Source organism: Rhinolophus sinicus, linkage group LG02 (genome assembly GCF_036562045.2).
Source record: "Rhinolophus sinicus isolate RSC01 linkage group LG02, ASM3656204v1, whole genome shotgun sequence".
NCBI lineage: Eukaryota > Metazoa > Chordata > Mammalia > Chiroptera > Rhinolophidae > Rhinolophus > Rhinolophus sinicus.
In genome coordinates, this window is record NC_133752.1 from 83786197 (window position 1) to 83992727 (window position 206531).

Consider the following 206531-nt stretch of genomic DNA (forward strand, 5'->3'; position numbering starts at 1 on the left):
GCTATAGAAGAAGCATTTATTATCAGCACTAATGGTCTGAGAAGACAGTGGGTGAACACCTCCAAAAACTGCCTTCACATTCTCAGACTGGCTTGGGGTGTTTAAGGGAAAATCGGGGCCTTCCTCCAGAAGCTACCAGCGTTTGCATGGAGGCTTCCCTCTGGCAATGGGATTCTCCAGTGGTGTCAGCAACCAAGGAACAAAGATGGGAGTAGCCTAGTAGGCCTTTGAGATTGTGATCCATAAGCCTAAGGATGTCAGTCTTCAGTTTAAGGGTAATTTTCTAAAATGGAACTGGGTGGGACTGGGAGCTCAGCAGGCGATGATCTATCGTTAAGCAATAGTTCCAGGAAAGCTGAGCCTGGGGACATTGCAAGGCCTCTGTTATGGGGGGTCCCAACCAGGGCTGTTTCAATACAACTTCTTAGTAACGTTGGCTCCTGTTTTGTTTCTAAAGAAACTGGTATTCTTAATTCTGTTACTCTGGTATTATTACTGTGCTTTTGTCCATTTCATGAGCAAAAGCCCAAAAAAACTCCCAAACTGACTTTTTATCCTAAGTATAAATTTCGTTTAAAATAAAAAAGATGTTTTCTTAACTCCAAATTTAGGAGATTTTTCATGAATATGGTAACAATGTAGAATATACTACAGTGTTAATATATAATATGTTACAGAGAGGTAAGCAGTATTTCACGTTCATTAATACTTAGTAGAGCAGAACTACTTTTATCTTTTTATGTGTTAATGTTCCACATAAATTCTTTCCATAAAAGGATTTTGCTATTTTAAAACAGTTGGAAAGGAACAGCGATAGAGGAATGAATAGACAAATTGCACATTGATTCAACAAATACTTTTAAACTATGTATGCCAGGCACTAATGTAGATGTTGGGGACATGGCAGTGATGGAATTCCCTGCCTTCACGTAGAAGGCATTCTCTAGGATATGTGCTGAGTAATAGGCTAGACAAAATGAAACATAATATTAACATTAGATAAAATGTCTAATGGAGCCATCTTACTTGAGATGTTTAAAATTAACATTTATACAGCTTTGGAAATTATGGAAAACATTATTGCAAGAACCAGAGGACAATTCCAGTATTTTCTCACAAGGGTGTATTCTGAACAAATTAGGTACAAAAGCAACAAAAAAAAGTTTTATATAGGCAAAAAGTAAAATCGTGCGTTTTGAAAGAGAATCCAGTCTTATATAATGTGCCCTACTTGTGTAGTTCTATTTAAAAAGAAGTTGGTCTGTAGACTATTAGTATTATAGAGCTTTAGTCTTTACTAAAGACTATATCTGACCACATGTATTCGTTTCCCATGGCTGTTCTTATAAATTTCCACAAATCATGGCTTAAAACAACGGAAATGGATTCTCTCACAGTTCTGAAGTCCAGAAGTCCAAAATAAGTTTCATTGAGCTGAAATCAAGATGTCGGCAAGGCCGTGCTCCCTTTGGAGGCTCTATGGCAGAATCTGTTTCTTGCCTCTTCCAACTTCTGGTGGCTGCCTAACAGCCCTTGGTATACGGTGGCATCACTCCAAAGCCTGTCTGTCTTCACATTGCCTTCTCTGAGTGTGTCTGAAAACTTCCTCTGCCTCCCTCTTGTGAGGATACATGTGACTGCATCTAGGGCCTACCTGGATCATGCAGGAGAAGCCCTTCAAGATCCTTAATTTAATCACATCGCTTACCATACAAAATAATAGTCACAGTCCTTGGGATTACGACTTGCACATATTTTTGCCACTGTACTACAATACTTACATAGCTCCAAATAGCTGAACAAAAGATAGTTAAAAAAAAAACAAAAAACAGTTTAACCTTGTATCAAGCCATTGTTATACGTAGATGGATTTTTTTTTTAAATTCCAGTTTGTCTTATCTCAAGAAAAAAAATTGTTAGGTTTCTGGAAAAAGCATCTCGAAGGATCATGGAGACAAGGGAATTGTATTGTGGATAGACAAAACATTTGGTCTCTAATCTGGAAAGATGGACAGGCTATGACAAATCATTACAAAAGATAGAGCGATCATTGATTTTGTTCAAATATTTGAATTCTAGAAATGAGGGCCTCCTGACCCCATGCATCCACACACATATTTGATTCTGGGAAAATATTTATGATTGGTGGAAGACTATGCAAGTTCACAGTGAATTAATTTAAGGCACCAACTGTGTTTAGAAGTTAGATAAAACTTTCACAACAGGTTTCATGTACGTAATAAAATTGATATGCTATTTATGGTCAAACTAGGGATTGTTTAAGATAAGTCTTACTTGTAAGGTAGACATCATAAAACCAACTTTAATTTCCCTTAGACTAATCTGATTTGACTAAAGTTAGATTTTATTGTTTATCAGTTGCACTCTTGACTAAACTCCAATCCTATGCTGTTCAGTATGCTAATTACTAATCACATTAATACTTAAATGTAAATTAAATAAAATTAAAGATTCAGTTTCCTAGGGACAGTAGCCACATTTCAAATGACCAAAGACATTTTGCCTAGTAGCCATCATATTGAACAGAACAAATACAGGACATTTATATCACTGCAGAAAGGTCAATAGCACAATGCTATTCCAAAGCCATATATATACATATACATATATACACATATATACACACACATATATATACATATGTATCTGTTTGTTGCTCATTTCTACTTAGATGTCTGAATGCATTTCAAATTCAACATGTTCCACACTAACGTCAACTTTACTCTTCCTCCTTACCCCTAAAACAGAACCTACATATGCAATTTGGTTCTTCTCTAGTGTTCTCTAACTTAACAAATGGCACCACAATTTACTCCTCTTACAGAGCCAGAAACCCAAGTCATCCTTAGTTTTTTCTTCGACCTAACCTTTCACATCCATCAGACAAACGTGATTTTTTTTAACCTCCCATGTGTTCAATTGATACACTTCTGTCCATCTCCATTGCTGCCACATTTGTGTAGGCCACCATAATCTCTCTTCTGGACTACTGCTACAGGTCCCTAACTGCTCTCCTGCTGCCAGCCTTAATTCTAAACCTTTCCCCATCTCATTCTGCTGCCAGAGCATTCTTTCTAAAACTCAAATCTGACTATATTTAATGCCCTCAGGGTGAATGCTAAACTTCTTCACATAGTTTACAAAGACCATGTTTGGCCACTTACCTCTTCACTCTAGCCCTAATAACAGCTAAATTTATTGAGCACTTACTAAGTGCCAGCCAGCACTGCTCTATGCACTTCGTTCACATTATCTCATGTAATCCTCATAACCAAGGCCACTGGGTATGATTGTACAGGTTATGCTACTATTAAGTATGTGGCCCCGTATAAACAGCAAAAAAAAAACCCAAAAACCTCCCAATTTACAGATGAGAAATCAGGGAAAAAGTAACCTGTCCAGCTAGGATGTTAACGCCAAACAATTTTAACTCCTGAAACACATAGGTACCGGGTTTCCCCCAAAATAAGACCAGGTCTTATAATAATTGTTGCTCCAAAAGATGCATTAGGGCTTATGTTCAGGGGATGTTATCCTGAAAAATCATGCTAGGGCTTATTTTCCAGTTAGGTCTTATTTTTGGGGAAACACGGTAAGTAAAGGCCATATGTTTAAGTAGCAGGTTCATTTCAATGAGGACAAGTGCAAAGTATTGTGCACTTACGGATAAATAATACAAACCATATGGAGGAGATTGTGTATTCAAAGCTAAGAGTTACGAAAACCAAAGGCTTTACCTCTAAAAAGAAATATTCCCTCTTTCTTCATAAAGTTGGAAGGTGGAAAAAATTCTCACACTCTCCACCCTTTGATAAAGTGAAGCAATAAATCTTTGTGTGACTTGTTGGCCGTTTCAGGAAACTCGATAATTTAGGCATAAATGACATCTAACAGTTTGATTATTCTGAATTTTGGATGTATACCAACAAAGAACATCCAAAATGATAAATATGTAGACACATATAAAAAACTTCTTCCTTTTTAGTCTTTTAAAAAGATAATTGACTCTTTGAAGCAAAAATAATAGTGTATTATGGCATTATAACATGAAGAGGAAGAACATGTATGTAACAGTAGCACAAAGATCAGGGATGGGAGAGGACCTAGGGACCTTATTCTATACTTGAAGTTGTATGATATCACTTGAAGTTAGATTATGATAATTTAAAGATGTATACCAAAGACCTAAAGCAACCACCAAAATAAGAAAATAAAGAGCTCTAGCTAGTAAGCCAGGAAAGAAGATAAATTAAAATCATAAACAATTATTTATTGACCTAAAAGAAAGCAGAAACAAAAAAGGAAGCAGGACAGAGAGAGTAAATAGAAAACAAATATGAACATGGTAGATTTAAACCCAATCACATCAAGAATAATATTAAATGCTAATGGTCTAAACAACCCAATTGAAAGGCAAAGATTGTCATATTGCATTAAAAAAGATAAACCCATCTATACACTGCCTACAAGAAACCCACTGTAAATCAAAGATACAAATAGGGTAAAAGTAAAAGGATGGAGGAAGATACCATGTTAACACTAATCAAAAGAAATCTGAGTGGTATATTAATATCAAAGTAAATGTCAGCAAAGAATATTATTAGGGATTAAAGAATGTCATATAATGATAAAAGGATCACTTTATCAAGAAGACAACCTGAATATTCATGCGTCTAATTCAAAATACATGAAACAATAGTAATGGAATTCAAAGGAGAAATAGGCTAATATATGAGTACAATTACAACTAGAGATTTCAATACCCCCTTTTCAATACTTGATAAAACAAGTAGACAGAAAAATCAGTGAGGACTTGAGTAGGACATTATCAATCAACTTGACATAATTGACATTTATAGAACTCCATCCAACAACTGCAGAGTATATATTGGCTTCAAATGTACTTGAAATATTTACAAAGATATACTGTGAGCCATAAAACAAGTCTCAATACATTTAAAAGGATTTAAATCATACAAAGTATCTGCTCTACCACAATGGAATTAAATTAGGATCATCAACAGAAAGCAATCTAGAAAACCCTTAAATATTTGGAAACTAAATAACAAGCTTCTAAATATCAAATGTGTCAGAGCAGAAGTCAAAAGGGGAATTAGAACATATTTTGCACTAAATGAGAATGAAAGTACACATTAAAGTTGTGAGAGAGAGCTAAAACAAAGTGTAGAGGGAAATTTATAGCTAAAAAGAAATCAACGAACTAAACCTCCTGAAGAAACTAGAATAAAAAGTGCAAATTAAACCTAAAGTAGACAGAAGAAAGGAAATGATGAGGATCAGAATGGAAAAAAAGGGGGAAAAAATAGTAAAACAATAGAGAAAATCAATGAAACCAAAAGCTTGTTCTCTGAGTAGATGGATAAGAGTGATCAACTTCTAGCCGGAATTATTAGAATAAAAAGAGAGAAAATACAGTTTACTAATATCAGGAGTATGAGAGGTAACATCATTACAGATTCTACTGGAATTAAAATGAGGAAATATTATAAGCTATATGCCAATAAATTCAACAACTTAGGTGAAATGGAAAAATTCCTTATAAGACACAAATTACCAAAGCTTCCTCCAGAAGAAACATATATTTAAAAAAAAAATTTTTTTAACTACAACAAAAGAAGACTACAGACCAATGTGCCTCATGAACATCAATACAAAGAAAATCTTTTTTAAAATTTTAGCAAATCAAATGCAACAATATACACAAAGAATCCTACATATGACCAAGTAGGAATCACCCCAAAAATGAATGTGTGGTATATGTAGGTGATTAATGCTTGAGATACTTACATAGTATTCTATCCCATGGTCCAGAAGTGACATTATAAGGCAGCTGAAATTTACCCTATGCTTCTAAGAGGGTGTGAATAGAGGTCAGATGGAGACAGAGCTGTAAGACTGTGCATTAGAAAATAAGGAACACAGTTATGTATCAACAACCAAGGATCAGATGGGGCAATGTATACCCTAGCATGTGCCAATGTGTGATCAGATAACAATTGAAACCCAGGCAGCTCTGGTTCAAATTCTGGCTATACTGCTAACTAGCTGTGTGACTTGGTATGAGTTACTTTAACTCTCTAAACTTCAGTGTCTTTATTTCTAAAATGAGGAAAATAATAGTATCTACATCCTTTGGAGAATTAAATGAGATCATGCAAGTACAGTACTCACGCAGGCCAATGTTAAAAAATTAAAAATATAAAGAATATAGTCCCTTCCCCTAAAGAAAAAAAGAACAGAATTTCATGCTGTCAAGATGATGCAGTCAGATGGGGACTAGGAAAATAATTTACAGCTTAATACTTGTTCTGGTTTTCTGTTTGTTTGCCAAATAAATTGACATACAATGTACCCTTCATTTCTTGCTCTTCCTATTATTACGAGAAATTAAGTGAGTCTCTCAATTCACTGAGACCCAAATTGCAAAAGGAAAAGAGACATGAAAAGTTTAGTCAGTAATATGCTGGAGCCAGCTCACACTGAGTCATGAGAATCAGTTGTTAAATTTTCAGGAATTTTATGAACTGATTGTTAAACAGCCATTATTAAAAAGTAAGCTATATAAACATACAAGTAAATAAATTATATAAAAACAAAGGTAATACAAAAAGGAGAACAACCGAACAATATCCCTGGTGAATATTAATGTAAAATCTTGAACAAAATATTAGCAAACAGAATTCAACAGCACTTTAAAAGATTTACACACCATGACCAAGTAGGATTTATTCCTGGAATGCAGTGATGGCTTAACATGTAAAAATCAATCAGTATAATACAGTACATTAACAGAATGATGAGAAAAACCCACATTTTTATCTCAATTGATGTACAAAGAGCTTTTTACAAAATGTAACACCTTTTCATGATAAAAACACTCAACAAACTAGGAGTAGAAGGAAACTATCTCAACATAATAAAGGCCTACATGACAACCTCAAAACTAACATCATACTCAATGGTGAAAGACTGAAAGCTTTTCCTGTAAGATCAGAAACAAAATAAGGATGCCTGCTTTCACCACTTCTATTCACCATAGTACTGGAAGTCCCTGCCAGAGCAATTAGGCAAGAAAAAGAAATTAAAGGCAGGCAAATTGGAAAGAAAATAGTAAAATAGTTTGTTTTCACAGATGACATCGCTTTATATGTAGAAAACCTTAAAGATTCATCAAAATAACTGTTGGAATTAATGAACAAGTTCAGTAAAGTCACAGGATACAAAATCAACACACAAAAATAAGTGGTGTTTCTATATACCAACAATGAACAATCTAAAAAATAAATTTAAAAAATAATTCTATTTATAAAAGCATCAAAAATAATAAAATATTTAGAGCAACCCGTGTTCATCAACACATGACTAGATGAAGAAAATGTGTCATATACAGATAATGGATTACTATTGAGCCTTAAAAAAAGAAGTGAATCCTGTCACATGCTACATGGATGGAGATTGATTGCACAATGTGAATATACTTGACACTACACAAATGTACACTTAAATGGTTAAGGTGGTAAATTTTATGTCATGTATGTTTTACCAAGTTAAAAATTAAAAATAAAAAAACACAAAGATAATAAACACTCAAACCTCATCACTTCCTAGTAATTTTACTGTATTTACTCTATGCTTTTGCAGTTACATCTATTGTATGTATATGGTAGACATACCACATACAGGTGGGCTTCTACACCATCTCTTCCCAGCTTGACGTTTAATGACGTCACACTGATAGCTTGAAATCAGCCATGATGGGAGTATTTACCTCCACAGAAATTGGTAAACACTAAAAACGTTTGTTTGTTTGGAGTGCTGGGTTTTAAATTTTACCAGTACACCCCTAGGTCTAGCACAGGTAAAGATTTGAGCCCTCTCTGCCACTGAACAATAAGCTAATCACCTACACAGGGTGGCCCTTCCTTTCTAAGCCCTTTGACAGTACTAGGGGATGGTGACGGTGGGCGTTGACATCACATGAAGAGTGTTATTTCGGTTCACTGGCCCCAGGAGAAAGAGATGTGGAAAAGATCTCTAGGAGACTTAGTGTGGAAAGTGTGGTAAGCCTGCCGTTCTGTTTGTGAGTCTCTACAAAACTGCTGCATTATTCACAGCAGTCCTTTCTGCCCAGGATAGCCCAGACCAAACCCCTCAGACAGAAATCCCCAGGCCTGGCCCCAGCCGCCACACCCTACATCTCTATGCAAATAAATCTCTTTGATTATTATAAGTGTCCCAAAGTCAGCGGTTCTGGGATTCATCCTGATGTAAAAGATCCAGATCTTTGAGGCCATCGGTAGTAAAGTCTGGCTGATAAAACGTTCTACGACTTTTCAAACACTTGCTAATTGCTTACTAATTTGGCAACTTGGTTAGCACTGTGAGTACTACGAGGAAGTCACTGGTGCCCCCTAGTGTCAAACTTTGAGAAGACAAGAACCCAGAACTGCACATAAGCCGTGGGAAATGAAAGGGCGTGTTAGGTAACAAGGCAAAGGGCAAAATAGGGCGTGTTGTGGTGCTTCCACTTGTCATGAAAGGGGTAGAGATGGGGAAGCAGGTCTATAATATCTCTAGAAATGGTACTATGTCAATGCAATGCTTTAAGTGTTTTTAAGAAATAGAGACAGCTTGTCCTTGTATAAGGAGAAATCACACAGCGGATGTTAACTGAAGCTGTGCCAACCACTCTTGGGCATCATTTCTCGAAGTCTGGTCCTCTGACCACCTGCGTCAGAGTCAGCTGGCCTGCTGAGAAAAATGCATATTCCCAAACATCATCCAAACACGACAGATTTCATTTCTGTAGGTATGTACGTTTAAAACAAGCTCCCCAGGTGTTTCCGCTGAACATAATGTCTGAGGGCCATTTGAATTCAAAGATGGGGAAGAAATTCAGGTGAGCTATCATTGCTGTTTTATGTTCATATATGTTCTATCACTGAAAGTCTCTCGTGTAATCTGTCCCAGATCAAAGGAGACGAAAGGGTCAGGATAATTAAATATGATATGTAACCCTGGATGGATCCTGGTCCAGAAAAAGGACATTAGTGGGGCAATTGATGAAATTTTAAAAATGTCTGAAGATTAGTTAATAGTATAATTTCCATGTCAATTTCCTTGTTTTGGTAATTATACTATGTTATATATGAGAAGTTAGCGTTCGGGGAAGCTAGAAAAAGGGTGCCCGGGAATTCTTCGTACTATTGTTTATGTTTGCGACTTTTTGGCAAGTAAAAAAATTCTTTCAAAACTTTAAGTTACAAATTTTTAAAAATTTTAAAGTCTCTGTGGGGACAGAGTCCCAGAGAGCAGTTTCCAGCCTCTCAGCCTCACGTGGAAAGGTGCTGGCTCCAGTAGTAGTAGATGGCCATCAGCAGTGACTAGTTGGCCATCAGCTGTAACCAGTTAGCCATTAGCCACTGATATAACTGCTGTGGCTAAGCTAGCAAGCGCGGATTGCAGTTAGCAAGTGGGGTTGGTTGGTAGGATGGTAGGTTGGCAGAGAAGCACACGGCAGATTGCGGGTCCTGTGGCTCCTGCTTCCTGTGTCTCCAACCCAGCCACCAGCGAGAATATAGTGGTATGACTCCTCTAGCTATGGCTCCGTGGGTGTTCCTTTTTGGCCTCACCATATCCTGTGTTCTGGTGTGGGGAGCAGGACCAGAGACCCCGCGTGACACCCTGCATGACAGTCTCCCATTTGGTGAGTACTTTACATCCTTGCTATCTGAAGTGTGGGCCAAAAGATCAGCTGCGTGAGCTGCACTTATTAGACACGAAGATTCTTAGCAACCCCCAGGAAGCACTGGGCCAGAATCTGCAGTTTAACAAGAGTCCCAGGTAATTCATACGCTCATTCAAGATTGACACAGCAAACTTTACTCATATTACCTCATCCGATCTTCCAACATTACAATCCAGATAATTTTATTCCCATTTTATTGATGTACAGATTGAAACTCATGAAATCATCATTTGCCTATGTCCTATGAACAAATAAGTAGAAAGGCTAGATTTGAACCCATGTCTAGCTGATGCTAAAAGCCCATTCTTTTAGTTAAAGTACTGCCTACCATCTGGTTGCATATGTAAATTTTACAATTATATGCAAGACTAGGACTCAGCTCTTATAGACCCTATTTTCTGGCTTTGTGGATGAAAAAAAGGGGTTCTGTGGAAAGTAGCCTCACAGGGTAATCTGATCGTAGATTCCTAACTGGGCAGGTCATGAAGGGTAGTCACACCCCAGGCGTGTAACTTTTTTATTAAATGGCTTATCTTTGCCTTAAGCAAGCCCTGTCCATTGTTTCTATGCATCTAGGTTAACATACCTTTGAAATGGCCCCCTTCAGTCCCCTCCTAAACTGTGCAAGAGAGCACTGCTCTTAATTACCCTGTAATCTGATCCCTGCCTTGCTTTCTCCCACCTTCAAGTAATCTTCCTTATGTTCCCTTCTTAATCTCAAATGCATAAACTGTGACTCTCCAGAGCATTTGAGATCTTGATCCCTGGCATGTCATCAGATTGGCTCAAATAAACGCTTATAAAAATTCTCTACAGGCTTAGCCGTTTCTTATGTCAACAAGTGAATGGGCAGAACAGATACATTGCACAGTCTCTCCCGGCTCCAGCATCCAGTTCAGTTAACTTCGGGTCACCTTTATCCAGGCCCCACACCTAGCTGGGGTGCCGGGGTGAGAAGTAGGCCTCCATTACGTGTTTTTATCTAACCCCACCAAGGCTGATCTTCAAAAGTCATGAAGTGAGTGACAGCTCTCATTGGTGCCCTGTTCCTCTTACCGACAGGACCTCCCAATACTGCCAGTCTCTCCCTTCCCAGGCTCTTTGCCTTTATATCAGGCCAATAGATTTATGCTTTCAGCTGGGTGCATGGCTCAGAAAGACCTAAATGGACAAATTCACTGTGCAGTGTTGGCTGAAATAGCTTGCAGAGTGGTGCTCCCAGGACATCTGCATGTACGTAGTATGAAGCACGAAATAGTGGCACTCAAATGGTGACAGACACAACTGCAAGCTGGTCAGATGACATTTCCAGGCCCTTTAGGTATCATCACACACTTGTCTCTATATTCAAAGCTAACCCTTTCAGGAAGAAGCTGTCAGGTCACTCTACATAAAGCAGGAGGAAAGCAGTTACAGCCACACCTGGAGTCCTGACATGCCTCAGGCAGCTACACAGAGATAAGCATGGTGAAAGGTCTGAGGCTCATGTCAGTGTCATGCATGGTGTCATGTGGGGTCTCTGGTCCCGCTCCCCACATAAGAACGCAGGACATGGTGAGACCAAAAAGAAACACCCACAGAGCTATAGATAGGGGAGTCACACCACTGTAGTCTCCCTGGTGGCTGGGTTGGAGACACAGGAAGCAGGAGCCACACTATCTGCAACCTGCTGTCCACTTCTCTGCAATCTGCAACCCACACTCCGCCGTGCTAACTGCAATCCTCACTTGCTAGCTCAGCCACCATCTTCTTGCTAGCCCCCATTTGCTGCTAGCGTAGCCACAGCAGTTATATTAGTGGCCAATGGCTCACTGGTTGCAGCTGACGGCCATCTACTACCTGAGTGAGCATCTTTCCACGTGAGGCCGAGAACCTGGAAACTGCACTCCTCGCTCTGTCCCCAGAGTCAGTTTAGAGTTTATCTCTCAGAAGACTTACATGCAATGGTTGTCTTCCTCTGACTCCCTTTATCTCAACCCATTGTGTGCGTGTGTGTGAGAGAGAGAGAGAGAGAGAGAGAGAGAGAGAGAGAGAGAGAGAAACAGAGACAGAGACAGAGAGGCAGAGAAATTGAGACTGAGAGAATGAAATGAGAAAGATAGAAACATCCTTAAAAATCCATTCAAACTGGGTGTGTGGAGTTAAATCACCTCAAATCCTGCTGACACAGGGAGTTTCTCTTCTCTCTTTCTCTCTCCTCCATTGCATGGTTATTGGGAAATCTCACATTCTTAGAATCATATTTCCCAAGGGAGAGCCTTGTTGGGGGTAGGGGAGAGTATCCAAATCATCTGAGCAGCTTTTTAAACTACCTTTTTTTTGGAGCAATCGTTCTCAAAACTATTTTGCATAAAAATCATATGGGGTGATTTTCATAAGTCTTGAGTAGGCCCCAGGAATATGCATTTGTAATAAGTATTCCCAGGCAATTCTACTGAGGGAGGTCTAAAGACTACACGCTGGGACACAGTGTTATATACCAGCAGCACTTCTCAAACTTTCGTCAGCATTCCTAGGGATTTTGTTAAAATGCAGGTTCTGACTCAGCAGGTCGGGCCTGCAGTAGGCTAGGGGTTGTAGATCCCACATTTCTAACAAGCTCTGAGAATATGCTAATGTTGCTGGTCAGAGAACCAGCCAGAGCTGCAGGACTCTTTAGTATGAAGACTTTTCCAATTGTTCACCCTGATTTGTATGTTCTCTAGTAACGCGCTTTGCTCTGTTATAAGCTTCTTGAGTTATCAAAACTATGACTCCATCTAGGAAAGATAGGACAGTAATTTTGTACGTTCTTCTCCCTGCTAAAAAAAATAAAATAAAATAAAATATTGTGTGATTGCTTGAGCTTAGTGTCATACAGGGAGGCCTGCGGGGTCTCTGCTCCCGCTCCCCACATAAGAACGCAGGATACGGTGAGGCCAAAAAGGAACACCCATGGAGCCACAGGTAGGGGAGTCATACCACTATATTCTCTCTGGCAGCACTATACTCTCACTGGAGGCTGGATCCACACTGTCCGCAAACCGCCATCCATGCTTGCCAGCCCAGCCGCCATCTTCTTGCTAGCCCCCATTCTTTCTCTCTTCTCCTTCTTCTGCTAGCGTAGCCACAGCAGTTATATTGTGGCCAATGGCTCATTGGTTACAGCTGACGGCCAACTAGCCACAGCTGATGGCCATGCAATCACAGTTGGCCATTTACTACCTGAGCCAGCACCTGTCTATGTGAGGCCGAGAGCCTGGAAACTGCTTTCTGGGGCTCTGCCCCCACACTTAGATAAAATTATTACACAACCAAACATAACTAAGTCTTGCCAGTCAGCTAAGAATTACTCTATTTTTGAAAGCCATATACAATCCAATAAAAAGTCTGCTGGGACCAGGTGTTTTCCGGTCTTTGGAGACAAAACTGCGAATTCAGGCTCCAGCTGCGAACATTTTTCCTTCTCGATTTTTCTTTCCCTCTTGGGAAAAAAACTTAAATTCAGTGACAGCAGAACTTTACAGCTCACTCCTGTAGAGAGAACTTAAAATGTTCTGCAGGTTGTTATCTGTTGCAGTGTGTGTTCCAAAGGCCCTGGTAAAGGGACATTGTCACCTGTCCCGTAGGAGCTGATGGGAGAAGTGGCAACTTGGCCTAGGATGATCACACAGAATCAGGGTTTCATAAAGGCCATAAGATGTCCCTTAGATTTTTGTTGTTGTTGTTTTTCCTCCTATTTTTTAAAATTTCTTTTTTTTAAATTGTGTTAAAATATACATAACATAAAATTTACCATTGTGGGGACAGAGTCCCAGAGAGCAGTTTCCAGGCTCTCAACCTCACGTGGAAAGGTGCTGGATCGGGTAGTCGATGGCCATCAGCTGTGACTAGTTGGCCATCAGCTGTAACCAGTTACCCATTAGCCACTAATATAACTGCTGGGGCTCTGCTAGGGAGTTGGTTGGTTGGCGGGCAGGCAGGCAGGCAGGCAGGCAGAGAAGCGCTGGCAGATTGCATCTAGCAAGTGGGGTTAGCAAGCAGATTACGATGCGGATCCTGTTGATCCTACTTCCTGTGCCTTGCCAGGCCGCCAGCGAGAGATCGGGGTGCAGGAAGACCCCTTGTTGGGGTACTGGCGGATGATTGCTTTTGCGTCTCAACCAGACGCCATCAAGAATAGAGTGGTATGACTCCCCTATCTATGGATTCGTTGTTGTTCCTTTTTTTTTTCTTTTTAAAGATTTTATTGGGGAAGGGGAACAGGACTTATTGGGGAACAGTGTGTACTTCCAGGCCTTTTTTCCAAGTGAAGTTGTCCTTTCAGTCTTAGTTGTGGAGGGCGCAGCTCAGCTCCAGGTCTGGTTGCCTTGCTAGTTGCAGGGGGCACAGCCCACCATCCCTTGCGGGAGTCAAACCGGCAACCTTGTGGTTGAGAGGACACATTCCAACCAACTGAGCCATCCGGGAGCTCAGTGGCAGCTCAGTTCAAGGTGCCGTGTTCAATCTTATTTGCAGGGGGCGGAGCCAACCATCCCTTGCCGGACTCGAGGAGTTGAACTGGCAACCTTGTGGTTGAGAGCCCACTGGCCCATGTGGGAATCGAACCGGCAGCCTTCGGAGTTAGGAGCATGGAGCTCTAACCGCCTGAGCCACTGGGCCAGCCCCTGTTGTTCCTTTTTGACATCACCATATCCTGCGTTCTTGTGTGGGGAGTGGGACCTGAGACCCTGCATTACACATGGCGCAGACAGCTCGGTTGGTGGGTTGGTTGGCAGAGAAGCGGGCGGCGGATTGCGCATCGTGTGGATCCTGCCTCCTGTGTCTCCAACCCAGCCGCCAGCGAGACTATAGAGGTATGACTCCCCTGTCTATGGCTTTGTGGGTGTTCCTTTTGGCCTCACCATATCCTGCATTCTTGTGTAGGGAGTGGGAACAGAGACCCTACATGACAACCATTTTAGCCATTTTTAAGTGTATAGATTAGTGGCATTAAGTACATTCACGTTGTGCAATCATCACCACTACCCAGGTCCAGAACTTTTTCATCATCCCAAACTGAAACTCTGTACACATCAAACAGTAACTTCCCATTCCTGCTTCTCCACAGCCCCTGATACCCACTCTCCTACTCTCTATCTCTATGAATTTGCCTACTCTGGGTACCTCATATGTGTTAGTAAGCTCAGGCTACCATAACAAAATACCACAGGCTGGGTAACTTACACACAGACTTTTTACTTTCTCACAGTTCTGGAGGATGGAAATCTGAGATCAGGGTGGCAGCACGGGTCTTCTGTTGAGAGCTCTCTTCCTGGCTTGCAGATGGCTACCTTCTCACTGTGTCCTCACATGGCAAGAGGGCAGAGAGAGAGAGAGAGGAAGAGAGTAAGAGAGGAGGGAGGGATGAAAGGGATGTGGAGAGAGCACTCTCTGGTGCCTTTTCTTATAAGGACACTAATCCTATTGGATCAGAGCCTCCCCCTTATCACCTCATTTAAACTTAATTACCTTCATAAAGGTCCTATCTCCAAACATACTCACATTGAGGGTTGGGGCTTCAATATGAATTTTGGGAGAACACAATTAAGTCTAAAACATTAAATAAGAGAAAGTATAAAATATTTGTCCTTTTGTGTCTGGTTTATTTCATTTAGTATAATGTCTTTAAGTTTCATTTGTGTTATATAGCATGTACCAGAATTTCATTTCTTTTTAAGCCCGAATAACATTCCATTGTATGAGTATAAATGAACATTTTGTTTATTTATTCATCCATTGATGAGCATTGGGTCTTTCCCACCTTTTAGCTATTGTGAATAATGCTGCTGTGAACATTGGGGTACAGGTTCTGTGTTTCCCTGAAAATAAGACCTAGCCAGACAATCAGCTCTAATGCATCCTTTGGAGCAAAAATTAATATAAGATCCGGTCTTATTTTACTATAATATACTATTTTACTATATATTATTTTACTATATATTATTTTACTATATTATACTATATTATACTTATGTATATTATTTTACTATAATATACTTATTTTGCTATATATAATATATAATATAATATAATACTGGGTCTTATATTAATTTTTGCTCCAAAAGATGCATTAGAGCTGATTGTCTGGCTAGGTCTTATCTTCAGGGAAACACAGTATCTGTTTGAGTCCCTGCTTTCAGTATATCTCCAGTAGTGGAATCGCTGGATCAAATGGTCATTCTATGTTTAATATATATATATATTTTTAATTTTTATTGGGGAATATTGGGGAACAGTGTGTTTCTCCAGGGCCCATCAGCTCCAAGTTGTTGTTCTTCAATCTAATTGTGGAGGGTGCAGCTCAGTTCCAAGTCCAATTGCCATTTTCAATCTTAGTTGCAGGGGGTGCAGCCCACCATCCCATCCTGGAATTGAACTGGCAACGGTGTTGTTGAGAGCTCGTGCTCTAACCAGCTGGGCCATCTGGCCAACCCTCTATGTTTAATATTTTGAGGACCCACCATATGTTCCTTAGACTCGTGAGCCATGGACACATGTTGACATGCGGTTCCATGGCTCCATCATATCCCCTCAACACAGGGCCGACCTTGTCAGGATCATAAAGGGAGAATTTTATCATTTTTCTCTCTGAAGTGTGTTCAGCATCTCTCATCCTGCTTCTGTGCTGCCCACTGAGTGGCTCTTCACCTGCCAGATATGACTATGATGGACCCTGGAACTTGTTAGGACAAAGGCAGAGATGATCACATTGGATAAAATAACCAAGACCCAAAAATATTGTGTTCATATACAACTGACTTTAAATATAAAGGTATAGACAAGGTAAACATTAAAAAAAAAAAAAAAAAAAAGACATACCAAGCAAAAACTAATTGAAAGAAAGCGGGAGTGGCTATATTAATATAACACAAATAGCATTATTTTCTCTCTGAGTCACTAACAATTAAATAAATATTTATTCTCTTTCTCCATTCCTCATATCAAGGGCCTGGCAAGCAATAAACATCTCCCAGCCTCTATTACACCTTTATGAAAAAAAAAAATCAGCCGCTTTTGAGACCCACACTGTCTGACTGCTGCCCCATCTTCCTTCCCTCATTCTGATCACCTCCTCTCCAACTCCAGACATTATCCTCGGAGATTTCCTGTATCACTTCTAACATGCTAGTCTCTTAGTTCTTCAGCCATTTTTATGGTTGCAGCCCAGTTTTGTATCGTCAGACTTTGGTGACGCCATCAAGGAGGTTTCAAAAGACTCAGAAGAGTACTAAATAAATCAGCAGCAATTTCAAGGACATCGCAACTACTGTATATCAAAGTCTCATAATTTCCATAAAATGTCTACCGTTGTCACACTCCTCAGGAGTATGAAGCTGTTTGAGTAGAACAGTTTCTTGTCCTGACTGACGTAGACACATCTCACATCTATGGTTACAATCGCAGCTGAATTGTGAGCCCAACTCAGCAATCCTACTTCCTGTTCCTACTCCGCTCCTTCCACCTCTGCCCTCAGACCTCTCCACATGTCTTCTGGCCATTCTCGCCATCTGTGCTCTCAGCTAGAACATTGTACTCATTCACAGAGAAAATGGAGTCTCTCAAGCAGGAATACAAGTTCTTCCTCCCTGACCTGCAGAATGGTTTGTATCTGTACCCACGCAGAACTTCTTTGCTCCTGCCCTCTCTAAAAGAGCTGGTTCTCCTCCATCTAGGGTTAAACCCACCTCGTGCTTGGGCTCTATTTCCCTGTCTCCTCAGATATGTGGCTTTTCAAATGTTCCCTCTTTTTCTTATGTTTTCAATTGCTCCCTTTCCACTGGTTTCTTAAATAAATAAATATGCTCAACATTTCTTAAATCCTAAGGGGGCGGGGGTAACACATTTTTTTTCATAACAACCTTTTCCATTTCTTCATCCCCACTTACTCTGTTTTTTTCACTGGACACATTTATTGCTATTTTCTAACTTTTAAGAGAATAAATTTTTACTTCAGAACAACTTAGCCAGAATTATACACGGCCTATTTTAATTCTCCCTAACTTGGCTACATGTATCAAATGTGTCCGCTGGGAACCAAGCCCTTGTAAAAGGAAAGAGACCAATTTGTTGGGAACTGTGAACAAAGAATTGACAGATTCAACCATTCGCATCTTCCCTGCTCCCCTCTGCCCCTGTTCTCTCCTCCCTAGTCCCAAACCCCCAAACTGTCATACGAGTAATCTGGGAATTTTTCACTTCAGGTGGATATGGCTGGTGAGAGCTGAGGATTTTAATGGCTCCTTCTGGTCCATGTCTTGACTATTCTGAGCTCCCCAGCTCCTTGAGGAGCAAGAAATCACAGGGTGAAAGTGAGTAAGATGGATGTCATGGCGTCATTTCTTTAAAAATGCTCCCGACCTTCAACTTCAGTCCATCACGTCTAAAGCTATTACATTAACTTTAACTGGCGTATTTCCTCTTAAACTAAGAGGAATAAAGGGTGGTAATTATTATTGGCTTAATTACTTTATCTTACTTGGTAATAATTTGATAATAATCAGTAATCAAAAATTATTTTGGTCAAGTCTCATAGATCTATGCAAAGCTGCATCTCTGATCCTTCTTTTGTTTGTCACATCTCTCCCTGACCACAGCCGGAAAAGGTTCCCAACATTTAAGGGTTCATGGAATTACACTGGGCCCACTCAAACAATCTCTCATTTTAAGGTCCTTAACCATAATCGCATCTGCAAAATCCTTTTGTCCATATAAAGTAATATATTCACAGGTTCTTGGGACTAACATGCAGACATCTTTGAAAGATCATGTTTCTGCCCACCACACATGATACATTTTAAACCTTCAATAATTGAGTCTCTTGCCATAATTGTTTACAAGTGTGAGAGTGTAAGACAATGGGTCCGGTTCACTGGTGTGACCTGTTTGTTATGTCAATGATTACATTTCATCCCAGATAGAGTTAAAGCCAAGAGGACTTGTTCTGTATATTGAAGCTACCATTCCAAAGTAAAATCTAAAATCTACACGCTGTTTGAAACAGAGAAGCCCTCAGTGTCTGAAGAGAAAGAGAAGTACTTAAGTATTTAATAAAGCTGTTTACATTGTTAAATGTGTCCATTTTTAGCTAAATTCTCCACTTGTTTTCAGTTCTGTGTAGAGATGATCAGTGACTCCAAACAGCTACTCTTTCACATTGAAACTTCCACATTTTCCCAGTGTCCTTCCAAATCATGAGGAGAAAGTCATTTTGAAAAAAGCCATTATTCTCTGAGTTAATATGCTTCATAGGATGAATTTTCAAGTGAGCATAACCTGCAGATGCATTTGTTCATCTGAACAACTTGAATTTATTCCTACAAAGCAGTAGTATTCCCCAGGATAGGCAAAGTGTACCCAATAACAATAAAACTAGATCTGGGGAGGGGCGTTCTTTGATTATGGTGTGCTCGATTCCTTTTGTTAGTTGAACAAATTGGTTTTGAACTCAGCCAAAGATCTTGCTGAGAGAATTTGAAACTAAAAAGACCTCAAACAATTTAATAAAAAAGATTCTCATAAGTATTTTTCCAATCTCATCGGCAGCCTCGAGTGAATAAGGGATGTTGTTTTTTTCTAACATTCTGGGCGTCATTGCCAAATAACTCAACACAAGTACAAGTTCTAACAATCTCTTCAGATGGTTTCTTTAAACTAAAATTTTTTGAACAAGAATCACTTACATGACCTTTGTTAGGAACTGTCAAAAGAGTACATTATATGTAATCACCTCTCAAACTATGAATGCACACGAATAGGATTCTTGGTGCAAGTTTACATCAAAACTAAAACATTCTCATAAATGTAGATCCTCATATTTTTTTTTCTTAAACCATGTGAAGTTGAGCTGAATATCTTTGTTTCCTAAATGATCTTAAACACATTTCTCCTCATTAGAGAACATCTTGGTAAATCTATTAAATATACCACAGTTTATATTACATGGTTTACTTTATTTCCATTATGGCAAGTGATACTATTTTTCTGCATAATAACACAAATTTTTTTATTTTAAAATATGTTTATATTAGTAAAAATAAGTCAAATTATACAAAATAGTGTACACTGAAATTTGGAAAACACTGACATAAAATTAAAAATATTTGCCTAAGTGCCTGGCAAATAGTATATACATGATAAAAGATGGCAACTATTTTATTTTTTAAAAAAATTTTTTCAGTTACAGTTGACAGTCAATATTATTTTATTTCAGGTGTATGGCATAGAGGTTAGACATTTATATAATTTATGCAGTGATCCCCCAATTAGTCAAGTACCCACCTGCCATTATACATAGTTGTTGCAACATTATTGACTATATTCCCTAGGCTGTACTTCATATCCCCAAGACTATTTTGTATTTCTTAATCCCTTCACCCTTTTCACCCAGCTTCCAAACCACCCTCCCCTTTGGCAACCATCAATTTGTTCTCTGTATCTATGAGCCTGTTTCTGTTTGGTTTGTTCCTTATTTTGTTCTTTAGATTCCACATATACGTAAGTGAGATCATATGGCATTCGTCTTTCTCAGTTTGACTTCTTTCACTTAGCATAATACCCTCTAGATCCATCCATGTTGTCACAAATGGTAAGATTTCACTCTTTTTTATGGCTGAGTAATATTCCATTGTATATATGTACCATCTCTTCTTTATCCAATCGTTTATTGATGGGCATTCCATATCTTGGATAGTGTAAATAGTGTTGCAGTTAACGTAGGGGTGCATATATCTTTATGAATTAGTGTTTTGGATTTCTTTGGATAAATACCCAGAATGGAATTGCTGGGTCATAAGGTAGTTCTATTTTTAATTTTCTGAGGAACCTCCAAATCATTTTCCACAGTGGTTGCACCAATTTGCAATCCCACCAACAGTGCACAAGGGTTCCCTTTTCTCCACATACTCAACAACACTTGTTGTTTGTTGATTTATTGATGATAGCCATTGTGGGGACAGAGTCCCAGGGAGCAGTTTTCAGGCTCTCGGCCTCACATGGAAAGGTGTTGGCTCTGTTATTAGATCTCCATCAGCTGTAATCAGATGGCCAGCAGCTGTGACTAGTTGGCCATCAGCTGTAACCAGTTAGCAATTAGCCACTAATATAACTGCCGTGGCTACGCTAGGGGGTTGGTTGGTTGGTTGGCAGAGAAGTGGACGGCAGATTGCGCATTGTGTGGAGCCTGCTTCCTGTGTCTCCAACCCAGCCACCAGCGAGACTATAGTGGTATGAATCCCCTATCTATGGCTCCATTGGTGCTCCTTTTTGGTCTCACCATATCTTGTGTTCTTATGCGGGGTGCAGGACCAGAGACCCCACATGACAGCCATTCTGACAGGTGTGAGGTGGTATATCATTGTAGTTTTAATTTGTATTTCTCCAATGATTAGTGATGTTGAACATCTTTTCATATGTCTATTGGCCATCTGTATGTCCTCTTTGGAGAAATGTCTGTTCAGGTCCTCTGCCCATTTTTTTATTGGATTGTTTATTTTTTTGGTGTTGAATTGTATGAGTTCCTTATAAATTTGGTTATTAACCCTTTATCAAATGTATCATTGGTAAATGTCTTCTCCTTCATTAAGCTGTCTTTTTGTTTTGTTGGTGGTTTCCTTTGCTGTGCAAAAATTTTTTATGTAGTCCCATTTTTTTGATGTAGTCCCATTTGTTTATTTTTTCTTTTGTTTCCCTTGTGCAAGGAGATAGATTAGAAAAAATATTACTAAAAGCAATTTCAGAGAGTTTATTGCCTATGTTTTTTTCTAGGAGTTTTATGGTTTCGGGTCTTACACTTAAGTCTTTAATTCATTTTGAGTTTATTCTTGTACTACCTAGTACTATTCTTGTACTATTCTAGTATTCTTGTACACTAGATGGTGTAAGAAGGTGGTCTAGTTTCATTTTTTTTGCATGTCTCTGTCAAGTTTTCCCAACACAATTTATTGAATAGACTGTCTTTATTCCACTGACTATATTCCAAAATATTCCAGGCATGCATGGGTTTACTTCTGGATTCCCTATTGTGTTCCATTGATGTGTCTACTTTTATGCTAGTACCATGTTGTTTTGATTAATATATCTGTGGGGACAGAACCCCAAAAAGCAGCTTCCAGGCTCTCGGCCTCACATAGACAGGTGCCTGGCTCAGGTAGTAAATGGCCATCAACTGTGATTGTATGGCCATCAGCTGTGGCTAGTTGGCCGTCAGCTGTAACCAGTGAGCCATTGGCCACTAATATAACTGCTGTGGCTACGCTAGAAAAGAGAAAGAATGGGGGGCTAGCAAGAAGATGGTGGCTGGGCTGGCAAGTGTGGATGGCGGTTTGCGGACAGTGTGGATCCAGCCTCCAGTGAGAGTATAGTGCCGCCAGAGAGAATATAGTGGTATGACTCCCCTACCTATGGCTCTGTGGGTGTTCCTTTTTGGCCTCACCATGTCCTGCGTTCTTGTATGGGGAGCGGGAGCAGAGACCCCGCAGGCCGCCCTGCCCGACAAATGGTGCAGCGAGCAGGGTATGGTGTCGGCTGAAACTCTCCGGAATGTGCTGGAGCAGTTTACACATATAAAAGCTCAGCTTCGTAAGCAGGGTACAGTACCGACCAAAGCTCCCCGAAGGGCGATGGAGCAGTTTGTGCGTATGAACACTCAGTCTGAGGAAGACCAGGAGGAGCAGCTGCCGGAGAGCTGGACCCCTGTGGAGGGGTGGGAGGATGTGGACGGTTCTCCCACCAGCACAGGAAAAGCCATGCAGCTGCTGGAGAGATGGAGCCCCGTGGAGAGGTGGAGGGATGTGGACGGTTCCCCAACCAGCACAGGCCGGAGAAAGCAAAGGTCGTTGCGGCCCTGTGGGCCGGGAGGTTCCTGCTCGGGCAGCCCGGATGCAGGACTTATAGTCCCAGGAGGTAATGCTTGCTGAGTCCTCCGTGGGAGATGAGGGTGAGGTCAAGGTCATCCCTCACCCCCAGGACAGCCCTGGTGAATGACTATGGACTATGGGGAATTGCCTTCCATCCCTAATTTAATGGACAGCTTGACTGTTTGTTTGGGAACTGTTGTTAGTGGAACTGGGGGATATTTGCTTTTGTGTCTTGACTGGCCACCATTGAGAATATGTAAGCACCTTGATTGTGAGTCGCTATTGTTCCAGCAGGGTACCCCGAGAGGCCCAGAGAGAGTGGCAGTGCCCTGAGAGCCCTGGCTGGGTCCAGGAAGTGTGGCTGTGCCCACAGAGAGTGGCAGTGCCCTGAGAGCCCTGGCTGTGCCCAGGAAGTCGGGCTGTTCCCAGAGAGAGTGGCAGTGCCCTGAGAGCCCTGGCTGAGTCCAGGAAGTCTGGTTGTGCCCTGAAGATACCCTGGCTGTGCCCAGGAAGTCGGGCTGTTCCCAGAGAGAGTGGCAGTGCCCTGAGAAATCCTAGCTGTGCCCGGGGAAACTAGTGGTACCCTAAGAAGTCCAGGAAGTCTGGCCGTGCCCAGAAGTACTGGTGGTGCCCTGAGAAACCCTGGCTGTGTCCGGGAAGACAGGTGGTACCCTAAGAAGTCCAGGAAGTCTGGCTGTGCCCAGAAGTACTGGTGGTGCCCTGAGAAACCCTGGCTGTGCCCAGAGAGCCTAGTTGTGTCCAGGATATTGCATTCACCTCCAGGCTCCTCGCACAGGGCCCCTCGCGGAAGACGCTTGTCGCGTAGATTGTGAGGCGAGAGCCTGTAGGGGTGGAGTGTGGGGACAGAACCCCAAAAAGCAGCTTCCAGGCTCTCGGCCTCACATAGACAGGTGCCTGGCTCAGGTAGTAAATGGCCATCAACTGTGATTGTATGGCCATCAGCTGTGGCTAGTTGGCCGTCAGCTGTAACCAGTGAGCCATTAGCCACTAATATAACTGCTGTGGCTACGCTAGAGAAGAGAGAGAATGGGGGCTAGCAAGAAGATGGCGGCTGGGCTGGCAAGCGTGGATGGCGGTTTGCGGACAGTGTGGATCCAGCCTCCAGTGAGAGTATAGTGCCGCCAGAGAGAATATAGTGGTATGACTCCCCCGCATGACAATATCCTTGTAGTATATAGTTTGATATCAGGTAGTATGATAGCTCCAATTTTGTTCTTTCTCAAGATTGCTATGGCTATTTATGGTCTTTCGTGGTTCCATATACATTTTAAGATTATTTGTTCTAGTTCTGTGAAAAATGCCATTGGTATTTTGATAGAGATTGCACTGAATCTATAGATTGCTTTCGGTTTGTGGATATTTTAACAATGTTAATTCATCCTACCCATGAGCACAGTATGTACTTCCATTTATTTGTATCTTCTCCAGTTTCTTTCTTTAAGGTCTTATAATTTTCCAAGTACAAGTCTTTTTCCTCCTTGGTTAAATTTATTCCTAGGAAATTTTATTTGATGCAATTGTAAATGGAATTGTTTTCTTAATTTCTCTTTCTGACAGTTAATTATTGGTGTGTAAAAATACAACTGATCTCTGAACATTAATTTTGTATCCTGCTACTTTACTGAATTCATTCATCAGTTCTAATAGCTTTTCATTGGGACTTTTGGGGTTCTCTATATATAGTATCATGTCATCTGCATAATGACAGTTTTACTTCTTCCTTTCCAACTTGGATGCCATTTATTTCTTTTCTTTGTTTCATTGCCATGGCTAGGACTTCCAATACTATGTTGAATAAAAGTGGTGAAAGTGGCCATCCTTGTCTTGTTCTTGATCTTAAGGAGAACATTTTTAGCTTTCCCCTCCTGACTATAATAAAGTTAGCTGTGCGTTTGTCATATATAGCCTGTATTATGTTGAGGTATGTTCCCTCTATTCCCACTTCACTGAGAATTATTATCATAAATGGATGCTGGATATTGTCAAATGCTTTTTCTGCATCTATTGATATAATCATATGATGTTTCTCTTTCGTTTTGTTTATGCGGTGTATCACATTAATTTTGCAAATATTGAACCAAGCTTGCATCTCAGGAATAAATCCCACTTGATCATGGTACACAATCTTTTTGATGTATCATTGAATTCGGTTTGCTAATATTTTGTTGAGAATTTTTCATCTATGTTCACCAGGGATATCAGCCTATAATTTTCTTTTTTGTGTGGTGTCTTTCTCTGGTTTTGGAATCAGGGTAGTGATGGCCTCATTAAATGAGCTTGGGAGCTTTCCCTTCTCTTGACTTTTTGGAATAGTTTGAGAAAGATAAATGTCCATTCTTCTTTGAATGTTTGGTAAAATTGTCTGTGAAGATGTTTGATCCAGGACTTTTGTTTGCTGGGAGTTTTTTGATTACCAATTTGATTTTGCTAGTATTGGTTCAGATTTTTTGTTTCTTCTTGAATCAGTCTTGGAAGACTGCATGTTTCTATCCATTTCTTCCAGATTGTCCGTTTTGTTGGCATATAATTATTCATAATATTTTCTTATAATCCTTTGTATTTCTGTGATGTCAGTTGTCATTTCTCCTCTTTCATTTCTGATACTTATTTGGATCCTCTCTCTCTTTTTCCTAGATGAGTCTGATTAAAAGTTTCTATATTTTGTTTATTTTTTCAAAGAATCAGCTCTTGGTTTCATTGATCTTTTGTATTTTTTTTTTTTAGACTCTATTTTGTTTATTTGTACTCTGACCTTTGGCCATGTCCATAGCTTATGGGCTGCTATGCAGGGGGCTTACCCTGTGAAGCAGGATTCACCTCAGTGGGCTCTGGTGCCTGATGAGATCGCCATTTGGGTGTGCTGCTTATGCGGCTAATTGGGTGGTGCTCTGCTATAGTTTGAAGCTCTCTGCGTATGTTTGTTCGTGGTCTCTTGGGAGGGGCTCCAGGGCAGGCCCAGGTCAGCCACTGCCTATAACCAGCTGGGGACTACCTGGTAGGAGCTACAAAGTGATCCACAATTGGTCGTTGCCTGTTCTGGACCTGAAAGCCTGTGGGAGAGGCCATTCTGTGAACTAAGAATGGCTGCCACCAGTACCTGGGGTAGCTCCACAAAACGCCCAGGGAACTCTGAGGCCTGCTGCTGCCTGCCAACTCCCAGAAGGCTCAGCTGCTAATGGAGCCTTGGGTGGTATACGAGTCGCGTGAGGTGGGGTCTCAGGGAGTCACCAAGGTGGGAGAGTGAGTGGTGCTCACCAAGTTAATGTAGATTCTGGTGTGATGCCACTGCTGAGCCTGGAGCTACTCAGCAAAAGTTTCAGAGCACACTGAGGCCAGCTGCTATCCATCTGGGGCCCGTGGATCCCCAGGAGTTGTCCACGCACAGGTGCAGTGCATGCGGAGCTGCTACTGGCTACAAAAGTGCCTCCAGCATTGCACAATTTGGGTAGGGCAAGGTCCCAAGGAGTCACCATGGTGGAGCGAATAGAGTTCACTAGGCCAATGCAGATTCAGATTTGACCATGTGGGGGAGGGCTCAACACAGGAAAGATGGCATCTGCCTCCTGGCTGCCCTGGAAGAGGATTCTACACAGGGAAAGTGATGACTGTCCCTCTGGCCCTTGCCCTGAGCCAAACAAGTCAGTCTCTCCTTGTATGTCTCTGACTCCTCCCAACTCACTGTCCCTCCATGGGAGCCCAGGATGAGTGCCTGTAGGTGAGTGTGTGCGCAGACCTTCTAAGATGATGTCTGTGCTTCCTGCATCCTTCTTTCTCACCCAGACAGTCAGAATCCCACTGTTTTCCACAGACAGATGTTGTGGGGTCTCCTCTTTCTGGCACTAGTACTCTGGACTGAGGAGCCTGGTGTGGGTCTGGGTTCGCTCACTCCTCCAGGGGGACCTCCACAGCTGAGATATCCCTCCCAATTCTCAACTGTCACATACAGGTGTGGCACTGGCCCGTTTCATGTCTCCATCCCTCTTATCAGTCTCAGTGGCTTCTTCTTTATATACTTAAGTTATAGGACTTCTCGATAGCTACTATTTTAAAAACACTTTTACTTATATTTTCAGTTAAATGATTGTGAATTTCTACATTTGTATTATTTATTTTACAATTACATTTTTTTCAACAAGTATGCATAGATATTGCCTGCCCATACATGCCAGACCCTGAGAATTCAAAGATGGGGGGAAAAAAAAGGAAATAGCCCCTACTTCGAGGAGCTATCATTTTAGTGGAGAGAGATATTAAACACCAATAACACCATAATGCTTTATTTCTTATTCTGGAGTGATATACAAGGTATTATAGGAGCACAGAGAATGATCCTCTAGGTCTGCAGGGCAGGATCAGGGAATTCTTTACAGGAGAAAGCAGTTGAGCAGAAATGTCAAGGGTGAGTGAAGGGACCCAAAAGCAGTTCTATACTCCAGAGGATGAAGCTTATAGAAGGGGACAGAGGGAGATGAGCTTAACAGAAAGGTGGGGGCAACTCTGAGGACTTTTGTATGCCATGCAAAAACCTTTCAGCTGTATCATGTGGCTAGCAGGGAGCCACTGAGTAACTTTAATCTGGGAAGTAAAATAATTAGATTTGTATGTTAGAAAAATCACTAAAGTGGAGCAATGTGGAGAACCCATTAAAGAGGACAACATTAGAGGCAGAAGAGTGGTAGGTAGCTGTGCCATAGCCCATGTGAGAGCTGATGCAGACCAGACCAGGGCAGAGCTGATGGAGAGGATGGGCAGATCAGAGCAATGGGCAGGCAGAAGAGTCAGCCAGACTTGGTGATGGATGGCATGTGCAGGGGAAGGGAAGGTCTTCTCCAGCTCTCGCCACAAACCTACCAGATTTCTAGATACTCCTGCAGTCAGTTCCACTTTCTCTTAGTGAAACCAGAACAGCATTCTTTGCAGCCACTTTCTGACACTCTCATGCAAAATAACAGGAACCATTTAGTTTCTAAATCAAGCAACTGTTGATTGCCTTGTCTTTGGAAATCAGTATTCCATTCACTATACTGCAAATGCCTGCTGATGAATGTGAGTTGAACAGATGTTAAAATAATGTTTTGGGTAAGTAGGGTGCTCTGTGAACAAGGTTAGAATCTTCCCAGTATGATTTTCTAACACCACACACCTGGCAGCTTTGCTAACTGAAACTGTTAGATATCACCTGCCATAAATCCTCCTCATATGGCTAATGTAGCATGAAATTATGCCAATTAAATCAAAACATAATGCATAATAAACATTGGCAAAACTAGTGACTATAACAGCAGCTTGCACATGGAGTACATAATTGGGTTTTCTTCTTGGAACATGTGGCAAAATTTTTTTTAAAGTGGAATGCATAAAACAAAATAAGGAATGTTTACTAAATTTGCATTGTAAAAGTAAAATTTCACTGGTTATGGAGTTATGGAAACAGTAATAGGGATCACATAAAGGGTCCTAGTCAAGGATTTCTGATTTTGGGAAGGTGGTTTTGACAATTTGGTGCCTTGTAAGTGTGTGTAGATCTTCCACATTAAATACTCAAGACAAACCTGGCTGTTCAGGGCCAATCACAATCCCATCCTCTGCAATACTTGGCCATTACTTTGCCCTCACCTAACTTAAGGGTTAGGTAATCCTTAATAACAAAAACCACCACCACCACCACCACAACAACAACAAACATTTATTGAGTGCTTACTATAAGCCAGGTACGGTCTAAGAGCTTTACGTATATTACCTCAATTAATCCTCTTCACAATCCTATGAGGCAAGTACTATTATTACATACATGTTTTAGCTGAGTAAACCAAGGCACAGAGAACTTTACTATTAATAATTGGCTGAAGTTCAGATAGCTAGAGAGTGGCAGAGTCAGGATTGAGACCTCAGGATTCCTGCTTTTCTATACTGCCTCTAACAGGGAGGAGATGCTTGGTGACCTTAGGGACTGGAGTCACATTTTGGAATTTATGCCATAAGCAGAGTCCCCTGCATGAGAAACCAGAAAACCTACCACATTCTGTATATCAATGAAATACAGCTAGAAAATATAATTAAAAAGTAAGATTTCATTTACAATGATGACCCCACCACCGCTAAAACAAGACTCAAAACACTTGGGCATTAATTTAGCTTAGGAAGCAAGAGAGCTAATCAATGAAAACTGCAAAATCAAAGTGGAGACTATTTGAGTATATCATCATTAAAACACATAGAGATGTTTTTCTGGATAATCCTCATCACAAATTTATAAAGTTCTAAAAAATATTCTGGTAATTTTAATTAAAATGAGTACTACAAAGAGAAAATTACTTTAAATTCATGATTAAAAACTACACAAAGACTCCATAAATTAACTTCACAAATTACATGAACGCAATGAATTATAAAGCAGGACTAGTAAGGAAACTGTTTAATTAATGCTGTTGAAACAAGTCTACAGCTGGGCAGCAGATGGACAAAACTGTTTGAGTCCCCAAACAGCAAACTATTACAAGTGGGTTAAAACATTACAGCATATAAAATTTATAAACCACTAGCTCATCCAACTGGGAAAGAGAAAGAAACTTGTGAAGACATGAAAGATATTATCTGTCCTAAGATGTTTGGATATTTTAAAAATTTATAATTGCATAATGGGACACATTTTGCATATGTCACAAGAAAAATAACAGTCCAGAAACGACATTGATGAGAATACAAGTGACAAAAGCTGTCTGTTAAGAACATACAAATAACAGAACCAAAAGCATTTATTAAATGCCCTGAGATACAGTAGGGGCAGGTCATCAAACGCACGCCCTTCCCTTCCTTCCACGCTTCCCCGAAGGTTCCCACCCGCAGAAGCGGAAAACAGGGAGGAACTCAGCCTCGCGTTTCAAATCTCCCAGACCTGGCGGCCAACCTGGGATCTCCAGTCCTGACGGCCCGAAACCACCTGCCGCTCGCCGGGGCAATAAAAAGCCAAGGGCTCCTGTGCCAGGGAGCGCCCAAGATTACGGTGACGGCATTAAGCCAATCAGAGCCGAGGCGCCGCCGCCATGCTTACTACGGGCGGAAATTGGAAGGAAAGCTTCGTGACAGTAGAAAAGAGCTGTGGTGCAACGGCCGCGTGCTTGGGAAATGGGCGGTAATTGTTAGGTCGCTTGACCGTGCCCTCAGTTAACATGGCGACCTTAGTTGCTTCACTGACTTGGAGTCGGCGCCAGGGAGGCTTCCTGCGTCGGCCCACAAAGCGAGTTGGAAATGATTTTATATTGTGGCGGCGGAGGGATAAATCGCCGCTTCGCGACGGCGGGATTTTGCAGCTGGCTTGGCACGTGTAGGGCTCAGGTGGAGAGGGCAGTTGGGACACACGGTCCCCTGCCTGTCCCTTGCTCGAGGAGTAGCCGACTCGCAGGAGCGAGAGTCGCAGAGCTGAGCGGCTGAGTCAGCGGAAATGCCCCTCCCAGGGCGCAGGCCTTCGCCTAGCGTTGAGGGAGCCGAGGTCTCTACTGGGCATGTTTGTGTCCTTCGTGAACCTGCTTGTTGTGGAGCACGAGGGAATTTGGGAGAGCCAGGGGTGCCTCCGGTCCCTCTCTTAGCTGCCATTGAGGCAGGTTTTTTATTTCTCGACGTAGTTTTGGATCCAGACTTGCAGAATGATTTCTGAAGTCGGAATGGGTGACAGCGTCATCACAGGATTTTATTGACCATAGATTTTTAGGATGCATCAGAATCGACTCCCAGACAAAGTGCATCCTCAAGCCTTAAAGACTATAGGTGCCCCCCCTCTGTAGAAACAATTACAATCAGTCAGGAAGCGGGCCTTCATTTGTCCTGATTCCACCTGGAAGGAAAATTCCCCAGTGTTCACACAGTTGCAGGAAGATGTTGCTTCTCAAAAGGTTGCATTCCTTCCGCATAAGCAATGGACTTTATATAGTTTAACTCCCCTGTATAAATTTTCCTATACTAATCTCAAAGAGTATTCTAAACTTTTGAGTGCACTTATTGCTGCTGAAAAGTAAAAATGACTTGCTGTGAAAGTGGGAGAAGACTTCAGTATCAAAGTAATTTACTCTCCTAGGAATGAAAGAAACAAAGAAATCATGACGCTTTTCTTGTCCAAATACTGTCAAAATCTCAACGCCATCTGAGAACAGAGAAAGTAAAGTGTCGTGGACTGGTTGGTTCTGCTGTATATTTGGAGACAGTCTTCTGGAGACTGTTTCACAAGATTTCACCTGTCTACCCTTATTCCTTGCAAATGGAGCAGAGACTAAGACAGCCACAATTGGAACCTGGTTTCAGAAAACTTTTGACTGTTAGTTCAGTCTTTTAGCAATCAATGCACTGCTACTGAAATTCTTTGGTCTGTACCCCTCAGTGTCTGGACATACCTTGTACCATACATGCAGAGGATGCAAAAGCTTTGTGGAACAGTGTCCACAAAACACCTGGAAGTTAGCCAGGAGGAAGTTGACTTATTCATGAGCTGCCTTTATTCACATTTCCAAATTTGTCAGCCACAGGATTGGTTCGACATCGGTAGCTTTGGCACATACTAATGGAAAAATAAAGGTTCTGTCTCATACATACCTTATTGGAGTATTGGCATATTTGATAGAACTGGTAATTTTTCAAATTGAGTGAAGCCTTGTGAGGACTGTAAGGTATGAATTACATACCTTTTTCTTATTGATTATTTGCCTACTTGCTATGCTGAGAGGGACTGCAGGAGAAATGGGCATTCAGCTCTGCATCTGTTTTCCTCACGTGCCTTTGGAGTTGCCCAGATGGAAGCCAAAAAGGATCTAGAAGAACAAAGAAGGTAATAGCAGATGTACTGCAGCCAGGTGCTCGTGTAATAGTCATGATGATCTGGGATGCCAGTCTCTAGAAAATGGTGAGTTGTTAATTTGTAAAAATCAACGTCTTTCTAAAAAGCATGTAATGCTTATTAGGTCATACTTTTAGGATTCATATGAGATATCACTAATATTGAGTATTCCTGATTTGGGTCTTTAAAATCTTTACTCCCTTTTAAGCAGTTTAGACTTGTATTCAGAGTGAATTTCTGTCTTGTAAATATATTTCCCTAGCATACTTTTCCTGTACAGAACTAGCAATAAAAATAATCTTCTCCAAAAGAAACTAAGGATTAGTACACATTTTTAAGCCACTAATATTTATTTTTAATATTATTCAATTCTTATTGCAATGTTGAATTAGACATTCATTTTTATAATTTAAAAAAAAAAAGCCCAGATTTCATTCTAGGGGTGATTTTAAAGTAGATGAATTAAGAGTTTACATGGGGGAGAAACAAAAAACAAAATCTACAAAAGTACTCAGCTTCAATAACAATGAAAGGGAAAGTATTTTAAATAACTGAAGGTACTATTACCATAAATGATAAATGAGAACTTCTTGTTTTTGTCACCCTAGTCTTACCACAAGGAAAAACGTGATAGACAAAACATGGAAACATAGAAATAGGCAAAGATTTGTAAGTGTTCTTTCAAAGCAGCTCTGGGCTTGCACCTTTGATTGATTCTGTATTGACTGCACTATTTTACAGCTCCATAGGGGCGGATTAACTTGTGGCATTTTTGTCTGGTACAGATGCGTATGACTTCTGTCCAGCAGAAAAGAGAATGCCAAAGGTTATAGTTGATGGCCCTGCGAGATACTAAGCTGCTTATAAATCTCAGCTCCTCAAATGCTCCTTGAGCCAATTTTAACATCTTATTAAACCCATCTCACCAGCTAATGGGTTTAATAATATTTTTGGCATGAACTTATGTTTGAGAGAGAGAGTCAAGATTTTACTTTTCTGAAAACTTACTTTAGCCCTTTCAGAGGTCATTCTGTTGAGATGTCCAAGTGGACTTACCTAACAAGCAATTAAACTGCCTTGCAAGGCCAGTCAGTTATTCTCCACTAATGGCAGCAATGGCTGGAAAATGTGCTGATGGGGTCTGGAAATTGGGGATCTCTGTTGGATGGATGACAGAGACTTATTCGCTATCGGATGACAGAGGACAGAGCATCTGTTTTGTCTATCTTTTTGTTTGTGTCTTTGTGAGCTCAGTTCAATCAACCCAATATTTGACGCCCACTGTGAAGGAACTCTTTGAGATTAGGACAGGTGAGCTTTTGTATTTCTGTCTTTACATTTGATTCATGGCTGAAGTCATACAACCGAAGCTATAAGCTTTCTTTGTGTTTATGTCTATAATTTAGAATAGCCTTTACCTCTAATTGTGCAAGTGTGAAATATTTCCCTATATTCAGAGGTTGTGAATAATTACTTCTCTTATGTTAAAGGAGCTCTGTACTGAGTTTTTACAGAGATAAATACATAGGTGCCTAAACAAATCAAATATTCACAAAATTTACAGAAAATAAACGAATTGTACCTTTAATATTTTAAATGTGCTAAATTTTTAGGGGGGAAATCATTTTTATAGAAATTGCTGGCTCAGAATCATAAAAATCCAAGTTTATATAACTAAGGTAAATCATTGGACAAATCAGACTGATTTGACAATTTTGGTTTAAGAAAAAAAATAGTTTTATGTTTTTTCTCTGATTTATTAGTGCTAAGTAAATATAAACATACAGTTTACTTTTCCATAAGATTTATTTTTTTTCGTAAAGAGATTAGTTAATTTGAACTTCATAACTTTCTTAATATTGGTTACGTGGGGACAGAGCCAGGAGTGCAGTTTCCAGGCTCTCACCCTCATGTGGAAAGGTGCTCACTCGGGTAATAGATGGCCATTAACTGTGATTGGATGGCCATCAGCTGTGGCTAGTTGGCCATCAGTTGTAACCAGTGAGCCATTGGCCACTAATATAACTGCCGTGGCTACGCTAGCAGCAAACGGGGGCTAGCAAGAAGATGGTGGCTGAGCTAGCAAGAGCGGATTGCAGTTAGCATTGCAGATTGCAGCTAGCAAGTGGGGTTGGTTGGTTGGCAGAAAAGCGGATGGCAGGTTGTGGATCATGTGGCTCCTGCTTCCTGTGTCTCCAACCCAGCCACAAGCAGAACTATAATGGTATGACTCCCCTACCTATGGCTCCGTGGGTGTTCCTTTTTGGCCTCACCATGTCCTGCGTTCTTATGTGGGGAGCCGGACCAGAGACCCCACATGACACCCTACATGACAGGTTATTTATCAAATAAGCTAACATTACTCCTATATAATGTATAAGATTATTAAAATGTATATTTGTGTTCAACTAAATTGAATCATTTCAACTAAATTTTTATAACAGTAACTACATTTTATAGTATGCCAGCTTAAAAATAATTTCCAAGATCCTTAGATAACTTAAAAATTTGGATTAATAGTAAATCAATTTAATGAATGAATGATCTTTTGATACCTGAATAATTTCTAAGTGTGACTGAATACTGAACATTGATTACTAAGTATAATCTTAAGTTTTTGGTTTTTACTTTTGGGTTGTTGTTTTTTAAATACACAGTGAGTGATTGGTTATACCTTTGGGTCATGTTAAGGAATGTGTTCATTTTGCCACTTTAAGGAGGTGGGAAAAGAAGGGGTGTGTGTGTGTGTGTGTGTGTGTGTGTGTGTGTGTGTGTCTGTACAAAATTGTGGTATATATATATATGCATGAGCTTTGCCAGTCTGCTGAAATGCTTATATGTAACAAACAGTTCTCAATGATCTGTCTCCCGGTTTTCTACTTGAAACTTAAATCACTTTGGTTAAGAGTTATAATTAATATGCATGATTAATCATGCATGATTAATATGCATATTAAGCAATAGTGACAAAATTAAAACTGTGCATGCAAAGTAATGGGATAACTTTTTGTTTTCAAGGAAAAAGAGTAATTTTGTTCTAAAATAAAACAAGTTTGTTTTAGAATATGCAAGAGTATAATGAAGGATAAAATTTGACGGTGTGACAGAAGCAGATTTTATTCGCCTTAGTTTATTCTAACTGAGTCTGAAAAGAAACCAAGATATATGTTAAATTTTGACAAACTTTGGATGGGCTTATTCACCAAGTAATTGTTTATAAGGGGGAAGCATCATAACACACTTACTTCTACCTACTATGTTAATACAAAACTAGAACTTGGCGTTCTCTCTGTTACATGATAGGTTGGTCCTAGAGCTTTTACCAAGCAGTGACAAAAGGTTATCCTTTACCTTCTGAGTGATCTGCCCAGATAGCAGAGATTCCACAGCTTACCAGAATAATGTCTTTGATCATTCAAAGCTAACTACACAGTGTTCTTCAGTTGTGAAAGAGCTAAGGTTCCTTACAATCCTGCTGCTTTCTTCTATGTTTATTTTTAAATATTTTCACATTGGCTAATTAAGTAATGAGGTATTGATTCCCAGGCTCCTTATGATCCTATCTTAATGAAGTATCCAAATATCCTCTGATTAGTCTTTTGATTTCTTTTTTATTTTTATTTTATTTTATTTTTTATTTTTGTTACAAAAAGGGCTGTCTTTTACACAAACTATTTTTGAAATTTCCCAGAGGGCCCTTAGAAATTTCAAAGATGTATTCTTTCCATCTTATAAAAGAAGAGATACTGGAAATAAATGGGTTTGCTCTATATTTCTTTATTAGCTCAACAGTGTTGTAAGAACTGCATGGAAAAAATTGTCAAATCAGAAGAGATGCCCAGCCTTACCTAAATTACATTGATATCAGTAAAATGTTATTAATATCAGTATTCCAAAATGTGTATGTTTTATGGGAAGTCTATGGAGATTTATAAATCCTCTCACTGTCACTAATATATTCTTACTTGCAGGGGAAACATTGATTAAACCCTGATAAAATAGTTAGATACTGACCCCAGTAGAGAACTTTACTTTTCTCCATTCTGATATTATTGTAATATATTAACCACAACTATTCAGTCTCGTGATCACCTGGGTGTCTGCTTCCCTCAGATGCTTGTCTGAGGATTCTGCTGCTATAAGCTAGAATGTGTTCTTCATCAAAGAACAGTTGCAAAGCCCTAGGGAAAGGACTGTAACAGGTACTTTAAATTATTGATACTTCAGAGTAGACTCCCCTTACAGCCTTTTGAGCTGATGTTGCTTAGATAACATTCAGATTATTTCAGTGAACTGAGTGGGGATTTCCAGGACTCTTCAGTCCAGATGCAGACATATGTCATGAAAGCAGACTACGGACCCCAGATCCAGCCACACAAAAATCAATTCCAATAGGACTGACCTGAGGGAAATTTCACTGTGCTATTATTTTGTTTGGGATATTGTTGGTATTATTTTCTAGTTTTCACGGAAATAGGAGGAAGTCCTTTCTCTGTCTTTTAGAACTATAGCTACTTCTCAATTTAGTAGCCTATGCTTTTGCAAACTGAAACTTTAATGCATTTTTAGTTTGAAAATTTTGAAACTTTTGTACACTTCTAATGGTATTTGATTCTCACACCCTTCAGAATTCAGAAAACAAATACTTTTTATTGAATCTCCTTACTTTTTATAACAATATAGTTAATTGTACTAGTTTAATAATAATTTGTCCTTATTTTTACCTGAAAATAATGGGAAAATTAACTGTGCAATCAAGACCTACCTGGAGTGTTATATTTGAGAATGATTCTTATTTGTCACGTCTAAATAGGCACTGCAGGTGAAATCCGGTAAACCCAGCATCTTGTGCCTGGTAGTTGCTCGACATTATATGGCTCTAAGTTTGCAGAGCAAACTCAAATTGGTCTGATGGTTAATAATTATCTTGCTACACCTATGTAAATAATCAAGCTAACCAAATCTTAGGAGACCAGCCTTTTGTATTGAGAATAATCTTTGGAGATTATTTCTGATTGAAAGTTAAGGGAATCTGTCAAAATAATTATGCAAACTTTGGAAATCGGCAAAAGAGATTTCTGGGTGCAGTGCCAGGCTTGCCCTTTGATTTGCTTTCTACCAATTGGGCTATTGTGCAGCTCTTAGAGATGCAGATCTGCCTGGTAGAAAAGGTAACCACGAGAATGACAGTGTATTGCTCTGTAGATATTAAACAGTTGTTGTTGTTTTTTATCTAACCAAGCAATCTTTCCCTAACAATCCTTTTCTAAATTGCCTGTTAAGTGCCCAGCTCTGCAAGTGCTCTTCCAGCCAGTATTAACATCTTCCTAGATCCCGTATTAATTAATGAGCTGGGTAAAGTTTTGAAAATGTGTTTAATATATATTTGTGTTAAAGTTATGATTTTACCTATTTTAGCAGAGGTTCAAAATGTTTGCTAAATTAATACAGAGCCCCACAGAAGAAACTCGAGAGTGTGCACTTTAAAGACGGGAGGGGGGGCTGAAATGTAGCCCGTGCTCCATCCACAAAGCCCCTGCCCTGTCACGGACCTGTGTCCATCCAGAGGAAGGCCGCTTTGCCTTTGCACAGAGATGGCCTGCATACAAAGATGCGTCTTCCTGGCTGCTCTCTTCTGATTTGCGCAGAGGCTCTGATAGGCTAATGGTATCCCGAAATATATGTGTGGAAATCACAAAAATTGTTTCAAAGTATAAAACCCAATGAAGTAGGTACTGCATGAAAACTAGTATAAATATTTTGTGGGTAGCCTGGAAATATTTCTATTCTCTGAAAGGAAATCTGCCAATACATAACAAGCTCTGAGACTCACTATAAGTTCATTCAGTGATTCTATTTTAGAGTATATAGCCCAAGAAAATAGTTTCTCCCCCTTTCTCCTCCGGAAATAGATGTGTATATAACAGCACATTAATAACATCAAAAAATTTCACACACTATACATAGTTGTACAAAAGACTATGTCAATGCCTTGGAGTCTTTCTATAAATTAATAGTACATAAAAAAAGAGCAAAATACAAAAATGTAAACTGTTTGATGGCAGGATCGTATATCCCCAGCCTCGTAGCACCTGGCACATAGCAGATACAGTGCTAAGAGTGTGATGATAGAATGAGTTTGTATAGGATACACACACTTAAAGAGCATTGTGAAATCATACTGCGTGTATAACAACCCAATTCCAACGAGGCTGGAAAGGTTTAGAGACATGTGGAGGCTATTGGCTGCCAGACTGTGGAATTCAAACTTTACACTGGCCAGGGAGAGCTGCAAAATGTTTTTCCAGAAGCAACATGATGAAAACAGTATTACAGGTGGTAGTTGTGACTATTTGCATAAAGGTTGAGGTGGGATATAGATGGCTCCAGTATTCCCAGTTTTGAAAGCTGGCAAAAGATTAGGAGTGAAAGATTCTCCATTTATATATGGTTAAGGAGAGTTTGAAGTGATATAAATAATAAAGGGCTTACTAGTGATTGTTTTCCTGTAAAGTTATATACATTTCTAATTAATTTAGTATTAATAGTCTTAATTTAAAAAAATCTTAATTGACCTGGTCCTGTGTTCAAGTAGAAATACCTTGCATTTCCCAGGGATTATCACTAGAGGGCGACGTGATCACATCCACTTGACGTCTTTCGAGCCTGACTACACTCTGTCGCCCTGGGAGCAGCAACATGGGGCCATCAGGGTGCTTATTACAAATGCAGACTCTTGGGCTCCCCTGAGACCCACAGAATCAGAATCTGTATTTTAACAAACTCCCCAGTGGCTGGTATGCACATTGAAGTTGGAGAAGCACAGCCTGCGGCACACAGATCTCTCCTACCTTTTTGTTGACGATGGTGTGGCATTTCTTTTCAGGAGCCAGGCCTCAGTCACTCATTGGCTGTTTTTATCTTTTCTACTCTATTGCTCCGCATTTTCCTATGGCCACTTTTCACCTTTACCTCAGAACAAGTGGAATGTATATATGGGACAGCAGGACAGGACCCAGCCAACCCCACAGCTGCTCAACTCAAAAGCTGTTGGCTTTTTAAGGCCAACGCAGAGCAGCTGTTTCAACCCTCCTGCATTTCTGTGGGATAAGAAGATAAATTCTGGTTTTGACTTACCAAAACAGAAATAGAGAACAGCTGCTTTTCAAAGAATGTTTACCACCAAGGTCACATTTTTAAGTAAGATTTAGCACTTGAAACCAGTCTGTCTGGAAAACCAAACAGCATATCCAGGCTTTCCCCACGCTCTCACAGCACAACAAGAAAGGGAAGAAAGGAAGTCGGTTTGTTCATGGGCAGGACCAGACTGGATTTGGTGGGCAGGAGCCTCACAAGGGACTGGCTTGATGCATCTTTGCAATTGTTCCTCTCTGTAAGGGCACTGGCAGATTTGGGGCAGTAAGTTTATTCTTGGCTCCATTTCTGCCCTTTATGTTAGTGGAATCCTGCCAACCCACATCCAAATTTCCCGGTATCGTACTGATCTCCAAAGAGGAAGCCTTAGTTTGCCCTCAGAGATAGGGTTGCAGAGACAGTGTCTTCCAGGGCAGCAGCTAGAGCCTTGACCCATATCCTCAATTACAGTTCATGTTCTAAAAAATAACACAGCAGAGCTCAAACTTTCCAAGGCATCCAAATCCTCTGTAGGGCTTCTTAAAACACAGATTGCTGGCCCCGACCTACAAAGTATCTGATTCAGCAGGTGTGAGGTGGGACGTGAGAATTTGCAGTTCTACGATGCTCCCAGGTGGTGCTGATGCTGCTGACTGGACAGCACACTTCGAACACCATTCATACCTTCCAAAGCATCTTAAGGCACTGCCGTACATTCCTGCACTGAGTTAGTTGTGGCAGGCTTGGGGATTTCTGTAAACATTATTCAGCTTTTTCAGGTTTTGTTCCCCATTTAAAAGACCATTTTAAACTGTCTGTTGAACTAAGTACAGATTAAAATATGACTTGACTTAGCCCAACCCCACCAAAGGGCAGGTTTACTCTGTGGATATGTTTCATTTCCCAGGAAAATACCGTGTTTCCCCGAAATAAGACCTAGCCGGACAGTGAGCTCTAATGTGTCTTTTGGAGCAAAAATTAACATAAGACCTGGTATTATATTAGATTAGATTAGATTTTACATAAAACCCAGTCTTACATTATATAAGACCGGGTCTTATAGTATAGTAAAATAAGATGGAGTCTTATATTAATTTTTGCTCCAAAAGATGCATTAGAACTGATTGTCCGGCTAGGTCTTATTTTCGCGGAAACACGTAGGCCTACTAGAAAATCTGCCTCTTGCTTCTACCTCCATAATCCACAAGGTGGGGCTATTGGGCTGCCATGAAGGAGGCTGGGAAAATCCCCATGATGTGAGGTCATCAGTAATGTTTCTAAGGGTACCAAGAGCATGTTAGCTTCAGCTTGAAGAATGTACTGCGGGTTCCCCATAACCAATAGCACAGTGTGACTCCAAGAACTCCTGATGGTCCTCCTTCTTTTCCTCACCAATTCATCAATTTCTTCCCATCTTCCCATCAGGGTTTACAGTGAATTTTTGTAAGTGAGGTGTTGTGTTCTGTTAAAATGCAAATAATCTCAAGGGGGATAAACATTGTCAGTCACAAGAGTCTGAATTGGGCACTGAAGTATTTTGTAGTTTGGTTATCAAACCTAGAAATCTTGGCTGGGAGATGGTAAGCAGTTACCAGCAGCCCGGCCCCTCCACCACTCTGAGGAGTTACAGGGGCGTAACATTAGTAAGATGGCAGAACAGGAGCTTCTACTGCCATCTCCTCCATGAACATTGCTTTTGACAACCACCCCACACGAGTACCTTTGTGGGAGTCCAGGAGTCCAGCAGGGAAGTTCCAGTACATCACTGGTGCAAAACAATCCCTGAATTGATGCATTGAGGAAGGTAAGAACAGTTTCACTTTACCTGCATCACCCCTCCCCTAAGGCAGCAAGTGCGAAGAGAGACCCCCTCAGCCCTCAGTTTCTCTCATAGGGAGAGGGAAAGCATAGTGAGTACCCAGCTTCCCCAGCTGTGTAGGAGGCTCACTTCTTTCGCACCCCACCCAGAAGACTAAGGTGATCAGCACAGCTGAGAGGTTGGGAGAGGCTGGAAGCATAGCAACACGGGCTCACAACTTATCAAAGGGCCATGGAAGCTTCACAGACTCCATCAAGAAGCCTGACCATGAGCTGCTTAGAATGCCTCACCTGTGGCCCCTCTCACTGGCCCACAGGTACCCCCAATGCTCTGCACGCCTCACCTACTCCCCATAGCCATCCCCACGTGCCCCCACAGACTGCAAGAGTGAGACTTGGAGACTGCTCTCAAGCACGTGCAGAAGGCTGGCCCAAACCTACAAGGATGGGAAACGCACTCAAATGTGAGCATTTTGTGGCACCGCCCCAGGGAAAGCAAACAGAAAGTTCTCGATGCTGGCCTGACTTTGTGGGATGAGAGAAGGCACACAATCTTAAGAATTCCCTACCCCAGGAGAGAACCAGAGATGTGGAGCAGGCACATCCCTAGACAAGGTCTCAGAGAGCCTCAGAATCCCTCACTGGTTGACTGGTGAAGGTCCTACTCTCCTGAAGTCAAGTGTCAAGTAGTAAAGACGAGATGGTGATTGCTCCTTTAAATGCAAAGACAGCAGTGCAGGATGCTAAAGAACGTGAAAAATCAAGGAAGTAAGACACTACCAAATGAATATCATAATTTTCCAGTAACCAACTGCAGAGAAATGGAGATTTATGAATCGCCTGACAAAGAATTCAAAATAATTGTTTTATGGAAGCTCATCAAGCTGTAAGAGAACATAGATAGACAACTCAGTGGAATCAGGAGAACACATGAACACAAAAAGAAGTTCAACAAAGAAATATAGATCCTACGGAACCAAAGAAATTCTGAAGCTGAAAAATGCAATGAATGAAATGTGTCAACGAAAGAACGTCCAGCCTCGGAAAAGTCTCGTAAGAGTTCAAGCCAAACTGATGACAGTTGCCAGGAAGCAAAATATAAATGGGTTGAGAATATGCTCCAGAGAATGGCAGTTTTGCAGTCTTATTTTATGCATTAGAATCAAAGGAAGAGATGTAAGGATGGTAGATTAGGGAGGCAGGAGAAAGCAGAGTGAGAAAACCTCTGAGATTGGATAAAAAGCAAAATGGAGAGATACATACTTCTTTTACATTGGTGGGTACAGGATAGTTAACAAGTACAATACATAGAGATGGTATGTGGGCAGCAAGATAGCAATGTGGTCTTGTGCTCTGGTTGTGCCTTCGAGGGGTCTGGAAAAGAAAACTACTCTGACATTTCAAACATATGTTATCTTAGATGCACAAAGGCAATACACAGAATCGCTTAAGGTAAAGATTGACTTTTGTCATGGAAGCTACAAGGCCTAGGTCGTGACTACCCACCATGACCCGCTTTTAGTTAGGAATTTATAATGTTCAGACCACCCTATATGGTTGCTTTCAGTCTCTGGGTTTGTAGGGCCCACCATCCAGGACTCCACTCAGCTTGTCAGGTTTAGTATGAGGCCCGTTTTTCATCGCCCACAAATGGAAAAAAAAGGGGGGGGCATAGAGAACATCAATAGTAGACTTGATCAATCAGAAGAAGGAATCTTTGAACTCAAAGACAGGTCAAAATGTTTTTTATTTAACTGGATTAAATCATGTTAAACAGATCTCCTTACTGCAGTACTTTTCAGAGTTTTTAATAAGCCAGTGTTGTTTGAGAATGTCCAGTAGAGTACAGCCTTTCTTAAATGTTATAAATTTCCTAAATTTTTTGGCTGTGTAATGCTTCTTTCATGGACCAGCATTTGGCAGAGCCTGAACTTGAGAAATCCTAGCATAGCATGAAAGTGTGGGAATGGGGTGACATTATAATGCTATTTGGGAACCCCAGGACCCTGAACATCGTGTCCTTGACAAGTCATCCCTCCCTAAAAAGTCCCAATTGGGGAAATACATGTCCAGAGGACAGTGATAGGTAAATTGGCATTCATTGTTATTGAGATTTGACTCCTAATCAAACATAGTGAAAGATAATGGACCATGTAAAGAATGTCTTGTTTCTAGATTAGATCAAGTCTAGAGCCCAGAACTAAGGCAAGTTAAAGGGCCGCTTTTCTCCTCTGCCTACGTCTTTGATCCTCCCACTCTGAAGATGAGAAAATGTTGACCCAAAGAGCAGAAGAAAAGGGGAAAATAAGAAAGAGATTGCTTGCCCCACTCAAGACTCTCTTAGGTATGGGCAGTGGCAGTGTGGAACTGCGTCCTTGGCCCTTCTGAGCTCACCTCCCAAGGCAGTCCAAAGAGATAGTGAAGAAGAATACCAGAGGAAGAGAGAGCCGCCACCTGATCTGTCTTTTGTGTGTTGAGCATTCAAAGGGCTGAGCTTTCAGAAGGGACGCATGTCACCAGTCCGTCTATCCATCCATTCTATCATTAATTTGTGTGGAGTTCCAAGTGTGCAGGATGTCACAAACGGTCTCTGTCCTCAGGAGCTTGCTTCTGGGGGAGGGGAGGGGAGAGGAGAGACAGAAGCTGATCAAATCAACACATACATGTAATTTAAAATTTCTTCTCTCTTTCTTTTGGCACATTAGTAAATTTGGCTTTCTGTTCTCCCTCCAACCCGCTGAGATCTAGGTCCATACCTGTTTTCTCATTATCACTCGTTCTAGCTCCTCAACAAATTACCCCCAAACCTAGCAGGTTTGATTATGCTCATGGATTCTGTGGGTCAGGAACTCAAACAGGGCATAGCAGGATGACTTGCCTCTGCTCCACAACGTCTGGGGCCTTGGCTTTGAGCTGGACTCATCCAAAGGCTCCTCCACTTACATCTTTGGTGCCTGGGCTGGGACAACTGGAAGACCAGGACTGCTGGCTGGAGTGCCTTCGCATGGCCCCCGCGTATGGCTTGGACTCCCTCACAGTGCAGAGCCTCAAGGCAGTGAGACTTCTTACATGGCGGCTCAGGGCTCCAAGTGTGAGGGTTGCATCACCTTTTCTGGCCCAACCTTGGAAGTCACAGAACGTCACTTCTGCCATACTATATTGTTTAAAGGAGTCACAGTTCACTCTGGTGCAAGGGGAGGGGACATATATTCTATCTCTTAAGGAAGGGATGTGGCAAATCATACTGCAGAGGAACATTTGGGATGGAGCAATTGTGGCTCACTCTGCTATACACCCCTTATTACACTCAGCTCACTAATCAGCTGTATCTGGCACTTTTTACTTTGAATGGATGTTGAATTTTGTCAAAGACTTTTCTGTACCTATATTAGAAAAGTATATAATTCCCCTCTATTAGTCTCTTGGTACAGAAAGTTACTTTTAATGTATGAATTTGTCTAAGTAGTTTTTAGACCAAAAGTCTGTCATCTCTTGGCATGAATGATTAGTGCAGACATAGTCAAACAGGTTGTAAGAAAAAAAAAAGGGAACTAACATTTATTAAGGACCTACTATGTGCCAAGCATTGCAATAAGTACTTTATTTCTTTAGATACGAGTATTTCAGTCTCATCCAGTCTTCTTTGTTATGAATATGTCACTGCTGTAACACCTTCTCACAAGCAGAGGATGAAAAACAGAAACGTCTCCCAAAGTTAGATGCAGATAGAACAGGATAAAAGTGGGAAAGGGGTCCAGAATTAAGGCATTCAAAGACTAACATGTGAGCACTTTTTCCCATGACCATGTACATCAAATGAGTCAACAGATATAAACATTGCTTGGGACATAAGGACTCCATAAAGGGTAGCTATCATGATGATGATGATTTTATTACCAGGTCAGACAATTAAGTTCGCGAACTCATCCTAGAAAAAGTGCTACATACCTCATTGCTTAATATCACTACAGTCACCTTCGAAATACTCCCCTTGGGAAGCTATGCACCGATGCCAGCACCTAGTCCACCCTTCAAAGCAATTTTGGAATTCTTTTTCCGGAATGGCCATCAGAGCTGTTGTCATATTACCCTTGATGTCCTGAATGTCATCAAAATGTCTTCCTTTCAATATTTCCTTTATGTTCGGGTAAAGAAGGACGTCACTGGGGGCCAGATCATATGAGTAAGGAGGGTGTTCCAATACAGTTATTTGTTTACTGGCTAAAAACTCCCTCACAGACAGTGCCATGTGAACTGGTGCATTGTCGTGATGCAAGAGCCATGAATTGTTGGCGAAAAGTTCAGGTTGTCTAACTTTTTCATGCAGCCTTTTCAGCACTTCCAAATAGTGAACTTGGTTAATTGTTTGTCAAGTTGGTACAAATTCATAATGAATAATGCCTCTGATATAAAAAAAAAATTAGCAACAGCATTGCAACGAGTCCACAAACTTAATTGTCAGACCTCGTAAACAATGTGGATGTCACTAAAATTAGAGATCTAAGTACAGGACTATTTAAATCCCAGAAAGGACAAAAATTCACAGAAACAGGTCAGAGGAGAGGCATATACACTTTTGGCCCAGACCCCAGTTGTGAAGATCCATCATAGTTACAAATGTTTTGCTTTGTTGCTTCTGCAAATTTACTTAACATTTGTCAGAACAGAGTCCCAATTTCTGGACAATATGGCCCCATAGAGTAAAGGCAGTTTTCTTTATAAGAAAAGTGTAGGCACCAAAAACGGGACCCCTGCTGATAATCTTCTAGAGGCTTGTACAGCAGTGTTGTTCAAGTTCTGACCTGAGTATAGAAGTCCTCTGGGAGCAGCCCTCCCTGTCTGCCTCTCCTCTGCCTCATTCCTCCTCGTTCCCCTCTGCACTTCATGGCTTTAGTTAACTGGACCTACTGGGAGTTCCCCGAACACTTAGGGCATTTTCCTGCCTCGGCCTCCACCCCAGGTTGGTGGGAAATGGGAAAGAGCCGTTCCCTTTAAAGGACTAAAGTGTAAAGGTGAGACCGTTATCTCTGACTTTCAGATGAGTCCAAACTGATGTTCCCGTATCTATTTGATAAACACAAATATAGACACAGTGAAAGTCATGTCAGCCAAAATCACGTAGACTGAAAATGAGGAAAGGCCAAAGAGAGAAAAAATCCAAATGACTTAATTGGAAAGGGAAATATCTGCAGGGTAAGTCCAACACAGCTTTCCTTCATTTTAAGCAGGGAAGGGAAGTCAGCAGGACAAAGAAACCAAACATCCCACCTCTGAGGAGAAACACAAGTGATCCAAGGAAGGCAGGGGTCTGCGTCCTGCTCCACCCAGGGGCTGGTCCCCAGCTGGCTGTGCAAGGAATTCGGAGCGCTTTCCTAACCGCCGTGCAAAGTTGCCTTCTCCACCAACAGCAGATTGCCCGCACCTTCTGAGAAATGGCCTCTCGTCCAGCAGGGACTCAGGGTGAAAACCTTCACAAGAATTGTTGGCCAAGGGAGGCAGTTCTCCTGCAGTTCTTTCAAACCCAAACCCAAAAGCCCAATAGATACTCAGGCAACCGAATTACTCTCACTCCCACTTTCCTGACTTGATTTCAGGGCCTGTCAAAGGTAGTGTTGGATGCCTGTTTTTAAGTTTATTTTCTTACCCCTAGTCAACATACTCTTTCTCTGCAGAGCTTTGCCTGATCTCCGTATGCAAACGCATGCTTTCCAGGAAGAGAACAGGGAGGACATAGTGGGACTTCTCAGTCTTCATAGGTGACGCTAGTACTGCCAGCTGGGTGATGCCGGGATGTCAGGAACCCAGATCTGGTCAATTATATTTTCCTATGAAATTAAATCTCCATCTGCCATCCACATAAATACTAATTAATCTCTAATTTGGATTTGTAAACTGATAGGAAATTCCAAACACAATTAAAAGAAGTAAATATACTTAGGCCCAAGTCAAGTATCTTCCTTGTCCTAGAAAAATTACAGATGGAAGGCACTTGGAAAATCATGAAGTGTTACGTAAGCATGATGCTATTAATGCCCTGCAGGAAAGCCACGCAGCCTCAGACCTGCCCCCAGAAAGAGCACTTCCTAATTACTGATCTTAGAGGCAGATAAATGCAGGGCATGGTGCCAAGATTTCTTTCAGTTCCCTTCAAGTTACTTTGCAGCTCAGCACTGAGAAAGCCTTATGCCCCATCACAGGTGGTCATCTGCCTTTCCTACAGGGTCCCCACTTTATCCTGCCAATGGACACCTCCTGTCACCCCGTGGGAGCCTGGAAGAACAATTGCCATCCAAAAAGAGGACCTCAAGCCCTATTTAGCTCCACAAGTGTGCCATACATTATCAGTGGCTACATTGAGGTATTTTAGGAACTTCTCTAAAACCACACCAAATACACACACACACCCTACAACACACACACACACACATGCACACACACCCCACAACACACACCCCACAACACACACCCTACAACACACACACACATCACAGCATACACACATCACAGCACACCCCACAACACACACACGCATCACAACATACACACCCCACAACACACACACACACATCACAACACATACACACCGCAACACACACACAGGCACACGCACACACACACACCCCACAACACACAGACACACGCACACACACACAAAATTGAGCAAAAATACTATAAATCTCTGGGATGATGATTGTACAGTTGAGTTTCAGAAAGGAAGAAACTAAATTTATAATAAAACAACTGACTGGATTTTAGGGGGAAAATTCTCAAGGTAATTATACAAAACCCACTTAACTATTGCATTTATGTGAATAAAACATTCATTTCTATTAATCAAATTTTTCTTGTTTCCTTTTCTGGTGATTAGCTTGTGTTTCTGGCAAGTAATTTTGTATTTCTAGTGTTCTCGTAATCATTTTAAAATTTGTTATCTTTATTTGAATTGATTTTTTTAAGACTCTAAGTAAAAGGAGTATGCTTGCTACACAAGAGAAGTCTACTAGTCACTTTCCCAACTAAGCGCCCTCTTCCAAGCACATAGCTCCCCTCCACTCTTCTGGTACGTGTTGTAGAAGAAAGAAAACTAAACAGGATGCCAAGAGACCAGAATTCAAGTTCTGCTCTACTTTCAGCTGACCTTACAATACTGGGCATTCGGTTGAATTTACTTGAGCCTCTGTTTACTTATCTGCCAAAGGCTGGACTGGATCAGTGATTTCTATATGTGATTCCCACTAAATCATCCAGGGGAATTTTTTGAAATATTCCGGGTCCCACTTCAGCTATAATGAACTGGAATCTCCAGAGGCACTACTGTGGATGGTCAGTGAGGAGGCCCTTCCTGCTCTTCAGCCCCTTCCGAGGACCTTCTTTATGTCTACTATCCCCCTGTTTCCCCGAGAATAAGACCTAGCCGGACAATCAACTCTAATGCGTCTTTCAGAGCAAAAATTAATATAGGGTATTATTATACATATTATATTGTAATATTATATTATAATATTATATTATATTATATTATAATATTATGTTATATACTGGGTCTTATAGTAAAATAAGACCAGGTCTTATATTAATTTTTGCTCCAAAAGACGCATTAGAACGGATTGTCCAGCTAGGTCTTATTTTCAGGGAAACACTGTAGAAGGCTCCACAGGTGTCCTCCTTCCTCACCGAGTCCTAGCCCTCCTCCTGTCAATCAAGAACAAGCTTGGAAGCCAGAGGATGCCCCCAGGGTCTCCTGCTTTCATTGGTTGGCCTTCCAGTCCATTCAAGCCTGGATAGGTGCCCAGGGGTTCTTTCTTCCCTAACAGCCTCCAGGCTTCCTCTTCCATCCATGTGCCCTGTCCTCCACCCCACCTCCCTCCATCCTGTCTCCGTCACCTTTCAGTCAAGGCCAACAAAGCTGGAGAGATGTGGTTCAGGCTCTGTCCTGTGAGGGCACCAGAAGATCCTTAAATTATTCAGAGTGAAGCTTCTATTACACACACACACACACACACACACACACACACACACACCAGCAACCACCTTCTCTCCACAATGTCAACCACCTCTCACAGCACATCTTCCGTGGGCCGTCACCTCCCCTACCAGAGGCAGAGGCAGGAAACCCTCTCTGAGTCTGGTTAGGAGCACACTCAGCCAGATTAGCTGTGTTTGAATCCCTACTTACTAGCTGTGTGACTTTGTTCAGTCACTGAACTTTTCTATACCTAAGTTTCCTTGTCTGTAAAGTGGGATTATATAATAGTACATACTTATTTCATGGGGTCTTATGACGATTAAGCAAGTTAATATATATAAAGCACTAGAAAAGTGCCTGAGCATAGTAAGTTCTATATGAGCTAGCTAATTATTACCAGGAATGAAGATTGGGGAAGATTACAGGGAGTGAAGAGGCTGACAAGCTCATACAGTCATTTAGCATTCTGTTGTTCATCTAGCATAGAATCTAGGAAAAAGAATCTCTAATTTACTTTTATTATGGTGAGTGGTTCATGGGTCAGAAAGCTTTGGATCCCTGTCCCACTTTTCCCTGTGTCTAAGCAAGCCAGGTGTGGATTTCCTCCTGATAACTCTTCCAGCTGATGCTCAAAGAAAGAAGGTGTCTTTCCTCAGAGAGAAATGCACTTATTTTCCAGGAAAATTTTCCCCTAACCTCACTATTACTGTAGCCTTCTTTCAAATTGAAAACAAATTACGTCACTATCAAGCCCCCAATAATATATTTAGTCACGTTAGCCATGTGAATATTTGAGATTATCTAATCCAGGTTCCTTATTTTATAGGTAAAGACTGAACCCCCAAGGCCAACTGGCTAGCCAAGGCCCCACAACCTATCAGTGGCACCTGCCTCTTGGCCTCCAGCTGCACCCCTGTCCTGGGCACCACACAGCGTCCGCTGGGATGGAAGTGCAGTCCCGGGCCCCTCACCCTCATGCAATAACAGTGTTCTACTACCTCTTGATTATTTATTGATCGATTTGAAATCTTGAGGGACAAGATTATAATGGACCGGGGGTAAAACCTACAATGGAAGGTGGAGAGCCAGGATCATAAATTCATTTCACTAAATTTTTGGTACATAGATTTTTGAAAATAGGTATTTGAGAAGGGCAAATGAAGGAGAGAAGGAGGGGAAAAGTCCAGGAAACTTCAAGTCAGTTCATTTAACATCAGGAGCTGAGAAAATAAAACATCCGTTCTGTAATCACCTTGATGGGAACATCGTGCAATGAAGAAGGCAGCATTTGCCCTCTTAGACAATCATGTTAGATTTACCCGATTTCTTCAATAAAATTACAAATGTACTACATAGGAAACTGTGTTAGATATTGTGTTTCTGTATATGGTAGATCTAAAGAGAAACAAATGCAATTCTCATCTTTTCATCTGGATTTCAGCCAGGTACCTGAATCCAGTTCTTGATAGGAATTGCTTGTATTCAAATTCCTCCTAATGCTTCCAGGAGGTCACTTGTGCCCGTGTTGGGTTAGTAAGTGACTGGCAGAGATGAGGAAGCCATCTCAGTTCAGATCGGGGCCCCCATGAACACCCTATGCAGTGAGAGAAGTCATTGCTTCTGTGCTCCTGTCCCCAGCCCTGCAGTGTCTGTGGAGATGATGTTTCCAGCTGGCGTCTTTCCACTCACCAAGGCCTTTTCTCCTAGCAACCGTGTGGGCTCATCATCCTACAGATCCCTGATGGGCTGGTATGAGTCACCACGTGTTGTGAAGGTGAGCGGCAGGGAGCACCACGGGAACATTTAGAGGTCAACCGTATAATGCTGAGCTGGGCATGCTGTTTACAAGTAAAATGTGCAGCCTTCTGCTTTCCACTTGCACAGGTAAAATACTCAGTGATACACCTTTAAGTTTTCATTTTCCAGAAACTTTATAGTTGTGGGTCCTCGTCTTGTAACTTCAAAGTAAAAAAAAAAAAAAAAAATCTGCCCTCAGGAAGCTTACGTGCATATTGCTAAGTGAAAGAAGCCAATCTAAATGTAATCAATAATGTTGTAAAGATTTTGTAGGGTATCCGATGGACACTTGTCTCATTAGGGAGACCACCTCAGGGATGATGTAGATGCCTGATCACTGCACTGTACACCTGAAGCTGAAGCTGAGTAGCAATGAATGTCAACTACAATTTTATATATATATATAGTTACAAGAAGCGGAGTACAGCATTAGGAACAGAGCAAGTGGAAACGTAATGACTGTGTGTGATGTCAGAGGGGTAGTGGATGCAGGGAAGGTGGTTGACACTGTGTGAGGGATACAAATGATAAATGTCCAATTATTACATTGTTTTGTGCACCTGAAACTAATTTTAAAAAATCATGGTAGGATACAACAACAAAAAAGCCAATCTAAAAAGGCTACATCCTGTATGATTCCAATTATATTACAATCCTGGAGAAGAAAAAAACTATGGAGACAGTGAAAAGTTCAGTGGTTGCCAGGGGTTATGGGGCAATGGAGGAAGGAGAGATGGCTAGGCGGAGCACAGAGGATGTTTGGGGCACTGGAAATACTCTGTATGATACAGTAATGGTAGATACATGTCATTATACATGTGTCCAAACCCATAAAATGTACAATACCAAAAGTGAGCCCTAAGGTAGACTATGAACTGTGGGTGGTTATAATGTGTCAATAGAGGTTCATTCTTGCTAAACATATATGTACCATTCTGCTGACTGATGTGAATAATGGAGGAGGCTATGCATGTGTGGGGACGGGGGTAGATGGGAAACCTTTGTACCTTCCTCTCAATTTTGCTGTGAAACTAACACTGCTCTAAAAGCATCAAGTAAAAAAAAAAAAAGAAAAATCTTCCCAAATTTTCCCCCAAATCAGGTGACTTCAATGGAACCAGAAATAAAATCTGGTCATGATCGATAACTTGCCTGCTTCTCTCTCCCTTCTCTTCGCTACCCGGTGCATTTTCAGATTTGTTCCCTGTGCACGAAGGGACCATCTCCACAGATTAGCCGTCAGGTTCCCGTGATGCCAGGCCTGTGCCAATTTTGTGTTCCTCCTCCCTCAGAAATGTGCTTAAATGCCAGGCTCTCAAATTCCCTTTCCAAAGAGCCTCTTTAGTCTCTAGCCAATGCTGACAGTGCTCCACCCACATCACACCACACACACACACACACACACAACCACTAACCCCAGAGGTCACTTACAGACCAGTTCCCCTCCCACAGGGCTTCTCTGAGAGCTTTTTCTCAGCGTTAAACCCCAGGAGCACCCCTCAACTAGTGAGGGGTGAAGGGCTCGTGGATAACTATCCCATCTCTCTCAGCCCTGGTGGGGGAGGACAGTTCTCAGACATTCCACAGTCTCTCAAGTGTCCCCAGGAGAACTGGGCCTGTTGCCCATTTCGCTAATCTGCTCAGTCACACACCCAAATACAGTAATTGCACCTGAATCCTTGTCTCGTGGTTTGTTTTGGGGGAAACTCAAACTCAAATGAACTTCTTGCTCTCCTCAACAACTCCTGACTCTTCATTCTCACTCTTCCAAGCTGTATTTCAAAAGAGGCAGAATCTTGCCCGAGGTTAAGTGCTGTGCCTCTCCTTTAGAGCTCAACTGGAAATCGCCCACCCCCACCTCGGAACCTTCAGTTGCCCCTCTTAGTGGCTCCTTTCCCTCTTCAGTTCCTGGCCCCAGAGATCTGGCAGGTCCCCTGGGGTGGGAGGTGCCCAGAGGTGTGGCTAGGCAACCTTTAGTTTGCTTACATGACCAGAAAGGCCCTGGGGCTTAGGTCTGTGTTGATGTTTGGAGACAAGGCCTCTAGGGAGATGTTCTCCAACCTTTTGTTTGCCTGCAGCTTTCCTCTCTGTTTATTTATTTATTTATTCCAGCTATATGATTTTATTTTTTAATTAAATTTATTGGGGTGACATTGGTTAATAAAATTATATAGGTTTCAAGTGTGTATTTCTATAATACATTATCTATATATTGCATTGTGTGTTCACCACCCAAAGTCAATCTCCTTCCATCACCCATATATTTGGCCCTTTACCCTCTTCTACCTCCTCCCTTCCCCACTTACCCTCTGCTAATCATTATACTGTTGTCTGTGTCTATGAGTTTTTGTTTGTTTGTTTGTCTTATTCGTCTGTTGCTTGCTTGCCAGGGTGGCCGAGTAGTCTGAGGCACCAGATTCAAGCTTCTGCTTCTGGTTCTCGTGCACACACCACACAGCTGTATGACTGCTGAATACATTCCTGCTTACACCAACAGGTCTCCCTCTGCTTCAGAACCTAGACTGTCTCTAACCTGAGAAGGAATCCCATCTCCTTTCCCCAGTGTCCCTCTTCCATCCATTGTACTGACAATAAAAACGTAAGGCATTTCATTCCATAATATCAGGTGACATTTAAAATACCAGCAAAACCATCCAAACCACATGTTCAAACGAATACAACAGCGCTCATGACTGAGTGTGGGCAAAGAATGGGCAAGGTGTCGCAAGCAGCCCGTGGCTGTAGTGTTTCCCAGCCAGGTTTTGCAAGGGTTTAACTGAGTAAGCAAAGGGGTGGGAATGAAGTGTTTTAAAGGCCAATTTGGGGAGAACCAGAATAACATCAAGTATCAACTCATGGCCAAGCAGGACAAGAGGGACCTCCACCATGCTGGGCAAAGCTCTGCCTTAACCTCCCTTCCACAATTGCTTCTTTTCCTCACTAGCTCTCCCTCTCATCTTCCTCTTCCTTTGCGTCTGTGCTGGGGATTGGTGTCCTGCCCAGATGATGAGCAAATGCTCCTGGGGCTCCTGCATCACAGTATCAAGGAAAGGAGGCGCAACACCTTTCACCCTCACCCCCAACAAACACATCAAAAAGAGAAGAGGACACACAGATCAGCAATAGTTTTATCAACAGCTAGGACCCCAGACGTGCCCTCACTTCCCAAGACTTAGATACTTAAAAGCCCACGGAAGCTGGGTGTAAGCAAGTCTCTGTGATGGTTTTGCTGGTGAAAGCCTCCGAGGACCGGCTTACTTCAGCCCTCCATGCTGATTCAGTTCTTTCAGGAACAGCAGTTGAGAGCTTGTGTTCTGGCACCAGACACTGCTGGGTCTGGGTCCTTACTCCTCCACGTGCTATCTCTGTGACCTTGGGCAACTGATTTACCCACTAAGTTTCCTCCTCTATCAAAGGGATGATAACAGTATACACTTCATCATTTGCTGGGAGGATTAAATAAAATAATCCGTTTACAGTACTTGGCACAATTCCTGGCACATGGTAAGCACACAAAATATCTTGGTAATTATATTATTTAGTTAAGTAGGTTGGCCCACATTTTACTCTTCTAATTTCATGAAACTATATTCATTGTACCATCCCTGCATCCACCCAAACCCCTGGCCCCACCTGAAAACTCAGAAATTGCTTTTGAGCCCAGTTAAGTCTCATTGACCTCACATGTCACAGAAGGGTGATGTGGAACTGTTTTGAAACTTTATTCCAGTGTCTGCTTTTTGTCTGATCATTTGGATGGATGACGATGCACAAGCAGCTCCATGTTCTCTCCCAATGGGCTCAGAAGCTAGTGTTGCAGTTACGGATTTAAGTTCTTGGGGGTAGGAATGGTGGGGGCGGGGAGGGGGGGAGAGGAAGGGGACAGCGGATGCTTGCTGCAGCATCTTGCTCTTTTCCAGGAAGTTCCCTCAGGGCTGATCCCATTCTGTTGGAGGGCGGGCAGGCCTCGAAGAAACATTTTTGAGATCGTTTATGTTGTGGTCTATCTAAGCCAATTTAGTCCTTCACATTATTAGGCCTTTTTAAGGATTAATGGATACTGGTATGACTCACCGCAAAAAGATAGGGGTAGGTGAGTGTGTTACATGAAGCCACCTCTCTGTTGGGCAGTTTGCTGCAATGAAAGCAAGTCTCAGAGAACTCTGTCATGCCTACAACTATTTACTAGCAGGTGGTAAAGCCTGTTCTGTAAGTTCCATGAAATGGCAGCTCTCTGCTCTTGCAGGCATACCATCAAGGACCCTGCATGAAGGGTTTGCCTAGGGCGGACTCAACAATATCCTAGCAGCAGGGTTCAGCAGACATGGTCAGAACTGTGTGAGAGACGCCTCTGGAGGCCCAGGACACAGGACTGTGCCTGAAACCGTGGGCACCATTCCAAAGTATGGAGGAGTCACGAATGAAAAGCGGAGGCTGGAAGCGTGGATGTGGGAGGAATAGTGGAACAGAAGTCAGAAAGAAGTGCAAGATTGTGTTGACGACATCAGATCTGGAACGTGCTAACAGACTCAGTGTCCATCAGCTGCATTTTCGATTCACGGCTTTTCAAATCAGCCATCTCAAGTGTGGGGGACTTTTCAGTAAGCGCTGCTGGTTGTTCATTCCAGAGAACCTGGGGGTTAGTTCTCATTTTAGTTCCGTTAGAATTGCCTAGGATACTTATTTGTAACACAGATTCCAGGGTTCGGTGTCCAGAGGTTCTCATTCAGCAGGTCTGGGGTGGAACCCAGAAATTTGCATTTTTCAGAAGTAGCTGGGCCATTCTATCAAACACTGACCCATCCATAGCACTGCTCTAGGTTTAGTGTACTTTTTTTTCTGCCATCAGAAAAAGCTTTATTAGTTATTCAAGTACCACGTACTCAATATGAATTTGAACAATTCATAGGAGTGTAAAGAAAAAGTGAACCAGCTGATTAGGGAATAGAGTCAATGGAATTGTAACAGCTATAGGCAATGTCAGAGGGGTAGTAGATTGGGGAGGGAGGGTTATCACTTTGGGAGGGGTGTAAATGTCTAACTATTGTTTTGTATACCTGAAACTAATTAAATAAAAATGTACACAATGTTATATGTGAATTATATATCAATAAACTTGGAAAATTTGGTATTAAAAAAAAAGAACCAGAATGGATAAAGAAGTTGTGGTATATATACACAATGGAATACTATTTGGCGGTAAGAAAAGATGATATAGGAACATTTGTGACAACATGGATGGATCTTGAGAGAGTAATGCTGAGCGAAACAAGTCAGACAGAAAAAGCAGAGAACCATGTGATTTCACTGATATGTGGTATATAAACCAAAAACAACAAAAGAACAAGACAAACAAATGAGAAACAGAAACTCATAGACACAGACAATGGTTTGGTGGTTGCCAGAGGGTTAGGGGGGTGGGGGGTGTTGGGTGGGAGATGAGGGTAAGGGGGATCAAATATATGGTGATGGAAGGAGAACTGACTCTGGGTGATGAACACACAATGGGATTTATAGATGATGTAATACAGAATTGTACACCTGAAATCTATGTAATTTTACTAACAATTGTCACCTCAATAAATTTAATAAAAAAAAAAAAAAAAAAGAACCAGCTGAAATGCGGCCACCTGAGATATTGGGTTATCTTATTAACATTTAATGTGCAGAATGCACTTGATCAAAGGAACTGCTGAGCCAAAGCCAGTCCTCTTATTAATATTTTATAAACGATCACTTTAGGAAATGTTTAGGCGTGAATAAATATGTATTCGTTTGTATAGGTGGGATCATACATATTTTGGGGGACTTAAATGCATTCTTTTATTTCTCTTTTTGTCTTTGCTTGCCTTCCCCCCACTCAGGCTTTCATTTCTCCCACTCCTGTCAGCTTCTACACCACTTACAGGTATGTGTCCTTTCATACTTTTCTCCCTGCTTGCATAATCAAGCAAAAATATGTGTATAGGATTTTGTCATTATTTGACCAAAAATGTGAGGGTTTTTTTGTTTTTATTATATATGAATCAAATTATTTCCTTAAAAAAAACAAATCATATATATATAATGATTATATATAATGATATGTAATGATTATATGTAATGATAATAATATAACTTCTATATATAAGATTCCTTTTTTTAAGGAAGTTATTTTATTCAGGCTATTGAAATAGGAAGAATGTTTATTTTTTAAAAGATTTTTATTAAAAGATATAGCTAACAGACAACATTATATCAGTTTCAGGTGTACACCTAGTTGTTCAATATTTATATACCTAAAGAAGTGATCACCATATTCCAGCAACCATCTGACACTATGCCACGCTATCACAATATTATTGACTATATTCCCTATGCTGTAGGTTACATCCCCATGACTTAATTTGTTTTATACATGGAAATTTGAACCTCTCATTCCCCTTCACTTTTCCCCCTTTTTTAAATTTTTCAATTACAGTTAACATTCAATATTATTTTTATATTAATTTCAGTTGTACAGCATAGTGGTTAGATATTTTTATAATTTAAGATGTGATACCCCTGACTAGTCTAGTTCTCACCTGGCACTATACATAGTTATTACCGTATTATTGACTGTATTCCCTATGTTTTACTTTACATCCCGTGACTATTTTGTAACTACCAATTTGTACTTTTTAATCCCTTCACCTTTTCACCCTGTCCCCCCAAACCCTCCCATTTATCACCCCAATAAATCTAGTACCCATCTGACACCATACATAGTTATTAAATATTATTGACTATATTCCTTATGCTATACCCTACATCCCCATGATATTTTGTAGCAACCAGTTTGTACTTCTGAATCCCTTCCCGTTTTTCACCCACCCCTTTCCATCTGGCAGCCATCAAGATGTTCTCTGTATCTATGAGTTTGTTTCTGTTTTGCTTGTTTATTTTGTTCTTCATATTCCACGTATAAGTGAAATCCCATTGCATCTGTCTTTCTCTGTCTGACACTCCACTCAGCACAATACCTTCCAGGTCCAGCCATGCCACTGCAGATGGCAAGAACCCATTCTCTTCCATGGCTGAGCAATATTCCATTGTATATATATACCACCTTCTCTTTATCCATTCATCCATTAACAAACAGCCAGGCTGCCTCCACATCTTGGCCATTGTAAATAATGCTACAATGAACATATGGATGCACACATCCCCTTGAAATGCCATTTTGTTTTTTTCTGGATAAATACCCAGAAGTGGGATTACTGGATCATTTTTTGTCTCTTGTTATAGCCTTTGTTTTAAAGTCCATTTTGTCTGGTATAAGTATTGCTCCCCCAGCTTTTTTTTTCCATTTCCATATTCATGAAATAACTTTTTCAATCCCTTTATTTTCTGTCTATCTGTGTCTTTCAAACTGAAGTGAGTCTCTTGTAGGCAGCATATTAAGGGTTTTGTTTCCTTATCCATTCAGTCAAGCTAGTTTTTGATTGGAGTATTTAACCGATTTACATTGAAAGTAATTGTTGATATGCAGTTATTGCTATTTTATTCATAATTTTGATTTTTTTTTTCACCTTAAAGAAGTCCCTCTATCATTCTTTGTATTACATGTTTGGTGGTGATGAACTCCTTTAGTTTTTCTCTCGTCTGGGAAGTTCTTTATCTGTCCTTCTGCTTTTTTAAAAAAAATTATTATTATTACTATTATTATTATTATTATTTTAAATACATTTTATTTGGGGAATATTGGGGAAGAGTGTGTTTCTCCAGGGGCCATCAGCTCCAAGTAGTTGTCCTTCAATCTAGTTGTGGAAGGTGCAGCTCAGCTCCAAGTCCAGTCGCTGTTTTCAATTTTTAGTTGGGGGGCTCAGCCCACCATCCCATGTGGGAATTGAACCGGCAACCTTGTTGTTGAGAGCTTGCACTCTAACTAACTGAGCCATTCGGCCGCCCCTCCGGCAGCTCAGTAGCAGCTCGTTTTCTTCAATCTAGTTCTGGAGGGCACAGCTCACTGGCCCATGTGGGAATTGAACTGGCAACCCTGTTGTTCAGAGCTCGTGCTCTAACCAACTGAGTCATCCAGCTGCCCCTGTCCTGCTTTAAATGATAGCCTTGCTGGGTCAAGTAGTCTTGACTGTAAGGTCCTTGCTTTTCTTCATGTTGAATATTTTCTGCCAGTCCCTTCTGGCCTGCAAAGTTTCTGTTGAGAAATCAGCTGACAGTCTTATGGGAGCTCCCTTGTAGGTTACTAGTTGCCTTCTCTTGCTGCTTTTAGGATTCTCTCTTTGTCTTTAAACTTTGCCATTTTAAATATAATGTGTCTTGGTGTGGGCCTATTTGGGTTCATCCTGTTTGGCACTCTGTGCACTTCCTGTACTTGTATGTCTATTTCCTTCGCCAGGTTAGGAAAGTTTTCAGTCATTATTTCTTCAAATAGGTTCTGAATCTCTTGCTTTCTCTCTTCTCCTTCCAATGATGCAAATATTGTTATGCTTGATATCCCAGAGGCCCCTCAAACTATCCTCATTTTTTAAAATTCTTTTTTCTTTTTGCTGTTCCGATTTGGTGTTTCTGCTACCTTGTCTTCCAAATCACTGATTCAATCCCCTGCTTCATTTAATCTGCTGGTGATTCCTTTAGTGCATTCTTCATTTCAGTTATTGTATCCTTCACTTTTGATTGTTTTTTTTCTAATGGTTTCTGTGCCTTTTTTTAAATGTTTGCTATCTCTTTGTTGAAGTTCTTACTAAGTTCCTTGAGCATCCTTATAATCATCGTTTTGAACTCTCTCTCTCTGGTAGGTTGCTTGCCTCCATTTCATTTAGTTCTTTTTCTGGAGTTTTCTCCTGTTCTTTCATTTGGGATGTATTTCTTTGTTTCCTCATTTTGGTTGCCTCTCTGCGTTTGTTTCTATGTATCAGGTGGATCTGCTATGTCTCCCAGTCTTGGCTGGGTGGCCTTATGTAGTTGATGCCCTGTGGGACCCAGTGGCACACTGTCCCTGGTCACCTGAGCCGGGTGCTCCAGGAGTGTCCCTTGTGTGGGTTGTATGTGCTCTCCTCTTATATTTGAGGCTTTATTTCTATTGGCACGTAAGTGGGTGGGATTGACCCTCAGGCAGACTGGCTGTGCCTAGGGCTTACCACACAGAACAGGATTCACCCCAGTGGGCTCTCGTGCCTATTGAGACCGCCCTTTGAGTGTGCCATTTGTGGGGCTAATTGGGTGGTGCTATGCTGTGGTCTGAAGCCAACCTCCAAATATCTTGGTTCTGGGTCCTCTTGGGAGGGGCTCTGGTGCTGGGCCAGGTCAGCCACGGTCTGTGATTGGCCGGGTACTACCTGGTAGGAGCTACAAAGTGATCCATGGTTGGTCATTATCTGTGCTGGACCTGGAGGCACATGGGAGAGGCCACACTGTGGGCGGCTGCCACCAGTACTGGGTCTGGGGTAGCTCCTCAAATAGCCATGATACTCCAAAGCCTCCTGCCAGCTGTCCCATAAGGTTCAGCCTCGTATGGTGTGGAGTTGGGTGTGGTGGGGTCTCAGTCAGTCACCAGGGTGGAGGAAGCGGAGCTCACCAGACCAATTTAGATTCAGATTTGGCCATGGGCATGGGGGAGAGCTCAACATAGGAAAGATGGTGTGCACCTCTGGCTGCACAGGAGCAAGACCCCACACAGGGAAAATGGCAGCTGTCCCTCCAGTCCTTGCCCTGCAACCACACAACTTAGTCTTTCCCCTTATATCTCCAATGCCCAAGTCACTGTCCCTCCACCGGAACCCAGGGTGAGTGCCTGCGAGTTAGTGAGTCTGTGCTTGGGCCCTTTAAGAGGACATCTGAGTTTCCCTCTGCTTTCCATATGTCATGCAAGGTGTCAGGCGAGGTCTCTGGTCCTGCTCCTCACATAGGAACGCAGGATATGGTGAGGCCAAAAAGGAACACCCACAGAGCCATAGATAGGGGAGTCATACCACTATAGTCTCACTGGTGGCTGGGTTGGAGACACAAGAGGCAGGAGCCACACTATCCGCAATCCGCCGTCCACTTCTCTGCCAACCAACCAACCTCACTTGCTAGCTGCAATCCGTGGTGCTAACTGCAATCCGCTCTTGCTAGCTCAGCCACCATCTTCTTGCTAGCCTCCCATTTTCTGCTAGCGTAGCCACAGCAGTTATATTAGTGGCCAATGGCTCACTGGTTACAGTTGACGGCCAACTAGCCACAACTGATGGCCATCCAATCATAGTTGATGGCCATTTACTACCTGAGCCAGCACCTTTCCGCGTGAGGCCCAGAGCCTGGAAACTGCACTCCTGGCTCTGTCCCCACACCGTCCCAACCAGATGATTGGAATCCCTACTGTTTTTCACAGCCAGATGTTGTGGGGGCTCCTCTTCCTGGCACCTGTACTCTGGGCTGGGGAGCCTGGTGTGGGGGCTGGGTCCTTTGTTCCTCCATGAGGAACCTCCGTGGCGGAGGTATCCCTCCCAATTTTCATCTGCCACACAAAGGTTTGGGGCCCAGCCATTTTGCATCTTCGTCCCTCCCACCAGTCTCGACATGCCTTCTTTATATCCTTACTTATAAAACTTCTGTTCAGCTAGACTTCAGATGGTTCTCTAGGTTGATTGTTCTATATTTTAGTGGTAATTTTGATATGTTCTCAGGATGAGGCAAGCACAGCATTTATCTACTCTGCCATCTTGGATAATCCCTAATTATTCCTTTTAGTGGCTGCATGATATTCCATGGTATCATACAACATGAGCATTCAATCTCTTTCTAGTATATTCCCACCACAAACAGTGCTGCAAGAGACATGCCTTGCCCTCAAGGAGTTTATAATATTTTACGTTAAACTGTTGTGGTTGGAGATGGATAATCAGCTTTTGGTGTGTTACAAACCACACAAAACTTAGTGGTTTAAACTGATAACCATTTGATTTAGAGCAGGGTTAGCTGGGTGCTTCTCCTGCCATGGGCTGGCTCAGCTGACCTCTTTTGGGCTTCCAGTGCATTTTTGATCAGCGGGCAGTTTGGTTGGTGGCTGCATAGCCTCACTCACAGGCCCAGGGGTTGGCAGGCTTGTTGGCTAGATGGCAAGAGCATCTTAGCTGGTCTTTTCTCTGCCCTGCATGGGCTCTTATCTCTAGTAGACTGGCCCTGACTTTTTCTCATAGTGTTCACAGGGCTCCAAAGAGCAACAAGAGAAGGTAAGGCCCAATGTGTAGACCCTTTTCATGTCTCTGCTTGTGTTATATTTGCTTTTGTCCCACTGGCCAAGGCAAGGCACAGGGCCAAATCCAGAGTCAGTATGAGTGCAGCAGAATTTGCCACCTTGGCATAAGGATTATTTTGAGCTCAAGGCAGTTGGGGGGAAAGCAATACAATAAAAGCTTTCTGCTCTCCCCCTATTTGCCTAAAACCAGGACATAAAATTGTACAGAAGTTAATAACTGACAACCCTAGACCCTTATCAGACCAGAAAAGGCACTGGAGGACTCTGCATAGTGAACTTTACTGACTAGACTTATCTTCCATTAGTCCCGCATAGGTTCTCCTTCCTATAATTTGCCATCCTAAATACTCACAACCCTTTTCCTTTGTCCTGCCACTTCTCTGAAAAAAAATTTTTTGTTGTTAAGATGCTATATCAGCCTAAGTTCTAGCCACTCTCTGTGAGTCATTCATCCCTGAGTTTCTTCCACGTATATGAGATTATACATGCTAATAAACTTCTGTTTGTTTTTCTTGTTAATCTGTATTGTGTTACAGAGCCTCAGCCAAGAACCTAGAAAGGTAGAAAACTATATTTTCCTCCCCCGTATTATCCAAGAGCATAAACAAAGGTAGGGGAATTATGCTGGCCATTCTTGCAAACAATTTACCGTAGGCGATATCTGTCAAGATGTTCTAAATGTTTAATAGGAAACCAAAAGTCTGTGGAAATTTGTGAATTAGAGGAAAATAACCTGTCATTTCCTGCCCAAAGGTCAGTTCAAATGATGTGACAGCACGTTTCTAATGATCCAAGGGTCGCAGGACTCGTGAGACATGGTCTCTGGAAGAGCGGACACCATCTGCTCTGGTCTCCCTCCCTCCACAAATGCTCCCAGGGGAGAGCTCTCCCAGTAGCTGGTCTCTGCACCTGCTACTGAGGGGCCACAGGAACGATTCTTTTTCGTTGGGTCTCATGTATCCATTGGTTGTATGTGTATATCCTGTGGAAAGTCCTTAGTAGCACACGAGGCTTCCACTGGTATTATTTTTCTGACTCTGCATTGCCATCTATCAGGGTCATCTCAGGTCTCCAGACTTTGAGCTCAGATTTGGAAGACTTGAGTTCTAGTCCTGTGTGTTCTCAGGCAGGTCACATTATGTCTGAATTTCACTTTTTTAATCCATTGAATGAAGGAGTTGGCCAAGAACAGTGCTTCTCAAAGTTTAATGTGCATACGAATCACCTGGCGATCTTGATAGAAATGCAGCATTTCAGGTCCCACCCTGGTCATAGTGAGTCAGCACCTGCTTTTTAATGAAATCTCCTGATCTAGAGCAGCTGTTCTCAACCTTGGCTGCACTTTAGAATTTCCTGGGGGAGGTTTAACGTAGGGGTGCCTGGTATCCCATCCTAGAGATTTTGATTTAATTGTTCTGGGGTGCAGGCTGTGCTTGAAAGAACGAGGAAAGGGAGGGCTAAAGGAACCTGGAGAGAGGAGCTTGGCAGAGGACTCAGCCTGCAGTGGGGAAGCACAGCTACTGCCACCCTGTAACCCAGTGGCGAAGTGGCCATTGGAAGATTCATATCCCAGCCTCCCTCTCCTCCCACCCTCTCATTTCCGGCCAGTGTTTCCCGTTTGTGAAACCCAACTGGATTCCAGAGCACAAGGGAGCCCAGCTGATGCAATACATAAATGCCAGCCTCCTGTACTCATGGTTGAATGGAGAAGGATGGAGAATGGGTCTGAAAAGACAAATGGAAATTATCCAGCAGGGGGTGCTTGTTTTGAAATGCAGGTTCCTGGGCCCCAGGCCAGACCTATTGAAGCGCCAGGAGCTTCTTCCCACAGCTGGAGGTAGAGTCTGTGTCTTTTCATTGTTGAAGCTGGAAAACTGCTCTGTGAGAGAAGGAAACCCGTTTTTGCTTTCTTGGGTAGAAGCTCTTTCTGGGCTTCAGAGAAGCCTTTCTTTTGTTCTGAATAAGCACCACTCTTGTCTACGTGGAAGCCTTAAACCAGGGAAGTAAATCAAATAAAGATGCCTCAGACTGAGATGTTAAAAATATTTTTCAATTATGTAAGTTAGGTGTATCTCTAGCAGCATTGTAATTTTTCAGATATTTTGTAAAGTATGTATGTGTTTTGATTGGACTGTCCCTGATAATTATTGGAATTTTTTTGAAAGGGGTGTGTGTGCGAGAGAGAGAGAGAGAGAGAGAGAGAGAGAGAGAGAGACAGAGACAGAGAGAGACAGAGAGAGCTTGATTTTTGCTCAAGTATTTATTTCAGGAAATCAAAAGACCAGACCTCACTAGGCATATTTTTCACTAAGTTCTCTTCATCTCAACCGGAGGAAAAAGAAAGAATGTGCAAATGGGCTTAGGGCTGAGCTGCCTACATTGGACTGTTGGAATCCCACACATAATGCTACTTAAGACTAATAACTCAGACTGGGAGAAATACGGTATCAGCTCTTAGGTTTGCCTCCCCTGAGCCACATGCGAGAAGCACCCGACAACCTGTGCTGAGGGTGGCTTATTTCCCGCCTTCACTTGTCCTGCATTGGAAAAAAGAGGCCATCCGGGAGGGGTGAAGGGTAGGGTCCAGGTCTTGAGCAGGGACGCACACTCTGGGAAGAGTGATGCCGTGGACGCTGGGAGACTGGGGGGTAAGGAAAGAAGTGGCGTGTTGGAGACTTCCTGTGAGAAAACGACTAATAGGCTCTAGGAGTAATGATATCTAACACCGATTTTTGAGGTTTTGTTTTCTGCCTTGTAATCCCTTTTGGTTTCAGTGATGTTGTGTTATCATGACAACGTGGAGTTAGCTATACTTTGAAGACATGCCTGTCCAATGCTTGAGAGCGTGGTGACCACACTGTCACAAGTTGGCAGAGGGCAGGGAAGAGGGTTCCAGGGTAGAAGCAACAGCCCAAAAGGAATGTGAGCAACATGTATGGTGGACTCCTCGTAGATTCTCAGAAATATTGGGAAAAGGGCCGATGCAGACTGGACTTTCTGTGGTGAGGCAAATAGGGAACTGAGTTAGTTGCGTGGGAAGGTTGACCACACTCTGCTAGCCCATCACAAAGGCTGGAGGACTTGAGTTCGAAAACAGCTCTGCTTCTGCCTAGGATCTTATAAGTCCTTAAGTCTAATTTCGTCATCTCCAGGCCATTGTCCCGAATCTCGTAAAAAATAATTCCATCCATTTCTAACCCTCTGAGCACAGTCCAAGGGGTCAAAAATGGAATGACTGCAATGCCTGTGTCTCCCTCCTCCTCCGCGTTCTACCATCCTCTGGGCTTATGCAAAACTCCTCCTTCCTCTCAGGGCTACAGTATTTCTTGTGCACATTGCTAGATTCACACAGGGCCAGCCGTGCCCTAGCTCAGCCAGCTCAAAAATTTCTCTTGCGTTTCCCACTGGCTCTCAGATGGACTCCTCTTGATGGCATCAAGGAGCGGCGTCATCACCCTTTCACACGGAGTATGTATAAGAAGACAAGGCCCTTGTGTGGCATTTTAAAGGTATATCACAGGGGCCCATTTCATCAACCACCCATACCAGTATTGAAATCGCTTCTCAGTCATTCATCACTAAGCACCAGGCAGCTATTTCCCAATGTGTCTTGGCCTCCAGCACCACTGGGACCCAACCTCCATTGCCGCAGAATCATGAGGCCAGTCAGTCCTACCATGTCTTTCACCTTTTGGTCTTTGGCCACCACATTAGATGCAATCCTCTGCCCCCTCTCTCTTCTCACGTACTCTCATCCCCGTTCTGCTCTGGATTCCCTCCCAATGATCCTTGCCTTACCCTTATTTCTCCTGCAAATCCTATTCCCTCATAAATAGATTCTCTGACGTTCTTAACTATTAACCCATTTATTCAGTCAGACAACAATATTTTTTAAAAGAGTTCATAATGTACCAGGTTGAAAATACAGTGATGAATAAGATAAACAAGAATCTGCTCATGGTGCTTACACTGTAATGGGGGACAAATAAAATGAGTAAACAGCATGTAAATAAGTAAACAAGATACTTTCAGATAGTGATAAGTACTTTGATAATGGAATGGTGTGACTAGAGGTACAGAAAGGGCACTTCTATAGATAATATGATTGCGGAAAGTCCGTCTGAGAATGTGATATTTGAGAAAGGTCTGAATGAATGGAAGAACTCGGCAGTGAGGCAGCTCCAGGCTGAAGTTTCAACTCTGTAGATTGGCAACCCTATCAGTTTATGATTTCCAACCTGGGATGTGTCCTTAGAAAATCCTGCCAAGTTTTTTTTTTTTTTTTTATGTGTGCTGGCCAGCTTTCTCACCTGCGTTGTTCATCAGATATTCAAAAAAAATTTTCACCTTTTTTAAGATCATACCCCATCCTGCCTTATTCTCCCAACAACTGAATTGCCTTTTACAGGGAAAACTGAGAGTGTCAGGGAGATCTTCCTCAACTGACTGCCTCTTTGTACCTGCAGTTACTACTCCACTGAACCCATATTTCCTCCTGTATTCCCATCTCAAAAGATGTGTCCCTGCTCCTTCATATTCTTATGTACTGGATCCCATCTCTTCCGGTCTGTTCAAGGCTGTCACCAGCCTTCATCTATAATTTCAGTTCTGCTCCATACTGGCCTCTCCCATTCAGCATAAAAGAAATGCTCACATCACTGTCTGCGTACCATAAATACTACTTTCTTCACTCTCATAAACTGCTGATAGCCATGTAAGTTAGTTAAAATAAAAATAACAATAATAATAAATTCAACAAGCATTTTGCAATACATTTCAAAAGCCTTAGATTTTTACATAAATTTTAATTCAGTAATTCTTCTAGAATTTCTCATGGTTGTGCTCAAAGTCATGGTAACAAAACTTTAGGGCTATTTATAATATTGAAGAATTGTAAAGCCATACTGTTCAATAATAGGAGAGATTACTTAAATAAAATATAGTATAAATATATAATGGAACACTACCTGTTGCCCTTAAAGATGATGTTATAGAAAAAAACAGGATATGAAAAGTTGTTCGTAATATACAGAAATACAAAAAAAGTCTACAAAATGATTTGAAAACCATAATATCATTTAAAAATATATTTCTTCTTTTCAAAAGACTGTAAGTGTATTGTATATACCAAAATGTTAACAATGATTATCTAGGGGGGAAGAGAGTCTATAAAATAGTTGATATTTTCATACTAATCTGCATATTCTAAATTTTCTATACTAAGACTACACATGGTTTAGTAATGAGAACTAAATTTATGTTTACATTCCTTCTTTGTTCCTACATATCACTCAGTTATTTTTCTTCTTTCAGGGACAAGCTGCTTTCAAGAGTAGCCTTCCGTCTCGTGTCCATGTCCTCCTCTTCCTGTCTTGTCCCAGTCCTTCCAAACTGCATCCTGACTCCATCACATCCCTGACATTTGAGTTGCAAATTCAATATTCCTGTGCTATCCACATCTTTTGCTTCTCTGCAGCATCAGTGCCATTATCTGTTATCTCCTTGAAATCCTATCCTGCCTGGATTCTGTGACATACCTGGTTCTGATCTTTTTTCTCTGGCCACTGCTTCTCAGTCTCTTTTAAGGTTTCTTTTCATATACTTTTCTCTCAAATGTTAGTGTTTCCCAGAGTTCCGTCTTCCGTCTCCTATTCTCATTTGACACATTCTCCTGGGTAATTTCAAAGGCACACACAGCTGACAGTTCCAACCACGTGCCTCCAGAGGGTGGCACCAGCCCAGTATACACAGTATACACAACTGCCCACCAGACAGCTTCGCCTGGAGGTCCTACATCTTCTGCAAAATCAACATGTCCCCAGCTGAACTCACTGTCTTTTCCAAAGAGCTTGTTCCCCCTCTTAGATTCACTATTTTAGATAACTATTCTCTATTATCTAGTCATGCAAGTCAAAATCTGTAAATGGCCCAGAACCCCACTTTCTCTCTCATTTTCTCAACCCTCCACAAACTGACCTATTTTTAAAAATTGGATATTCCAAATCATCACCTCTCTTTCAAGATGCCTACCCCATATCACCACTCTCTCAATAAATGACTTGGCCTCTTAATTCACAGAGAAAATTAAAGCTACCAGATAAGAGTTCCCTTATCTTCCATGAATCCTCTACTGTGCCAGAAAGATGGAGTAGACACAACTTTTTCTTATTTCTCTTACCAAATACAGCTAGAATCCCAGACATTACATGTGAAGCATACACTGACAGGTAAGGATAAGAAAGCAGCCAGACTAGGGACCTCAGGACCTAATGAATGACAAGGAGTGAGTTCCCTGGGGTTTCTTTTTGCCTCATATATCCCAGGCTAGGTATTAGAGAAGTTGGCAGCACAAAAACACCAACAAGAGCAGGAAAAAAAAAAAAGAAAGAAATTCAAGAGAAGCCTGTTCTCTCTAACCAAAGGATCAAGAAAGGGTAGCTTGACAAGATAGGAAACTTTCAGACACTAACCACTCTATTCCAGCTAAATACTACATAGAAAACTGGGCTCTATCTTTACTCCCACCAGAAAAGGCTGACTAGGGAGCCTGGACCACCACCCTTTCCAGGTTTGTGGTAATGAGGCATCTCCTGGGGTGGTGAGAGAGGAAGCCTATTGGAGACTCAAAACTTTCACCACTACCCAGAGGTAACAAAGCCACCTCTCATAGCCTCATTAGGGGACATAGAGGGAGCAGTAACGAGGCATCTCTGTGCCTCCCATTCAGTGGTTCTCAATGGAGGCCTAAACTCCCACCCTTGCACTGCAGTAACAAGAAGCCCTTCTCTTCCACGTGTGAAGAAAGGCACAGTGGGAAACCAGAACTTAAATCTCTACCTGGTGGTAATGCGGAGGTACCACCCTCTTCACCACCAGAGCAGTACCATAGAAGCCTGATGAAACAGAAGATTTATGTAAGATCCAGAATTTCCTAACATAATTTGCAAAATGCCCTGTTTTCAGCTGAAAATTAGTCATTGAGAACGTATCGTGAACCAGGAAAATTTTAACTTGAATGAAAAAAGGCAACCTATGCCAACATCGAAATGACACAGATGTTCGAATTATTTGACAGGATTTTAAAACAGCCATGATAAAAATGCTTCAATAAACAGTTACAAACATACTAGAAAAATAGTTAAAAATAGAAATCTGAACAAAGAAACTAAAATTGATATTTTAGAACTGAAAATCAATAACCAAAATAAAAAACTCAATGGATAGAATCATAGAATAGAGGGTAAAGGGACAGAGGAAAGAATCAGGGAACTGAAGGTAGAATGATAGAAATTACCAATTTGAACAACAGAAAGAACATGGACTGGAAAGAAAAAAAAAGAAAAAGGAACAGAGCCTCAGACCTGAGGGAAAATACCAAAGGATTTTTGTCATCAAAGTCCTTGGAGAAAAGAAAAAGGATGAGGCTGGAAAAGCATTTGAAGAAATAATGGCTGAAATGTCCTCAAATTTCACAAAAACATTAACCTATGTATTCCAGAATATGAGCGATCCCAAGCAGGAAAAACCCAAAGAAATTCACACCAAGGCACATCACAATCAAACTTCTGAAAACTAAAGACCAAGGAAGGAATTTGAAAGCCAGGAGAGAAAAATAACACCTTATCTGTAAGAGAAAAACAATTTGAATAGCAGCAGATTTCTCATATGAAACCATGGAACCCAGAAGACAGTGACACAGCATTTTTCCAGTGCTGGGAAAAAACAAATAACCAAAAAAAAAAAAGAAAAATGTCAAAAAGGACTGCCAGAATTCTATATCCAGTGAAAATTTCCTTCAGGAATGAAAAGGAAATCAAAACAGTCTCAGATGAAAGAAAACTAAGAGAATTTGTAACTAGTAGACCTGATCTAAAAGAATGACTAAAGAATGTTCTTTAAACAGAAAGGAAGTGATAAAAGAAAGAACATTAGGAAAGAAAAAAGAACAAAAAGAGTAAAAATATGGGTAAATACAACAGACTTTCCTTCTCTAGAATTTTCTAAATTATGTTTGACAGTTGAAAGAAAAAGTATAACATTGTATGATGTGGTTCTCTATATATAGAGGAAATATTTAAGACAATTATACTATAATGGGGAAAGTAAAGAGATGTAAAGGGAGGTACGGTTTGTACACTTCACTGAGTTATTCACTATAAAGGGATAGCACAAGAGGGATTTTTGTAGTGATGGAATAGTTCTATATCTTAATTGCAGTGATGGTAACATGTGGTAAAATGACATAAGACTACACACACACACACACACACACACACACACACACATTGTACCAATGTAAACTTCCTATTTTTGATATTGTAGTATAGCTACAGAAGATGCAATCATTGATGGAAACTGGGTGAAGGATACACAGACTTTCCTGTACTATCTTTACAACTTCCTATGAATTTATAACTATTTCAAAATAAAGGTTTTTTGAAAAGTGATTATAGGACATCAGGAGAACATATAAATGGAAGGCAGTAGATGTTCTTAAAAATTAAGAAGTTGTATCTCAATCAGAATGTTTTTGGTTGCAAGTGACAGAACTCTGAATCCAACCAGTTTAAGCAAACCAGAAATTTATTAGCTCATGTAACTTCATCTTTTAGTTTTGCTTCTACTGTAGGATTTGCTATCCTATAGTATCCAAGCCTCCTTAAGGAACATAACTAAGCTGTAACAATCTTAGAGCACAAGATCCAAGGAACAAGGGGTCTAGTCTCTCTTCCAGTATCCAAATGTAACACTGCAGGAAAGGACACTGATTTGCCTGGCTTGGTCACATGCTATTTCTGAGCCAATCACTGTGGCCAGGAGGTGGAGTATTGTGACTGACAGCTCTCCCGGCTCTCCCCCACCTACCAAATGGAGTTGGAAAGGAAATGATGTTAATTTTTTGCGGGAAATGAGTAAACTCGTCATATCGCCTCTAGTTGGAACCGGCAAAAATTTTGCAAAGTAAATAGAGACCTCTTTTTAAACTAAAACACTGAAAGTTTCATAGAAAAATATCAAATAGATCGAAAGATATGAATATTTTACAGGAAAGTCTAATTTTGGCGAGAAAATGTCAAAAAAGCCCCGCGTTACGACGCGATTTGGCGGGAAAATGCCTGCTTACAAAGAAGAAGGAAGTGATGGTGGGTGACAAATGCATCAGATGTCACCTATAGAGCATCCAGTTCTTCTGTAGGAATTACAGAAATGAGAGAATGTAGGATTTTAAAAGGAGAGAAAGACCACACAAGAACATAAAACAGTGCATAAAGAGGTAGGAGAGTATATATCAGAAATGAGAGAGGAAACAGTGGGGCTGGCAAATCATGGCTCTTGACCAAAGCTACTTCAAGTCCCAAAAGATGAACAGATACAGCTTTCAGGGATGTATTTGAGATAAAAGTCAAAGAGAGCTTCTTAGAACTTTGAAAAACTTTTGTGAAAATTTACAAAAATTCCAGTTTTGAATTCAGAAACCCTAGTAAGTTGTAGGCAGATGGTAAACATGGATAATTAATTTCTAGTTAGAAGAAAAACCAGGTGAGAACCATGGGAAACTGTTTTTGCTTCATGGACCAATGTTTAGATAACACAAAGCTGAATGATCGAGAGCCAGCTCAGAACTCGCATGAATAAACAGGCAGAAAAATGACCACAAAAGGAAGAAACTGAATGGGAGGGTGTGGTGTAATGCAAGCTTTTTGTCATCGAAGGAAACATTTTGAAGGCCATCTGGTGTTAGTTCAAGTTTAGTTCCTGTTTAATTTCTTGTTTAGTTAGTTCATGTTTAATTCTTGTATCTCACAGGAACGTATCAGAAAAAGAAAAATGCTCCTATACTGTAGATCCCATAATCTTCTGTGAAGAGCCTGGATGGGCTGTTTCTAGCCACTAGCACTCCTGTTACCTAACTTGGTTGAAGAGTTCTGCATGCTCCCTCGAACCTACCAGGTATGCAGGGCTTCACTGTTAACAGGTAGCTACAAAGCACCGCACCTATATGAAATAATAACCAGCAGGATCAATGACTTCTTTTTTCTTTTTTTTTTTTTTTTTTGCTGTGAACTATGTGTTTTCAAATACAAGCATAAATAACAGTTGCCTGCATTTGTGTACCTACAGAGCACTGTGCAAGAACTTTCCATTGCATTGGATCACTACCACAACCCTGTGAAGTGGGAAATGTGGATAATATTATTATTGCCACCTACAGAGGACGACACTGGGGTGTTGAGCCAGGATTCAAACATGGGTCTGACTCCAGAGGCTGCATTCTTTACTTCTTCCCCAAGGCCTTCCACTGAAGAGGAATTCTGGCTCTTTTCCCAAATGCCAATGAATCTGCTTTTTCACCTGTATACAGTTGGCACTTTCTTGAGGCAGGAGGTAAATGAAAAGAGATCTTTGCAATACATTATAATATTTTCATACCAAGTATAATCCAAAGTTCCAGTGACTTGCTGTTGGTTATCAAAACACAGATTAACAGTGGAGTCATAGAGTAATTTATTTCAAATTTGGCTTCAGCCGCCATTGCTAAGTAATTTTAAAAGTGGGCCAAAGGCATGGGAATGGCTTGAGTGATGTCATGGTTAGGAAACATGATTCCCACCCTGGGAGGCTGAGACCTGGATTCAAGCTTGGTGTTTGCCTCCTGCCATACACACACACACACACACACACACACACACACACACACACACACAGTTTAGATGAAACGAATTGCTCTCCATTTGGTGGTTTTTATCTCCTAACCATGCAGCTGCCTGATACACTCTCATCTTTCAGGCTGAGCTGCCAACTTTCCATTCCGCGCTCCAGAATTAAGACAAAGAATCGCCCTCCGAAGTGATGCCAGAGCTTTTATTTATTTCCTCCCTTTTGGCATCAGTGTTTTTAATGGAAACCTGATTCATTTGTCACCAAAAAAAACACAGAGAGTGCTGCATCAGAAGAGTTGGACAAAAACCCCTCTATTGGGATCCTGTTTCGGGGGCGATCACCCTGCACGCTGAAAAGAGGGCTTCGGAGAAAGACCAGAAAGGCAGCTCCTCCCAAGGGATTAGAGGGAGCTTCTCTGACACCCCAGGGGAACATGCTTGAACAGATGCTGTCCTGACACATGAGAGTGCCAAACTGTGTCAGCGCTGGGAGGTTCACCCTCTTTAGAACAAAACTTCCACAATTTAATCATATCAAATATAGCAATATTAAGATTCAGAACGTTTTGAATAACTGGATACCATCTTATTGTTTGTTCTTAGAGATGGTCAAACTGTAAAATTGGAAAGATGACAGGAATCCCTACCTCATGGGTTTGTTGTGAGGTTTACATGAGAGGAAGGGCGTGGATCAGAGACCTGGCACACACAGAGCAGTGGAGTGAGGTAGTTAATGGTGGAGACTCTGGGACCAATTACCTGGATCAAAAATCTGTTACTACCGGTTATTAGCCAGGTGAACTGGAGTAAGTGGTTTGACCTTTCAGAGCCTCCATTTCCTCATCTGAAATGGGGATAGAAATGATAACAGTGTCTCCTTTAAAGACTGTTGTGGGTCTCCAATGAGTATAAATCAATAATTGTAAATCTCCTAGAAGCATCCTTAACATATAAAATGTCTTTTAAAAGTGTGTTCTACCATTATTATAGAAGTGTCCAATAAATCATTTACATGGATTTATTAGTAGTATACAGCTATCCCTCTTATCTAATTATGTATGCGGTCTTTCTTCGTCAGCCCTGCAGGCTACATTTAGATGCCTATAGATTGCCTTAGACAGACATGCTCATTTTCGCTGGTACACAGAATAAGCGTGTGGCTACCAGGTCTGCACTCAGCAAAAGGAAGATAAATAATATTTACTGAGCATCTGCCATGTGCCAGGTACTTTACATGTATAGACTCACTCGATCTTCACAATAACCTTGAAGGTAAAGGTAGGTGAGAATAAATTTGCTGAGAAATATTAATTTGCTCCAAATTACAAATCAGGGAACAGGAAAGCCAGGATCTGAAGACGGATCTTTCTGATTCTAAAAGTCCACATCTTCGCCCTTCCTTCTGCCTTGGAAAAAAACTCAAACGGGGGATATATCACCTCACCTGCTCAGGGAAACCCAACCTTACTTTTAACAGGAGGCAAGTTCTTTCATTCCACATTAGAATATAAGTTTAAAGATGAAGACACCCTCTGCTGACAAACATTCCTACTGAAGTGTAAGCATCTGATGCAAGATCCTTTCCTGATAACAGATTTGGTTGTGGCAGGAACAAGAGGGCGCTGGTCCAAGGAAAAGGAGGCCAGATCAAATTTCTGTCATGACTTACTACTTTCCTGATCAGTGTGACTTGCTCTAGAAAACTCTAATTTTGAATGTCTGCTCCTGTAGGGTGGGCAGGTTTATACTATATTTTTAGTATAAGTATGTCCCATAAAATATTTGGGACATACTAAAAAAATTATTTGTTTTTTGTTAACCTGAAATTCAAATGTAACAGGGTATCTTGTATTTTACCTGGCGACCCTACTTCCTTGAACTGAAAGCTTTGCACTGGGTATGTCACAGACAGACAGAAGATACCATCACTGAGCATATACTTTAGAGAGATAGTCCCAATGTCTTCCTAACCCATGAGCTTGAAATGAACTTGGAATTACCAGTGTTTGGACCGGGCTTAGCAACAGCATTGTCCACAGAGAACCAAAAAGAACTGATTGACTAAGGGAGTCGTTGTCAGGTCCGAGAGTAGCAGTGATAGGATGAGAAGGAAGAGTGGGCGGGATGGGTCTTCACATTGTGCTTTCCAACCTGTGTGTTAGTTTCCTATTTCAGCTACAACAAAATACCGCAAACTTAGTGGCTTAACATAACACCCATTTATTGTCTCATAGTTTCTGTAGGTCACATGTGCAATTATGCTTAACCAGGTACTCTGCTTGGGATCTCGTGTGGCTAAAATCAAGAGGTCAACCAGCCTGGGCACATATCTGGAGTCCCCTAGGGGAGAATTTTCTTCTGGGCTCATTCAGATGATTGGCAGAAGTTAGTCCCTTGTCATGCAGTTGCAGGACTGATGTGTCTGTGTCCCTGCCGGCTGTCAGCCGGGGATCATTCCCAGCTTCTAGAGACCACCCACTTCATTGGCTCACGGTCCTCTCCATCTTCAAAGCCAGGACCAGTGCATCAAATCCTTCTCAAGCTTCAAATCTCTCTGACTTCCCCTTCTGCTGCATTTCTCTGACTTTTTGCTTTCTTCTCATGCTAAAAGCTCCTGGGAATACATTGAGCCCATCCAGCTAATCCAGAATAATGTCTTTACTTTAAGATCAACTGATTAGTAACCATAATTATATCTGTGAAGTCCCATTTGCTATGTGATGTAGTGTATCCACAGATACAACACCAGTGTGAGAAACGTCATAGGGTCAAATTCTGCCCACCACAAGAGGCTTCGGAAGTTGATAACTCACTCTGGCAAGGGCTAGACAACCTCTCAAAACAGAAGAGCAATTTTCTGCAATATCTGGTTGCATGTGTTCACTTATCTACTCTGGTCCAGTGCAAAATAATCAGGGTAGAACCAAAAGAACTCTGTTCTGATCCCAGCCCTGTACCGACTGAACCAAGCAAACTTACACAAGGTGTTTAAAATCTCCGGGCTTCTAGCTACTTTATCTGCCAGATATAACATACTGGATGAAAGTCTAGCTCTTGGCCAAAGACCTATGTGTGACTTACAGTCCTGACCATTTGGCTTTACCTGCCAGGCCTCATGGGGGACATCCGCCCTCCCCATACCAGGCTCAGTCCACCGCAGTCTCACCAGGGAGCTGCAGTCAAGGTTTCAGGCCCCTCTGGCCAGCCTCGCTGTCACACAGATCTGCATTCCTCACCCAGGTGCCTCCATTTGGAGGTCCCTTTATCAGGGAGCTTTCCTCAAGAGACTCTGCCAAGACTCCCTGTAGAGGAAAGAGGGAGGAACCTTGAAGACACTTTTTCTTTACACTCACTCAGTATTCACTATTTTCCCCCTCCGAGTCCCCCTTGGGTTTGCTCCCTTACACTCATCCCAGCCCTGCGTCCGTAGAACTGCAGAAGCCTTTTGCTCAGGGCTCCCTCAGTAGTGAGACGGTTCACCCACGTGTGCTGATCCAGCTGACCTTGTCTTGGCGCTGTGCTGTGGGAGAGATGCAACAGGAGGTACCAGTGCGTTCTGCAGTCTAGCCTCTGGCTTACACTAGGGCAGCAAGTGATTCAAGGCTGGACTGTTATTTCAGTGTGGCTTGTCGTCTTAATGGGCTACTCTGACACCTGGCAGTCCAGCTCTCTGCAGCTCAGCAGAGCTCTTGACAACAATGGACAGCCTAGTTGCCTTTGTAGTGACGTGAGTCACATGGCTCATTCATTCATTTCTTCAGTAACATTTATTCAGCCCCTATAATGGGTTGGGCACTTACTAGGTGCCAAGGATGCAAAGATGAGTCAGACCTGTTCCATTACCGGCAGGAAGGTTACATTCCAGTTGAGGGATGTGACCCATTAATTATGACGCATTGTAATTAATTCTCTCATCAAGTGTTTCTTGAAAGCCTAACTTGACATCTCATATAATCCTCACAATGATTTTTTGAGATACATTTTATGATTATCTTTACAGATAAGTAAACCAAGGCTCAGAGAATAAAATATTTTGCTCAAGGCCCCACAACCAGTAAGTGACAGATAAAGATTCACACTCAGGACTTCTGATTTAAATTCAGTGCTCTCTCTCCATCATCCGAGCTAGAGATGAATTCTGTAAGGACCTAGAGGATGGGAATGATTCTTCCCGGGGTTAAAGAAGGAGAGGAATGCTGCCATATTTCAGGACTTTGCAAGTAAAGTGCTATGTATGATGGTTACTGTTAGTATCACCATCATATATATATTTTTTAGTTTACACTCTTACTACTTTTCATGAGATAAAAGTTCCAATTCATCTGTAAACCATCAGGCGGTCCTCATTCCCAGTCAGTTCTGCAGAGCCTGTTCTGATGACACAGACGCTCAAGACAGTGGTGCGGAAGGCCTCTTTGGAAAGCCTGTCTTTACATAATAACCCATTAAACACAATGACTCTCAAAAAATGCTGGTTCTTTAATGAGGCCATTTAAGGATTAGAGTTCTCTCTGGACATAAAGGAATCCATTTATTCCATCTCACTGGCTTGAAGGAAAAAGTCAAACGTGGGTGTTTGCAGACTGCTGGGTAACAATGAAGGGCACAGCACTCAGAACCGGGAAGAGAGCAAAAGAGTGCATGATGTAATCGTCTCCTCCCTAACATATTTCCTCTCAGTGTCCACGAGTGTGAAGTTGTTGGCAAATATTTAAGATAAGTGCTCTTGGTAAGATCCAGTTGCTGGTGCTCTAGAGCTGTGTCCAAATAGAGAGGAACGTCATGGAGCCCAACCCTGGCATGGGCCCCTCCAAAGGCAGCTTCTTACTCTCATTTGTTTATTCCACCCCCATTTCTCAGTCCTTTCCTCCCAGGTTCCTCCTGAAAACCAGTCCGTACAGACTCTGGAGACCCTGTTCCTTAGCTTTGCATCTGCACCCTGAAACATTCCACAGCCACTGAGCAATTCCAATTTTCTTGTCCCAGGTCACCCTCAGGTGGACATAAACCAGTTGTCCCCAGTGACTGGTTATGACACCCGTTTTCCTCTTAGATCTCGGTGCCTCCTGGACGATAGAGCTTCAAGGTGCAAATTAGGAAGACTGAATTTTATTCTTCCAGAGTCGATGGTAGCCAAATCATAACTTCACTCAACTTCAGTCTTCCCAATTACCAAATAGGGCTGGTATATGCATTTATTACCCAAAATTTTATAAAACACTTTAAGTTTACTGGAGAAGGATCCTAGAGAGCTGCAAAGTGTCATGCTGGTCTTATTGGCTATTGAGTAGCAATAGTCATAGTTGGAGTCCCCATTGATTTCCATTTCTTTTAATAAACATCTATTGAGCACCACTGCATGCAGAGCCCTCTGCTGGACAACCATGGGGGTACAGAGACCCAATCTCTGTCCAGGAATTTAGCATTTACTACTTAAAACAAGCAAAGGAGAGTGCTGGAGATGAGGAACTAAAAGGTGTCCTTGGTGGTGTGTCGTGTTGGCCCCAAGCTCTGTGTCACAAAGCTGGATACTTCGAATAACCAAATAAGGCTGATGCTGACACAGCTGGCTTCACTTATGTGCCTCTTTAATCCATCTGAGACGTAAGGCCCTGGCAAGCCCTCAGTCCTCTCATTGGGCTTAATGCACGTGGGTAGTTTGGTGTTTGCCAAATGCCAACAGAGTTAATTTCAGGTCGGTTAGCGGGCACTTTGGGGCTTTAAGTGCAGTCATTGTTAATTCATGAGATCCGAAGGAGACACTGAAAAAGTTGACTCTCCAGCCTTCACAGGCCGGCCTGAGCATTCTGTGTTGGAAGCTTCTGTGAGGGCTTGGAGGCGCCCCGCCTTAGCTGGGGCAGGGAAAGTGATGACTCACCCTGAGCTACTCAGCTTGGGCAGGAAACAGCTGATTCTTTTGTTGCTGTTTTAGGTGGGGCTGCACTCCCGGAGTGGGCAGGATTTGGGCATGAATTTAACTGCAGCTCTCTCTTTCTTGGGTCCTTCCTGGGCATTTGGGAAAAGAGAGCTGAGCGATAAGATGAGCTAAACTAGGCACATAGGAAGGAAACATGGTGCTCTGCCAGGCCATCCTCTCAAAGTAGGTCACAGCATATCTGAACTATGCAGCCTTTTCGGGAGGTAAGTGGAAGCAGGAGTAGCACACAACAAACAAGTAATCCTGTCCACACTATTGACTTTGGGGCCCAGTGCACCTGGTGAGAAACCCCCAAAGTTGTAGTTCTCCAGGGACTGCTAGCCGCCGGGAGAGATCCTTTCGCATGGGCTCTGCTGGGTTATCCTCCACTTGGCCATGGTGACCTTAGTTGACTTCCATTCTTTGCGTCACAGAATCCTTGTTTGTAAATTAAGGTTAATAATAGAAGTCACCTGTCGGGGTGTTTGTGAGGATTAATAAATCAAAACACAGAAGCACCCAGAACAATGCATGGCTTAGAGTAAGGGCTTAATACATGTTTAGCTATTTTTCAGGGAGTCAAGAGGAAGGCATAGATCAACATCAGCAGTTGTATAGACAGAGAGTGTTAAATTTGACTGGAAGTAACCTTATGTTTTTCTTAGTTTTAACAAGCCCTAGTAAAGACATATTCCTGCAGGAAGTGACTCTGCATCTCATAAAGTTCTCTCCTTCTAAGTCTGGGGATGTGTTTCCTCCATGGTCCAGTTCAGTATGTCTCAAATTTGAATGGTATATAAATCACTTGGGGGTTGGGGGGGTCTTAGTAAAATGCAGATATGGCTCAGTGGATATGGAGGTAACCGGGAGTCAGCAGGTCTAACAAGCTCCCAGGTGACACCCCTGCTGCTGGCTCACAAACTTTGAGGACCAAGGATGTAGCTCGCACCATCAGTAGAACCTCCTGGGATGATGGAAATCTGCATCTGCATTGTCCCAACACAGTAGCCACTGACCACTAATCACATGTCACTATGGAACACTTGAAATGTGGCTGTTGGAAACTGAAGTTTTAACTTTATTTAATTGAAGTGTAACTGATCACATGTGGTTAGTGATTCCAGTATTGGACAGCGCAGCTCTAGACCACGGTGCTCAGAAAGTCAAGGTCATGAGTTGGATCCTTGTTAGTATCACAGACAAAACTACGTTCAAGACCACATATTATATCTTAGATGACAGTGGAGATTGAGCAAAAAAAAGTATAGATATACCCAGTCCATCTCCACACCCAGAAAATACAGGCAAAGTATATGCTCTGGTGTCTGTAAATGTTAGTAAAATAACCTTTGTATTTGCAGATAAACTTCCTGGTAGAGCTGTCTGATCGAGTTCCTTCCCTCACTCCTGGACCTGGGGCTTGAATCACTGTTTCTTTTCTGGGTGTTGGTAAGAAAAAAATAAAAGAAGGTATTTCATTAACGTTAATTCTGTGATATCCTCAGCTCCATAATCTTCACTTCTTAATTGTTTGCCTTACTAAAGACTGTTTGTCTTTAGTGTGTGTCCTTGATGTCCAGACACAGCGTAGAAATAAACATTCTCTGAACTCAAAGAGGGTGGAAAGCTGAATGAAACTTAAATAGGTGAACAGGTTTTTATCTGACTGGATTGATAAATAATAATATAAGAATTTGGAATGTTTGGTAGAGAGGACGTTTTCTCACATTGAAATTTATATGTATCCAAGTCTTCAGCTTTCTTCCAGGTTGTTCCAAATAATCTTTGATTTGTGCCAGTGCTCTTAGATGTGGCAGACATGTCAAACATCCTGGATGAATACTCATGAGATTTACACCCATATCAGTGACAAATAACTGACTCTATACCAACCCAGAGCACAGAGTTGGATTCTGAACCGGTGTCAGGGCCCAGTGCTTTCAAATTGGTACAGAGGAAGCCAGCCCTGTTTTTCATGACATCTTTGTGAGACATGTGTCAGTGTTCTTACCTACTGTTGATGTTACATGTAAGAGATCATTTTCAATCATCTCAAAGTTACTATACTGATTTTTTAAATGACACGGCATTTTTTTTCAACAGTTTGCATTTTTAGCCCATGAATATTTGGAACCATAGGTAACACTTTATACATAATGTTAAATAACAAAAATTCAACGGAGTAAAATTTAAAGAGCTAATTGACTTTATTAAATGATTCATGAATTGGGCAGCATTCCATCGAGCAAGTACAAAGCTCTGTCAGCTGCAGAAAAGGGAAGGTTTTTGAAAGCAGAGAGGGGGTAGAAAAAAAGGATATTATTAGCAAAGAATGCACTGTTTCAGGCAAGATTGCCCTCCTCAGGATGATGGAAGGGATCTAACAGCAGATTACCTCTGAGGGCTGGCCAAGAAATTCCTGACTGGTGAATAACACTGACTGGGTAAAGGCCCTATTCCTGGGAGAAGCAAAAGCTGCAATTAGGTTAGATATTAAGTCTTGGTTTGCTCACGTGGGACTTAGCACAACTGACTCAATTTGCGCCCATTGTCTCTTTTTTAACAGCAAATACAAAGTAAAGAAATATTATGTTAGCTATAGTTATGTAGTATATATAGCTATAGTTTTGAGAAATCCCTACTGCAACAAAGAATATCAAATTGAATTTAATAACAATTAGGGCTTTAATGCCTATCTTTTATTTCATGATTGTAGAAATTACTGTATCAACGTTGCTTTGATTAAAAGTATTCTAGGTCTGAGATCTATTGAGAGACTACCCAATATATGTTCCCGTAGTATGCTACCAAGATGTGTATGTTGAAAAGAACATGTGTGGAATAAGAATGATGCAATTCTTATTCAAGGACAAAATTGAGTTTCCTGCCACAGTGAGTAGTGACAGGAGGACCTTTACAATCAGCATTCACATAGAAATTAAAGTGGGTTTCAGCATCAAATGCCTATGACAATGGACTATAAAATACACAGATCTGGGCCCGCCAGGTGGCTCAGGTGGTTGGAGCCCTGTGATCCTAACACTAAGGTCCCCGGTTCGATTCCCACATGGGCCAGTGAGCTGCACCCTCTACAGCTGAAACTGTGAACAACAGCTCTCCCTGGAGCTGGGCTATCGTGGGCAGCTGGAGGTCGGCATGGGCTGCTGTGTGCTGTGGCCAGTGGCCAGCGTGAGTGGCCACCGACTGCCTCAGGCCAGGGGAGCGCAAAGCTCATAATACCCCCAGCATGGGCCAGGGAGCTGTGTCCTACACAACTAGACTGAGAAACAACATCTTGAACCGGAGTAGGGGGAGGCGGAATAAGGGGGAAAAAAATACATACACAGATCTTGGACGTTTTGTTGATTATGACAAAGCACTTAATAGTCAAGATTAGCTCTCAGATGAGAAGGAGTTCTAGTGGTCCAAGGAATAAAGGAGTATTTTTCTCTTTATTTTTATTGTTGCCTCCCCGATTTCCCTTTCTAACTATCTCTGTTTTTTAGCTATTGGAAAGTTTTTCTTTATTCCTTTGTTCTACCCCATGTTTTCTTCCACTGGAAAGATGTGTCTCCTTGTGATCAAATGAATACAGCACTGTGCAAGATGTGATAGAAAGATATAAAGAACATATATGGGATTCTTTCTGGCAGGCAATTTAGTATGTATCCTGGGAATGAGCCTGCATATATGAAGCAATGAGCATATTAGGAACATAAGTGATTGAAAACCACCTACCAATCACGTAGAAAAGCTGGGGTGATTGATGCCAAGAAGGAAACAAAAAATCTCAGTGAGGATTCATGATGTAAGGCTGATGGCTGGAAAATAACTGTAGAAAACCAGGCCAATACTAGCGAGTGTCTAGGAAAAGGTTGAACTAAACTTCTAAGGCTAAGATTCCTTTTTCAATGATAGCGCTTTTAGGTGAAGGAAGTGTGGGCACACAAGGCCACAAAGGTGACGGCTCCTGAACAAAGCTTATATTGTACACCTGTTGGGCACGGACAGCCTAGGTCTGGCTCTTCAGTGGTACCTGGGCCCACAAATGACAACACCGTCAGCTGGGCCTCTTCTGCTTAGAAGAGACAGAGAAGTACAGATGTGGATTACAAACTCAGAGATAACGCAGCATCTGGGATCTAGTGATTAGGCCAGAATCATGCAGAGCTGGGTCATCAGGGTCTCGGCCAAGAGCTCGGGTCATTTGAAGCTGCACATTCCTTTAATTTTATTAATTGCCTTTCAGAGAAAATGTTGCGTAATGTTTGGTCATGTCTAAGTAAAAATCCTGCGTTGGCCATCAGCCTTGGGAAAAAGGTTGGGCTAAACCTCTGGTGGTCTTATATAACACCTTTTGGAGTAGTATCTTTGCCTTGTGAGTTGCATTCTTTTTTAAAAATTTTAATTGAGATATAATTAATATATAACATTAGCTTCAGTTATATAACATATGATTCAATGTTTGTATATATTGTTAGATGATCACCACAATAAGTCTAGTTAACATCCATCACTACACATAGTTATACATTTTTTTTATTGTGATGAGAACCTTTAAAATCTACTCTCCTGGCAAATTTCAAATATACAATACAGTATTTTTAACTATAGTCACCATGCTATACATTATACCCCCAGGACTTAACTTATTGTATAACTGGAAGTTTGTACCTTTCGACCAACTTCACCTATTTTGCCCACCCCCCACCGATGAATTGCATTCTTAATAAAGCGTATTCACAAAAGCATGTTGTTGAGGTTAATAAAAGAAGGCAGGAAATAAAGCAGATAAATAGCTAAGGTCTTGGGAAATAGAGGAACTGAGGAAGAAGAAATAAGAGTTTGGCCTTGATAAATAATAAAACTTACAGAATAAATGAGAAAAAACATCATGATCACTTAAGAATTTAAAAAAACTCACTGCTATAAGTCAATGGGATCAAACTGAAAATGACAGATGTTGAAATCTACAATAACAGAGAGAGGAAGATAAAAAAACGTGTCCTTAAATTCTTCACATTTGAGAACTAAGGGACAGCAGTGAGATTATTGTGTCTACAGGGCAACACAAACAGATTTGAAATGTTAAAAATGAATACAAGTATTTTCTTTTCCCATAAAAAGGCCTAGATTGTTGCTTTTTCTACTAAGTTGGTGAATAGATCTTTGTCTCAGGTGTCCTTGAGACACAGCCTTTATTGAGGATCCCTGAGGGATTTGGAGGAGCCAGTGGGAGAGGGGAGGGTACTTACTGTTAAGTAGTTTAGAAGACAAGATAGTTCCTTAGAGTCCCAGGGTAAGTCCCAAATTATGGAGCCCTACCCAAGCACATTTTCCAGAAGGTGTTCCTGCCTCTGTGTGAACCCCAAAGCTAAGAGCTCTCCTATGTACTGCCCACCCTTCTCCTTTGGGGCTCTTGGTCCCTATGCATCCACATTGCCCAAGGCATTGAGTGATAATTGTGATTCTCTAGCCAGCTTAATATATTTGAAATGTAATTAAAGAGAAAAAAGGAAATAAAAATGTATAACAACTTAGATTTAATGGTTGATTAATAAGAGAAAACAATGGTACTGAATTAGTCAGAATTTTTTTGGTTAGAGTGATAGGTCTCCAACTCAAACTAGTTAAAGCAAAACAAGGGAGTTATTCAAGGCGATTAGAGCGTTTTAGGGAGCCGAGGAAAGAAATGATGCTGGTTCTCAGGAAAGAGCAGATCTAGGCTCTCAGGTCCTGTCAACACGCTGTCTTGCCCCGGCTTGGTGCACACCTACGTGTTCCGTCCCCGAATCCCATGTAATCACCACCACGTTATTGCTCATGAGCACAGATGTCGCCAACAGAGGTGAGGCTACTTATGTGTACTTCCCCAAAGCCTTGAGATACAGGACGGGTGTTAAGTATTAATCCTCCCAGGAGGCTGCCTTCCTTCTGGCCAGGAATCCCAGGAAGTTGCAAGGCTTCTGACCATTCCCTTGAAGGAATCTCAGTGCTTTTGCTCTGCCTGCCGAAATCCTAGTCACCCTTCAGTGTCCAGTTCAAATCTAAAATCTTGCTCAGTGTTTCTACCCACAATTAACCCTTCCCTTTTTTGTGTGCCTCTAGCACTTTGTCTACCCTGCTCAGTGCATTATTCATCTTTTAAATTTCTTTCCACAGTCTTGGTGCTTAGTAGGTGCTTAATAAGCATGTACCAAATGGAACCAAACCAGAACGTCTGACCCAGCAGGTCAGTTGTTCAAGAGGTGGGCTGCCAGACCCCTCAGGACTCCTCGTACCAATTACCGTGACATTGACAGATCTAGGGGTTGCCGCAGAGAGCCTGTGCTCATATGATTATTTTAAATCAAACAAGGAGGCAGCCGTGACATGTAAATCGATCTTTCTAGATAGAAAAAGAGATAAAATGACTCAAAGTACCATTGAAAAGGCATGGTAGTCTTTTGCCTTTTTTTCAATGTTCTCATTTATGTTAAATACCGAAGCACCAAGTTTTGCCCTTTAAGCCCTGTACTGACTGCCAGCTTGGTGACTTCAAGGCCCAGTTTGAATCCAGCCTGATCAACAGCCATCTCCCTCTTTGTTAAACTTCAAAGAGTAGGCTGTAGGAAAAAACATCTTAAAAAAAAAAAAGTTCTTCCTTTGAAATTTGTTTTTCTGTGATATCTGAGGGTTTCTAGCAAGAAAGCATAAAGTAAAATAAAATAATCCAACTTTAGCTTTTGCCTTCAAAATCCCCTCTCATCATCTGTGCTTTTGCATCACTCATTCCAAACAGTGCTGTCTTCTTCTTTCTGTGCAACCTTCCATATGCTCCTACCCAAACACTAGCCTCCTGCAGGGGCAGCCATTTCCCCATAAGCTTAAACCATAAATGAAAAAGACAGCCATATACTCTCTCCTATGGTGGGAGGCTGGGGCCTTTTTCCCTGGCAAGGACTCCCTAGGGGCGTGTTACCTTCCATTTGGAGCTACAATCACTATTGTTCCCTATACTGAAAACTGTCCTGCAGGAAGGGACCGGAAGTCCCCCCACCCAACACCATTGTGCCAGAAAGATTTCCTTTCTCTTCCGAGTGCACCCCAATGGCCTAGGTGCTGTCAGTTCCCAGGGGTCTCTGGCACCAAATGCCTCACCTAGAAAGGGGGTGTTTCTGTGGTGGGGGAAAAAGTCACCACTCTACGCCTGGCAACCAATGTCCAGAGCATTCTGGTTTGTTTATGGGTCAAATAACTCTAGTTAAATTGTGTCTTATCCCTCAGACAGCATTTTCACCATTATTGCACCTTGCAGATGGTAATCACCATATACACGAACTACAGTGAAGGGACATCTACTAATTTGGTGGAGTGTTTTGGTTTTTAACTGTTATTTGTTAGTTTGGTTGAATCACAATCCTCAGCTATTTAGAAAAGAACAAAAAGTGCGCTTTCCTGATCCACTTGATAACAAATTCTGGGCCTCCATTCTTTTTAATGGTTAGTAGCATTGAATTTAAGAGTCAAAACACTACATTGTAAAAAAGAAAAGCAAGATTCTATTTTTAAAAATGAAACCTGAAAACTTGACTTGAAAGAGATTCCATGTGTAAAGTTGCCTGAGGAAGTTTATCAAATTTTTATTCTTTGTTTTATTTTTGTTTTAAGCAAGAAACAATCCATATTTCTCTTCAGAATATGAATTTTGACAACATTAGTAGTTGGACTTTTCATTCTCTTTCACCAACAACAAGCAAACTTGTGTTATACAGAAGTTTTGTACAGACCCTTGCTTACCAAGTGTTAGGCCATATTTAGACCAGAAACAAGAACCTTCTTATCTTAAAAGCCATCTTGTCTTGCTTTGTGCCTTGTACCTGCCGGCTTGTGTTTGCCTTAGGCCTGGAGAAGCCGCCTGGAATATAGAAACCATCTTATCCTATCTTGCTTTGTACTTTGTCTCCTAGGGGCTTGTGATCAGCAGGTCTGGGCAGTCCCAAAGGAGGCCTGGGGGCCAGGATGTGGAGCCGGAGGGCTTGGTCATGCCCCCGAAACCCTTGGTTGCTAGAGACACCGCAACGAAAACCCCCTGAAGCACTGAAGGGGGAACAACCTCCTTTACCCCCTCCTATAAAACTCCACACCCATTTTGGCTCAGGGTGGTTATGGTCTTTTCTAGCCTGACCTCCCGCAGCTCAAACATGCCAAATAAATTCTAATAGACCAGTTTTGGTCTCCTGCTACTCATTCCTCCTGCAGTGCCTAACACCAAGCATAGCTTGAGGGTACTTCACACTGTATTTCTGGAATCCTCGTGTCTTCCTTTTAAGAAAGCTACATTGATAGATGTGCGAAAGACTTTAAACTTCTTCATAGTACTTTATTACTTTAATGAGAAAAAAGACCATCATGGACACAAAGCAAGAAAAAAGACTTTCTATTTGAATAGTCATTTGACATCAAAATTATCTTAAATATTTCAAAGGGAATTATACGAGTAATTAAAAAAAAAATCAAATATCGCATGAACGTGAGGTTGTCTTTGCTACCAACCTAGTCTATAAATAGTAGTGGAGTCATTTGTCTATACCTGGCCCAACAATATCCACCTTTGAAATTCCCAAAGACCCAATTAAAATGCTCCTCTATTGTGTCCCTCCTGACCCCCCTTCGCCCCACCCCAGGTTTCCCCCACACACAGACACATGCGTGTGTGAGCCCTCTAAACACAGCAGCCCCCTCTATATGCCATGTATGGCAGTCTGTCTTGTAACCAAGAGAAAGCTTGTACTGCTTGCTGCACAGTAACCAAGAAATCGAGAGACAGAGCTGAGGCAAGGAAAGCAACTTCTGGAAATCCAGCAAGCCGACAAGATGGCAGACTAGCCTCCTAAAGAGCCATCATGAGAAAGTACAGAATTCAGGCTTTTATGCCAGCAGGAGGGGGAAACAGGAGGGGTTTGAAGTCAGGAGGTGACTGATAACCAAGGATACCTGGGCACCAGCAAGTATTCAAGAGGGATGGTGAAACTTCTTTGCTTTTGGTCACCAAACTCCAGTTGCTGTGGTCCCACTCATGATGTTCCTACAAATCTTTTGATAAAAACAATGATTATTTTTGTACATAACTTCCTTATCTCCTTGGGGAGGTAGTTTTGAGCAGGGAGGTTGTTTCAGTAATTCCTAGACTACTGAAGGTTACATTCCTTTAATGATTAGCGTATCTATGTGCAGGTCTAAGCAGAGGCTGCTAACCAACATTTTATGGGAACCGGGCAGGCTCGAGCAAGATGGAGTCAGAAAGACTGATTATTGTATCTGTTACAGTTATATGACCTTCTGTGTACAATCCCAAGTCACCTTGCTCTTTGAGGGCAAGACTATGTCTTACTCTTTTGTTTTGTAACTTCCACTGTACCTACCATCATGGTTGACACATCAGAAAAGAAATTAAATATTTGCTGAATTTAACTAGATTTGAATGTTTCCGCAAAATTCTATTGTCCCCAGATTGTCTTCCCCAGAGCAGTTTTTCAGCAGTTATTATTTTTTTTACCTCTAGAATTACTGCAAAAGAGGGAAAAGTTTAGGTAAAACGTGGTAAAATAAATGAAATTTGCCTTTGTTGTTTTCCTATCATATTTTATAAACATTCCCTCCACCCCATGCTCAGTTCTGCGAAGGAACCTGCATCTTAACACCTCATTGGATCTTCTCAGAGCCATCAGAGCCTGACACTTTTATGTTTATTTATTTGTTTCAAATTTCTTTTATAGTGACTTTTTATTATATAATTAATATATGCTCATTAAAGGAAAAATTAGAACATACAGGCAAGTAAAATAAAAATCACCTGTAAACTGCCTCCCCAGATAGCATGATGTGGTATATGCTTCATGCCTATAAATAATGTGTTTTATTTGCTTATTTTCTTGAAGGTGTCAGATACCTTCTATATGGAGAGAGACAGAAATTCACCTTGAAGTAGATCCTTTTCGTTGTGTGACTATCATTTCAGTGGCCCTTTTAGTTTTGCAATAATAAGGTTAGGTAGAAACTCTTGGTCCTGAGTTCAGAGTGTAAGCAGATCTCTTCTTTGATCTCCCTCTCAAACGCCTCCCCATTTACAGCAGTATGTAGAGTTTGAGGGAAGGTGGTGGACCAAGTAAGGAGTCTGGTGTTCTTGGGTTTGGAATGGCCTGGCAATCCATTCACTACTCCTTGATGGTCAGTGTGAGAGAGGCTGGTTGGAGGGGATCAGCGTAGCCCCAGAAAAAAACCAGGAGTAGAGAAGAGCAAGGAGACTGCTTAAATACATAAACCTGAGGAGGATTGGAAACCCAAGCTCAGCATATGGGAATTGTGAGAAAGCCATATGTAACCCTGCATGTGGTTGCCACTTAAATCAACTCCAGACCTACTCACCTCAGCACAGCGAGTGTGCTTTGAAGGGCAAGAGTTGAGTAGAAGAGTATTCCTTAAGAAGAGTTGTTAGCGTCCAATGTGGGGTACTTCTGGGGCTTGAGTCAAAATCTGGACTAATGGAGTCATCCCAATAATTGTAGAAAATCATTTTCTGCCAAACTGTAGTAGGTGGGGCTTCAGCTGTGGCACGGTGAGGCTGCAAGAAGTAGTGGGCAGAGGATGGGGTGGGGAGAGGGACTACTGAGTCTCTAACTCCCCCTCTTCCTGCTTCTGGGAAGCAAGTGTGTGTGTGTGTGTGTGTGTGTGTGTGTGTAGGGGGATGCTCGGTACTTAATAAGTTGGGAAATTTCAATACTTGGAAGTAAGAAGGGTCCTTAAGAAGTTTTTAGTCTGTCTTGAAGTGGAACAGGTGGTAAAGCCATCAGTTATACAAATGTGACAAGATTATATTGTGCTCCAAAGGGGAAAAGCAAGTCATACCATGGGTGATTGTGCCTGTATATGTGTATGTAATTTTTATTGAGGGCAACACATTAATTGGTGCTCATTGCTTTAGTTCAGGGAACTTCAGGTATGGATGACAGCACAAAGCAATGATTCTTTTTAAGTGAAATGACCTTTCTGACCTACGTCTTAAGTATCCGACTCTTTCACTGATATGTCAGACCAATTCCATTCCATGTCATAATTGGTTGATAGGATCAGGAGGAAGGCCTAGAAAGAAATCTGGGAAGAAGCAAGGAGAATTCCTGAGAAGAAGGAACTCCTAGAGTCAGGTAACTGATGCAAGTTCCCAAAGCCGGCAAAGCCCCAAAATCTTTTCAGCCCAACTCCCCATCCTCTGCCTACACCACTGGCCTGCTAACACTTGCAGCCTCTTCTCAGTTACAAGTTTTTGTTTTTAGTGTTTTATTTTTGCTAAAATTTAAAAGCTCTTAAAATGAACACCTTCAAAGATAAACAAAAGTAGAGAGAACAGTACGACTAACTCCCAAGTACCCATTACTTAGGTTCGAGAATTATCAATGATGTTTCATCCATAGTACCATCTACTCCAATAATTTTTTGAAGCAAATCCCAGACATCACATCAGATAGATAGAAGGATAGAGAGAGAGAGAGATAATAGATAGAAGATAGATAAACGATAGGTAGGTAGGTAGGTAGGTAGATAGGTAGATAGATCTATCGATCGATCGATAGATAGCTGTGTATGTTAAAAACAAGATATATTAGTTTGCTCAGACTGCCATACACAACAACATGGAATGGGTGTCTAAAGCAACAGAAACTTACTGTCTCATGATTCTGGAGACTGAAAGTCTAAGATCAAGATGCCATCAGGGTTGGTTTCTGGTGAGACCGTTCTTCCTGATTTGCCGATGGCTGCCTTCTCACTGTGTCCTCACACGGCCTTTATTCTGTGCTCCTGCATTCTTGGTGTCTCTTCCTCTTCTTATAAGGACTATAGTCCAGTTGGATTAGGACCCCCTCTTATGATTTTCTTTAATCTTAATTAGCTCCTTAAAGACCCTATCTCCACATACAGTCTCATGGAAGTTAGAGCCTCAACATATGTATTTTGAGGGGAAACAATTCAGTCCAAAACACAAAAGGTTGTTTTTTTTTAACATAAAAGCAATACCATTATCACACCTAAAAATAGTAACAGTAATCTCCAAATATCAAATATCTAGACAAAGTTCAACTTTTTCCAATTGTCTTATAAATATTTTTATAATGGCTTCAAATTTCTATCTTGTTGATAGTCTATGAAAATATCTTGTTTTTATCTTTAAAAACCCAACAATGAGTGTGCATTTATTGAATACATCCTATGTACTCAGCATTGTTCTAAGCACGATGAGGAACTAAGTGCCCAGTAGGAAAATAATAAACAATGAGGTCAAGTAGGTAGGATGGGGCCAGATTACAGAGGATATTAAACGTTATAGCAGAAAAGTTTAAACTTGATTTTGTTGGAAATAGATAACCTTTGAAGATTTCTGAGCTTTGAGGTGGCAAAGATGTAGAAGATGAACTTCATTTTCTATAGTGAGTGGGCATATGACAATGGCAATTTCCTTTACCTTCTGTCATAATGCTTGATCTTAGACTGGTTGAAAAATCAAGTAAAATAATGAACAGTCTATACAAACCTCAATTGTGATGATGCAAGTATAAAGATTATATTTAGTTTATAGAAACCTGCCTTTATACTAGTCAACTGATTATGAAACTGGAGGCCAAACGTGTCCGGGGCTCACGCTGCCTGTGCTGCTCAGCCAATAGACCAACACAGGAGTTTGGTCATAGAAGAAACGTTTATTATCAGAGCACGGGAGTCTGAGAAGGCAGCGGGTGAACACCTCCAAACACTGCTGTAACCTTCTCAGACCGGCTTGGGCTTTTTAAAGGAAAATCTGGGCGTTCTTCCAGAGGCTTCTATAGTGGAGTCAGCAACCCAGGAACAAAGATGGGATTATCCGGTTAGGCCACTGAGATTGTGATCAATAAGCCTAAGGGTATTAATGATAGGTTTCAGGGTAATTCTCTAATACAGGGAACTGGGTTGGACAGAGGATATTCTGAGCTTAAGCCACAGGGGGATGACCTATTGTTAAGCTACAGGTCAGTCACAGAAAGGTGAGGCCAGGGACCTGGAGCGGCCTCTACTACGGGGGTGCCAACCGGGCCTTGCTTCAATTATAGTAATACAGATATTGTGCAAAGCAAAGGATATATATATATGTATGTATATATACATATATATACATACATATAAAACTATATATAAAACTATATATATAAACTATATATATATGTAACTATAGTTCAATACTCAGTAAGAGATTTTAATTAAAACTTTTAAAATGGTAAAATAATATGCATAATATAAACAATATTATCCATGATGGTCAGGAGAGTTAGAGTAAAAGAAATTAACTTTGAAGACTCAAAAAATAAGTTTGTCTGACATTTTCTAAATATGCATTTAAGTTTTTGAATTGTATAAGTCTTAACTAATACTATATGAGCTAAGTATACAGACAAATGCTATGCATTATAAAGGAAATTTAACTTTAGTTATTTTTAGCTAACCAGATTCTGAAAATAAACCTAAGACCTCATTAGAGGCCAAATTTTTGCAAAGATATAAAAATTGAGCTATGGTTGGCAGGGACATATGTGACAGAATTTTGAAATGCTTATAATCTGAGTCAGTAGCTCTGGAATGCTGAAGAAGAAAGAATGGCCGTAATCAGTCCAAGAGGACACAAAGGCATGTCCTCTGAGCTGTTCCAAGTCTGTTTTAGCAAGTGCACATGTCTCCAAAGTGAAAGATACTTCCTAAATGGTTACATGGCATCTGGATCATATAGGGTTTTTAAAAAGTCTTTCAAAATCTTTTGGAATCTAATTACACTTTCTGAAATCTTCAGTAAAATGAATAATTTTTAAAATTTAGAAAGGAATTTAAGGAAGAGGCTACATTGGGACTAGAGTTTATCATTATAAATATTGTCATTATCTGTGTTTAGTATTATTAAATGAGGATATTCCATATAAACACATGATTCTGACTAATAACAAAGCCAAAAATAGCACACAGACTGTATTTGAAGTTACGGTTTAAGACTGTTTTGTTTGGTGATTTGCCAGAAGGACTCAAAGACTCAATGGCATATTATACTTACGGCAAAAATGCATTACAGCAAAGGATACTGAGCAAAAGCAGCAGAAAATGGATGTGCGTCAGTGGAGTCCAGAAAGGCTTCTGATGTCTTTCCTCCTGTAAGGCCACATGGGATCACTTCCACTCTGTCAGATCGATCTGGGTAGATGTGGTGTGTCTCTGACCAGGGAAGTCCATTTGAGTCTCAGAATCCAGGCCTTTCTTTAGAGGGGGCAGGTCACATCGGTTCATTCCATCCATGACAACCACACTCAAGACTGCACAACGAACACAGACGCACATCATAGCTCAGGAGATTTGTGCAAAGCAACTTGATAAACCAGTGCAATATGGGTCATTGCTCCAAGTGTATATGACGAAATGACCAATCACTAACATGAAGAAGATTCTAGGGACCGCATTCCTAGGTGTTGGCCATGGGTCAATCATGGTTCCTTTGGAGATATGTAAGGAATAAGCATACAGACCTGCTGTGATAACTCTCATTGATGATATTTTGGAGTGAACCAAAGAAATCAGGCTTGCAAGATGGTATTACTCCTGAAAGCCTGCCTTGTATGCTCCATAGCTCCCTTTCCCAAAGTCTCCCCCCAGAAAGACAGTCTTCCACTTCCTCTCTTGTCCTCATTTCCAAATCCCACATGCCCTTCAAACTCCCAAGACATTGGTTGATTACCCAGACACCCATGCCTACTTTGTAGCCATCATCTGTGCAGTCAGGACCAGCTACATAATTTGGAGGGTCCCATGAAAACTGAAAATACTGGGCCTCTTGTTTGAAAATTATTAGGAATTTCAAGACAGTGACAGCAAAGCATTAAATCAAGAGGGAGGCCTAGCACAGAGCACTATGGAATTCAGGTTGCACACCCATGAAGCCAGTCTTGAGTGCAATAATTATCTTCTGGAGGTTTGCCTCTCCCAAGAAACCAAATTACATGTAGGTCAAAAGATTAGAGTCAGATGAAGGAAATTGGGTGTTGCTGAAGCTGTTTGTGCCCTATTAGCTTAGTGTGCCCTATTAGTTACTAGTGTGTGTTAGACGTCTAAAGGGCAGTGGAAAGTATGCTCACTCAAGGTCAGACCACTCCTACCTAGTTCAGCCCCTCACTGGCAATGTAACCTGGGAAAGCCACTTAGCCTCTCAGACTCCATTTCCTCCTCAATAAAACAGGAATGATAATGATACTGAGTTTATGGGGCAATTGTGAATGTTGAAAGAGATAATGTACTGGGAAGTTACTTTGTAAACTAAAGTACTATGCAAATGTTATTAGCCTTCTCTCTGGAGATACTTCCATCTAGATAGCAAACACGGGTCTGTATTTCCTCTTTCCTGGATAGTACTGGAGACACTCTGGAAATACTTTTCTTTTCTAACTTTTACCCCAGACTCTATTGCTTCTGTTATTACAGCATTATAACATAACCTCATGTTACCCCAGGTCACAAAAGACAGTTACAGTTATAGTTGATATTTCAGGAGAGACTGATACATTCCTATCATCCAGATTGAATAACTTCTGTGGATGGCGACTCTTACACACTAAATTTTGTGCGAATTAACTTCAAATTCAGAGAGTGTCATTTTCAAAACTAGTCTGTAAATTGTGGGTCATAACATACTTGCAGTCACCTACGTACAGTATACATTTTGCTCTTGTTAACTCCTCAGCTTCTTAACTACTGCTATGTGCACGTAAAGATCTTGCTAAATATTAGATAAATGAATGAATTAGTGAATGAATAAATGAAAGGAACCGATCATAATCTGGAGATACCAATGCTGATGCTTGTTTATAATCATCTAGCGTGATTTCTTTGATGGCAGAAATAGTAGTTCTCCCAGTTGCTACCTAAAGACTCCAAGCAGAGGGAAATGCATCCCAGCTAGCTGCAGTACTTGATCCCAGGAGGAGGCTGTCTCAGTGAGAGCAGCTGCCGGGTCAGCTAGGAACAGGATGGAGTGAGAGGAGTCACTGACCAGCCCACACACATCAGCCTGCCTTGGATGGGAAGCACTGGGGTTCTCAGCGTTGGGGTTCTGAGCCTGTTTCAGTGTGGTCACAGGGCATCCCAGGGCCAGATCAGGGTGCAAGACCATCCCAGGAAGAACCAGTCTGGAATCTGTGGTCTTTTCTCTTTCTGACTTTCCTCCTTACACTACCTCCTCCTATTTCTTCCTTCTACTATGTAACAACCACACAATCAGGGCCACTGTTAATGTATTCTAGCCCAGATCCAAACCATGAGTCACCTCTGAGACTGTTCCCATTCCCATGGAGCTGAGGAGTTGAACCGGTCCTCTTAGAGGAAGTCTAGCATGGACCTACATCCTTGGCTCTGAAAGACGAGGCTAGTTTTTGGCGATGGCTTAAAGGAAAGAAACAAATGATTTTCATTTCCAAACTTCTATTTCTCCTATATATATCTGGGCCAGGTGTGTAATAAAGACAATACATGTGTGTTAACAAGCTGAGTACAGCTCCCATTCTGGTCAGCTCACAGAAACTGCGAGCTCACAAGTTCAGAATGTGACTGTGCTTTTCCAGATAGTGCATATTGGAGGTGACCCAAGAAATTCCAATAAAAGTAAATTGCTTGTTCTAAAAAATGGGAGTGTTCAATTTTTAATGTTAGGAAAGACACAAGTGAATGACTCGGAGCATTCAGCCATTAGTGGTACAATTATTATGCCACCAAGCCCTTCAGTGAGAATTGAGACTCCTCTGCAAAATCTTTGAGCAAATTAAAATCTTGATTGCTGTGCTTCCAAGGTACCTAGAAAAGAGAGGGAAAATAATTAAGGCATGATTATTGCAACTCTGACAGCCCTTGTGATTTGAGAGTTGATCTTCAGCTCTAGAGAGTTCTGAGTGCTCCAGTGACGTACTGGTTTAATTCAAGAGAATAATAAGCCAAAATATGTCATTTGGAGGAGCTAACGTTTCCTGAAGGTGGATTTCATGAATTGAATTTTCAGCAGTTAGAATGAGGTTTTCCTTCTTGTTATAAGGAATGATTTTCTCATCTATGCGATGACGAGTACTATAAGAAAAGTAGTATAGAAACGTGATGTGTTAAAATGGAAAAATCAGTATGAACTCTTGGCTTTAAAAAAGACATATTTTTAGCTCTATCACTATTAAATGTGGTAGTACAGCAAGAGCAGCACATACTTATGACAACTTTTGGTTCCTAATACTATTCTCTATCTAAAAGGAGAGAGAACTCCTTTTGGGCAAGAAAAATCAGGATGGTTTTGGAACATCATGTCTTGCCAAAAAGCAAGAATGCCTTTGAGCAGAAGCAGGGCTAAAGGGCAAAGCAACTTGCTTAAACAGTCTCCTGCTGTGAGAGAGCCACAGATTACAATCAGTGTGATTGTTAATGTAATTAGGACAAGTTAAACCTATGAAAGACCACGAGTTTATGATACCCCAAAGGAAATATTAACATAAATTATGTGAATGGTAATTGTAGTACAAAAACAAGTAACTATAAAAGGATATGTTTTATTTGTATTGATTTTAATAAATAAAAGACAGAATGTGTGTATTTTCTTTCTTTCATTAAGTTTAATGCCTATTTGTAAAGTATGGATATATACTTGCTTCTATCTGTATGAATAAAAATGGTGAATACAAGAGATACTGTGAAAAATCGAAGAAATTGTAGAGACTGTACAAAGGATAGGAAAAATTCCTTATTCCTGGTGCTCACACATAACAGGGGTTTAACATTTAATCACTACAGGTAGTCATAGATAAGACACACTCACACAAAGGGTTCAGCAGAGATAAATTGAACCAAATGTACTAAAGAGGAAAGCTAACTAGTATGGATCTCCTAGGTAATTAAACCTCTTGATGGTCCTACTAGTTTTAATGAAGTAGCAAAAGGAATAAATACAGTTTTAATAATGGTAACAGATAAGGTGAATATATCATAAAGGAAAAAAGCCAAGCAGGACTTTAAAAATAAACCATTTGAAGCAAGACACCAAGTTGCAAAAAAAAATCAATGATCTTGAAAAGTTTTACTGAGCTGGTAAGTGGAATTTGTCGGTAAACAAGAAGCTCAGCCTGGATGCCCAAGGGCTGAGGTTTGACTCACCTCAAAAAAGTCCTGTACTCCACCCAAGGATTAGTTGATAAGGCATATGGTATAAATAAATGGTCTGGTCTGGGGATCATTCTTTTGGGTCTGGTAAGATTACTGCAATCCCGGGACAGTAGCCAAATGACTTTATGAAAACCCTAGGAAGATACTGAAATAAGAATAGCTATAACCCAAAAAAGGTTAAAAAAAAAAAAAAAAAAGTACAAAAATAATGAAGAAACAGAGCAAGCCTATTAGATTGATCTCTCAGAAATAATTTAAGTGTAATAACACATTTTATATTTGTGTATGTTTTATCAACTGAAGGATTTGAAATGTTTTTTTTTTAAATCAGCAAGACTAATACATATATTTGTAATTACAGTTTAAATTGTGTAAGGGAATGTAATTAATTAAATTCGATTTTTAAATGCTGAGGAAAATTTAGTTTTCAGAGCTTTATTAGATATATGAAATGAATAATCTGGGCATTAAACGAAGTACAAATAGTTGTATTTTTCTCCATATCCCAAAGCCCATGGACATTAAAGAATCTAAACCACAGGTAGGAGGGGTGATGTGTGGCAGGCGGAAATTGGACTGATGATAGTCCTCTGCTAGGAAGGTGGGAAGAGGATGGGGAGGGAGAACTGAGAGGCCCCTCTTGTACCAAGTTTCTTATATAAAATGGGCTTGTGGGCAAATAGGTGTTCATATTATTACACTCTACACATTCTTCCGTGTTAAAATATTTCATAATAAAACAAATTTACAGTTGTACTTGAAAGAAGGGAAACTGTCTCGGATGGAAGAGGTGGTCTTAGTCCAAAATGAATGGCTAGATTGGTTCAAATTACATTGAAAAAGTTCAGCATCTTGTAACCTTACCTCTAAAGCAGAATGTTACAAGTTCAAGACCATTTTAACAACTGCTCAAATTAATTAACTACATTGCAATTAGCCTTAACATTTGATTCTAAAGACGTTCACCATTAAATATATGTTAATCTATTACGTGCCTTAGCTTTTCATGAAACTGTTTAATACATTTTCTAGAAATAAAGTCACATTGCCTCTGTGGAATTTTGGCTTGTGTTGTGCCTTAAAACTGTAGGTATGTGTGGGAAAACATTTCCTTCGTAACAGTGTTCTATTTGTTGAGTTAACCAAGCAAGTTACCAGTAGTGAGTTATTTTTATGTTAACTGTAGTCATGATGGAAAACAAAAATGCAGCTAACCCCACAGTAACAAATAAATAACCCTTTCGTGCAATATAAGAGAAAAATACAAAAAATGTAGGGTTAGTGATATTCTGTACCTTATGCAGAACTCTGCAGTGGTCCAAAGTTACCATGACACGGGCTGAAAATTGTGCAGTGTAGGTCACTTACTGGGCCATTGTCAGCACTGGGAATTTTGTTACTGAAAGCCACTTAGAATGGTTTCTTCCTAACTGTCTTCAGAGGGGAAGCTCTGTCTAGAGGGCTTTGGCAGGGTTCATGCCTGAATCAAGAACTCAGAATCTCTGGAATTGACCAAGCTAGAGGAAAGTTTACTTTTTTCCATAGTTGCCCCTGAGGGCTGGCGCCAGAGTGGAACCTGAAAGAGTTCTTCGCTCATTTCAGTTACATTGATTCCAAGAGTCTATCCTTAATGCATGTATACTGGAACTTTGGGTCAACATTTCAGTTAATCAGTTCTGTATTTGCTGTTTCTACACTTTCAGAAACTTCAAAATTTGACATTCGTTGTTTGAGCACAGACTGGTTCTTTAAGATTTTCTTTCTTTTGTAGTTTTTAATCTTACCTCTGTTAAACCTTGTAACAGTTGCCTTACTTTTTCTTACAATTCTAAGACAATGGGGTTTGAGGGCACCTCCCCTTATTGACGTAGTTACTGTTTGCTAAAAGTGAAAGCAAGTAAATGAAAATGTAGCACAGGTGCTGGCAGCATGGCAGGCAGGACGTCTCACCCCTGCAAAGGTCCTATGGTGTAGGGGGAAGCAGCCAACACTCTCTGGGTTGGGCCTACGGCTCCTGGCACATGCTGGCCGTGTGACCTTAAACTAACTATTTTACTTCTCTAGGCTGCAGTTTTCTTAGTGAAGATGGATTCACAATATCCTTCCTATTAAGGATGTTTTTTATTCAGGGACAGGACTAGGGTAGGATGAGTGAGAGAGGGTTGCACAAGCACAGTCAGATTTTTTCTTTCGTGAAATTTTTGCTATTTGGTTCATCATAGATTTTTTGCATTAATTTTGATTTCTAAAATATTGCATTAAAATATTATTTGATTATTGAGATTTTTGGATCCCGCTTAATTTTACGCCTGAGACGAGTGCCTCACTTTGCCTCATCCTACTGCCAGCACTGCCACATCTAAACTACCTCCAAGCTTCATAGTATCTGTCTCCCTTTCTCTTATCACTCCTCTGCTCTCCTTTCCCAGAGTCCTGGTTTGACTGAAGGAGCATCTGAACTGGTCAACTACCTTGTCTACCTGTCTTCTTTATAATGCATCCTCCAAAGCATTGCCAGTGGAATCCTCCTAAAAGACAAATCAAATTCTATCACTCTCCTGCTTTAAAGCCTCCAAAGATTTCCACTATCACATGTCTAAGCTTGTTCCCCAAGTCTTTCATATCCTGGCCCCTGCCTACTTCTGTGGCCTCATTTCCTGCCACAGCCTCACTCCCAATGCATTCTGCTAGTTCATGCCACCATGCCTTTGCACATGCTGTCCCCGCTCCTTGAAGGCCCTCCCCCACTTCTTTAATCAGCCGACTTATGTCCATCATGCTATATTGAGTTCATTGATGTACTTCCTGTAATTAGACTGATAGCTCCCAAAGAGCAGGAATCAGGACTTTTTACCTTTGTACTCCCATCTCCTAGCACAATGTTAGTGGGACTCAGGAATTATTCGTTGAATTACTGAATAAATGAATTAAATAAAAAGGACGTAATAATGCATGGCACACAGTAGTTACTCAAAGTATTAGTCTTCCTTGTTTTGGATTTTACACCCAGCTATCCTAGATAGGTTTACGGTTGTCATTCTCAATGAGCAGATACTTTTTAAGAACTGAAACTTTCTTAAATAAATGGTCTCAATGTATTTGTTGATTTTCCACTGATTGGAGGCTTTGTTTGAAGTTATCCAATTTAACTAAACAAATTGGGTAATGAATTGTGCTGGTCCCAGCACCCTAACGGGTGGATGAGCAATGATTCCTGCTGTCAAAGAATTTTCATCTAATATAACTTATTATGAGAAATACTCAGTGTACACGAATATAAGGCTTATTGCAATAAAGTGCCACAGAGTGTCATACAAAAAGCTATGGCAGTGACATAATGTGTAGTTGAAGAATCAATGGATTGAGATGTTGGGAATGGGCGCTGCACGTGGAGGACACAGAAGCACAAAGGAAATGGTCCATTTGGAAACAGGAAGTAGGTCCAGTGGGGTACATGCAGGGGAGTGAGGAGTAAAACCTGGAAAGATGATTGAGAATATATTGCAGAGGGTCTGCAGTACCACACTGAGGGATGTGTGCCTGCCCTAAGGTCGTTAAGGAAGGTGACTCTGGTAGTAACGCTCCTGTGGGTGTTTGCTATTTAAAAGGGACCAAGCCATTGTGAATTACTTTTTTAAAAAAAATCCTCCCAAGTGCACTGAGAACTGTGTTCCTCGTTGAAAGACCATATTATTGTGAGATAGCACACTTTTAAATAAAAGGAACTATGCGCTATATTTGAGTAACCTAAAAACTTTTGAATTTAGGAGTATTTATTGTACAGAATATACATTTTCTCATGTTAGAAGGAAAAGTTGGTGGAAAATTGTTGTTTCGTGTTTACTGAGTTGGTGATTTTTCAGTTCTTCCTATTCAAGGACAACCTTTGGTCTAGGGGTCTCGCCATTTACCCACCTGGATCTAACAGTCAACTCAGAAACTGCCTGGAACTCGTCTCCTTTCCTCAGCTGCTATCAAGACCTTACATATGGCAATCTCTGTGGAAGAGATATGCAAGGTGGGTCAATTTCCAGAACCTAGAGTGACCGTTTCTCTAGAAAGTGATGTGTTCAAAGTAAATCACCAGTGATGTGTGTCAGCTATTTGAAAATATTATTATGTGCATGTGTGCCTCACGGCGGGAAATATTGATGTGGCACCTACAAACCTGAAGACCAACTTACCAAGTGTATGGTCCTTTGCCCTCATTTACCTTTGCATTTCAGACATTAGAAGCATACATAACTTTTCTGGAACAAATGAGTCATGAAAAGCCAAATTTTCCCATACTTCAGCTGTCTTAAAAATCTCAGGTCACAAAGAATCAGATACTACAAGTGTAAGAAAGTCACGACTGTAGGAGGAAAGGGAAAACTAGTCAGAAGCTTTTGAATTATTATTACTCCTAGGGAAACAACTTCTGGCGCAACAGGACAGTGGTGGTCAACAATTCTTAAACTTTGTTGTAAATTAGAATTGTGAAGATATTCTATAATATGTGCGTATGCCTGGGCTCCATCTCTGGAGATTGTTTCAGTAGGTCTTGGGCAATGAGGGAGAGTTACCCAGTTATTTCCATTGAAAACACACACACACACACACACACACACACACACACACACACAGTAATTTCAATACTGACAAAGTTTGGGAGCCATTAAAGAAAGGACTACTCATCTCTGTGTTTCCCAAATCCCCAAGCACCCAACTGTCATGTTTTTATAGTATTTTCTAATGGAAATACTTGCTTTGATTCCTTCACATTAGAGTAAAATTCTTTCAGATGGCTGAGATCCTATTATCTTCACATTCTTTCTATCTATTCTAATGGGCTGACATAGGCCCATGGAAAACTAAGAATAGAAATAGAAATGCCATTGGAAGAGGTGTTAGTTCAGGTGCACTTAGAAGCAGATGCCAAGATAGGCTTAAATGTGCAAGGATTTTATCAAGGAAAGGACTCTGTAAAGGAAAGTAAGGATGGAGCCCAGGAAATCTGGGAGAGCACTCAACTGACAGGCAAATCTGACCGACACTGAAAGAGAGAGAGAGAATGTTGGGTGGAGGTATCTAGACTACTGTGTAGTATAAGCAAGGTTCAGCTAAGTTGTCAATGAGTCCTCAAGCCAAAAGAGATCTTTCTATTTAAAATAATTTAGATTTTATTTATAGATTCTTCCTACCTGTGTGATAATCAGAGTGTCCGTAAAAAATGACCTTGAGAAATTAGTGGTTTTCAAGTTAATTGTATCTTCTAAAGAGATTCTACCAATTATCACTGAGATCTTGGAGTCTTTTTTTCTGTGATTAATAATTAAAGCTTTACCTCTGGAGAAGAAAGAATGAACATCATTTCAATAAAGATGCTGGATCATTCATTCATTCATTTAACAAAGGGAACAAGATTCTAGAAATGGTTCTTTAAATACAGAGTGTTTTGATAGTAAGCATTTCCCACTATTCTGGCTATTAGTATCTTTGGCATTCCTGTATATGTCACATATAGTCATTGATTCACAGGCAGAGCCTAGAAAGACAGCCAGTATCAATGACAGTAATTACTGGTAACAGTTCCATAGAATAGATCTTCATTGTTGTTTCAGTTGTTTCCTGAGCTCCCAGCAACATATTAGGATCTTCTAATCCCTGCTATTCTAGAGCTTCCTTTTCCCAGGGCGTCATCTATTTTCCCTCCAATGACATAATGCTTAGCATTTCAATCTGAAGTTTCCAGCGCACTCTATAAAGTGGCTAAATGTAACTTGTGTCTAAGAGGAAGGCTTTCTGATAGAAGTGTATACAAGCAGCCCTCAGTTCTTTTGTGCATGACTTTCAGGTACCACAGTTTGGGTATACTAAAAACTTTCACAGCCAAAAGGTTTTCTAAATGAAAGGGTTTATTGAGCCATGTGCTGGCCAGAAAAAGGACCAGGTCCTGGGACATGCAGTCGAAGCCACCAGCAGCAGGGCTAGGTGGAAAACACAAACATGTCTGTCATCTTGGGGCTGAGAGGGTTTTCCTATACAGTGGATTTGAGGAAGAATGATGAAAGTTTTGAAAGAATTTACCTTGCTGTAGATAAAGGGGGAGGGAGTGAAGCAGAGACAGTCCTGGGATAGGTGCATAGTCCGTTTGCTACTCTTGGATTGGCTGTGGGCAGCAATCTAGAAAGTTCATGTGTAAGTAAGATACTGTGGCATTTGAGGTTCAGCCACTCCCTCTAGATAAAAGCTGAAAATAGCTACCTGGAAGTTGATTCAAAGTTTCAACATATATTCAGGAATGTAAACAGTCTTTCGTTTATGCCCACGGAAGGTAACTGGTTAACCTCCCTTGTCTCTCTACCCTATTCTCTAGCCCACTATAATTAAATTTAGGACACCTCAGAATTTTTCTCTTATCAGGTAAAGGACACCAGTTGTCCAACAACCTGGTTCAAATTTCAGTTACTATATCTTATACTATGGAGTAATTGCATAAAGTAATTGCTCCTAGGTCTTTAGTCCACAAATCGCTACACAAATAACATGTGCACTCTGATCAGTGACCATCACATCACTTTTCCCAAGTCTAGCAGTTATTGGTCACTGCACAGCTTGTATTCAGTTTATGTACAGACAGCAAAGGGTGGAATTGTGTAGTCTCCCAGGGATAAACTCCGTTGACATGTTACAAAAATGAGTCGTAGAGGGAATTGGCCAATGAAGATGAATGTGCAGCAAAGGAACAAAAAGTGATAATGCTAGAAGTGAAATTTGAATAGAGCACATATTAGTTATAGGAGAAATAGCTGACAGTGGGAATGGTGACCTTGCTCTCGTTAGTGCCTCTAGATGTACAGCCAAAGAAACGTAGTGAAATTAGTGGCTTATCAACATAAATGAGGAAAGTGGTGGTGATGAAAAGGATGAAGGTGTTATCCAGAGTAAGTGAGGCTGGCAAAAAAGTCACGCTAAAGGAACTCATAGAGACACTGCACAATACTGGAAGCACGAAGCATATGATGTCGGAACCTGATGCAGACTCAGAAAGGAATGTGACAATTCACCAACCCATAGAAAAGTTGCTTGCTACATATTGCAAGTTATATGACAAGAAGAAGGCAAGCAAGCACTATCCAACCTTTCTTGATAAGTTTTTTACATAGAAATGAAACACTTTAATGTTTCTAATGTGTTAAATTATACTAAATGTTAATTGTACTATTTTTTTCCTGTTTTCTTATAGTTTTATAAATGACAGAGAGTTTTAAATGTTTTGACAAAATTTTTAAAGGTCATGGAACAATTGTAATTTTGTGCATTAGTAATGAAGATGGCTTTGCATGGTTTCTGCTTCCACCGTCATTTTTAAAGTCCTACATTAATGTGCAAGGGAGGACCTCTTACACATACATGTAAAGGGGTCAAAATATCAGGTAACAAAATTACAGAAACTCATATCCCACTGATGGTCTCCTCCAGGACTAAAACACACTACTTCGTTCTACCAATTACATACTGTCATTTTTCTATTCCAAGAAGCCACTGTTTTAATAAAAATTTTTTGAGAGCAAAACTGATCACAAAACCAATGTTTTTGAGAGCATAACCCACCACAAACCATGCTTGACAGAAAAACGCAAATATTCATTGAGCATCAGAAAAACTGCTCTTATATATATTTTGCCATGCATATCATTGTAAGAGTTACTGCGTTTTGTCAAATTTCTAATTCCTTTTTTTCCTGACAAAGTTTAACATTTACATTCAATCACTACAAATCTGATGCAGTCAGGATGATATTTTCTTAAACAACTTGAGTTTGGAAATTGCAACCTTCAACTTTCTGGTCTTCTCTCCTAAGTTCTTTGTTTTGCATTGTGCCTTTTGTATTAGGTTGGTGCAGAAGTAATTGAGGTTTTTGCAATTCATATTTTCAACCTTTTATACCACAATTACTTTTGCACCAACCTTATAGAACCTAACTTCCCAAATTTTGTCTCCAGCCCTGGATGCTCACCAGGCCAATGTCACTATATCAGCTTGGACAGTCTCCTGACACCTCACTCTCAACTGTCTGAAATCTGTATCTTCATTCTTTAAAAACCCATTCCTAACATACTTATTTTTTCCTGATTATTCTTCTGGTTTCTCAAATTCCAAAACTTGGAGTTAAAAATTCCTCTTTCTCCCTTGCGCATAGTGTACCATTAAGAGTATTTGTTCATTGCTAAATATTCTTAAGACAATTGAATTGTGAACACCGCTGTAGTAAAGAGTTAGAGGTACATGTGTTTTACATGTGTGCACAGATCAGTGAACTTACGTAAATGAGTGTATGAGAAGTTGATCAGGGATTGTGTTTATGGATTGAAGGATGAGTGGATTAAAGAGAAAAGCTTTCTGCCTAACGTGACCCTTGTGCAGTCCAAGTGGCCAGAGTGGCTTTGCCAGGATGGGATTCCCATGAGGCTCCTGGGACAGTTGCCCGGAAGTAAACTCTGGAAGGGGCGCCAAGGGCTGAGTCAGAGGGAGAAATGGGATCTGCCCCTCCCAACCCGTCCTCTGAGATATGGAACTTTGTCAACACTTCATCAGCGTATGTGGAACCCAGGGTCGCCAGGATACATGTGGCAGCGAAAATGCCCTGGTCTCCTGACGGGGGCATCACCCACTTCTGGAAAGTGCCCTGGACCTTCACTTGTTCCCACTTTGGCCACGACTGGACATTCTCTCTGTTCTGGAGGCAGAATTGGAAGTTACACTTTCATGGGTGTAAGTGGTTTCATTTTCATGGCAGGCAAACAAGAAGAATGGCAATTCCACATACAGAAGTTCCTCTTCTTACCAAGAGATAAATAAAGCCATGTCGTAGGCAGTCCTGAGTGAGACTGAGTGGTGGGGGCAGCAGGGCAGAAGTGATGTGTTTTTCCTCTAGGTCAGCTTTATTGGTTTCTAAGGATGATTTGGTGATGAGAGAAGCAAGGAGGCAAGAGCCATTCCAGGCAAGAATGGCCAGTCTGAACAAAACACTGGTGGGTTGACATGAGTGATTTCAAACTGCACTGGAGGAAGGCGATGACAACTTAAATAACTATCGTTCACTAACTGCTCACATCCACTGTCTCCTTTAATTCTCCCTTTCATGGAGTAGGAGAGGATATTATCCCTGCTTTGCAGAGAATTGACTCGGACAGGTTAAGAAAATCCTAGGAGCCTGCAGAGATGTCACAAATGGGCTGCTGTCAGGTCTCATGACCCTTCCTTTCCTGTTAGAATCATTCCATTGATTTTCAGGTTTTGGATCTTCCTTGGTTATAATATTTGTTTATATTAAAGAAGTGTTAGTTACATAAAATGTTACAGGATTAGTTATCAGGTAGTCTTCCATTTTAAAGTTTACGGAGCACAAATCTCAGAGATTAATAGCAAATTATACATCAGCCTCCAGACCTAGGCCACACTTCACATCCACATTCAGGGAAAAGAAACCCCAGACATGCTCAAGTCAGACTTTAACAATGGGTTAGTTTTAAAAACACCCTGTATGGTCACAGATTTCACACTTCTCTGTATCCCTCAGAGTGTTTAGCATTGTGCATTATTCTCACTTGAAATGCAATAATTATTTCTTGATTGGTTCGCCATGACTAGTCTTGTTTGATTCAGGAAAACATGAAGGCATTTCTCAAATTGGAGCAGATTTTGACAATAACTACAAAAGTTATTTTATTTTTTTATAAATGCCACTGTAAGAATGAAACATCTCAAGGGAAATGCAACTTGCCATTCCCATTCATATGTGTTGACAAATAAAATGTATCTGTGCACACACATGGTTGAGGGGACCGCTTCTTATACAAATATAGAATAGCCCCCACATTTCCTGGATGCTTATTTATGCAAGCATTTGTTTTAAAGCCTGCATTCCTCACTAGAAGGGAGAGTATTTGTTTTTCACCGTGGTTACTGACATGTTTGGGAATCAATCAACAGCCATTGATTGAATGAGCTGGGTACTACTATAATGAGACAGGCATTTTGGGGGTTATCTCATTGAATCTCCTTGGTTCTCATTAGACAGATGACTGAACGAGAGAGGTTCAGTGACTCGCTCAAGATCTTACAGCGAGTAAGTGGTTATACCCAATAGGACTTAGAAAGCAGAGCTATCTAGCCCTAAAAGCCCGTGCTCTTTCCATTGAGTCGGAGAAGGGAACAAACAGGAACCACATGTGTACCTGGAAAAACTACTAAACCCTCTGCTCTTTCTACCCTTCTCCTTCTCACCTCTGAAGAAAGGACCCACATACACACTATTTTCACCCACCCGCTGGATGCTAGTAATTATAATTTCACATTTAGAGTTTCTTTAATGCATGAATTATAAACCAGCAGGCTGCAAGCTGAGTCTGGTCCTCCAACATGTTTTGTTTAGCGTGGTGATTTTTTAACAACTGAATTTGAAGTTTTACGTCCCCTGAGACCCTATGGTCTTAGACTAAGTTGCTCCCCGCCCCCCTGTAGGCAGCCCTATAGGGGCTGAATTAAAATTAAATCCCAGTTAAAATGCTCATACCCCTGGGAAAAGCTAATACGTCAAACTGTTAATAGTTTGTACCTTTTCGTGACTAAGTTTAAAACCCTCTACTGAAGAGAGATCCTCAGGGGGAAAGACAAGGCAGCTGAGTGAGGAAGGAGAGGAATGTTGGGAGCGAGCAGGGTAGGAAATCTGAGTCCTTCGGGCTCCCTGCGTCCTTCCCATCTCTCAAAGCTTTTCTATGTCCACCTGCCCAACTCTCAAGCAGGAATCCCTAATCAATAATTTCCCACCAGTTACCATTCATTTCTCTGGAAAATTAACCACAATATTAGAGGTTAAAACAATAAGGTTCTGTAATAATCTATAACTCAGATATGCCTAATGTCTGAACCTTGTAAGAAGAACTCATTTCTCTTTATGCTGAAATATGAATAGTCTCAGCCCCCATCTTATATGACTGATGAAGTCCAGTATTTCTATTATTGATAATAATAAACTTTTTTTGAGTACTTATTATGTGCCAGGTACTTCGATCTTAGCTTAAACAAGAACACACAGACAGACGTATACATCTGCATGAATAATCAATAATTTTCAAGGACAGGAAAGAGCAAAACTGTATTTAAGGAAGAAACATTATCCTAAAGAAATCATAATTTGCAGAGATGTAATTCCCAAATGAAGACAAATGTTGGAAATATTACTCAGAACAGTACAGTTTTTCATTTACTTGGATCTTTTATTGCAAAATTAGATCTTTCTTTACTGAAAATTCCATTAACATGTTTTTCCAAAGACAGAGGAAACAGTCTGCCCTCAGAGATAAGTTTAAGCCTTCTCTTCTGGCAACGTGAAACTGAATCTTTAAATTATAAGTATCTCACAATGATAAAGATCCCAGGGCCCAGATAATCAGAGTAAAGTTATTTACCCTATCTGAGGTCCCCTCCCTCTAGTTGGTCTAAAATCTTAGAGCCCAGGCTTGAAAGGTGTATAAGTTCTAGTTACCCTTGACTAAGCAAGTCTTTGAGGTATGAGCTTTTTTCATTTTCTGTAGTCTTAATAGCAAATGACTTAAAATATCAAAATTTCTCAGATTATAGGTAAAAAATTCAGTTGTGATAACGGTGAAATGATAAACTTATTATACAATTATAATCATTTTAAAGTGTAGTGTTGTATTTAGGAAAAAGTGTACTGATGTCTGCAATTTAATTGGAAGTGCACCAAAAAGATGGATCAATGGAGATTGAGTAATGGATAGCTGGATGGATACATGATAAAGAAAGTATAGTAGCATGTTAGTAAATGTAGAATCTAGATGGTAACTATACATTCATTATAAAATTATTTGTTCATTATAAAATTATTTGACTTTGCTGTAAGTTAAAATTTTGTACTTTTAAAAATTTGTTGTAAATTTAAAAATTAAAGGTGATGGAATACACAAATAGGTAATTATGGTCCTTAATCATAGAGAGCCCAGAAATGTACCCATGAATATATGGGATCTTGGTGTATGACAGTAGCAACATAAAGTAGTGGGGAATGATAAACTATTTAATAAGTGGTGCTGGGAAAAGAAGTTGTCCCTTTTAAAAAAACAAAAATTAGATTCCTACCTCAATTAGCCGTATAGTCTAGTCTTTTCCACTGCTCCAGCTCTGTTTTTTTCTCTCAATTGTAACTCCAGGGCCTGGGTGCCTACTAAATCATCAATAAATAGTTGTTGAATGAAGAATAAAGAAATGAAGACCTCAGTCTTGGAAGATCCACGAAGGGTTGTGGGATTCCTGTGATCTGTGCTGTTGCCAAGGGTTGGAAGTAAGAGCCAGGTAGCTGAGTCCTGAGTCCACCCTCTTTCCTGTTCCTTGTCAGCTGAGCTAAAGCAACTATCACACTGACTCCTGATAAGGAAACTCAATGATGAGTGCTATGAGGTTGTCCTAACATCATTCAGTGGCTGGCAGAGCTCCCTTGTAGACTTGCAGAAATGGAATTTGTGGCTGTTTGCTCTTCTTACTGCTATTACAAGTGGGACAGGAGTGTAAGATTTGGGATGAGAGGGCAAGGAGAAAATAATGTAGAAATAAATGATGAACACCAATTACAGATTGTTTATACATAAGACATATGTCACAGGTATGTATATTATAAATGTATGCATATATGCTACATATATTATACATGTGTGTGAGTGTGTGTGTGTAAAATGTTAGCAACGAATTCTATTATGAGCTTAGCCAGATCTTACACACATTTTCCTTATAACCTTGGAATAGGAGAGCAAGTTACTTCAGAGTGAGTCAAATTTGGCAAAAGGTATTTTGAAGTACTTTTACATATTGATTTGAAGATTTTGTAGTCAGGACACATATTGTACCCTGATGCTGGTAAGTCATGTGCTTCTTCTCAGCACACCAATGATAAAATGGAAACACTGCATGTGAATTATAGATACCCTACTTAGAGTTTCCATTTGACTTGCTAAATCAATCAAAATGTGTTTTGTTCCATTCTATCATCAACATTAATACTTGCATTTTAATATAGTTTAATATTCTTATAAGTTTACTAAATATTCAAAGTCACAGAGATAACCCAAATAAAAGTACTCTATAGCTCTTCAGTTTTTCTCAATTATAACATAAAGTAAAATGGAAACTTGGCAAATATTCTATGTATTACTGTGTATTATATAGACTGTGTATTTCATAGACAACTAATATGAAAAATGTATGCTTCTCACAAAAAGAATAGAAGCCCGTTTTGTCTTTGTTTGGATAAACCAAATTTTGAGCGTAGTAACTCTTCCCTTTATTTTAATACATCGCTTGTAAATCCAAATAATAAATAGAGTAAATCAAAGAAAATGAAATGTTGCCAGTAGAAGAAATGCTTAACAACAAAGTTTCCCTCCTACCTAAAATCTTTGTTTTTATTGCTGATTTGAATGAAATAACACATTTTCCTTCTAGTAGTTTCCTAATTTGTCAATAGTAAAGTCAGCTCTTTATTCTCATGAGCCATAGAACTAGTACCCACTGCACATGTACTGAGTACAAATAGCTTTTAGAAACATCAAACAATCACATTCATTTTGATATTGAATAAAAGGTCTTATGCCTAATAGGTTCACCTAGCAAAGAAGCTATTATAACACTATTTTACTGCCATAATGTTTCATTTCTATCCATATATGATATATTTACAGTTTTGGGATATTGAAAAAGACTACAACCCTTACCAAGATTGTGTTCATACAGCTTTGCCATAGTAAATAACTTGATTACTTTGCATATTTGTACAGCTGAAGCCCAAAGGTTACAGTTGTCCTGTAAGGTAGTACACTAGTGCAAAAGGCTTATCTAGAATAAACATGTTACAGCATAATTAAGCTTAGAATGAGAGAAACATCACCTTCTTAATTTAAAGTCTCCGACTGTAATCATGTCTGTAACTAAGATGCCTGTGATAAATATGCCTATGATAAAATATCAGACTATATTATTAATGATTATCATACTTTAGGGTCTCCAAAATAAGAGAGAAAATTTCACTGCTTTTCAGAATAGGCTTTGTCCTGACTTCTTGTGGAGTAACAGTAATGAACAGAACTGCAAGGCTGGTGGGCAGTGGTGACACAATCAAGGTTCAAGGTTCCAAATGGTCTTCAAGATTAAGGAACACACTTAGAAGGAGTTTATTATGCTTACCAGTTAGAAAAGCTGGAAGTACCTGAACTCTGGGAAGGTGTTCACTGAAAATGAATTTCAGGTTTTCTGCCTTTCGATACAGCTCTGCAGACATTTGATTTTTCTTTGGTTTTGATAAAGAAAAGAGCAGTTGATGGAAAGACGCAGATAATTCTTACTATATTAAAAATCCAGTCTTCACAGAAATAGAAACTATAAAGACTTCCTGCGACATTGGTGTAGTGGATGCTATAATGTGCTTCCCAACCTCTAAATAAATGTATGACCAAGGCTGATGGAGGCTCACAGCCTCCCTGGAAATTGCCCTTCACAGAAGGGAGCTGCCTACCTAAGGTTATGCCCCTTCCCTAGGGGCAGCCAGCATCCTGTGATTGGCCCTTCGTCTCAGTTAGAACAACTCTGATGGGCTATTCCTGCGCCAAAGCTTTCCCGTACAATCAGTTGAGTCCTCTGTTGCAACTGCATCATAGTTTACTTCTCTGCTTAATAGTGCTTCCGTTATTTTCTTGCAGGCAGTATTGTTTAGAGCACACCCCAGTTAACCTCCTACAAGGAAATTTCTGCCTCAGAGACTCTACCCCATCAAACCCAACCTAAGACATAGGGCAAAATTCTTTGGTAGGATTAAAGATAACCATGTTTAAGTCATTGTAGATTATTGCTCTATTAATTTGATTAGAACAAATGGACTGGCTGCAGTAAAATTCCTGCTGGTTTTCCTGTGGATCAGTCTGCTTAATCCTAGAGGTATACATTTGGCTGTACATATGTTAATCTTTTTGACATTCAATATTATTTTATATTAGTTTCAGGTGTACAGCATAGTGGTTAGACATTTATATAATTTACGAAGTGATGCCCCCTGACTCATACCCACCTGGCACTATAGTTAATTCCATATTATTGACTATATTCTCAACACTTTACATCCCCATGACTATTTTATAATTACCAATTTGTATTTCTTAATCCCTTCACTTTTTCATCTTGCCCCCAACCTCCCTCCTATCTGTCATCCGGACAGATCTAGTGCCCATCTACACCATACATAGTTATCATATTATTGACTATATTCCTTATGCTATACCCTACACCCTCAGGATTACTGTGTAACAACAACTACCTTGTACTTGTTAATCCTTTCCCCTTTTTCACTCACCTCCAAAGCCCCCTACCATCTGGCAACCTCAATACAGGTTCTCTGTATCTGTGAGTTTGTTTCTGTTTCGTTTGTTTATTTTGTTTTTTAAATTCCCCTTAAAGTGAAATTACATGACATTTGTCTTTCGCTGTCTGACTTACTCCACTCAGCATGCATGATACCTTTTAGGTCCATCCATGTTGTCGCAGATGGTGAGAGTTCCTTCTTTTTTACAGCTGAGTAATATTGAATTGTATATATGTACCACCTCTTCTTTATTCATTCATCCATTCAGGGACACCCAGGTTGCCTTCATATATTGGCTGTTGTAAATAATGCTGCAATGAACATATGAATGAGCACGTCCCCTCGAAGTAGCGTTTTGGGTTTGTTCAGATAAATATCCAGAACAGGGATTACTAGGTCCTTCTTTGTCTCTTGGTATAGTCTTTGTATTAAAGTCTATTTTGTATGGACTAAGTATTGCTACCCCAGCTTTTTGTTTCTTTGTTCCTGTTTTCATGAAATATCTTTTTTCATCCCTTTACTTTCAGTCTGTATGTGTCTATTGGTCTGAAGTGAGTCTCTTATAGGCAGCATATGTAAGGGTCTTATTTTCTTATCCATTCAGCTCCCCTATCTTTTGATTGGGGCATTTAATCTATTTACACTGAAAGTAATTGTTGACAGGTATGTACTTATTGCCATTTTATTATTCATTTTATTTATTTGTTTATTTATTTGTAAGAGGGACTTAAAGAAGTCCCTCTAAGATTCCTTGTAATACTGGTTTGGTAGTGGTGAAGTTCTTTAGCTTTTTTTTGTTTGTTTGTTTTAATATGGGAAGCTCTTTATCTGTCCTTCGATTCTAAATGACAGCTTTGCTGGGTAGAGTAATCTTGGTTGTAGGTCCTTGCTTTTCATCACTTTGACTATTTCCTGCCAATCCTTTCTGGTCTGCAAAGTTTCTGTTGGGAAATCAGCTGTCAGTCTTATGGGAGCTCCCTTGTGGGTAACTAACTGCTTTTCTCTTGCTACTTCTGAGATTCTCTCTTTGTCTTTAACTTTTGCCATTTTAATTACACATTGTATGATGTGTCCTCGTACTGGCCTCTTTGGGTTCATCTTCTTTGAAATTCTCTGTGCTTTCTGAACTTGTATATCTATTTCCTTTGTCAGGTTAGGGAAGTTTTCTGTCATTATTTATTCAAATAGGTTTTCAATTCCTTGCTCTCTCTCTTCTCCTTCTGTTACCCCTATAATATGAATGTTGGCACACTTGATGTTTCCCCAAGGCCCCATAAACTCCTCATTTTTTTTCTTGATTCTTTTTTCTTTTTGCTGTTCTGATTGGATGTTTTCTGCTACCTTATTTTCTAAATTGCTGATTTAGTCCTCTGCTTCACCTAATCTGTTGATTACCCATAATGTATTCTTAATTTCCATTATTGTATTTTTTATTTTTGACTTTCTTTTTTATGTTTCTATCTCCATTTTTATGTTTTGTATCTCTTTAAGTTCTCCCTTAGATCATTGAGCATCCTTATAACCAGCGTTTGGAACTCTGTGTCTGGTATATTGCTTTTCTTCATTTTGTTTAGTTATTTTTCTGATGCTTTGTTCTGTTTTTTTTAGGAAATGTTTCTTTGTCTCACCATTTTAGCTGCCTCCCTATGTTTATTTCTATGTATTAGGAAGGGCTGCCATGCCTCCAGGTCTTAGTAGAGTGGCCTTGTGTAGTAGGTGTTCTGTGGGTCTCAGTGGCACAGTCTTCCTGGTCACCTGAGCCACTCACTCCAGGTGTGTCCCTTATCTGTGTCCTCCTCTTGTAGTGAGCCTTGGTTGCTGTTTGCATGTCAGTGTGAGGGACTGACCCTCGGGCTCATTGGTTGTGAGGACTGGCCTTGACTACAGTGGAGGAGTTCTGCTGTAGGAGCTGACCCTACAGAGCAGGATCTGCCTCAGCAGGGCTCTGGTGCCTGCCCAATCTGCTCCTTGGGTGTGTCATCCTTGGAGGTGTCTGGGTGATGCTCCAGCTCGTTTTGAAGCTGGCCACTGGGTGCACCAGCCCCAGGGACACATAGAAGGGGATCTGCTGCAAGTCAAATTCAGGCACAGCCCATGCCCCACCCCAGGCTATCAGGCAGGATCCACAAAGCATTCTTCAGATGGCCACACTTGGAGGTACCTTAAGAAGCCAAGACGCAAACCAAGGCCAGCTGCCGCTAGTGCCAGGCTTAGGGATGCTCAAGCCAGATGCTGCTTGTCTGGGTTCCACAAACTTTTGAGAGACCCTAGGGAAGTCTGCAGCATGAGTAAAAGCAAGCAGTTTGTACAAAAAAGCCACTGGAAGCAGTTTGGGTGTGCCTGAAAGTTGGGTGGGGCAAGGTATCAGAATCAAGAAGGTGTGGCAAGCGAATGGTGTCAGCGTCAGCCACCCTGGCGGAAACTCAGATATGGTGGCTGCCTGTGTCTGTACACAGGGAGGGGGAGGGCTCCGCAAAGAAACAATGGCTTCCGCCAGCTCTTCTGTCAGAGAGAAGGCTGTCCCTCCAGCCCTTGACCTGAAGTCAGACAATTCATTTCCCCCATGTTCCTGTCACCTCTCCAGCTGCTGCCACAGTGCTGGAGGTCAGAGCCAGTGATTCCACTGGTAAGTCCATGCATGGTCCCTTTAAGAGGAGCACTTGGGACTACAGCCACTCTTCACCTCACTCAGCCTCAATCTCTGCTCGTCTTCACAACCAGAAATTATGGGGACTTCTCTCCTTGGCACTGGAATCCTGCCCTGGGGAGTGTGGTGTGGCGCTGGGACCTCTTGCTCCTTTGGAGCTAACTTCCGCAGGTGAGATACCCCTCATGATTTTTAATGGTCACATATGGGTGTGGGACCAGCCTGTTCCACGTCTCTGCCCCTCCTATCAGTCTCGAGGTGGCTTCTTCTGCACATCCTTAGTTGTAGGGCTTTGGTTCAGCAGGATTTCAGGTGATTCTCAATGATGGTTATTTTGTAGTTTAGTTGTAATTTTGATGTGGTCGTGAGAGAAGGTAAGCACAGCTTTTACCTCCTCCACCATTTTGTGTGTATATATATATATATATATATACATATATACATATATATATATATATATATATTCAGCATATCAAATAGATTTTGGTTAATATATATATATATATATATATATATATATATATATATATATATAGTAACATATATAATATACATATGTATGCTATATTATATATAATATAGTATATATATATATATATATATATATAGTAACCAACAGAAGAGCTGAAAATAAAGTTGAGAGACTCTCTTCAAAAGTAGAACAAAAAACCAAGGAGATGGAAAATAGAGAAAAAAAGAGAAGTATAGACTAAAAGATATTAAAAACTACCTGTAAGAAAAATGCAGATTGCATACAAGTGATTGGAACTCGAAGGAACCAGACTTCTCAACAACAGGAATTAGAAGACAATGGACAAAATGCCTTCAAAATATCAAGAGTAGCTTTATACTTCTAATGGAAGATTTGAAATGTGTTAGCAGTAAACAACTGGGAAAAAGTGAGGCAATTATTAGCTCCAGAAAAAAAAAAGTTGTACAAGATAGGCAATGTAATTATTATTATTTTTTTTTTCACCATCTGGCTGCTTGTTTATTTGCCACACATGGTTATGGGATGGCAGCAAGCTCACGTGTGATTCGGAGAGTAAAGAGTGAGGCTCTCTCAAGTTAAGCAATGTAATTATAGTGCACTATTTGGTTAAGCTGTGAATAATAATTACTTAGAATGTAAACACTGTATACTAATTTAACTGAAAATTGTGATAGAAATATATTGTGAAAATAAGAAGAAAATGTGTGTTCATTCAGATGAGGGGCAGAGTAAGAGTTATAATGTCACTTATTAAGATAATAATTAACAAATCAAGAAGCAGTAAAAGAATGTTACTTAGAAGATGAAGGTAAAATAACAGAAGAAATTGCTGAAAGAGTTAAAGTGATTGCCCTGAAGAACAGAAATGAGGATTGGAGTGGGTGGAGCAAGAACTTTTGCTTTTTATTTTTCGTAATTTTACTTTTAAACTATGAATGTGTTATCCTGATAAAAACGTTAAAGATATGTTCTAAAGAATTAAACTATGATATTAAGTGGTATACAGGTGTTTTCTATCTCACCTGTGAAATAATTCTATTTTGAAAAACTATTTGCAGAAGGTGGGACTTGAGGAAAGATAAATAGGATTTGGATGCTCATAACGTAGAGACATTCAGAGATCATATGATATTGGAATTAGCAAATTATAAGGTGGGGAACAGTGAAAAGGCCAGTTGCCAAGAGTCAAAAAAGTAAGCTGTGAAAACAATAGGAAAATTCTATTTCCATAAGGGGAAGTCGGATGATAATAGGTCTTGGCATCTAAGCAGAGGAAATTGAATCTGTTTGAGTAAGGAAAAAGGGTTGTATGTTCATGAGCAATGAAATAATGTAATAATAAAAGCAATGTTTTAGCAAATTTAATCTAAAAATGGTATTCAAAATAGTGGATATGGGAGGAAATTGTTTAGTCTTTTTCACCATTGTATCTCTAGCATCTATCTCAGTGCCTGGCTCACAGCAGGAGCTCAACCCATATTTATTGAATGATCAAATGGAAAAGAGACCGAGAGCTGTAGCAGTAATTCAAGCATAAAGTAGTAAAGCATTAGACTAAGAATGGGATAATGGAAATGGAAAGGAACAGGTGTCTCTTGTACACATTTGAAAAAGAGAAATACTATAATTTCCTATTCTAAATGCCCATTTTAAAAAAGTCATTTCACATTAAATATAAAACAAATTTTCTTATAGTAATAATGTTATAAACAGTAGTATGTTCTTGGACCCCCTGCAACTATAATTCATCTAAAATATAGTCCAATCTAAGTACATCTACTGTCCATAAGTAACATTTTATAGGATCATTTCTAGGAGATAAATTTTAAGTTCCAGGTTGTGGGTTATTCCAGTTATCTATTGCTATATAACACATTTTCAAAATTGAGTACCTTAAAGCAATAATCATTTTATTACGTCTTATGATATTATGGGTCAGGAATTTGGGCAGGCCTCAGCTGGGTGATTCGTCTGCTCCAAAGCTGTCAATTGAGATTACTCGCTGGATTCAACTGGAGGGTATGTTGGTCTGGAGAGTTCAAGGTCACTTCCCTCACTAATCTGGTGCCTGTGTGGGGATGGATAGAAGGCTGAGAGCAGCTGGGACTATCGACTACATATACTATGGCCTCTCCAGCATGGTGTTGTCAGGGTAGCTGGTCTTATGTGGCAGTTCAGAGCTCCCTGAAAGAGTGTTCTAAGAGACCTAAGTGGAAGCTACAAGGCTTCTTCTCACCTAGTCTCAAAAAGCATTCAGTGTCACACTTCTGCCACATTATGCTGGTTACAAGTGAGTCAAAGGCCAGCCTTCAAGGAGAGAGGTTACACAACACTGTGAATCCAGGTATGCAGGGTTCATTGCATGCAAGGATCATCTTTGGTGGCTCAATTCCACAGTGGATGTTTAATATTCTAAATCTGTGTGGGTTCAAGTACCACTCACATTTTCATAAAAAGTTATGTTAATGAGTCTCAAACTATACTCTCAAGGAAACCTACTGTTTCACTGCTAATGTTGAATAATCACAGTCTTTTCTATATTTAGAAGAAAAATATAATTTGGGATTAACGGGTTGGGTTTTATAAAAGCAACCTTTTGTTTCCCTATGGAAATATTTCTTAAATCCTATTGCCTGACGCCATTATTCCTCACTAGTGTGACAGGACAATTTTTAGAAATACTTTGTTTTTTCACATAGCATTTTTCTCCTTCCTGGGGCTGTACAGAGTCAGGCTCTTTGTGCTCCCTTGCACAGAAGTGTATATGTCAGATCTGAAAGCAGAAGGCTCTTGCAGACACTTCCCTTTCTGGATTTTGTTTTCGTAAAGTCTTAGCTTCCAGAATCCGTTGAGCAGGAGAAAAGAAGAAACAAGAGTTGAAAGGCTACCCAAGTGCCTTGAGCAGCAGGGGTTCCCAGGGCTTCACTCACATCCACCTCCTTTCTCTCCTCACACCCATGAAATCTCCCGAGTCACCTCTTTCAAACCTCTGCTCCATGGAGTAGAATTTGCAAATCCATCATTCCTCAGATCTTATGAGTTGGGGAACAAACGAGAATGGTGGGGTGGAAGCTGAGGAAATTCAAATGCAGACAACCATGTTTCTCTTTTGCATGTATAGGGGATGCAGGAAATAATGGAGTTACTGGTGATTGTAACTTTTTTAGTCCGGGAGTATGAAAGAAGGCTAATTCTGGTCATCAAAACTAGAAAGTTGAGTAGAGGAATTAAGCATTGGTAAGGAATAGGGGACAATTAATTTCATCTCTAAAATGCTAAATTTGAGGTTAAGGTTATCGATGTAAGAAATCCAAACCTGTGGAGAAGTTTTGTAATTTATTTGAGCCAAGCTGATGACATATACCGGGGAACAAGATCTCAAATGTTCCAGAGAATAACAGTTTTGCAGCTTCTTTTATGTGTTTGGAATTAAGGACAGGATGTAAGGAAGACTGGAGAAAGCAAGGCAAGAATTGGATTATAGGATAGTTAACAAGATTATGTACATTTGGGTGTTAATATCCCCTTTGAGGGATATTACTTCTGGTATTTCAAAGGCGTGTTGACCTAGATGTACAAGAACAATAGACAGGGCAGGCTTAAAAACTTTCACTAAAGAAGTTATGGGCCTGGGGCGGCTGGTTGGCTCAGTTGGTTAGAGTGCAATGCTCTTAACACCCAGGTGGCCTGTTTGATTCCCACATAGGCCAGTGAGCTGCACCCTCCACAACTACATTGAAAACAACAACTTGACTCGGAGCTGATGGGTCCTAGAAAAAACCACACTGTTCCCCAATATTCCCCAATTAAAAAACAAAATAAAGGTTATAGGCCTGGGGCGTGACTACCCACCATGAGCTGCCCAGTTAGGATTTTATGATCAGATCACCTTGTGAGGTTACCTTCCACAGAACCCCTTTTTCCCCATCCACAGGTAGAGCATCGTAAATAAGGTGGCCTGTAAGCAGCTGGAGAGATGGGAACGTCACACAAGTGAAAAGGTCAGAGTTGTAGATAAGAGATTCCAGCAATTGTTGAAGTGAGTTCAGAGAGAAAAGAGCAGAGGGCGGAGGGCAGAGCCTTTGTGAGATCCTGCTGCAAAGGTTGAAAATTGGTGGCTACTTGCCGCAGTCTCCTTCTTTTAGTGACTACTGCTTCCTTACTTACTGAAAACTTTGTTTTCTAAAATCATAGACTATCAAAAAACTTTGAAATTATATCAGTAAGAATAAAACATCCCACACTTGCCTGGAGGATCTAAATCAGGTGTGTCAAAACTTTTTTCAACGTTTTTTTACCAAGGGCCATATGCGGTAAAATACACAAACAGCCGGGCCACTCACTCAAGGTGAAGTACATATTGCCTCACCTGGTTTATTTAAGTAAACTAAATATATTTTTGGAATTTGCTGCGGGCCATATAACAATGGATTGCAGACTGCAGTTGGCCCACAGGCCGCAGTTTTGACACCCCTGCTCTAAATCATAGAAAAGCAACCTTGATTGATTTTCAAGCTGGGTGCTTCGGGATGGGTTTCTGAAGACAACATTTCCTATCTACCTTAACTTTGTAGTTTCCAAGGAAACAGGACCTTCAGGCCACTTATAGTCCAGACCTGATGTCGCAGCTCTGCTTTGTTTGGAATCTATTGTTAAAAAACAAAATTCATCGAAGTAAATTTGAAGATCTAATTGGCTTTATTAAGCAATTCACGAATCAGGCAGCACCCCATTTAGCAACTAAAAGGGGGAGCACTCTGAGGAGTTGTACAAAATGGAAGGTTTTTATAGGAAGAAGGGTGGGGCAAGGGAGCTATTAGTGAAAGAAAAGAAAGGATTAGTTTTGGGCCAAGACATCTTTTCCTTGGGGAAAGAAAAGGGGAAAGGTTTTTATTGTGTACATTGTCTCTTCTTTCTATGGGGAATGGAGAGGATCTATGTGACAGATTACCTTACTGGTATTTCACCAGAAAATTCCATACTGGTAGATTAAGATTATGTTTCTGGGAGTGGTTGAAACTTCAATTCGATCAGGTGTTAAATCTAGGTTTGGTATCCTGGGCTTTTAGCACTAGTGACCCCATTTTAACCCTATGTTATGGAGCAAGGGCTCACTGCTCAACACGCAAAGAAGTCAATACTGTGGTACTAGATGTTGAGAAAAGAAAAAACAAAAGCTTTATTGTGAGGTCAACATGCAAGAAGACAGGAGGCAGAACTCAAATCTGTCTCCTTGACCCAGGGTTCACAGCAATATTTAAGGGGTTGAGAGAAACAGACTGGTGTGCAGAGAAGCTCTGGTGGGGCAAGTCTGAACTGGAGAACTTTGGAACTTGGCCATTTATGGTAAGATATGGTAAGGGGCTTCAGCACTGGATCTTCTTGGACAATGGGCTCTTTACTTCTGAAAGGGTTCTGGTGTTCAGGTTCCAGTCATGTCTGGTCCTTTGGTTCTGTGAGGGGTGGGGTGAAACTTTGGTTCCAGGTGTTACTGGTCAAAATTCTCGCCTCTGCTTATGCTTGGCGGCATGACTTGCAGTTTTGTTGTCTTGTCGGTGAAAAACGACCCAGCATCTTGTTAGGAACAGGATAAGGCCAGTTTGAGCTGTTCTGCAGTTATACTTGTGGTTTTCTTTTTCTTTACCACTATCAAATCACAGCTTCATTGAAATTTTGTCTAAACTCCACACTTCACCCAAAGCCATTACAACTGTATTTTTTTCTTTGTTTGGGGAGATGCCCCACAGTTCCTCTGGTGTGAGCTCTCCTTCACTGCAGTGAATCAATAAATCTGAATCCTGAAAGATTCATTTCTGGAGGTTTTAGGATGATTGGGCAAGGAAAGAGGGCATTGGAGATTTCCATAGTCCAATCCTTCCTTTTACAAACAAACTGGTAACCAGAGGAAGGATTCCTAATTATCTTGCAGTTCTCCTAACACAGCACTTAAGAGCGACTTCCATGTGAAGAGCCATTATAGTAGCCATCTTCTAAAAAGCAGGAGGCAAAATCATCTGTGGTTTTCCTTGACATGTAATCCACAAATTTATCCAGGCCCTTTGAAAGCATCTTTACATCCTAGGTCAGTCATTCCTCTGGTGTTGAGACTGATGATTTTCATTCGTGTATTACAGGGGAAGAGGGACCTCGGATTGATTGAGAGCCTTCTGCTACCTCACCCTTTTTTCTACATTTCTTCAGCAACCTTCTTCATTCCTTAGAAGAAACTTCCTTTTTCTTTCATATTCCTGTCTCCCCAACCCACTCTCTCAAGAAAGAGCAACTGCTTAAACCAGAGAGCCATGTCCCAACCCCCTTCATTCAAATCTTCCTTCTTCTGGCAAAGCGCTCTAAAAAGGCGGGCTGGGAATCAGTTATCTCCAGACCAAACAGAAAGCAACCACTTCCCTATTAGGATATAGTATTTTATTTAAACAAACGACAACATAGTTTTAACAAATCCATTGTCCCCTACAGAAAAGAAAGCTAAGTGCATCTGCCTTGGGGGAATTCTGCGGCGGGACGCTAGTGGGAACAGTGGCCAGATGACCAAAGGTACTTCTTGCCTTGGAGCGGCCCCTGTAACTTGATTCTGCTGCCGACCGGCGGAGAGCCGCGGCGAGGAGGCGGCACCGCCCGGCGCGGGCGCGGGCACGGATTGGTCGCTGGGGCGGCCGGGCCTCCGCGCCTGCGCTGTGCTCCTCACGCACCGCCCATCCCACCGCCCGGTCGCGGGTCTGCGGCCTTAGGAGTGACCGGGTGGCAGCCGGCTAGCCGGCAAGCACATCGCTGGGCGGGGAGACGGTGGGCCCAGCCTGCTTTGTCTAAGGGAGAGGGAGGGGGCCGCATTCCGGGCCTTCAGAATCCCTCCGGACCCCGCACCTGCCTAGGCCGGAGAGTCAGAATCCGAGGAGCCGCGGACGCTCCACCCGGTGCCGCCGCCGCCATGGCTGCCATGATGGATCGGAAGTGAGCCTCAGGGCGACGGCTGCCGGCTCCCACACTTCGAGTCCCGGTTTCCCGGCTGCCGCCGCCGGGAGAAGCGCGACGCAGCGGACTGCTGATCGTCTCGGCCTTCGCGACCCTACACCCTCAGTTCGGGCCCGTTTCCTCCCAGACTGAGCGGCGGGGAGTGGCTCCCGGCCTCCGGCCCCGGCAACGAGAAAGATGGCGGACCCGGCCGAGTGCAACATCAAAGTGATGTGTCGCTTCAGACCTCTCAACGAGTCTGAAGTGAACCGCGGCGATAAATACATCGCTAAGTTTCAGGGAGAAGACACGGTCATGATCGCGGTGAGTGACCTCCGCTCCCTCCCCCGGCACCGCCCCTTCAGGCCTGGCTGGGCTGGAGTTCAGGGAAGTGGCGGTGTGCAGAATATAGAGGGAGCAGTGGTGTCCCCAATCCTTCCGAGTGGAGTTTCCCGGTTCGGACAACCCGGGGCAGGGAGACTGCGCAGCTCCGCGTCCGTTCCTGGATCGCCCCCACCCAGAGCTTCGGTGCCCGGAGACCGGAGGCGCCGGGTCTAAGTCTGGGACACTCCCCCGCCTGGGGCGCTGGAGAAACTGGGGAGCAAGTTTAGTGTATATTTGCCTATGTTTGTGTGTGTGTATGTGTGTGCGCAGTTACTGTTGCTGATGGCTGTCGGGGTTTTGGACTACCCCCAATTTACCATTCATAAAATATGTAAAATTAAAGTTGGGCTAGGAACGTTGAGCTATGAGATCAGCCCTACTGTACCTTAAATAGTAAAGATACTTAGATTTGTAGCAACATATAACTACGAGTTGAACCATATTGTTTAACCCCGAGGCAGGAGGGAAAGCTACCCAACTACAAATATACCTGTACTTCAAATGTTTACCCATCTGCTTTTTGTTAAACAACTGAAAAAGATTAATAGAGGACTATACGAGTAAAAAGAAATAGGTGTTTTTTTTTTGAAATCGCAGTGATCAGTACTGTGTACAGATGTCGCTAATTCAGATTGGGTCAAGTGCCCAGAAGTAGCCGTACTCTCACACTCTTAACTAGGTTTTATCGGGTAACAGTCTGGGTAAAAAAAAGTTAATTTTTTGTGCGTATATCAGACAGTATTATAAAAGCAAGCTTTTAAAAACAGATAAAATTTAACCAATAAAACTAGATTTCTGGTTAGTATTAGATTTCTCCTTCTACAACTAAGGTCTACCTTGAAAAAGTTGATTTTAGTAATCCTGAGGATAGTGTCCTTTTGAAGTATAAAACATAAGATAGTCAGAGTTGGCTGAATCATTGTCAGGGAGACCAAAATGTAAAGTCGGTGTGTTTTTTTGTTTTTGAGTTCAAGAAGATTAAAATGGATATTAAGATACTGCATACAGAACAGTGAACTTAACTAAAAATTCTTTGTTGGTAATGCAATGTGGCAGAACTTTTTTCTACATTGCTATCATGGCATGAAATTTTAATATTAAGTTTTTTTAGTGGCATTGCATATTTAGCATATTATTTGGACAGTTTAATTTGGAAATAGGACAGGGGTAACAGGAGATGGGACAGTGATAATTAAAAGCATTGCCATATCAGACAGGACTAAAGTTCTTTAAGAGTTTTTATGTGAAAGTTTCCGAAGTTCAGGTCTAGAAAATGAATGTTGCTCCATGTTGCTTGTTAGGCTGTTGACAAACAAGTCATTAGGTTACTAACAACTGCTACCTACTGCTGTGTGAAGACTGTCAAGCTGGTTCTTTGTTAACAAGTCCACAAAAAAATATCTTGCTGTAAATGACATTGTAGTGAGGCCAAGAAGTTAAGCACAGAAGTAGGATTCCTTTTCCTTTAGGATGATATAGGAGTATTTTAGGTGGAATCAGAGGAGGCTTGTAAGGCCTGGGTTGTAAGTTGGCAAACATGAGGCTACTAGTTTCTCAGAGTTTTTGTGATTACTCAGTCTCAACAGTGGTTGACACATGAAAGCTGTTTTCCTTAGAGTTATATTAAGAATGTCTTAATTCTCCAAAAATTCTTTTTTGTGTTTACACAAATCTTAAAGAATTACCAAGATGCATTTTTTTAATGCTGGAATTTAGGATTCACAAAATGTGAAGATTAGGTTAGAAGGCAACCTTCTGATACCGCCCAAATATGACATAAAATACAAGGAAAGAGTGAAAAGAAAACAATTGCCACAGGAAGCACATTTGTGCTAGGTCGTTTCCTTTGGATAAAGTTATTATAAGTTTCTTATGTTTCCTTAGTAATGTAAATAAATTTAAATGATAATATTAGAAATGATAGATGATTGAGCTGTGAATCAGCGATGAACAGTTAAGTTGGCCTTTATGTAAACTGGCAAGCATTTTAGTCTTTTTTTTTTTTTTTTAAATGTATAAGGAAAAATACATTACAAACAAGTGACAAAGCCTTAAGACTTGTAAGGCAACATGTTCAGTTCATTATTTTCAGGAACTAATCTTTTGCATATAGCAAGTCATTAATTACTCTGAGGTCTCATTTTTGTTCAGTTTTTGAAATGAATTATTTTACTTTTCAAAGGTTATTTGGGAATTTATAAGGGCTGCTGGGAGAAGTGAAATTAGAACGTCACTAGGTAAAATCTTCATGGTTTATTTGTTTTAATGGATCTTGATCCTGATTCAAAATAAATAGTTTAAGAAGGAATTACAATACAGAATTTGAAACTGAATTATTTTAAACGTTTGTACAGTCTTGTAGTTAAATCGAAATTTAAAGAATAAGTTTTTGTTTTTTGCTTTTACAAGTATAATCAGTGATCACATAGAAAGTAATTTTTAAGGATTCTGATACTCATCTAAGTTCGGTTTCCAATATTTTGTCCAAAATTTTTTTCCTTTTACTCATGTAATCAGTTATTTTAATATCACGTGACCCCCATGGCATGCAAATCTTGTAATCTTATCATGTTTTTCTGTTTTGCCATCATAGTTTTTTTTTGGTAATTAACTTGGTGAAACTTTGAATATCACATATTGAATGAAATAAATGAATTATTTTATGAAAACCTTTTAATAATCTATTTGCTTTAAATAACAGAATTTGGTATCTACAATAAAGGGAAGACAAGGGAAACTCCGTATGTAGTTCAAATGAGCCTGCTGAAAACAGAAAAATCCATAGAAAAACTTACTCGTGTATCTATTTATGCATCATGAAAGTGGAACATGCGCAATTGCATTGTTCAGTATCTTTACTAATCATTGTTCCTTATGAAGCATACTGTAGAGGCTGCTAGACCAAAAACAGTCTGTTGTAGTTCATTGAAATTAGAGAATAAACAATTAGATTGTCTTCCCCAGTTTCTTGACTACAGCACAAGATTTCCCTTTTCAAGTGAATGATGATTTGATGTATGATCTGATTACTTTAGGAGTGAAAATTAAAAGAAGAGCCATTATCACATACCTTTACAAATATGGAATGTTAGTTAGCCCACTATCAGAGTCTAAGGAAAATCTAGTATCATATAATCCCTTGTGATCTGATGATTACTAGTCAGAATTCCGGAGAAAGGTATATCCCTGCCAGAAGGATCTCCTTTGTAACCTAATTTGGTGTTCAGCCTGGTTTGTGCAGACAGGAATCACTTCACTTAAGAAATGTAAGGTATGGTTGCAGTTCAGATAAACTAATTCCTATTTGGTTTTGTCCCCTTGAAGCCTAACGTTAGGTGTCAGTGTATATTGTGACTGGAAGTGTCTTTGAAGATACACAGAAGTAAAGAGTGCATAATATACTGAGGCCAAGAACCAGGTTTTATTTTTATTTAAAAAAAAATTTTTTTATTGGTGAACAATGTGTTTTTGCAGGGCCCATCAGCTCCAAGTCGTTTTCCTTCAATCTAGTTGAGGAGGGCGCAGCTCAGCTCCAATATTTAGTTGCAGGGGGCGCAGCCCACCATCCCTTGTGGGAATTGAACCAGCAGCCTTGCTGAGAACTCACGCTCTAACCAACTGAGCCATCTGGCCACCCCTAATTTTTAATTTAACAATGATATACCTTCTAAACAAATTACTCAGTCCCAGCTTAATTGTTTTTGTGTTTTCATGTTCATAGTTGTACTTTAATAAGGTTGTAGAGATAGTTTACATATTTGCTGTGAGGTGATGCTAAAGTAAATAGCTGCATAATGTACGTTTGAGGTGGGTTTTACTATTACCCATTATTTTTGGCATACCTCTTTCTAAATGGTTTACAAGCACTGTTTTTTATTGATGTAAAAATGGAGATAAGCACTTAAAGGTCAGTGGTGCTCTTTTTATTCTTTAAATGTTTACTTGAATAAAATTTTTTTTGACTTATTTTGGAGGGATGAAGTTATCTTCATGCTTTTATCTGTTTTCTATTGATTAACTTGTTTCTTACAAGCAAAATTAGAATTAATCATTGTTTAATTTTTGCTTTCATACTATTTTTTACACCTCTGTTATTAAATGTATATTTTGGCTAGTTGCAGTTTCTTTCTGACTCTTTCCGAGGTTGTGAGTTCTGTAAGACTAGAGGCTGTCTCCATTTCAATTCAGTTAGCATTACTTGATCAGTTTTAGATCGTAGTATACAGCTTTTTAGTTTTGTATTCAAGGCTCTACACAGCCATATTCTCTAGTCTTTGAACACCGCAGTCTACTAATTAAATGTCATTTCTAAAATTGTTACTCGTTTACAGTATCTGATCCCTTATAGGTGCTTTGCTGGATAGATGAAGAGGGAAAATTATTTCCTTTTTGCATAGAAAAATATTAGCATGTTTTATCTCTGGGTGGTGATTGTTATTTTGATTGTACTTGTGTTTTCAGAATTGTTTTTCATGAATACATCTTGTATAATGAGTAAAACAATAGATTGTCTTTTTTCAGCCACAGCTGTAGGTTTAAATGTTAATGTCTCAGATGCATCTTAGCAAGACACTTTTATGTATGTCTTAGCCAAAGCATAATCAGACATTGAGATGACTACTTTTAATTGACACCCAAGTGAGAGCATCTTAGTATATCCATCAGGAATGCTTTCAGATGCAGAGGGAAAACAATAATTAATGAAACAATAATTAATAGTGGTTTAAATAAATAAGAGGTTACTTTTCTCGTAAAAATCTAGAGATAGGCCCTTATTGCTATACTTACTGATGCTGTTATCCTCTGTCTTAGTTACTGGCTTTTCATCATCATTTTTGCAAGATGGACATTACAGCTCCAGACATTTATTACAGAAAGGAGAAAAGGCAGCTTTAGCTGAGTTGGTCCTTTTCATAAGGAAGACAAAACCCTTCTCCAAGACCTCCCAGCAGACCATCACTTACTTCTTAGTGTCCAAAAGTGGGTCATGTGGCCACTAGTTGCAAGACGACTAGGCTAGCAAGCAGGTGGTTAGGTTTCCAGCCTATCTAGTAGGAGATGGCAGGTGGAGGGGGGAGTTGGGAATGGCCTTGGATAGCCCTTTAGGAATGTCTGCTTCATTGTTACTTTTATTCCAAGCTTTGATGAGGGAGATTGTATTATGAAGAGCAAGGTCTTTTTTTTTTTTTTTAAGCCAAGAACTAGAAAGTATTCTATAATATTAAGGATTTTTTTCTGAAGTCATAATTGTTTTGTATTTTAGGGTCCAGCTTCCTTCCTTTCCTTTCTTTAGAAGAAACTAAAGAACAGGCAGACACTTTCAAATACCCAGAAGCCCCTTGCTTCTTTCTTTTTGTCTTTCAGTAATTACTTTCTCTCCTAGATTCCTAAATTGTGAACATTAAAATATGCTCAGGTCTTGCCCATCTTAAGAAAATTATCTTTCTTAGACCCACAGCCAGATTTCTGCTCTACTTGGTTACCTTCCATTCTTTTCTCAACCCATTCCAATCCGACCTTTGTCATTGGATACTTACTTTTCAGTTTTGCTTGACCTTATAGCTATATTTGACACAATCACTTCCTCCTCGAAAATTCTTCCTTGATTTTCATGGACACTGCTCTGATTTGTTTCATTCTATGCCTCTGGCTCCTTCTCAGACTACATCAGCAGTTCTCTAAATGTGTTCCCAAGGTGGAGTCCCCAAGATCCTTTCAGGGGTCCCACGAGGTCAAAATTGTTTTCAAAGTAACTATTGTAATTTTTGCTGTATTGACAATTGCGTTTTGTCTTTATTCCTTATATTTTAAACTTTACTTCCTTTGATTTCTTGAATGCGACAGGCTCCTTTCTGCCTTCGGATCTTTTTAAAGTTTTATAAATTTATTTGAGCCAAACTGATGACATCTGCCCGGGAGCGAGATCTCAGATGCTCCCTCCTTTCTGCCTTGGGATCTTTAAGCATCCTATTCCCAGTGCCTAGACTACTTACTCACACTCACCCTCCCTCATGACTAATACTGAAGATCAGCAGTAAGCTAGGTGCTACTTATTCTGAAGTTCTTAAACATTCCTTCTCCAGTGTTTGACTGACATTCTTCAGCCTTCCCCCAAACTCAGGTTCTCCTGTTAAATGCTCTGAGTACTTTCGTAATACTGTCGCATGAGTCAGAATTCTAGTCACTTAATTATTTGTCTGATGTCTGCCCCACTTTACTTATGGTCCACTAAAACAGAGTGAATCTGTCTTGGTTATCTTTCTAGCATGGGGTCTAGCATAATAGACATTCCATAAATATTTGTTAAATGAATGAATGTCCGAAAAGCTGTTGCAGTAAACTGTAAAGCTGAGTAGAGTAATGGAAGGAGCCTGGAACTGAAAGACAGATTTGGATTTGAGTTTCAATTTTGTCGACAATAACTTTTGTACCTTTCATGATTCTAGTTTCCTTAGCTGCAAAATGATATTAATATTGAAAGTACAGTCTCAACACCTGCCAGAGAAGACACTCATAAAATAAAAATTCACTCAGCAAAATTTGAGTGCCTACAATAGTAGTGCTAATTATAACTACTGTGCTAGGCCCTGAAAATACAACAAAGACTAAAACAGACATTCTTGTTTTTGTGGTGTTTTATTTTCGTGGATTTGTATTAAGTGATCTTAGGTCCTCTCCACAAGGGTTCTATGACATGAAGTGATGCGTAGAAGGTATCCTATTGTGAAGGTGATATATATGATATCTTTAAATTAAAGGAGCTTAGAAATGCCTTCACCTTTAATTTGTGTAGTTGAAACTTTTGTTTCTGTTTTTCAGACCAAACCTTACGCGTTTGATCGGGTGTTCCAGTCAAGCACATCTCAAGAGCAAGTGTATAATGACTGTGCAAAGAAGATTGTTAAAGGTAAATATGTTTAACCTAAGTTGTCCCAGCAAGAAGTAAAATTTTGTTTGTGATCTTTCCTGTTTATCCAACATTCTTTTTCATTTTAATGTCCCGTCTTATTTAAACAACTTCAGTAATTAATAAAAAGTTCAAACACAATTAGTAAACTTACTGTTGCTCAAATTCCATGATCTAATTTATATACAGTACCTAGTGAAAGGAGTTGTTTTAAGAATTATAGTATTACACTACAGTGTTATTGGGAGGTGCATTTCTATTAGATATTCCCCGGAGAGTTTTTCTAAGGTAGCAATTTTAGAAATATAGCAGCATGAGGATAAAAATAAAATTGTTAGGCAAGTTTCTAACAACTAAAAAATGGCTGTCTGTCATTCTCTCATTCCATTGTTATTCCTTCCCCAACGAGTTATCTTGTATCAGCAGAAAAACCCTTGAGGAATTGAACACAGGTTGTCAAGGGTGAGAAAAGTAGTATATTCCAGTTCATACTATTAACTTACATTAGGATATTTTTCAGTTTTATATTTTCTAAAACCATAGGACCCTAGACCTGTGAGGATGTTAAGTGATTATCTGGACTTCGTTACAGAAATCCCTTTTCTCAAAGGGATCTCACAGTTAAATAGCCATTACTTTATGATTTATTTCATTTTTTGACAGCTCTAATTGTTAAAAAATGCTTCTCAGATTGAGGCAAAATCTTCCTTGTAGTATTCACCAGAATAGAGGTTGGGATTCAATATAAAAGTGGGCAGGTTAGTATTAAGTAGGAACACAGACAGTTCATCCAGTAACAGGAGGGGAGGTAGAATTTATGGATAGAAGTAGATTTAAAGATGTGATGGAGGGAAAATGTAGTTTTTTGTTTTGTTTTTTTCATATTCCATTTTGTCTATGATACAGGGAGCAAAGTCATCATAGAGAGAGGATGGGGGAGGAGGTTTTAGGAAAAAGTATGACATCAGCTTCTAGCAGTATGAAGTGAATGGGTTAGGGAAATGTGGCGATATTGCCAGGCAGCATAAAGGGCCCACAGGAGGTTAGCTGCCAGAAGAGTTGAATTTACCCAGTTGGGGTTTTGCGAGGCGAGTACAAAAAAGAGGGAAAGAAGGGCAAGAGAATTGAGGATCACTCTGTTGTCAACAGAATGATGATAATGGAGACCCATGGAATCTAAGGTGGGTGAGGGGAAGGAGGACATAGAGTGGGCAGATTTGAAGGACAGTGAAAAAAGGTGGTAAGATTTGTGTGTTACAGTCTCAGTGGAGTCAAAGGCTTGTTGTAATCAGGGTACTAGAGTATGACCATGAACTCCATGGCATCTGAAGGAATAAGGGACAAGATCATGGAGAAAATTAGGTCAAGCGTCTGAGAGGACAGGCTGTTTTAGTGGGATCATCTATTCCATAGACATTGAAACACCGAGAATTAAAACAGGAATGGTATTGGTGAGAGACAACGTTCTGGATGCTTGAAATCTTCATGAAATGAGGAGAATTAACTTGTGATTCTGTAAATGATGGCAACAGAGGAACCAACAGTGTCATCTTTTGTTGTGAGCATCAAATAGTTTTACAAATGGATCTGTCCATGATGGAACCCAATTGTATTCTTTGATCGTGACATAACATTTGTCATCAGTGTGGCCTAAGATAACATTAGCTTTTTAAATAATGTAAGGTTACCGATTCAGGAATTCATGGTCAATTTAAATGTTCAGATCTTTTTCACATCTGTCGGCAGCCAGCACTAAACCCCCATCCACACTTGAATACTGGAGTTTTTTAATCTGAGTGCAAGCCTTTAAAGTGCAAATTCCGTTTTGTTCATTTTAACTCTTGATGATATTTTGAGTTTTGTTTTTATAGTTACCTTGCTAGGGATCTGAGTTGGCTATCAGCGTATTTGATAAGTCTTACAGTGTCAAGGACATATAATAGAAGGTTTTTTTTAAGGTCTTTATTTAAGGACATCGAAGTTTGAAAAATACTACCCTAAATCATTTATAAAATGCTTAATGGGCCATGGTCCTTATCCTAATCTTCTAAAAACTGAATAAGGTTGTTGGCAGTTAATTAAATCACAGTGTATTCAACCAACTTGAGTTTCTCTTACGTGTACAGTTATCTAGTTCTTAGCTTGCCTGCATATCTACAAGAATATGATGAAAAACTTGGATTCTTTTATGAAATCATGGTGCATGACTCTGGTATTTCCCCAAAGTACCATTTGGGTGACCCTATCCAAATGGGAAATGAGGTTGTTCATCCATAGCTTTTCCTTAGTGGAATGTTGGTATCGTTGTCTGCAGTTCCTAGAATTTATCATTTTTCCCTCTTTGAATAGAAGTATAGGGACATGTTGTCTTTCCTACCTAGCCGTGCTGCTGACGGTTTAGGCTCTATGCCCCAGACCCATCTCCGCTGCCTCCCCCTCCCCCTCCCTCTCTCTCTCCCCCTCTCCCCCCATCTTTCCCTCATCTTTCCCCTCCTCCTCCTTCCCCCCCTCCAGCAATGGCCTAATAAACCCTTTCTTTTAAAAAGACCAAAAAAAAAAAAAAAAAAAACGAAAGAAAAGTATAACATTTAAAAGTTAGTCCTCTTCTGTTACCTTCATTGTCTGTGGCTTTTAAAACGTACATACAATAACTGAAATTTTTATCCATGGGATGGAATTCTCTTATAACTAGAAACTTGGCTCATTTAAAACTCTGACTATCCTACCCACCTCAACCTTAAAGTCTCTCTTGACCATGTTTATTCTGTTGTTCTATTTTGAGGGTAATGTTTTAGAAGATCATAATAAAATCAGAATATTTCTGTCTTAGTTCATTTGTTAACATTTTATCTTTTCTAGGTAATGCAGGTTTACTCATTCATTATTTTTCTGCGTCTTTTAAAAACTTTCTAGGGCCTTAGTTTTTATAAGACCCGCTTATAGTGGGCTTTTACCTTTCTCATACTGTTGTAGTGATTTTTGTCTTTTGTATATCCTCAGTTATGTAGTCTCTTACAGTGTTTCCCCGAAAATAAGATCTAGCCGGACAATCAGCTCTAATGCGTCTTTTGGAGCAAAAATTAATATAAGACCAGGTCTTATTTTATTAGAATATAAGACGAGTCTAATATAATATAAGACCTAGTATAATATATAATATAATATAATATAATATAATATAATATAATATAATACCCGGTCTTATTTTACTATAAGACCCAGTCTTATATAATATATAATATAATATGATATAATATAATATAATATAATATAATACCGGGTCTTATATTAATTTTTGCTCCAAAAGATGCATTAGAGCTGATTGCCCGGCTAGGTCTTATTTTTGGGGAAACACAGTAATAATAGTCTCATACCTACGTTTTTCAGAACTCTGAAATCTGTCCTTAAATCTAGGATACATGTTTCTACTCCTTTGTTCTGTTTTATTACTGTTTACAATTCTAAGATTATATCATTCTTTTCCTGAAATTCCCTCCCTTTCTCCAAATTTTGGTCCCTTTTACTTCACCAGCAAGTTCCTGCTTTACTGTTTGGACTCAAGGTCTGAATAGCAGTTCCTGTCTTTGCAGTGTGGTTAAGAACACACAGGCTTTGGAATCAGACAAACGTAGACTGAAGTCTAGGCTCGGCCACTTTCTAGCTGTGTGACTTTTGGCAAGTTACCTAACCTTTCTAAGCCTTTCTAAGTCAGTCTCCATTTCCTCTTCTGCAAAATAAGGGTACTGTAAGGATTTTAAAGATGATTCTTGAACAAGTACTTCACCGGGGCTGCTACAAAGTAAACGCACAACAGATACCAACTGCTGTTTGTTTCCTCTATGTCCTGAGAAGGTGAAGTATTTTCTTAATTTAATCAACCATAATTGTACTTGAGATAACTCATAACAGGATATTGTCATTTTACAAAATTAGACTTCAAGCACTTGTTACAATAGAAGCTTTCTGTCGTCATCTCTTTCCTGCTTCTATGCCAGCTTTGTCATTTATATTAGAAAGGTATCACCTGGCTATGACTTTTTCCTTTCTTCTTCACCTAAGTGCTCTCCGCCATTTTGGAGGAGTCTGGATGTAATAGCTAGTGGGTCTTGTCCTGGACAAGGATATGTGGGTGACAGTTACCAATTAAATACATAGATTTAAAGAGGAGATGGGATAGGGGTAGATGATGGGTGTCTGGTGAGGTGTGAGGACAGTAAACCAATTAAATAAATACATGGCAGGTTGAACTTGGGGCAGTCATGGCAGACAGATCAAGTGGAAGACTGTGGTTAGAAACTGTTGGTAGGCAAGGATCAGCAAAATGAGGAGCTAGCTGATATTGCTTCTGAGTTGTAGATTTGATACGCAAGCTACCAGGAATGACCTTGAAAGCAGCTAGTACTCTCTGGGCCCTGGGCAGTCCCCTGAGGTTGCATTGTTTCATAAAATTCTGTACAACTATGTAACTTTTCTGTAGATTCATTTGATACATTTGTTTTTCTTTTGAGCAAGGTTTACCCACTTGTATTTTCTTTTGAATTCTGAATCTCAGTGATGTCTACAAGTTTCCTCTGTATGAAGTAGTTGTCAGTTATGTAGTGCTTGCTGTATGCCAGGCATTGTACCAGGCCTTATAAATTCCTGTTTTCTGCCATGGCTTCCAGACCTGGACTGTCTGCCACTGAATCCACATTTAATTTTACCAGATGCAGCCTGTGTGTATTTATATTATTTCCTGTGTTCCTTGAGAATATAGTGTAGTGGTTAAGAGCATGTCTTTGAAGCCAAGACTGTCTGGGTTTGTATCCCAGCTCCATCTTATTAGCTGTAGAACTATAGGCGAGTTATTTAATCTCTCCATGAGCAGGAAAATGGGACTGAAAATAGTACTTTGCATAGAGTGTTGTGAGGATTAAATACATTACTATATGAAAAATTATTAATCTAGCACATTATATGCTTTCAAATGTTAACAATAATAATTTTATATAACTTCTAATTCTGTTTTCCCCTAAGCAGACATTTTGTTAATGAAGAAGCTGAAGTTCAAAAAGATGAAGCAACTTTTAGAAAGTGATGTGCTGTTGTCTCACTTGCTAAATATGTTTTTTTTTGTTAACAAATTATGAAAGAAGTAATATTTATCCATAGTTGTCCACTTCTGTCTTTCTCACAAGAACAGTAGAAGTATATTTAAAAGAAGGGAGAGGCTTTGGAAAGGTGCTGGTGTTAGTGAGGATGATAATCACTCGGCGAGCATTCGAGTTCCTATTCCGTGCCAGGCACTGTGCGAGGAGTTACACAGAGCCCAGCCTCAGGGAGTTCACAGGCTGGTGAGGAAGGCAGACAAGTATATTGCTGGTTGCAATACACAGTGATAAGTGTTCGGATTAAATACAGATGCTATAAGAGCACATAGGATGGGGCTCATATCCAGATTTATTTGGGGGTGGGTTGTGGAGTTGGGTTGGAGGAAGGTGTAAAGCCTGAGCTAGTCTTAAAGTCAACAAAGAGTAGGGAGAGGGAGGGGTGCCCTCCAGGTGGAGAGATGACACAGGCTAAATGCATGCCCACATGAGAAGCGTACCACATGTGTGGGGGGCAATATACGTTATGGTATGACTACGAAGTTGAACCATATGAAATTGTCAGACTTGACCTTTTTTTTTTACCAATAAAAACAGCATTGTGAGGGGAAGGAAGTGGGAGATAGAACTGAAAAGTAAACAAGAGCCAGGTCAAAAAGTATCTACTTTTATCTGATTACAGATGTGTGCTCTCTAGGATTTTCAAATAGATAAGTATTTGTATTTTTTTAAATAGATCTATAAGTAAAATATGTGTGTTTCACTTTATGTAAATTTTACCTCAGAAGAATAAAACTGCGAAGTCCTAAAGTCTAGTTAATGGTAAATGCAAGGCTAAGTATTTAGGTGGAAAGGGATTGAAGTCTGCAGTTTACTTTGAAATACATTAAAAAATAAGATGGATGGCTAGCAAACAGTAAAATAATAAAATAATGGTAGAATCTTGGTGCTGGTTATAGGGATGTTTATTCAATTTTTCTGTATGTTTAGATATTTTAGAAAATAAAATGGTGGAAGTGCCAGCGATGATGTGGAGAAAAGGGAACCTTTGTGCACTGTTGGTGGGATTGCAAATTGGTGTAGCCACTATGGAAAACAGTATGGAGGTTCCTCAAAAAGTTAAAAATAGAATTACCTTGTGACCCAGCAATTCCACTTCTGAATATCCCAAAAAATCCAAAACACTAATTTGAAAAAATATATGCACCCCTATGTTTATGGCAGCGCTATTCACAATAGCCAAGGTATGGAATCAACCAAAATGCCCATCAGTAGACAGTTGGATAAAGAAATTGTGGTACATTTGTACAATGGAGTATTACTACTCTGCCATAAAAAGAATGCAATCTTACCATTTGCAACAACATGGGTGGCCCTAGAGGGTATTATGCTAAGTGATACAAGTCAGCCTGAGAAAGACAAATACCATATGATCTCACTTATATGTGGAATCTAAAGAACAGAATAAATGAGCAAACAAAATAGAAATAGACTCATAGATGCAGAGAACAAACTGATGGTTGCTAGATGGGAGGGTGGTTGGGGGGAAAGGTGAAGGGATTAAGAAGTACAAATTAGTAGACACAATATAGCCATGGGGATATGAAATACTGTTTGGGGAATACAATGAATAATGTTGTGTAGACTGTAAGATGGGTACTGTACTTAGTACTTAGGGGGGTCACTTCATAGATTATATAAATGCCTAATCACTGCTGTACACCTGAAACTAATATAAAATAATACTGAATTTCAACTATAATTAAGTGTGTGTGTGTGTGTGTGTGTGTGTGTGTGTAGTCACGGGATGTACAGCATAGGGAATATAGTCAGTGGTATTATAATAGCTATGTACAATGTGACGGGTAATAGACTTGTGGGGTTATCACTATGTGGGTACAAATGTCTAATTATTTTGTTTTGTACATCTGAACCTAATAAAAAAAATAAAATTTTGGGAGTTAAATCACTATAAAAAGCAAAATCAGGAATAGGTATGAAGATAGGCAAGAAGTTATTATTTTCCTAATACAAACATTATTACTTTGATGATACATGGCATATCTAGAAATCACCTAGTCATTGCTATGTCCCCTCTGTCCAGAGCAGAGCCTGGATCTTTGCAGGTGCTCAGTAAATATTTGAATGTTGAATATTCCATAATCTCTGTAGTCATACAAAATTTTCAGTTATGTTTAAAATCCCAAATATGAATTATTGCATGTGTTTATTACCCTAGGAGCCTTTGTATAATAGTTTTCACATGGCACAAATGTATTATAATAGCACATAGACATAGGCTACTAATGTGATCTTGGGAAAGTCACTTATTCATTCACCTACAAATATTTATTAAGTACCTATTGTAGTTGTTAGATAATTGCATCCACATCATGAATGGACCCTTTATAGATTTAGCGAATTTTAGAATTTATGCTTAGGTTTTATGTGATTGGTTAAAAGATCTTAAGCAGAGGGTATGCCATTAAACATACTGGGAGCAATTATATATATAAAGGAGGTGAATTGGAAAGGGTCTGGTGCTTTTTTTCTCCATATTATTTCTTCTTCAGAATTGCTGACAGAAGTACTGCAACCCCATCTATTTTAAATGGGATTCTTGAAATTATTTTGCTTTCTTTCTTAAAACTAAAAAGATTTTGAAAATGTTTGAAATCTCTTAAAATCTTAACAGGGAAGTAAATACTGATGCCATCTTTTTCTCTTTAATAAATGTTTCTGTAAGAAATCTATTAACCTAGTTAGTTGTGCCCGATATTGGGATAGTTTTTTTCCCTCCTTTTTAAAAATAACCAATTAAGAAAGCAAGTATTGGCTTGCTAATTTACTTTCCACTATTACTGGCTGCTATTTCCAACCGAGGCTTCTCTTTTTACTTAGGCATCCTCTAGAGTAGAAAGTAATGTCAGTACTTTTTTTGTCACCAAAATAGAACAAACGGAATTCCTGAAAACTAGAAATCAAAAGGTCGCCTCCTTTTTCGCTCAGATTCTCTTTTCTTTCCTTCAGCCTAGGAAAGGAAGATACTTAAATGTTAATGGTAGATTTTGAGATGCACAAAGGGCCAAAAAAGATATTTTTTAAATTTTACAGGAAACCTTCTGATAATTGATTTTGAGGTGCGACGGCTTATGATATTTTGTGTAAGGAGGGATGTATGGGTTTGTGAGATTTAACCACCAATCAACCACCAATCAATAGTCCCATTTCTAAATGCTGATTCATATCTGTATATAAATTGTCAGAGCATTTTTTTCTTTTAGATCACAATACTTTGGAATATAGATGTAAGGGCATTTGCGTATACACTGACATAAGTGATGATTATAAGCAACAGAATTTAAAATTTGTTTCTTATGGACCACAGAAAGTAATCGGATGGAGAGAAAATAATTGCTTAGGTGGATCATCACTAAGAAAATTATTAATGTGTTATTTATTTCCTTTAATGTCTTTATAAATCTTCCATGTACTAAACTTTGGTGGAATCTTCGTATTAGTGTAAAGACATTATCTGAATTTTCCTCATTGTTCTTCCCACAAATATTTTATTAGATTTGATTATGCATGGGTTAGGAACAGGGTTAATGTGTGTGTGAATTTTGTAGTGTTTTCTAACATTCTGAAGTAATTTCTTAAGAATCTTGCTTAAGGGGAAAAAAATCCCTTGAAATATAAAATCTCTTATTTTCTTCTAGATGTACTTGAGGGATACAATGGAACAATATTTGCATATGGACAGACATCCTCTGGGAAGACACACACAATGGAGGTAATATTTTATCATATGTACTTGGATGTGATTTGCAGCAGAAACAGTATATTTGGTCATTATTTGTGAAATTATACAGTATTTTTGTGTAACTTTCCAAAGTGTGTAATAGGTGAATTTGTTTTTTTTAGATATTTGTAGAGCCGTCTTCACCAAAAAATAACAATAATTACAATTCCTGTCCTCTATTGACTATAAGTTGTACATTGAAAGTTTCGAGTTTTAATTCATATTTCAGTTTGTTTAAGAAGTCTAATTTTGTTTTGTTTAGGGTAAACTTCATGATCCAGAAGGCATGGGAATTATTCCAAGAATAGTACAAGATATTTTTAATTATATTTACTCCATGGATGAAAATTTGGAATTTCATATTAAGGTAAACTCCTTGGGAAAAGATTGTATTTTATTTTAAACCTAGACTAAGTCTATTCTAAAAAATTGTAAATGCTAATTTCCTTTTAAAATATATTTTAAGATACTTTGGAAATTATTTTACGGACAGGTATAGTTAAAGATCATTAGAGTTAGTAAACTTGGATTCTCATTTGACATTAGATGACCCAGTTAAACAAGTTAGCTAAGTCTCTTTTGTTTTGTCTTCCTTCTCTGTAAAATAAAGGAGTTTGTTTTACTACAGAACTCAAAGGTTCATACTACTCTAACTAGTCTAATTCATTTTAGATGAAGATATGTAATGGAAATTGTTTCTTAGTTATGTAAGCAGCTTAGCGAATTTAGGTCTTCCCATTAGAATATGAACTCTGGCTGAGTTGTTGATAACTGTCCCCCTAGTCTGGATGTTTCCTGGCACTCAGACCCCATTAAATATTTAATGAGTAATAGAATAAATTATTTTATAATTTTAATCGATTAATCTTTTTTCCTTCATTTCTTTGCCCTTTAGGTTTCATATTTTGAAATTTATTTGGATAAGATTAGGGACCTATTAGATGGTAAGTTAAATTCTTGCTCTTAGATCATTTAAAAATAGCATGTATTACTTTTTTTAGTAGTAGATGTGAGGCCATTTCTTAGTACCTGTATGAAGTTGACTTAAGTTGTAGGAAACAGACATTTAAAATTTAAGCTGAGTGCCTTTTAACACATAGAATAACTTATTTAAAGTAGATATTTATGGTGCTTCATAAGTAGTAATTAGAGCATTGAGCTGGAGTTACAGAACACAAGTCCTGAATTTCTGTCAGCTGCCAGTTAGATACATTGTTTTTGGACAAACCATTGAACCACTCTGGTTTAATGTTTTTATTTCCAAAATGTAGATGGTAGAGGTTGAAGTGCATCTAAAATTCCATATTGCTGTGTTGATTTCTGTGTAAATCTCCTACTATTTCTACGGGGTCTGTTTTTAATAGTGATATTTTGATATTTTAAAAGTTTACCTATTGTTATTAGGCTACTCTGGGAAAGAAAACAATCAAATGAATTTAATAGCCAGTGTTAGAGTTTAGGAGAATTGGTAATATTATTTCTTTTTATTTTTCAGTTTCAAAGACCAACCTTTCCGTTCATGAAGATAAAAACCGAGTTCCCTATGTAAAGGTACTTATAAAATAATATAGAATGATGGTTTAGAAAAGCCATGTAATAAGAAATTTTAAAGCTATTGACATACTTAAATTATTTTACAGGGATGCACAGAACGTTTTGTATGTAGTCCAGATGAAGTTATGGATACTATAGATGAAGGAAAATCCAACAGACATGTAGCAGTTACAAGTAAGTCGAATATTTATTAACTCTAGTTAAGGTACAAAACTGTTTTAAAATATTTTTATCAAGTTGATTAACTGTAAGATTTTTCTTAAGCTAAATAATGCTTTAGAAATTATTAGTAAAGGAAAGCCATGTTTGTTTATAGTTGTTTTTGTGTAATTTTATTGCAGATATGAATGAACATAGCTCTAGGAGTCACAGTATATTTCTTATTAATGTAAAACAAGAGAACACGCAAACGGAACAAAAGCTGAGTGGAAAACTTTATTTGGTTGATTTAGCTGGTAGTGAAAAGGTAAAATCTTTATATTCTGATAGATATCTAAGCATTTTTGAGAGTTATAAGCACTGATGCCAATGCTTTATGATTACGTAAACTCAATAATCAGTTCCAAATCTCTGTTATTTGGACCATAGTCTAATTCAACCAATAGGTGTTACCTTTAACTTAAGATGTATGTTTTTATCGAGAACTTCTTCAGCTTATGTTGTTACAAATTTTATGTGGTATCCTTTTCCTAATTTTTGGTATCTTTTATCCTTATTAGCAAAGGGCTCCCTGTGAAAATTGGTAACTATCAATTTCTGATTTAGTCATTTCCGATTTGGTTGTACTTCTTTGGCCTTTGGGCGATTATTTCATTATTACAGTCCTATATAATCTGACTCTAATTTATGTCAAAATAAGTTCAAATGTTTCAATATTGACCCCTGTGACTATTTTTGCTGTTCTACTAAATTTGTTTTTTCTGATTAGAGTGACACATCTATTTCCTTCTACTCAAAAAAGTCTTAAACATATCCTTTAAAGGCTGTTTCTAATTTTACAAATTCTGAGAGGCCATTTTTTTCAGCCAACATTGCTAACATATTTATACACACACACACATTTTAAAAAAAGCAAGTTTGCTTATATGTTTAAATTTAGTCTGTGTTCTAATGGTTCTATCAACAACATGTTTTAGCAAATTTTAGAAAGTTCCTCTTTTTCTAATGTAGCAAAAGTGACTAACAAATTAGTAAACTATAAATGTATGTGTTAAACTGGTTATTTTGAAGAGCACAGACTGAAAATAAAATTTGGTGTCTCCTTAATCACATTCTTATCCTACAGATAGTTACTTAACCAAGTTCTCAAAAGAGTAATACTTGAGAGACAGTGGTACCTGAGAGTAAACACTTGGCAAATAAAGTCATGAAGCTTTGGTTTTTTTTGTTTTGTTCTGCTAGTCATCAGTAGATGACCTCCGAACTTTTTAGAAAATTCAAGGAAAATCATCTTAAACTTAGAATTTTCTTTCTTTTTTTTTTATATATCTTATGTATAGGTTAGTAAAACTGGAGCTGAAGGTGCCGTGCTGGATGAAGCTAAGAACATCAACAAGTCTCTTTCTGCTCTTGGAAATGTTATTTCTGCTTTGGCTGAGGGTAGTGTGAGTATACATGTCTTTTATTTCCCTGTTCTTAACCTTATGGGGAATTACTTAAATGTGCGCGCGTGCTGTACATTCATATATATATGAAGGTGCAAGTAAATGAGAGATTCACTGTTTGAATCTATGTATGAGTTTGTTGTCTCTTAGGAATTTATTTTATCGTATTAGTATGTATATCCTAGTTCTCATCTTAATAAACAAAATAACTGAAATCACTCTGTAGTTTATTTTAAATAGCATATTTATATAACAGATTTTATTATGTAGAAACCCGTTGGTCTTACATGTTTTTTGTTTTTGTATGTAGACATATGTCCCATATCGAGATAGTAAAATGACAAGAATCCTTCAAGATTCATTAGGTGGGAACTGTAGAACCACTATTGTAATTTGCTGCTCTCCATCATCATACAATGAATCTGAAACAAAATCTACACTCCTATTTGGCCAAAGGTTTGTTGTTAAGAAAACACAAAATCTGAATGTAAATAGGCCTTTTGTTCATTAAATCTAGGAAAATATCAGGTAGATATTATTCAAATCATTGCATATTGTTAGTGTGCTAGACACAACTTTTTAATTGAGAGACATAATGAGTAAGGTCCGTTTTTTAGACTGCTTGGGTTTGAATTAAGTTTTAGTACACATTAAAGTCAAATGTTAACTTTAGACAGTTATGTGAGAAGCTTTAATTCAGCATTAAATAAGCATTGAATCAGGTAATACAGTATAAGTCTGACAAATATAATCCTATGTTGAATAAATGACAGTGTTCAAGTAATCTATATGAGATGGTTAACCTAGGAAAATAATGATGGCTTCATCTTTGACCTCCAATGATGATTTCTTAATTCAGCCTTGCAAATGAATTAGAAAAATATAGGCCCTTATGTTTTATCCTTATCAGGTTGATTTTTTTTTTTTAAAGCTATTCACGGATGTGGGAGCTGACCCAAATTTAGTTGGGGTGCGAATGAGTACTATACTAATTATAGCTCTTAGTATTTAGTCAACAAGTTTACGGGACAAGAATAGTTAAGTTACTTATCCATATATATGTGTGTATTACATAGAAAGATTAGATATCAGTTGAAAATAATTTCAGTCACATTCTTTTTTTCCCTCTAATCACTTCTCTTAGGGCCAAAACAATTAAGAACACAGTTTGTGTCAATGTAGAGTTAACTGCAGAACAGTGGAAAAAGAAGTATGAAAGAGAAAAAGAAAAAAATAAGACCCTGCGGAACACCATTCAATGGCTTGAAAATGAACTCAATCGATGGCGTAATGGTAATAACTTTAGAATTTTTCATTTTTAGTTGTTGAATATAGATTTAGAGCTATTTTATAAATTTGAGATTTAGGTGTGACTATAAATGTAAACAAAGCATATCCAGTTTTACTTTCTAGGCATTAGGGATCATCAAATAAAAATGAAGTCTCTTTTACATTAAATTCTGATTTTACCTGAAATAATAAATAGGTACAAAGGCCAACTAAGAAGCTATAAAAGTCACAAGATAGCAGGGTACCTAGATTAGGGTGAAAGCAATAAAAATTACAAGACTTGGTAACTGGATTTAGAAGATAGGGGAGGAAAGTCAAAGGTAATTCCAACTTTTCAAATCTCAGGAACTGAGCAGATAAAGTCAGTAAAAGCTGCTGAAATTGAATAAAATTGAAATTAGTTTTAGATAGGTGGAATTTTGTTAATCATTCTGTTGTCTTATTTTAGGAGAGACGGTGCCTATTGATGAACAGTTTGACAAAGAGAAAGCCAACTTAGAAGCTTTTGCAGTGGATAAGGACATTACTATCACCAATGATAAACCAGCAGCCACAATTGGAGTTACTGGAAACTTTACTGATGCTGAAAGAAGAAAGTGTGAAGAAGAAATTGCTAAATTGTACAAACAACTTGATGACAAGGTAGATATTATTCGTGTTCTGTTTTGTTCTAGACTATTATTGACACAGGTGTTTTTATTTTCTAATTTCAATATTATTAGTCCTTGTGACCTATATACATCTTCTTTTATTTCTGTTAACCTTTTGAAAATCACTGTTAAAAAATAGAAAAATCACAATTTCTGTTTCTATGCAGAAACTATGTATAAGGCATGATTTTTAAGCTAAAGGAACTTTTTTTTTAAAGTAAATTTGGCATTAGGTCATTGGAGAGCTTTAATGAAATTGCCTCTTAGAATCAGGGATCTGAAAACTAGTAAAAGATGATGTAAGAGATTGGATAGTGGAAATAGGATAGAGTGAAAATGTTATCTTCTTGGCTTTGATTATATCAGTCAGTAGTGTGAAGAACAAATTATGAACAAAATAGAGAGGAAGGGAAAAATGAGTAAGAAAAGAGACTAGAAAATAGTTCTGGTTTTGTTTTTGTTTTTAGGTGGTATTTTTATGTATTTTAAGCAAAAATGGCAAGTTGGATGTGGCTGCCTGGCCATTATTTTCAATAATAGCTTCAAACATGTTAATTATTTTTTAGTATTTAATGTATTTAATGAATAGCTTTTTTTCCCTTATTGCGCATGTTACATATGTTTATACACTTTTTCTTATTGCATGATAAATGTTACAATTATTGATGATTGAAAAAATTCCATCTGTTTTAACTTATTCAACAATGGCTATGTTGAATTTGGAGACATGATTTTGAAATATTGGAGGGGGAAGGTGATAGTAATCTTACATTTTGTGTTAGGAAACAATTAGAACCAGGTTGTGAGCTACTTTAATTTGTTACTTTAATTCTAGGATGAGGAAATTAATCAACAGAGCCAGTTGGTAGAGAAATTGAAGACACAGATGTTGGATCAGGAAGAGGTAAGTTGAATATCTTTCTTATTATTTCCAGAAATGCTTTATAGTTTGTCATTATCATTTAAACATAAAAGATGCAGGAATCTACAGAGCTCATTATACTAGAGTACGTTTTTAAATTTTTTGAATATGTGCATGCTTCACTTGATATCCTGTGAGATTGATATATGGATTGAGGCAGAGATTGACTTCACTTTAAGGTTAATGATGACTTCTGTCAAACTGGAGGGGAGAGAATGCCTTTTTTAGTATTTACTCTTTAACATATAACCTGGATTTTTTTAAATCTCTGTCTTCTACTTTCCTTGCTTAAGGTACAGTGCTATTTTGTCTCCTATTCTCCCCAAAACATTTCTTACTGGGAAAAACTTACACTGCATTGGAGTAACCTTCGATCCCCCCCTCCCTTAATGAAAAGTATAGTATTTACAATGGAAGTGAGGGAAGAAATATTTAAAAACAATGTTTTATTGTCACTTACTTCACCACACTATAGATACAGGCTAGGTCTAAAGGGATTATTAAATTTATTAAGTAAATATTGATTTCTGAATCCTATTGACTTTGTCTTTGATAATTTATAAGTTTGGGTATACTCTTATTGTGGGAATAAGAATGTCAATGAATAAAACCATTTTTTTACTCCTCCTTCACATTTCTACCTTCACTTAACCTGTTGTTCATTTCTGCCATCTTTACTTTCATCTTGATTCTTCTAAGTTTCTCTTCTCTAGTTTTTCACCTAGTGTCGACCCTCATTTTGTCTCACCTGCACAGTAGGGGGGATAATTGAAAAGTGGTCCTTCATTTAAGGTTTGTTTTGCAGAAGGATAGCAAAGACTGTACAGTAAGAAAGAGATACCCACCATCAGCCAAAGTAATTCTGGTCAGACCATCTTTATACTTATTTCAACTATAGCACTTTCTCAAAGGGGCACTTGTAACATTTGCATAATTCTTCATTATGTTGTTCTGTCTTGTGCATCATAAGACATTCACGTGGCTCCTGCTTCTAAGTGCCATTAGTCTTCTGCCCCATTAATATTCCCACACATTTCCATTGCCCCTGCTTAAAAGCCACTTACCCTGGATGATTGTGGTATCCTTCTAACTAGCCTCTTAGCTTCTCTCCAGTTCAAATTTTATATGCTGATACCAGGTTTTCCTGAGGCATAGCTCAGAAGCCACCCCTTGTTACCCAAAGAAGATCTAAACTTTAAAGCAAATCTAAACATTTACTAATTTCTTTTTCTGTGCACACTATTCATGAGCCTAGAATGCCTTTGTTTTTCTATTATGTTAATTTGCACAGGACCAAAATCTATCTGTCCTAGCCACCTTCCCTATAGATAGAACCCTGTTTTTCCCCGTACTACCAAGCACTGTCGTGTCCTGTCCCTCCTTTATGGTTCTTGTATTACATTTATTTATATACCTATCTTTTCATCTAGATTCCTCAATGGCAGAGTCTTTATTTGATTTCCTTCCTGTCTCCCACAGTGTCTAGCACAGTGCCTACATAGTAGATATTAGATAAATCTGTTGAAAAAATTAATGTTACCGCAGTTAATAGCATCCACATTTCCTCTAGTTTGTGCTTAGCAAATATGTTTTTAAAAACCTGTATACTATTGGTAAAAATACGTACTTTGCTCATTTTTTTTTAACTCTTCCATTGTATTTTATTTATTTTTATTTTATCAGGTGTACAAAACAACAGTGGTTAGACATGTATACACCTCACAAAGTGATAACCCCACAAGTCTACTACCCATCTGACATTGTACATAGCTATTAAAATAACACTATGTTCCCTATGCTGTACTTTACATCCTGTAACTATATATAGTTTTTCAAATTATAGTTGACATTCAGTATTATTTTATATTAGTTTCAGGTTTACAGAGTAGTGGTTAGGCATTTATGTAATTAATTTATGAAGTGATCCCCCCAAAAAGTCTAGTACCCATCTGACACTCACTATACATAGTTTTTACAAGATACTTTACTCTTTCATCTAGCTTCTGGCATCTACCAGGAGGGATCAAGATAATATGCAAGCTGAGCTGAATCGCCTTCAGGCAGAAAATGATGCCTCTAAAGAAGAAGTAAAAGAAGTCTTACAAGCCTTAGAGGAACTTGCTGTCAATTATGATCAGAAGTCTCAGGAAGTTGAAGACAAAACTAAGGAATATGAATTACTTAGTGATGAACTGAATCAGAAATCGGTAGGATATAGTTTTATTTTCTTAATACTTTAGTACATGTATTCTTAATGAAAACTTACCTAAGCATATGGAAGATAGATAAAGAAAATATACCAACCATCTAGAAAAACTGTCAGTTCCATTCTAACAGTTTGCTCAGACTTAAGGCAATAAATGAAAATCAAATCTAAGTAATTTGGAAGTTTCCCATTTCTAGGCAGACATTACCCAATTTCAAAAATTAGCACAATAATATAAACTACCTGCTCTTAATGGAGCACAATATGGTTACTTTACATTGTCTGTTAGGTCAAAAATATTTTTTAAGTTTGAATTGGATGCTTTTTTAAGTTTGAATTGGATGTTATCCCTAGTAGATAGAACTAGTAGATAGTACAAGAAAATGAAAGCAGAAAATAATGGTTTTGTGAGTTATTAGGTGCAACTTGAAATATCAGTCAGTATTTGAATTGATCTTTTAATAGATTTAACTGTACCTTTTGTTTTTGGATCTACTAGGCAACTTTAGCAAGTATAGATGCTGAGCTTCAGAAGCTAAAGGAAATGACCAACCACCAGAAAAAAAGAGCAGCTGAGATGATGGCATCTTTACTAAAAGACCTTGCAGAAATAGGAATTGCTGTAGGAAATAATGATGTGAAGGTAAGTATAATAACCAAATATTAAGTGTAATTATTTGTATGTAGCTCGTGCTTTTGTTTACTACTTATTTTTCTTGAAGTTTCTTTCCTACCCATGAACTCATCCTCATAATAGTCAGGGGTAGTAGATGGATGGTCTTACTGTATATTCATTTTTCAATAGATGAGAAAAGGGAATGGAGTACTTAAGTAGACGAACATTCAGTAGGTAGCATTTATTTGGACCCCATGTTTGGTTCTTTACTATGTAAAGATTATGTTAATAAAGTACCATGCGTGACAGTATATAATTGGAACAAAGGTGAAGGTTAGCCCAGGGAGTAAACTCATTAATGAATTGGCCTGTAATTGCTTTAACTGTTTAAAAAGATAAAAGATGAGCACTGCTAATTGATTCTTTTTTCTTTAAATTTTATTATGAAAAATTTCAAACATGTAGTAGTACCATGAACCTCAAGAGTTATCAAAATTTGGCCACTTATTTATGCCTTCTTTTCTAGTAATATTTTTAAGGATAATAATGTTGATTTTGTTATCACTAGGCATGTGGTTAAAGAAAATTCAGTGACCTGGTAGATTTAAAACTTAGACCAAGATAGCAAACTAAGACTCTTAGCTGCAGAAACATGTATATAACATTAAAGATTACTATGTTGCAGTAGGTATTTGTTTGGACTTTACCTTTTTGATTAAAGCCTAATTATAGTTAAGAACAAATTTGTACTTGGGTTTATAGTGAGAGCATACTAAGAAGCCAAGTTTAACAAGAGATGGAAATAAAGGTTTTCAATGTGGTGCACACATTCCTTCTGTTGGTTGTTATTCAAAGCTGCTGTCTGTTGATGGAGGCAAGGATTCTTGTAATCTTTCTCCTCGTGTGTCATTTCTTAATGTCAGCTCACATCACTGAAAAAAAGGAAACATGTCGTTAACACGTTGCGTACGGCGGGGTTTAAATCCCTCGTGAAGATTCTCGTGATCCGTACGCAACGTGTTAAATACTGGGTGATTGACTTGCTTTCCACCATCAGTCTGAACATTTTGTTCTGTCTTTTTTATGGTGAAGTAGTGGGAGATGTTACGGAAAAGTAGATTTACTTCATATCATTGAAGAATAGAAAGGTATTCAAAATTTGCTTTGTAGATTTGCAACTTTTTTTTTTTAGAAAAATCCTTACATTTCATGTTCAAATAATCTACCACTTTTTCACCTGTGGTAAAGATAGAGAAAATAAAGATTACAAATGGCTTTGTTTAGTGGTGGAGTGATACAATGCAGGTTCCCTGACTCCTAGACTGGTATTTTCCACTATACCATTATAACATTGTGAAAGCAGTCAGCCTTGCAAATAGGTTTTTTAAAAAGAAATCTGGGGCCAGCCCGGTGGCTCAGGTGGTTGGAGAGCCTTGCTCCTAAAGCCGAGGTCTCCAGTTTGATTCTCACATGGGCCAGTGAGCTGCGCCCTCTACAGCTAAGATTGTGAACACAGCTCTCCTTGGAGCTGGGCTGCCACAAGCAACCGGAGGTCGGTATGGGCAGCTCTGTGCTGCTGTGGCCGGCAGCCAACATGAGCTGCCATGGGCTACAGGGCCAAGAGCTGCCATGAGCTGCTGTGAGTGGTCGACAGATGACCAGCTACCAACTGCCTCAGCAGAGGGGAGCGCAAGGTTCATCATACCAGTATGGGCCAGGGCCCAGGGAGCTGTGTCCTACACAACTAGACTGAGAAACAACGGCTTGAACTGGAGTAGGGGGGAGGCGAAAGAAGGAGGGGGAAATATCTGTGGATCCTCAGTATTATTGTCATTTGCATATAATTCTTTTCCTGTTAACATCATCAGTTAAGCACTGCTTGAGTTCCACTTGTTTTGTTTTTTATGTTGTGGTTCATTCTTAGTGTGTACAGTTCTATGGATTTTGACAAATGCATAGTAGATCCATTGTTACCGTATATCATAGAATAACTTTACCGCTCTAATAAATCGCCTGCTTTGCCTGTTCATCCTTCTCCCCTGAATCTCTAGCAACCACTGATCTAAAAAGATCCCTATAGTGTTCCCTTTTCCTAACTTTCATATAGATGGAATCATACAGTATATAGCCTTTTCAGATTGGCTTTTTTAGTTAGCAGTGTGCATTTAAGTTTCTTCTGTGTCTTCTTGTGGCTCATTTTTTTATCACTGAATAATAGTCCATGCTATGGATGTATCAGTTTGTTTATTTATGTGCAAGCTTTTCTGTGGACATAAGTTTTCAGTTCAGTTGGGTAAAAATACCTTGGAGCATGATTGCTAGATGGTATGTTAAGACTATTAGCTGTGTAAGAAACTCCCAAAGTGACTGGAGCTGTTTGCATTCCCACCAGCAATGAATAGGATTTCCTGTTACTCCACATCCTCACCAGTGTTTGGTGTCATTAGTTTTTTGGTTTTGAGCTATTCTGGATAGATGTGTGGTGTTATCTCCTTGTCGTTTTAATTTGTTTTCTTATTGTTGAGTTTTAAGAGTTCTTTGTATATTTTGGACAAGTTCTTTATCAGATATGTATTTTGCGTATATTATTCCCGTGTGGCTTATTTATCTTTTCTCTTAACAGTGTCTTTTACAGAGCAGAAGTTTTTAGTTTTAACAAAGTGCAAGTTTTGGTTTTTTTCCCCCCACGGATTGTGTTTTTGGTGATGTGTCTGAAAATTCATCTTTATACTCGACGTCACCTAGATTTTCTTTCCCCTGGGTTATCTTCTGGAAGTTTTTTAGTTTTGCGTTTATATTTAGGTCTATAATCCATTTGGAGTTAATTTTTCTGAAAGGTATAAAAAGTCTGTCAAAATTCATTGTTTTACATGGGCATTGCTACTTGTTCCAGTAAATTTTTTGAAAAAACTATCCTTTCTCCATTGAATTACCTCTGCCTGAGATCAGTTCACTGTATTTGTGTGTGTCTATTCCTGGGCTCTCTTCTGTTCCAATAACCTATTTGTTTATTATTTTGCCAATATCACATCATTTTGATTACTGTAACTTTGTATCCTGCTCTGTGTTAGTTTAGTCATTCTAAACACTACCTATTTGTGTCCTGCCTCCGTAGAGGTTTGATTACTGTAACTTTATAGTAAATCTTGTAGGGGGTAGTGTTAGTCTTCTGATTGCGCTTCTTTAGTATTGTTGGCTATTCAGGGTCTTTTGCCTTTTTTTAATTTTCATTTTTTGCCTTTCCATATAAACTTTAGAATCAGTTTGTCGAAATCTACAAAATAACTTGTGGGATTTTGATTGAGATTATATTAAGTACATAGATCAAGTTGGGGAGAAATGTTTTAACAGTATTGTCTTCTATTCATGAACATGGATTATCTCCATTTATTTAGTTCTTTGATTTCTTTCATCAATGTTTTATAGTTACCGCATGTAGATCTAATACATATTATACTACATTTATATCTAAGTGTTTCTTTTTTCTTTTTGGTGCTAATGTAAATGGCACTATTTTTTTTATTTTATTTCAAATTCCACTTGTTTGTTGCAGATATATAGGAAAGTGATTGACTTTTGTATGTTAATCTTGTATTCTGCAGTGTTACTATAACGGCTTATTAGTTCCTGGAGTATTTTAATAATCATGTCATCTGTAAACAAAGACAGTTTTATTTCTTCCTTCTCAAGCTCCACTTAGTTTTTGACACTGAAGATTGTACTGGAATTTTATAGTGAAACTTCACCATGACAGTTATTAAAACTACAGTGACCATAATTCCTCCTTAGTGAGCTTAAAAGTAATCCTTTCCCTGCCACCTAAACATCCTTATTAAGTTTTAAACTGGACTTACACATGGTTCACAATAAACTTACCGAAGAGGGCCTGTAGAGAGGAAATCCAAATATTGAAAGAGGCAGAATTCATCAGGGTCTTTTTTTGTTTGTTTTTTAGGTTTACATTCTTTTTTTCCTTGTTGGCATGTATTAACATTACTTTTTAGAAAAGATGGCAAAAATTAAGTTCTATTTTACTTAACCTTTATTACCCAATATTTAATAAAAGAAAGCTCCAGATTTCCTATGACTATTGAGTAATACAAAATATAGTAATTTTGTTCTAAGATTTTAGAGTCTAATTGGGTAAACACATACTGGACAATTTTTGTATTTCATTGTTTTTAATTTCACTTTTTTTCTCAGCAGCCCGAGGGAACTGGCATGATAGATGAAGAGTTCACTGTTGCAAGGCTCTACATTAGTAAAATGAAGTCAGAAGTAAAAACAATGGTAAAACGCTGCAAACAGTTAGAAAGCACACAAACTGAGAGCAACAAAAAAATGGAAGAAAATGAAAAGGAGCTAGCAGCATGCCAGCTTCGTATCTCTCAAGTATGTATTACAGAACAAAGTTTCTTTGTATTCTGAACAGTCGCATATAAATCTTATTGTAAAGGTTTTAAGAAAAATGAACTTCCACAGGTTATTTTGAGTAACAAAATTAATTTGGTCAGTTTATCCTAGTCTAGCTGCATTATAATAACATGAATAATTTAACAGGGTTGTATTAACTAAAATGTATATGTTAAGCATACAGCTTTACTAGAAATATGTGAGTGTTGTGACTGTTAAAGAAGCTAGAAGAATTCGAGGGTGAACAAAACTGCAGGGCCAGTTTTCTGACTTTGGCAACTGAATGGATGAGGCCATTCACCAAGTTAGGAACTGTAGGAGGGAAGAGGGTAATATCATATGGAGATAACAACAAGAATGTCTGATTTTTCAGCCTTTAGTGCCTTTGTTACAAGAGTCATAAACTATATAGATGACCATTTCATTGACTAAATTCTTTATCTTTGTAAATTTGGCCCCTGAACATGTTAGGTTTAAATATCTTTCTTTAAGCGTATTATATATTTATGTACACTGATAAAACTTGCTTATTATCATATAGTCTTAAAAATAAAATATCTGCATGAGATTTTTTTCACTTCACATAAGTTTTTTCCCAAAAGCATGAAGCCAAAATCAAGTCATTGACCGAATACCTTCAAAATGTGGAACAAAAGAAAAGACAGCTGGAGGAATCTGTTGATTCCCTCAGTGAAGAGCTAGTCCAGCTTCGAGCACAAGGTATTAACTTCTTCCAATTATTTATGAGTTATATATCTATACTAATTTGTCCTTACCTTAGTGTAGTTGTAGTAAACATACTAATATTGACAGAGAGTAGGAATACTGATAACTTGGAATAGTAAACAAAAATGTTTTAATGTGGCTTTGAAACTTTTTGAAATTGTGTTTGAATATTGCAGTAGCCAATCTGGGAATTTTCCCACAAAGTTATGAAGTTATACATATATATGAAGTTATACATATACACACATATATGAAGAATATACACACACATACATACACATAAATCTTGACATAGGAATTTACAACGCTTTCTCATTTTCCTACTATGCACTATCCCATCTGTTCTGGGATTAGGAAAAGAAAATAAAAGAAACCATAATTATCAACACAGAGGATACAGCTAAATGTACTAGTCAACATGTCATCGGGCTTGGAGAGCAAGATTTACAATGTGGCATTTGGATGGTGAAAAGTCAAGTAGTGCTAAAGACCATACCCTCATAAAGCCCACTTGCTCCTTGGTTTATATGAAGAACTCGAACGCTTATTTCCTCTTGTTTTCTCTTCCTACCCAAACAGAAAAAGTCCATGAAATGGAAAAGGAGCACTTAAATAAGGTTCAGACTGCAAATGAAGTTAAGGCAAGTTTTATGTAACATTAATTCTAATGGCTTTAATTTATCATTATTAATCTTTATTAGTCTGGCTTACTATCCTTTCCCCCAATAATTTTAGCAAGCTGTTGAACAGCAGATCCAAAGCCACAGAGAAACTCATCAAAAACAAATTAGTAGCTTGAGAGATGAAGTTGAAGCAAAAGAAAAACTTATTACTGATCTTCAAGAGTAAGTATATTTTTCTTTCCTCGAAATATTAAAAGCTAACTCAGAAAGATTGACTGTTTAGACAAGAGGAAGTAATTGGTTCCTGGTGGACAGTATGTTCTTATTGCATACCTGCATTTATCATTGAAATTATAATTTTTGACTTGAAAAATATTTTATTTCATTTATACGCATAACTTCAGAGTTCCAGGTGAAAAAAATTGTTAGGTCTTTTGATGTAGCTATTCAGTCAAAAGGAAAAATACCCCAACTTCAACCATTATTACAAATAGAAATCACAGTCTCAAATAACTTCCTTAACTTTCTTTTTTAAAATATTTTTAACTGAGAAAAACTTTATTGGAAATTACGGGTTTTTTGTTTTAATAGAAGTTGTCTTCTTTGTTTATCTAGAAGACATTATTCCTACTTCCATAACCGTATGCATATAGTGTAGCAACTAAATCATGATTTGAGGAGAAACCAGAGGAGCCTAAGAAAAAATGATGAAAGGTTTGGGACATGGCTCTTATTATTAATACCTAATGGATTTAGGGACAAAGGTTCAGGCAGATGAAAGATATAGAAGAATAAAATCATGATTTCCAACCATAATACAAAAAATACTATATAGCTGAAAGTAGGCAGGTCCTCTTCCCCAGCCCTCCCACCACCCTCCCGCCCCCCACCACCACCCTGTTGCAGACCGGATCACAGGAGGCCTTGGTTGCTACAGTGGTGAGATTGTAGAATTTAAGAGTTTGAACATTTTTAATGACGACATTCAGAAAACAGTGGTGTTGATACTGTGTTATTTTTCTTTTGTCAGCCAAAACCAGAAAATGATGTTAGAGCAGGAACGTTTGCGAGTAGAGCATGAGAAGTTGAAAGCTACAGATCAGGAAAAGAGCAAAAAATTACATGAACTTACGTGAGTAAATGTTTTAATTCAACTTTAAAATTGAAAACTAAGAGTATTGCAGACATGACTGTTGGATATATCCAGCAGGTACATTTTTCACTTTGTATAGGCTAAAGAGTGTTTTTCTTAAACCCTCTGCATTGGTTTGATTTATACATTCTTGCACTTTAGTGAAAGCAAGGTCTGATATTTCAGTGATGGTCAAGATTCAGATTTCTGTTTATCAATTTGCTTGCTGTTTCTTTGCCACCATTTTCCTTTAAGATCTGTCATGGAAATAAACCTAAAACTTGGCATTAAGTAATTTAAAAGGTTTCAGAGTCTGCCCTAAAAACTGAATTTTTGTCAAAATTGATCTTATATAAAAGGACATTGTTATGTTAGCCTGGCCTTTTGAACACAGGTTTTTCACCATTTACTTTTTCTAATTTACTAAGAGTATAGTCAGTCAATACTCAGTTTTCTAGAATCTGAGCAGATAGAAAACTCAGGATTATAATTTTTCACATACCTTGCATTTATAAGAGATAATTTGTAAATGAACTGCTGTTATTAGAATGGTAACACCATCAGGACCAACTCAGAGTTGATTTTATAGTCTGCTGAATCTCAGCCATAATTTATTTAGAATAAGTTTATGTAAAATATTTTAGTCTGATAATTTGTAATCTGTAATTCCCAGTTAACACGTTGCGTACGGATCACGAGAATCTTCAGAAGGGATTTAAACCCCGCCGTACGCAACGTGTTAATCAGAATTATTTTGGATAAATAGCATTATGCTGTATGTGACGTATTCTAAAATATAAATAAGAACCACTCCTTAGTCTTTGAATTCTGCCACATTTTATCTCTTCCGTTGCTATATGAGGAGAGTTCTTTTCCTAATAAACTATAGATTTAGGAAATTATAAGGTATTACAAAAATTTCTTTGAAAGACAACATGAATAAACTTCAAAAATAAGCATCTTTCATTTATTTGAATTTAAGAATTGATTCTGTCAGATAAAAAAAATAATTTGATTTGACTCTTGTACTAAATAAAACTAGATTTTATGGAATCAAAGTTGAAAGTGTATTATGTATATTCTTCCTTTGTCTAGGGTTATGCAAGATAGACGAGAACAAGCAAGACAAGACCTGAAGGGTTTGGAAGAGACAGTGGTAAGAAAAACTTGAAGATAAATAGGACTGGGGAAAATTTAATGGGTTTTTCTCCCATTGGTTATACTAAATTTGAAGTCTGAACTCCAAAAACACTGCTGTTCTCGTTAATTCCAGGCAAAAGAGCTTCAGACTTTACATAACCTGCGGAAGCTCTTTGTTCAGGACCTGGCCACCAGAGTTAAAAAGGTAAAGCTATAGAGGTGTGGCTGTTTGTATAAAGGGTGACTACTGTGTGTATTGCTTTATATTCATAAGTGAAATAGTTTTGTCATAACAATTTCTGTTTTTAAGCTTAGGGGTTTTTTTGAGCTTAAAAATTTTTAATACTTTTCATTGACCTTTTTAGAGTGCAGAGATCGATTCTGATGACACTGGAGGCAGTGCTGCTCAAAAGCAAAAAATCTCCTTTCTTGAAAATAATCTTGAACAACTCACTAAAGTGCACAAGCAGGTAATAAACAATATGTTTGTGGTAGCTGCAACATTGTAACAAAAATTTGAGGAGTGGCAAGTATTTGAATTTCCATACCCAGGGCCATTCCATTGTTTTATTAAGCACTTATAGAAAGAAACCACTAGCAATTTTTAGGGAAGTTAATATTTTTAAAACTCTTTTATCAAAAGAGGCCGGTGAAAACCTATATTCGTACTTACTTTCCAAAATAACAAGTCTGTCAGTTTTCTTAATTTGTTCATAGTAATTAAAAAAATCTCTGGTAGATAAGTCTTTGCAGCTAAAATACAACTTTTTTGGTCCTTTCACATTTAATGCCCCAAGTATGAAATATCTAACATCATGAGACAGTTCATTTTTAAAAAAAGTACTGGCTAATAACGTCTTATTTTTCATTATGGCTTGATAAATGATTTAATTACTTACCAAAATATTTCTTAGCACACTAAATTGTATATCTTTGTTATTCGTAAAGCTGATGTTTATTCTAGATGTTTGCATTAGAGTAAGGTTAAAGAAATTTTAGCCTTTTTCGCTTTCAACATCTATTAAGGGGCTTGCTAAATTTATGTGTATTTGTGGGTCTAAGTTGGTATGTTTAAAAGGCTATTCATTTCTAGAAGATTAGTATCTTACCAAAGAGACCTAACACTATGTTCTAACTTATTTTCATTGCTTGGTAAGGGGAAAGAACAACCCCCACCCTCCACCCCCCAAAAAAAGTCAAATGAAATTATATCTGTGAGAAATATTTATGCATGATATGGATGGATATATGTATTCCTTGGTTATTGCTGCCTAAATTAAGTTAGGAAATTGGAAAACCTTAGTATACAGTGTAGTATTACTTCTTTTCTAAAGAGAAATTATGAACTGTTCATACTTTCTCAAACCACCTTGTCATAGCTAGAATACTAATTTTCTTTATGTACCTTTAGTTGGTACGTGATAATGCAGATCTTCGCTGTGAACTTCCTAAGTTGGAAAAGCGACTTAGAGCTACAGCTGAGAGAGTGAAAGCTCTGGAGTCAGCACTGAAAGAAGCCAAAGAAAATGCATCTCGTGATCGCAAACGGTATCAGCAAGAAGTAGATCGTATAAAGGAAGCAGTCAGGTCAAAGAATATGGCCAGACGAGGACATTCTGCGCAAATTGGTTAGTAGAACACATTAAAACCTGTAAACCTTGCTTGGTTTGAATGTTTTCATTTACTTTAAAACATAATCTGATTCATTAATTATGTGTTGTAACGGTGATATTTGGTCTGTTTTTTCTAACTTTCCAAAGAAACAACGAAGTTGAGGTTTAACCACATTAACAGGCAAAGAAGATAAAAAAGAACTAGACAAGCAAGCAAGAATATTCAGGGATAGGAAATAAACTATATCGAGCAATGTTACTAAAGCAAAGAGAATTGCAAGAAAATAAGCCAGCAGCAGTATTTCATGCTTCCGAGTAATCATTGATGTAGGCGTAAGGTGTTTAAGAGGCTAGATCGTATAGGTCCTGGAGGAAAGGAAGAGCTAGAGGAATCTGCTAAGAAACAAAAAGGCAGAGAAAAACACTTGGGAATTTGTTGTAAACAAAGAGAAGAGACCTAAAAGGTCGTTACAGTCATGTGTTAAGGTTTATTCTAAAGCCAGTTTTTGGTTTTTGTTTTAGCTAAACCTATTCGTCCTGGGCAGCATCCAGCAGCTTCTCCAACTCATCCAAGTGCAGTTCGTGGAGGAGGTACATTTATTCAGAACAGCCAGCCCGTGGCAGTACGAGGCGGAGGAGGTAAACAACTGTGAGCATTACACATTACCCACAGGTTTGTAGTTTATATCTGGCTTTTGAATCATAGCTATACATGGAAACGTTCAACCATTGGTCATTAAACACTTTTTTGGATTCTCACATTAATGTCATATTTTTTATTATATAATTGTAAAAGTAACTTGACACAATTTCTTCTAGTCTTTTTTCATAATTGAAATCATGCTACATATTCAAATTTGTGTTTTCAACCTAAATTGGATCATTTTTAAAAGATCTTGGTATTCTGTCTAATTTATAACTGTTCCTTTTTACTGAAACTGTAATTAAGTATGTTAATTTTTCCATACTTGAAATTTTCCAAAATTGAAATATATGTGTATGAAATTAGAAGTGTAGAAATCTTTTTATATACCCTCCTCATGTTTTAGATTATTTCCAGAAGATTCCCAAAAGTGGATTTACAAGAAAGTGTGAACATTTTTAAGGCTCTTGATACATAGTAACATACTGTTTCCAAAAAGACTGCACCAAATGTATAACAAGACCAATTTTGTCATAGGCTGATTGATATGAACCTCAGTGTTATAACAAAACAACGTTAAACAAAACAATGATATTCAAGGACCTCTTGTATTTACTTTAAGAGCCCCTTTATTAGTAAAATGGAAGTCATCCTTGAGAATTACACACGATATCATTACCTAGTATAGAGCGTATCCTTTTCTGCAAGTGGAAAGTGGGCAAGGAGATTTTTAAAGCATAACTATAGCAATGAAAGTTTGTCCTTTTTGGATATTGTGCTCATATTAAAATTCATATGTAAACTTTGAACTCATATGATTTGCAGAGAAGACAGACCGTGGCCTTTGTTAAGTATAGCTAGGTTTTAGCTTGAAAGTAAAATGCTGATCCCATTGTAATGACAGCAGTTTAGCACCGGAGGGAGATAGCTAACCTAGTCAAACTAGGTTTTCAAGACTTGAAGTAACTATAAAAGCATAAACATTTACAGGTTTGTCTCATTGGTGGTCCAAAGGATAGTAGTTTTTTTTTTTTAACTCTTACTATATCAATCAGTTTTAAACCATGTTTGAGGAGTATGATCTACTTAAGTGATAAATTACTAAAAAATGAAACACTTTGTAGAGGAATTTTAAATTATTCCTTTAATTATTAAGAAAAACATTCCAAAACCCTGGGTTTATTTTGGGGTAAGATGGCAATGTATTAATAATACTGGTACCTTTAGTGCCCAGTTTTATATGGCTGATCTTCTGGCTTGCATAATACTTTGAACACAGGTAAGTGGACAGTTTAATATAGGGATGCCTCTGGGGTAACAACTGCTGAAATTTACTTTCACGGTCACTTTCCTACCATACGTACCTTTCGTGTATCCTTATTCCTCCACCCCTCTTCACTCCCCCCTCCCTTTTTTTTAAACCACCATGTAGATTGCTGGTTAGTGGTTCTTGGCTTAAGAATGTTACTGACACTGTCTGTTGGTTTCCAGCTTCTTTTTAAAATATAATTCATACATCAGCTTATTCACAACTCTCTTGGGAAAGAATAAAAACAAATGAAGGGCTGACCTCCGTTTAAACATTGTACTGCTCAGAATAGCTCTACTTAGGAAGTAAATTAAAGGAGAAGAAATCAAATCATTTAATGTTGCAATGTTTTTGATTGGGGAAAAGTGGTCAAAGCTGTTGGCCAAAATATTTTTAAACTATTGGTATATTTTCTTTATCCTTTCCTGTTTATCTCAAACACAAGTTTTATGCAAATAAAAATATTTTCTCTCTGCTTTCTGCCATTTTCAGGTGTTGAAAGTAATTGAAGTATGAAGAGGACATAATATCAAGCAGAGTCATTTAGTGACTATAACCTTTACCGCCTGAGAATTGTAGAATTATAACTTTTTAAATGTATAAATTATACCTGGCCTGTACAGCTGTTTCCTACCCCACTCTTCTTGTAAACTCTGCTGCTTCCCAACTCAACTAGAGTGCAATTTTGGCGTCTTAGGAGGAAAAACATGACAGTTTACAACTGTGGCCCTATTTATTACACAGTTTGTCTTTTGTGTCTTTAATTTAGTTTTCACTGTGCCAAGCAAACTGTACCATATAGGATTGTGCTTTTTGTACTTGTTTTTGTGTGTATGTGTGCGTTTATTTTTTAATCTCAGTTTAAAATTACCTAGCTGCTACTGCTTCTTGTTTTTCTTATTAAAGTGTCTTCCTTATTTTAGGGAAAATGGAACATTTAGATTAAATGTCTTAAATTTTACCACTTACGACACTACATGCCCACAAAATGTATCAGGTCAGTACTGTACTTCAAAATCCCTTGAAATGATTTCAGAGTCAAAATTATTTGTATCGTCTCTGAAATTTGCTTCTGAAAACTACTGTATGTGCACTGAAACCTTAAAGTAGGCACTTGAGACTGAACAAGGCTACGTAATTATCTCATGAAATGCCTGTTGCTGAATTTTCTTGAATAGACATATTTCACAGTTATCAAAAGCAAGTCTCAGTTTAAGAGAGAGTTTGGAAAAGGAATTACATTTCTCTTTCTCTTCTTCCCAATTCTATAATCAGCATAGCTTGATGGAATGAAAATACCCTGCTTCATTCTGGTGAGCCTGCTAGTTAACATAAGAATTGGATTAATTTGTCCCCTTAATATAGTGAAATGATTTAAGATATTATAGGATTAAACATACTTTTGTATTGTTAGTACTGTATTGGTTGATCTAAATTTATAGCCTGTGGTAATTGAGGAAAAAGATGGAAGAACAGAAAAAATATATGGTGACTTTATAAATAAGTAAGTAAATTTTGGTCTGAAATCCCTGAGTTGTTTTTAACCCACTACACTAAGTCATACACTATAATTTATTTGTTATTCAGCCTAGAAATAGTAAGTTGTTTGCAAGTCACTAATAATCCTCAATTTTGTTGGCTATCGCCCATAATTTTGTAATTAGTACTGAGTGTACCTGTTTTTGCCACTTCTTCCTCAGATGATTAAACTAAATCAACAGTTTGTTTTAGAGAGCTATAAAAGCAATAGGGAAAGAGATTTCAATATTTGCTTCATCAATGGGGGGAAGGTGACTGCAACTGTGTTAGCAGAAATTTGCGGAGAATGGGGATTTAAGGTTCTCGGTAGAGAAACTTGGAAAGTTCTGTGTTAGGATCTGGCTGGCAGAATTAACTTTTTGAAAAAGTTTTATACACAGATATTTGTAATAAATTTGGAGCCATAGTCAGAAGACTCAGATCATAATTGGCTTATTTTTCTATTTCCTTAACTTGTAATTTCCACTTTTGTATAATTTTCATTTAAAAGATAAATTTATTTATTTATTTTTTTAACAGTCAAATTTTTGCTGTTGTAGTCTGCAACCTTTAAAATGATTGTGTTGCTTTTAGAATTGATCAAAACAAACACTCCAAAAATTGAGATAAAACCTTGGTGTGGCAAGATTAAAGTAATGTAATTAACTTTTTAAAAAGTGCTACAGCTATTACGGTGATAGTTTTCTAAGTGGAGAAATATTTGGCTGCATTCACATAGACATTTATATTTTGTTTTCAAATGAGAAGTTGCTTCTTTGGCAATATTCATAAATGAAGCAGAATTTCTTTTTCTCTTGTCTGAATATGGTAGTTTCACTCTTACTAGATGTATCACGGGTATTGGTGCTGTGTAATAATAAATTGTAACTAGCATGTGGTTCAGAATACACATTGTTAACTTTTTTTTTTTTTTTAAATATCTCTGATTCTTTTCTATTTATAATTTCAAACTTTCACAAAGTGTACCAAGAATTTCATGAATTTGTTTTCAGTGAACTCTTTTTGCTATGGTAGGTCATTAAACACAGCTTTTACTCTTACAAGTGAAAATTTCTGATCATCTACGACATTGGCACTTATTTCAGTTTGCGATGTCTTTTTTTTTTTTTGGACTGAATATATTAACGTTCCTCTGAATGGTATTGATAAATGGTTCAGAAGAGAAACTCAGTGAAATAAAAGTAATATTTATTCATGGTGATCAATTAAATTATTTGCCTAACTTAAGAAAACTACTGTGCATAACTCAATTTGACATGAGGTGATAGAAGAGTCTGAGTCTACCTGTGGAATATGTTGGTTTATTTTCAGTGCTTTGAAGATACATTCAAAGATAATTGGTTTGGGAAGACGCCATATAATTTTAAGTTTTATTTTAACCTGCATGCTGTAAATGTGTTTTATGTTTAAATAAAGAGGAACTTTTTTTTGAAATGTAATGACTTTCTTAAAACTTATTTGAAGAAGCATTAGGGTGATTTTATATGACTCAGTAGCTTCTGTCTTGACATAATAATGACTAATGTCATTATATTCATGTATGTTTTGTTTCTTAATGTATTGTGCATTCTTTGGACAACAGGTATTAAATATGTAGGCTGAAGGATTAAGAGCTAGAAATGAATTATCAGTCTTACCATGTTACTTCAGTGTAGTTTACCTGGTTCTGTTCATCTGAACCTGACTTATTAACCTATATAAGAAATGTTAAAGTTTGTTTTTCAGTACTTCTTCAATGTTTATTCAGGTCTAGCTGGAGAAAACTAAAGAAAGACTGTTCCTAAATTTTATTGGCAATTGGGCTTTTTACCTTAAAATTATTTATTACAGAAATTTTTAATCATATAAAAGCTATAAAAGCAGACAGTAAGTAATGAACTCCAAGTACCTATCAATTTCAACAATTACCAACCCATGGCTAATCTTGTTTCATCCATAACCCCACTTGTTTGCACACACACCCCATATTATTGAAGCAATCCTAGATATATGTTTTTATTCAAAATATTTCAGTGTGTAAATACAGACTCCTTAAAACACATACCAAAATACCATTATCACCAAAAAATTAATAATTTCCTAAACAAAATCTCAATTTTTGTAAATAATTTGTTTGGCTCATGATCCAATTTAAATCCATATATTACAGTGGAGCTCCCCCCACCCCATCTATCTCACTTATTTCCCTGCAATTAATGAAGAAAACAGATTTGTCCTGTAGTTTCCCATATTTTCCTGATTGCATTCCTTTGATATCTTAACATACTCTGTCCTTTTGGTATTTCCGTAAATTTATTTTTGGATCCACAAATTTAATCAGATCCAGATCTTTGCTTCGTTTTGTTGGAGGGGGCAGCATTACCTAATAGGTGGTGGTATTCCTCCATCAGGTGGCACATAATATCTAGTTGTCTCTCGCTGGGTTAGCCACCATTGATGTTACAGAATACCTAGATCCATCAATTAAGGTTACAGAATGGCAATATTCCAATTATGTCATTCCTTCATTTGTTAGCTACAATAGAGAAATTTGCCCTCACCAACTATTTGGTGTCATAGTAGTATAGTTTATACAGGAAAAACGGGACAAATGCTTGATTTTTTCCATTTGCAAGTTTCAAAATGAGTTGCTTCCCTGCTATCTTCCAGTGGTGATGGGTTGTGCATTTTTCTCCTTGTTTTTGTTTTTTATTATTTGGATATTTTAAGTGTTCTCTGTGAGCTTTCAAGTTATTTTTTTTCTTTCCTGGAGAAGTTTAAATGGAAACAGAATTTTAATAAGGTTTATCAGCCCAGCCCGGTGGCTCAGGTGGAGCACTGTGCTCCTAACGCAAAGGTTGCTGGTTTGATTCCCACATGGGCCAGTGAGCTGCGCCCTCTACAGCTAAGATTGTGAACAACGGCTCTCCCTGGAGCTTGCTGGGCTGCCATCAGCAGCCCGAGGTTGGCGTGAGCTGCCGCTGGCTACTGAGTATTGCTGCAGGCTACCATGTGAAGCCACTGGCAGCCGACGAGAGCTGCTGTGAGCAGCTAACTGACAACTGGTGACCGACTGCCTCAGCCGGAGGGAGCACAAGGCTCATAATAACCAGCATGGGCCAGGGAGCTGTGTCCTACACCACTAGACTGAGAAACAACGGCTTGAACGAGTGGGTAGGGGGGAGGGATAATATAAGCAGGGCCCCCAGTGCGCTAGCTCCTAAATTGAACTGCGCCAGTGTGACGTGGGATGACCAGATGTCCAGATCTCTTCACACTGTTACAACAGGGCAGAAGAGTTAACATGGCCCTGGGGCACAATTGTACACATGTATTGTCTGCTACATGTGAATGAACTGCTTTTGGTCCTCTTGTAATCTGAAAAGAGCGTATTATTTACTATTTTGGCTGGCGGTGTGAAAAGGGAGTGCATAGCAGTCACACAGGCTTCTGTTTGGTCTCAAGGTCAACCTATATCCCATAGGCCAAAGATGCATGTGGGGAGTCATTACAGTGACTAAGTATGTCAGTCTAGTTATAGGTACAGAGACAGAGAAGTGACCACCAGATGGGTCCACAGAGCATGTGTAGTTTTAATGTGAGCACTTATTACATACACATTTATAACGAGGTCAGCACTCCATTTATTAGTGTATCCCCCATAGTGATGCTTCAGATCCTTGGGTATCAATGTCTACTTAGACCTTGTGTCCACAGACCTCCCATAGAATATCTGGGTGTCCCCCTTTCTCCTGAGTATAAGGCCATAATTACTTTTGGGGCAGGACCAGGGGAATTGTTAAAAAAAAGTCTGTACTTGCTTTGTTGCAAGGAACTTCCTCCTGGGGACTCAACATGTTCAGTGTGGTTTGGGTTGGAAAACTGGCTCAGGTAACGGCAAGGAATTGTGACTTTTTACATTAGGGCAACTGCCCTCAGCTTCTTTGTCTTCCATCACTGATATCCTGATGGTAAATGCTGAACAGTGGTGTTGGCTGCCCATCTATCCATGTGGCCCCTACATGTGCTGTGCTCGGTTAGTCATCTCCATAACTGTGAGTCCAGTCTCTGGCTGCCGTTCCAGCCCTGCAGCATATCATGATAATGATGTCCACCTTGCCTTCATTGGAGGGGGCTAGAATTTTATCTCCTTTGCTGTGGGCAAATCTAGTTCTAGAACAGCCTTATCTACCATCAGCCCTGCCTTACAGAAGAGAGCCACCGTGGAATTTTTACCTTAACCTAGTGCTCGAGGTTAACATCACCAGTGATATATGTGGATATCATGTACCCCAAATATGTGGTGAGGGCATCTCACCACTGTTATTCCCAGAAACCCATAACCCCAGTCTAATGAGGAAAACAGACAAACAATTAGAGGGACATTGTACAAAATGCCTGACCAGTACTCTTCCAAAATGTCAAGTTCATGAAAAATAAGGAAAAACAAACAGTCAAATTAGAGGAGACTTAAGGAGACATGACAGCTAAATGCAATGTGGGATCTTAATTGGATCATGGAACAATAAAGACAGTGGAAAAACACTCTGTCAATAGTAATGTAAGTTAACGTCTTAGTTTTGACAAAAGTACAATGATAAAGTAAGATGTTAATGTTAGCATAAGGGTAGTCCCTGCATTACTTTTGCAATTTTTTTGTAAATCTAAAATTATTCCAAAATAAACGGTTTGTTTAATAATTTATAAAGCATAAAGTCTCAACAACAGAGAACTTAACAGCAATAATGTTTTGGAAAAATGAAAGCAAAACTTAGCAGACCTGAGAAAACTGACTCAGCAAACAGTGGGGAATGCCAAGAAGCAACCCAAAATCCCCCCAGAAAATCCCCTAATGTTCATGACTGTGACATCAGGTACCTCTGGAAGTTGGAGTGAAATGGGCTGAACATAGGATTAGTTGACAATCTATTAGGACTTTCAGTTTAACCCCCAGATAACCTCTTCAGTGTTGCACAGCTTGGCAGCTGCTTCTCCAACATCCTACCCTGTTTCCCTGAAAATAAGACCTAGCTGGACAATCAGCTCTAATGCATCTTTTAGAGCAAAAATTAATATAAGATCTGGTCTTACGTAAGATCCGGTCTTATAGTGAAATAAGACCGGGGCTTATATTAATTTTTGCTCCAAAAGACGCATTAGAGCGATTGTCCGGCTAGGTTTTATTTTCAGGGGAACACGGTAGCATAAGCCTGTGTGTGTTTAGAAAAGGTAAAATAGAGGGTCTCCAGACTGGAAAACTCCAGGAGCAGTTGAGGGTGGGGTACCGCACTGAAAACAGGAGTGTGCCAGTTACCGATTGATTGCATCTCACCTCCAAATCCACCCATTGTTGCTATTATAGGTTGATTTGTGTCCTTCCAAAATTTGTTGGAAGTCCTAACCCCCAGTACCTCACTGAGAATGTGACTGTACTTCGAGATAGGGTCTTTTCAGAGGTAATCAAGTTGAAGTTCATCATGGTGGCCCTAATCCAACATGAGTGGTAACCTCACAGAAGAGAGATTTGGACACAGGGATGAAGACGTGAAAAGAGAGGGAGAAGATGGTCATCTACAAGCCAAGAAGAGAGGCCTGGAACAGATCCTCCCACACAGCCCTCAAAAGGAACCAACTCTGCCAACACCTTGGTTTTGGACTTCTAGCCTCCAGAACTGTGAGACCATAAATTTCTGTCAAGTCACCCAGTCTGTGGTTGTTGGTTACAGCAGCCCTAGCAAACTAATTGCCTACACTATGATAAATGAGTGGACCCTTTAAGCATTTCTTCTTTTTTCTTATCTTTGGAATGCTTTATTTTGCTGCTGCTTCTTACCATCTAGTTGTCAATGGTGTGTGGATAAGGAAGGGGACAGCCAGTGGCATTCAGCCCCAGGGTACACATTCCCAAGCGAGTTTGCAGCCCTGGCCCTGGTCCTGCGACCACCTCTCTGGACGGCAAGTGGCTCCCGAAGTTATGAGTCTCTGGGTGAGGCTGCCTTTCATCCTTGTAGAGATGCACTTCCTGCCCATCTTCTGTAGGCATGTGCCAGCCTTGGCCCACCTATATCCCACTGAGGTATTTTCTTCCTTCCAGTCCCAGCAATGGTTCCCTGCTGCCAACCTCGGCCTGACTGCACCCCAGGGAGATGCTTTCTGCTTTCCTGGGACTGGCCCAACTCTAGCCCAGGCAACCTAGCTAACTTCTCCACCATCCAGTGGCTGCAGCCATGCTGTTGCCAACAAGATCGGAGCCCCAGACACGGGGAGAGGGACCCCATTCTAAGTTTTTGCCTTTTTGGGATACTCTCCCGTAGCCCTAGAGTATTCTTGAAAGTTCTTTGTACCCGTTTTTAGTTAACCCCTTGAACCTTGATGGATAGAGTGTAATATGAAAGTTTGTAATCAGAATATTTAGAACCTCTCCCCTTTTCCCTCACTTGGCTACCTGAATGCTGGCAGCCAGGCTTATGGTCTCCAGCCAGGAGATTAGAAGATACTTCTGTGCAAAATCTGACAGCTGACACAGGGTACCCAAAGAAGCAGTACAGCTTCAGAAATGCCACAGTCAATAAATCCTACTCACATGAGCCAATTGCTTCCAGTTAGCTCTCTGTGTCCCCATCTAACGATGTACAAACAGCCAAGGATCACCAGGCATTTGAGGAATTCTTTGAGGTGAAAGGATTCCTTAAAGACTTCCTCCATAGCTTTTTCCCCCCTGTGGAGGAAAGTAGGACTATAAGGGAAGGGGGAGCATTTTAAAGAACTAATATCTTCAGGTTTTGAAATAGTAAAAAGTTTGACTCCATTAAAAAAACAAGCCAAGCGGCCACAAGAAAGAAATACTCAGAAAACAAGCCAGTTTTGAAAATGAAAATAGAAATGAAAAAATAGAAGGCTTAGAAGATGAAGTTGAGGAAATTGCCCACAGAAAGAGTACAAAAAAAAAAGTTGGAAAATAGGAAAGAAAAAGAAATTAGGAGACCAGGAGAAAATGCTTCAGATCTGAGTAATAAGCATCCCACAAAGAAAAAGGAAACAAAGCAGAGCAAATCAGTGAAATAAGTCAAGAAAATTTAACTGGAAGCCATCAGTTTCCATTGCCCAGCACAATGGGCAGAAATAGACCCACACGAAGGTACATCATTATGAAATTTCAGTACAAAGAACCAGATTTCACACAAAGGACTGAGGATCTATATGCATCAAATAACACTGGAAATAAGAGAAAAGATTCTGAGGGAAAGTTATTTCCAACCTCAACTGGTGTAAAGGGGTAGAATAAAAAGTTTTCTAGACTTGCAAGTTCTCAAAAATGTTACTTCTTAGATATCCTTTATTGGGAAGCTATTGCTCAATTAAAATGAGGTATTTTAAACTAAGAAAGGGAAAGATGTGGGACTTAACAAAAGAAGGGAATCACCAAGGTGACAGCATAAAGAGCAACCAGCCCAGATTGGAGCCCGTCAGTCAGAAGGCTACCAGAGATATGTTTCCAAGATAAAATGGGCAGAGTAATTGATGTTTTTGAATATTTTGAGAGGAGATTTATGTAACTGGAGAGGAATTTAGGGTACATAAAACACTACAAAAAGAAAAAAAAATTATTGATTCAAAAAGAAAAGACAAGAAAGGAAAAGTTGCCACAGTATATATTACATGGCTTGAGTGTGATTGGTATATTTCATTTTCATAGTAATGTAAACATGGGTTAACTAATTCACAATATGACCTTATTGAGAGAAGAAGGGTTGGGTATGTGTGTATGATAATGGTGGTGGAAGAGGGTTCAATTCTCATCTTCAGCAGTGGTAAGACAACTGCTAGTGCAGAGATTTAGAAATGAAAAAAAATATGAAGTGGCTGATTCTGCAGAGTGGAAATGAGATTGAAGTGGGTCAGAAGACCACTGGTTTTTGTTTCGTTTGGGGAAAGGGGGAGTGCTGCTTTTTGAAACAAGTTATCTAGAGTGTGTTTGACTTTTCAGGGCTCAGCTTTGTATTCTGTCGCCAAGTGGCTCTTTGAAGATGGCTTTGGATGCGAGTCCCAGGTTCTTGACTTAATCTAGAATTCAACTTGCTCATTTGTAGAACAAAGAATTGTCATTTGAAAACATCACGGTGATTCTTAGGTCTCTTGTGACTCTATGACTCTGTGATGCCGAGTAAGCTTTTCTAGAGTTATAAATGTAACGTGGTGCTTGCTTTGGTGGCACATGCACTAAAAATTGGAAAAATACAGAGAAGATGTAACATAGCCGCTGCACAAGGATGATGTGCAAATTCATGAACTGTTCCATATGTAAGTAAAATGTTTCTCTGCACATATACATATATAAAACATCTGAAAATTAAGCCTTCATAATCACTGGCTTTATATGAAAACAAATCCACAAGGTTTCTCAAACTGAAATAAGCAGTATTGAAAGAAATTCTTCATTAAGTGAATGCTTCCAAATTTTGAAGATTTAGAAGTGTTTTTCTTTAATTGTGGTAAAATACACATGAAATAAAAATTACTACCTTAACCATTTTTAAGTGTATAGTTCAGTATTGTTGAAAGAGAAGTGATTTTTTAAACGAAAATATATGCTGAAATTAGCTCAGGACCAGAAGTATCTGTGTCACATCTACACTGAATATTTATTTAATGTTCTTCATATTAGCCTGCAGGAATAATGTTAACATCAACTTTCAAATGTTTCTGCTGTAGGTAAAATGAGAACTTAGGACAATTATTTAAAATATTTAAGAAATTAACTCATTTTTTTTTCACCCACTTAACAGTTGAGAGCCGTTTGAAATGAAAAATAAAGTAGTGTAACTAAATCTAAGCAATCCCAAATAAGTGCCCATTGTTTCTTGAGTGATAGACAAGACATCACCAGTATGAGCTACAGAAAACACCCACTTTAACATCTTGGACATATTATTTTCTCACTGAATAAAAAGCTAGGCATACAGCTTTTCTATACAATAACTGGAATTGTGCACAGTCTCCCTCCACACTGCTCTGAAAATGAACTTTTGTTTTATGCAGATGTAGGCGAGTTAGAATGAACAAAAGGCGCACATTTTCAGGCTGAGAACATTCAACTGAAAATGAAAAATGGATATTTCTTCCATTACACAGAGACCAGATGTAAATGTTTTACAGCGGGCAGGTTAGAGGCAGACCTGAGGTCTTTCCGTTGTCCCCTTTGAAAGTGGCTGTCCACTGGCAAGCACTAAATGCTCCTGTCAAAGATCCTGACAGCCTATCTGAAGGAATGAATAGGAAGTCACTGACACTTCTTTCTGGTCTCCTCTGGCCCAGTGTGGTGATGAGAACAAACTTCCTCCCACCCCCACTACTGTAGTAGCTTGCTCATTTCAAGGTCTGGCCCACTTGCCAGAAGATTGGGCCCACGGAGCTCCGATGGGGCTGGGAAACTGCGCAGACCCTTTAACTGCGCTTTTCCAGGAGAAGCATCCTAGGCCCGCATTCTTAGGAGGGCTGATGAAAGATGCTTGGCTATTAAGGAACGTTGATGTCCAGATCCTTGAGCCTGGACACAGAGACAACCATCAAAGACACATCCTACCCCTCCCCTGCACACACACTCCCCAACACTTGAGTTCATCCTGATGTCTTACAATGGCTCCATTGAGAACTCTGCAGCCATCAGACCACTGTGTCTTCCAGGGCTGCAGTAACCTCACAGCCCGGAATGACTGCACCTCTGCTCTGGCCAATTCTTGTTTTCTTCTGCATACTGACTTTTTGTCTCTTTCCACTTCATGGACGCCATTATCCACCCCTTGAACACTGATGTCCCATTGCTCTTCTGACAATGATGATTTCTGACATGTACTCTTATGATTTCAATTTAATTATTGTTTATTTCCTGATAAAATCTGCTTCTCCAACCCTAATCTCTCCCTTAAATTTCTAATTCATATACTCAACTGCCTGCCGGCTATGCTGTACCTACTTGAAGGCTCCGCGGCACCTGCAATTCCACATGTCTAAAAGTGAACTCAAAATACCAAACATTATGTATGTAAAAAAAAAAAAAGGAAAAAAAAAAGGAAATCGAAACTCTCTTACTTGAAATCCTTAGGGACGAATGTCTCATGCAATTTTGAGTTTTTTCAGAATTTAGAAAAGGTAACACACAGTATATACACACTACCAGTGAGGTCTAGGCCAGTACCTTAGATTCAAACACACAAGTTCTTTTTTTTTTTCAGTAAAATGAACCACTACTCACATTAACTGGAATATACAAAGGCTAAAAGTAGTGTCATGTCATCTGAGGTCATGTTTGGTTATCAAATGAGTTTACACCAAATTTACAAAAAACTTAGCTTTTCAGAGCTTTTTAGATATTATAATTGTGATTAAGTAATTATTGAACTTTATTTGTCACATAATAGGACATTATCCCTAATATACAACGAGCTCTTTGAAATTAATGAGAAAAAAAAAAGATGAAAACCCAGAAGGAAAATGAACCAAGGACATGAATAGACCATTTAAAGGCATTCAAACCATTAGTGAGTCACATTTATAAAATCCTTCAAACAGTTGCCTAGTCAGCACATAGCAAGCGTTATATAAATGCTTATTAAATAAATATTGATGGAAGTTTATATTGGTACAAACTTTTGGGAGGAAATCTTTAACATTTTCAATGTGTTTATCCTGTTATCCGGCACTTTCAATTCTAAGAATTTGTTCTACCAAAATACACAAACAGGAAAAGATATGCTGTATCGAAAGATGTTCACTAACTCACTGTAAGAATAAAATTTGAAAACAACACTGCTCTCTTCGGTGAGTTTCTCCTCAGGCTGGTAGGAAAACGGCTGCCGCATATTCAGGCATCAAATTCAGACACACCAACAACCAGAGGAGGAAGAGTGTCTTCCTGTGACTCTTTCAGGAGTGGAAAAACTTCCCAGAGCCTCCCAGCAGACTTCCTTTCCTGCCTCACTGGACAAAACTGGGGAACACGAACAGATCTAAGCCAGCTGCCAGCAAAAAGAGTAGCTTTACTTTAGGCCTGCGGGTCTCAAACATTTTTTTAAAGATTTTGATTAAAATATAACTAACATATAATATTATGTTAGTTTCAGGTATATAACATAGTTATTCAACATTAATATACCTAAAGAAGTGATCACCATGATAAGTCCAGCAACCATCTGACACTGTACCACGCTATCACAATATTATTGAGTATATTCCTTATGCTGTAGGTTACATCCCCATGACTTATTTGTTTTATACCTGGAAATTTGGACCTCTTATACCCCAGTTGACGTTCAATATTATTTTATATTAATTTCAGGTGTGCAGCATTTCAGGTTAGACATTTGTATAATTTCAGAAATGATTCCCCTGACTAGTACCCACCTGGCACTATATATAGGTATTATATTACCATATTATTGACTATATTTCCTGTGCTTGACTTTACATCTCCATGACTATTTTTAAACTATCAGTTTGTACTTCTTAATTCCTTCACTTTTTGTTGTTGTTGTTAAAGAACCTTCTCTTTTTTTAAAATTTTATTTTATTGGGGAATATTGGGGAACAGTGTGTTTCTCCAGAACCCATCAGCTCCAAGTCGTTGTCCTTCAATCTAGTTGTGGAGGGTGCAGCTCAGCTCCAAGTCCAGTCACCATTTTCAATCTTTAGTTGCAGGGGGCGCAGCCCACCATCCCATGCGGGAACTGAACCGGCAACCTTGTTTTGAGCTCGCGCTGTAACCAACTGAGCCATCTGGCCACCCCAATCCCTTCACCTTTTTCACCTTTCCCTCCACCCCCCCCATCTATCACCCCAACAAATCTAGTATACACCTGCACCATACATAGTTATCACAATATTATTAACTATATTCCTTATGCTGTACCCTACACCCCCATGTGTAACAACCAATTTGTGCTTCTTTATCCGTTCCCTTTGCACTCATTTCCAACCCCCCTGCCATCTGGCAACCATCAATATATTCTCTGTATCTATGAGTTTGTTTCTCTTTTGTTTATTTTGTTGTTTAGATTTCACATATAAGTGAAATCCCATTGCATCTTTCTCTGTCTGACACTCCACTTGGGACAATACCCTCCAGGTCCATCCATGCCATCACAGATGGGCCAGTGAGCTGCGCCCTCTACAGCTAAGATTGTAAACAACAGCTCTCCCTGGAGATGGGCTGTCGTGAGCAGCCAGAGGTTGGCGTCAGCAGTCAGAGGTTGGTGTAAGCTGCCGTGGGCTGCTGAGTGCTGCCATGGGCTACTGTATGCCACCGTGAGTGGCCGGCAGCCAGCATGAGCTGCCGTAGGCTGCTGTGGGCTACTGTGTGCTGCTGACCGATGACCGGTGACCGACTGCCTCATCTGGGGGGAGCGCAAGGCTCATAATACCAGTCATAACACCAGCATGGGCCAGGGAGCTGTATCCTATACAACTAGACTGAGAAACAATTGCTTGAACCGGAGTGGGGGCGGGGAGGCGGAAGAAGGGGGAAAAAAAAGGAAAGAGTGCAATGTAGACAGGGCTGGTTGCTCCTGGAGAAAGTGCCTCCGGCATTTGAGGAGTTGGATGGGGCCGAGGTCCCAGTGAGTCAGCAGGGCAGAAATGCGGAGCTCACGAGACCAGTAAGATTCAGATTTGGCCGTGTGGAGGTGGGCTCAACACAGGAAAGATGGCGCCTGCCTGCTGCACGGGAGGAGGACGTTCTCACAGCTCTCAACCCGAAGCAACGTAACTCAGTCTGCCCTCTGTCTCCGATACTCCCCAAATTACTGTTGCTCCCCTGGAGCCCAAGGTGAGTGCCTGGGAGTGAGAGAGTCTCTGTGTGGGACCTTTAACAGGATGCCTGGATTTCCCCACCGCCTTCTGTTCCACCTGCATGGTTGAAATCTCCACTGATGTTGTGGGGGCTCCTCTTCCTGGCACCAGTACTTCTGGCTGGGGAGGCTGGTCTGGGGCTGGGGTCCTTCGCTTCTCTGGGCTTCTCTGGGGGGAACCTATGTGCCTGAGATATCCCTCCCAGTTCTCAACTGCCACACAGAGGTTTTGGGCCAGCCAGTTCCTCATCTCTGCCCCTCCTACCAGTCTCGACGTGGCTTCTTCTTTATATCCTTAGTTATAAAACTTCTGTTCAGCCAGATTTCAGATTGTTCTCCAAGTTTATTAATCTATAATTTAGTTGTAATTTTAATTTGTTCACATATGGAATCAGGCACAGTGGTTATCTTCTCTGCCATCTTGGATCTGCTCAAACTTTTTTGATCTTGGGACCCATTTAGATGCTTAAAATTTGTTAAGGATCCCAAAGGGCTTTTGTTTATATGGGTTATATCTATCACTAGAATCTCTAAATAATTATTTATTAATTGAAAATAAGTACAATAAAAACTACAATAAACACATTACATGTTAAGTAGCATTTTCATGAAAAGTAGCTATGTTTTGTAAAGCAAAAGCATTTCTTAAAAGTATATATTTAAAGTGTATGACATGACTTGCTATACATGTACATAGTGAAATGATTAGTGCAGTCAAGCTAACATACCTTCTCATACAGTTATAATTTTCTTGTGTGTGATGACAGCACCTGAAATGCACTCTCTTAGCGTGATTCTAGTATTCAACACCGGATTATTAACTATACTCACCAGGGTGTACGTTAGTTCTCTCACTTACTCATCCTACATAACTGCAACTTTGTACCCTTTGACCAACATCTCTTTCCCCCACCTCCCCAGTCCCCGGACCATTCTATTCTCTGCTTCTATGTGTCCAACTTTTTTAGATTCTACATAAAGTGACATTATGCAGTTTTTTCTGCGTCTGGCTTATTTCATTTAGCATAATGATCTCCAGGTTCATCCATGTTGTTGCAAATGTCAGAATCTCCTTTTCAAAGGCTGAATAATATTGTGTGTGTGTGTGTGTGTGTGTGTGTGTGTGTGTGTATCACAATTTCATTACCCAGCCATCCATCGATGGACACTTAGGTCGTTTTCATACCTTGGCTATTGTAATACTGCAGTGAACACGGGAGTGTAGCTATCTCTTTGAGTTACTGATTTCATTCCCTTTGGGTACATACCCAGAAGAGGGATAGCTGGATCATACGGTAGTCCTATTTTTAGCATCATTAAAGCAGTTAATAAGAACAGTGGCATTGCAGTGGCATTGCTTTACATTTTTGCAAATCGCTTTAATGTTTGGCTTAATGTAAGACGTCTGAATTCTCATATATGTTTTTGCAGTCATTCAATCTATTGCAATTCGTTAGTGGAAGTATGAATTTGGAAAAAACAAATCCAAGCTCACTCAGATATATAGTTGGAAAAGGGAGAAACTCACAGACCCCTGAAAAGGGTCTCAGAGCCCCCAGGGTTCTCCGCCTTGTAAGAATGTCAGGAATGTCTGGAGTGGGGGTGGGATCATCATCTCCTGCAGCACAAGGCTGTTTCGGGAAAGGGTGGAATCCTGAACCTGAACCAATCATGCTCTGCAAAGAAGGAGGGAGGAGAAAATGTGTATTGAAGAAGGAAGGATGCTGACTGGACTATGCCCTTCTTGAAACTTATCTCTAGAATACACCCAGAGTAAGGTTGGTTTATTTTTTTAAATTTTGATTGTGGTAAAATACACAAAATATTTATCATGTTAACCATTTTTAAGTGTATAGTTCAATAGCATTAAGTATATTCATGTGGTTGTGCTACCATCAGCATCATCCATCCACGGAACTCTTTTCATCTTGCAAAACTGAAACTCGACCCATTAAACAACTCCTCATTCCCCCCCCCCCCCCCAGCCCCTGGCAGCCACCATTCCACTGTCTGTCTCTGTGAGTTGACTACTCTAAGTACCTCATAAAGTGGAATCATACAGAATTTGTCCTTTGGTGACTGGCTCATTCGACTTAGTATAAGGTTCTTGAATTTTGTCCATGTTGTACCATGTGTCAGAATTTCCTTCCTTTTTAAGACTGACGAATATTCTGTTCTACGTCGATACCACTTTTTGTTTATCCATTCTGTTGATGGATATTTGGGTTGTTTTCACCTTTTGTCTATTGTGAATAATGCTATCGACATAGGTATACAAATAGATGTTCATGTTCCTGATTTCAATTCTTTTGGGTATATACCCAGAAGTGGAATTGCTGGGTCATACAGTAATGCTATTTTTAATTTTTTGAGGAAATGTCATATTGTTTTCCATAGTGGCTGCACCATTTTACATTCTGACTAACAATGCACAAATGTTCCAATTTCTTCACATCCTCAACAAAACTTATTAATTTTTGTTTTGTTTTGTTTGATAGTAGCCATCCTAAAGATGGTAAAATGGTCAGAGTGAGCTTTTAAAAGCATAAATTAGATCGTGTTATTTCCTGGTAAAATTACAATAGCTTTCAGCTGCTTTGTAAAATTAAAACTCATTATTAGAGCTGACAAGGCCTGATTGATTGGGCTCTGCCCTTCCCTCTAAACTCATCCTGTATACCTTCCCGTTGCTCACTACCCTCCAGCACATAAACTTTTCTGGTTTTCAAACATGCCAAGGGGTTTCCACCTTGGCACATCCTTTTCCTTCTGCCTGGAAACCTCAGTCTACAGCTTCCCAAGGCTGGCTCTCTCTCCTCACTCAGGTCCAAGCTCAAGTGCAGCTGTTTCCTGAAGGGTCCTCCCAATCACTATCATACCTTGTTTTAGACTTCTGACAAAGATTTGTTGAGCATCTACTATAGGGAAGGCCCTATACCAGGTATTTGGGACATAGAAATGAACAAAGCAGACTGAAATCACTACTTCTATGGGGTTTACATTTTAGTAATGATCTTCTGAGCACTAAGCACTGCTGCAATTATCTTGTTCATTTTCCCCATATTTATTTCTTTGTCTGGTCCTTTCAGCATTGTTTATAAAGCAAAAGAGTTAGAAATTACCCAAATGGCCAACAGTAGGTGTTAATTTTAAAAAATTATGGTTAATCCTTATAATATAAAGCCATTCTTCTGTTTTGAGAATGAGGTGGACCCATATGTATTGCCATGGAACGATGATCGAGATATGCTTGTATCATATGCAAGAATATATGCCTCTCAGTTCCCTTGGCACTGGCCACCTGCCAAACCTTTAGCTTCTTGCTGCACCTCAGTGCATGGTTCTACAATCTGGGACTAATCTGTCCCTTGGCCTGGGACAGCAAGACTGTCAGCTCTTGTTGCCACTAGATAGCCAGGACAACCAAATACCTGAGTTTCTGTCTCTTCCTGCTAGTTCAGGAGTCGGACGAAACATATAGCGGGCATAGGCTTTGACATCCCAAATGGCCACCCAAGAGGACAGGTGATACAACTTAGAAGTTAGCACTTAGAAGTTAACACCCCACAGGAAATTTTGCCCTTATTGAGTACTTCAGAAAGCTTTCCTTGACATTGTTTACATTTATCCATATTCATCATATTAAATGATAAAACTGAGAAAACACTGAAGTATTTATTAATGATTTTAAACAACAATAAAACTCATTATATGCAAACATAAATAGCATATTTTATATGTAAACAAATATATTTTCCAAAATAAAAAAATTAAGCAAGAAGAGTGGTATTGTTTTATATTTTCTCTTCGATATCTGGTGTAACAGACAACTCAATTCTCATACCTGCTTCTACATTCAATTTGTTGCAGTATCTTGTTTTGGTTTAAGTTTATGAAGATAATCTGGCTTCATTCAATTGGAAAAGGGCAACATAGCTTTTTCAGATAACCGGACATTCTTCTGTGATACTATACCAGGCTTGACAAGTAGTAGTTTCTGAAAGGTTAATTGCCATGTGGAATCTGAAACCATATAAATGAACTCTTTGTACTCTGTTATTTATTTGTATTTGGGTGGATCTTTTACTCATGCATGATACTGGGCTTGCAGACCCCTGAAAATGTCTCGGGGATCCCCAAATTTCCATGACCACATTTTGAGAAGTGATGGTTTATTGACTGTAGTTTGCTCCTCCCAACCCTGCCTTCTGGAAAGTAAGCTCCATGGGAGTGGGACTCTTTATCTTGCATCCCCTGCACTTAGAATAGTGCCCAGCTCATGGGAGGTACTCAATAATCACTTGTCCAATTAATGGACCTCAGCAAGTCTATGCAATCTGAAAATTAAGTTCGTGAACTCATCCTAGAAAAAGTGCTACATATCTCATTGCTGAATATCACTATGGTCACCTTTGAAGTACTCCCCTTGGGAAGCTATGCACTGATGCCAGCACCTAGTCCACCCTTCAAAGCAATTTTGGAGCTCTTTTTCTGGAATGGCCATCAGAGCTGGCATTATATTACCCTTGATGTCCTGAATGTCATCAAAATGTCTTCCTTTCAATATTTCCTTTATCTTTGGGTAAAGAAAGAAGTCATCGGGGGCCAGATCAGGTGAATAGGGAGGGAGTTCCAATACAGTTATTTGTTTACTGGCTAGAAACTCCCTCACAGACAGTGCTGTGTGAGCTGGTGCATTGTCGTGATGCAAGAACCATGAATTGTTGGTAAAAAGTTCAGGGTGTCTAAATTTTTCTTGCAGCCTTTCCAGCACTTCCAAATAGTAAACTTGGTTAAGTGTTTGTCTAGTTGGTACAAATTCATAATGAATAATCTCTCTGGTATCCAAGAAGGTTAGCAACATCAGTGCAACAAGTTCGCGAACGTAATTGTCCAACCTGTATAAGAGAAGCAGCCCATAAAGTCATCTTATCACTTCATGGGCATGGTTCATTGTTCTACATAATCTTGAGATTGGCATTGATTTATTTCTCCAGGATTTTAAAAATTGATCATAAAGCTAAATTAACTTAAAGCTATCTTGCTTTAAAATTAACAAAGATTTCCCTTAAGAAACGAATTGTAACTCTCAATGACAAATATTTCCAAAAACATTCAATAAAATATACTGTAATACAATGTCAAACAGTACCCTTTATGAAATATGCATTATACATCTAGCTAACCAAAGCAATTCTTCTTTCTTTAAGGATATTATGGAGAAAGGAATGTAAGAAAAAAGAAAAGATGAAACGCAAAAAACAATAAGAAAAAGTTACATGGCACCTTTCAAGAATATAATATTCATGTATACACATATATGTCTTCTGTCTACTTCTGAAACAACCCAAAGTATCTATATAGTGAAATTTGGCTTCATTAAGTGATCTAGACCTTTGCTACTCAGAAGTTTGGACTCAGAATCAGCAGCTTGGGTATCACCTGTAAGTTAGAAATGAGGAGACTCAGGGGCCAGAAGACCCATTGTGCAGGGGATATTTTCCAAATGTAGTCACTAGGATATGTTTCATCTCACGGGCTATGAAGTTGAGCCTCCTCCCATTAAGGGGTGAGGGCAATGTCTCTTTCCCTTAAATCTGGGAAGATCTTTATGACTGCCTTGACTGATAGAGTATGGCAGAAGTGATGCCATGTGACTTCTGAGACTAGGTCTTAAAAATGCCACGTACTTCCACCCTGCTTTGTTGGGATATGTGGTGAAACCCAGGCGCTACGCTGTAAGGAAGCCAAGCATCCACATGGAAGGGATATGTTTGGGGTTTTGGCCAAGACCCCAGCTGGGGTCTCAGTCAGCAGCCAGCATCAACTACCAGCCTGTGAGTGAGCCTTCAGATGATTTCAGCTGCCGGCCACCAAGTCACCCTCAGTATCCAAATTTCCCATTTAAGCATCCTGTCCAAGCCCTGCCTAAATTGCAGGTTTGTGAGCAAAATAGATGATTAATAATGTAATTGCTGTTTTGAGTCACTAAGTCTGGGATGGTCTGCTTTGCAGCGACATAACCAGAATACCCACTGAATTGGTATATCATTGTAACAAGATCCCTCATTGATTCATATGCACATTAAAGTGTGACAAGTATTGATTTAAAGTAAAATTGTGTAACACTTAATTTTCCTATTGCCCTTAACAACATTGATTGCAAATTATGAAAAACTGCATAATGACTAAAACTCATATTTAGAGTGGTTGTTCCTAGAAAGCTGGCTAATTGCTTTTTTTTTTTTTTTGTAAATGTGCTGTGTGCTCTGGGTGTTAGAACTTGTCCAAATCTTGGCTCAGAGTCACAGTTGGAGGTGTCTTTTCCATGAGGGAGCGAGAAAGCTGGCAAAATAATTGAGGCAAGCCAAAAGATTTTAGAAGCCAACACTCCTGAAATCTTGTAAAGATGAGGACTGAAGATGTGTGACTCACAGCTCGTCAATTTACTTGTATGAAGGGCAAGAATCATTTTAACAGCAGATGGCTTGAAGAAACATTTGGACAACAAATAATGTCACGCTACCAAAATTAAGTGTAGATGAATATTGTAGGTGTTTGCTATTGTTAAAGCATAACAACAAAGCTATGATTCGTATCATTCTCCTGGGGTCAGGTTTTAAAAGTTCATGAGGTAAAGGTCTGTGGTCTCATAGTGCAATAAGAAAGCAGCAGCTTTCGTACCGACTAGTATATGTGGTTAATTAGCACCGGGCTTAATTAGGGTTTTTGTTCATTTTAGTTTAATATTTCCTTCATAGGGCTCTAAATTCTAATCAATTAAAATCACATAGATCAATGAATATCAATCATCAGTTGTCACATGATGTCAAACAACTAGATATTTGGGGACATTTAAATTTTTTAATGAATTTTTCCAGTTTCCAACCAGGTGTTTGACATCCTGTGGCCATAGCCACGTCATTTAGCATTTCTCCTAACCCTCTCAGACTCAGCTGGGTGGACTGTTTCTGCAAAGAATGTCCCTGTAGCTGCTGTTACATTACGTGCAACTTGCTTTATTCATTTTCCAGTTATTAAAAATAACTTATTAATAAGAGTTCTAGGTTGCAAGCAACAGAAATGGATTCTCGGTAACTTAAGCAGAAAAGGATTAATTGGAAGGCTAACAGGCGCTCCTGAACACCACAGGAGGAAGAAGCCCAGGCTTGGGAAAGAACAGGGATCAAGGAAGTCCCAGACCCACACACAGTGCCACCACCACACTAAGACTATCCTGTAGAAATGCACCGTTCTGGTAGCGCTGCCTCCTGGGTCAAAGCCCTCGTGGCTTCCGTCGTGAGAGGTGGATGTGAGATGTGGGAGCTAAAAACTGTCCTCCTGCCAAGATTCCCTGTAGAGGGAGAGAGATTATTCCCTATTAGAAAACTGGGATGTTATAAGAAAGTGGGATGACGGTGGACATTCAAAACCCTATATATGTCTGCTATAAATAATATGTAGAGTGCTGAAATTATAAAACAATGTATGTTCATTGTGGACAATACATAATATTGTCTTTCTCCTTTTTTCTAAAATTGCAATGATCTTGAATGTACTAGTTATAGCTAACTTTTTTTCACCTTAAAATATATTGTAATCATTTTTCATGCCATTAACTATTCATCTGCAACATGATTTTCAATGTTGGTATGGTATTATTCTCTTTATTGATTTTAAATTACTTAGGTCATTTCTATTTTACTTTTAACCTTTATAAATAACACTGGGCTGAACATATACTTCTTGTTTTCTCTTTGGCTTGAGTATATTGAAGCCTTACCATGTATCAGGCACCCTGCGAAGTACTTCATGTGCATTTTCTCATTTACGCCTCACATGACCTGTGTGGTAAATCCTATTATTATCACCATTTTACAGATGAGGAACATGCTTCAGGGAAGCTATGAATAACTCGCCTAAGATCACACAGCTGCTGACAGTCACTAATTAACCTGTGGGTCACACAGCTAGCAGATGGCAGACCAGCCTATAAACCCAGGCTTATCCAACTCGACAGCTCCGGCTCTGAACATCTTGACTTCCTTCTTAGGTAGCAATCATTGGTTAATCCATAAATATTTCCTTAGGAAAACAGGAGAAGTGGAATAATGAGAAGTATAAATCAGGAGAGGTTGAATTGAGGGAGTAAAGACTTTTGATACATACTGTCAACTGCTCTCCCAAAATGTTCATAATTTATACTGTTCCCAGAAATAGATTAAAGTATTTGTTTTCCAACACCCTTGCACCATCCCTTCTGGATATTACCTTTATCAGAAATTTTTGCCAATCTAGCTGGTGAAAAATGGTGCTTTGGTTTTTAAATGTTGCATGGCTTGTGTTGTATTATAAAGCTAGCTACCTTTTATGATAGTTTACTACTATGTGTCATTAGAATGTAAGCCCCAAGATGGTAGAGGTTTCTGTTTTGTTCACTGCTGTGTCCCCATTACCTAGCAGAGTACCTGGTACACAGCAGTTACTCAATAAAAATGTGCTGAATAAATAAATGAACAAGTAAATGTGCCAGGGATTGAGTTCAGTACTTTACATGACTTACGTCATTTAGTCTATGCTTTAGCTTGTATTAATACTATTAATACTTGAGCTAGTATGTCTGACCCAACAGGCACTCCCAAAGGCCTTACTCTGAACCTCAGCTGTAGCTGCTGAAAGTAGGACTGCCCATCTCCCTTGGTTTTCCCCAGCTCCCCCAAAATGAATTCCTTGCACAACACACCCCTATCTTTTAAGTCAGATCACCTCTCATGTATTTCCATATTTGGTGACAATATGCACATCCATTTTCCCATGATGTAGTAACAGAATAAATTTAAGGTTTTTAGAAGACTTTTTTTTTTATTATTATTAAAAAAAGCTCCATTTGAAATCTAGCTTGCTGGCTCTGTGCTTGTGCCTTCGACACTTTCCTAATGATTTTCTGTTTCTCAATAAGAAAAGCACATTTGATACTGTCATGGACATAGTTAGCAACCATGGAATCACATAAGCCCAGATGAAATGGTTTTTTGTTTTAGACAATCTCGTAAGTACTTTAGATCTCATGGCACAAACCCCTTGAAGTTGACTGGGGCACATACCATGTGTAGATTTTGGTGCTGTACCTACTCTTTTTTTTAAATTCAAGTTTATTGGGGTGACAATTGTTAGTAAAGTTATATACCCTTTTCCATATAAAGCAAACAATTCTAATACGGGGTCTCAGGACAGCCTAGTTTTGTGGGATTCTGTATTGTAAGAGAGCCTATAACAGTATGTCAAATGCTGGACCCTTTCGAATGCCAATAGACACTATCCCCAGAAGAGGGAAATAAACGGAAACTTAATTTTATTTATAGAGGTTGGAAAGAACTCTATGTATTAAAAACAGTAGCTCTAATCCTTTGTCATACATTTTACAAATATCTTCCATTACTTTCAGTTGCCTTTTAGTTTTATTTACAGTATTTTTTTTTTAGCTTGCAAATATTTTCCTTTTCTTGTAGCAAAATCTATCAGTTTCCCCTTTATGGTTTTTTCTTTGTTATTATATATAAGAAGTCTTTTCTACTTTAAGTAAGCTAATAATTATACACAATAACCTTTTCTCTGTGGAATTATCTGGACTTGGAATAAAAAGTTTGGCTTTCCATTGTAAAATCAAGGTGGTGATGCGTAGAATTACTGCATTTCCACATAATGCCACCAAATTAGTTTTGCAACTGCTCCAGAGTGGTCTAAACCCCTCAGGGGCCCAGGGTGTCAAAGTTCTGGACTCTGGAAGCATTAGTATTGTTTCTTCCACGTCCTATAGCTGGTAATACCGTGTTTCCTCGAAAATAAGATCTAGCTAGACAATCAGCTCTAATGTGTCTTTTGTAGCAAAAATTAATATAAGACCTGGTACTGTATGATATATGATATGATATGATATGATATGATATTACAATACAATACAATACAATACAATACAATACAATACAATACAATACAATACAATATAAAGACCCAGTCTTACATAATAGTAACATAAGACTGGGTCTTACATTAATTTTTGCTACAAAAGATGCATTAGAGCTAATTATCCGCTAGGTCTTATTTTCGGGGAAACCCAGTATACTCTCTGCAAAGCATCCATCCATCATCACAAATACTACTTCAGTTCCTTTCCTTAGGATTAATGACTTTGGCTGTTACCTAGCACTGTAGGCAATAAGGAGGTATGTTTACATGAACATGTGTATATTCATACAGTTTTCCTCATAAAGCATCAAAGGACTGAGCCACAACAACAAAATTGAAGGTAAATAGTCCTTTATAGTGGTTATATCAGAAAGGAAAAGGCAAACAAAAATCTCAAACAAATGTAATATATGTTAAAACATGGAATTTTCTATGCACATGAATGAGAATTTTTTAGGATTAAGGAATTTGCACCATACAATGAGTTAACTGGTAATGAGTGTTGGGGGGAAAAGAAGAAGAAAGAAAAAAGGAAACAGGTCCAAAATGGAGTCACTTGTGTTAAGCCCATGTCACCAAACCGAGACTTTATACCTCACCTAATTGCAGTTTCAGCCTCTCCCAGGAATGTAACCTTTAACCAGTCAATCTGGAATTACCTGGTCAGCACTAGTGAGTAAATCTACCTGATAAACCCTGTCCATTCCCCATAGGAAGGGGACCTTACCTGAAACAATCCACTTCTTTTCTTGTCCCTCTTCTGCCTTTTGTATAGCTTTTTTCCCCCTGTATAGCCCTTTAGAGCTCCTTTCTATTTACTACATGGGATGCTGCCCAAGTCATGAATCATTGCATAAAGCCAATAATATCTTTAAATTTACTCAGTTGACTTTTTTTTTTAACACGAGTAAATGAATTCCGAGTATTTGCTGAATTCCAAGTAAAGGGCCCTGCTTCTAGTCCCTGGCAAGAAAACCTGGAGCCTGTGAGAATGTGGAAGGCATATTATAGGCTCACTTTGAGACACTGGTCTCCCAAAATACAAAAGCAAATTGGATTTGTTTTGGTTCTACATTGAGCACACCAATAATCTGGATACAGTTATATCTTATAGAAATAATAGCAAATATAGGGCTGTTCCCTGTGCTATATAATTAACAAACCCACCTTCAGAACTCCTGAGAGCCTCCCTGTCACATTTGAAGAAACAAAGTTACAGCAGCAGTGTGAGGGTTGTATGAATGGTAATTAGTTGCTAATTAGAATTTTCTGACATATTAGGGCATTTATCGTAGGAAAATCCCACTGAACATTGCATGTAAGTTAAAAAAATGCCCCAGGATAGCTATTAACTTCTGAAAATAGTAACAGGTATAAGCACTTAAATTGAGGTTAATCAACATTTCTATTACCTACTTAATTTTCAGAGGTTACAACGTAATATTTTTTTATGGAGCTACATCAGTCTGGTGTTTATACCCAGATTTATGGATTTTAAAATATCTTCTATTTTATTGTAAAGCTGCTGCTAAGAAGAATTGGCCTCAACAAACATTCTTTTTATATTAGACTCAGCCCTCTTTCTTTTTCACTTGGAGACTTTTTTTCAGACATTTCAATAGTCAGAGGTACTTAGGTAACCTACAAACACAAAGACATAAACAGATCTCAAAGACAAAGTCACACAGACCTTATATGGGACCTGTACTTCATGGCGACCCATTTCAGATCTTTTAAATGAGCCAAAGGAAACTTGGCAAAATGATGCTATTTACCTCAAATTTCAATTAAAAACCTAATTTGAACCAAAAAAATTAAAGAAACAGTCCAGAACGTAGCCAAATAATGTAATCTAGACTTTACCTAGCTACAGAATGCTATAATTTCTGAATCTTGATTTAAGAGCTGTATTTAATAAGTAAGACATAATGCAGTTACTATAAATGCAATCTATTTACAGATAAAAATAATACCCAATAGTTTCATCTAGGAGGGGAAAGTTTGTTTTCTTCACAGTCAATGCAGAAAACACTCAAACATGACAAAAATAACATGTCATTTTAACAGATTTGCTCCTATATATTTATCCATAAGAACATAAATATTACCTTACTGTACCAATCCCAGTGTATTAGTTATCTATTGCTGTTTAACAAATTGCCCCCAAACTTAGTGGTTTATAACAACAAAAATGTGTGATATCCCAGTTTTTGTGGGTCAGTGATCTGGGCACAGCTTATCTGGGTGCCTATGGCTCTGGGTCTCTCATGAGGTTGCATTTGAACTGTCAGCCAGGTCTATGGTCAATCTAAAGACTAGAATGGGGGAGGGTCCATGTCCAAGCTTATACCCAGGTTATTATCAGTCTTAGAAAATCCACTGCCAAGCTCACTTACACTGGCTATTCCTTAGGACTGACTCACAACACGGTAGCTGGCTTCTCCCCAGACTAAACAATCCAACAGAGCTAGAAAGTCAGAGCATCCAAAATGGCACCTGCAGTCATTTATAACTTCACCCCAGAAAGTGACGTTCCTCTGCTTCTGTCATATTCTTTTCTTTAGAAGTGAGTCACTAAATCTAGCTCACATTGAAAGGAGGGGATTACACAGAATGTAAATACCAGGAGGCAGGGATCAGAGGGGGATTATTTTAGAGGCTCCTACCACAACCGTAATCCGTCTATGATGATTTTAGGAAGTAAATAGTTGTTCTCTCTTATTTTTTCTGCCTACCATTTATTTGGGAAATCAGTTTCCTCATCTTCAGCCTGTCTTGTCCCAGCAGGCTGACTGCCCCCACCCCCCATCCTCTCTCTTGGGGTAGGCAACTGTGGTGTCCATAGCCTGGCCAGTAACAACACTTCAACTTTCTGGCCACAGTGAGTGCTTCAGGAATGGGCCATCTAGTGTCCTTTTTGCAGAAATTGACATAGGTGCTGGGAGAAAAAGGGCCCCTTAAGATGTTGTGGAACACAGAAAACTGGAATTTCTTCCATCTTCCATATGTATATATAGACCACCTTTGTTTCACGTGAAAAATTCTTAAGATAAAACAAACAGAATAAAATAGAGTTGAGAGGTGGAAAGTGAGTGAGCTACACCAAGTTCTCATTATACTGTGTTTCCCCCAAAATAAGACCAGGTCTTATATTAATTTTTGCTCCAAAAGACGCATTAGGGCTTATGTTCAGGGGATGTCACTCTGAAAAATCACGCTAGGGCTTATTTTCCGGTTAGGTCTTATTTTCGGGGAAACATGGTATCTCCTCAATATACATTTTGATATGTAGCTGTACCTGAAGCCAGGCTTACCTTTTTATAAAGTTAGCTTTGAATTGTGTTTTTTGTACTTGCAATAAAAATGGTCACAATATATTCCGATGTTACGACTGTAGCCCCACATATCCTAGCTTCCCTTAGCAAAACTATCATAGCAGTCCCTATTATGAAATTATCTAAATATTTTGAATATATTTATATTTTTTCAACCATATCAGCTTAACTCTTAAATTCCATGTGTTTCCTGTTATGTGAACTACTTCCTTTTATTCACCTGAAATTTGCTTTTCTTAAGATTCAGGAAATATCTTCTTGTTCCATTTAAGTTCTCTAAGAGCAGGGAGAAATGCCTTCTTAATTATTATTTCCTCCCCAATTTGTAGCATAATAAATGGCTATATAGTAAATTCTCAATTACTGCTTAATGAATGAATGACTAAATGAAACTTTTACACATACTTTCAATTATTTTTCTAAGTTCAATACTTTATTTTTGCCCAGAGAAGACCAATTCAATATTTTCTGCCTATTTGCATAGCTTCATACTAACTTCAGGTTATTCCCATTTACTTGGGCTTTTCAAAATCAGAAAAACTTAGTGTCATTGTACCGTCACTCTTCCAAATAATTCATAAAAACATTAAACATTAAGGCTAGTCATAGGGGAATTGCAATGTTGACACTTCTTCCAAGAGTGCTCTTTTATCCTACACCATTGTTTCTTGTCTCTAAGCAACTTTCCTGTGCATTACAGCAGTCTCCATCATACCATGATGACTCAATTATTAAAATAGCCTTTTGTGTGAAACTTTGTGAAAGGCTTTTTGAAAATCTAAATAGACACTATTCATGAGTTTTGTCCATATTTTACAGCCTCCTAAGAGAGCTGTCAAAGAGGCCTGATTTCCTCTTATGGAAACCATACATGCTCCTCCTTCCCGACCTCCACCAGTCATATTGGCATACAATTATTTGGGCGGGGGAGCAGGGCTCAGTTCTCCTCTGTTTATCTGCTTTGGTTGGGTCTTTAATTCTTGTCAGGTATTGTAGAATAATGTAGGGTTAGGATCAACAAAATCAAACTATCCTAAAAGAGATGAATAACTCTGGTTATGTTAGCATACGAGTATTGAAGTCAGAAACAGAGAGAAATGGACTCAACTGTGGTACATATGGGCAGAACAAAGGAAGTAAGATTAGAAATATAGAAAGTCAGTGGCTGCCAATCAATGATCCAGAATGTCTTAGGTTCTTTAGGAACTTAACAATGCTATCAATGTTCATTTTCTTTAGATTCTCTCTTCCTTTGATTTCTTCAACGTTGTGCTCTTATCCAACCTTGGTAAATGTTTCTTCTCAGAGTCTTACCCTGGATGCTCTTTTTGCCTCTTTAATGTGGGTGTTTTCCAGGTCCCATCCTTGGCTTTATTTTTGTCTCCTTCTATATGTTCTCCATGGTCAATTTCATATACTCCCATGGATTTAGGTAGCTTATTTATTCTATAGACTGAGAGAATAAAAATGTAAATTTGGCAAGCATAGTTGTTCTCTGAGCTTCATGTAAGTCTATTCACCTGCCTCGTGGACATTTCCATGTTGATAGCCCATAGACTCTCCAAATGTGTCCAAAATTAAGTAACATCTTAACACGTTGAAAATCAAGTGCATCATCTCCATATAATTTAAGGCCTTTTTCATTATATGTGACGAAAACCAAATTTCATGGAATCCAAGTTGCAGCTGAACAGGACAGGGGTACAAGGAGGCTCAGAAACAACTCGAACTGGGATGTGTAAAACTCAGTGACTTCTCCCTCCAAATTATACTTCTATTCCTCTGTATGTCTGCTTTTTCCCCCCCTTGTTATAGATTAACTTCTGCTTCTCAGTCTATCTGGTGGGTAACAATGAAGATTTCTATGTTCCTGCTTCTGTCACACAGAGTGAGAATGGCTTGATTCTCTCTGGGTCCTAAATTCAAAATCCCAAGGAAGAAAGTCACCAGTCCAGCCCTGTCTACCCATAAATCAATCAACTTTGGCCTCACATACAGTTATGTAGTTGTTCCATAACTCATTGATGCTCTGTTCATTTCGCTTTTAACCTTTTCTCTCTGTGTGTTTCATTTTGGATAGTTTCTATTGCTATGTATTTAACTTTACTCTTCCTTACTTTGGTTATGTCTAATCTGCTGTTAAACCCATCCAGTGTATTTTTCACCATAGATATTATATTTTTCATGTCTAAAAGCTCAGGTTGTTTTTTTTACTATATTCTATTTCACTACTTAACATGTTCAATTTTTCCTTTAGATTCTTTTTATTTTTCTTTAAGATTTTTTTTTATTGGGGAAGGGGTACAGATTTTTTTTTATTGGGGAACAGTGTGTACTTCCAGGACTTTTTTCCAAGTCAAGTTGTTGTCCTTTCAATCTTAGTTGTGGAGGGTGCCGTTCAGCTTCAAGTTGTTATCCTTTCAGTCTTAGTTGTGGAGGGCGCAGCTCAGCTCCAGGTCCAGTTGCCGTTTTCTAGTTACAGGGGGCACCGCCCACCATCCCTTGCAGGAGTCGAACCGGCAACCTTGTGGTTGAGAGGACGTGCTCCAACCAACTGAGCCATACGGGAGGCAGCTCAGCTCAAGGTGCCGTGTTCAATTTTAGTTGCAGGGGGTGCTGCCCACCATCCCTTGCGGGAGTTGAGGAATTGAACCGGCAACCTTGTGGTTGAGAGCCCACTGGCCCATGTGGGAGTTGAACCGGCAGCCTTCAGAGTTAGGAGCATGGAGCTCTAACCACCTGAGCCACCGGGCCGGCCCTTCTTTAGATTCTTAAACATAAGGAATGTAGGTATAATAAATGTTGTAATTGTCTACTAATTCTATATTTGTCCAATGTGATATTTGTCCAATTTGATATTTCTGGATTTGTTTCGATTAACTGGTTTGGGTTGGGGAGTGCGATGGGGGGCTGGGACCCCTCACTCTTCAGGGGGACCTCTACAGCCAAGATATCCCTCATTAGTTTTAACCACCATAACGTTCAGTGTCTCCACCCTTCCTACCAGTCTCAAGGTGGCTTCTTCTGTATGTCCTTAGTTGTAGGACTTCTGTTTGGCTAGACTTCAGGTGATTCTCAATGATTATTCTATAGTTTAGTTGTAATTTTGATGTGGTTATGAGGAGGCAGAGAGTTACCTACTTTACCATCTTGACTGGAAATCTGAACTGTACTCATTTTTATCTTCAATCTTCCTTCGGTGTTTCATTTTGCATAGGATTTATTGGTTTGTCTTCAAATGTACTAATCTTCTCTTCTGTTGTGTCTGATCTGCTGTTAAACACATCCAGTGTAATTTTTTGTACTTTCCATAAGTTCAATATAGATTATATTTTTATGCATCTCTTTGTCATGCTTCTTTAACATATGTAGTATATTTATAATAACTATTTTAATGTCTTTGTCTACCAATTCTATCATATGTTGCATGTGTGGGTCTTTTTCTTTTGATTGAGTTTTCTTCTCACTGTGGGTTGTATTATCTTGTTTCTTTTTATGCTGTAATTTTTAGATGCCAGATTTTGTAAATTTTCCATTGTTGTGTGCTGTTTTTTTCCCCCTATAAATATCTTTTGAACTTTGTCCTGGTATGCAATTAAGTAATTTGGAAGACATATGATTCTTTCATGACTTACTTTTATACTTTTGTGAGGTAGAACCAAAGCAGCCTTTAGTCTACAGCTAATTTGGCTCCTCTTCTGAGGCAATACCCTTCTGAGTACTCTAATGACTAATAGTTATAAGGTTTTCATTCTGGCTGGTGGAAACAGAAACACTTCCCAGCACTGTTTGATCTCTGAGGATTGTTCTGCCTCCTCTCTTTTGGTGGTACTTCCTCTAGCCACTGGTAGTTTACTCACAGGTATGCACTTATCAATATTCAGCTAAAGACCTGAGGGTAACCCTCCGCAGTTCTCTGAAGCTCTCCTTCTGTATAGTACTCCATCCTGCAATTTCTACCCCCTTTCACTTCAATTCTGTCATTTTCAGTTCGGTTTCCTCAACTCAAAGGATCCATTGGGTTCTGTTTGGGTTTCCCTCTCCTTGAGCCTGGACAGCACGCTGGGACAGCAGTAGGGCTCATTTATTCCTTTTCTTAAGGAACAATGTCCTGAGCTTCCTGTTTTTCAATGCCTGTGAACCAGTGTCTCATATATTTTATCCAATTTCTTAGTTAAGGTATGATGGTAAATCCAATTCCTGTTCCATCATGGCTGGAAGCAGAAACTACTTGATAATTTTTTGATTCTATTAAATGAACTTACACATAGTCTGACATCTAGTAATAAGACAAACAGGCCTACAATTAGAATAATACAGTCAGTTAGTTTAGCCACTGTTTATCAGTGGCATTTTGTATTATGTGCTAACACAGAAGCACTCCTCCCTTTAAGGTTTTTAAAAAGACTATTCTCTTTAGTTTGGTGTTTTTTCCTTCTAACTTTTTATTTTGAAAAATGTGAAGTGTATGGAAAATTTGAAAAAAATTGAACAATGAAAATTCATAAGCCCTTTATCTATATTCACAAATTACTAATATTTTACTACATATGCTTTATCTCTATATACGCTTTTCAACCAACTAAAAGTAAGTTAAATACCTAAATATTTATCTTGTGTCTTCTAAGAAAAGGACATTGTCTTACATAATACCACTAGCATTATTTTACTTAAGAAATGTAATACTGATACAATAAATAATATTAGCTAATATATAGCTCATCTGCAAATTTCTCTAATTATCTTTTTTTCCCCAGAATCACAATCCATGCAAGAATCACTCACTGCATTTGGTGATTTTGTCTCATTAATTTCTTTTTATCTGAAACAATTTCCCTGCCTTTTTTTTTTTTTTTGTAGAATTTTTATATCAGTTTATTTAGGCCAAACTGATGACGTATGCTAGGGAGCATGATCTCATGCTTTGGAGAATAACAGTTTCGCATCTTCTTTTATGCATTTTAAATTAAGGAGGGGGGGTAAGGAAGATTATGTGGAAGTGTGAAAGAGCAAGGTGGGGATACAGGACAGTTAACAAGAGTATGCTTTCTGGAGGGTAGTTACAGCTTATTCCAAAAGTATGTTAATCTAGATGCACAGAAACAGTGGACAGGGCTTGCTAAAAGCAAAGATAAATCTTTTACTAAAAAGTTATATGCTTGGGGAGTGACTACTCACCATGACTGTAGAGTTAGGAATTTATGATCAGATCACCTTGTGAGGTTACTTTCCATAGAACTCCCTTTTTTCCATCCACAATTCCCCTTTTTGGTCATAAATCAGTCCAAAGGATGCAATGATGAACCAAACTTTTGGTCAGATAGTGTGGTCTCACAGTGCTAGGAAGGCTCATTTCTAGGATGTCTCAGTATCAATGACATCTTGCTATTGGGAATGGAGAAATACCATAACCAGGAGATCTGAGTTGAGGTACATTTTCTTTAAATGGGAAAGGCAGGTAAATGGGAGGCAGTCAGGTCTTAGGGCCTTCATTGTGAAAAAACACTCTGGATCACTTCCATCCTGTGAACTATCAGGACCCAAGTTTTGCCTTCTGTCTCATTTTTCTGCATTTGGCATCCAGTACAACAATTACTTAAGCCATGAAAAGAGTATTAACAGTTATCTTATACATGTTCAGTAATCATAAACAGCTGGACTATGTAGAAAAGCCCAAAGAAACAAGTATAACTGTTATAATGACTAATAATAAGAAACAGGTAAAAAACAATTAGGCAAAACGGACTCTGAGGTCAGTGTCAATCCATAGGTATACAAGACTTGTTGATGTCTTGGGATTGCTATCTGCCTCTGGTGTCGGTGGCTTCTAATCCTCAAGGAGTCTTTGATGTCTGTGCATAGGGCTAGATGTGCATTTGCAGTCTGGTGCCTGGTAAGGTCCCTTCCAATGAGGTTAGAGAGTGTCTTTTATTTGATGTCCTTTCCAGAAAAACAGTATCTAAAGTCTGTCTCCTGGGAGCTCGCTGTGAAAGGAAATGGTTAACAACTTGAAGTGACTCTGTCAAACCTTGGCAATAGTGTAAGATGTCTCCTTAATAATGTCAGTTCATATGTTTCTTTATCTAAGTCCAGCTTAAATGCACTGTCATTTATGAAAGAATGCAAAAAATGAAAAATGGGGAGCCAAAGAGATGGGAAGAACCAAGCAGCCATTTTGGGTTTTCCATAGTCCCGACTATTTGTTTAATTTACAACCACTGTTTACCTACACAATATGCCCTAGAAGTTTTTCTTCATATATGGAGATTTTAACCCTTAAAATCTCAATATCTAAGGAAAACTAAGAAGTAATCAATTAGCATTCTTTAGGTTGGATATTTTGTAACCTCTAGAAACATTTTTCATACATAAAAATAAATTATTAACATAGATTTATTTTTGTAAAACCCAGGCAAAACAAAGACATGTCTGTTTTACTTAAAACAACAAACTTAAGCTATCTTTTGTTTGCTAAAGATTAATCTTAGCTCATGTGAACTTGAAAAGTATTTGAGTTAGTTTCCATATTTCTGAGAATTTTAGAATTTTCACAAGTGTTTGCCCAATTCTTACAAGTGTTTGCCTTTAATTTTAACAATACCACCTGGAGGTAGAAAATTATCTTACATTTACAACATACATGTATAGACAAACAGAGCACAATTGAACCCAATTTTTATTTTGGAGACATTTACAATTTATGTCTGTCTTTGACAAGTTCAAAATGACCTTCCCTCTTTTAAAACAGGACAGCAATTTTTAATACCTCAGAGAATTAGGCTGACACCTAAACAACATAATAAGTTGATCCATTTTTTTAAATCCTCTTTTTGAAGCTTCAAGAACCAATTAAATATGTTTCTATTCATTCTGTTTAATTTTATAACTGGCCTTTTAAAATTGTGCATACAATAAGATTTAGGAGAATCATGATTCTCATTTTGGCCACCTTAGTTATAAGTAGGAGGCTGACTATGGTAGGCCTTGTTGGCCTGGGAGGCACAATTTCCCATGTTAATTTTGAGATCTGTAGAGTCTGAAGAAACTTCTAGGGAAAATCAGCCCTTACATGCAAGTCTCCAAATGCGCTCCATGCAGTGGATACTCCTATAGGACTGCTTTATGCCATAGAGGAAATTTATCCTCAGACAATCCCACAAAAATTCTTAGTCACCTAAGAATACCCAAGCGAGGGTCGCCAAGAGTTTACTGAACGCTGCCCAATCTATGATGCTTTCCAAGGCACAGGCACCTCTTTCAGGCCCCTCTCTCAGGGTGAACCCATTCCAGGGTGCCCAACCCTTCTCCCTGGGGCCTTCACCGGCTTTTCCTGGATCTGCTGTGCTACTGCACTGGATGCCTCATAGCACCCTTCTCTGCCATTCTGGTTTGGGGATCTGAACAATTATCATCACCCCATTGACTATTAGGTTGGTGAAGCAAATGTCCTTTCTTTTTTGAAGCTAGAGTTCAGTCTCTCATTTAACCATCAAAGATTTTGTTCAGACTCTCAGTAAGCAATCCAATTTAAAAGCCAAAATTAAAAACAGCAACCCTTTTTCCCCCCTTTTCCATAGGTTATGTCAACCCTTAGCCACCTTGAGGATTTTCTAAGAACAGCTCAAATAAAGTCATGGCCTGCAACTTAAAGCAAGGAGGCCCAGAATTCCAAGAGAAACTCATCCAAGCTAACCCGATGTGAAGTAGGGAGCCAGTGGGGCACAATGGACCCTTGCTTGTAGCACCCAGTCTGGATCTGCAGGATGGTCCCGGAATCCTGATGACTACACCAAGTACGCCTAAATGTTGATGTAAGAAATCCGAACCTGTAGAGAATTTTTTTTGAGATTAATTTAATTTAATTTGTTTTTATTAAATTTATTGGGGTGACAATGGTTAGTAAAATTATATAGGATCAAGTGTACAGTTCTGTAATACACCATCTATATATCGCATTGTGTGTTCACCACCCAGAGTCAGTTCTCCTTCCATCACCATATACTGTGTTTCCCCCAAAATAAGACTGGGTCTTATATTTATTTTTGCTCCATTAGGGCTTATTTTCCGAGGATGTCTTATTTTCTCATGTACAACAGTCTACATTTATTCAATTACAGTCATGTCATCTTCTTCTGGAACATCGTCATACCGTACTAAATGCGTCTGTCTGGCTAAGATCTTAACTGGGGCTTATTTTCGGGGTAGGTCTTATTTTCAGGGAAACATGGTATTTGACCAGCTTTACACTCTTCTACCATCCCCTCTACCCTCTTACCCTCTGGTAACCATTAAACTGTTGTCTGTGTCTATGATTTTTGTTTTGTTTGTTTGCTTGTCTTATTCGTTTGTTGCTTTCAGTTTTATATCCCACATATCAGTGAAGTCATATGGGTCTTGACTTTTTCTGTCTGACTTATTTCACTTAACATGATATTCTCAAGATCCATCCATGTTGTTGTGAATGGCAGAATTTCGTCTTTTCTTATGGCTGAGTAGTATTCCATTGTATGTATGCACCACATCCTCTTTACCCAGTCATCTATAGATGGATACTGGTTGTTTCCATGTCTTGGCCACCATGAATAATGCTGCAATGAACACAGGGGTACATATATCTTTATGGATAAATGTCTTCAGATTCTTTTGGTACATACCCAGAAGAGGGATTGCTAGGTCATATGGTAATTCTATTCTTAATTTTTTGAGGAACCTCTGTACTGTTTTCCACAGTGACTGTACCAACTTACATTCCCACCAACAGTGTATGAGAGTTCCTTTTTCTCCACAACCTTTCTAATACTTCTTATTATTTGTTTGTTGATAGTAGCCTTTCTAACAGGCTTGAGGTAGTATCTCATTGTGGTTTTGATTTGCATTTCCCTAATAGGTAGTGAAGTTGAGCATTTTTTCATGTATCTGTTGTCCATTTGTTTGTCTTCTTGGGAGAAATCTGTTCAGGTCCTCTGCCCATTTTTCAGCTGGATTGTTGTGTTGTTGTTGTTGAGTTGTAGGAGTTCTTTATAGATTTTGGATATTGCCCCTTATTGGAGGTATTCTTTGCAAATTTATCTTCTCCCATTCGGTTAGTTGCGTGTTTGTTTTGTTGGTTTCTTTTGCAAATGAATGGGACTGTATCAAACTAAAAAGGCTTTTTAGTTTGATACAGTCCCATTCATTTATTTTTGCTTTTACTTTCCTTGCCTTTGAGATCAAATTCATAAAATCCTCTTTGAACCCAAGGTCCATAAGTTTGGCATCTATGCTTTCTTCAATGCAATTTATTAAACATGTAGAGAATTTTGATTAAGAGTTTTTTGAGCCAAAATGATGACATATGCTGAGGAGCAAGATCTCAAATGCTACCCACCCCCCATCCTGCCATTTTGGTCTTTTATAATGTTGGCAGTTTTGAGGTACTCAGGCCTGCTATGTTGCTTAGATTTTGAAAAATTCTGATAGTGTTAGTAAATTTTATGACAATTTGGGAAAGAGAAACGTCTCATTATTTTGGAATTATATTCATCCTGTCACTTTGAAGACTGCTAAATTTTGAGCATGAATAAATCTCATTTTAAGAAAGAATAAATCCCAAAATTGCTCAATGACTCAAGTGTGCTATTATAGAACTTAAAAATGAAAATATCTAATACTGTATTTCTCCCTGGTGAAAGGCAATTGAGATATTTTAGCTCTGTTATGTTTTGTCATTTTTGTTTTATAGTCATAGGGTTACTTAAGAATGTGGCCCAGAGCGGCCGGTTGGCTCAGTTGGTTAGAGCATGAGCTCTCAACAACAAAGTTGCCGGTTCAATTCCCACATGGGATGGTGGGCTGTGCCCCCTGCAACTAAAGATTGAAAACGGTGACTGGACTTGGAGCTGAGTTGTGCCCTCCACAACTAGATTGAAGGACAATGAAGGGCCCCGGAGAAACACATTGTTCCCCAATATCCGCCCCCCCCCCAAAAAAAAAAGTTCATTATATAAAAAAAAAAGAATGTGGTCCAACTTTTTCACAGGCACTATTCTTGTGTAATCATTATACAAAGTCAACTCTTTTATCTATTCAGCAACTGAACTTGTACATTCCTCCAAGTGAAACGGAATAGAAAAATGCTTGTTTAGAACTCCAGAATATGCATGAGAGAGAGAAAAATGCATTTTTTCCCCTGATGAAAACTATTTCCTTTACTTCCGCAAATTTAAAAGCTACCATCTGGTAGTCAACCCTGCTTTTCCACCAGATGGCAATAATCCATAATGGGTGAGCAGGGTGAATGGAATGTACACAGGACGTGAGCGTTTAGAGGGCTGTGAGCGCTCAATGTGGTAATGTACGAAAAATGATGAGTCCCAGGAGAAGAGGATAAATAACGAGTTGCTAAATTTGGCAAAATGGGAGATAATAACAACCATCATAAACGGGATCATACCATTCATCTTTAAATTATTAGTGTAAAATTTAAAAATAAAATAACTTGTACCATTTGTGACATTTTTTGTTTTCAGAAATCATATGTTAAAGAATAGCTCATAGAGTGGTGAAGTTGTTGATATTCAAGTAGAATTAATCAAATTCAGCACCAAAGAGACATTGTATGCTCCTAACAGAAGTCACAAATTCAGAGTATTTTAAGCAAAGTACCCTTTCTTAGAGGGAAAGGAATCAGCAGGAACTGCCGATGAAGCCTGGAGGCCATTTCTCTTCCCCTGCACCGTGGTTTGATGAAGAAATCCTGCTGACACTTCTTCACTGGTCTTTCAAAATCTTTGAGTATACCTACTTGGTTTTGATTTTAGATGGTATCAGACAAATCCAATCCAATACCATGCCTTCTCATGCAAATAATTTAGTGTGCTATCGTCCAAAATTACTGTACAATTCTATTCCTTGACAGGTTTTATGTGAAAGAACTTTCCTCCCCACTGAATATCTGTCATTTTTCTCCTCCTCTGCTTTCTTTTTCCTAAGTACCACGTATTCTTCTGATAAAAGCCATGCTGTTCTTTTGAAGACTCAATAGTACCAACTTTATCATTATTTTTACCATTTTTCTTTCTTTCTTCTGGAAAAATAATAATACGGTCACTCAATTAAACTTTAAAAAGAAGTTCTAGCTTGTGAGATAGAGATTTGAATTTTAAACAGTTAAACTGGAAAGAATCTAAACAAAGTTGCTTATTAGGGCATTTTCATACAAAATTTCTAAGGAAGCTGTTAGGAACATTTCCTGTTGGTAAATGATTAATTATCTATTTAATATTGGTGAAGATGTGTAAAACAGAAAGACAAAGATAACAGTGATGAGAGATGGGATTCAGGAAATTCAGCTTTTCCTTTAGATAATATTTTTAAAGGAAGCTATGATGAAAAATGTTAAGCTTTTGTCTTTTGTTTACATTTTTGTCTTCATTATAAAAGTCTTAAGTGATCAATCTAAAAATATTGAAAATGTAGAAAAGTAAAAAGAAGAGTTACCAATCTGACAACTACTATTAACATTTTAGTGTACTTTCTTCCAGGTTTTGTCTAGAGAATTTTTTTCATCTTAAAAAAAAAATCTGTTTTCATGATTTTTTCATGGTTTTTATGACCTGATTTCTCACATTACATGATAACATATGTATTTTCCTATGTGATTAGAAACAGTTAAAAAATAACTTTAATTGCTTTATAATGTTTTTGTAAGGATGAGCCATACTTTAATCTTTGTTGGACATTTGTTTACTTTCTCCCTTTTGGCATTAAAATAGTCCTTTGATGAACACGCTAGTGTATACAAAGTATTTTCCATATTTATACTTTCTTAGAATGGATTCTCCCAGGAGTGAAATTACTAGTTCAAAAAGCATAAAATATTTTGATGCTTTAATTTTGATTTGCATCACTGCCAATTGTCTTTTTAACAGAGCTGAACCGAGTTTACAGTGCTGCAAGCAATATGTAAGAAACCAACTTTCACAATGAGGCCATTACTGAGTATTATAAAAACAAACAATCAAACACTTTGCTAAATGGTCTCTCATTAGTGTTTTAATTTGCAATATCCTTGAATACTAGTGAAATGAAACCTTTCTCATTGTTTGTTAAACAGTTGAATGTCCTCTTTTGTGAATTGTGTACTTTTGTTCTTTGTCTGTTCATCTCTTGGGGTCTTTGTTATCTCCATTTACCTAAAGGACTAACAAGCAAAGCCCAGAGAAATGCCTTCTGTATGCAGTGCTGTGGATTCCTCCCCTGTAAGTCATTCCAGACAACACTTGAACAGCAACTTGAAGGGGTGGCCAGGAAGAGTAGGAAAGATAAGTGATGTATTTCTCTCTGCTGTACGAGTGAAATAAGAGTTCATGCTACCGTGGTAAAATGGCACGGTGTCCCTTTCCTTAATCCAGTACTCATTTCAATACTGCATTCAGTACTTTCTGACCACTTTTCAAACAACAAGTTATGTATGATATAATACCAGGAATATGTCTCAGCATGAGTCACTGTGAAGCCATGGTGGTTCCACAAAAGGCTGCCATTCTGGGTCATTTAAAAATGATTTAATTAGATGTGATTTAATTTAATTTAACTTGGAGAGTCATCCTTTATTCTGTAGCGACTTCCTGAAAGGCTGGCACTTCTGTGTATAATTTTTCTTATGGATGTAACTAGAGCAGAAGGAGGCTTAAATACAGAGTCCCTGGCTTTGAAGTAAAGGTGGATGAGCTGAACTGTCCTTGGTCTGCACTGGTGACTATCTAGACTCAGGCTCAAACTAGGTGCCTTCTACTGGCAATGGAAATGGGTTAAGCCCAGTAAATGGTACTCAATGGCTAATAACGACTCTCTGCCTTTGTTCCATTTAGTCAAATAAGGAACCTCCCTGTATTTCTCTACTTGAAAAATGGGATTAATAATAATAATTCCTCTTCTTATCCAAAGGATATTTTAAAGATGACATTATAAGAAAAACTATTTTGATGTTGAAAGGAAGATATAATCAAAATCCAACATTGACTTCCTTTGTCAAATATCTTGAGGTCATAAAGAGAATCAAGGAATACTGGAAATGAAAAGGATCTTAGAATCATCCAAGCCAACCCTCTCATTTGACGGAGAAAGAAATTGAGGCTACGAGGGGTATCATCCAAGATGACACTTATACAAGATGATACTGCTAATTAATAAAACGAAAATGCTACCTAGGAGTCCTAAATTCCCTCAAAAAAAATCTTACTGCTTGTCACCCCAATAAATTTTAATTTAAAAAAATATTTCAAATGCATAAGGCAAAAAAAAAAAAAAAAAAAGAAAGAAAGAAAGAAATCCTACTACTGCCTTCATCCCCCCTTGGATGTAACTTGGGTAAAAAGTTACAATCAAGTAAAGAATTCAATTTTATTTCCCAGCATCTTTAATAGAAATTGTTTCCAATGCCCCTTTTATTTTACGAATTAAAATTTTGTTCATAGTAAAAATAATTATGTTAAATAAGCTAAAATATGAAACTTTTGTGACAATCGAATTTATGTGTAAAACATATATCTAAACGTTTAAGAAGTAAGCATCACAGAGCAGGTTCTACTCAAACTGAAACCTCTTTTTAGACTTATACCGCTTGCAACACAGTACTATTATTCTCTATCAGGCAGTGGAGTACTGCAAACACAGGAGAACGAAGGTCACTGAAATGAAGTGGAACCAGTTTGACAGAGAGTGTGCAATCTCGTTACAACAGATTGATTAATATGAGAAGAAATAAATTTGTTAGTCACTAAGGAAGAAGGGTCCTGGAATCTTTGTGATTTTAGAGAATATAACCTTCTTTTCTAAGGTTATATTCTAACCTTAGAATATAAGGTTACATCCATAAGCAAAGAAAGTGTGTGAACTCTACAGAAATACCATGGATTGCAATAAGGAAATTGAATATCAATACATCAGAGAATCTTCTCATCAAAGACTGGGAAAACCGACAGCCAGTTGCTTTATTTGTGAAGCTATGAAATACTTTCAAATGATCAAGAGTTCAGACACGTAATAATAAGTGGTGCTCAGGAAGCTGCACACTCAGTGGAGAACTGAGACTGTCAAATCAAGGGGAAAGGGTTTTTCTTCTTTCCCCAAATTTTTTTTTTAATTACACACACACACACACACACACACACACACACACACACGAAATAGTAAAAAAAGTTAATCAAACAGAAAAATAAATGGTAAGAAAGTCCTACATGGCAAAAACTTTCCTGGTGCATTTTAAAAGTAGCTATATCATTTGCCTATTTTTATTCCTCTTATTAAAATAAATCTTTGAACTTAGCACACTGTGGGTACTCCATGTTTCAGATTCATTAGATAGTTCACTCTTTTCACAGATTTTACAGAATACGCAAAGTAGAGGAGCTTAACCACAACTCTGGATTTGAATTTGGTAGTCCTGACAATTTTAGATTCTGTGTAATGTTATATACCAGGAAATGAAGACAAAAACTACCTAGTTTTAGCCATTCATTTCAATCTCTTCCCTCGCTTTCAAAAAAAAAACAAAACTGGTAAGGCTGCAAAAAGAACAGTTTTACTTTCTCATTGACCTTGCACCCGAAATGTGAAAGTGACGAATACGTTGTAAATAGCCTCAAAGACAAAGAGCAATACAGGCTACACAATAGCACAACATGAAAATTTGTTGCAAAACCAATAAAGATAGACTTTACGGGAACATTTAATGAAGCCAACACTTTGCTCCTGTGGAAATTGCCACAGACAACATAGTGGCTGCATTTTATATCTCCTGGCACGATGCCTCTACAATGATGAGTGACAGCGTTGGTATTTTCCTGACTCACATACAGGAGCATGCTGCCTGCTGAATCATCCTCTACTTCCTGGAGTACCTGGGTGTTCCAAGACACTAACGAAGAATTACATTATGGTTGCCATGATAACCACCTAAATGCTACCACGATAATATTAACAACTGTAGTAGTGTTTCCTGAAAGTTGAATGTTTTCCCCCTCCACAACCCAATAATTTTATAATCCTTGAAGTTCTTCAATAACTATGCAAAGTTGATCTAAAGAGCTAAAGGACTGGTACTGTCCTTCTTTTCTTAACTAGATAGATTGCCATATTAAGATATAACACATCCCTTTACTTAAAATGTATCCATTCTACTGGTGATTGACGTGTGCTGTTGCTTATTGAATTTTTAGGGATTAAAATGAAAATGTGAAAGTAGAAATAACAATGAAAAGTTTAATCAATTTTCTTAAAGTTATCGAAATTCAAATTTGAGAAAACAAATCTGAATACCTTAAGCATTAGTCAGCATGTTGTGGTAACGGCTAGTTTCATGTGTGCCAGTGTTGATGCAAACTATGTATGACGTGTAAGAATCTGCCTATGGAGGGCTCATATCTGGTCAGAAGACGTTTTGTCCGTCTCCTCCCTCCATTCCAATGATTAGAAACATCAGTGAGAGCTCAGAGGCAGCAGCAGAGGTTCCCAGTGAACCTCTATTTTTATTTAAAAATCTCGCATGAAGGAGGTTTACAATATTGTCCAGGAGGATTCCATGAAGCCGCAACTACTGAGGAGCACTTCGAGCCACCAAAATGAACATCATAAAAAGTTTAATATCCTGGTGGGTTGTTGAAATGCCTTTACTAAATTATTTCAAAACTGGGCTTGAGCCATTTGTTGCTGCTTTTTATGTAGTGTTTTTCTTCTTTCATTTTACTTGCCCTCAGGATGTGGTTATTATCCTTTTGCTGAGTTGTTCTTTGGAATCCTTTTAGTTTCTTTCAGTGGCAGAAAAAATTATCAAAGGCCTGTTATATTTCTAAACCACTCCTGGTTAGGAAAACAGCCAACTATATGTATCAGTCGGGGTCCTATCAGGAAAAGGTCCACTTAAATGAATTGAATGGAAGCAAATTTAACGATGGGACGATTTGCAGGGGTAAGGGAACCAATAAGGGGATGGTGGGCACTCAGAGATGAGTACAGCCAGGAGCCATTCTCACCCTAGGCCTGTAGGTGGATGATGAGACCAATGTTCCACAGCCTCGAGAGAGCGGGGACCATGAAAGAACAGCTGTTAAAGGGAAATGCATTTGTGGAGGTGAGCAGTTACCTTTCCCCCAGAATCTTGGCAAGGCAGGGAGTGGAGAGGAATAAATACCCAGACCTTTCTCTCTTTCTACCCTGTATTCTGTCAGTGCCTCCCCACCAAAAGCCATAGGCAAGAGTCTGGTTTTGATGCAATTCCAAGGGGTTGGCCTCCAAGGCAGGGAGCGGGACAGAGAAGGGTGGAGAATTGGATCTGGGGATGGTTGTTGGGCAAATGGAGAACGCATTAGAACTTCGGATTGAGTAAAAGTTTTGTGCATGAACTCTGTTCCATTTGAGCACCAACTCCCTCTGCAGTTTTTTTCTTTTCTTTTCGGTTTGCAGTTATTTGAATAGTCTCTATTGCTAGGTATCTGATTTATAGTTGATCTGACTTATAGTTTTGTAGTCGTATCATCACATTTGGATTGCTCCTGGGAAATGATAATGTTATACTTTATGTAGCAATAAAGATGACAGTGTACTTTAATATTTTAATACTTTTAACATAATTGTGACAACACAAAAACAAGTTTCTTCCTAAGTATGGAACAGAGAAAAATTCCAGGATTGATTCCTCCAGCCAATATTATACACAATTATATGGGTGAATTGGCAGTACATGCACTGCAAACAATTTTCAATTTCACAGGATCACCTAAAAGTGGCACAGGTCCCTGCTACTGTGGAGCTGGAGAACTCATCCAGCATCTTTAAGAAAATAGGATTATGACGGCCAGCTCCATCCTACACACATATATTTTGAAAATCCCACAAAGTCAAGTTTGTATTTGAGCTTAGGGCTACTCAATTTTATTTGAAAATAGAAGAGATGTTATTCTCTCTCTGTTCCCAGAATTTCCCTAGTGGGATTAATCCCCAACTGCCCACAGTGGCTTGATTAAGCAAGCACCCTTTATCGATTGCCTTCTTCCCTATTTCACTTCCTCACTCCCATTTCTGGTCCTTCCATCACCTCTCAAATAAACTTCTTGCACTTTAATCCTAGCCTCAAGGTCAGCTTCTGTAGGAATCCAAACTAAGAAAGAGGTATGTTGCATATTCTACCTGCATAAATCTGTAAAGATCTATCTTCCATTACTTTATAACAAATTACTCTTTTATTAAGAGTTGAAAAAACTCCACAGAACTTCAACTTTATCATTTACTGACCACGGATCAAATGCCAGGTTTTGGGCTAAGGTGCTTTTCTCCATTTAATCCTCCCACCCACCGGGATATACGAATCACGGATTTTAGTAATGTGATTTGTTTGGATGTTTTATCTACTGTACAAAATTACATAAATTTACATAAAGTTTTATCTACAAATTTACTTATTGCCAGATACCTGCTAGAACCACCAGGACAAGGTTGATTAGAAGTGGTCCAAGCAGATAACCTTGCCTTATTCCCAAAGTTAGGCAAGTATCTTCATTTTTACATCAAGATATATTATTTCTATCTTACCTGTGTTTCACATTTAAATATTGCACTACTGCCTAATTGTGACAAATTCTAAAGGTTTTTCAGGCAGTGTAAATAGGCTTAATGAATTATTGATTACTGATTTTATTAGTTTTAGGGTCATTTCCTTAGTGCCTATATCTAAGTCTGAGTTATGTATAAAACCGAAATGAATGCATATATAATTTAAAGAGTATAAGCAGAACAAATTATCAATTAAAATATATATGAATTATTGATTGGCTGATTATATAGCCTAAATTTTAAGGCCAATTATTAATTTTCTTGTGTTAGGCAGCCCTGGCTATATAATTTTTTAAAAAGATTTTATTGGGGAAGGGGAACAGGACTTTATTGGGGAACAGTGTGTATTTCCAGGACTTTTTTCCAAGTTGTTGTCATTTCAATCTTAGTTGTGGAGGGCACAGCTCAGCTCCAAGTCCAGTTGCTGTTGCTAGATGCAGGGGGCGCAGCCCACCATCCCTTGTGGGAGTCGAGGAATTGCGGCAACCTTGTGGTTGAGAAGACACGCTCCAACCAACTGAGCCATTCGGGAGCTCAATGGCAGCTCAGCTCAAGGTGCCGTGTTCAATCTTAGTTGCAGGGTGCAAAGCCCACCATCCCTTGCGGGACTCGAGGAGTTGAACTGGCAACCTTGTGGTTGAGGCCAATGTGGGAATCAAACTGGCAGCCTTCAGAGTTCCGAGCATGGAGCTCTAACCGCCTGAGCCACCGGGCTGGCCCCTGGCTATATAATTTTGAAAAAAAGCTCCAGGTGGCAATTTGTCCTTTAGTCCCAATGCCTGCACCTGTCTTTAAAAACAGTGTGAAAAAACTGATCATGTAAATTTATATAGTGAAAATGGTGAGATATGATAAGAAAACATTAATAAAGCTCTTAAAAATCCTTAGAGAGATGGTGTTGTGTAAACTTGAATGGGATTTTAGTCTATGATTATAATTCCCTTTGAGATTTCTGGAAATTAAGCCCACAAATAAATATAATCAAATAATAAAACATGTTAGACAAAATAATTTCCATGGCATCTGTGTAACCCATGGAAACAGGAGGCAGTTGACATTACAAAGTAGGCGAGTGAATGGATATACACAGAAACACATACTTTCAGAGTTTTTTCCCAAATATATTCTTCTTGACCTTAATTAAGAGACGAACAAATGGTCCATGAAATTCTACTGTTATTATTTAAAACAGAGGATCCAAGCTGTTAAAACTTGTTTAAGTAAGTTTCTATTTCAAGAAAAATAAAAGTACTTTTGAAAATGTACATACATTTGATATGATGTATACTAAGTCTCAAATGTAGAACCTGGATCTTAAATTATTATAGTAAGGAATAGACTTGTTCTTAATGAAAATAACTAAAATTTTAAAAAGTTTTCCTGATACATGTACTGGCTAACCTGATATTCTAGTCAGGTGAATTATCTGATAAAATAGATGAAGCTTGAATGTTTTAACAATAAAGATACCAGAAAAATTATAAATGAAACATTTTTGTTTAACTTTTTGAAGAGGTAAATCATTCTCATGGTTTGAATATCAAAAATTTAAACATGAATACAGTGAAAAGTCTTTCCTATGTCTTTTATCCACCTATTTCTTATACTTCAACTGTTAGTTTGCCCTAGTTTAATGCATATATAAGTCAATACATTATTCTGCACCATTTTCTGCTTTTTTTCATTTAACAAATACAATCTTGGAGATATTATTAGAACATAAAGAACTTTGTCTTTTTTTGTTAACAGCTACATAGCACATATATTCAACTAGTTCCTGTTGATGGATATTTAGGTTGTTCCCAATCATTGCTATTTTCAGCAACACAAGAAATACCTTATCGTTTCTCATGTATGGAAATATATCTGTGGGATAAAGCCCTAGAAGTGAAACTGGACGTTCAGAGTACACAGGCATTTGTAATTTTGATAGATACTGCCAAATTCCTGTTTCTCTATAGCCTAGTCAAAGCAGCGGTGCCAGATAAATTTTATACTTTTTCATTTAGAAATACACAATGAAAAGTGGGTTACCTACTAAAGAATTAGGAAGAAAAGCAGGACAAGTTTATTCAGCGATTTACAGAGCACATTTTCACTCAGAAATACATTTGACAGAAATTTATTGTGCACCTACTACAGGCCAAGTGCTTTTAGGCACTTGGGAGATATATAATCAAATATATACAGAGGGTGCCAAAAAATGTGTATACATTTTAAGAAAGGACAACTGTGTTATTAGGTTGGTGCAAAAGTAATTGCAGTTTAAAAGGTTAAAAATAATTGCAAAAACCTCAATTACTTTTGCACCAACCTAATAAAATTGTAATGCTCAATATATACTGATAACAAAAGATTAATACAAGTCAAGTTTGACTTCTGCAATTACAAGAGGTGCTCAAAGTATCATCAGTGTCCAGAACTTCTAATTACGATGAACTACTGCTTGAGCAACGTTGACCAACTTGTCCATTTGTATACAGTTTTTTGGCACCCAGCTATACACACACACACACACATCAAACTCAAATCTCTGCCTCTGTGGAACTTACATTTGAATTCTACATTCTGGAAATCTGTGCTACTTCATAAGAAGCCTGTTAAATGTCAACATCCTGAAAATGAACTGTTGAGATCCTGAGCACAGGCTCCAGGCATATGTTACCACTGTTATCTAAAAACTAACTAGAATCAGTGTTGCATATGATTTCACAGCTCTCCATCAGGTCCTCTTAAAACAATACACTTGGACGAGAGCTCTTTTTATCTGACTCCATCTGCTGTTGGTAGTGATCAGCATACTGCGGGCATTGTGGTATCATCTGAGATTAGGTTGTGAAATAGGAAGTAGAGTTACAGGCAGATCAGCAAGTATATGCCAACTGTTTAGTTC

At 39.1% G+C, this 206531-nt stretch overlaps 1 protein-coding gene, 1 non-coding gene and 1 pseudogene across 2 annotated transcripts; all 3 read left to right on the forward strand.

The window, feature by feature from the left end:
- Positions 1-30347: 30347 nt before the first annotated feature.
- Positions 30348-100106, forward strand: LOC109447295 (centromere protein L; annotated as a pseudogene).
- Positions 100107-121513: 21407 nt separating this feature from the next.
- Positions 121514-161361, forward strand: KIF5B (kinesin family member 5B). Its single transcript, XM_019731491.2, has 26 exons — positions 121514-122091; positions 128971-129058; positions 137865-137938; positions 138210-138314; positions 138843-138891; positions 139443-139498; positions 139588-139675; positions 139843-139967; positions 141001-141105; positions 141416-141561; positions 142250-142398; positions 142844-143037; positions 143881-143949; positions 145968-146174; positions 146673-146816; positions 150993-151181; positions 151805-151922; positions 152508-152569; positions 152664-152773; positions 153582-153683; positions 154779-154839; positions 154957-155028; positions 155189-155293; positions 156235-156451; positions 156959-157109; positions 158881-161361. The coding sequence occupies exons 1-25, from the start codon at positions 121966-121968 to the stop codon at positions 157087-157089; spliced, it is 2892 nt and encodes a 963-aa protein (XP_019587050.1). The 5' UTR covers positions 121514-121965; the 3' UTR covers positions 157090-157109; positions 158881-161361.
- A 6741-nt stretch (positions 161362-168102) lies between these two features.
- On the forward strand, positions 168103-168211 carry LOC141570252 (U6 spliceosomal RNA). Its single transcript, XR_012494260.1, has one exon. It is a non-coding gene; the product is annotated as a U6 spliceosomal RNA (small nuclear RNA).
- Positions 168212-206531: the final 38320 nt, after the last annotated feature.

Coding starts and splice junctions, on each gene's coding strand:
- KIF5B (XM_019731491.2), top strand. CDS start 121,966: ATGGCGGACCCGGCCGAGTGCAACATCAAAGTGATGTGTCGCTTCAGA. Junction 138,892..139,442: donor GATTAGGGACCTATTAGATG/GTAAGTTAAATT, acceptor TTTATTTTTCAG/TTTCAAAGACCAACCTTTCC. Junction 143,950..145,967: donor AGATGTTGGATCAGGAAGAG/GTAAGTTGAATA, acceptor TCTTTCATCTAG/CTTCTGGCATCTACCAGGAG.